General features: G+C 49.0%; 8 protein-coding genes, 3 long non-coding RNA genes and 1 pseudogene across 23 annotated transcripts; 5 read left to right on the forward strand and 7 right to left on the reverse strand.

The window, feature by feature from the left end:
* Window positions 1-25,506: 25,506 nt before the first annotated feature.
* On the forward strand, window positions 25,507-29,753 carry ZNF703 (zinc finger protein 703). The gene is made up of 2 exons (XM_002807487.7): window positions 25,507-25,960; window positions 26,877-29,753. The coding sequence occupies exons 1-2, from the start codon at window positions 25,712-25,714 to the stop codon at window positions 28,404-28,406; spliced, it is 1,779 nt and encodes a 592-aa protein (XP_002807533.2). The 5' UTR covers window positions 25,507-25,711; the 3' UTR covers window positions 28,407-29,753.
* Window positions 29,754-42,372: 12,619 nt separating this feature from the next.
* On the reverse strand, window positions 42,373-65,987 carry LOC118146789 (uncharacterized). Its single transcript, XR_008475943.2, has 4 exons — window positions 65,936-65,987; window positions 50,341-50,411; window positions 47,954-48,071; window positions 42,373-43,814 (listed from the first exon to the last, which is right to left on the reverse strand). It is a non-coding gene; the product is annotated as an uncharacterized LOC118146789 (long non-coding RNA).
* On the forward strand, window positions 46,410-52,892 carry LOC144578964 (uncharacterized). The gene is made up of 2 exons (XR_013525619.1): window positions 46,410-46,828; window positions 52,590-52,892. It is a non-coding gene; the product is annotated as an uncharacterized LOC144578964 (long non-coding RNA).
* On the forward strand, window positions 65,191-84,771 carry ERLIN2 (ER lipid raft associated 2). 6 transcript variants are annotated; one of them, XM_035270262.3, is made up of 12 exons: window positions 65,191-65,985; window positions 66,462-66,583; window positions 68,485-68,566; window positions 69,927-69,973; window positions 72,176-72,237; window positions 72,391-72,516; window positions 77,299-77,372; window positions 77,532-77,590; window positions 78,136-78,227; window positions 79,058-79,147; window positions 80,887-80,966; window positions 81,359-84,771. In XM_035270262.3, the coding sequence occupies exons 1-12, from the start codon at window positions 65,914-65,916 to the stop codon at window positions 81,557-81,559; spliced, it is 1,107 nt and encodes a 368-aa protein (XP_035126153.1). In that variant the 5' UTR covers window positions 65,191-65,913; the 3' UTR covers window positions 81,560-84,771. The 6 variants fall into 6 exon arrangements, with proteins under 6 accessions (XP_035126153.1, XP_078203599.1, XP_078203601.1 ...); XM_078347473.1 differs by having other exon boundaries at window positions 65,191-65,569; XM_078347475.1 differs by having other exon boundaries at window positions 65,191-65,457.
* On the reverse strand, window positions 74,593-75,821 carry LOC100414923 (chromosome 13 open reading frame, human CXorf56 pseudogene; annotated as a pseudogene).
* Window positions 84,772-89,440: 4,669 nt separating the features above from the next.
* On the forward strand, window positions 89,441-105,201 carry PLPBP (pyridoxal phosphate binding protein). 2 transcript variants are annotated; one of them, XM_017963771.4, is made up of 8 exons: window positions 89,441-89,732; window positions 92,095-92,202; window positions 92,281-92,316; window positions 92,853-92,928; window positions 99,317-99,451; window positions 101,432-101,574; window positions 102,009-102,107; window positions 103,404-105,201. In XM_017963771.4, the coding sequence occupies exons 2-8, from the start codon at window positions 92,152-92,154 to the stop codon at window positions 103,533-103,535; spliced, it is 672 nt and encodes a 223-aa protein (XP_017819260.1). In that variant the 5' UTR covers window positions 89,441-89,732; window positions 92,095-92,151; the 3' UTR covers window positions 103,536-105,201. The 2 variants fall into 2 exon arrangements, with proteins under 2 accessions (XP_017819260.1, XP_003734640.1); XM_003734592.6 differs by having other exon boundaries at window positions 89,441-89,554.
* Window positions 105,202-125,778: 20,577 nt separating this feature from the next.
* ADGRA2 (adhesion G protein-coupled receptor A2) lies at window positions 125,779-171,263 on the forward strand. Of its 2 annotated transcripts, XM_002807488.6 has the most exons (19): window positions 125,779-126,445; window positions 142,156-142,227; window positions 155,801-155,872; window positions 156,155-156,226; window positions 156,382-156,453; window positions 156,744-156,907; window positions 157,925-158,138; window positions 158,648-158,812; window positions 160,287-160,485; window positions 160,951-161,100; window positions 161,225-161,386; window positions 162,444-162,668; window positions 162,821-163,037; window positions 165,154-165,362; window positions 166,368-166,495; window positions 166,853-166,976; window positions 167,472-167,617; window positions 168,089-168,178; window positions 168,411-171,263. In XM_002807488.6, exons 1-19 carry the CDS (start codon window positions 126,180-126,182, stop codon window positions 169,675-169,677), a joined length of 4,014 nt encoding a protein of 1,337 aa, XP_002807534.4. In that variant the 5' UTR covers window positions 125,779-126,179; the 3' UTR covers window positions 169,678-171,263. The 2 variants fall into 2 exon arrangements, with proteins under 2 accessions (XP_002807534.4, XP_078203603.1); XM_078347477.1 differs by lacking the exons at window positions 125,779-126,445; window positions 142,156-142,227 and having other exon boundaries at window positions 155,841-155,872; window positions 156,382-156,448.
* LOC128929430 (uncharacterized) lies at window positions 128,773-131,392 on the reverse strand. Its single transcript, XR_008475944.2, has 2 exons — window positions 131,167-131,392; window positions 128,773-128,985 (listed from the first exon to the last, which is right to left on the reverse strand). It is a non-coding gene; the product is annotated as an uncharacterized LOC128929430 (long non-coding RNA).
* On the reverse strand, window positions 171,003-177,216 carry BRF2 (BRF2 general transcription factor IIIB subunit). Its single transcript, XM_002756951.6, has 4 exons — window positions 176,975-177,216; window positions 175,924-175,983; window positions 174,549-174,870; window positions 171,003-172,501 (listed from the first exon to the last, which is right to left on the reverse strand). Exons 1-4 carry the CDS (start codon window positions 177,126-177,128, stop codon window positions 171,778-171,780), a joined length of 1,260 nt encoding a protein of 419 aa, XP_002756997.1. The 5' UTR covers window positions 177,129-177,216; the 3' UTR covers window positions 171,003-171,777.
* An 11,109-nt stretch (window positions 177,217-188,325) lies between these two features.
* On the reverse strand, window positions 188,326-231,644 carry RAB11FIP1 (RAB11 family interacting protein 1). 2 transcript variants are annotated; one of them, XM_002756952.6, is made up of 6 exons: window positions 231,230-231,644; window positions 208,087-208,529; window positions 205,216-206,023; window positions 201,083-202,981; window positions 200,241-200,349; window positions 188,326-192,869 (listed from the first exon to the last, which is right to left on the reverse strand). In XM_002756952.6, exons 1-6 carry the CDS (start codon window positions 231,598-231,600, stop codon window positions 192,651-192,653), a joined length of 3,849 nt encoding a protein of 1,282 aa, XP_002756998.4. In that variant the 5' UTR covers window positions 231,601-231,644; the 3' UTR covers window positions 188,326-192,650. The 2 variants fall into 2 exon arrangements, with proteins under 2 accessions (XP_002756998.4, XP_008977569.3); XM_008979321.5 differs by lacking the exon at window positions 201,083-202,981 and having other exon boundaries at window positions 189,855-192,869.
* A 21,710-nt stretch (window positions 231,645-253,354) lies between these two features.
* On the reverse strand, window positions 253,355-259,297 carry GOT1L1 (glutamic-oxaloacetic transaminase 1 like 1). Of its 4 annotated transcripts, none has more exons than XM_035269787.3 (9): window positions 259,045-259,297; window positions 257,698-257,879; window positions 256,645-256,756; window positions 256,292-256,401; window positions 255,993-256,082; window positions 255,748-255,898; window positions 254,762-254,927; window positions 254,130-254,272; window positions 253,355-253,548 (listed from the first exon to the last, which is right to left on the reverse strand). In XM_035269787.3, the coding sequence occupies exons 1-9, from the start codon at window positions 259,265-259,267 to the stop codon at window positions 253,400-253,402; spliced, it is 1,326 nt and encodes a 441-aa protein (XP_035125678.1). In that variant the 5' UTR covers window positions 259,268-259,297; the 3' UTR covers window positions 253,355-253,399. The 4 variants fall into 4 exon arrangements, with proteins under 4 accessions (XP_035125678.1, XP_002807535.4, XP_035125677.1 ...); XM_002807489.6 differs by having other exon boundaries at window positions 255,993-256,085; XM_035269786.3 differs by having other exon boundaries at window positions 256,292-256,425.
* A 13,588-nt stretch (window positions 259,298-272,885) lies between these two features.
* ADRB3 (adrenoceptor beta 3) lies at window positions 272,886-276,279 on the reverse strand. 2 transcript variants are annotated; one of them, XM_008979325.4, is made up of 3 exons: window positions 274,948-276,279; window positions 274,364-274,428; window positions 272,886-274,168 (listed from the first exon to the last, which is right to left on the reverse strand). In XM_008979325.4, exons 1-2 carry the CDS (start codon window positions 276,138-276,140, stop codon window positions 274,389-274,391), a joined length of 1,233 nt encoding a protein of 410 aa, XP_008977573.1. In that variant the 5' UTR covers window positions 276,141-276,279; the 3' UTR covers window positions 272,886-274,168; window positions 274,364-274,388. The 2 variants fall into 2 exon arrangements, with proteins under 2 accessions (XP_008977573.1, XP_078203605.1); XM_078347479.1 differs by lacking the exon at window positions 274,364-274,428.
* Between the last annotated feature and the right edge of the window lie 6,305 nt (window positions 276,280-282,584).

A 282,584-nucleotide genomic window follows, 5' to 3' on the forward strand; every position in this document is an offset into this window, starting at 1 on the left:
AAAACAGACACAAGACGAATGCCCATGAATAATAGAATAAGTGAATACATTGCATGGTTTATTCTACAGTGGAATACTCCTAGCCCACAAAAATGAATAAACTACCACTGCATACAGTAATATGGAGGAATCTTGCAACTAGAATGCTGCCAGCCCAAAAGACAAGAGGACATACTTCACAATTCCAAAACGAATCTACAGTGACACAAATCAGAACAGTGGCTGCCTTGGGATGAGGGTGGAGACGAGGACTGACTGGAAAGGGACGTTTCTAGAGTACAAATAATATTCCATGACCCAATCCAGCTGTATACTGCGTAAGTATGCACAGTTTACATAAGTGTATATTGTATAAAAATTAATCAAGTTGTACATTTAAAATTTGTGCATTTTAGGCCGGGCGCGGTGACTCACGTCTATAATCCCAGAACTTTGGGAACCTGAGGCAGGTGGATAACAAGGTCAGAAGTTCGAGACCAGCCTGGCCAACATAGTGAAACCCTGTCTCTACTAAAATACAAAAAAAATATCCGGGTGTGGTGGTATGTGCCTGTAGTCCCAGCTACTGAGGAGGCTGAGGCAGAGGTATCACTTGAACCCAGGAGGCGGAGATGGCAGTGAGCCAAGATCACACCACTGCACTCTAGCCTGATGACAGTGAGACTCCGTCTCAAAAAAAAAAAAAAAAAAAATCTGTGCATTCCAGAAAGTGGCCTGAGGTCAGGAGTTCTAGACCAGCCTGGCCAACATAGTGAAACCTCATCTCTTCTAAAAACACAACAATTAGTTGAGTGTGGTGGCAGGTGTCTGTAGTCTCAGCTACCCAGAAGGCTCAGGCAGGAGAATCGCTTGAACCCAGAAAACAGAGTTTGCAGTGAGCCGAAAACACGCCACTGCACTCCAGTCTGGGCAACAAGAGCAAAACTCCTTCTCAAAACAAAAAAATAAAAAATTTTTTAAATTCCGGAAAATGTTCATTTCTGGAGGAGAAAACAGAAGCTAGAAGAGGAGAGGCTAACATTTATATATTCAACGCATACACCCTTTGGTATGCAGCAAATATTAAATGCTAACAAACACATGATATTAGTAAAAACAAATTCTTCAAATATTTACCACCCATTTACTGAACTCGGGAAGAATTTTAAAAGTAAAGTGAATATAAACGATTCTCACTGATGTTTAAATACAAGAAGACAATTGCATTAATTTAATAAGTGCCCTCCTAGCGTCATGCTGATTGTACCTTCAAGAGACTACTTTGTATGACGTAGGGCCATAAGCATGACAGGCATTATTGAGTGCATACTGTCTGTAGGGCACTGTTGTGAATGCTTTACATGCATTTAATTGTCATATAACCCTATGAGGCCGGTACTGTTATCACCCCAATTTAACAGATGGGGAAAAACACACAGGGAGTTCAAGTGATTTGCTGGTGGCCTCACAGCAGGCAAGCAGTCGAGCCAGCATTTGAAGCCTGCCTTTGAATGGCTGTCTGGTTTCAGAGCCTACTCGCTCTACATCTGCATCACTCTGCCTCTTGTAAGGAGTACATCTCCCATTTCTGGGAGTTTCCCACCACACCCCTGACTTATGAAGAGGACTACAATGGAGTTGCAGGGTGTCCATAGAGAGGGGTTTGTGATGTATCTGTAATCACAATGACAATGAATTACATTGTCATCACTACCAATGACAATAATAGTAACCACTGAGCCCACATTGTTCTATGTCACAGAGTATATTAAAGAGTTGTGATGATTAAACAGTTAACAGGTTTTTTTTAATTCCAGACCTTCACTAAGAAATAACCTGGATCAGCCGGGTATAGTGACTCATACTTGTAATCCAGCACTTTGGGAGGCCGAAACGGATGGCTCTCCTGAGATCAGGAGTTCGAGACCAGCCTGGTCAACATAGTGAAAACCCGTCTCTATTAAAAATACAAAAATTAGCCTGGAGTGGTGGCATGTGCCTGTAATCCCTGCTACTCAGGGGGCTGACACTGGAGAATCGCCTAAACCAGGGAGGCAGAGGTTGCAGTGAGCTGAGATCACACCACTACACCCCAGCCTGGGTGACAGAGTAAGACTCCATCTCAAAATAAATAAATAAACTAAGAAATAACCTTGATAAATTATCTTCTCTCTCTGAATTCTCTCCCATCCTTTCCTGGCTTCTGGCACCTATGACCTTATAAATGCCCTTGATTTATTCATGATCTGTGTCTTATCTCTCCCCCAGGAAGATAGCATTTGTTTCTGATTCCTCTTTGCCTTCTTGTGGGGCATGTTACTTAGACATGGAAGGTGCTGAGGAAATATCTGTGAAATAACTGAGTCCACACATGACAAATAAATAAAGGTGACGTCAAATATCCAAGGTCTTTGCAAAAGCTCCCACATACCCTTGGCCTTGCCCGTCATATTCACTTTCATAACCCTGAGATTTAGAAAGGGTCCTGTGAGTTATAAGTGCTCACTCAATACCAAGTTTGGGTTGAATGAATGAAAGTAGGAATGCCAGATAATTCTGGCACTTTGTAAAATATCTGGAGACCAAGCCTCATCTCTGTGAAAGGCCTTGCTGACACTGAGATGGGTCGACATGTCTACCAGCTCAGAGGGACAGGAAGAGGCACTACACTGCTGGGTTCCTATAAGAGAAGGTGTCTACAATGCTGCAGTAGAAGCAGGCCCGAGGGAGAATCCTTTTTTTTTTGCTATGGAGTCTCACTGTGTCGTCAGGCTGGAGTGCAGTGGTGCGATCTCAGCTCACTGCAACCTCTGCCTCCCAAGTTCAAGCGATTCTCCTGCCTCAGCCTCCTGAGTAGCTGGGACTACAGGCACATGCCACCACGCCCAGCTAATTTTTGTATTTTTAGTAGAGATGGGGTTTCATTATGTTGCTAGGATGGTCTCGATCTCTTGACCTCGTGATCCGCCTGCCTTGGCCTCCCAAAGTGCTGGGATTACAGGCTTGAGCCACTGAGCCCTGCTGAGTATCCTTCTGAGAAAGCCCATCCATGCAGCGGGGTGCGAGCCTCCCAGGTCTACAGAGAGCGGGTTTCACCATGCACAGGGGCAGATAGGGATGAGGGTAAATGTCTTGAATATCTTTGAGAATTTTCCTTTTATTCTTCTTTTTTTTTTTTTTTTTTCTGAGATAGAGTCTTGCTCTGTCACCCAGTCTGGAGTGCATTCACAGCTCACTGCAGCCTCCACCTCCTGGGCTCAAGCCATCCTTCTGCTTCAGCCTCCTAAATGGCTGGGACCACAGGTGCACCACCACACTTGGCTAATGTTTCTTTTTTAATTTGGTAGAGACAGGGTCTCACTATGTAGACCAGACTGGTCTCAAACTCCTGGCCTCAAGCAATCCTCCTGCCTTGGCCTCCTAAGCCCAGCAAGAATGTTCTTTCCTTGTCTAGTAAGAGCTCAGCAGTGTCTCATGCTGAGCAAGCGGAGCTGCAGGGGCAGGTGGGTGGAAGAAGTTCCCATCCTCAGTCTCCCTGCTCCACACCTATCTCTTGTTTTCTTTTGGAAATTCTTCCTCCAGCGATAGGGAAGGCACGTGATGGCCCTTTTTAAGGACAGAACATCACGAGTCAACTGGAACCACCTCTTGGGGAAAAACTGTTTTCTTCCCTTAAAAAACATGCCTTGTTCTTCCAGGCTAGATGCTTGACTTCCTTCCTCCCCCTCCTCTCCGCCCTTCACTTTCTACCCCAGCCTCTCCTTCAAGCTGTCTTGCTCTCTCTTTTCCCTATTCCTGCCTTTTTCTCTGGTCCTCAGTGGGGAAAGCCAGAAGCTTAATCTCAGGAGCAGAAAGAATCTCCAAACCAACCAATGCACAGAGCCCAGGAGAAATGATCTGGAGGAAAATGCTTCGCAGGGGCCCATGAAGTAGAAAATCAGAACTTGACCATCTGGTCTGACGTGTCTGTTCTTATCCTTTGATTGCAGAAGATCAAGTTCTGGCCATCACACATGTTGATGTCTGATACGGGGCATTGCTCAGCAAAGCCCTGAACCCTGCCTCCTATCACCACCCCCCTTGCTAAGTGACGTCTGGGGGCTGACATCGGCCTGGCTTCATCACTCTCTGACTCTTGAGACCTAGTACCAGGGAGATTTCATTCATTCGTGACATTCTGAGTCAGTTCATGTGTCACCTGCCTCAACAACTTTGTTTCTCCTCTTCCGGTTACTTCTATCTTGGTCTATTTTCCCGGCTCTTTCTCTCTCTTTCCACAACTTTTCTCTCTGTCTTCTTCATTTCTTCCTGTCCAGGCTCTTCACGTGGCCCTGTCTCCAGGCGCCTCTCCCGCATCTGTCTCCGCGAGCGTCCTCCTCCATCCTCCCTCCTTCCTGGGGACTCTGGGAAGTGCCTGAGTGTGGCCTTGCAGGTTGCGGCACCACTTTCATCCCGATCCAGGTGGCTGCAATCCAGTACAGGATTTACGCTGCCCTGACCCTGAGCCGTCAAGAAGGAACAGCCAGATTAATGGGGTGGGCGGGCTGGGGTAATAATCGTTTGTTTGATGTGACAAGCCTGATAGGCGTTGATTTACTTACAGACTGATGGGCTTTTAATTGAGCACGCCATCCCAGTCACTTCAAAGGCAGGGGAAGTTGACAAGGGGCCCCTTTCACGGGGGCTCCTGGTGACTGACAGGCCCCCTCTGCTAAGGCTCCCGCCTGGCCCAGGACCGGCCCGGGCAGCCCTCACTCGGCTCTCCAGCAAAGGAACACATTTTCTGTAACTCAGAAATGGCCTTTTGTCTGCTGCCGAGGAAGGCAGCTCCTGCTCGGAAGGCCCCGCAGCCCTCGGAAGGGTGGGGAATAAGGAGGAGTGGGGGATCCTGAGGCCGCGTATGGCAGAAAGGGTCTGGAGGAGGTGGGGAGATTCCAAGCCCTTGGTGTGCAAACGGCTACTTTGTTCTGACCTTCGGTGCTGAGACAACCTCCTCCACCTCACTTTCTCCTCCTTCTCCTCACTTCCTCTCTCTATATATACATACGTTTTTTTAAATTAGAAATATACATATTTTTAATTTTTTTAAAAATGAGAGACTGAGTCTCATTATGTTGCCCAGGCTGGTGTCGAACTCCTGGGCTGAAGAGATCCTGCAGCCTTGGCTTCCCAAAGTGCTGGAATTATAGGCATGAGCCACCAGGCCTGGCTGCCCCCTCTTTTCAAGCCCTCCTTTTTGCACTCTCCTTCCCAGTTCTCAGGCCCCTTCCTTCTCCTCCTCTTACTCCTCCCACTTCCTCCTTCTCGCTCTCTCCCTGAGACGCCAGAAAAGGTGGAGTCAGCTCCTGATGTCCCTGGAGCAGTGGCCCATTCACAACAGCCCCCTCCCCGGAGCAGCCACCCTTCCTCCCCCAGGCTGCAGACCGTGAGGCCTTCAGACCAGGACACCCTTGGACTTGGAGGCCCGGCCTCCAGAGCAGACCCGTCTTTCCTATAGACCACACCACAATGAACGGAGGCCACAGACACCCACGCCTAAGGCCAGGAACTCAGGTTCAGTGCAGTTTTTCTCCCACTCTTGTGTGTCTGGGAGATGCTAGACCAAATGCCATGAATATTAAAGCAGAGGTTTTATTCTGTTTGAAATGTTATCGAGGCTGTTCTGTCGAAATGGCTTGGCTTTGGTTTGGTTTTGTTCAAGTCCTGATTTATTAGCTGCTAAACTTCCTTTTTTCTTACAAAAAGATACACTTAGAGCCTTCCATGGAAAATATGTTGAAAGCTATCTTGCAATGTCAGCTCATTTCTCGGGCTAGGACCCCATCCCCACTCATAGGACACAGTCCGTGACCTCTAGGAGGAGGGGCCTACTACATACATCAGTCCCCAAACTTTTTCACTAAGTGGGGAGCTGGGGTGGAGGGGAGGTCAGTGAGACTCCCAGCCTGTAGGAGCTTTGAGTTCTAAGCTGCTAGTGATTGCCAGAGACCGTGGGCAAGCTCTGTTCCCTGTGCTCTTCTCTTTTTAACTGTGGTAACCTGCCCAACATACAGAGCCAGGCCCTGGCTAGAAAGACCATGATAATGACTCACATTTACATGGCATCATTTCATTGGGAAGGTACTTTTTTTTTGAGACAGTCTTACTCTGTTCCCAGCCTAAAGTGCAATGGAGCCATCTTGGCTCACTGCAACCTCTGCTTCCAGGGTTCAAGCGATTCTCCTGCCTCAGCCTCCTCAGTAGCTGGGACTACAGGTGTGCACCACCATACCCAGCTAATTTTTGTATTTTTAGTAGAGATGGGGTTTCATCATGTTGGCCAGGATGGTCTCAATCTGTTGACCTTGTGATCTGCCCGCCTTGGCCTCCCAAAGTGCTGGGATTACAGGCGTGAGCCACCACGCATGGCAGCACTTTCACATATATTATCTTAATTAATCTTTTAACAATTGTGGGAGGTAGGTAAATGCAATGTTATTATGCCCATTAGACAGATGATAAAATTGAGACTCAAAGGATAATGTGTTCCTAAGAGGCAAAACTGGGTCTCAGACTGGGGATTCTCCTGCTGCTTCCTCTACCACCCTCACAACGTCCCAATGACTATTGCCCCATTCCTCTGGAAGCTGCATTTTCTCACTCTAAGCAGGTGGTTTGCTCCCATTTCCCTTTGTCTTTTTCCTCCTTTTAGATCCTTCCCTGATTTCCCCACCCTTCTGGCTTGGGTGTCCAGAGTCAGAGAGCCTCCAGCCCTAACCTTAAGAGGCCAGAGCTCTGCCCCAGTCTCTGCCTCAAAGCTCACTTGCAAACGTTGCCCGGGAGCCTGGTGTTCCCTCAAGAGTTGCTGCCCCCAGCTCTCCTCAGCTCTCCTCTCATCCACAGACAAAAGGACCATAGGTGGGGTGCCTAGGCAATTGGTCCTCTGCCACCGAGAACGTGTTCAGTAAGGTAGCTCACAACTTGCCAGAGGAGTATTTCCCACTGCAGAGCTAAGCCCTAGGACTGACTGAGAGAAACTGATCACTTCTCCCTTCTCTGCCTCTATGCCGTGAATCTAATATTTCCACAGAAATATTAATGCCCTGAGATATTATGCCTTGTTTACATGTTGCTCCCCTCACTAGAGAGTCCAATCCTCTAGGGCAAGTACATATCTTTTCATCTTATATCCCCAGGGCTCCATGGTGCAAGTTTAGCTGAAATGTTTGTTGTTCAAAATGTTTGTTGTCCCAGTGTCTGTGGTGGCTCATACCTGTAATCTCAGCATTTTGGGAGGCCGAGGCTGGGGAAGTGGTTGAGTCTGGGCGTTTGAGACCAGCCTGGACAACAGGGTGAAACCCTATATCTACAAAAAATACAAATATTCGCTGGGAGTGGTGGCAGGCTCCTGTAGTCCCATCTACTCAGGAGGGTCAGGTGAGAGGATCTCTTGAGCCTGGGAGGTCAAGGCTGCAGTGAACTGTGATCGCGCCACTGCACTCCAGCATAGGTGATAGAGTGAGATCTTGTCTCAAAAAAAGAAAAAAGAAAAAAAAAGAAAGAGAGGAAGGAAAGAAGAGAAGGAAAAAAGGAAGTTAGTTTTGTGTGAAAGGCAGAATAGTGGACTGCTGGAGTCAAACAGCCTACTAGAATAATCTCAATCCCAGCTCTACTACTTGCGAGCTAGAGCCCTTGGACAAGCATTTAGGTATTCCATGTCTCAGTCCCCTCATCTGTAAAATGGGATGAAACAGTACCTACTTTATAAAGTTATATCATGAGGCTTTCATGAGACAATAACATATTTCATCTCAGCCACAATGTGCTGTTATTTTAGGTCAAATAAAGAAAACAACTGCTGTTACATAATCAGTGACATGGTGCCTGTTTTATCAGTGTCCGAGACGTTTAAAATGTGGGGAAAATGCATCTTAGAATGCATTAGCAATGTCTGTGGGAAACACACAGAACAGTCGCTGGCACACTGTGCCTGTTATGAGAGTGAGAGCTACGGTCTGTCGTTGCTGTTGAACTGCATTCTCACAAAAACCTGATGACGAGTCCACTTAATCCTCATTTTACAGATGAGGAAACAGAAATTCAGAGACTGAAGTGGCTTGACCAGGCTCACTCAGCCAGGGAGTCCTCGCAGGCATTTAAACCTGCCTTTGAGGTGCAATAATCTACAGTGATTACAGTTGCTGGCAGCCACCCACCAAGCTATCAGGGAGTTAGGAGCTGGGTTTTGTTCTCAATTGCATTCACTTTCCTTAATCTAAGTTTTTTCCCCCTCTGGTATAATTACTCTCTTTCTTCCTCCCCCTCCTCCTTTTTACTTGGCTCTGATCTTCCTACCTTTCTGCTAATGGCTTCAGGTTTTACTGTATCTGCATTTGAAATTGTAAGCAACCTCAGATCTTTTATGGAGGTAGAAGGAGTGTAAATAAATATAAAGGCAAAAACTGGCTTTTAAAGATGACAGGTAGCAAGAAAAAAGATAGAGACCATGTGCCCACAAACACATGTGGGGTGTGTAGGTTTCACGTGGACACCCTGAGGGACAGACCACCGGTGCCTACCCAGACACTCTGCCCTCCAGCTCCCTCCAGCCTTCCATGAGAGCCTCTGATGCCAAGCGCCCTGATGAAAATGCAGAAAACCCCACATGCCCCTCAAGCCAGTTGAAGGCAACACCAGACTTTCTCCCATTAACCAGTGAGACTATGGTGTGGAGGAGAGGTTTGAGGGGGCAGGGAAGTGGTTACAATTAACTGTTCTAGAACCTTCTCTGTTTCTGTTTGGCATCTCCAAAGAAGCAGCAGCTTGAAAGAGTGTAAGTTTCTAGCTTGTTATTGCAATGAGTCTGAGGCAAATAAAGGAATTCTGCTAGCTCCAAATGGAACCCATGTAGAAGGTGTATCACTGTGTTTACCATCAGAAAAAAAGTCTTGGCCAGGTACAGCCCTCACACCTATAATCCCGACATGTTGGGAGGCTAAGGCAGGAGAATACTTGAGGCCAAGAATTTAAGACCACCCTGGCAACATAGCAAGACCCCACCTCTATTAAGAAAAAAAAAAATGTTTAAGGCCAGGTGTGATGGCTCACGCCTGTAACCACAGCACTTTGGGAGGCCAAGACGGGTTGATCATGAGGTGAGGAGTTCAAGACCAGCCTGGCCAAGATACTGAAATCCCGTCTCTACTAAAAATACAAAAATTAGCCAGGCATAGTAGTATGCGCCTCTAGTTCCAGCTACTCAGGAGGATGAGGCGGGAGGATCGCTTAAGCCCAGGAGTTTGAGTCTGCAGGGAGCTAAGATCACACCACTGCATTCCTGCCTGGTGACAGAGCAAGACTCCGTCTCAAAAAAAAAAGAAAAGAAAAAGAAAAAAAGGAAGTCTCTAGAAAATACTTTATTTGGGATTTTGTAGTAGTCTCCCCACAACCTTAAGTGACTATCATAGGTCACAGAAAGATGCCACTCACATACTTCTTAAAACCTTTTTTGTCATGTCATCCCCCAAGTGATGAGCCCCAATATTCTGCCACTTCTGCCAGGCTTGTCACGCTCACCTTAACAAATAGTGAATGAAATACATCACAGTATTGAAATGGGTTTTTCCCTCCCAAATAGGGAGGCCATGGGCCAGCTACAGGGTTGTATTTGTGTAACACCACGGTTACAGGTGTGAGTTGGATGGGATCAGGGATGATGGGGTTGGGGGGAAGTTTCTCCCAAACTTCTCTCCACTCTCCCCCATGGCCTGTGACCTATTGAGTTAAAGGCTGTGTGAGGAAGAGGTTTTTAAAAGGACAATTGCATTTGGGAGATTTGCCAGGGTGAGGAGAGAGAGCATGCCATCCTTCAGTAGCCTGAATGCAGCCTACAGTTCTTCCAGTTCCAAATAAAATGTACTCTAGGCTCAGATCCATCAGACAAAGAAAGATACATCAGCAGAGGAGGGGAAAGATGAAATGGGCGTCCGGCTCTTCATTCACGCACATGTAGTTCATCTCTAAGGCTTCCAAGAAAGCAGCCGCACACCAAATCCCTTCGGATGCTGTCTGTATCTGAGCCTCCTGTGAGATAATCCTCTTAATGGAATATTTAAGAAATCGGATATAAATCACTAACCTCTTATCTCACCTGCATATTCATATACCATAGGACGTATCATGTATGTGTCTATCTACATATAGATGGTTGCAGCTGCCTTTTTTAGTGGATATTGCCATGTTTTTAGACTCAATATGTTTTTAAATATCTAAATCTATTTTTTTCTGGAGATATGGGTGCAGAAATATAAATTTTAGAGATCGAGCCCAGAAAATAGATGTAGCTAGAGACGTTTCAAAATTAAAACACACAGAAGGTTTTACTTCTGAAAACCTTTTTCGTCATTTGCAGCCTATAAAAATGCCTATTGTTATGACGCACTCATAAATAACTTGATTTTGGCATATGCTTTCACACCATACAAAAAATGAATAAATTAAGTTTGATTTACATCCTTTTTCATTTTTATTAGCACTACTCTGAAGAGTTTATGTAAGGGACGTGCCAGAGTAGTTATGCCAAATGTTTTAAGGCGTTGGTATTGATATTATATAAATTAAGGTGTTTTAATTTGCATTCTTTAATTAACTAAATACTGGCAGAAAAATAAAACACAAGGGCAACCCTGACTTATTGCCTCTATTAAACTGCTGACATCTCCAAAAAGATGCTCTAAGTAATTCAATCCATGAGGTGGGTGGGAGGGGGATATTAACACTCTCTTATTTGGCAAAACCTATTGAGGTTAAAGAAACCAATATCGTGCTTTGCTTGCAGAGTGGTAAGGGACTGGGTGTGTTATAAGAAGGTCTGAATTTGTGTCCCCAAGGAGAAATTAACCAAATGCTTTTAATTCTCGGTCCTGCCCAGGACTGAGCATGGCAGGCTGCTGGGTGCAGGGCCCTGCAGACCTCTGCTGGCTATCTTTGCCCCCCAGGGCTGAATCCCTGACAACTTGAGAAGAGACAAACTGGTTGAATTAATTAAGTAGATTCCATATCAACATAATTATACCTTGAGCCCAGGAGTTTGGGTCTGCAGGGAGCTAAGATCACACCAGAAACAAGAAGAGGAATCATCAAAGACCCTTCAGCAGAGCTGGCTGCTTTCAGTCCATCCTCTTCATCACACTTGGGCCCCCAAACCCAAGGGATGAAAAGAAGTTTTCTCAAAAGATGTTCAAAAGCTGCTACCATAGCAAAGACATAGAATCAATCTAGGTGCCCATCAACAGTGGACTGGATAAAGAAAATATGGTACCTATAATACTATGCAGCCATAAAAAAAGAAGGAAACCATGTTCTTTGCAGCAATGTGGATAGACCTGGGGGCCTGAGATTCAGTGCAGAAATAGAAAACCAAATGCTGCATGTTATCACTTATAAGTGGGAGCTAAACATGGGGCACACATGGAAATAAAGATGGCAAGAATTGGCCAGGCACGGTGGCTCATGCCTGTAATCCCAGCACTTTGGGAAGCCAAGGCAGGTAGATCATGAGGTCAGGAGATAAAGACCATTCTGGCCAACATGATGAAACCCCGTCTCTACTAAAAATACAAAAAATTAGCCTGGCATGGTGGTGCAATCCCAGCTACTCAGGAGGTTGAGGCAGGAGAATCATTTGAACCAGGGATTCGGAGGCTGCAGTGATATGAGATCACACCACTGCACTCCAGCCTGGCGACAGAGAGAGACTCTGTCTCAAAAAAAGATGGCAAGAATTGACACCAGGAACTACTAGAGGAGGAAGAGAGGGAAGCAAGAACTGAAAAACGATTGGGTACTACGTTCACTATCTGGGTGACAGGATCAACCATACCCCCAAACGTCAGCATCATGCAATATGCCTGTGTAACAAACCTGCAGATGCACCCCCTGAATCTAAAGTAAAAGTTGAAATTTTTAAAGAAAGAAAAAGTAAAAGGCTTTCAAGTTTTAAAACGTTTTAAAAAATAAAATTAAAAGGATGTACCAGGGGTATGCTAACTCCCTTCCAAACCCTGGATCTCATCACCACCTCCTGAGACATTTTTTAAATTCCCCACCACAGAGGAAACAGCCCCTTCTTTGTCAACTATGTAAATGCTTTCTTTTCACTCCTTGCCCTCATGTGTTCATTTTTGCTGTTTCTCCTCTCCTGTAGGACCAAAGTAAACTCTGGTAAGTTCCCATCTTCTTTAATTCTCCCTCCAGATTAAGAAGGAGCAACTCTAAGGAGATTACAATCACCAGTTGGTACCCATAGAAAAGGGATTGCTCCCAAGCACAGGCTGAGACAATGACATTTCTCTTCCCTAAGGCCGCCGAATCCTCAGTGAACCATCTGTACAACGGCCTTTACTGTTCTCATGACATTCTGAGGACTTCTGTCTTGCATTCTTTACTACATCTGGGAAGCCTCATAGACATGAAGCCTCATAGACATGAAGCCTCATAGACATGAAGCCTCATAGATACCTACTGAGTTGACCTGAGACATCACACAGGCATCATGGGCCTGGGGAGTGGACTTCACTTTCTCCTGGCCTCCACGTCCCTACAGTCCCAGCTAATTGGGAAGCTGAAGTGGGAAGATCCCTTGAGCCTAGGAGTTTGGGGCTGGAGTGAGCTGTGATCACACCATTGCACTTTAGCCTGGGTGACACGGTGAAACTCTGTCTCTAAAAACTAAAAAGTAAAAAAGAAAAAAAAAAAACATTCAAAGCTGGGTGTGGTGGCTCATGTCTGTAATCCCAGCACTTTGGGAGGCCGAGGCAGGTGGATCACATGAGGTCAAGAGATCGAGACCAGCTTGTCCAAAATGGTGAAACCCCATCTCTACTAAAAATACAAAAATTAGTTGGGTGTGATGGTGTGTGCCTATAATCCCAGCTACTCAGGAGGCTGAGGCAGGAGGATCGCTTGAACATGGGAGGCAGTGTCTCTTCATACAGCAGTGTCTCTTGTGAGAAGGCCCAATAAGAAGCAGTTCAAGGGCACTCCAAGCCCTATTACCCAGGTCTCTGAGTACTGTCATTACCCCCAGCTTTCTTCATACGACAGAGTCTCACTCTGTCGCCCAGGCTAGAGTGCATGGTGACCTCTGCCTCCCAGATTCAAGCAATTCTACTGCCCCAGCCTCTTGGGAAGCTGGGATTACAGGCACACACCACCACACCCAGATAATTTGTTGTATTTTTAGTAGAGACGGGGTTTTACCATTTTGGACAAGCTGGTCTCGAACTCCTGACCTCAAGTGATCCACCCACCTCGGCCTCCCAAAGTGCTGAAATTACAGACATGAGCCACCACGCCTAGCCCTGAATGGTTTGTTTACTTTTTATTCTTTAGAGACTGGGTTTCACTGTGTCACCCAGGCTGAAGTGCAATGGTGTGATCACAGCTCACTCCAGCCCCAAACTCCTAGGCTCAAGGGATCTTCCCACTTCAGCTTCCCAATTAGCTGCGAATATAGGTGCACACTCCCACAGCTGGCTGCTGCTTTTTTTTTTTAGAGCTGGGGATCTCCTTGCTTTGTTGCCCAGGCTGGTCTCGAACTCTTGGGCTCAAGTGATCCTTCTGCCTCAGCCTCCCAAAGCACTGGGATTACAGACGTGAGCCACCAACACGCCCAGCACTGGATAGTTTGCTTTATTTGTTCAAGGAATAAAGGATGGATTTCAACATTTAATAAGGAAAACATCTCTCCTCTGCCAGCCCCCCATCCCATCCTCCCTCAATTAAAAAAAAAAAAAAATCTCACTTTCTTGCCATTTCCCATCTTGCAGCTCGTCAGTTGTTTTAAAACAACTGTTTTAAAACACATCTCCTGTCATCAATAAAGTCATCATGCATTTTGACTGCAGTGGTGAAAAATTCACCCAGCTGAGAGAGAGGACAGAGGCCTGGGAGAACCCGTTCAGGCCTGATGGGAAGTAAGAATAAACATAAGGAAAAGGACACATTCTACTCCTGGTCTTTAACTGCCGTCACTTTTCTGGTTCTGGTTGGTTTGATTTTGTTGTTGTTGTTTAGTTATTTGTACATTGGTTTTATTTCTTTAAGGAAATTAATGAGAAAAGCAAACACACCCTGGAAGAAAGCAGTGATGCTGACCTCATTAATGTTAGCCCTTGACAGACATGGAAGGACGCCCCGGGTTGCCCAGCGAACATTCTTCAGCACGTGGGGCAGCAGGTGACACAGATGTTCCAGGCAGGAACTGGAATTCTTGCTAGAAGCTTACTTCAGACATCCTGGAATTTCCACTCATCCTGACTCTACACATGCATCAGGACACTGATCCTTCTTCCCAGCGTCACAGAGTCAAGGTCACTAACAAAGAGTCAGGTTTGATTCCAAGGCCAAAGCCCGGGATTGATGGTGAAAAGATGAAAGTTGAGCTTCAGCTACTGGGGAGGCTGAGGTAGGGGGATTGATTGAGCCTGGGAGGTGGAGGCTGCAGTGAGTCAAGATCGTGCCACTGCACTCCAGCCTAGGCAATAGAGCAAGACTCTGTCTCAAAAAAAAAAAAAAGTGGGGGCTTAAGCTCTGAGTCTTTGCAATGGGAAGCTGTGTAAACCAAAATGGCTCATGAGGCCAGGCATGGTGGCTCACACCTGTAATCCCAGCACTTTGGGAGTCTGAGGTGGACAGATCAGGAGTTTGAGACCAGCCTGACTAACATCGTGAAACCCCATCTCTACTAAAAAAAAAAAAAATACAAAATTAGCCAGGCATGGTGGTGCATGCCTGTAATCCAGCTACTCAGGAGACTGAGAAGGAGAATTGCTTGAACCCAGGAGGCAGAAGTTGCAGTGAGCCAAGATTGCACTATTACTCTACAGCCTGGGCAACACAGTGAGACTCTGTCTTAATTAAAATAAAAAATGGTTCATGAATGAGATTTCCTGCTTTACTGCTTTTTTTCTTGGTAAATGGCTGCTAGAGCAGAAAATTCTCAACGTTTCAGCCCTTGTTGAGAAATTATATAGATGCTCCCTTTGTACCAAATTTTGCAGGTAATACCTATGCAAAAAATAAATAAAAACAAGGACAAAATAAAGACAATTTGCCTGCCCTGGTGAGTCCTCTACTAACAATAATTATTTATTTCATGCTTTGATATCTTCCAGAGCTTCCTATTTCTCATTCTGGCAATTCATGGTTAAGATGGAGAACAAACCTCTGCTGATAAGACCAAAATCATTCCATATATTTATTGTCTTTGACACAACCTTTGCCTTTTTATGAACATGATCCAAAAAGGTCTGGATAAACCAGAGTTTAAATTAGGTTTCAGTTACTGAAAATTCTGCTTTGTTAAAATATCTACTTGTCAATATCCTGGATTTTTTTTTTTTTTTTTTTTGAGACAGAATTTCACTCTTGTTGCCCAGATTAGACTGCAGTGGCACGATCTGCACTCACTGCAAACTCCACCCACCAGGTTCAAGCAATTCTCTGCCTCAGCCTCCCGAGTAGCTGGGATTAAAGGCACACGCCACCACGCCTGGCTAATTTTTTTGTATTTTTAGTAGAGATGGGGATTCACCATCTTGGCCAGGCTGGTCTTCAACTCCTGAACCCATCTCAGCCTCTCAAAGTGCTGGGATTACAGGCAGGAGCCACCATGCCCAGCCTATCCTGGAGTATTTTAAGCTAACTTTGATGTATTCTTCTCCTCCTTCTCTTACTAAAGGATGAAGAGGCTTGGAAGGAGAGAAGGGGAACATGAGAAGCATGATAATTACCCTAAATCCAAAGATGGCAATGCAACTACTTGCTCTATAAGTCTTTATAGTCCTTCAAATGAATGTGACCAGAAGTTCTGGAAGTATTTCATGTGTATTCCTGCCCGCACCCCAAAGCTGAATTTCTTTTTTTTTTTTTTTTTTTTTTTGTGATAGACCGAGTCTCACTCTGTCGCTCAGGCTGGAGTGCAGTGGTGAAATCTCGGCTCACTGCAACCTCCGCCTCTACGGTTCAAGTGATTCTCCTGCCTTAGCCTCCTAAGTAGCTGGGATTACAGGCATGTATCACCATGGTCAACTAATTTTTTTATTTATTTTGTATTATTGTACTATTTTGTATTTATTGTATTATTTTATAATTAATAATTACAAAAATAATAGTTATTATTGTTATTGTAATTATTAATAACAATTTTGTATGTTGCAAAGATAGGGTTTCACCATGTTTGCCAGGCTGGTCTTGAACCCCTGACCTCAAGTGATCCATCTGCCTCAGCCTCCCAGAGTGCTGGGATTACAGGCATGAGACAACATGCCTGACCCCAAAGCTGAATTTCTAACATACTCCAAGGCTACCCTACCAATTTTCTTAAAACAGTTGTTCTGAATGCATATAGCTTTTGACCCAGCAATTCTATCCTAGGAATTTCCCTTTACTCATGCTAGCACACATTGAGAATAAATGGCATATATGTATGACATTATGTATACATACAATGACATATATAGTTATGCATTCCAGGAGAAAAAGGTTAGAAACTATCTAAACGTCTAGCAGTAGGGGACTAGTTAAATAAACTGTGGCATATCCATGTAACAATGCTGTGAAACTGGAATAAATAAATAAACATAGGAGCCCATTAAGCAATCTCTGAAATATATTATCTTTAAGAAATAAAAATTTTAAAAATAAATAAAAAGCAAGTACAGAATAGTTCATATAATATATTCCCATTTGTTTATAAAAGAGGGAAAGAAGCCAGGTGCAGCAGCTCACGCCTGTAATCCCAACACTGTAGGAAGCTGAGGCAGGAGGATCACTTGAGCCCGGAAGTTCAAGGCCAGCCTGGGCAACATAGCAAGACCTCCATCTCTACAAAAAAAAAATTTTTCATTAGCTGGGCATGGTGGCAGGTACCTGTTATCCTAGCTACTTAAGAGACTGAGGTGGAAAGATAACTTGAGCCCAGGAAGTTGGGGATACAGTGAGCTATGACTGTGCAGGTGCCCTCCAGCCTAGGCACCTGTGCAAGAGTCTGTCTAAAAAAACGATGGGGTAATTCACAATTGCAGAAATATGGAACCAGCCCAAATGCCCATCATTCAATAAATGGTTAAAGAAATTGTTGTGGCATTTACATATATATCACAATGGAATACTACTCAGCCATAAAAAGGAATGACTTAATGGCATTCACAGCAACCTGGATGAGATTGGAGACCATTTATCCTAAGTAAAGTAACTCAGGAATGGAAAAGCAAACATTATATGTTCTCACTCATAAGCAGGAGCTAAGCTGTGAGGATGCAAAGACATAAGAATGATACAATGGACTTTGGGGACGAAAGGGAAAGGGTGGGGGGTGAGGGATAAAAGGCTACAAATTGGGTTCAGTGGATACTGCTCAGGTGATGGGTGTACCAAAATCTCATAAATCGCCACTAAAGAACTTACTCAGGTAACCAAACACCACCTGCTCCCCAAAAACCTATGGAAATAAAAAAATATTTTTAAGGGTGGGGAGAAAATATATATATGTATTTGCCAACATGTGAACAAAATAGACCGGCAATAAACTCAAAGCTTGATGCACCGAGAATGATCAACTGCTGGAAGGAGATTTTTTCCACTGGACATTCTCATGGCTTTGGAAATTGGTGACATGGGAATGCACCTCATTATAAATAAACAAAATGCATTTTTAACACAATTAAAAATAATTCTAAACGACTTTTAAAGGGGGCTTGTTATGTAAAGCTCCATTCTGAATGGACCATTATACTTTTGGCCATGGGTTTGGCTGGGCCCGCACTCCTCAGGCCTCCTTCTCCAAGCAGAGGCTGGCAGAGGGCCACTGAAATAAACACTCCTCGAAATTGTTCTGACATCTTGGAATTCGGTTTTATCAAATACAACTTGCGATCATCAAGCCGCTGCCTGAACAGCTCCCCACTTTCTCGAGAATTATGTTTGTTGAAATGAGTTTGGAGCTGCGCATTCCAGCTGGGAAGACTGGTCTAGAAAGGGGCACATTTGGGACAAGCCCAGAGGCTTACTCCCTGGAAAAGTGGTCACGGAAGCATCACCACGTTCATGACTGAAGCCACGGCAAGGGTCAGACACAGGTGATACTCACAGCCTGGCATCTAGTAAGGTCTTCTGGAGGGCCTGAGCCTTCCTGTGGTTCTGGCTGGCAGTTGCTCAGTGCAAGGGAGTGGGGGCTGGATGTTGGGGGTGCAATGCCATTGGGTAAGCATGGTCCCTCGCTTCTTATTTCAGGGAACTTTCACTCTACTCCTGGATTCCCCTTCCATCCAAATGAGAGAAGGTGGATGAACACACCTAGAATAATGCCTGCAGCCAGAAACTGCTTGGTAAAGGTTAGTGGAAATCTGAATTTAACTTGACATAAATGCACTTAAGAAAGAAGTGGGGGTCGGGTGCAGTGGCTCAGTCCTGCAATCACAGCACTCTGGGAGGCTGAGGAGGGCAGGAGTTTGAGACCCACCTATCCAACATGACCTCGTCTCTACTAAAAATACAAAACATTGGCCAGGTGTGGTGGCATGCACCTATAGGCTACTTGCAAGGCTGGGGCAGGAGAATTGCTTGAATCTGGGAGATGGAGGTTGCAGTGAGCCGAGATTGTGCCACTGCACTCCAGCCTGGGCAACAGTGTGAGACTCTGTCTAAAAAAAAAAATGAAGTGGATAGGTCAGCGCGTTGTCTCATGCCTATAATCTCAGCACTTCCGGAGGTTGTGGCAGGAGGCTTGATGAGGCCAAGAGTTCAAGACCAGCCCTGGTAACACAGCAAGACCCCAATCTCTACTTTAAAAATTAAAAATAAAAAATTAGCTTGGTGTGGTGCTGTGCACCTGTGGTCCCAACTACTCTGGAGGCTAAGGTGGGAAGAGCACTTACACCCAGGCGTCTGAGGCTATGATTGCACCACTGAGGTCTATCTAGCCTGGGCAACAGAGTGAGACCCTGTCTCAAACAAACAAACAAAAAATCGGAGGAACTGAAAGATAGGGATACTAAGCAGGATTTAAGTTAGGGCCTCCTGAGTTTTTTGTTTCCTAATCTGCTAAAGGAGCAAGCAGATGCGGAGAGAATCTGAACGTGCAGCTGCTGACTGCATCATCAAGACATAGGCGCGGGGCGTGCTGGCTTCCGCTGGTCTTTTCCCACAAGGAAGTCACCTTGAGCCTGCACCTACCAAGTGGTCCATAAACAGTAATTGAACGAATGATTAATTGAGTTAATCAATTCAATCTAATCAATTAATGGAATAAATGGAAGCTCCCCTAACTTCCTTCTCTGCCTCAGTTTTCTCCCTCCCCTATTTCCCATTTCTCAAATGAAAGGAAAATCTAATGGAGAAGACCAGCCCTCTGGAAAATGATTAATTTGTCTTCAATTTCTCCTGCTGCTCTCTCCGCACTTTAAGCCTCCCTCTCCAGTCCTGCACTCTGCAGAGTGGCTTGGGAACCAACTACCTGGACTTGAATCCTGTGTCTACCACATTCTAGCTGTGCCACTCTGGCAAGTTGCTTAACCTCTCTGGGCCTCATCTACAAAACAGGGCCTTACCTATAAAACAGGCATAGTAATAGTGCTCCCCATGGTTTGCTGTGAGAAGTGAACAAGTTATCACAGGCAGGGTGCTCAATACAGTGTGTAGCACAGGCTATCAATAGAAGTTACTTTTGTCCTGGGAAGAACACTCACTTTCTGCTAATCACAATTGGCTGATAACAAGGGTTTGACACCTCCCAGCAACATTAGAGACTTAAAAGAGGAATCTCTAAGAAACTTGAAGACCCAAAGGAACAAAGTAGTCAGGGGTGAATGCCCAGGGCTAGGGTTGATGTATCAGGGCGGGTCAGGCTAAGGAAGGAAAACTTCAAAAGCACACCTACTCCGTCTCCCCGGCCTACCTCCCCAGGGGCTGATAGGAGATAAACCAAACCACCCTCTTCAAAGCAGCTGCTCAAGGATCTGGATCAAAACACACAGGCTTGGAGATAAGCTTCAGCCTGCACTTCCTTTTGTCCCTTCCTCCCCACCACATCTTGAGAGGAAATTCTTAGGCGAGGAAAAGGAGCTCATTCTTCCTTCTTTTATCAGAAGGAGTTAGCTCTCTGTCCACACAGCAACGCGTGGCAGAAGGCAAGAGACCAAGAACCAGGGAAGGGACTAAGAAGGCCTCATTCTGTGCCCACTCTGCCAGCCTTTTGCTGTGTGGCTTTGGACTCTCCCTTAAGCTTTCTGAGCCCATTTCCTCATCTGTCAAACAAAGATAATAACACCGGCCCAAAGGAGGAAAATTGCTATGAGATGCTGGAGGAAAAAAATGCATCTGGGGTCAGGCGCAGTGGCTCACGCCTGTAATCCCAGCACTTTGGGACGTGGATCACCTGAGGTCAGGAGTTTGAGACCAGCCTGGTTGATGTGGTGAAACCCTGTCTCTACTAAAAATGCAAAAATTAGCCGGGCATGATGGTGGGTGCCTGTAATCCCAGCTACTTGGGAGGCTGAGGCCGGAGGAGAATCACTTGAACCCGGGAGGTAGAGGTTGCAGTGAGCCAAGATCATGACACTGCACTCTAGCCTGGGCAAAAGAGCAAGACTCCATCTCAAAAAAAAAAAAAAAAGCATTTTGGAAAAGATACTTCAACATGTTTATACAATCAACATTTTGAAAAATACAATCATCCCTCTTAAATCTTTTGGGAATGCAGTGAGGTGTGATGTAAATAAACAGCCCTGCTTTTGTAAAACTCTGCTCATCAGCAAACATTCATGGGGTACTAACTGCACTGAGACTGCCTGGACTTGACACCCCAGCCTCACCTCTTACCAGCTTGGACTTTGGGCAGGTTACTTAACCTTTTTGTGCCTGTGAAATGGACGTAGCCGTAGGACCCGTCTCCTAGGGTTTCTGCAAGGGTTAAAATGAGAGAGTGCAAGCAAAGTGCTTAGAACAGCGTTTGGCACTCCACGGCGGCTACTGCGGTGATGGGGAACCGCTCTGTTAGGCAATAAGTATACAGAGAGGATGAGGAAAACAAGAAGCATTCACAGTCCAGCGGGAGATCAGACAAGGAAGCAAATAGTGGCAGATGCCATGTGATAGGTGTAATAATAGAACATAATACCAACTGTGAGAACGGAGAAGAGGGAGCCTCTTGAGTCATCAGTGGGGCAGGCTTCCTGCAGGGCTGGCTGTCCTGGTCTTAGCCTGCTTGCTCCCACTGTTCCCTGGTGCCCCTCTCGAGTCCCAAAAAAAAGTAACTTGCCCAAAGTCCAAGCTGGTAAGAGGTGAGGCTGGGGTGTCAAGTCCAGGCAGTCTCAGTGCAGTTAGTACCCCATGAATGTTTGCTGTGTCTGAAGCAGGGTGAGGGGGCAGACAGAGGAAGCGCTTTCGAATCCCTGAGTGCAGTGTGCTAAATCAGGGCTCCTGGCCAAAGCAGTAATTGCCAGTCGCTGAAAGATACTAAGCGCCAGGGAGGAAAACCAAGTTCTCTATGAGGCAGACTTTTCAGAGTTCTTACAGCTTGTAAAAAAAAAAATGTAAATAGTTACCCAGTGAGATATTATTTCATGTTGTTGCCATTAGGGTTTGAGTGTTATGCAGAGAGAGGAGAGAGAGGCGATCATTCAGGCAATTCTGCCTCGGCAAGGACTGAAAACTACACATTAACCCCACACAACAAATCTATCCCCTCTAGGTCTTAACCTGACTCACACATTTTTTCCTGGATGGTGAATTTTATGTAAAATGAAGTCATGAAAAGAAATCTATACATACTCACAGTTTCCTAAGAGATTTTCTCGATGGCTTCTAGGGAGGGGTGGGCTTTTTTTATTTTTTATTTTTGGACACAGTGGGGGCTGGGCACAGTGGCTCACACCTGTAATCCCAACATTTTGGGAGGCCAAGGCTGGCAGATCACCTGAAGTCAGGAGTTCAAGACCAGCCTGGCCAACAGTGTGAAATGCTTTCTCTACTAAAAATACAAAAATTAGCCAGGAGTGATGGTACATGTCTGTGATCTCAGCTACTCGAGAGGCTGAGGCAGGCAAATTGCTTGAACCCAGGAGGTAGAGGTTGCAGTGAGCCGAGATCACACCACTGCACTCCAGAGTGGGCAACAGAGCAAGACTCCACCTCAAAAAAAACAGAGAGAGAGAGAGAGAGAGAGAGAAAGATTGGACTGGAAGCTGGGGAGGGGTTACTTTCATTTCTGTAGAATTCAGAGACAACCTGGGCTTCTCTACTTGGGTTCCCTGGGCTAAATCTAGTGCTGATGTGGCTGCTCCCCAGAGCAATTGCTCCTCAGACACAGATGATGCCATCGGTCGCAGCCATCATTTACCTTCAACTTTCTTTGTGCCAAGCATGAAACAGGTGACATGCATTTTCTGCTTCTGGTCTCCCAGTTCTGAAGTGGCCACACTTACATTTTACTCTGGAGGCAACCGAAGCTTAGGGAGGTTCTCTTGCCTGAGGTCCCCACTGCTGCGGGGACCTGGTTCCAGGCCTGACTCTCTTCAGCTTTAACTGGGAATGATAGCTATACCTGATGTTTATTAAGCTCCTGACATTCTGCACCACAGTGTCATGGGGGCACTCTCAGGCAGTCCTCTCCCCTGTCCCATTTTAATGGTGGCCACTCATTCCCAGGCCATCCGAGAAGGGCCTGGATAGCGGAAGACCCCTTAGCCAAGAATCTGCCACTTTTGTGCAAGAGGAGAACCTGTGCCATATGTCCTGTACAGGCATGTCTTACTCGGACTTTCCAACCATACACCCTGCAATGTGCCCACAGCCGGCCCTCAATAAACACAGCCCATCTGAATATGGAGCCATATTCCCTCCCAGGTGACAAGCCATTCCTCTGAAAACTTGCCTTCAGGCCCCGAGGGCCCCATTTGGGGCTCTGTACAGGTTAGCATTTCAGCTAAGTGAATGTCCAATCCTGCTTGTAATAATCATCTAGCGGTGTTTTAATTAGGCCTCTGGCCCAGCTACATTTGGTTTTGTATTTTCCCTCCTAAGGCGTTTGGATGGATCCAGCCAAAGAAACACTGCTGCCCTTTGACCAGCGGCTCAAAGCGTGCCCCTCCCTCGTGGTTCAGAGTTATAACACTTCTCAGGAGGTGGGAGCAGGCCTGGCCTCCATCTCAACGCTGTGTGCCCCCATCTGTAATTACCACTGGGAGCTAAGAGAGTGAGGTGTTTTTAATAGGACAGTATAATATTACCTAGGCAAATTTCCTACCTCAGCCAGCCAACCTGTCCTTAGCTCCTTTTCTCTTTCTTCCTTTCCTTCATTCACTACCTTTTTTCTTCTCTTTTCCTCTCCAGAGTGAATATTCTATTGTCCTCGCTCTTTCCCCTCTCCTGCTGCCTCCTGCTCCCTCTCTGTTTTCCAAATTCCGAAATACCTCTTCCCTCTCCCCTCCCCTTTTCCTCCTGACTTATTTCCCATTAATCATATCTAACACTCATCTGCTCAGGCCCTAGCAGGATCCCTTGGCTCCCTCTCACAGCTGGGCTGGTTACAATAATCAGGGAGTCTTTCATCTTTCACTGCCTTCTAGGTCTCCCCTCTGCCCAGCTCCCCCTCCTCTGCCCTTCCTGCAAAGGCCAGCCTCTGCACCCTGGTTTCCTTCTGTCCCTCCCACCCTGCACAGCAGTCTCTCGAAGGACAAATGGCCTGTGGGTGGACGCAGCCCTGCAGTGGACTTTTACAGGTAGTGTTGGCAGTGATGGCAACGGCAGCACACAGAAGTCAACAGAAGCCGGTCAGGATCAAATAGATGAGATCACCCCCTCCCTTTCCATTCCCACACCCCTCTTGCTGCAATGGGGGAGCCATCTCCCAGTCAAGGTACCCCTTGCCATTGGGTGTGTAACATGATTTTACCAAGATTAAAATTGAGGAATGTGTAATTACAGCCTGTGTAATTTCTAAGCGTTCTATATGTGCTGCCCAAAAAAACCAGTAGGGATCCAGGGAGTATGCTCAGTTTCGGGTATGACTGATACTGCCAGGAAGTGGTGCCTGCTGTCCTCTCCACCGGGCAAAATACAGGTTCGTGATAGTTATTTCTTTCTATCTGAAGAGCTCCTTTGAAACCACCTCTCCCTATCTTGGGTCCTCAGGTCGTCTCAAGGCAACGGTCAGCGAGGCGGAGTCGGGGACCTGCCATCCCAGAGCAATACGCCCCGAGTAACAGGCCTGACCTCGGAGTGATGGATTGGGACTGGAAAAGTGGTGCCGGGAGCCAGGCAGTGACACCAGCGCGCCTCCACTGGCCGCCGAGCGCACGGAGAAGTGGTCTCCCCAGAGGCCAGCGCCCGGAGGACCAACTTCGGCTCCGGAAAAGCGGCGATCCGGAACTAGGATGTCACGGCTATGACTATGTAAAATCTCTGCCCTGGGCGAGGCTAGCAGTGCACACTTTACCCGAAAGGCGCGGGGAGTCGGAAAGGGTGTTATTTTTAATTAAAAGTTTTGATTCCGAAATTTCCCTGGGGAAAGCGAGTACTTTTTCCTCTGAGTGAGGAGAAGGATGGGGGAGGGGGGTGGTTGTGTCTCGGAGCAGTGCTGAGAGAGAGATGCCCCCTCCAGGGACCCGGCCTCGCCGACACCTCAGGTCTCGCGTCATAGCAGCTGGGCGCGGTACAGTGAGGAACTGCATTCCCCTCAGCAGGACGCTGTGAGAAGCAGGCAGCACACCAGACACCGAGCCGCTAACGCAGGGCGCGGGCACAGCGTGCACAGCCTGGGGTCCCGCGCTTGGTCGCCGACCGTGTCACTCTGGAAGGGAGACAAACTTGCAGGCTTCGGACAGGACGGGCTCCAAGTAGCTGGAGCTGCCTACGCTGCGTCGCGATAACAGTGGGTGCCTCCGAGACTCGGCGCTTCCAAGTGAACACACCGAGGAGAGGCCAAGTAGGGGAAGGAGAGCCGGGCGGAGGAGAGCCGGAGCAGCTCTGGCGAAGGACCCGGGCTCCCGAGGCGAGGCCCAGCCCCCTTAGGCCTCTGGGAGAGGCTTGTACTCCAGCGTCCCGGAGCCGGTGCTGCGCGATCCCTGTCACCCCCCACCCCACCTCGGATACCAGCGGCCGGCGGGGTGACAGCTCCCGCCAGCACCACCCCACCCCACGCAGTGGTGGAAAGGGAGAGCGGAGAGACAGCGATCGGAGAGGAGGACAGGGCGCAGAGCTCCGGGTCCCGGGCAAGTCCCGTCCCCGGCGGGACCCCAGGGCAAGGAAGGCCCAGTCTGGGGGAGGGGAGGAGCCCGACGAGCGGCCGAGGCCGAGGCGGCGGCGGCGGCGGCGGCGCGCGGCGCGGCCCCCTTAAGGCTCTCCCCGCCCACCGACGGAGCCGGCCTCCGCCCGTCGCTCTCCCCGCCCCGGGGTCCCTACGAGAGATGCGATTGGGCGGGCGCGGCGATCCCTTTGAAGTGTGGCTGCCGATCGCGGCTATTTGACGTGCTGCTCGCGGAAGGCGAAGGTTTTTGTGTTGCTCGCCGGGGCCAGTGGCGGTGGCGGTGGCGGTGGCGGCGGCGGCGTCGGTGGAGGAGGGGAGGCGGCGAGGAGGCGCAGCTCCCGCTGCACCGCGATCGACGCTGCGGAGCGAGCCCACCCGCCCCGGGAGCTCGCCTCCCCGGTGCTCCCTCGCCCTCCCCGCCCCCCCCAGCGGCGCTGCCTCCTCCAAATGAGCGATTCGCCCGCTGGATCTAACCCAAGGACACCCGAAAGCAGCGGCAGCGGTAGCGGCAGCGGCGGCGGCGGGAAGAGGCCGGCGGTGCCGGCGGCGGTATCCCTCTTGCCCCCGGCGGACCCCCTGCGCCAGGCGAACCGGCTTCCAATCAGGGTCCTGAAGATGCTGAGCGCTCACACCGGCCACCTCCTGCACCCGGAGTACCTGCAGCCGCTGTCCTCCACTCCCGTCAGCCCCATTGAGGTCAGTCCCCCGCCGCTGCTCGCCCAGCGCCGGCCGCATTCCTCCCACCGCTGCTGGGCCCCCGACCCAGCTTCCTGCGCCCCAGGGCTCAGAGCGAGGCCCGAATCTGGTCACGCCGGCGGGCTGGCTGAGGAGGGGCAGAAAACCGAGGGATCTGAGCCCACCAGGTCCTCCCCAGGCTTCCTGTGGAAGGGTATCCTTCCACGCTCGCCCTTCGGAGCTCCGTGTTTTCTCTCGGATTGGATTTTCTCCTGTCCCCTCTGGGTCCTTTACTTTTCCTCTGACCCCCAGTTTCCAGCCAGGAGGTGATCTCTGCTGGGCCTTCCCCGCCCCCTACGCCAGGCTGTTCTCTTTGAACCCCTGGCTCCCGGGTCCCACTCCGCCTCTGTCCCATCCGGTGAGGGTGCACAGCGCCCGGGCCCTCCCTAACCCGGGTCTTTCCTCCTGCTTCCCTGGGTGCCCTGCCCGGGAGGGAGGGGCTACGGAGAGAGCGCCAACTTCAGCCCCTCCTTTAGAATCCGCGCTCCCAGCTCCCACCCCGCGGCGCTGTCGCCAGAAACCCGTCCCAAACGAAGTTCCCCCAAACTAACAGAATAAGTTTTTTCCTGCGCCTAGAGGAGGGGGACATTAGAGAGAAGAAGCGAGTCACAGCCCCAACTGCAGAGACGTCGCCTTCTCCCGCGGGGGTCCTAGGTGAACCCTTTCTGCAGGGCCTGTGGCGCACCCTGAAACCCAGCGGCAGTGTGGGCGCAGTTCCTCCAGCTGCCGCGCCCTGCCGGGCCGTCGCCCGCAGACCCTCTCCCCAGGCCCGCCCCGCCTCTCGGCACCACCGACCAGCTCCCCGGGCGCCCCCTCTCACCCTGCGGGCCTTAGAGTCTCACTCCTTTTCCCTCCCCTCTGCCGCTGTCTCCCACAGCTGGACGCCAAGAAGAGCCCCTTGGCGCTGCTGGCCCAGACGTGCTCGCAGATCGGCAAACCGGACCCGCCGCCCTCCTCCAAGCTCAACTCAGTGGCGGCGGCGGCCAACGGGCTGGGAGCGGAGAAGGACCCCGGCCGCACCGCCCCGGGAGCCGCCTCCGCGGCCGCGGCCTTGAAACAGCTGGGGGACTCCCCGGCCGAGGACAAGTCCAGCTTCAAGCCCTACTCCAAGGGCTCCGGCGGCGGCGACTCCCGCAAAGACAGCGGCTCCTCCTCGGTGTCTTCCACCTCCTCCTCGTCGTCCTCGTCCCCGGGAGACAAGGCGGGCTTCAGGGTCCCCAGCGCCGCCTGCCCGCCCTTTCCCCCGCATGGAGCGCCGGTCTCCACGTCCTCGTCCTCGTCATCGCCGGGCGGCTCCCGGGGAGGCTCCCCGCACCACTCTGACTGCAAGAACGGCGGTGGGATTGGCGGCGGGGAGCTGGACAAGAAAGACCAGGAGCCCAAGCCCAGCCCGGAGCCTGCAGCCGTGAGCCGCGGCGGCGGTGGGGAGCCCGGGGTGCACGGCGGCGCCGAGGCCGGAGCCTCCGGGCGCAAGTCGGAGCCGCCCTCGGCGCTGGTGGGGGCCGGCCACGTGGCGCCGGTGTCTCCCTACAAGCCCGGCCACTCGGTGTTCCCGCTGCCGCCCTCCAGCATCGGCTACCACGGCTCCATCGTGGGCGCCTACGCCGGCTACCCGTCTCAGTTCGTGCCTGGCCTGGATCCTAGCAAGTCCGGCCTCGTGGGAGGCCAGCTGTCAGGGGGCCTGGGCCTGCCGCCCGGCAAGCCCCCCAGCTCCAGCCCGCTCACCGGGGCCTCCCCGCCCTCCTTCCTGCAGGGATTATGCCGCGACCCCTATTGCCTGGGAGGTTATCACGGCGCCTCGCACCTTGGGGGCTCCAGCTGCTCCACCTGCAGCGCGCACGACCCGGCCGGGCCCAGCCTGAAGGCGGGAGGCTACCCGCTGGTGTACCCCGGGCACCCGCTGCAGCCCGCCGCGCTCTCGTCCAGCGCCGCCCAGGCCGCACTCCCCGGCCACCCGCTCTACACCTACGGCTTCATGCTGCAGAACGAACCGCTGCCGCACAGCTGCAACTGGGTGGCTGCCAGCGGGCCGTGCGACAAGCGCTTCGCCACCTCAGAGGAGCTGCTCAGCCACCTACGGACCCACACGGCCCTGCCGGGAGCCGAGAAACTTCTGGCCGCCTACCCTGGGGCCTCGGGCCTGGGCAGCGCCGCCGCCGCTGCTGCGGCCGCCGCCTCCTGCCATCTGCACCTCCCTCCACCCGCCGCCCCCGGCAGCCCCGGGTCGCTGTCCTTGCGGAGTCCACACACTTTGGGGCTAAGCCGGTACCACCCCTATGGCAAGAGCCACTTATCCACAGCGGGGGGGCTGGCCGTGCCGTCCCTCCCGACAGCCGGACCGTACTACTCGCCATATGCGCTGTATGGACAGAGACTAGCTTCAGCCTCGGCGCTCGGATACCAGTAACTACAGTTCTTCCTCCACCCCAGCCTCCCCCTCCTCCCTCTCCCTCATCCGCCCTCCCCACATGCCGTCGCCGCTGCAACCTCCACTACTGCTTGACCCTGCCGGGACTCCCTGCCCAGCCCTTCCCTACCGGACTGTGTATTTATTTACTATAATGTTAGCTTACACGCTGGGAATATAAGTGCATTAACGGCCCACATGAGTCAATGGTATGCAAAAAGTCTGTGTTCCCCCAAATAATAATATTAATCCCACAAATAACGACACGATCCCCGCCCCTCTTCCTGTTATTTTTTTCCTTTTTCTTAGATATGAGTTTTACACTTTTTAAATTCCTTTTCCTCTTTTTTTGGTTTTGATTGGCTTGGTTTTAGGGAGAGGAGGGAGAGTTGGAGGTCCTTGGGTTCTTCTAGACGCTTTGTTTTCCCTTCCTGGGGAGTTTCTTGCATGAGTCTTAAAACTGTTTCCCCCTTCTCTTTTTCCCTCTTCCCCCTTCATTCCATTTCCTTCCATTTGAGCTTCTGTTTCTTTCCTTTGTTGTACAAGTAACAAGGAGGTTTTTTGTTTTGATTTGTTTGGAACTCATTTTGGGGGTAGAGGGGGCCCCCTGGGTGGCAGGGGCCCTGGAGCTCTATTGACCTCGAACACTGCTCCGGGACTCCTCCCCCGCCACCCTCCGTGCATAGGGTCCTTCGTCTGGAACCTGCACCCCAAAAGTAGGGCCTTGCTCCCCTACCTTGCTCTGAGCACGGAGACCCCTGACCCCATCAGCAGGCTCGCCCCCCTGAGGGGCCCAAGTGGTCTGACAGAGCCTTGCCATCCACTGCCACCCTCCAGGCTCCCGCCCCGAACACCCGTTGGCCACAGTGCGTCTGGCGGGGCACCTGGAGCGCTCACCTGGTTGAATTTAAAGTCCCAGAAGTCCCAGCTGGCGCGAAGCCGGCCCCTTAACGTTTTGCAAAAGTGCTTTATAGTCCTTGTTTTTCTCTCCCTCGTGAGAGCAAAGACCCCTCCCCTGGCGGTAGGGGGTGGGGTAGGTGACTCTCGCTAGATCCTCCAAAGCAGACCGGTGGCGATATCAGCGGATGTCATGAGCTTGTTAGCTGCGTTTGGGGAAGGTTGGGGCGTCAGGGAGCGCTCGGATCACAGCAGCCCCCACCCTCTCCCAAGCCTGACCCGGCAGAGCCCCCAGAGTAGGCTCCGCAGTGACTTGGGTTCTTCTCCCCACTCCTCCCTCCTCCTGGTCTGATGCGGCAGCGCGGGGACTGCGGGGCCTGTTTGGGACGAACAGAGCTCTTCCTTGGTAAGACTTATTTTGTTAATAAATGGAATACTTGGCTATATTCACACCGTGGTGTGCTTCTCTCTTGCCTCGCCCACCCTCCCGCTTCCAGACAACTAAGCAGATGCCCTTCTTTTATTCTTGTTTAAAATACCTTATGGTTTCTTTCTGTGATTTCCGTTCAAGTACCAGTTTAATGCCTTTCCTCAAGAAATGGGGGAGAAAAAACAAAACTTCTGCCAACGCATTACAAATAACAAAACCACCTTTGAATTTTTTTCCCACTTGGTTATGTAGCTCCCAGTCTCACTTCAAAGGCCTTGATATTTCCTGGGGCCAGGGTGGAGGGCGTGTGTAAAAGTGGATTTTCCTCCGGGCCTAGATGCGAGGTGCAAGGGGGACTGAGAAGGGACCCCGGCACCCAGGGCTCCGGCAGAGACTCCAGCAGCGCAGTCCTGGAGCCGGGCAGCAGGGCAGGCAGAGACGACATGCCTTTGGCGCCACCTGGTGGCAGGAAGACGAGCGACAGGCCTCGGAGAGAAGCAGCGGCCCGCACCAGCCCCGACGGCACCTTGGCGCTTCGCATCCTCTGAACGCGGAGGATTCCTACTTACTGTTTTTGTGGGGCGTTGCCTCTTTCCTGACCAGAGAGTAAATGCACCTGCTGAGAGGGTTGCTTCTCAAGGCTTGGGAGCTCCCCTCAGCCATCGCTGGGTTATCGACCTGAGTCATCTGCGCCCGGGAAACTTTTCGAAACTGGGTTTGGGTTTTGCTGAGAAGATGCCGCTATGACTCGGGACCTTAAAGCCACCCTCAGTCCGAAGAAGCGGGGCTCCTGGGCCTGGCTTGTCTATTTTCTTGAGCTCGCACGACTGACACTGGCCTCTGCATCCTCGGGCAAGCGAGGGCGGGGTGCTGTTTACTGGGGCTGTTGGCCGGGGAACCTGCCCTCTAGGCCAGAGACAGGCCAAGGAGGGAGCAGAGAAAGGACAGCTCCGGGAGTCCCAGTCACGTCCAGCCCAAGGCAGACTCGCTGCCCCACCTCCAGCAGCAAGGGCGGGATGCGGCGGCCAACGCCGAGCAGCTCAGGCTCCAGCTGCGGGACGCCAGGATCGCGCTCCGTCGGGTCGGAGGCGCTCGCTCCCTGCGCAGGGGGCCTGGGCTCGCGGGGCCACGTGTTGGACGCGCTGCAAAACGGCCTCCCGCACCGCATCCTGGCCGCGCTCCTCGTTCCTCGTGGGATCTGTCGTGGGGGTTGTACTGTTTGCTTTTCCTGGAAGGAGTGCTGTTAGGGAGTTCGCGCTCTGAAAGGTGCATGCTTTTGAAACGTCTGTGGCCCGAGGTCAAGTGCGGCGCGGAGGGTGGGGCCACTTGCTCTGCGCTGTTTTTGGTTGTCCACAAATTCGATGACAGACCGGGCGGGGGATGTGTGTGTGTGTGTGTGTGTGTGTCTTTTCCCAAATCTTTGGATCTGGCAAAAATCCCTTCATTGCTCAAAAGAACATCAGGAATCTTTTGCAGTGATAGCGCTGGCCTCCTCCGATCCTGTTCATATCCCAGGAAAGGGATCCTAGGCTGCTCCTACCACCGGACCCTGGGAGACCCGAGTTAGAGAAAGTCACCCTGGGACAGCTCGGGAGCTTCTTGGGGAACCAGCGTTATCCAATTTCTCAGCGTTCAAACTGGCCCTAATCTTTAAAAGAACTGAAATGTGGCGACTTGTTGCTTTATTGTTTCTTTTTCTGTGTTGTTTATTATTATTTCTTTGCCATCTTCCTTCCTCCGAAGTCCCCTCTTTCCTTCAGAGACCCTCCCCTTCATTTTTTGTAATGCCTGCTAAAAATGATGGGAATTGCTCCCTCTGCAGGGCGAGTTTAACTTTTCTTCCTTATGCTTCAGGTCTTCAGACCTCCCTATCTAAAAAACAAAGGGCTCCTCTTACCAGTATCTCCCACAACCAGCAAATTCTCTATACCAAAAGACACTGCTCTAAAAGCTGTTTAGGTCATGCCTTAGGTGTGAGAATGCAGGTTAGAGAACGCCTTAGACTATGAAGTTTCCCCCATCAAATTTATCATTGGCCTTTGGTGACTGGGAAGTTTGCTGTTGGGCCTGGTAGGAATAGGTGTGGCCCCAAAAGGCAGGTCATATAGTCTGGAGTGTCCAGTTCTACTCTGAAAAGATGCCTCTCCCCACAGCGAACTGGTGAAACACCTAAGAAATGTGGCTGTTTTAATGAGCTGATGAGAAGTTCATTACTTTCAGTAACTTAATTCCCATGAAACAAAGTTGCCATCTTAATGGAGGTTATGCTCCCCTATCTAGTGCTTATTTGCATAATTAATGCCTCCAGCAACTCTTTCTTCGAGGGTCACCTGCCATTTCGCCACCTCCTTCTCTTCCCAGCCCTCCACTGCCTCTTTCTTCTAATCTCTCCCAGGTGCCAGAAATGGGCCCTATGTTCCCAAAGCCCCAGGAAGGGTGGAAGCCACAGGGCTGGAACTTGAGACACTGGCCGTTCCTGGCGCCAGGTCCTATTTTCACACCTCTTGCCTGGTTATTTCTGTGGCCTTGTGGCAGCCATGGGAGGAAGGGAGGAGGGGAAAGAGGGGAAAGACACCTTCAGATGCAGGCTAGACTCAACAAAATTGTGCGGTGTTAAGTTTTTAACTTCACAATGGTACATCACAAACCCATCTCCTAAGAAATTCATAGCCCAAGCAGGAAGTGTGGGGACCCTTCCCCATCCTTCTGCAACCATAATTGCTCTGCCCTATCTAGCGTACTCTGGTTGGATCTCTGGGTACATGAACTGACTCCCTCCTGATGTATGTCTGGGTTACGGTGGAATTCATCTTACAATAATCCTGTAGCTCTACACTTTATGAATCATTCTGTAGGGGAAGCTGCACTCCAGTTTTCTGTTTGATTTGATTTCATTCATCCTGTCTTTTTGCAAAATAGATGGTTGAGTGCATCCAGTAATGTATGGTTTAATTTGGAGCACTATGGGTTTGAATTACCATTTTCATAATGTGCTGTGCATTAATGTGTTACATCATTTATAAAGAGGAATGTGCCGAGTTTCAAACTTTCTCCTGAAAGCCAAAGTCACCTAAAGGAAACAAAGCTAAATCACATCAGCCCATCTTCTTACCTCCCTGCCAGAGAGCCTCCTGCCTCCCCAACCCCAGTTAAATCTGCCAAAGCTCATAAAACCCAACATGAAGCCTTTGTATTCACATAATGCAGGTGGGTGTCGAGATTTGGGGGGAACTTTGCACATGGCTGCCCGGGAGCCGTCAATGGCAATACAAAGCTCCCCCTCATTATTGCATAACAACAGCTTTGCAACCAACCCGGTTTTCTTTTTTTTTTTTTTTTTTTTTTCCAGAGACCTCCAGTGGATGGCTCTTCGGCGACCCTAATCCCAGCACTCCCTCCCCAATGGCTGTAATAACACCAGCTGTCTGTTACTCAAACTCTGACTGAGGAGGAAAAAGCACTGATTATCCAAATACAGTCATTAAAGGGGAAATGTGTTTTTAGGACTGTCAGAGTGATTAATGAGGGCTAGCCGTCTTTGCAAATGCACTTGTTTAGTCTAACTGGCAGCTTCTATTTTCCTATTGATTTATTGCAGCCGTTGCTGGGCCTTGGTGTGTGCGAAGTCAGGGCACTTCACAACTGTGCCCTGTTTAAACAGGAAAAGCATGCACCATTTTGTCCAGGAGGGAGGGAACAGCCTAAAGTCTCTCCCTTCAGTTCAGTCTCTAGTGGCCCAGACCAACAAAGAAGACATTAAAAACCTGCAGCCCAGAGGAGGAAGAAAACTGCCTCTCCTCCTTTGTCCCGGTCACTCAGTTCCAAGGTCAGTGGAGATGCACCATGGCCCCTGGACAAAGCCCGCTGTATTATGACACTCAGCATGCCCACATTTTTTCAACAGTCCCCCCAAGCCAGCTGTCAGCCCCTGAGTCCAAGTTCAGGAAAGGCCCGCAGCAGAGGGAGAGGCAGAAGAGGGAAATGCTGAGGTGAGGTAAGGGGGAAAAAAACATAAGCAGAGCCACCTCTGGAGTCCAGGGTAGGGCAGGGCGGTCATTGGGGTAAACTGATAGACCAACAGCTGGTTTCAACCTTTACAAAGAGAAGAAGGTAGGGCGACCTCTATTGCAGAGAGTGATACTGACTTCTTTCCACTTGTAAGTTTCATGTTTTGACAAAGGATGTAGCTAAGGACCAAAATTGAGAAATTGCAGCTTAAAATACAACTATTGGAGGATTTCACTTCCAGGTGGCCAATCATCAAAGCAAACAGAATTTACAGAATTCATGTTAGGTGCCCAACACAATGCTGGATACCGTGAGATGCAGAAGAAAACTCAGACAAACTTCCTGCCCCATTGAGTTGGGGGAGACAAGATGCGCCCGTGAGACAGGGAACAAGATCGAATTATACATAACTGTGTTTCTGCTGATCTGAGAGAGTGCTAAATCATTCTGTGCAGACAGTGGAGAAGAGGATAGGATATAATAAGGCACTAATTGTGCAGATCAGATGGTCGCGCCAGGCACAGGAGCTGGACGAGGGAGAGCTCACTGGGGCTGATGTAGGGAACCTGGGGCTCCCCTGTTCCTCCTAAACCCATGCTCTTTTGAAAATGGGTGAGGTTTTCATTCTATACTGATGAGAAGACTGAGTCCCTAAGTCAGTAATTTCCATTCTAGAGCAGATCAAGGAACAGGCTATAGAAACACATCTGAATTTTCTTCTACGCACTCTCCCTAATCAGCTTGCACCTTCCCCACAGCATTCCCGGCATGGAAATGGTTGGTGCTTCTTCCTAAATTAAAAATACCTTTCCAGGTTTTCCTGGGGTGGTGGCATATCACCAGCACCATTAACACTTCCTAAAACAGAAAAAGCTGCTAGTGGATTTGGATTACATATGAACTGGGTTGCCTTTTTCTGAAGAGAAAAGAACTTAAACCTGTTGGCTGAGAGAAAAGGAAGAGACTGTGTGTGTGTGTGTGTGTGTGTGTGTGTGTGTGTGTGTGTGTGTGTTTCCTAAGATGGAGTCTTTCTCTGTTGTCCAGGCTGGAGCACAGTGGCACAATCTCTGCTCACTGCAAACTGTGCCTCCCAGGTTCAAGCAATTCTCCTGCCTCAGCCTCCCGAGTAGCTGGGATTACAGATGCACGTCACCATGCCTGGCTAATTTTTGTATTTTTATTAGAGACAAGGTTTCTCCATGTTGGCCAGGCTGGTCTTGAACTCCTGACCTCATGATCCACCCACCTTGGCCTCCCAAAGTGCCAAGATCACAGGTGTGAGCTGCCATGCCCAGCTGGAAGTGACCATATTTTATGAACTTCAAAATGGAGACGAATGGTAAACATGTACTTTGATGAGCTTTGGGGCTCTCCTGGAAAGTCCAGAACATCTAGTCACTGTGCACGTAGTAGAAAGGGCATTGAAATGAGTCAGAGAACCCAGATTTTATTCGTTTCAAAATTTAATTGCCATGTGGCTTTGAAGAAGTCAGTCTCTCTGAACTTATTTTCTCACTTCTGAAATCAAGTTGTTGGGCCCTATAATCCTTAGGCCATTTCTAACTGGAAGATTCTATGATCTTCTAAAATGTTGGATGAGTGGAAGAGTGAAGCATTACAGTGGTGAGAGCTGCTTAGGATGCTCTGTCATTGGCCCTCATCAAATGCAACTCTAAAGTTCCTATCAGAACAGCAAACATGGAAGACCCAGGAAAAGAAGGCTCATGACTTCACCTCAGCAGTCAGTGAATAGGGGGTACACAAGAAGAATGTATATACATACAGAGAGAGACATGGTCTGGAGAGAGCCCAGGCGGGAGTGCAGCAGCTCAATATCAGCTCACTGCAACCTCCACCCCTGGGGCTCGGGCTATCCTGCCACCTCAGCCTCCCCAGTAGCTAGAGCTATAAGGGCATACCACCATGCCCGGCTAATTTTTGTTGTTGTATTTTTTGTAGAGACAGTGTTTCACCATGTTGCCCAGGCTGGTCTTGAACTCCTGGGCTCAAATGATGTGCCTACCTCATTCTCCCAATGTGGTGAGATTACAGGCATGAGCCACTGCTCCTGGCTGGAACCCAGGAAGAATATTGCAATGTAGATTTTTTAACCCAGAGAACTGACTCCAACAAAGTGAATTCTTAAATTTGTATTTAATATGATGCAATGCTGAGTGCAGGGTATGTAGGGGTTTTAGAGACTATATCGGGGTGTTTAAGTAGGTTAGGAATTATTTTAAATAATTTTGAGACTCCTATGAGGTTAGACCAAGGTCTACAAAAATAATAATATTTTTCATAGCCTACAGCCAATCACTTTTGGAAAATGGGGCTGGTCAAAAAAAGAAAAAGAAATGGAAAGCAGATAAAAATTATACCACAGTTGGGGGAACCTTTGCTCTGAATGGGCAGCGGGTATCTCCACAGCTTTTTGGAATATAAAATAAAATGCCTCTTCTGGAGTTCCAATCAGAGCCAGATTGTAGAATGAAAACAGCAATTTGGAGAATTCCCTTGCACATCCCTCATATCCTGTTTGCTCTTTTGGGTGTGTGTATGTGTGCATGGTGTGAGCTATAATGTGGGTTTGTAGTCAGTTCACACAGGAGTCAGTGTGGCTGGGCTCTTCATGTTTCAAACATGGGCAACGCCAAAAATACAGAAAGGATAGGTCAGACCCACCCTAGGGTGCCTCAGGAAGCATCATTTTGTGTGTACCATGGGACAGTTAAATATATCCTGCACATTTAATTCTCACAAAAAGACCTTTAGTTTCCTTTTATGTGAAAACTAAAATTTATAGAGGTTAAGTAAATTGCCCAAGGCTGGGCGCAGTGGCTCATGCCTATAATCCCAGCACTTTGGGAGACCAAGGCAGGTGGATCACCTGAGGTCAGGAGTTCAAGACCAGCTTGGCCAATGTGGTGAAACCCTGTCTCTACTAAAAATACAAATATTAGCCAGGTATGGCGGTACACGCCTGTAATCCCAGCTACTCAGGAGGCTGAGGCAGGAGTATCACTTGAACCTAGGAGGCCGAGGTTGCAGTGAGCCAAGATGGCACCACTGCACTCTAGCCTGGGTGACAGAGAGAGACTCGGTCTCAAAAAAAAAAAAATGCCCAAGACCTCACAGTTAAAAAGCATGAACCCAGGATTCTAATATGATTTTGACTCTAAAACTCTTTACACTTAGCCAAGCAGCTTCAGATTTTCTATGTTGGTGGCCTAGATGCTACGGATAGATGGAATAAGGGGTCCTGCCCCCTGGAAAGCTCTGGCTGTGCCTGTGTGTGTTGGGACCAGTTGACTATGTACAATTTAAATGAAATTAGTCCTGTCCCATTCAAGAGCTGAGATGCTGGTCATTGCAGTGAACATTTACAGAGCACTCACTACCTACTGAGTATTTTGGTCTGCTCTGGGAATTCAAAAGATGGCAGAGATACTGGCCTTGCCACAAGGAGTTTGCAGTCAAATGGGAGGTTGATGTATAAACTAAGATATAACGTGGGCCAGGCACATTGGCTCACACCTGTAATCCCAACACTTTGGGAGACAGAGGTGGATGGATCACTGGAGGCCAGGAGTTCAAGACCAGCCTGGACAACATGGCAAAACCCCATCTCTACAAAAAAGTACCAAAATTAGAGAGGCATAGTAGTGCTCGCCTATGGCGCCAGCTACTCAAGAGGCTAAGGAGGGAGAATCACAGGAGCCCAGGGAGGTCAAGGCTGTAGTTAGCCATGATTGTGCCATTGCACTCTAGCCTGGGCACCAGAGCAAGACCTTGTCTCAAAAAAAAAAAAGATAATGTGCTAAGGACTCTATTAATGCCATTGCAGTAATCAGTAGTACAGGCTTGGTTATATGGTGGTAACAAATTAACACACAAATCTCAGTGGCTTAACACAACAAAGGCCTCTGGTTCCCCTCCCCCACACACACTTATACTGTGTTTCCATTGTGGATTGACAGGGCTATCAGTCAGTGTTCAACCAGAGAAGCAGACACAGTAATATGTGGAGACATTTATTTCAAGGCGTTGGCTCACGCAGTCATGGCTAGCTAAGTGAGTTGGAAGTCTACAGGGCAGGCAGCCAGGAAGGGAAGATCACAAGACACCCTGCTGGCTGGAGCCGCGTGGAGTCTCTGAGAGCAAGGAAGGCCTAAGCCCTCGTTTAAAGGGCTTGCTTCATTAGGTCAGCCCCGCCCTACATCATTTCTCTTTTGATCAACTTAAAGTCAACTGATTAGGGACTTCAATCACATTTGCAAAATTCCCTCACAGAAGCACCTAGATTCTTGTTTGATTTAGTAACTGGGGACTGGAGTTCACTCTAACCAAATTGATGTATCAAAAAGCATCAACTGTGCCACATAATTAATCAGGCCCACTGACTGACAGAGGAACACCCACAGAGGAAAAGCAGAGCATCTCACACAAACTATTACATGTTTCAGGCCAAACATGACATATGTCACCTCTGCTCATAGTCTTCTGCCCAGCACTGGTCCCACAGCCCCTCCTAACTGCAAGGGTGGCACATTGCTTCTCCCAGGTGCCCAGAGGAAGAGGAGGCCTGGAGGTGAGTCCACCCCAGCTGCTCTCTCAGCAGCTTCGATACTGCCCTGCCTGTTGTCATTTTACTCTCCTCCACTCTGCTTCCCAGACCTTACCAAACGAAAGCCCCTTCCAAACCCACTGAGCCCTATCTACCTGGGGAAAGCTTACAAGCTTACATCTGAAATTGCAGGAAACACAGGTGCATCTGGGGATGGAAGGCTCTAGCCAGACTAGGCTGTTTAGGACAGAAGGCTCAGGCCTGTGAGATGCTGAAGTTCACAGAAATGTATGACCTTCTGCATACTTTGTAGTACTGAGACCTCCACGTGGTGGCTTGCAAAGAACCACCTATTTGAGCATGAAGGCAGCATACTGACAAGCCCTCCTAACAAGAAGGATAGGCACCCTTGATGTACTCGACTCTAACAATGCTTGCATCTATGAAACTTACAAAAAGCAGAGGATTGATACAAAGTGATAATGATCCATGGTCACTGATAAACAATAGCTGTCAATAGAATGCTGCTCTAAGTTTCAATGAAGAAGTCTGAGCACTGCAGACCAGATATGAGCCTTTTTCCTTCTCTAACATTTATTGAGTGCTTGCTGTATGCCATGTGCTGAGCAATTCTCATAGAAGCTTTCCTTCAATCCTAGCAGCGATTCTCTGCAGCAAGCCTATTGTTGGCTGTATCTTTCCTAAGGCCACAAAACCAGTAAGCAGCGGAGGCAAGATTCCTGCCAAGGCTATCTGGGTATAAAAACCCATCTACCCATGGACAGGGCACCCTCCACATACTGTTGTGCAGGTGACGCCCCAGAGAACAGCATCTGTCCAACAGAACAAGTGGGGATTCCACAGACACCAGGCCTGGGACTGAATCAGCTTGGAAGGAAGCCTTCTTCTAAATCTTCCAAAGGTGCCACGTGGCTGGGGGTAGGATAGCGGGAGCCCAGCTAACCTCTGGCCCTCTCTTCTAAAGACCATAGATCAGAAAAGAGCCCTTCAATCCCCTGATGGCAGGCTCACCTCCTGAGGGTCACAGTTGAGCCTTACAGTGAGCATACACTTGTGGAATGTTAAGTGTCAATCAAAAGCAGTCTGAAGAACCTGTTGTGTGTGTTAAATGCTATTGGAGAACAGAAGATGCACAGGACATGCCCCAAACATCAAACTGTTTACAATCAATAGGGAAACCTGTACAAGTACATAATAGTTATGCAAAGTACGATCCCAAGTGAAGAGGACCCACAAAAAGTGCAAGGTGTTCAGAGCACCCTCGGAGCTAGAAGGGATCATCATTCACTCAGCCCCAGAGGAGAAAAGAGAGGTCTTTGAGGCCAGGGGGCAGCCAGAGCCAGGCCCAAGGCAAGACGGTGCAAGCTGTGCTGGGGGACATCTCTCCCACTCACACAAACCAGCTTCTGTGTGTGGAAAGCACAAAGGTACCCTAAGCATAGTTTAAGGAAGTCAGGGCGTCAGGGCCATATGCAACCCAGTCAAAGGGGTGACATCCCCACTACAGAGAAGGGGCACAATTCAGAGCCTGCCACAGAGAAAAGTAAGGCTCTTCTCAGGTAACATAGAGTGTGCAATTGAAACCCGCCTCATGCTTGCCAGCCCGACTCCCCTAGTCATAGCCGCTCACCCTGGGCTGCCCTGTCCCCAGGCCCACCCCCCTGGCTCTGTGACTGTTTCAGAGCACAGAGAGGAGGTCTCAGGAGGCATGTGATGGTCGCACTGACTGGTGGGGCCTTCGCTCCCATCCCCTCTTGATACTCACCTGTCGCCTGGGACCTTGCTCCCTTGTTTAAAAGTGCTGGAGAAGAAAATGATCTTAGAATCCTCCTTGGCATCCCCTTGCCCCTCACCATAATCTTCCCCTTTCTGCCCCTTCCCCAGTGCCATTATTCCCCCAGCGCGCGCGTGCACGTTCCCTCTCACTCTCACCTCCCTTCCCTCCCCCACCCCTTCCCCTCCATTTGTTTCAATGAACAGCCCCTTTTATCTATTCTGTAGGTACAAATGAAGCTGTCAAATTTGATCAGGCGCTTGATATGACAGGCTGTGGGAGTCAGGACCCCTTGAACAGAGTGGGCCTTGTCTGTCACAGTCCGCCTGACACTTCCCATAATGCCCAGACTGATGAGATTCTGAGTAGGGCCCAGCACATTTTCAACTCTATTTTGGGTGAAAACCCTTCTTGAAAGATCTTGAAAGGAGCTGGCAGTTCAGCCGCCCGGATGATTAATGAGGGTTGGCTCTGTGGGATGGATTTCTCCTGGTGCCAACAGCCGGCCTCCAAACAGGCTAGAACGTGTTGCCGTGGACTTCCCCCGGTGCTTCCCCTCATGGTGACACCCCCAGAAAAACCTTTCCCATTCCCCAGGCCACCCCTCACCTCCACCACAGCCCCTTCCGCTGCGCTTCTCCCCTGGCCCTGTCTCGTGTTTCTGAAGCAGGAGCAGCCTCTGCATATGGAAAAAGGTATCACAGCTGAGTGAGGCCTGGCTGAGTGAGCAGAGCCTGCCAGAGATCTGTGCAGAAAGGGGGGCACTAAGGGAGGGCTGAGAAGGAACAGAAGGGGATGGTGACTCAGGCTGTCCTTTAGCATCCTATGCCCTGATGGTCAGGGATGGGTGTCTCTGCTTCCTCTCCATGTAACTCAGGAGCTCTAGGGACAGAAACCACTGAGTGTCTAAGGCCTCAGAGAGATACAGCATCAAAGTCCCTGTTTTTCACTGATCCCACAGTATTTCTCAAAGGAGACACTGTTGACATTGGGGCAAGACAGTTCTTGATTGGGCAGGACCATTCTGTGCAGGATAGAGGGTGAGCATCCTTAGCCTCAAGACACCAATTGCTTGTAACACCTCTCAACCATGAGGACCATCAAAATAATCCAGATGCCCTTGGTGGTGGTACCAACCTGGGTTGAGAGCCACTATTAGGGCGAAGAGCCTCCCTTACCCCTGCATGCCTCGAGAGCTATGCCCACTGCTGTGTCTCTTCCACTCTCACTTACACCCTTCAAGCCCACTCAGCAGGGAGAGCACTCTTTTTTTCTTTGAGACAGAGACTAGCTCTGTCACCCAGGCTGGAGTGCAGTGGCCCAATCTCAGCTCACTGTAGCCTCTGCCTCCCAGGTTCAAGCGATTCTTCTGACACAGCCTCCCAAGTAGCTGGTCCCCATCACCATGCCCAGTTAATTTTTGTATTTTTAGTAGAGACAGGGTTTTACTCTGTTGTTCAGGCTTGTCTTGAACTCAAGTGATCTGCCCACCTCTAGCTCCCAAAGTGCTGGGATGACAGGTGTGAGCCACCATGCCCAGCTCTCCCATGAACCCTTAATTCTAACTTTCCTTCTTTGCTGGTGCCTTAAACCACCCCCGCTCTAGACTCTGTTCCCGCACCCTCTTCTGCTTCCCTGGTTTCCCAGCAGACAGTGGCTCATTTATGCTTAGGGAAAAGAATGGTGCCCACAAATTCTTTGGGGTTTTAAGCTCAGAATCCTTTGTGAACACATGGATAGAGGGCAACTGGGACTCAGAACTTGCTATTTCTTTTTGGAACATCCATAGATTCATAGAGGGGTGAGAAAGAAAAAAGAAAGAAAGAAAGCCAGCCAGTTGCAATGGTTCACACATATAATCCCAGCAATTTGGGAGGCCAAGGAGGAAGGATTGTTTGAGGCCAGGAGTTTGAGGCCAGCCTGGACAATATAGCAACATCCTATCTCTTAAAAAATTATTTTTTTATCTGAGTGTGGTAGCATGCACCTGTCGTCGTAGCTACTCCAGAGGCTGACACAGGAGGATCACTTGAGCCCAGGCCATCAAGGCTGCAGTGGGCTATGATTGCACCACTGTACTATAGCCTGGGTGACAGAGCAAGACCTTGTCCCAATTTTTAAAAAAAGGAAGGAAGGAAGGAAGAAGAGAGAGAAGAAGAGGCAGAGAAAGGGAGAAATCCTATAGTTTCCCTACCCCAAGCCACTGTCTAGATGCCCAGCTAGCTCTGAGACCATCCAGCCCACAGATGGACCCAAGACCATCCATTCATTCATTCAGCACCATTTACTGAGCATCTACTACATGCCAGGCACTGGGCTAGATTCTAGGGCTACAATAGTAAGAGAAAAGATATGTGGCTCCTGCCTTCATGGAGCTTACAGACTAGTAAGGAGACAAAACTAAACAAATCAATATACAATTATAAGTTGTAGTAGTGACAAAGAAAAAGTAGAAAATGTTGTGTGATGCACATAGAGAGGGTACAACGAAGGACCCTCCTGACTAAGGTCAGGAAGAGTCTCTTTAGGAAAGCAGCATTGAAGCAGAGGCCTAAGGGGTGAGTGGGGTTAGCCAAGTACAGAGAGAAGCGTGTGTCAAGCTAGTGAAAGTCACACATGAACCCCAGGCAGATCCCCCTATCATGAAGGCGATTTCCCTTTTAGCTGTGCCTTCATGAAAGGGCAAAACTCAGTAACTCAGCAAAGCCCATGAGGAACTAGAAGAGGGAAGAGCTGGGGGTGGGAAAGGAAGCTAAAGGTGGTCCAGTTTGTCAGGCATGGTGGCTCACGCCTGTAATCCCAACACTTTGGGAGACCAAGGCGGATGATCACTTGAGGTCAGGAGTTCAAGACCAGCCTAGACAACAAGGTAAAACCCCATCTCTACAAAAAATACAAAAATTAGCTAGGTGTGGTAGCACACACCTGTAGTCCCAGCAACTTAGGAGACTGAGATGGGGGAATCACTTGAACCCGGGAAGTGGAGGCTGCAGTGAGCCGAGATCACACCACTGCACTCCAGCCTGGGCGACAGAGCAAGACTCCGTCTCAAACAAACAAACAAACAAACAAAAAATGGTGGTCAAGGCATGCCATCTGAGCACCAAGGCAAGGGAGCAGAGGAACAGAGACTGAGCCTGTGCAGGATGGGATCTCTCAGCGCGTTGCAGGGCAACTCCAGAAAAGAGCCTGAACTTCTCCAACTCCTGCAGCTGTGGCATGGGCCACTGCTCATGGAGACAACAATTCAACTATTCACACAAATCAGTTTATAAAGACAAGGTTCTTGCTGGGAGTGTGAAGCTTGAGAGCAACTCAAGCCTTCTCTCTTCCAGAAAGATCAGTGTTGAATGAAATATACAAGAGCGTGTGTCTTACTTTTGGAGGCGCATAGGCCTCCAAAATGCCGAGCACTGGCTCCGCATTGTCTAACAGGGCCAAACCTTTCACCTAGCACTCTCGTCCTCCCCAGATGTCCCCAATGTACCTTTCCACTGCCCCTACCAGAACCCATCGCAGGAGCCAAGCGCACTACTCACTGTTTCCTGGACACTGAGCTCAAGCTGTGAGTTCCTCCTTCTTCCTCAGCGCCTGCTTCCACCTCACATAGTCATGGCTCTCATTTCCACGCTGAGCAGCCATGGTTTCCCCTTGCGCAGTCCTTTGCTTTGAGTGTGCCTCTTCTCTCCCTCCACTGGACCATATATTTGGTTCCTTAAAGGCAAGAAAGGCATTTTATTCCTCTCTGTGTACTCTGTGCCTGCGACAGTGCCAGTCATGTGATGGGTCACTGACAAATGCTAGCAGTGTTCCATTCATCAAAAACCACTAAAGAGCTAAAACGTGTGTCAATGTCTTTGAACTGAAGTCATCAGGTAGGAAAGGGAAGAGACCTTGGGGTAAAACTCTAAGGAGGAAAAAAAGAAACCCTAATCAGAGGCCAGGTGCGGTGGCTCACACCTGTAATCCCAGCACTTTGGGAGGCTGAGGTGGGCAGAACACCTGAGATTAGGAGGTCAAGACCAACCTGGCCAACATGGTGAAAGCCCGTCTCTACTAAAAAGACAAAAATAAGCCGAGCATGGTGGTGGGCATCTATAATCCCAGCTGCTCAGGAGGCTGAGGCAGGAGAATTGCTTGAGTCCAGGAGGCAGAGGTTGCAGGGAGGCAAGATCGTATCATTGTACTCCAGCCTGGGCAACAGGAGTGTATTGCAGAAGTCTTCCCATCAAAAGGAAAGGAAAGGAAGGGAAGAGAAGGGGAAGGGGAAGAAGGAAAGGGGAAAGGAAAAATAAACAAATTTAAAAGAAACTGCAATCAGGAAGGAAAGGGATTCTGCACGCCATGTGCCAAGGGCCTGGTGCCTGGCTGTTGCAAAAGACTTTTTTCTCCAGTGAGCATCCCCTGTCCAGAACAGGGAGGAAGGTCCTGAGGGAAGAGGACTCACACTGAGGACTCTGGCCATGGCTACAAACCCTAGAGGTGGGCAGAGAGGACCCCTTGGGGACACGGTGGTTAGTTGAACTTCATCTCTACCAACTCGCTGTGGCAGCTGAAGTGACGCCCTCAAGTTAGTCCTCAGAGTTAAGGAATGAAGTCCTGAAAAAACACCATAATATACACCGAGGAAAGGGACAGAGGGAGAAGACAGCGCTGTTAGGGCATCAGTGTCCCCTCAGCATGTTTGGAAAGAACCGGCGTCTAGAAAAATAAAGGCAGGATCTGGGAGACTGCTGAAGGGGAGAAGGAGCCAGGTCAGGCAGGCTCTGAAATGAGAACATTTTCCCAGGAAAGGCAGCCTCAGGATTGGCACCCAGGGCCTGGCAGCCAGGCAATGCACAGTGAGAGTCCAGGGCTAGGGCACTTCCCTGCCACAATGTGGGGGTCTACGGAAGATACTTATCTCCCCTGCAAAGGCAACCACCAAGAGGGCACAGGCTTTGCGTGTGCATTCACTGCTGTAGCCTCTGTGCCTAGTCTGTGCCTGGCAGGTAGTGGGCACTTAACAGATATTTCTTGAAATGCATGAATGAATGAAGCAAGGCCCTGAGAATGGGCCCCAAAGAGAAACTAGTCCTTCCTCTCGATTCTGCAGAGAGATCTGGATGACCAGCTCAAAGTCAGGCCCAAGTTGCTGGAGGCAGTACCTGAAATGAGTCCAGTGGCCCTTCTTGCAGAGAGGTCCACACCTGAGCAGCTGGGAAGGACCGCACTTTACAAACTTACCCCAGCAGCTCTTGGAACAGGACCGAGCTCCCTGCTGTCTTTCAGGATTTCTTCAGGGAGAAAAAGAATTTTCCTGGCCATCGGGCCAGAATATAAAAACAAGGCTACATAAAACAGGCCTAAGAGGGAAAGAGCAGGCCAAAAGCAATACGCTCCTCTCTCCCCCTGTTTTTTCAGGACCTCAACTTCTTTTCCCAGTGAGGAGGAGGAGAGGGGAGAAAGCCCAGTGACCCTGTGCCTCCTTGCCAGGACAGAGGCCCTTGCAGGCAGGGAGTCAAAGAAAACTTTTCTGAGACTGATTACCAAGAGGGTAACTAGGCACACAGAGCACATGTGAACAGGCTCCTCGTTTCCAATTCAGGACTGTCAGATGGTGATTAATGACTAACAGCCACAGAGCAGCCTTGATTGCCAACTGCTGTATTGTTAATCCTGACATTTAATGAGGCCGGACACAACTCCAGCACAATTCCACACCATCATCTGCAAATAGCACTCGACGGACTTAATTGGTTAAGTATTTGTGTGTGTGTGTGTGTGTGTATGTGTGTGTGTGTGTGTGAGAGAGAGAGAGAGAGAGAGAGAGAGAGAGAAAACAGAAAGATATAAGGAGCAAAAGAAAGGGCTGAGATCCCTGTAATTGTGCCCTTCGTGGCCATCTATATTTTAATGCTTGTGACTGTTATCGCATGAGTCAGCTGTGATATAACCTTGGTCCCCAAGAGAAACATCCCTAATAGGGTGAAACCTCCCCCCACCACCCTCCCCACCCCGCTCCATCTGACCTCTGCCATGGTGTCCTTCCCACCACCATCACCGCCGCTGTCTCTGAGGGGCAGCTGGAAACTGGCATGTTTGTGAAGTTAAAACACATGAAAGGAAGTTGAAAGAAGAAGTTGTCTCGAAGTGGGCCAGCATCCAGAGCTCCTGAGAAGCCACTTTTTCACTGGACTCTGATCAATGGGGCCTTGGCCCGCCTGGCTGGGTGGTTCCTCCTCTGCCAAGACAGAAGTATGTTTCCCCCATTCCGGAACTCAGCGCTTTCTTAGGAGATGAACATAACCACCTTATTGTTCTAAAAACAGAGTCCCAGGCAATCGGGACAGAGAGACTGGCCCAGCAGGGGCTCTCTGGGCCAACTGAGCAAGGTGACAGGGCCCAGGAAAGGAGCTGCTGGCTGCACAAGGGCAGATGAAGTCAAGGAATCGATGTTGTGGGATCCTGGCTGTCCCCAGTGTCATGGCTAGACCTTCCAAGAACAGAAGCAGGTGAAGCACATGGAGCCGACTGCTTCGCAGGGGAAGGACTGATAACAAATGGATTCAAAGCAGCATAGACCTGGGACGTTGAAGGGCCGAGTGAGCAGAGCAGACCGTGAGTGCTGCAAATGCGGTCTCTCGGGGATCGACGGGGACCCAAGCACCCAGAAAAGGCGGAGAGCACACAAAGAGGTCTGAAAAATGGGACCCTCAGTAGAAAGCTCTGGGAAAACCATTATCCAGGTGAGGTTTTGGATAAAGTCATTCCCACAATTTCCCCTCTGAAAGGCTCATTCCTCTAAGTATGGCCTTCAAACCAGTAGTGTCACCATTGCCTGGAAGCCCTTAAGAAACACAGACTTAGTAGAACTGTGGTCACTAGAGGCAGGAGAGGGCAGGGGTTGGACAGGGAGAGGTTGGCTAACAGATACAAAGTTACAGCTACGTAGGAGCTAGCAGGAATAAGTCCTAGTGTTGTATGGCACTGTACCAAGATGACCATTAACAAGAATGTATTGTATCTTTTCAAATAGCTAAAAGAGAGGATTTGCAATGCTCCCAACATAAAGACATGATAAATGTTTGAGGTGATGGATATGCAGATTACCCTGATTTGATCATGACACATTGCATACAGGCATCAAAATATCACATGGACCCCATAAATATGTACAATTATTATGTGTCAATTAAAAAATAAAACTTTTTTTTTGAGCAGAGTCTCACTTTGTCACCCAGGCTACAGTGCAGTGGCCCAATCTTGGCTCACTGCAGCTTCCACCTCCTAGGTTCAAGCGATTCTCGTGCCTCAGCCTCCCGAGTAGCAGGGACTACAGGCATGCACCACCAAGCCCAGCTAATTTCTGTATTTCTAGTAAAGACAGGGTTTCACCATGTTGGCCAGACTGGTCTTGAACTCCTGGCTTCAAGTGATCTTCCCTTGTAAGCCACCAAAAGTACTGGGATTACAGGTGTGAGCCACGGCACCTGGCCAAAAAATAAAACTTTTTAAAATGAAATGTAGACTTATAGACCCCATCCTGATCCATTACTCTAAATCTGCATTTAGAGAAATCCCCTGAGTAAAGTTTAAGTGTGAGAAGTGCTACTCTAACCGCCATGGGCAAGAAGCCACACACAAGCCAGGCCTGGCCCAATCACCTGGTGTGTGGTAGCCCCAACATTTGTCTACTTTGCTACTACAAGAAACACAGCCAGGTGTGATGGTTCATGCCTATAATCCCAGTGCTTTGGGAGGCCTGGGGAGGAAGGATTGCTTGAGGCCAGGAGATCAAGGCCAGTGTGGACAACATCACAAGACCTGATCTCTATTTAAAAAAAAAATTAGCCAGATACAGTGACACACACCTGAAGTCCCAGCTGCTCCGGAGCCTGAGGTGGGAGGATCCCCTGAGCCCAGGAGGTCGAGGCTGCAATGAGCCGTGATTGCACCACTGCACTCCAGCCTGGTAGACAAAGTGAGACCCTGTCTCAAAAAAAAAAAAAAAAAAAAAAAGAATAGAGTATAATATATACATATACAAATAAAACACTATATATATAATGTCCTGCTTTTTTTGCTAACCATTATGTTTTAAGCATTTTTTTCATACAGCCTCAGCATTTTGATGACCGCATGATACTGTTAGGCTATTTCTAATTCTTCTCTATTTTAAATATACATATAATGACATTTTAAAAGATCATTGTGTAGGCCAGGCGTGGTGACTCACTCCTGTAACCCCAGCAGGCAGGCAGATCACCTGAGGTTGGGAGTTTGATACCAACCTGACCAACGTGATGAAACCCCATCTCTACTAAAAATACAAAATTAGCTGGGAATGGTGGCGCATGCCTGTAATCCCAGATATTCAGGAGGCTGAGGCAGGAGAATTGCTAGAACCCAGGAGGTAGAGGTTGCAGTGAGCCTAGATCAGGCCAATGCACTCCAGCCTGGGGGACAGAGGAAGACTCCGTCTCAAAAAAAAAAAAAAAAAAAAAAAAAAAAAGGCTAATGTTCACCCAGTGCGGTGGCTCATGCCTGTAATCCCAGCAATTTGGGAGGCCGAGATGGGTGAATCACAAGGTCAAGAGATTGAGACCATGCTGCCCAACATGGTGAAACCCCATCTCTATTAAAAACATAAAATACTAGCCAGGCATGGTGGCAGGCACGTATAGTCCCAGCTACTCAGGAGGCTGAGGCAGGAGAATCACTTGAATGAATCACTGTGGAAGGTTGCAGTGAGCCGAGATCGTGCCACTGCACTCCAGCCTATTGACAGAGCAAGACTCCCAAAAAAAAAAGGCTAATGTTTCCCCTTGTGACTCTGGGCCTCAGGATGTCCCTGCATTGACCCCACCCCCCAAATTCTCATCCTGAACCATCACCTCATCCCACCTGGCCTCACAATGGCTTCATTAAATACTCCTTCAGCCTCAATCCTATAGCCCTCACCATTCCGAAAATGTGGGAAAGAATGTGGAATGGAACCAAGGGCCCCGGGTTCCCATTCCAGCTCCTCTGCTTCCTGTGTGACCATAACAAAGCACTTCCCATATCAGTGCCTCAGTTTCTTCCATATAGAATCAAGGGATTGGATGAAATGGATAATGTCTGAGGTCCTTTGCAGCTGTGACTCTCAGTGACTTTATTTCAGAGAATTGTCATTAGGCCTAAATGAAATGAGATCACGGATGTTGTAAAACATTGAAAAGGTTTAAAACTACACACATATATGACACACATAGGAATAAGGCATCTCCTTTTCTTTTTTAGTTTTGTTTATTTTTTTGAGACAGTCTTGCTCTGTCACCCAGGTTGGAGTGCTGTGGTGCAATCACAGCTCACTGCAGCCTCAGCCTCCTGGCTCAAGCGATTCTCCCGCTTCAGTCTCCTGAGTAGATGGGACTACAGGCATGTGCCACCATGCCCAGCTAATTTTTTGGAATTTTTGGAGAAATTGGGTTATGCCATGTTGCCCAAGCTGGTCTCAAACTCCTGGCCTCAAGCAGTCCTCCTGCCTTGGCCTCCCAAAGTGCTGGGATCACAGGCATGAGCCACCACACCTGGCCAAGAATCTCCTTTTCTCTAATTTCTAGTGTTGTTTTGTTTTCATGGTTCTTTTTCTGCCAGATTGGGAGCAACATGAGGGCAAAATGGAGTTTTCTTTTTTTTTTTGAAACAGCATCTCACTCTGTCACCCAGGCTGGAGTGCAGTGGGGCCATCTCAGCTCTCTGTAAACTCCTTCTCCCGGGTTCAAGTGATTCTCGTGCCTCAGCCTCTCAAGTAGCTGGGATTACAGGCATGCGCCACCATGCCTGGCTAATTTTTGTATTTTTAGTAGAGACAGGGTTTCACTATGTTGGCCAGGCTGGTCTCGAACTCCTGACATCAGGTGATCCACCCACCTTGGCCTCCCAAAGTACTGGGATTACAGGCGTGAGCCACCATGCCTGGCCTCTATTTTTTTTTATCCCCCCTCAATAACTAACACCCACAGAAGCTGCTCAGTAATCTTGTTGACTTGGGGACCAACTCATAACCCCCTGGTTGCTCATTCATTTAAATGGACTTGTAAGAAGCTTAACAGAAAAGTGGTTACCTTTGCTTCTTAGGAGGGGAAGGGAAGAACCTATTTTAAATATATGTCTTACTTCTCTCGAGGAAAAAAAATAGTTTGGCCCCTCAAAATTAGTTCGATTTGGAAATTCAAATGGAATTTTTAATACCGCCTTATAAATTAACACATACCAACATGCCCAAGGCTTAATTCCATTCCCCAGGCTCTTCTTAAGTAGTGTGCTGAATGCCAACCGTCCACTCTATAATAAGAGAACACAGAAGAGATACTATAAAGTATGAAAATTGTTAAAGCAAACATAGCAGGACTTAGACATCAAAATAAATATTGCCCATTCAAAATGTCCCTCTGGAAGGATATACACTCATTCTAATATGTTGCCTTGCTCAAAACTCGTGGGAATGTTTTGAAAGCCATCTTCAAACCATCAGATTTTTAATTGACAATTACAAATCTTTATGTGGTGATTAGCAGGGGAAATATCTCTTGAAGACAACCCTGGTGAACAAGCTGGATGATCAGGCTTATTCAGTCAGGTCAAAACTCTAAATAACATGTCTTATAATGAAGCTCTTAATGAGCACATGAGAATCTTGTGTAGCCTTCCAACATGAATAGGCTGAAGGTCTTCTTTCTCTGAGTTGCATAGGTTCAGCCGTGTCTGTAAAAATCAGTCTCATGACAGATCTTCTACCCTGGTCCCACTCTCCACCTCCCAACCCCCATCACCTATTCTCAACACTGCAGCCAAGAGATCTTTTAGAAACAGAAGTCAGATTATGTCACTCATTGGTTTGAAAGCCTGTGAGGGCTCCCTACTCTCTTGGAGGAGTGGCCAAAGTTCAGAGCATGGCTTGTAAGACCTAGCTCCCTGAGCCCTCTCCAATCTCCTCCCACCCCACCGTCTCCTTCAGTGGCTCTGGCTCCAGCCACATGGCCTCCCTGCCATCCCTCAAACACACTAGGATGTTCCTGTGTAGGCCATTCTCTCACTGTACTCTGTTTGGAAACATCTCCCAGAAATCCACCAGGCCAGCTTCTTCATTCCCTTTACATCTTTGGTAAATTATCACCTTCTCCATGAGACATACTGTGATTTTTCTATTTAATAACTCTGTTAGCAGTGCCTTCTTTTTATAACATCTTCTGCTTAATACCTTCATTTGATAATTTCCATTTAATAACACACAGACACGCATATACACACTCACTCCTTAGCCCAGGACCCTGGCCTTCTTTCCATTTCTTCCCTGGTACTTACTACCTTCCACCATACTATCCAATTTATCTAATATTATTTATAGTATTTCTTTTTGTCTGTATGCTCCTGTGAGAACTAAGGCTGGGAAGGCCAGTATCTTTGTCTGTTTAATTGAATCTCAAAAGCCTAGAACAGGTGCAAAGCTGGTACTCAATAAAAACATGTTGAATTGAATTGGATTGGATTGCATTGAATCGAATTAACTTGAATTGCATTGCATCGTGTTGCATAAGTCCCAACTTATATAAAGTATACTCCCTGCCTTCCAGTTGCTTGTATATCTGATTGAGAGAACTAGAGACATATACATGAAAGTGACTGGGCAGTACACAGCAGTCCGGGACTAAGTGGAACTCACAGTGATGCTGCAGGAACAAATGACTGCTGGCCGGAGGAGGAGAAAGGACCTGAGCTGAGCCTACCATCCAGTGAAGCAAACCCTCTCCTTGTCCCCAGCACAGGCCCTGTCATTCGAGTCTCTACTCATCTGCTCACACTGGCCCTCTGCCTGAAGTCCCTCACCTTTCCTGCCCACTTACCTAAATGCTCCCCACCCACCAATGCTCAGTCCAAGTCCTCTTCCTCCTCACCAATTTCCCTGATAACTCTAGCCCTCCTCTGAGCCCCGGTAGCTCCTATGTTTTGTTTCAGATCATTTGGGCTTTACATAGAACTGTTCTGTGTGCGTGCATGTCATTTCCCCAGCTAAGAACCACAGCTTTTGCTTCTCCCTTCTTAATAGTGCCAACACCAGGGGCAGTTGATCACGCCTGTAATCCCAGCACTTTGAAAGGCCCTGGTGGGTGTACCCCTTGAGGCCAGGAGTTCCAGACCAACCTGGCTAACATAGTGAAACCCTATCGCTACTAAAAAATACAAAATTAGCCAGGCATGGTGGATCACACCTGTAGTCCCAGCTACTCGGGAGGCTGAGGCACAAGAAATGCTTGAACCTGGGAGGTGAAGGTTGCAGTAAGCTGAGATTGTGCCATTGCACTCCAGCCTGGGTGGCAGAGGCAAGACTCTGTATCAAAAAAAAAAAAAAGGATAAAGGGGTATATGAGAAATTGGGAAGCCAGCCTAAAATGCTATAGTTGTGACAATCCCTCCTTTCCATTTTGTTCTTATGAGTTTGTCATGGGAATTTGTCTTTTTCAGGGTAGCCTGGACAGATCAACCATGGACAGATGTGTCCATCTTCTGCCTGAAACTATAATGAGTAGCAAGAGGTCAGAGAAGCTATGGAGAGAGCAGATGGCACCAACAAACGTGGCCGAGGCCAAGGGTCTTCTGCACCGATGAAACACAGAAACGTTTGGGAAAACTAGAGGACTAATTTAGACCCCTTGACAATTTTTGTTGCAACTTCTCCCCTTCCTTGGTTGTTAGCACCCACGTTACTCTCTCATGCCTGCGCAGCAGAAGAGCCGAAAAGTGTGTATGTAAATTATCTTGACGTTACTCTTTCAGGAATTCCTGGCTAATTCCTTATACCCCTCCTCCCTCCACATCCTAGGAAACTGAGCAGAAGTTGGATCTTCTCTCTTAAATGTAACCTGGCTCACGTGCACTGAAGAACATGCAAGAAACTTGAGAAACAGAATTAGCTGGGCATGGTGGTGGGTGCCTATAATCCCAGCTACTTGGGAGGCTGAGGCAGGAGAACCACTTGAACCCAGGAGGCAGAGGTTGCCCTGAGCTGAGATCATGCCGCTGCACTCCAGCCTGGGTGACAGAGTGAGACTCCATCTTAAAAAAAAAGGAAAAGAAACTCGAGTAACAGGAGTCTCCATCCTAGTGCGGTCTATAACTGTCCTCTGCCCCTTCACTCTTCTCCTCCCTCCTTTATGTAGAAAACTTAGAGAGACAGACCAAGAAACTAAGCAGCACTTCCCATCGGTCGATTTCAGAGGCACTGTGCAGACCAGGCCTCTCCTCCCACTGCCCTGACTCCACTCTCACACATGAAATATCAATATCACTATTACCAAACATCACCGTTCCTCCACTGTCAAAGCTAAAGCTGAGGCTGAAAAGCCAAGTCCCTCCGAGAAAGGAAACGGGGCTTAACTTCAGAGTGAGACGGAAAAAACTGAGATGAAAACTTTTCCTACGAGCAGTATCTGCTTATTTGGGAATGGTGGGTGGGGGTTGGGAAGGGCAGGGAAAAGGAGCATAAAGGAAAATATGTTGGCACCTAGTGGCTGAAGGAGGGAGAGAAGGGTGTGCCAGGGAACGAGGGGGCGGGTGTGGAAAGATGAGGCCTGGGCACTGACGACAGCCTTCCCTGATTCCAGGAGCTTGCCAAGACCCAGCCCTGGATCCCAGAGGGGTCACAGCCAAGGTCCCCCCTCTGGAAGCCACTACCTTTCATTTTCTTGCTCCCCAGTCTCTGTGCCCAGAAGTGCTGTCTGCCAGGCTCTGGCCAACTTGTAGCCTCTCCATGCCGAAAATGACCCCCTAAAAAGCCGAAGGAGAAGGACCCAGCACACAGCCGCGAACCACATATACACCAAGAGGTAACTCTAAACTCCAGAGCTGGGCCCAGGAGGAGGGGAAGGGTGGAGGGGGGATGAGGTTTTTCCACTTCCATTCGCAACTGTCAGGCGGGTGATTAATGACCAACAGGTTTGGAATCGCCTCTATTGCCAGATCAGTATTGTTGCCCGTGACAGCTAATGAGGTTGGACAGGCTTCTCCACACTGAGCTTTACGGCCTGCTCCCTCCCCTGCAGAGCTCACAAGCCCTGCCAGCTTTTGTGCACTGGAATGTTCAAGCCCCACCCCCCTTCATTCCTCCAACACCACCTCCCCCCAACTCCCTGAACCACCATCTCACCCCAGATTCTTGCCCATCCACCCAGGAAGCTGCGTAGTGAGGCTTCAAGCCCCATCCTGCTCAGAGATACCCATCTGTTATACCCACACCCGCAAAAGCCCCCTTCCCATTCCCACTGGAGCTTGAGCAGTGGGACTGGAAGGAAGGAAAAAGAACGAAAGCGCACATTATAGCCCTTGGGTTTAAGACGACAGAAGGAGCTCTGAACACTTCCTTTGGACTGTCTGGCCAGCAAGTTTAACACGGCCATTCCTCAGCCAGCTGTAAAACTCAAGAAGCATTTCACACACTCATGGCTTCAATCTGGCCGATGTGCTAAGCGGTGAGGATGGAGGAGTGAGAGAACCTGGGAAAGGTGGTTTAATAACAGTTAATAATGATTTTTAACCAGTCACCTTACACTTAGATACACAAAGCCAGGTGTTAGTGAAGAACTCAACCTGGTCCTAGGTCTAAGCGTAAGGAAATACCAGCTTTGTTTTCTGCTCTCTTCAAATGATATTTACCTTTGTGCTAGTTCACATCTTGATACAGTTAAGCACGTGTTTGCTTGTGGTTTAATATTTGAAGGAGTTGGAACAACGTAAAAGTAAACAGCATAAAAAGCCCAGAAAGACCCCCTCAGCTTAAAAATCTATTACTTTTCAGTGTGATATAAATGTATTTTGCTTCTGCTCAGAGCAATTTCCTAGTTTACTCTTATTAAACCAGGAGACGGCTTAGCAGAGTTCTTGATTTATGAAACACATACTAGATTCATTAAAACCTTAAAAGATTTAATACATTTTATCAGGACATTAAATCTGTGCAGGCTTTTTAAATCGAATACCTGCCATATTTCATTCCCCACACCCTGCACACTTACTTAAGAACACTTATATGTGGACTGACAAACATTATGGGTGTTTTGGGCCTGATTTCTAAGTAGCAGTAAAGTCCTCCCCTCCAAGATTTATAGCCTGGCTTCTCCCCAAGTCTGGTCTTCCAAATAACAAGTGACTCTCTTCTTTAGAATTTGGTTCAGTAGGATGAGCTGAGATCTACATTTTACACACATGCATGCAAACATGTGCGCGCACACACGCGCGCGCGCACACACACACACACACACACACACAAATTTCTTCCTCTCCCATTCCATAGCCAAGGTTCCTATTCTCACGGATTCTCTAGGACCCCACCCTTCAACACCACCCGCTCATCTTCCATCTTCTTCCAGAACTCCTACTGGCTTCCGATTCCATGCAGACGCACTCCTAACATCTCCTTCTCTCCCTCCCATACTCCCCCAACTCAGCCCATACAGAACTGCATCCATGCAACACCTTCTATGCTTTGGGAGGCAAAGCTTGCCCTCTTGTTCTTCATCCTGTTTTGTTTTTTTTGTTTCGTTTTGTTTTGTTTTGAGACTGAGCCTTGCTCTGTCACCAGGCTGAAGTGCAGTGGTACGATCTCAGCTCACCGCAACCTCTGCCTCCCAGGTTCAAGCAATTCTCCTGCCTCAGCCTCCCAAGTAGCTGAGACTAGAGGAGTGCGCCACCATGTCCAGCTAATTTTTGTATTTTTAGTAGAGATGGGGTTTCCTCATGTTGGTCAGGATAGTCTTGATCTCTTAACCTCATGATCTGCCCACCTCGGCCTCCAATTCCCTCCTTTTTAAGTCTATCCACACCACAGTGGTTCTCAGCTGGGGGCAAATTTGTCTCACGCACATACAACCGGGGACATATGGCAATGTCTGAAGACATATTTGGTTTCACAATGAGGTGGGGGTGTTGCTACCAGCATCTAGGGATAGAGGCCAGAGAATCTGCTAAACAACCTACAATGCACAAGCCAGCCCCTCTACCCCACATCATGGAAAAAAGAGAGGAAGAGAAAGAGAAAAAGAATGAAAAAAAAAGAAGGAAGGGCCAGGCATGGTGGCTTACGCCTGTGACTCCAGCAATTTTGAAGGCCAAGCCAGGAGGAATGCTCGAGACCAGGAGTGTGAGACCTGCCTTGGGCAACACAGTGAGACCTCATCTCTACAAAAATAAACCAGGCATGGTGTCATGCACCTGTAGCCTAGCTACTCAGGAGGCTGAGACAGGAGGATCACTTGAGCGCAGGAGTTTGAGGCTACAGTGAGCTATGCTTGTGCCACTGCACACCAGACTGAGTGAAAGTGAGACCCTGTCTCACAACTAAGTAAATAAAATAAAGGGAAGGGAGGAAGGGAAGGAGGGAGGGAGGGAGGGAGGGAGGGAGGGAGGGAAGGGAGGGAAGGGAGGAAGGAAGGGAGAGACTAAGTGTCTAGAACCTTACCAGGCATAAGTGGTCTCCTCCACTCTCCTTCATTGCTTTCATACTTAGGATTGTGGCTCATAGATAGTAGTTGTTTCAATGTATGTTTATAGAGTCAAAAATATCTTTGTCCTGATGCCTTGACATTTTCCAAATTCACAAATGTAAGGGGAAGAAATATTGGATTTCCAATCAGTTGATCTGCCTGTGACCTTGAGGAATTGCTGAAGCCCTCTTCCCTGTGTGTCCTTATCTGTGAAGTGGGCTTGTGGTGATATTACCCTCATGTATTCCTATGAGCATCCAATGACCTGGTGTAACTGACAGTGTGTTTACATTTTGACAGGTCACAGGATGTTTATTATTTTAGTTGAAAAACACTTACTGAGTGCTTATTCTGTGCCAAGAATTATGTTAGACCCTTGGGGGGTGGGATGAATACAAAGATGAATAGATGAAGCTCCTGCCCTCATGGATCTTATAGTCTTTCGAGAAGCACAGACAAGAACTAGAATGTTTCAGTGTATTATAATGAGGGCCGTATGACAAGAATGCACAGGATATTGTGGACACACAGAAGGGTCTTGAAAGATGAATAAGGCCGGGCACAGTGGCTCAGGTCTGTAATCCCAGCACTTTGGGAAGCCTAGGGAGTTGGATCACTTAAGGTCAGGAGTTCAAGACCAGCCTGGTCAACATGGTAAAACCCCATCTCTACTCAAAATACAAAAATTAAGCAGGCATGGTAGCATGTGCCTGTAATCCCAGCCACCTGGGGGGGTTGCGGCAGGAGAATCTCTTGAACCCAGGAGGTGGAGGTTGCAATGAGCTGAGACTGTGCTATTACATTCCAGCCTGGCCTGTGACAGAGGAAAAAAAAAAAGAAAAGATGAATAAGAGCTGGTCTAGCAAAATACAAAAAAACTACAGAATAAGATCTAAAAGCTTCAGGTATAGGTAGGTAGGGGATCACATCATTAAAGATCTTATATGAAAAGTTAAGAGGATTTGAATTTTTTTCAGTAGGAAACCTATTATGCTGTTTTTAAGCAGAAAAGGTATACATCAAAGAACACGTGGGGTACACTGTGGCCAACACAGTAATTTAAGGGTGAATGGCAAGGTTGGGGCGAAGAGATGGCTAACATTAGGTTATTACCATAATCCAGGTGATAAAGCCCTGAGCTGCCTGGAGAGGGAAGTACGGGGTCAAGGAATAATTAGGATGGATGGGGCAGATAAAAGTCAGTGGCTGAGTGTCTACCCTGGATGGTCGAGTGAATAGTGACAACTTTAGTGGGAGGAGGATGTTTGAAGGGAACCATGAGTTCCATTTTAGAGATGATCTATTTCTCCCTGTCCAAAATCCAAAGAAATGGTATTCTAGTGTGTAGCTCGTGGTTATTAATATGCATTTAGGAGCGTCACCAGCGACCCTATAATTAGAATATGGAGAACACAAGAGGCCTTCCAGACAGAGAAGACAGAGAAAGAAGAGCAGTAGGGGGCCGGGCGCGGTGGCTCAAGCCTGTAATCCCAGCACTTTGGGAGGCCGAGGCGGGTGGATCATGAGGTCAAGAGATCGAGACCATCCCGGTCAACATGGTGAAACCCCGTCTCTACTAAAAATACAAAAAATTAGCTGGGCATGGTGGCGCGTGCCTGTAATCCCAGCTACTCAGGAGGCTGAGGCAGGAGAATTGCCTGAACCCAGGAGGCAGAGGTTGCAGTGAGCCGAGATTGCACCATTGCACTCCAGCCTGGGTAACAAGAGCAAAACTCCATCTCAAAAAAAAAAAAAAAGAAGAAGAAGAGCAGTAGGGGCCAGGCACGGTGGCTCGCACCTGTAATCCCAATACTTTGGGAAACCAAGGCGAGTGGATCACTTGAGGTCAGGCGTTAAAGACCAGCCTGGTCAACATGGCAAAACCCCATCTCTACTAAAAATACAAAAGTTAGCCAGGTATGGTGGTGGGCACCTGTAATCCCAGCTACTCAGAAGGCCGAAGCCAAAGAATCGCTTGAACCCAAGAGGTGGAGACTGCAGTGAGCCGAGATCACACCATTGCACTCCAGCCTGGGCGACAAGAGCAAAATTCCATCTCAAAAAAATAAAAGAAAAGAAAAAGCAAAGAAGAGCAGTAGGTCAAAAAGAGTTCTGAGGAATAGTTGAGGATGAGCCCATGGTAGAGATTAAAAATAGGAACATTTGGACAAGTAGACAGAAACCCAGCAGGGAGAGAGTAATTCACAGAGGCCAAGGAATGAGGAGTCTAAGCTTTCAGGGGGCCAATCAACAGCACCACGTGCATCAGAGAAAGGAACTGAAGGGTTAAGAACAAGGGAATGGAAAGTGAGGAAGTAATGACATCAAGTGTAGGCTACTTTTTCAATAAACTTTGCTCAAAGGGAAGGAGACAAATCAGGTAAGAACTAGAGGCTTACACATGATCAACGGAGAGGCTTAGAGGGAAGGGCGTGGAGAAATTGCACAAGATTATAGGCTGTGGCTAAAGAACTGGTAGAAAGGAGATAATTAAAGGCTCTAGGTCTCTGAGGAGAGAGGAGGATGAGATTAAGAAACCAGGTGAAGAAAGATTGGCCTAGAATAAACCTGGGCTACCTTAGCCTCTGAGACTCACATCCCAGTATATAAGGTACCTCTTATGTACAACAAAAAAGAAGTCTATCAATGACATAGATGTAGATAAATATATGTACGTAAAATTTCATACAATCATTTTTTTTAAACTCCTAATGTTACTATAAATTCAGAGTGGGAGGGTTAAAGGAAAGATCATCCCAGGCAAACGAGGCCAAGCCAAAATGCAACTGCCAGCCTTGTTGGAACACAATCTCAGGGTCACAGGCTCCTCTTCATCACCCCCAAACACAGTAGGGATCTTAGCCAAGCCCCCTTTCTGGAGACTTCTTCTCCTTGGACTTCTCTACAAGTAAAAGAAATGGGTTGGCTCAAAATCATAGGCAATAACCTATCTGTCCATCAAGAGATGAGTGGATAAACAACTGTATATCTATACAATGAAACACGACCCAGCAATAAAAAGGAATGAACTCTTTTTTGTTGTTGTTGAGACGGAGTTTCGCTTTTGTTACCCAGGCTGGAGTGCGACGGCACGATCTCAGCTCGCCGCAACCTCCACCTCCTGGGTTCAGGCAATTCTCCTGCCTCAGCCTCCTGAGTAGCTGGGATTACAGGCACGCGCCATCATGCCCAGCTAATTTTTTGTAGTTTTAGTAGAGATGGGGTTTCACCATGTTGACCAGGATGGTCTCCATCTCTTGACCTCGTGATCCACCCGCCTCAGCCTCCCAAAGTGCTGGGATTACAGGCTTGAGCCACTGTGCCCGGCCAGGAATGAACTCTTGATAGACTCAACAACATGGATGAATCTCAAAATAATTATTCTGGGTTTTCAAAAAAGCCAGACCGTCCCCTCAAAAAGAGTACATGCTATACGATTCCATTCATATAAAATTCTACAAAATACACACTAGTGGCAAAAGCAGATCGGTGGTCTTTTGAGAATCAAAAAAGGGGTGTCCCAAAGAGGGGTAGGAGGGAAAGATTGCAAAGAGGCATGGGGAAATTTGGAGGCATGATGCATGTGCTCATTATCTTGATTGTGGTAATGGTGTCACAGGTGTTTGCAAATCAAAATGTAAATTGTAGACTTTATGAACAGTTTATTACATCAGTTATATCTCAATAAAGCTGTAAAAACATGTAATCACAAAATGACCTTTTGGTGCCTTCTAGCTGACTTTCAGCTCCATTTTTTTTCCTGATGGCTCTTTGATCCCTTTACGCAATTGCCTTGAAGAAACCTCATTAGCCCCAAGCAAATATGCTTTTGTTCTTGGAAGTCACCAATCCTGATTTTTGCAATTTAAAAAAAAAAAAAGAGGAAAAATTTCTGAGCCCCCTTAATAATTAGGGATACAGTTCATTCCTTTTCTCCTAAGCTCACTAAAATCTTACTGGAATCAAACATTCTAAAAGATGTTTTCTATTCTCTGTTTTAGAGCCTAAAGTAAAAAAGATAAACTTTAAATCAAGCAGAAACTTTTTCCAGCAACTTCCACTCTTGTGATACTGAACTGAACTGAAGTGACAGATTTTAAGAGTTGCCTGAATCTTCTGGAGTTAACCTGGTTATTGACTTTAAAAACTCTAATTGTGAAAGAAGGGGTCTCTTCTCTCTTTGGAATGGCGCTCAGAGGACCCAACAAACAGCAATAGAATAGAACATTACGGATTGCTGGGTGAGAGTATATTTTAACCTGCTTCAACCTAAAACTGCAAAATAAACTGGTCGAATTTAATTTTTAAAGTTTCATAATTTCTGACCACTGATCTACATTTCTGAAAGGTTACATGTAAAATAAACATGATGTGTGTGTGTGAAACTGAATCATTTTCTAACTCATTGACTGTAAAAAAAAAAAAGAGAAGAGATCATTTGAACTCTGCCTTTGCAATTTATCATCTTCGTGATCTTAGACAATCTCTTAATTTCTCTAAGCTTCAACTTTCTCCTCTAAAATCGAGTTGAACTCAAAGGGCTGACCTAAAGATTACATAAAATGAGAAAAAGTAAGGCACCGGGGCTGATACATAGACATTATTCAATAAAGCTTTATGAAATCTGTATTACAAATATCTATTGAGGTATAATTTCAGAAGCCTTTATCTCTTCTTCTGATAAGCTTTCGTTTGGTTATTATTCAATACCATACAGCTTAAAGTTTATCATTCGCTTGCCCTGTGTCACATTAATAATCTGCAATAACAACCCCCAAACACACAAGAACACATTAAGGGAATTTGCTATTACAGCTAACATTTGGTGAACACTAACATTTACCAAATGTTATGTATGCTTTTCACAACAGTCCTATGACTTCCATATTATTATGACTTCGATTTTATAGATGAAGAAACTGAGACACAGATAATTGTTCCAAGGTTACAGAACTAAGAGGCAGGGTCCAGGATTTAAACAAGACAGCCTGACTGTGGAGTATCTGAGCTAAATCACTACTCTATACTGCGAGGTTTTTTTTAAACAAAATTTTAGCCAGGCGCAGTGGTGGCTCACGCCTGTAATCCCAGCACTTTGGGAGCCCGAGCCACGTGGATCACTTGAGGTCAGGAATTCAAGACCAGCCTGACCAACATAGTAAAACCCTACCTCTACTAAAAATACAAAAATTAGCCAGTCATGATGGTATGCATCTGTAGTGCCAGCTACTCGGGAGGCTGAGGTAGGAGAATCGCCTGAACTTGGGAAGTGGAGGCTGCAGTAAGCCAAGATTGTGCCACTGCACTAAAACCTAGGTGACAGAGTGAGACAAAGAAAGAAAGGAAAGGAAATGGAAAGGGAAAGAAAAGGAAGGAAAGGAGAAAGAGAGGGAGGGAGGGAGAGGGGAGAGAGAGAGAGAAAGGAAGAAAGAAAGAAAAAAGAAAAGAAAGGGAGGGAGAGAGAAATAAAAAAGAAAGAAAGAGAGAGAGAAAGAGAGGCTGGGCATGGTGGCTCACGCCTGTAATCCCAGCATTTGGGGAGGCTGAGGCAGGCAGATCACAAGGTCAAGAGATCAAGACCATCCTGGCCAACAGGGTGAAATCCCGTCTATACTAAAAATACAAAAATTAGCTGGGCGTGTGGTAGCACATGCCTATAGTCCCAGCTACTTGGGAGACTGAGGCAAGCGAATTGCTAGAACCCAGGAGGTGGAGGTTGCAGTGAGCCAAGATCGCAGACTGCACTTGAACCTGGCGACAGAGCAAGAGTCAGTCTCAAAAAATAAAAAAAAAGAGAAAAAAGGAAGGAAGGAGAGAGGGAGAGACAGAGAGAAAGAAAGGAAGGAAGAAATTGTAAACTCTTGGGCCGGGCGCAGTGGCTCAAGTCTGTAATCCCAGCACTTTGGGAGGCCGAGGCGGGTGGATCACGAGGTCAAGAGATCGAGACCATCCTGGTCAACATGGTGAAAGCCCGTCTCTACTAAAACTACAAAAAATTAGCTGGGCATGATGGCGCGTGCCTGTAATCCCAGCTACTCAGGAGGCTGAGGCAGGAGAATTGCCTGAACCCAGGTGGCGGAGGTTGCGGTGAGCTGAGATCGCACCATTGCACTCCAGCCTGGGTAATGAGAGCGAAACTCCATCTCAAAAAAAAAAAAAAAGAAATTGTAAACTCTCTTGTTAAATAAATCGCTGCTGGGTAACATAAAAATCACAAGTCTCTTAAGGTTTTCAGAAGTACTAGATCATCTACTGAAGTCCATCCCCCTGCCTTTAGGCAGGTCCCAGGCCTGGTAAAAAAAAAAGCCTCCTAAGAACAAAATCCCAAAACTTCTACCCAATATTCACTCTAAAGTTTACTGTGAGGAAATTATTGTGCTTTTATTATTACTAATTGACACATAATAATAGTACATACTTACGGGAAGCGGATGGAAGATGGAGTTTGCCAGAGGTTGGTTAAAGGAAATTCTTAAATTACAGGTAACTTAAATATTCAATGCTGCAAGCTAGCCCCTATTTCTTGGGTTGATGAACCCTAATATTTCCATTTTTCTTACTCACTCAACTATTAAATAAACATTTATTACGCATGCCCAGCTGAGTTATATCACTGAACCTGGAGAGAAAAAACTCAAGTTCTGAGAGAATGGCCACCTGTGTCTGTTTGGCGTGGGGGATGCAGGGACAGAGTAGGGAGAGGAAAGGCCTTCATTTATGGAGATGGGTACAGATCTCCCAGACAGCACCATGTAACCCTCTTATGGGCTTCACCATGTAATGCTGAAACATCCCAACACTCAGAGCAAACCCAGGAAAGGCAAACGGGCCAATCCCAAGCAGGCATGCCTGAAAAAACCACACTTCCCTTTTCCTGAGTCTTAAATCTGTCAAACACTACCAGCTTGCCATCTTCCCGGTGTAAAAGTTTTTCATTTACTAAAGGCTATAATTAAACGAACTCTTTCTGTCCTGCAAACAAAATATTAATACCTTCAGTGGCTGAATTAGAAATGCCCCAGTGTGATGCTGGTGAATAGGGCAGGTTGAGGACAACATGAGGCCCTTAGATTAGGAGACACAAAGTCTGGATTCCGGACCTGATCCCACGTTGCCTTCAGTCTGCATTTACTGTGCACCAAAGCCCTGCGGAGTGCGGGGAGTGGGGGCGGGGGGGTGCGGAAGGAAAATCAGTCTCTGCTCTCCGGGGAATGTACAGTTTATCCATAAAGATGATGAAATGCACAAGCCCCTGTGCACTGTGGCAGCGGTTACAAAGGCAGTAAACTCAAGATATTAAGGAAACACAAAGGAAGCTTTCCTTAGCTGTTTTTTGTTGTTGTTTGTTTTTTGTTGAGAAGGAGTTGCTCTTGTTGCCCAGGCTAGACTACAATGGCACGATCTTGGCTCACTGCAACCTCCACCTCCCGGTGCAAGCGATTCTCCTGCCTCAGCCTCCTCCTGAGTAGCTAGAACTACAGGTTCCCGCCACCACGCCCGGCTAATTTTTGTATTTTTAGTAGAAGATGGGATTTCGCCATGTTGGCCAGGCTGGTCTCGAACTCTTGACCTTAGGTGATCCTCCCACCACGGCTTCCCGAAGTGCTGAGATTATAGGCGTGAACCACCGCGCCCAGCCTCCTTGGCTGTTTTTACCCCTGAACCTCGCTGAACTTCTTAGATTCCGTTCATTAAAATTAGGATAATAATTCCTTGTTAGTATACTTTGTGGTGTTGCAGGATCACAAGGGCCAAAGCTCCCAGAAAAATATAAAGGACAATTCAAGGTAGGGATTATTAATTAGTGAGGTAATGATGCAATCCGCACATTGAAAAGATTGTTTCAGCTGTGCTATAGGAAAGAGAACAGTTGCAACTTGCTAGTACCTGATCAAGGGGGAAAAACAAAACAAAACAAAAAAAGGCCGGCGTGGCAGCTCACACCTGTAATCCCAACACACTGGGAGGCCGAGGCAGGAGGATTGCTTGAAGCCGGAGTTTGAGACCAGACTTACCGAGAGACCTTGTCTCTACTAAAAATAAAATTGTCAAGTGCCGTGGTGCACCTGTGGTCCCAGCTACTCAGGAGGCTGAGGTGGGAGGATCGCTTGACCCCAGGAGTTCGAGGCTGCAGTGCGCTATGATCGTGCGCTGCACTCCAGCCTGGGCAAAAGAGTGAGACCTTGTCGCTTAAAAAAAAAAAAAAAAAAAAAAAAAAACTAACCAGGTTCGGCCTTCTGCGGAGGGAAATCCGGAGCAATCCCCAAAGTCAATGACTTGAAAAGGGACGCCCTGGGTCTCAGCACTCCCGGCCAAGCGCCTCCCGCCGCTAGTTCTCGGTAAGCTCCCACCTTCCCCGCTCTCATCCCCAGCCCCAGGCCGGATACCCGAGACCGAGGTCCAGGACAGCACGGACCGAGTCGCGGGCGATCCCTGGCGGCCACCTGCGGCCACCGACCACAGGGAGCGCGAGGGGCGGGGCGCAGAGCGAGCGCGGGGCGGGGGTGTGGTCTTCTCGCGTGAACTGATGACGTCATCTAAGCGACGGTCCGGAAGGAAGTCGCGTGTTGAGGGGTGTGGCGGCTTCTACCGTTGCATTGGGGCTCGGACCAGTACGGAGCGCCTGGAGGGACAGCCCGGTACGCGGCCCCCGCCCCTTCGTACGCGCGCTGGGCCTAGCTGCTGCTCTCGGCCGGGGCTAACCCGCCACCCTCGGGAACCCCTGTCCCAGCAGCCCCTCTACCTCAGCCGGCCCGCTCCTGGAGCGAGACAGAAACCCTTTTCTGTCGCGTCCCCTCCTTGCGAGCCGCAGGGGGACCGAGCGGAGGCTCTTGGAGACGCAGCCCCAGCCCAGGGTGCTTGACTCTCTCTCGGAACGGGGCGGGGAAGGGGCACGAGTGACCTCGGGGAGGGAAGGGCACTGGCAGAAAGGACGCAACTGCACATCGGTAGCCGGAGGCCGCCACGGTAAAATAAGCGCCTCGCAGATGTCCGCGCCCGGGTCACGTTTAGACCTGGGACGCAGAATCCACGCCCTGCGCTCACGGGCCCACGCACGCACAGCTGAACTTTGCAGTCACCATAGTTCCAGATCATTAAGTGTTCAGGATCCAGCTCCTCCGCGTCCTGTGCCTGAACGCGGTCGGACCCGGGAGCCCTGAGGCTCCCAGTTTGGGACATTCCCTTTCTCTCTGACCACGAGCTTGGGGATGTGTCAGGTGCAAAGTGCCAGAATATATGGGGGGAGTGTAGCTCCAGGCTTGTTCAGAGCCCTGTCCTGTTTAGGGCTAAAGGAATAACTGGGAAGGTAGATGCGAGGCCAGCGAATCCTACCTTGGAACTCTGCTCGCCTGCCGGCTCTGGCACTCCAGCATCTGAAAGGAGTAAATAATGGTTTCCCTTGAAACTGCAGGCAATTAGGAGTGGGAGGCTCTGACCAGAATTACATAGCCACAACTGCTTGTCATTTGACATCCTCTGTAATTTGGGCCAAAGTACTGCAGCTGCCTCTCTTCCCTACTGCTAGTATGAGAGGTTCAGTGACAGCACATTCGTGTTCACAGGAAGACAAGGCTGTGTTCTGAACCCTTCCCAGCTGGCACGGGTTCTCCCTTGAGCAATGGCTGTATCCCGAGCCAGTGCTTCCTCAGTGCGGTGGGGACTCTAATTCCACAGTTAGGGAAGGGGAACGTTGACTGAGAGGGAGGAGGAAGCAAGCTGTGGATTTAGCGTTGAGTTCACACGACACCAGGCTGGATATGAGTCGCTCAAGGAGCTCAGCTTAGTGAGGTCCTCTCGCTGTTGTGGCCTTTTCTCCTGCACGTTAGACCACACACATTTTCCCGTGTCTTTTCCCTAGGATACAGGCTCACTGATGGCTCAGTTGGGAGCAGTTGTGGCCGTGGTTTCCAGTTTCTTTTGTGCATCTCTCTTCTCAGCTGTGCACAAGATAGAAGAGGGACATATTGGGGTATATTACAGGTAAGGCAGAGACAGGGAGAAGCCTGCAACTTCCTGTTAAATAGCTCCCTTTCCTGGTCACCGCTTTCCTAGCAGATTCTGCTGAACATCTGTGTTTATGTTTCCTTGAATAGGAGAGTCTTTTTAGATCGAGCTTTTTATGTCAGTGATCGTGGGAAAGCGAATATGTATATATGTAAGTTTATTACTTCCCTTAGTAGTTCAAGATGATGCCATGGGTGGTGATTAATAAACGTGTACATAGATTTAGAGACAAAACTTAAGGGAAACCGGTACTCCTCACAGATATCCCTAAAATACTGTTTTCTCCTACATCCCTCTGGCAGTCTTGGCTCCACACTGCAAAAGCCAGCTGAGTCTGAGTTCTTGATGGCAACTTGAGAAGGTAGCCTACTTTGCTGACTTGGGATACTCTTTTAAAATTAGCATTTCAGTCAGCCTGGGTAACATAGTGAGAACCTATCACTAAGAAAAAAAAAAAAATTCAATTAGCTAGCTATGGTGTCACACACATGTAGTCCTAGCTACTCAGGAGGCTGAGGTGGGAGGATCACCTGAGCCCAGGAGATTGAGACCAGCCTGAGCAACATAGTGAGAGCCCATCTCTACAAAAAAATTAAAAATTAGCCTAGCACGTGCCTAGTCCCAGCTACTCGGAGGGTGAGGCAGGAGGATCACTTGAGCCCAGAAGTTTGAGGCTGCAGTGAGCTGTGATCACACCACTGCACTCCAGCCTGGGTGACAGAGCAAGACCCTACCTCTAAAACTAAATCACAATTATATTAACATTGCAGGAAAAATGAAAGAGCCTGCAGGTTGACTTATGTCAATTAAAGCAAGCCTTATGATAGTGGTTCCTACAATAAAGGAGCCCATTATGTCACTTTTTTTTAATTCTTTGCATAATATAAAACAAAGTCTTGAGTTGCTTTCTTTTTAGTAATCTCCATGACCCAATTTTTTGCTTTATGTCTTTATGAACTCTTCTTATACGTGCTGTTGTGATGCCTATTTCTGGATTGCCAACAGCCAGTTCTAAAACTCTGATTGGATTCCTTTCTCCTTTAATTCTTTGTCCCTATTATCTGCTTACATGTTCCCCAAAAAGGCTTGTAACTTTTGCATTTACATATAACTTGATTAGAAAGGTAACTCTGTTGCCAAAACATATATTTCAATTACTTATAAAGTGCTTCAAATTAATCTTTTGGTTGGTCATGTGAGTGGACTCCAGCATTAGTGCAGGTCGTTGATAACTATATTACTGGACTTAACTGCCCCAGTGGATTGCCACAAGCCCAACAGATATGACAAAGTAAAACAGACTTATCTAAATATACCCATGGATTCTGCTGTCTTTTTTTTTTGGACAAAGTCTCACTTTGTCGCCCAAGCTGGAGTGCTGTGGCACAATCATGGCTCACTGCAGCCTCAAGCTTCCAGGCTCAAGTGATTCTTCCATCTCAGCCTCCTAAGTAGCTGGGACTATAGGCATGCAGTCACCATACTCAGCTAATATTTTCCTTTTCTTTTGTAGAGACAGGGTCTCACTGTTTGAGACAGATTGGCCTCGAACTCCTGGACTCACGCAATCCTCCTACCTCAGCCGCCCAAAGCACTGGGACGGCATCCAGCGGATTCTGCTGTCATTATTCCATGTCGCCTGTGTGCCTCTTTTTCTCCTTGCAAAAGCATGAACAATGGTTTTATGTTTTACTTTCAGGTTTCCTAGAATATTAGGGTCTAGCTGAGAGGAGGAAAGGGATCTGTGGCATGGCTCCAGCACATGTCACTCTCTATTATATGTTTCTAGGGCTGAAGGGAAAGTTGACCCTTATGATTTTGATCTAACAGATCCTCTTGCCAAACTGAAGCTGCCTCTCTCTCCCCCTCCTCTGCAGAGGCGGTGCCCTGCTGACTTCGACCAGCGGCCCAGGTTTCCATCTCATGCTCCCTTTCATCACGTCATATAAGTCTGTGCAGGTATGCTTGGCCTCTGTGGTATGGTTGGACGACTAAAAATTTGGGCTGTTGACTAGTGCGTGATTTAAAATTATTTAGCCATTGGATAAGTAAAATGCCATTCCAGAGAATTATATAAGGATAATTTATATATATATATATATATATATATATATATATATATAAAGAGAGAAAGGAGAGAGAGAGAATGAGACTGGGGATTATTCCTTCAAGATAAAGCCAGAGAAGAACCTGTTCTGAGTATATGGAAGGAAAAGTCCAGTTGTATGTGTGTATGTTTTAAATCACAAGCTACCATGTTAGCTGGAAAGAAAACATGGTAATTTTGCTGATTTGTATTTGGACTTCAGAAATCTGAACATGATTTTCGCAGTGAGTGGGGAGGAGTTGAACTAAGTGAGGAGAGATGACATCTAAATAGGAGTGAGGTTAGTTGTGGCACACCTAAAGCCTGGCTGAGTTAGACTCGCCATCTCCGAAGTATGTCCAGCCAAGAAGAATGAAAAGATTTTACACTTTACACTGATCCAGGAGAATGTCTTGGGATATCTCCTAGCCATTTTCCCTGTAAGTTTCATGTGCTGATTACCAGGCTTTGTGGCTTTCAAAGTGCATTCAGGTACATTGTCTCATTTGAGTCTTGCAGTAATCCTGAGAATGGGCTGAGCAGGTCTTAGGTTCTGAGATGGGTTAAATAAGTAATCTGCTGTTTCCAAACTAGTACAGTAGTCCTCCCCCTTGTCCACTATTTCACCTTCCACAGACTCAGTTACCCACAATAAACCATGTTCTGAAAACAGGGGACTACAGTTGAATAAGATATTTTCAGAGAGAGAGAGAGAGACCACCTTCACGTAACTTTTATGACAGTATATTGTTATAATTGTTCTATTTTATTACTCATGCATCGCTCACTGTACCTAATTTACAAATTAAACTTTATGATAGGTATGTACATATAGGAAAAAACATGGATCTATAGGGCTTGGTACTCTTTGCAGTTTCAGGCATCCACTGGGGGTCTTGGAACATATCCCCCTAAGGATAAGGTGGTGCCTACCTTAAACAAAAGAGGTAGAAGTAAGCACAAGTCTTAAGACACCCAATCCAGTGTCGTCTTCACTAACCATTATCACTCAGCTTGTTCATGTGGTGGTTCACTTACAGTGAGGCTGGGGCAGGGGCCTTTGCTTTTATTAGCAACAATATGAGAAAGGAGGATTAGGTGGGGCAATAACGTTTAACAGAGGCAAAGCGCAACCCATACAGTTATTCCAGGACAAAGGCATTTGGAATTCTGAGAAGTAAGTTACTTTGTCATGGCCCATCTTCTAGCATTTTATGTTTCCTCTGTTTCCAGACCACACTCCAGACAGATGAGGTGAAGAATGTACCTTGTGGGACTAGGTAAGGTACCCAGAATAAAGCTGTTAAGCACAAATAAGTCAGAGAAAGGGCTATCTGGCTGGCTGCAGGAAGAGATAGTGAAAAGGGAGGCATCCTTTCTTGGTTAATTCCCTGTATTGATTTGACCAGGGAATGAAGTACAGTAGAGGAAACCATACATGGTTCGGGAGGGGCTAGAATGCCCCACCTAATAAAGGAGTTTGCACTTACTCTATTAGACGTGAGGATCACTATTCACAGTAACAAAGACTTGGAATCAACCTGAATGCCCATCCACGATAGACAGGATAAAGAAAATGTGGTATGTATACACCATGGAGTACTATGCAGCCATACAAAGGAACGATCATGTCCTTTGCAGGGACATGGATGGAGCTGGAAGCCATTATCCTCAGCAGACTAACCCAGGAGCAGAAAACCAAACACCACATGTTCTCACTTATAAGTGAGAGCTGAATGATGAGAACACATGGTCACGTGGTAGGGAACAACACACACCGGGGCCTGTCAGAGGGTATGGAGTCGGTATAAGAGAGAGCATCAGGAGAATAGCTAATGCATGCTGGCCTTAATACCTAGGTGATGGGATGATCTGAGCAGCAAACCACCATGGCACACGTTTACCTATGTAACAAAGCTGTACATCTTAAACATGCATGTACCTTTGAACTTACTTAAAATAAAAGTGGGAATAAAATAAAATTTTAATATTTGAAATAAAGAAGTGAGGGTGCACAAAGGTTTTTTAGCAGATAAATGGCCTGATACAAGAAGATAACTTTTGCATAACTAAGGAGAATGTCATAAAGGTAGGGGAGACCTTCAGGGCAAAGAGATCCAAAGAAAGCACTGCTATAGCAGTCCCGTTGGAAAGAAAGGAGAGTTTAAACTGGGATAGAGTAACAAAGAATACCGCAAAGAAACACTCTGACAGATCCGGAATTGGGACATTCCACAAGATAACAGGCCTGATCTCTTCACAAAGTGGTTGTATTTAGAGAGATGTGGGATAGAACGGAGACTTACAAGAGACATAAACAGTAGCAAGGGTGAGCGTTGATTAGAACCTGGTTTAAAATAGCTATGACGGGTACAACAGGAATGTGTGAGTCCACCCAGGCTGCCATGACAGAGGCTCACACACCTGGAGTCTAAAACAGTAGTTATTTATTTTCTCACCATTCTAAAGGCCCGAAGTCTAAGATCACGGTGCCAGCAGGGGTAGTTTTGGTGAGACCTCTCTTCCTGGCTTATAGGTGACCACCTTTACGCATGTCCTCACATGGCCTTGCCTCTGTCCGAGAGAAAAAGGTCTTCGGTGGATACCAGACCTGTTGGATCAGGACCCACTCTTATGATCTATTTAACCTTAATTACCTTCTGGAAGGCCTAATCTCCAAATACGGGCACACTGGGGGTTAGGGCTTCAACATATGAATCTAAGGGTGAGGTGTACACAGGTCACTCCGTAACACAAACTGTTAGGGAAAATTTTGAATAAGGACTGGGTATTAGGTGATATTACAGAATTATTGCTAATTTTCTTAGGCTTGAGAATGATATCACTAGTGTATAGGAGAATGATTATCCTTAGACATTGCTCGCCAAAGTAAAAGAGTAAAAGTATCCGAACTGCAGCTTACTTTGAAATGTTCAGAAAATAAATAGATAAAATGTTATCAGTGTTGAATTTAGGTGTCTGTATATGGTTATTAGTTGTACTCTTCTTTCAGCTTCTCTATATGTTTGAAATCTTTCTATAATAAATATTTGAGGGCAAGTGGAGTGCGACACTAAAGTGATAGTAAAGATAGTTTAAAAAAACACTGACCACAGAATTCCACAGTAACCTTGTAAGTTCTGAAAACTTCTTGACCCTCCTTAGACTTTTCCATGCAACTGATTATCTTAATCAAAAGGCATTGTTGATTCCAAAGATACAAGTTACTCTTTCGTGCTGGCCCCAAAAGTCTCACTTGTGTCTTTGTAGAGATGTTCCTAGGTAGTGTGATTTCTCAGGAGAGTGTGCTGTTGCCATAAGCACTGCGGAACTCCTACTTAGAGATCCAAGCTGCCTTCCAGCCTCCTATGAACTCTTCTACTCCTTTTCTGCCAAGCCCCACATCGTATGCCATCGCCTTAGGGGACTGCGCCATATTCCAGAGCTTCCCAGTGACTTTTTGTCCATTCTCCCTCCAATAGTGGTGGTGTGATGATCTACTTTGACAGAATTGAAGTGGTGAACTTCCTGGTCCCGAATGCAGGTACGTCTTACAGTTGATTCTTACCACCAGCTCACTTTCCCCAGCATGCCACTCCTGTGCCTGTCATGGCATCTCAGAAAAGGAAAGGAGCTGTGTCTAAGGGCATTTTGAGTCTTGCCTTTTCTTATGTCAAGCCCTTTCCTTCCCTCCCAGTGTATGATATAGTGAAGAACTATACTGCCGACTATGACAAGGCCCTCATCTTCAACAAGATCCACCACGAACTGAACCAGTTCTGCAGTGTGCATACACTTCAGGAGGTCTACATTGAGCTGTTTGGTAAGAAAGTCCCTCCTGAGCGTGCATGCTTAAGCAGGGTTCCTAGAACCCTGCATCTCTCCACTGTCTAATGCCTGGCTGCCTACAGGGTGTGATGGGCACTTATAGACAGGAAATGTTCAAGAATCTCATGCTCAGGAGCTGGTCACAAAGGAGTTCCTGGAGAATGCTGATGACAGTGCAACAAGATCCTTAGAGGGCTGGAGCTTTGGGCACAGGGACCATCACGGAGTAGAGTATTCACTTCTGGCCTCAATCAGAGGCTAGAGTGGAAATGTGTTCCCACTGTCCCTAAACTATCATTCTATCATGAAGACATGGTTCATTCCAGAAGAATCATAGAGATTGTCCAGCCCAGCATTCTCATTTTAAGATAAGGGTACTGTGATCCAAAGCGAGAAAGTCACAGAGCCAGGTGCCAGTTAGTAGTGGAACTGAAACAGGGGCCTTCCTCTCCTGGCTCTCACTTCAGCATTCTTCTCACCACACCACCCTGAACGGAGGGCCCCCAGGAATGGGTGATGAAAAAGACATGATTCATAGTTAATTCTAGAAGTGAGAATTAATATGAGCTATGAGAACCATAGCTCCTTCCACTTCCTGGAACCTTTGTGATTATTATTTTTTTTACCCTGTACCCATAGCAATGAATAGGAAAACATTTTAACCAAAAAGCCTCCACATGTCTAAGCAGATACGTTTTGTCCTTTTTACCTTTTTCAAAGTAAAGGCAACCTGACTTAGCAGCAAAGGAAGGACACAGTTGAGTAACTGTTATAACTTGTTTGCAGTCAAGTACTCTGTTTAAACTCACTGCCAGAAATTCTCTAATAGCCAATGCCAAAAGCAAATGAATTTTTAACCAATAGTACAACTGTTCTTGACACTAGGACTGGAAAATGATTTTTCCCAGGAATCTTCATAAAAGGGACCCTGAGCGAGAACATTTCTCACAGTAAACAGGAGGACTCATCCACATCACCCACAATAACTAAGCAAACCGCCTTTTGCACCATTTAAGATTTAGGAAATCACCCAAATTACTTTTAATGTTTCTGAGGGTTTGTAGTCTTTTATCTGTTTTAGATTCAGTGTGCTTTTAAGAAAAAATTGGTAAGTTTGCCACTGATTTTTTTTTAACCTTAAACTAATAGAATTTTATAAAACATTAATTCTATCTAGCCATTGTCTTAGGGCTTGTGCCATTAATGAACATTTCGAAGCACTGAAACAAAAGACAAAGGTCCCTAATGTCCTGAAGAGAAAATTAAAATACAAAGTTGTTTTGCATTAGAAAACTTCTGTCTTATACTAACTTGGTAGCTTAGTGAAGTACAGCTGTTTGTATGGAGGAGCTGGGGAAATATATTTGCTTTGAAACTTTTTTATTTTTACATCTCAGTCTTAGCAAGCACTACTTGTCTTAGAATCTGTCATATCCATAAAGGAGGAACTCAGGTCCCTAGTCCTGGCCCTTCAACTCAGAAGGTTCTTCTATACTTTCTTCCTCTCAGGACTCTCATAGCCCAGACTTTAAACATGAAACTGCATAATTTTCATCACATCTTACTTTGCCGAATCCTCTTTGCCCATGTTATTAAAGTATTATCTAATACTTACTCCAAAATTTACCTGAAGAACCTCTTTGTATGTAGTTAGTAATATAACTTTTTTTTCCTATCCCAACACCTTTTAATACAATGGAACGGATATAAACATGGATACAAACACATGGTATAGGTATCACTGAAGTAGAGTGACACAAAATAATATCTATATATACAACACTCCTCTGCAAATAGCAAATGTAAAGTAAAAGATACCCAACAGATCATTTTGTTTTATCTCACTGTCATTTCTTAATCTATAGTCTCCAATGTATCCATGCAAGGAAGCAGTACTAGCTGTATGACTAGAGGGTAGCTCTCTTGGGTTACTTACTGAGACCTTATCTTTGTTCAGATCTGAGCTGTCCTACCCCCTCACTGCAGTCTGGCTTCTCCTTCTCTGAGTATAAAGGCTGACATGGGATGGCTCACCTGTAGCTTCAGTGTTTGAAGTAAAGAAAGCTTTATGCAGATTCTGGCTTTTATTGGGTCTCCTCTGACAGTAGAAAGATTCAAACCACAGTCAATTCCAAGAACCCTTCTAAGAACAGAGACAGAGTCACTCAAACGATCTGATTTGCTATACCTAAATATAATTCATGCTGCTTTTCTCTATGATACACCATAATATTTTGTCCAAAAATCTTGAAACATGTTACTAACTTTGAAGAAAGACTAAAACCAGCCACTTTAGAGACTAGAGACACTCAAGCACTGATCTATTCATAAAGTTTCTACACAGCTGAAGAAGTTTGCACAAATAGACAAAAAATAGTACAGAAAACCTAAATACAGAAAAATTCAGAGAAAAAATCCATCTTTTAGAAAGCAGGTCAAATGGACTCAGTTAAAGACCTCACTGAATGTAGGAGAATCAATGGGAAACAATGTAAAGACTTCTGCTAGAACATTAATAGGAACCAGCCTATGTAATCAAGAAATTATTTTGCCTCCTGATCTAAATGCTTGCCTCCAGTCTAGGGCTCAGCAAAAGGCCTGGTTATTTGAACTGGTTGTCAATCAAGGTCCCCTTCATTTTCGCTTTCTTGGCTTCCAGTCCAGCCAGCTCTTGCAGTCGCATCTTGCTCATGCCTTTGCGCTCCAGCTGTTTTTCAATCACTTTGGCATTCTGTGCATAGGAGTCAGCAACTTCCCTAGCCTCAATCTCCTCTTCCTCTTCATCAATGGTAGACACAGTGACAGAAGTGAACTTGCCCATGTCTTTGGTCCATTTGGTCATCATCACCTTCTTAGGAGGCTCTTGTTTCTGAGTATATATGTTCGTTTTCCCAAAGGCCTGGCCAAACTTGACTACTGCTCCATCCACAATGAAGGTAACAGGAGCGTTATTCGGCTGGGATTGGTAGAAGAGCAGCAGTCCACACTTTGCACATTTCTTTCTGTGCTGTCGTTCAGTGCCTTCAGGTCTCCGCAGATACACAGTCTCCTGGTCTTCTGTGTTACAAAACTTACGGGCATGTTTGGCAGCATCAATCACACGGGACCGGTCCCGGGGCCTCATGGGCAGTTTCTCTAACTGACAGTCCAGCAGTAGGACCATCTGGCCGCACAAACAATAGTACACATGGAGGGGCTTCTCGCCATCATCATATTCCTCCCGGTTCCGAGTGTCAGAGCAGACTACTGACCGAGACACTACTTTCGGCATGGTTCCTAGGAGCCGCCCAAAAAAATTACGCATACAAGAGGGTCGCGCTGAAATGACGTCACGAGCGCGCCAGGCGTCTTTTCCCGGCGGCTACCTTAGTAATGTAACTAAATGGCCCTTATCCACATTTCCGTAACATATAAACATCAGTATTACTAAAACACCTTGCAAAGTATTCCACATTTTCCCAGTAAGCTACTAACCCAGGGCCACAGGTTTCCACCTTGACTGAGATATAATTTGGTCTGTTGAGTGACGTGTTAACTTATGGAGGACACGGGCCACTTTGGTTGATATGCTACTTAAAATATGAAATGTAATGTTTAGTTCTAGTTGTTATATTGGTTGACCCTTAGCAGGTGGAAGGTGCCGACTTTGGTGCTCACAGGCTTGTGACAGCACCTCCTATATGTAGAAACATTACTGTCCCTTGTTTACTGATAGTACTGTCTTAAAATCCTAACAAAGCCCAGCAATTAAACAAGCTTGTTATTTTGGCTACTAGCCAGTTTCCACGCGCCTCCGTTTTGGCATCAGTAAAAGGACAGAGACTTTCTCTTCCTCCGAGGCTCTTGTTTGGGCACGGGTGACCACAAAAGGACCACTTAAAGCAGATAGCAGCTGACAGTGAAGGAGAGATGCAGTGTACAAGTCCCAGTCTGGTTTCACTCGGTCTTTTTCTCTAAGCCCCTCCAGGATCCTACCGAGGATCTCATGGGCAGAGGCAGGAAGAGGATTCTAAAATCTGAGAAGCCCAGGCCAGAGAAGGCAGCTTTCGTGCTGCTGTTCTGAGACTGCAGCTGGAAAGGAAGGGAGAGGGGGTAGTCAGTTACAGCTATTCCTACATTTGTCTGTAAAACAACTCTTGTGAATTCCAGACAAAGAAATAAGGCCCAAAGCAAACAGCACATCAAAAGCCTGGGGTCACTTCCAGAACTGTAAATTTTAATTTTTCCCTTGTGTTGTTTGATGGAGTTCCTAATAGAAACAGTCTTCCTTGGGGGTCTCCTTGACATCAAAGTCTGTTTTTCTTTTAGAAACTTCTAAAATTACTAGATTTAATGTGCTCAGCTCTTTCCACAAAACCTAAATAGCCATTCCACCTTCCTTCGTTGTGGAAACTATGAATCTTCCTTCTCTTTTGCTGCTGTTGTCTAGGGAAAGGCTGCTGCCTCATGCAAGAAATGTTCTAGAATTGGTATCCTTTCTTTTTTTTTCAAGTTCATCCCTTGTAGGGCATGGTTAGTATTTTCAGCAACAAAGGTTGAGTTGTATCTTGAGGCACAGAAAGAGGATGCCCTGTCATTCGCTGTGTAGAGGGCTGTCTGTGCAGGCTACTCCAGAAGTTGGGCAGGGGGTCTTTAGACTTGTGGGCTTTGATAAGCACCCTCCCTTGGGAAGGTACATTCTTGAGCTGATGATTGAGTTTGTACTTTACCCTCATCATGCCCTCCCTCATTTAGAAAGTGTAACAACTCCTTTTCCTCTGTCTTTACTTTATTCCAGATCAGATTGATGAAAATCTCAAACTGGCTTTGCAACAGGACCTGACCTCCATGGCCCCTGGGCTGGTCATTCAAGTAAGCATTGCTGCATGGGGGCAGCCCCTCTCTCTCTGACACTGCGGTCCTTCTCCCAAGGGATGTTCTTTTTGTGCAGGAAGATCAAGACAGTGGGAGCTGTGTGTGTCCCTCACTACCCTCACTTTCCCATCAGCTGCTGTTTTAATCTCTCTCCAGGCTGTGCGGGTGACAAAGCCCAACATACCTGAGGCAATCCGCAGAAACTACGAGTTGATGTGAGTATACCCTCCGCCTGGACTGTGACCACCACTGCCTCCCACCTCCCACCTCATCCCATCCCAGAGGTAACCGAAGCTGCCTGGCTTCTCGGTTATCCCCTTGCTAGAGGATTTGCCACAGCCCACTGCACTGTAAGATTGGACAGATGTGTCAGGGCCATGACTGGGGCTCCCTACCTGTGATTAAGAACCCCAGGAGAAGCCCTATAAAGCAATAATGCTTTGAAAAGGGCCAGGGGGCCTTGTTTGTATTCAGTGACTCATGCCTAAGGGGAAGACAGAAGCAAGAGACCAGTAAGTGGACAGGCAGGTGTATTTTACTAAAGTAAATTACATTTTATTTCCCACAAATGAGTTATTTGGGAGAAGAGCTGTGTTACTGTCGGCAACAGATCAGCTTTTACCTAGGCCATGGAACAGCCTTCCAGGAGGAGTAGGAAATAGGAGTTTGCCTCTCTTCAGTAGAAGAGTTCAGCTTCTTCTGGGGACAATGATGTTCCTGAGTTTCTCATAGCAGCCTCACAGCTTTGTTTCCTCTTCAGGGAAAGTGAGAAGACAAAGCTGCTCATTGCAGCCCAGAAGCAGAAGGTGGTGGAGAAGGAAGCAGAGACAGAGCGGAAGAAGGCACTCATTGGTCTGAATGTGGTTCTGTGATCCCCCTTTCCAGGCAGAAGGGCCGGGGGTGGTGGGAAGATGCAAGGAGGCTGAGGCCTGCTGAGACCCCATGGTCCTCCAAATCACTTCCACAGCACAGGAATGGCAGGTGGACTCCCAGAAGCAAAGTTGAAATTGTCAGATCATGGCCAACGGGAATGAGTTTTGAGATTCCACTTACCTCTTAAATGAAAGGAGCCCTGCCTATTAATTCTTAACTCATAATAATAATGGCTAATACTTAATTGAGCCACATATTTTCCTAAGCACTTAATACGTGGGTTAACTCAACTGTCACAACCACTTTGTGGGGTAGGTACTGTATTATCCTTAATCTTATTTTATCGAACCAAAGGACAGAAGGGTAAAATACTGTGCCCAAGGGCATATGGCAATAAGGGATGGAACTGGGGCTCCAACCAAGGACACTTGCTCTAGAAGCTATGTTCTTAGTCACCGCACCGTATTATCAACAACAAACCTGATCCCTGTGTGCACTGAAGGGCCAGGTAGACCCCTACTAGAGTACTGCATTCTTTAGAATATTCCTTTGGGAGAAGTTCCCTTGTGAAGTTAGGGCTCATTCTTCCTATGTTGGGCCCAGGTCTCCTTGGTTACTGCCTTGTGCTGATGGAAGGGGACTCTGCTCACTGGCACATCCCACTCTGCCCGTGTGTGCCCTCACCGCCATCCTCTGGGGGCTTTTCAGCCGAGCTGACCCACCAGGACACTCAGCTTGGGGGAAAGGTGAAATCAGTCAAACTCTGAAATGCCAGAACTCTAAGTCTTTCCTCACTGTCATTTTTTCAGAGGCAGAAAAAGTGGCACAGGTGGCTGAGATCACCTACGGGCAGAAGGTGATGGAGAAGGAGACTGAGAAGAAGATTTCAGAAATTGAAGGTAAGCAGAAGCAACGCTTATGCCTGCGTTCTGAGACCCCGCCCTGTGGCCCGTGGGTGGGGGAGCTGTTGCCTTTGCCCTTTAACAGTGCTCTAGGATGGCATGATCTCTGTGCAACAGCAGCTTTTCTCCATGCAGAGACTTGAGATTTGAGGCAATTGTGGCCAGATCAGCATCTGTTTTCTACTTCAGAGAGCGTTCGTTCATTCAGCAAATGTGGCTTGAGTGCCAGGATGTGTCCAGCATTTTGTTAGACTTGTGAAAAAGGAAGTCCCGTAGTCCCTGCTGTCTTGAAGTTCCCAGGCTGGCGGGGCCTTGGAGCACTGGGAGCGCACTCTCAGCAGCTGGCTCTCCCCCATGCCTTAGCTACCCCTGCTCCAAAGTCAGTTGGCACCATGGTTTTGGGCTCAAAGTCTGTTCTCCAGGTCTATGTAGATATTAAGCCAGGTTTGAAGAAGACAGATTTTCAGCACCAGTCACACAGGAGCTGGAGAGAAAGGTTTTCTTTGCTGGCTTTTCTGAATATCATTCACCTTCTCTTCCTGCTCCTAAGCCTATACCTCCTTCCCACTGCCCACCTCTTACTTGTTGGGTTGGCTTATGTCAAGCAAATTCCAAGGCAGAACTGGAACCTCAAGGCCCAGCTTCAGGCTACAAAGTGTTATGTCCAATTATACTCATTATGGGACCTGTCAGGCTTTGCAGGGCCCCATAGAGGAGCCAGTTAGGATTTCACAGATCAGTGGCTCCTCATTAGGGAGCTCTTAGCAAAGCAACACATTTTTATTTCTCACAAATACATGTCATCAAGTGCTCAGGCCAGCTGAGGGGGCCCCACAGCAGCCAGAACCCTGGCTGGACTGCAGGCTCCTTCTACGCAGGGTCACACTGGAGACATGCAGTGAGAACCCACCCCCAGACTGACCTTTCTCCCAGACATGCTGCTGCAAATATTACTCACATGAGGCTGGCCTGTTTCTAAGACAAGGGGGTACATATCAAAAATTTTGCATCAGCTTGACAGAAAGCTAGTCTCAGAGCTGATTAGGGAAGAATATGGCTCGTACAGTGGAATTAAATAGGTCTTAATCAAAACATATGTTGGTCTGGCCCATGGCCACATATTCTCTCTCAGGATTGTGCCAGCTTAATCACAGTTCATTAAGACTTTTTTGAAATGATTGATGGAAAGAAAAGGGAAATGAAGTTGGAGACAGACTGAAATATGTTATGTTCATGGCATTCAGTTCTCAGGTGGATCCACCTCTGGCCATACTCAGAGCTGCCTTTGAGCTTTCCTTGCTTTTGCTGTGTAGCACAAGAGGGAGGAGTGGAAGGCTCTGGCCTCGAGCTTGAGGCAGGATTCCACTGCTTTGCTTCACAGACGTGGATCTCCAAAAGAAGGAAACAGGTGGAGACAGGAAGTGCTTCTGGCTAGCATTGCTTTTTTCCATAGTACTGTCAATGTGTATGTTTGGGCCACAGACACAGACTTGCTGTCCCTGTCATCAGGAGATGCTTTCAAAGCACTTTTTCATCTTGGTTGATCCTTATAACAACTTGTACAATAGGGGAAAACATTTAAAGCACAGAGGAAAAAGCGATCTCCCCAAGGTCACAGCGGCAATCAGGAGCGAAGTTCTAAGGACCAGAACAGAGTCTTCCCATAGCTTCTGCACTTCCTACAAAGAACTCCGTTTTAGCCCTTCACCAAGTTCACTGCACTCCTTCCCCTTCAGACGCTGCATTTCTGGCCCGGGAGAAGGCAAAGGCGGATGCTGAGTGCTATACTGCTATGAAAATAGCCGAAGCCAATAAGGTAAACACCCTGCACAGCCGATAGAGAGGTGTCTTTGGGTCCAGGTCTGTACTGCTGGAGAGTTTCCAGCGTTGAATGCCCACCACCACCCAGCGGCCTTCACGGCCTGAACTGAAGACGCCTGTGCTGTGTGCAGGTACTTCCCTTCTCCTTGGATGTGCCTTGTTAGAAGTTTAGTTTTGTGTTAAACATGAAAACTTTTAACTTTTGCAACTCTGCTCGCAGATCTCAGATGACTGTCTCTTACAGAAATGTAACAGTGAGACCACAAAAAGTAGGTAGGGGCATAAATATTTGACAGAGAACCTCGTCATAGGAACACTGAAGGGGCATCACCCCCCGTTTTCTCTAGTACGCTTCCACCTAAGTCTTCCATCCTTTTCTTTTAACAGCTGAAGCTGACCCCTGAGTATCTGCAGCTGATGAAGTACAAGGCCATTGCTTCTAACAGCAAGATTTACTTTGGCAAAGACATTCCTGACATGTTCATGGACTCCGTGGGCAGTGCGAACAAGCAGTCTGAGGGGCTGGCTGACAAGCTAACCTTCGGCTTAGAAGATGAACCTTTGGAGACAGCTACTAAGGAGAATTAAAAAAAACTTTATACGACTGCAAATGATACTTAGGCAGATCTTTATTTTTTAAGATGAATCAGAATGTTCCTGCCTCCCCCACTACCTTCTTTGACTGTCTTCAAGTTACTGTGGTGAAAAAGAAGAACTGAACTTAAATCTACTCCCCTTCCAGGGAGGGGAGGGTGGGGACTGAAGATAGGGGCTTTTATTTCAGGTAAGCAGTTTATATGACTTCCAATAAGATTTGTAAACCATGGGCTTGACCTTTGACCTCAAGACACTAATCCTTTGAGGCTGGCTTAATTAGGGATGCTATCATTAAGGGAGGGGAGAAATGTACAGTGTTGCCTCCAACTGATTTGATTTCCCTTATTTGGGAAAATGTAGTCCAGTATTCTCACCTCTGCCTCTGAGGTGGGGGATGTCTGTGAGTGAGGCTCAGCAACTGAGCAAATATGTGCTTGTGAGTTTGCCAGCAGAGCTGTGGAGAAACAGCTGCAGAGAACGTTCGACCCTCCTGGCATTTTTGTCCACATGTATATGAGTTATTTTAGAGGCATGCTTTCCTGAGCCCTCATAAAGAAGTACTGGTGCTAGGTTTTGCAAAATTTTACATACAATTTGCTCCTTGCCCTAGGGCCCAGAGTGGTGGTTTCTGACTGTATTTCTAGAGTTAGAGCTTGATCACCACCACTCAGTTATTTCTGCAACTTTTCACCTATCCTGTGATTTTTTTTTCTTCTCAAATAATCTGTTCATTGGTTCCACTCAGCATCAAGAAGACAGGGACAAACAACTCAAGTGTCTTAATAGCTGCTGGAGTAGGATCCTTGTTATCTCTTAGCCACTGCAGGACCTGCCTGACAGATTATGCATGCACCTCGAGATGAAGTGTCTTTCTATTGTAGAAGCTCTACAGTGAAGAGGTCTGACCCTGTGTGCGGCAACAGGAATGATCAGTCAAGAGATGTCCTAGTCTTAATGCCTGTGCCTTGTGCTGGGAGTGGGTCTGGCTTGGTGATAAAAGGACTCTATTCACTAAGTGGCCTGTGTTTTTGACAGGTCAGACAACATTCAGTCTCCAGAGACAGCTGTGTGGAGCAAGTCAGAGTTCATGCCCAAGTCCCTGGGTTGGAATGGCTGCGCCAAAAATCTATTCAAAGGGTTTTCTTTTTCATTACTAGCTCAGAAAATTTTGAGTCACCCTGGGAGATTCAGGATGGGGAGAGCAAACTTGAGCAAAAAGTTTTCTTATATCCTGAGATTGGGGTGATGGGGAGCATCTGACCTGTGTAGCCTATGGGTTTTGTCTAGAATCAAGTGGAGGGCAGCTATCTGTAGTTAACTTGCAAGCATATCGGTGCCCTCCATGACCAGCTCTGGCTTAGGACTTGGCCCTGTTATGAGCTAACTCCTGTACAACTCCTACTGTACCCCTCTTTCCTAGGTGAATCTGTGAATGGTCCCTTCTGGCAGCAATCCCTGCCTTATTTTTGGGCCCATGCCCAGATTTCTGGTTTAAGGAATTTCTGGTCCCAGAACTTGGGCCAGCTTGCTCAGGAGTTTTGGGAGCCTTGAGCCTGCCTAGAAAGATACAATGTTAGCTCCCCTTACTTCAAAGTTGCCCTTCTCTGTTAAATTCCTGGGACTTCCAGTCCTGGACACAATTTTTGCAGGCAACAAAATGTTCCTGGGAATGATGGATTTTAACATGCTCCAGAGTCCTTTCAGAAGGGGTCATTTCCCTTGGCCGGGCACAGTGGCTCATGCCTGTAATCCCAGCACTTTAGGAGGCCAAGGCAGGCAGATCACCTGAGGTTAGGAGTTCGAATCCACCCTGGCCAACACGGTGAAACCCCATTTCTACTAAAACTAGAAATATTAGCTGGGCATGGTGGCAGGCACCTGTAATCCCAGCTACTTGGGAGACTGAGGCAAGAGAATCGCTTGAACTCAGGTGGCAGAGGTTGCAGTGAGCCGAGATCGTGCCACTGCACTCCAGCCTGGGTGACAGAGCAAGACTCCATCTCAACAAAAGGAAAAAGAAGAAGGTGGTGATTACCCAAGACCAGCACAGGGGGTATCTATTTAAAATACACTCATCTTCCTCCCATTTCTATGCTATTAATCACTTGTTAGGGCAACATGACATGCCAAGCATCCCCACTTCCCATGTATGTGTGTACCTTCCACTCTGAGCTTTTGCTGCCTAGGCCTCAGAAAACACCAGTTCACCACAATAGAACCAGGAGCAGGGATAGCTCAGCTTTTCTGAATACCATGCTTTGCTCAAGTCTGAACTTGAGGGCCTCTGCAGTACTAACATCCTGTGATAGCGTGTCCCATAACCACGAAAGAGCCTCAGGAGAGTCAAGTCCAGCTGCAGCTGCCCTGCCCCAAGTTACTGTCATTTCCTCTGTAAACAAAAAATATGTTGCCGTACCCATTAGTGTCAATCCAGTGGTTGTCTCTATCTGTCTAAATAGCAAAATCATAGAAATCAGCTGTTTTCTTTGCATAGGACAGCTAACCCATCTGTCTGTATGATTTTAACACTCACTAGAAAATCTAATCTTAAAACATTTGAATTCTAAACATGTAAAATGTGAGAACCTGCAATTTTGTAGACAGTGAAGTAATGGCTGCTATTTATAAATGGAATGTCTATCAAAATTACTGTTTATAAAATTCAGTTTTTGTAGGATTATCCAAGGAAAAATCACCTTGATTGAATGTTTCTCACTCATTAAACTTTGAAGAAGTAATTCATATCCAGTACTGTTTTTAATCACTTTTTAAAATATTAGGACCGAATGTTTGCAAGGAAACCAAAGTTTATTAATAATTTTTATATAACTAAAATAGATATGGAGGGATCTATGATTATATAAAAAGGGAGGGTTACTGAAGGAATTTTAGCAATATATTGATCCAAGAAAAGGAGCTGTTTTATAAATGATCATTCACTGTTCCTCTGGTTCTATGTATCTTTCAAAACATACCTTTACTGTTTAAAGAGAGTAAATAGAGAAAGTAAGATGGTCATACTTACTGACTTTATCTATTTAAGTTTGATGGAGATAAACTATATCTTGGCTAGTGGCTACTGTGTCTGTGAATTTAACAACTACTTCTTTAAGTCCTATTCAGTAGGGTTCTAGCCACTGCTTTTTTGTCATTTCTAGCCTCTGTTTTTTTCTTGTTTCCTTATAAAAGGGGTAATGACCAATTATTTTGTGTTTGCATTTCCATTCCTTTTTATTTCGCTTTTGTGTAGACTAATGATTGAATAGTCAAACTACTACTTTCAAAGAGCCCCAAGAACTTAATGACCCCATTTGTAACTGAGAAATGCCTCTTGTTTTAGTAATCATTCTATAAATGATACTGCTGGATTGATTGCCTTGGGTAGATAGCTGGAGGAATTGTTTTGGATAACACTAACAGGCCCATGTGAATTTATGTCTTAGTTTTATTTGCAATCTTGCTAAGTAAAATGAGTCTTTGTGTCTACTTTTTTATTAAAGTGAAGTACAGCAATAGCTAATATTAGGATAGGTGACATAAAGAAATAAAACATCCCTGACTAGTGAGTTAAGTACAAGATCTCTCTAAAAATGTATTCAGATGAAAATCTATCCTCATTATCCATATAGAAACAATAAAAAATGAATTTGTGAACACGGCATAATTCTTGTTAGGTACTAAAGAGATTTATCATTTTAAACAATTTACACACCACTGCAATTCTGCTTCAAAGGGCAGAGATACTTTCAATTGGCCCAAAACTCATTCTAATATCAGTTCAGTGGAAAGAAATCTCAGTCTTTACTCTGGAAAGCTGCCCAGCTTAGGGTTGCCAGATAAAACAGAGGATACTTAGTTAAATATGAATTTCAACAATGTATAATTGTTAGTATAAGTATTATATGGCCCAAATACTGCATGAGACATACTCATACTAAAGTATTTGTTTATGTGAAATTCATATTTAACTGGGTATCCTGTGTTTTTACTTGGTAAGTCTGGCAACCCTAGCCCAGGCTTTCTCTGGTTTTTCAACGGGGCTCCCGAACTTTCTCTATTGGTTTAAGAGCCTGCTACACAAATAACAGGATCTTAACAACTGAGTAGGTATGTTAAGAATGTAGTTACTGGAGTCAGACTGCAAAAGTTCAAATCAGTGCTCTACTACTTAGGTGTGTGGTCTTGGATAAGTTTTTTGACCTCTCTAAGCCTGTTTCTTCATTTATAAAATGGGTTGAGTGGTTTATGAAATAATGCATATGAAGGGCTTTCACACTGTACTTGCATGTATGTATTCAAAAACAACTTATTTTCAATCTGGAGAAATGGGCTAGAAAACGCACAGCTGTTAAATGGGAACCGCTAAGTGGAAAGCCAAACACATGTGAAAAAAATAGAATCAGATTACAAATAGGACAACACATAGAAGGGAATGATGTTGCAATGCGGCAAACACAGTATTTAGGATACATACCTCTACAAAAATGCAGTGTAGAAAGTAACCTGGTTTAAAGAAAGAAAAGAACTTGGTTTGGCCCTGTTGAGAGGAATTGTCCAGTTCTGGGCTCCAGTTTTAAAAAGGAAAAAATTTGAAGAGGCTAGAAAGAAAACAAAATGTTAAAACCAAAAAGGAAAATGTATATAAGAAATAAAGGGATCTGATTGATCCCAGAAAAGGCAGAAGAGAAATTTAATGACTTCACAATTTTAAAAGTTACATAATGGTAGCTAAAAGAAGGAAATTCGCTTGACTAAAGGAGTATTTTTAAATAATTAAAATCAGGCTTGCTTAAGTTTCAAATAGGGAGCAGTTGTTACCTGCAAATAGAAAATAAATTTTCTTCTCCGATGGTCTGCAGAAATTGGGAAGACTCTGTGCTGTTTGGGATAGTTTCAATGTCATTCTTTGTGTGAAACCTCCCTAGGTTTTCCCTAGGGCTAGGCTTCTAGAGTCTATATAGACATTTCAAAGGCCAGATGTGACAGCATGTTTGCCAAGGGCTTGCTGCCATGGGCTACTCTACCTGAATTCATGTAAACTGGGACATGGCCATTATTTCTCCATTTCTCTTTAGAGCTAAGTAAACAGGCAAAGTAATTTTCTATTTTATTTTTTTATCCCCCCAAAAGAATCATAGTAGGCTCAGAAGGAAACACTTTAAATCCATATATGTTTTTATCATAATTTGGTTTTATTCCAGACTATGAGAGTGTTTTAAAAACTTGATAGCATAAGCATACTAGATTTTAGATTGTTTATAAAATCTGTTTCTCTGGGCAGTTGGCTTTTTCATCTTTCTCTTTTCCCCTTTGTCTTTGCAAATTATTGGAGCAATTTAAAGACAATTACTGGTGATGAAATGATTTTGGACTTGCATTTTTCAAGGATTAGGTAGTAGGAGAGGATGAAAGGTTAAATTGGATGGTTGCTGTCCCAGGAAGAGGAGGAAGAAACTAAAAAAGAAAATAAGGGAACAAGTGAAATAAACGTAATTCAAAAGTACAACTAAGAAGAATTTGGAATGTGAGATGACCATGGGACTGGGGGCACCATGATCTTTTTGTCACCATTTCCATTTTCATAAGATCACAGAATGTCAGAGATGAACAGTATCTTAGAACTAAATCTTAGAAATAAATCCGCAATAAAGCCTGTCTTACTCAGCCTGGTCTCTCCCAGGGTTCCTTTACAGAGTAATGCCTCAATAAATGTTCACTGAATGGATAAGGGGGTGGAAGGATGACCTTGCCTTGTAATTCAAATAACAGAGGCCCAATCTAGTAAATAAAGCTATAACTACTTGTTGTCATAGTAACCTAACACCTGGGTTATACATTCCCTAGATCTGTGAGGTATTTACGGTTTTAAAAATGTTTTCCAAATAGTGCATCATTTGAACTATTTCATCTCACCCAATCCTTCCTCTACACATCCTGTCACCGTGATCCCCTCTGTCCTTCCCGTCACTCACTGCTTGCTCGCTCCTTCCTACCTGTGTCTCTAGAGCAAGCATTTATGATGCTCACACCACAAAGGGACATTCTGGTCATTTTAAATTTTTTATCACTTTGGTTGGAGTAGAAATGTGTCAAATCCAGAGACATTTTATTTGAACACCAGTTACTCCTAATGTCGGCAGGTCTAGTTTGCAAATAACCCAGTTAATGTGTACTAGCGTAAATGACCAGAGACTTCCCAAAAAGAAGTCCCTTATTTTAAGAACCTAAGGTTCTGCCTAACGTGATTTTCCTAGAGCAGATGTGAAATTCCGTCTCCGTTCCTGGGAGTCGGGGAAAAATTGTGAGGAGAGAGTAAGAATATTGCTCCTTCCAGAAAGTTCTAATAAGCCCTATCACCTCAAGACAACCTGGAGAACAAATATTAGCTGTTTCTCTAATATAATAGCATCGCGTTTCATTAATGTTTGAGAATCAACAGTAATTGCAGCCAAGAATGCTTACCTTAACAAAATTGATCTCCTTCTCCTTGCCCATAGTATCTACTATTTCAACCCCCATTTAGCATTCTGCGTTAATCTTTGTATGGTCTGGCTCCTCCGGAGGGAGACTCAAGAATCAAACTCCGGGCGTTGTGGCACACGTCCGTAGTCCCAGCTACTCTGGAGGTGGAGGTGGAAGGATTGCTTTGGCCCAGGAGTCCAGGACTAGTCTGGGCACATAGTGAGAACCCATCTTAGAAAAAGAATCCAACTAAATGTGCTGAGCTCCTACTAGAGCATCTAAAGCTACCTGTGGGCCAGGCGCCGTGGCTCACACCTGTAGTCCCAGGTACTCAGGGGGCTGAAGCAGGAGAATCGCTTGAACCCAGGAGGTAGAGGTTGCAGTAAGCCGAGATCGGGCCACTGCACTCCAGCCTGGGTGACAGCAGGAGACTCTGTCTCAATAATAATAATATCAATAATCACGCTATATAATAATTATCGTAATAATAGTATATAATGTATCCTATATTAATAATTATGCTATGTAATAATCAGAGTCATAATAACAGTAATAATCATGCTGCCTGTGCCCCGATGAGGCAGCACTGGCCGCAGGTGGCCGCTAACCCCTTGAAATACAGACGGCCGGAATTGCCACACATGCAAGTCAACACTACACTGGGTTTCAGAAACACGTACGATTTTCAAAAGTATTAAAACATCGCATTTAGTTTTTCTATTGATTGCACGTCGAAATCTTACTTTGGATATATTGGCTTAAATAAAGTATATCATTAAAATGTTTAAACTTATGGGCCTATGAGAAACTTACAAAATTACACAGGAGGTCGCGCTATATTTCTCTTGGACAGCACTGATCTGAAGGATGACAAAAATTAAGAAACGTTTGAATCACGCCGTGTCTTTAGGGAAAAGAACAGTTTCCTTTCATATTGCTTACGGGCTCCTCGCAAGAACCATCTGAAAGAGAAAAGCCCTGGCTCCCGCCCCAGTCACTTCTAATCCTGGTTCCCCGCGCCCAGAAAGCCAGGAACGGGCAAGCCTGGTAAGGCATTGAAAGGGAACAGGACCCCCCGAGTACAGGATGCGTTTTTGCCCCCACAAAAGTCCCTTGTGGGTGGGGGACGGCAGCTGCTGAGGCTCAGGAAAGAGGAGAGCACACGGAATGCGGCCCTCAGAGGCAGGCACGCAGGACGTCGGCTCCCAGGCTCCTCCTTTCCAGATTCGCGAGTGACCTCCCCAAGATGGCCGTCGCCGGGGCGGGGAAGGGGGGGGGTTCTCCGCGCTACACGAGTGTTGATTGGGTGAGACGACTCGATACTGAGCAATGATTGGTTAACACACGGCGTGAGCTGGGCGGAACTGGAAGAGGGTAGAACCTGGGGCTGCCGTGGACTTGGGGCTAGGCGTCGGTCCCCGGGGGATGTGGAGAGTTGGCAGCATGTCGGCAGAGCTGGGAGTCGGGTGCGCACTGCGGTCGGTGAACGAGCGCGTGCAGCAGGCGGTGGCGCGGCGGCCGCGGGTGAGGAAGGAGGCTGCGTGGGGACAGTGGGAGGACGCCCTGAGGAAAGGGACACCTGCGTGGGAATGGGTCGTCACGGTGACGCAGAGGGGTCTCCCGAAGAGGCGGGACCCGTCGGCCGCCGAGGGCCACCAAAAAGCTAGCGAAGGGTTTCCCCAGCGTCCTTGCCCTGAGTCTGGTAGGTTTCTGGAGATTGGCTTCGTTGGAGGAGAGGGTACTGCTACCTCAGGAAAAAGACTTAGTGTCCAGGCATCGTGGCCACTTGTAAACCGCGTCGAAACGCGTCGTTTCGGGGTCGACAGCCTTGGCGGACGTGAGGGGGGCCAGGCCTGTGCCCACGGACAGTAAGGGCGTCGGGGGTACAAGAGCACCCCGCGGAGGCCAGATCCTCCCGAGATCGCGAGTGTGGCAGCGTCTCAGCTGCTAAGTGCCCGGGAAATGCCAGTGCCACCCGCAGGCTGAGATGAGGGTGGACTGGCCGGACTTCACTGGCACCGCAGCGGCACTTGTTTGTGGGAGCAGGAGGGAGCAGTCCAATCCCATGCCGGTTAAGGGGAGATTTCGTCTTTTCTGTATGTATTTTTTTACCTCCTCTTGGACTTTGATTAGACCAAGAATCAAAATCTGCCCACCTCAGTGCAAGTTTAAGCTGAATGGTGTGGAATGAGATGGACCTGAACATGGATGTCATGGGTTTCTCTGATCGAGCATTTATGCTGGCTGAAGACAAGACCTGTATTATGGTCTTTCCTTGACTGATTATTTCTTAGACATTACCTTGAACAAGTCAGGTAACTACTGTGGCCCTCAGTATTTCCCTCCCTGTAAAAGCAATGCAGTAATGTCTGAAAGCTCTGAGCTCCTTTCTGATGTTAATATTCTGTGATTCTTGGTCATTCTCCAAGAAAAATGTAGGACTTCCCCTAACAAACATCACCCTGGAGGTTCTCTCGGAAACACTCAGGCACATGGGCTGCCTGTTCGGGTGAGTCTGAAAAACATCAATTATCAGCATAATCCCAGTAGTCACGAGTCGGCCTCAAAAGAGGCTGGTTATGCATCCCTGTGGAAGGAAGGAAGAGGAGGCATTTTTCTAATTGTCAGTCAATTAGAAAATGTCCTTGAGAACACTGTGATTCTGTGAAAACTCCAGGGGGTGATAGATACAGGAAGACTGAATCATGCAAGGATAAATGAATCTCTTCTCTTACTGTTTCTGTGTGGATTGAGTCAGCAGAATGCATAGAACCCCTGCTCTTTGTGTAGTGGTCATGCAAGGATGTCAGATAAGTCTAATCCTCAGTCCAGAATTTTGTGTTGCAGTCTTAGTTCTGCCATTAGTTCTTTTCTTTTCTTTTCTTTTCTTTTTTTGAGATGGAGTCTCACTCTGTCACCCAGGCTGGAGTGCAATGATGTGATCTCAGCTCACTACAACCTCTACCTCCCAGGTTCAAGTGATTCTCCTGCCTCAGCCTCCCGAGTAGCTCGGATTGCAGATGCCCACCACGAAGCCTGGCTAATTTTTTGTATTTTTAGTAGAGACAGGGATTTCACCATGTTGGCCAGGCTGGTCTCAAACTCCTAACCTCAGGTGATCCACCCACCTCGGCCTCCCAAAGTGCTGAGATTACAGGGGTGAGCCACTGTACCTGGCCGTGCCACTGGTTCTTAATTCACAGATTGAACAATCAATTACTTAGTTACCTAAGCGGGCCATTTGTAGGGTAAATGGGGCAGTGTTATTATGGTGTAATGATACACTAGGACCAGGATGAGTTACCAAAACTGCTAACATTAGGGTTTTGGAAGCCAGAAGTGACCTCTCTTTTGCTCAAAGAGTACAGCCTTCTATTAATGAAGTGATTCTTAAGCCTCCAACATTGGTATATCTGAGTCATTTGGAGAGATTGTTGAAAAGTAAATTATTGGCTGGACACGGTGGCTCCCACCTATAATCCCAGCACTTTGGGAGCCCAAGACTGGCAGATCACGAGGTCAGGAGTTCAAGATCAGCCTGACCAACATGGAGAAACCCCGTCTCTACTAAAAATACAAAATTAGCTGGGCAAGGTGGCACATGCCTATAATCCCAGCTACTTGGAGGGCTGAGGCAGGAGAATCACTTGAACCTGGGAGGCAGAGGTTGCAGTGAGCCAAGATCACACCGTTGCACTCCAGCCTGGGCAACAAGAGTAAAACTCCATCTCAAAAAAAAAAAAAAATTCTCACCCAGGTGATGCTGATACAGTTGGTCCAAGACCACACAAGGAAATGCTGCTTTAACTGGCCCCCAGCTCTCCTGAGAGAGAAATTTCTTCTGCTAAATACTGACATCGCTAACATATTAGACTGAGATGCCATGTACCCAAAAAACATTTGGTCACCACTATTTGATATTGATCTGCCTACAGTGTTGAAAAAATGGATCTTAGCTAATGCCAATTTGAGATCAATGCCTGTCTATACAGGATCTATTATATGGGATTCGTTGGGATAATATTCCCAAACATTCACTCATATGTTTCTTTCCCTCTCGGCAGGATCTCCCAGCCATCCAGCCCCGGTTAGTGGCTGTCAGCAAAACCAAACCTGTAGACATGGTGATCGAGGCCTATGGTCATGGGCAGCGCACTTTCGGCGAGAACTATGTAAGAGCCCTTTCCTGAAGTGCCTTTGGAAGCATCGTGATTGCCAGGCTTCTGACTTGTTCTGTTTTTACCTTTTAGGTTCAGGAACTGCTAGAAAAAGCATCAAATCCTAAAGTAAGTAGATAGTTGAATTCTTTAATGTATATCTAAATCGTGGCTCTTTAGTTGAAAATTAGACCCATCTTGGTGGCTGAGCTGTAGAGCAGCTTTAGGATGGTTGACTTTAGATTGGGCTGGGGGCAGAAATGTCAGCTTTCACCTTGAGTCCCAAATAATTATCAGCTAGATTTTTCTCTTTGTTCAGACTATCGTTTTCTCCTTGGTGGCTGTTTGGAAATGGTGGTTTCCGGATCTTGCTGTAATTTTGGATCTTTTCAAGATCTGAAAGCTTATCAGTTCATCTCTGACAGCCGGTGTCTGAAAAATGGAGGAAATTGATGGGAACAAGGAAGGGAAACAGAACAAAAGCTTTATTTTAGACTTTTCTCTATCCTTTTACCTCATTAGGAGGCCGGTTGAAGATTGTGATAGTTTATTACATTTAAGGATCAGAGAGTGAATGTGAAAGGTGACAGGGAATGCGCAAGGTGTTGGAGGCAGCAAGGCATCTGTAAAAATCTAAGTTACACATGGTTACCTTTTCTCTTCAGATTCTGTCTTTGTGTCCTGAGATCAAGTGGCACTTCATTGGCCACCTACAGAAACAAAATGTCAACAAATTGATGGGTAAGATAAAACACTAAATATGAAGACAAAATTGCTCTGTTATTGTATTGCTTGTACTACCGTCTCTGGAAGAGAGAGCAACTTTTAGACTATCCCTACTTCACCATTTGTTTTTGGAATTTCTTTCAGAAAGCCTGAGTTCTTAATACAAGGAGAAAACATCATGCCAAGAACAGAATATATTCACAGTTGTCTGGCTTATACTTGGAAACCTGCCCTACCTCATGTTTATTATTATTTGGTTGTCTTTCAGAAAAATTATAAAGAATTGCAGTCCATAAATTTTTTTAACCAGCAAAAGAGATGTTTCTGTTCTTTTTCCTTTAAATAAAAGGCTGCAGTAAATAAAATACAGTACAGCAAAGTAACTACAGTAAAGTAAAATTAAGAATTGTAGTAACATAGGCCAGGCACGGTGGCTCATGCCTATAATCCAGCACCTTGGGAGGTGAGGCAGATGGATCACTTGAGGTCAGGAGTTCGAGACCAGCCTGACCAACATGGTGAAATCTCAACTCTATTAAAAATGCAAAAATTAACCTGATGTGGTGGTGCATGCCTGTAGTCCCAGCTACTTAGGAGGCTGAGGCAGGAGACTGGCTTGAACTCCAGAGGTGGAGGTTGCAGTGAGCCAAGTTCACGCCACTGCACTCCAGACTAGGTGACAGAGCAAGAATCCATCTCAAAAAAAAAAAAAAAGATTTATAGTAAAATAAAATTAGGAAAGACATGGAGGCTGGGCCCAGTGGCGCATTCCTGTAATCCCAGCACTTTCAGAGGCCAAGGTGGGAGGATCACCTGAGGTCAGGAGTTTGAGACCAGCCTGGCCAACATGGCAAAACACATCTCTACTAAAAATATACAAAAATTAGCCAGGCATGGTGGTATGCATGTGTAATCCCAGCTACGTGGGGAGGATGAGGCAGGAGAATCACTTGAACCTGGAGGCAGAGGTTGCAGTAAGCTGAGATCACACCACTGCACTCCAGCCTGGGTGACAAAGGAGACCCTGTCAAAAAACAACAACAATAATAATAATGAATTTTAAAAGAACAACTAGCAGATTTGATCACACAAAATTTAAAGCTTTATGCATGTCAAAGCAAAAGGGAGGCACAGAGTGGGAGAAAAATAATATTTTTGAGGAGGGAAGAAGTTAATGTTCAGAAAACGTAAAGAGCTACAAATCTTTTTGTTTAATCTACGGGAAAAAAAATAGGCAAAAACTGAGGCAGTTCACAAGGGGTAAAAATACAAAAGTCCAGTAATCAAATGAAAAACATTCATCCTCAAACAGAGAAATACAAAGTAACTTTCACAAATCAGGTTTGTAAAAACTCAAAAAGACTGCTTCTAAGATCCACTGTTTTGAAGGAGTGATTAATGCGTACTCCTTCATCTTACCAGGACTCTAAAACCGTAGTCTTAGAAAAGCCTAAAGATTCCGTCAGAAAACTATTATAACCGAAAAACAAAGTCGGTAACATTGCAGGATACAGAATCAATATACAAAAATCAGTAGCATTTCTATATGCCAACAGAGAATGATCTGGAAAAGAAATCAAGAAAGTAATCCCATTTACAATAGCTACAAATGAAATACCTAAGAATAAACTTAGCCAAAGAAGCAAAAGCTTTCTACAATGAAAACTATAAAACATTGATGCAAGAAATTGAAGAGAGCATGAAAAATAGAAAGATATTCCATGTTCATGTATTGGAAAAATCAATTCATGAATTGATTTTTTGATGTATTATAAAATTTGATGTATTGTAAAAATGTCCTTATTACCCAAAGCAGTCTACAGATTCACTGCCATCCCTATCAGAATACCAATGACATTCTTCACAGAAATAGAAAAACACAATCCCGAAATTTATATGGAACCACAAAGACCCACAATAACCAAAGCCATCCTGAGTAAAAAGAACAAAACTGGAGGAATCACATTACCTGATATAATCAAATTATATTGCAGAGCTATAGTAACCAAAGCAGTATGATACTGGCATAAAAAGAGACACATATACCAATGGAACAGAATAGAGAACCCAAAAGTAAATTTGTACTTCTACAGAGGACTTATTTTCAACAAAGGTGCCAAGAACATACACTAGGGAAAGGACAGTCTCTTCAATAAATGCCACTGGGAAAACTGGATATCCATATGCAAAAGAATAGAACTATACTCCTATCTCTCACCATATACAGAAATCAAATCAAAATGGATTAAAGACAAATCTAAGACCTGAAACTACTCAAAGAAAACATTGGGGAAACTCTCCAAGACATTAGACTGGACAAAGATTTTTTTTTTTTTTTTTTTTTTTTGAGACAGGGTCTCACTCTGTCACCCAGGCTGGAATACAGTGGCATGATCTCAGCTCACTACAACCTCCACCTCCTGGGTTCAAGCAATTCTCCTGCCTCAGCCTCTCAAGTAGCTGGGATTACAGGCGTGTGCCACCACACCCAGCTAAGTTTTGTGTTTTTAGTATTGAGATGGAGTTTTACCATGTTGGCCAGGCTGGTCTCAAACTCCTGATGTCAAGTGATCCGCCCACCTCGGCCTCCCAAGGTGCTGGGAATACAAGTGTGAACCACTGCACCCAGCCTTGTTTGAAATACGTAAAGGTGATGGGAAGAGGGAGGGGGAAGGAGCCAGCAGGCATAGAAGGGGCAAGAAAGCCTAACAGAACTGTGTTGTTTTGGTGCCATTTTCCTCTCTGGATAATCCATTATACTCATTCAACCTCATGGCTCAATTCATTTCCATAAAGGCTTCTTGAGGCCAGATGCAATAACTCACACCTGTAATCCCAACTCTTTGGGAGGTCAAGGTAGGAGGATCACTTGCAGTCAAACATATATATGTGCATTTTCTTCCTTTCTTTTTTTTTTACTTTTTAAATTATTTTTTGAGACAGAGTTTCGCTCTGTTGCCCAGGCTGGAGTGCAGTGGCACCATCTCTGCTCACTGCAACCTCCACTTCCCAGGTTCAGGGATTCTCCTGCCTCAGCCTTCCAAGTATCGTATCTGGGACTACAGACACCTGCCCTCACACCTGGCTAATTTTTTGTATTTTTAGTAGAGACAGGGTTTCACCTTGTTAGCCAGGATGGTCTTGATCTCCTGACCTCATGATCTGCCTGCCTTGAACTCCCAAAGTTCTGGGATTACAGGTGTGAGCCACCATGCACAGCCGTTTTTTTGGTTTTTTTTTGAGACAGTCTTGCTCTGTCACCCAAGCTGGAGTGCAGTGGCGTGATCTCAGCTCACTGCAACCTCTGCCTCCTTGGTTCAAGGAATTCTTCTGCCTCAGCCTCCCAAGTAGCTGGGATTACAGGCATGTGCCACCATGCCCAGCTAATACTTGTATATAATAGAGACAGGGTTTCACCATGTTAGCCAAACTCCTGGCCTCAAGTGATTCGACCACCTCAGCCTCCCCAAGTGCTTGTGTTACAGGCATGAGCCACCACGCCCAGCCACACCCAGCTAATTTTTGTATTTTTTGGTAGAGACAGGGTTTTACTGTGTTGGACAGGCTGGTCTCAAACTCCTAGCCTCAAGTGATCTGCCCTCCTCGGCCTCCCAAAGTATGGAGATTACAGGTGTGAATCACTGCACCCTCCCTGAACAAAGCTATCTTGAGTAAATACTCCAAAAGCACAGGCAACCACAGCAGAAATGGAGAGATAGGATCACATCGAGTTAAAAAGCTCTTGCAAGCTGGGCACAGTGGCTGATGCCTGTAATCCCAGCACTTTGGGAGGCCGAGGCAGGTGGATCACGAGGTCAAGATATCGAGACCATCCAGGTCAACATCGTGAAACCCCATCTCTACTAAAAATACAAAAACTTAGCTGGGCATGGTGGTGCATGCCTGTAGTCCCAGCTACTCGGGAGGCTGAGGCAGGAGAACTGCTTGAACCCAGGAGGCAGAGGTTGCAGCAAGCCAAGATCACGCCATCACACTCTGGCCTGGTTAACAAGAGCGAAACTCCATCTCAAAAGAAAAAAAAAAACATTAGCCAGGTGTAGTGGTAGGCGCCTGTAATCCTAGCTACTTGGGAGGCTGAGGCAGAAGAATCACTTGAACACAGGAGCAGAAGTTGCAGTGAGCCAAGATTGCACTGCCCTCCAGCCTGGGCGACAGAGTGAGACTCCGTCTCAAAAAAAAAAAAAAAACAAAGCTCTTGCAGAGCAAAGGAAACAACGAAGTGAAGAGACAACTCAGAATAGGAGAAAATATTGGCAAAGTACCCATCTGAAATACTTGCACATAGCACAAAGTTCTATATCCAAGCTTTGTTTTTGTAATAAAAAAATAAGAAACAATCTAATGTGCGTCAACAAGAGGAACAGTTACATAAACTGTGATAATCTGTCCTGCGGAATGCTGCAGTGTTTTAAAAGTACCAGTGAATTTGTGATACTGATGTGGAAAAAAAAACTCCAAGCTCTGTAGTTCTTACTAGAAGTAAGCAACCGTAGAATATTTAGTGTGATCCAATTTGTATGATTTTTAAAAACAGAAGAAAAGAAATTATACATTTGTGTGTATGTGTGCATGTGTATTTGGTTGGATGAAGATATGCTGAAACAGATCTGGAAGAATTAACATCCCTAATATAATAGTGATATAGAGGATATGACTACTTAAATCCCAATTATCAATAGAAATCTGAAATTAACTATAATCAAGTCTTTATCATTTCTTGATAATTAGCTATAATCTGCCCTAAAGACTGAGGTAAATTTTACTAGCATCTCCACCTAATGACTGGGGGCAAGACAGTGTTCATAGCGCTTATAACTGTATAACAAATATCTGCTTACTCCAGATTTCTCCCCCAGTTGGTAATTAGGGTGAGGGGCTTTGACTTTCTACTGCATATGCTTCTATATTGCTTAATTTTCTTACATCAAGCATGTATACTTTTTGTCATTTTTTCAAATTTATATTTTTTTCAGTAAAGTAACCTGAGCTGAAATTCAGTATTAAGAATGTAAAGGCCAGGTGTGGTGCCTCACACCTGTAATCCCAGCACTTTGGGAGGCTGAGGTGGGCAGATCACCTGAGGTCAGGAGTTCAAGACCAGCCTGGCTAACATGCTGAAACCTCGTCTCTACCAAAAATACAAAAATTAGCTGAATGTGGTGGCGCATGCCTGTAATCCCAGCTACTCGGCTGAGGCAGGAGAATTGCTTGAACCCAGGAGATGGAGGTTGCAGTGAGCCAAGATCGTGCCATTGCACTCCAGTCTGGGTGACAAGAGTGAAACTCCATCTCAAAAAATAAAAAAAGAATGTGAAGTCACCTTTCTGCATCTTAGTATCCCCTTCTGTAAAATAGGGATAACAACAGTGCTTTGTGAACTGTGGTGAAGATTCAAAAGAAATAATACATATAAAGTGATTCACATACTACCTGGAGGATTTCTGTGTTCAGTTAAAGTAAGCTACTGGTGCAGGCTCTTTTGTCACCATTGTTGTGAATTAGCTGAAGCAAAGCTGGTGCTTCATTTCACATGCATCTTTGAAAAAGAAGAGGGCTTTATGATTCAGTGTCTCACTTAACTTTCAGTGTTGGGGTCATTGGGTTTTTTTTGGTTTTTGGTTTTTTGTTCTTCTTGTTGTTGTATTTGAGACAGTCTTGCTCTGTCGCCCAGGCTGGAGTGCAGTGGTGTGATCTTGGCTCACTGCAACCTCCACCTCCTGGGTTCAAGCAATTCTCCTTCCTCAGCCTCCCAAGCAGCTGGGACTACAGGTGTGCCCCACCATGCCCGCTAACTTTTGTATTGTTAGTAGAGACAGTTTCATCAGATTGGTCAGGCTTGTCTGGAACTCCTGACCTCAGGTGATCCACCCCCCTCAGCCTCCCAAAGTGCTGGAATTAAAGTGTGAGCCACCGTGCCCAGCCAGTGTTGGGGTTATTGTGATGTCCTTATTGATTAAGAATATCCTCAGCCCAGAAAGTTGAAGAATGTGGTGATATGCCGGGGAAGCATCTTGGCTTCCACTGGTCATCCTTTCTTCATTGTCATCCTGACCTGTTTCTCTCAGTGTGAACTGAGACACAGATCGAGCCTGTTATTAGGAATCTGTTCATTAGCAGCTTCTTGAAGCATATTGATCTAGGTACTGCCTGATCATGTATGTCAGCGTTTCCCTTATTTACCTTTGCTGATTAGCCAGGGATGGTCTGACATTTGAATTTGTATCTAGTAAAACTCACATTTGTCTTCTGAGAGGAACTGAGATTTAACTGTGTTTTTCTTTTCCTGGCATATTTTTTCCTCTACCAAGTAAGAGATTTGTTGCATGTTACTTGCTTCAATAGAGTGTATAAGGAATACTACCTTGCCTCTGTCTCATTACAGCTGTCCCCAATCTCTTCATGCTGGAAACAGTGGATTCTGTGAAGTTAGCAGACAAAGTGAACAGTTCCTGGCAGAAAAAAGGTTCTCCTGAAAGGTTAAAGGTTATGGTCCAGATTAACACCAGCGGAGAGGAGAGTAAGTGACTAGACCTGAACTGTAGATTATTCTTCCCTTAGGATGGTTGAAGCTCAGGGAGAATGGGTAGGCCCAAGTGTCTAATGGAGGAGGTTGTGGAAACAAATCACAGGATCACAGGCCTCTAAGTAGGCTGTTTTTTGTATGATCTAGATAGCGTAATGACATGCAAGCCAGTCTTTATATTATTATTTACTACGTCATGGTTCATTATATCTTAATTTTAGGGGAAGAAGGATGGGGAGTGAAGAAGGGGATTGTGACTTTATTTTTTTGTTGTTGACATTGTTTTCTTTTTGAGATGGAGTCTTACTCTGTCACCTAGGCTAGAGTGCAGTGGTGGGATCTCAGCTCACTGCAACTTCTGCCTCCCAGGTTCAAGCAATTCTCCCCGGCCTCCCAAAGTGCTGAGATTAAAGGCATGAGCCACTGTGCCTGGCCTGGGATTGTGACTTTCATCTGAAAAATCCCCAGAGGTCACTATCACTCCTGCAAGGAGTATTTTAAATTTATATGTAAATACTCTTAGGTCTTAAAAAAAAATTACTAAATGTTACATTGAGAGAGAATGGAATATAATTACTGTGAGTGGGCTGGGTGCGATGGCTCACACCTGTAATCCCAGCACTTTGGGAGGCTGAGGCAGGTGGAACACCTGAGGTCAGGAGTTCAAGACGAGCCTGGCCAACATGGTGAAACCTCATCTCTACTAAACTTACAAAAATTAGACAGGCATGGTGTACCCATAGTCCCAGCTACTCAGGAGGCTGAAGCAGGAGGATCTCTTGAGCCCAGGAGGTAAAGGTTGCAGTGATCCGAGATTGCGCCATTGCATTCCAGCCTGGGCAACAGAGCAAGACTCCATCTCAAAAAAAAAATTTACTGTGAGCACCAGTCAATGAATATCTTTATGGGGCTTGGATTAACAGTGTAACATAGTGTGAATAGAAGCATGGGCTTGAAATCAGACAGACCTTGGGTTTGAGCTTCACTACTTTCCAGTATTATAGCCTTGGATAAGTTGCCTAACCTCTCTGTACCTCAGTTTCCTTTTCTGGAAGCATATCATGATCATGCTTGCTTCAGAGTGTGTGGTTAGGATTGAACGTGGTAATCCAGGCAACGCTGTTAGCACAGAACCCTACACATAATTGTTAGAATTGTTAGCTATTTGTTAAGAATAAATGTATGCATTTGATTGCAACCATCAAAGCACCGGTATTCACCAAATCTTAGTACACAGGAGCACAGTAGGGGATCTGTTTTCTAGATAACAGTCTAGAGTCAGACTACCTGGGTTTAAATCCTAATTATCAATAGAAATCTGAAATCAACTGTAGATCAAGTTTATATTTTCTCATTTCTTGATAATTAGCTGTAATAAGCCCTGGTTAAAGACTGAAGTAAATGTTACTAGCATCTCTCCCTAATAAATGGGGGCAAGACAGTATCAATAGCTCTTATAACTGCATAACAAATGACTGACTGCCACAGATTTCTCCTCCAGTCATCAATTAGAAAGTTCAATTAAACTTTGCAAATACATCCAAAAATGTTTAACATGTACTTTATTTTCAATTTTTTGCAACTCTGTTAAATTAATAAACTACAAAAATTGTTGAGTTAGAAAAGTAATTCTCAGGTTCATCTGGCATTTTGGCAACGCGAATCTTCCTGGTATCCCCAAAAAGCAAGGTTTTTTCTTTTCCATGTCTCCTGTCTGTTCTCAGCTAAAATCCTGAGGTAGAGAAAAGAGAATCCAATTGATAGCTCTTTCCTTGAGAAATTCAGAATCTGACCAGAAGCAGAGCAACATAGAAAATCCCAAGCATATAAAGTTACTCTTTAGGACTTGAGGCTCTTTCAAGAGTTTCTCTTGCTGGAAGGCACCTCCTCTGTCATAAGGAAGGGATGAAAATGGAACCCTCCTCTGGCCATTTACCCTTGCAGTATACCTGTCTTCCGTTTTTTTCCATGAAGGTAAACATGGCCTCCCACCTTCAGAAACCATAGCCATCGTGGAGCACATAAACACCAACTGTCCAAGCCTGGAGTTTGTGGGGCTGATGACCATAGGAAGCGTTGGACATGATCTTAGTCAAGGACCAAATCCAGACTTCCAGGTATTGGGGGGTTGGGATTGCTCATGTGCTGAAGAAGCAGGGTGCGGGAGTGCTGCTACAGGGCCGACTGCAGTGGGGACTGCAGAGACATTCCAGACACTGCCTGCCGGGTGTTCTCTCCCTCTTCTGAACTCTTCTCAGAAGGAAAAGGGAAGAACAGGTTCCCCAGCCCCACAAACCTTTCCCAACTTAACTTGAAATTGGCTAAAACATAGTCTTTAGAGAATATGAGCTCATTCTTCCTCTCCAGTGACTAATAGTTTTCTTGAAAGTGGGATAGTTTGCAAAAAACCCTTTCAGTAACTTCTGACAATTTCAACAGGCCTTGAAATCATGAGAAATATATAACCGTTGTCAGAGAAGCTCAGATTCAGCCACTTTGGGGCATCATTAGAGAAGGCAGGAGTAAAATAGGTGTCATCTCTTTCTGTCAGCTGTTATTGTCCCTCCGGGAGGAGCTGTGTAAAAAGCTGAGCATCCCTGCTGACCAGGTTGAGCTGAGCATGGGCATGTCCATGGATTTCCAGCATGCGGTGAGTGTCCTGCCAGTGCCCTGCCTGCCTCAAGGGGCAGGGGTTGGGGGTCTGAGAGGCTGACGCAAGAGCAGATCTTTGCTGGAGAAACCTTGGAAATACCTCGGGGTGGCAGTAGGGTACTTAGTCTCAGGGTTCTCAGCTATTCCAGCATCTCGCAGTTCCCATGCCCTTTCTTTTTTGAAATGTGTAGAAATTATAGCCTGACATCTGAATTTTAAAATGAAATATAATTCCATAAGTATAATCTAAAATAAGAAATTAATTATAAATATAATTCCATAAATTATAAACATAATTCCATAAGTATAATCCAAAGGAAAATAGAATTTAAGCTATAATTTTTGGAAAGGCATTTTATTACATAAGTGCATGGGCGTGGCTATATAACAGCAAATCATAATGAAGCAGCCTGAGACTTTATCTTTTACTTTTGGAGACAGAATCTCACTCTGTTACTCAGGCCAGAGTTCAGTGGCACAATCTCAACTCACTGCAACCTCCACCTCCCAAGTTCAAGTGATTCTTCTACCTCAGCCTCCCAAGTAGCTGGGATTTCAGGTGCCCACCACCACACCTGGCTAATTTTTGTATTTTTAGTAGAGACGAGGTTTCGCCATGTTGGCCAGACTGGTCTCGATTCCTGACCTCAAATGATCCGCCCACCTTGACTTCCTGAAGCTCCCGGCCAAGGCTTCATCTTATGTGTAGGTTTACCAACAATCGTATATGTACATCAACAGCTGGAAATGTAAACTGATAGAGGTATGCTGGAGTGGCAATGCAAGTACATGATTTTCTGGAATAGCAAATAACTTGATAAAGTTTCAAAAATCAAAATATAAACTTGCACTCCTGGAAAATTGTATTTATTAAAACAGTGCAAAAATACATTGCATTTATAAGTCAAATGGAATTTGGTCACATAATCATAAGGATATTTTTTTCATCTGCCTGACCATGGCACATTGGAAAGGTGGGTGGGCTGTAAGACAACTCTTTGCTGTTTGTCTGCTTTCCACACTGGACGTCTGACATCCTTGACCCCCACCTAGCTGAGTGCCAGCCACACTCCCCAACCGCTGGAAACCCAGAGAAACCCCTACTTGTTTCCTGTATACACTCTCAGAGGTTGAACTGCCTCTCAGGAGAGCAACTGCCCCAGAGCCATCTTCGGCAGTGTTACTGTTCTTCATTGAAGGCTCCCAAGAGCCAGAATGGGAGCACAGCTGGGGCATTGGCTCCACTTCGTTATTTTAAACCTAATCCTCGATGCCGTCTCTTCTTTCCCAACAGATTGAAGTAGGATCTACGAATGTCCGAATAGGAAGCACCATTTTTGGAGAGCGGGATTACTCAAAGAAAGCTATACCAGACAGATGTGCAGCGGACGTGAAGGCCCCGGTGGAGGTGGCCCAGGAGCACTGAGCCAGGGCGTACTGAGAACACTAACTATGCACTAACCTAGGTTTTCAGTTTGATATTCCCTGTGTCCCAGCGCAGTCCTGCTCTCCTGTGACCTGCGGAGAGCACTAATGATCACGTGTGTTAATGAAACCATCTGTGCTTAGTCTCTGACATAGGAAGCTTGCTTCAAGCAGCGGCTTTGGATTGAGTTTGAGAAATTCAAACATTTCTGCAGAACAGATACCAAATCAATAGCCAGGAATCACGTTCACTGTTGAATTCTGCCCAGGAGCAGGAACTGGTCCATGAATGCCTTTTCCAGGTTAAAATTTGGTCACTGATGCCTATAATCGTAGAAGTCAGAGGGATTCCCCTCTTTCATCCCATTTTAATAGGAAATTCCTTATGGTTAACAACTCCCTACAAACTCCTACTACATCGCCTAAATTTCTGTTCTGCAATAAGGTGATTTCTGCCCCCAGATTATTCCCTAGCCAGTAGATATGGGAAGATATTCTCGACTCTAGAATAGCAGTATAGGTAACTTCAGGAAATGGCTCGGGCTAATTCTCCAAACACAAATTGTTGCTGGCCAGGCATGGTGACTCATGCCTGTAATCTCAGCAATTTAAAAGGCGAAGGCAGAAGGATCACCTGAGCCCAGGAGTTCAAGACCAGCCTGGGCAACATCAGGAGACCCCATCTCTACAAAAAATTTAAAAATTAACGTGGCATGGTGGCTTAGGTGGAAGAATCACTTGAGCCGAGGAGTTTAAGACTGCAGTGAGCTGAGATTGCACCTCTGTATTCTAGCCTAGGTGACAGAACCCACCTCAAAAACAAAAGAAAAATCTCCCAATAATCCATCAAGGCTATGATCTCTTGGGGAGTTCTTCATAGATTCTACCACCATTTCTTAAAGCAACCTGTTAATATGCAGATAATACCTCCCACCTTTTTTAAAGACAGCCTGTCTCTTTAAAAAAAATTAATTTGGTAATGAGAGCTTGTATCACTACTATTCTGTGGTATTCTTGAAATTAAGGGGTAACATAAGCAGGACTTAGGCATTTCTGACGTCATCCTGAAGAGACGGGGCTTCAAGTTTTTCCTCTGGTACCTACAGTGATGAGAATTTAATGTTATCTCTACTATAATCCTCCTTAGGATAATTTTTTTAAATCAAAGACCAGTGACTCTCATTACTCCTAAGAAATGAAAGATTCCTTCAAAGCCTGTTCAGGCACATGGTTTCAACAAAGCCTGCCTTTGACGTTCCTTATCCTGAGGAGCACTTTCCAGGCAAGGTTACAGCTTCCCCACTGTACTTACAAGCCAGAATTGTGCAACTCCTCTGGATCATTAATAAAGTAGCAAGATCTTCAGAAAGTCCCAAAACACCATTCTCCAATAGTTAACGGCAGATGGCTTCAGGATGGCTTGTTTTTTATGTTCTAGATGGCTTTTTCTCTTATTTCGTCAAGCCTGTCTTTGATTTTACAACTAACTTTCAAAACATGATACTGCTGCTGCTGAATGTACTTTTGTAAACTTAAACATTATGATTCCTGTACTGTTTCAATGAGAGCTACAGTGTGATATTTCAGAGTCTATTAAATAAAAATGTGAGTTTGAATTATACCATCTGTGCCAATTACAAAGCAATTAAAAGATTTATTTTTTATGATCTGGTGTAGTGAATGAATGTAACGGGAGGGGGTGTTGGAATCAACAGGAAGCAGCTGTGCCCATGCCTTGGCATCGCATCAGCCTGGCTTTGGAGGAGGACTTGCCTAGAGTCACAGACGCAGCCAAAGCTACCCCATGGATGATAGGGCTTCTGAACTTCTAAGGACAAGAAAAAGGACACTTCAGGAATTACAAAAATAGAGGTTACCCCTTGCTGCAAGGAACTTTTGAATTGCCTCTAGATGGCGACATTGGCTAACCTGAGGGCCAAGCACGGGCGCTCCACTGTCAGCAATTTACCCTGCAAGGGTTACTCAGCCTCATGGAGGCCAGAGGGGACATGAGTTTCCCAAGTGATACAGGTGACCTGCAGAGCCTCAGGAGTTCAACACCAGCCAGCCTGGGCAACATGGTGAAATCCTGTCTCTACCAAAAATACCCTTCAAAAAAATTAGCCAGGCATGGTGGCACATGCCTATGGTCCCAGCTACTCCAGAGGCTGAGGTGAGAGGATCGCTTGAGCCTGGGAGGCAGAAGTCACAGTGCACTGAGATCACACCACTGCACTCCAGCCTGGGTGACAAGGTGAGACCCCGTCTCAAAACAAAAACCCTGGCAAATAAGGAGGAAAGTCAGGGAAGGCTCAATTAGATCTAGTTAAGAGAAGGACACCAAAGTGTGTCCAAAGTGTCCCCAGCAGAACGGGATCTTTTGCCAAGAGAAAATTGAGCCAGGTTGTGAGTCTGTCTTTCGTTACACATGATAGGCGGCAGGTTGGGTTTCTTCCTTCTAGATTTTCATGAAAGCCTGTTCCTAGAGTTTGGATGGCTTGCTCTCGGATTGGGCCCACCCGTGCAGCCTCGCAGTCTCCCAATAGTCCATCAAGACTTTGGTCTCTTGGGGAGCTCCTCACAGATTCTATCACAGTTCTTTTGTTGTTGTTGTTGTCGTTGTCGTTGTTGCCGAGGCTGGAGTGCACTGGCGCCATCTCAGCTCACCACAACCTCCGCCTCCCAGGTTCAAGTGATTCTCCTGCTTAGCCTCCCGAGTAGCTGGGATTACAGGCATGCGCCACTGCGCCCAGCTAATTTTGTATTTTTAGTAGAGACAGGGTTTCTCCATGTTGGTCAGGCTGGTCTCGAACTCCCTTCGTCAGGTGATCCGCCTGCCTCGGCCTCTCAAAGTGCTGGGATTACAGGCATGAGCCACCACACCTACCCGTCTATCACACTTCTTAAAGCAACCTCTTACTACTCAAATTGTACCCCCCTTTTGTTCAGCATTGGTGACATATGCAGCACTAGTCTCTATATTCTCTTATTTCACCGTCACAACAGTTGGTAGGTTAGTGTAGGCTGATAGGCAATGTGTCTTTGTGGACGGGGTACTGGGGCCCAGAGAAGGTTCCATGTTCTCCTTGTGTGAGGTCAGGGTGAGTTGATGGCAGGACAAGAAATAAACTCAGGACTTGACTTTCTGGCCCAGAAAGTGGTCACTACTCCACACTGGTATCTTCTATCTCTACCTTTAATAATTGATAAGTGTGCCTGGTGCAGTGGCTCACGCCTGTAATCCCAGAACTTCGGGAAGTAGAGGCAGGCAGATCATGAGGTCAGGAGTTCAAGACCAGCCTGTCCAACATGGTAAAACTGCATCTCTACTAAAAATACAAAAATTAGCTGAGCATGGTGGCGCACATGTGTAATCCTCGCTACTCTGGAGGCTGGAGAATTCCTTGAACCCAGGAGGCAGAGGTTGCAGTGAGCCGAGATAGAGCCACTGCACTCTAGCCTAGGTGACAGAGCAAGACTCTATCTCAAAAAAAAAAAAAAAAAGAATTTTTAAGTAGCATATTCTTAGATGTTTAGATGTGCAGCTTTCATTTAAACGAGGCTTATTACCATAAAATAAGTGTGTGTTTCTATTCCAGTGGAATAGTTGAGAATTGATGCATCTTAATGTAGAACAAACTTTGAAACCACAGGCAGTGGGGGTGAGAAGGAAGGAGAGCGTGAAACCCAGCCATGAGTGGGACTGGCCTCCCCTCTCGTCATCCCATCTCCCTCCCAAGCACATTCCTCCTGAATCACACTGATCTCACAGGCTGTGGGGCTCAGAGTGTGCAAGCCTTGCCCTCCCCCTGAAGCTGGACCAGCAGCGAATTCTGTTCCCCAAGGCTAGACACACAGGAATGAGATCAGACGGGACATTCTTAAAATCCGGCACATCTTCATCCTTCAGAAAAGAAGTGGCCCTGTGCATCCCACCCACGCTTTGAAGGAGGAAGGACTCACCTACCAGTTCCTGGCTGCAGTAGGAATGCAGTGCCTTCAGTGGCACAAGGGGAAAGGATTTCTCTGGGAACTGTGACTGTCTTGACCATGAAATCAGTTGAATGCTATTACATCAGCCTCATGACTAAGGACAAAAGAATCTAAACTGTCTACCAAAACGTTTTACAAGTCTGTCCTCCCCTTAAGGAATACATAGGTAAAGAAAAGGGCTTCCTTTTCCACTCAGTTTGCACCAAGGTGTGTAAACTATGGCGCTGTGCAGTTGAGCAGCTCCTTACAAGGTAAGGGTCCTTAAGCTTAAGTTTCTTTTCTGTGATCACTTTGAGGCCTCAAGGGACTCGGAGCTGACACTTTTTTTTCCTGTGAAGTCCAGCACAGATCAGCAGAAATGGCACATGGTGGGGATAGCAGGGGGTGCTTTGGGCACTTTTCTTGTATTTAAAATAAATTTAGAAGCCCACATTCCCAAGCCTTGAGATCACAGGGAGCAGAGGCCACTCTGCGTGCCAGAGTGCCTTCTTGAATGGTCCCAACCGCACCAGCTGCCCAGAGACACCGCGCGCTAGCTCCGTGCTATTCCAGGCTGCCCAGAGACACCGCACGCTAGCTCCATGCTATTCCAGGCTAGCGTCTCAGCACCCGCCCTCCCAGCAGCCATGCCACTCTCCAGCCTCAGAGCTAAGCCTGACCCAGCTGCCAATCTCCAAAATAAAATCAATGTGTGACCTTATTCACCAGATGTACCGAAGAAACAAGCACAAACGAGGGCCAACTTTGAAGCCAAAAAGGGAAGATGAGAAGTGGGAGAGAGAGAAAGAGGAGGGAAAAAGAAACTTGGCTAGACATGAAAGGTGTCTTGTCTGTCTGTTCCCTATTAGGCGTAATTCTCTTGCAATCTGCAGGCTCCACATAATTCTCTTGACCAGAAACTCTCTGGAGAGATAGTGTCAGAAGAAAAACAAACAGAATAGCATCTTCTGACAGCAAAGTCACTTAAAAACCTATTTGGGAGGGAAGAAGAGAGATGTCAGCACCTCGGGGGAGGGTCCTTCTTCACAGCAGGCCACATGTGGAGTAACATTTGCCCTGGGATTGGACAAGGACAGGCAGGGGCCCAGGAGAGGGTAGACACGTGAGGGCAAGGCAGTCCCAGGAAGCAAAGGCCCAAGGCCTCTACCCTCCCAGCCCCTCTGATGCCCAAGATCTACCTCTCTGTGGATCCACACTAAATCGCACAGTGCTCGGCTTTGCACAGCCCCATGGTACACTGAGAGGAATCCAGAACTGCCTTAGAAGAAAAGGAGTTCCTTGGCTGGACTGGTGGCCCACGCCTGTAATCCCATTGTTTTGGGAGGCTGGGGCAGGAAGATTGTTTGAGGCCAGGAGTTCAAGACCAGCGTGGGAAACATAGCAAGACCCTGTCTCTACAAACAATATAAAAATTAGCTGGATATGATGGTGCAGACCTGTAGTCCCCGTGACTCGGGAGGCTGGGGTGGAAGGATGATTTGAGCACAGGAGATTGAGGCTGCAGTGACTGTGATTACACCAGCTGTGATGCACTCCAGCCTGGGTGACAGAGGGAGACTGTCTCTTAAAAAAGGGGAAAAAAAGGGGTTTCACTTTGTCAAAACTCCACTTTCCTACTGCTGCCGGCCACCAGCCAGAGGCTGAGAAGTCAGCTATTGCTGTAAGCCTGTGAAGCAGCGGCCAGCTCCCCAGGCAGCAAAGGCCTCTTCTCCCCAGCCCCTTTGACCTGCCTTTGAGCTAAGCAGTCTAGTCCTGGGGCAGCCAGGTCCCAGCCCCCACCCCTCAGGAGCCCAGTTGGGAAGGTTCTGGAGGAGTGGGGGAAGCAGGGCAGGAGAGGGCGGCCTTCTGTGCTCAAGTTTCTGGGGCAGGCATCCTGTTATAGGAGAAAACTTTTTTTTTTTAAGGAAGAAAAACAGAAAGAAGCAAGAGCTTTTCCCGGCTTTTTCGGACTTGTTTATTACCAAGATATCTGATTTCAGCAAAGGAAACCGGCACTGGAGCAAGGTTTTTATTGGCCGTGAGCAACAGGAATTCAGGGTTTGCCTTTGATTTGGCTTCCCCAGAACACGAGGCACTGAGGGTGCTCGCTGCTTTGATGGAGCAGCCCAGGACTTTGGGGCCCCTCAAATTCCCTGTTTTCTGCAGCATTGACTCCAAGTCCTGTTGGAGGCAGAGGGTGGAGCGAGCGGTCAGAGAGGAAGGCGGCCTCGTAAATGTTTCAGATAAATCAAAATAGAGGACAGTAGTTGCAGAGTTCTGAAACTAGAGCCTGAGTGAGGGCCCTGGCCCACCCCGCTTCCCTGGGAGTGAGGGGCTGGAGGAGGCCGGGTCTGGTTTGCATGAAAGCGCCCCGTTCCAGACTTGTCTCTGACCCACGGAGATAGGCAAGCTGCAGTCGCAGGGCTGAGGCCTGATGGTTTCAATGTGTGGGGAGGATAAAGCCAGAGATTTGCAGGGGCCTCTGCCAGGAGCGCTCTTCAGCTGGGAGGGGCGGGGGCTCTGGGAGAGGTGAGCAGCTGGGCCACAGGCTCACAGAACTGCAGCTGATCCTCCAGGGCCCCCACAGACACCACCATGCAGAGAGCTGCTGTGCCAGGCCTGGAACCCCCGCCCATCTCTCTGAGCTGCGTGGCTGCCTCCCTCTGCTGGTTTCCCAGAAGCATTTCCTGCATGGAGAAAAGGGGACGGCATCCTCCTATTTGGGGGGCTCTGACTGAGCCCCTCTCTCTCATTCTCTCTTTTTTCCTCTTTGTATCCTGTGTCTATGTACTTTTCCCTCTCATCGTCCTTCTCATCTATCTCCCACAAACCACTGGTGACAGAAGACCCCCAAAGCAAAGAGCTTTAGGTGACTCTGTCTCGCTTTACTACTCTGGCTAGCCAGAAGTGTGAGACAGGAGCTGCTAGCACTGCAAGGTGGCCAGGACAAGGGGCTGGGACTTTGGGACCTGTGTCATTGCAGAGGGCAGCCCCTTGGCGGAACCCTCTGGCAGGGGACGGTGCTGCCAGCATACAGCTCCCGTCCTGCTCCAGGTTGGCGAGTGGGAGGCCTGGCCCAAAGGAGACACCTCCTCCCCTCCCAGGGTGTGGGGCTTCCCAGGCAGCTCTGTGTTCCCCCTCCTGACCAGTCACAGGCCTGTCTCCAAGACTGCGCACGGGCCCCAGCGCGGAGTGTGCTGTCCCCAGCACGGCTCAGCTCAGCTGTGAGGCCCTGGCTCATGCTGGCAGCCCTGGTGCTGGTTGGGCCTCTGAGCGGAGGCCCAGGGCCTGGGGCAGGGGTGGGGATGGGGAACAGGGCTCTCACTGTGTCTGTGTCAAGGAACCAGTCATCAAAAGGACTTTATTCAGTCACTTGGAGAACATGTTTACAGGGATAAGGGCTGCAGGAGTAAGGAAGTAGCCCATGATGGGTGTGGGGAGCTGCTACACACACACACACACACACACACACACACACACACACAGATACACACAGATATATACACAACAGATATACAGATACACACACAGATATATACACACATCCAGATACACAGATATACATAGACATAGATATACACACAGATACACAGATCCAGATACACACACACACATACACAGATGCAGATACACACAGTTACAGATACACGGATCCAGATACACACACAGAGATACCCAGATATAGATACACACAGATACAGATACAGATAACACACACACACACACACACACACACACACACACAGATATACAGAAAACAGATACACAGATCCAGATACACACAGATACAGTTACATGCACAGATACAGATACACAATTATACACACGCAGATACACATACACCTACACATACACACCCCTATACATACATACAACTACATACCCTACACACACACCCCTACACAACCTATACATACACACACCTACACATACACTTACACACACACAGAGACCTACACATACACACACCTACACACATACTTGCACATACACCTACACATACACACACACACACACATGCACCCCTACACACACGCCACACGCATACATGCCCCTACACCTACACACACCTACACATGCATACATACCTGTACACATACACACACCTACATACACACATAAACCACACACACCTACAGATACATGCACACCTACACATACACCCCTACATACATATACAACACATATACAACACATATACACATACAAGCACACACATGCATATACACACATACACCCCTACACATACATAGACATATACACATACACACCCCTACATATACACACACACACCTACATATACATATATATACACAAAAATATATACATATATACATGCACAAAAATATACATGCAGACACACATATACATATACCTACACATACACACACACATACACATATACAGCCACACATACACAAATATACAGAGACAGACACACCTATACACACAGACACGCATATACACACACAGATACACATGTACAGAAATATACAGATACACAAAAATATGCCCACATATAGACACATACATATATATACACATACACAGACATACATGCAGCCACACACATACACATGTAGACATATACACACACATATCCACACACACAGACACAGTAGTTGCTCTAAGACTCTGGCACTGGTTTGTCTGGTTTTGAATCTCAAATCTGTTCTTTACCAAATTATCTTATGCCGAATACCTAACCCCTTCGGTGCCTCAGTTTCCTCCTTTGTGAGTGGGGTGATCTTAGGGGAAACTACTCATGGCATTGCTGTGAAGATTAAATGTGGCCATACATGTAAAGTGCTGCACATGAAGCCTGGGGCTGGTGAAAGTTCGGGTGGCTGTTCCACCCCCAGCTGTGTTGGGCTTTGCAGTCAGCTTGAACCTCCCTGGAGAAATGGGGTGGAGCTCTGATGGCCCAAACAGATAAGGACTGTCAGAAACAGCCCAGCTTGCAGACATGAAACCTGATCTTCTCAGGCTGGGGAGGAAGGAGGACCCTCCAAGAGGCAACTGAAACTCCAGTCCTCAAGCCAAGCTCCCTTCATGGCACTCACAGAGCCCCACCGACATAACCAGCCTGGAAGCGGAGAGGGGGAAAGGCCCCGCTTTCCCTTGATGCTGCCCAAACATGGACATCCAAGCCTTCCCCAGTATTCCCCAGCTTTAAACCAAAGACTTAACTAAAGACTGAAGTCTAAAAACAGCAAAATCAGCCCAGAGTGAAACCAAAACCAAATACTCTGGCCCACATGCCGTGGGCATCCAGACTCCAGCACACACCCACTCCCTTCAAAGTGCAGGCCCAGGACAGGGCCCGGGACAGAGGCTCCTCTCCCCACATCTCTCCCGACCTCAGCCCAGGCCTTCTAGGGCCACAGGGCAGCTGATGGGGCTTAGGAAATAGAGCTGACAACTGCCTGCACAGAAGCCTGGCCCTCTCCGGAGGCCAGAGGGAGAGAGAGGGCAGGAGAGGAAAGGAGGAAGGAAAGCACCGAGCCAGGAGGAGGAGCCAGGCGCAGTGGCTCATGCCTGTAATCCCAGCACCTTGAGAGGCCAAAGCAGGCGGGTCACCTGAGGTCAGATGTTCGACAACAGCCTGGCAACATGCAGAAACCCTGTCTCTACTAAAAACACAAAAAATTTCTGGGTGTGGTGGCGGGCACCTGTAATCCCAGCTACCAGGGAGACCGAGGCAGGAGAATCGCTTGAACCCAGGAGGTGGAGGTTGCAGTGAGCCAAGATCATCCCACTGCACTCCAGCCTGGGTGACAGAGCATGACTCTGCCTCAAAAAAATAAAAAAGGTGGAGGAGAAAGGGAGACAGCAGAGGGAGATGACAAGAGAGACACATACAAAAGGAGCGGCGTGTTCTGCACAGTGGCTCATGTCTGTCATCCCAGTGTTCGGGAGGCCAAGGCAAGAGGATTGCTTGAGGCCAGGAGTTCAAGACCAGCCTGGGCAACATAGCGAGACTCCCATCTCTACTCAAATTTAAAAATTACCAGCGTTGGCGGTACATACCTGTAGTCCCAGGTACTCTAGAGGCTAAGGCAGGAGGATCTCTTGAGTTCAGGAGTTGGAGGCTGCAGTGAGCTATGATGGTGCCACTGCACTACAAACTAAGTGACAGAATGAGACCCTGTCCCTAAAAAAAAAAAAAAAGAAAAGAAAAAGGTCAGCCCCAGCGAGGCATCAAGAATCCAGCTGCTGGTAGGAATTGAGGTTCCATGCATAGATGGACTTTTCCAGCAAATTAAAAACCAAAGCCGCCATTGGCCTGGGCTGTGTGCTAATGAGGTGAGGGCACTTCTCGGGCTGCAGAGTGACAGGGTTTGGGGTCGGGGTGGGTGGAGTGGCCTGCGGAAAGAAGGCAACAGTGACTCCGAGAAGCTGGTGTGGAAATCTGCCAAGAGCCACAGCGAAAACCGGGAGGCCTGGTAGGCAGCTCCTAAACACTGGGTTTGAAAACCCACCCTCGCTGGGCGCGGTGGCTCAAGCCTATAATCCCAGCACTTTGGGAGGCCGAGGCGGACGGATCACGAGGTCAAGAGATCAAGACCATCCTGGTCAACATGGTGAAACCCCGTCTCTACTAAAAATACAGAAAATTAGCTGGACATGGTGGCGCGTGCCTGTAATCCCAGCTACTCAGGATGCTGAGTCAGGAGAATTGCCTGTTCCCAGGAGGCGGAGGTTGCGGTGAGCCGAGTTCGCGCCATTGCACTCCAGCCTGGGTAACAAGAGCGAAACTCCGTCTCAAAAAAAAAAGAAAGAAAAAGAAAACCCACCCTCAGACAGAGTTGATCTCTCAGGCCACTAAGCCCGTTCCGTGACTGCGTCAACAAAGAGCAGAGAACTCAGAGCAGAGCTGCCCAACGCCACCGCCTCCAGGGAGCAGGACCGGGAGGGCCTTTTCATCACAAGCTCTTCCAGGCTAGTCCGCTTCTTAACCTCATGTGTGTGTTGCTTCGATAAAAATGAGTTTTTTAAACAGCAGTGAGAGCTGGAGGCAGGCACACTTTTGAGGTTGGCCTCAACCTCAGGCGCCCGCCACAGGCCCGGCAGAGGGGGCTCCCACCCCTCACTTGCACCAGCCCCCACCTGGCTCAGTGCCCTGGGGATGATCCCAAATGCTCCAAGCTTCCCCGGGTGTTCCCTACCCCTCCTCCTGCCTGGAAGAAAGCCTGTGACTTTCTCCTCCAGCCGGCTCTGTGCTCCTCTCTGGTTCCCTTCCATGGTGGTTCAGGCTTCCTTTGGGGTGTGGGGGTGCAGGGGGGTCAGCAGAGCAGAGATCCGCACCGGCTAACACTCACCCACTGCAGGGCACAGCAGCAGGGGGCAAGAGCGGGGTCATCAGGGAGCAGTGGGCATGGAGGAGCAGTGGACATCGGGGAGCAGTGGGCATCAGGGAACCGAGGTTCCACCCCAGCTCCTCCACCATGTGACCCCGTTCCAGCACAGAAAGGAGTGAGACCTAATGAAGCCCCAACCCCAACACACATGCACGCACGCACACACACACACATGCACACACCCTCTCTGAGTGCTAATGTCCTCATCTGTGAAGAGCAAGAGCCACATATGGCTCAGTGTGAGGGTTAAACCAGACACTGCACAGGACGGGCCTTAGTGCCTCTCTCATCCTCTGTATTTTCTTTTCTATAGCATAAAAGCCAGAGGTCCACACACCTGTGCAAAAATGCAGGCCTCGTGCTCCCTTCTCTCCCCTCTGTCACCCGCTGTCCCCACCCACCCCCCATGCTCACACACACACTTCTCTTGGCCAGAGCTGCCTCCCTCATTCTGAGACCTGAATGCCTAACCCCGTGGGGCTCAGGGAGAGGGACGCAGGCCTGCAGCAGGGCCTCATCATCTTGGCTGCCTCTGGGAAAAAAGGCTGGCGATGGCACAGCCCCTTGCATGGGCCTGGCATGGGTTACAGACGCCCCCAGGAGCCCTGAAACCAGATGGGAAGCCAGGCCTGGATGGGCATGGTCCCCGCAACCCCCAAAAGCCCCTCCCTGTTGTGGCCTGATGAGGCTGCAAACCTCTGGAGTCCTGATCCATCCATAAGACCCTGGGCAAGAGAGAGCCACACTTTCCCCTGAGCTCCAAGGAGCCTGGGAGCTAGCAGGGGAGGAACAGGAGGAGGCGAGAGTGGAGGACAGGCCTCCAGCCCTCACAAGCTCTCTCCCTCCTTCTCCCCTCTACTTCTTCCAGCAAGGCAGATCTCGCCTCTGTCTAAGGCGCCAAGCTCTGTCCTGCCCAGAGTTAGGGGAGGTTCCCTGATGCTCCTTTTTAAAAAAATATTTATTTATTTATTTGTTTAGACAGAGTCTTGCCCTGTTGCCCAGGCTGGAGTGCAGTGGCACGATCTCAGCTCACTGCAACCTCCACCTCAAGTCTTTAAGCGATTCTCCAGCTTCAGCCTCCCAAGTAGCTGGAATTACAGGCACGCACCACCATGCCCAGCTAACTTTTGAATTTTTAGTAAAGACAGGGTTTTGCCATGTTGGCCAGGCTGGTCTCCAACTCCTGACTTCAGGTGATCCGCCCACCTCAGCCTCCCAAAGTGCTGGGATTACAGGGGTGACCACGTGCCCGGCCCCTGATGCTCTCTTCATGGGGCTAACACCTGTTGATCTTTCAGGGCAGTTTAGCCATTACTTCCACAGAGAGGCCTTTCCTGATCCTCATGGAAACTGAGGGCCTCTGCCCCATCCTCTCTAATGCCCGCTTTTTTTTCACAGCACAACACAATGTAGAATTATAGTCACGTGTGTCTGTGTTTGCTCAATAACTGCCTCTTAGGGCCAAGTGCAGTGGCTCGTGCCTGTAATGCCAGCCCTTTGGGAGGCTGAGGTGGGAGGATTGCTTGAGGTCAGGAGTTTGAGACCAGCCTGGGCAACATAGTGTGGCCCCATTTCAACACACAAATTTTTTTTAGTAACTGGATATGGTGGGGTGTACTTATAAGCCTGAGCTATTTAGAAGGCTGAGGCAGGAGGATCACTTGAGCCCAGGAGTTTAAGGTTACAGTGAGCCATGATCACACCACTGCACTCTAGCCTGTGAGACCCTGTGAGACAGAGCAAGTCTCTAAAAATAATAATAATAATAATAATAATAATAGCTGCCTCTCCTGGATTGTCAACTGCACGAGGGCAGTGACTGTGTCTTTCTTGTTTACCATGAAATCCCCAGAGCCTAGCAGAGCAATAAGTCAAACTCTTTAATTTCCTGCCCAAATCTTATCCTTCCCAAGTAATCCTCCAGCTTAGGAAACAGTTATTCCATCCTTCTCACAGTTCACACCGAACACCCAAGAGAACATTCTTGACCAATGTTTATGGCACCCTTCATTTCATGCGTTGGAAAATCCCGTGGGACTCCACCTGCAGGCCACCTCCGGGATCCAGCCTCTGCTTCCCATCCCCTTTGCCCAAGAGGCCTCCACTGGCCTCTGCAGCTCCTCGCTGTCTCCTGCTACTCCACTGGCCTCACCATTCCTGAACCTCCACAGAGGCAGCAGAGAGGACTTTTTTATTTATTTATTTATTTTTTGCGAAGGAGTCTTTCTCTGTTGCCAGCCACAGGCTGGAGTACGGTGGTGGGATCTCAGCTCACTGCAACCTCCGTCTCCTGGGTTCAAGCAATTCTCCTGCCACAGCCTCCTGAGTAGCTGGGATTACAGGTGCCTGCCACCATGCCCGACTAACTTTTGTACTTTTAGTAGAGGTGGGGTTTTACCATGTTGGCCAGGCTGGTCTCAAACTCCTGACCTCAGGTGATCAACCTGCCTTGGCCTCCCAAAGTGCTGGGATGACAGGCGTGAGCCACCATGCCTGGCCATGAGAGGCCAGTTAAGCCTAATTCGGAGTCAATGATTCCTCATCTCAAACCCTCCAGGGCCCTCTTTTCACACAAAATAACATTCTTCGTGAATGTGGTCTTAATACCTTATGAAATCTGGACCCACGTGTGGTCAGAAGGCACTGTGACCCCAGCTCTTATTTCTCTCCCTCTTACTCCCTCCACACCACCCCTTAACTCTTCCCTTAACTCTTCACTCCTCCACCTTGCAGCCGCTTGCTGTTCCCGACATGCAATGCTCAGTCCCCCAGAATCCATGTGGCCCACTCTGTCAGTCCTTCAGGACTCTGCCCAAAGGTCACCTTGTCAGAGTTCTCCCCATCACTCTTCAATTGTTGCCCGGATTCATTTTGCTCCAGTGATCTTACTGCCCCTATCCTAGCTTATGCATATTTACACATTTATTTATATATTGTTTGTCCCCCCTCTGCTATATGTTAGTTTCATGAAACCACAGACCTTCTTTTGGTTCACTGCTGTGTCTTCAGTGCCTGAAACAGTATCTGGCACATAGTAGATGCTCAGAAATTTTGCTTAACTAAATGACTAAGACTTCAGTGTCACTTTGCTCAATGAGTTCAATGAATGTTTCCAATTATTTACTGGGCACTAAAAGAGGCTAGGAGTCACAGAAATAAATAAAAGAATTCCCTCTTCTGGGACCTTATCTAGTGGAAGAGTCAAGTATGTAAACAACAAAACTCTAACATAAAACAAAATTAAGTAGGTACCAATTAAAAAAAATAGTAGCAAGCCCAACAAGAGGGCCCCCACTTCAGATGCCATCAGCAAGTCCCAGGCTTCTGATTGACTGGCTATCAATCAGGGGTTTCTGTGACCCCCCTCCCCAGGTTACACAATTTGCTAGAATGGCCTATAGAACTTGGGGAAATGCTTTACTTATGTTTACTGGTTTATTGTGAAAGATACAACTCAGGAACAGTCAAGTGGATAAGAGGCAGAGGGCAAGGTATTGGGAGGAGGATATGGGACACAGAGCTTCCATGCCCGCTCTGGGCATGCCACCCTCCCAGCACCTTGATGATGCATTCACCAACCCAAAAGCTCTTTCAGTCTTTTGAAAGAGATTCAGTCTCATTGTTCAAAAGTTTTTAAACTTTTAGGCTGGGCATTGTGGCTCATGCCTGTAATCCCAGCACTTTGGGAGACCGAGGCAGGCAGATCACTTGAGGCCAGGAGTTCGAGATCAGCCTGGCCAACATGGTGAAACTCCATCTCTACTAAAAATATTTTAAAAATTAGCCAGGCATGGTGGCACATGCCTGTAGTCCCAGCTACTTGGGAGGCTGAGGCAGAAGAATTGCTTGAACCTGGGAGGCAGAGTTTGCAGTGAGCCAAGATCACGTCACTGCACTTCTGCCTAGACGACAGAGCAAAATTCCATCTCAGAAAAAGAAAAAATATTAAATTTTTTTTTTCGTAGTTAGGGTCTCCCTCTGTCATGCAAGCTGGTGCAGTGGTGCGATCACAGCTCACTGCAGCCTTGAACTCCTGGGCCCAAATGATCCTTCCACCTCAGCCTCCGCAGTAGCTGGGACTACAGGCATGTGCCACCACACCCAGCGAATTTTTTTATTTTTTGTAGAGATGAGGTTTTGCCACATTGCCCAGGCTGGTCTTGAACTCCTGGGCTCAGACAATCCGCCCACCTAGGCCTCCCAAAATGCTGGGGCTACAGGTGTGAACCACCACGCCAGGCCTGTTCGATAGTTTTTATAGAGCTCTATCTCCAGTTTCACCTCCCACTCCCAGAGGTGGCTGTGTGGGACTTAAAGCTCCAACCCTCTCATCACTTGGTCTTTCTGGTGACCAGCCCCATTCTAAGGCTAACTAGGGGCCACACCCTAAGTCACCTCATTAGCATCAACTTAAGTATGAAGGAGAGAGACTTGTTATGAATAACCAAAAACACTCTCATCACTCAGGAAATTGCAAGAATTTGAGGGTCTCTATGTTAGGAACCAGGAGTAAAGTTCAAATATGTTTGTATTTCAGCACGTAGACATGTAACTGCCACCATCATCATCATCTAAGTAGGCACTGTATTTTTCCCCATTTCACAGATGAGAAAACTGAGACCTGAGTAAATCAAGTGACTTGCCCGAAGTCACATGAGTAAACATCAGTAAAGTGGCCAGAAGCCAAATCCACCCGAGTCCGTGCTCTTAGCCGCTGTGCTCATTGTGCAGGAAGCAGTCCCCATCTGCAACACTGTGAGTAGATTTCACTTAAAGGATAAATTGGACTTTAATAGAGACAGAGATTATGACCCTTTCCTGCAGGAATGTCTGAATTACACTCAGGTACCTTGTATGTGGTGGAATCGAATCACCAAAGAGAAGCCCTCACACGCCTAAATATTTGTCTGCATAGCATTCACCGGTTCTGATTCATTCCTTTATGGGCTTTCCTCCATCATGAACACCAGCATGAATGCACCAACAGAACCAGCAGCTCAGCAGGGCAGGGACAAGAGCTCAGAGGAAGCCCCGGGAAAGAAGTGGGACAGGGGGTCCACCTTGTCAATCTGTGCTAATGAAACTCTGGAGAAATGCCACGTTTGCATTCTCAAGCCAATTATGGGCCATTACCTCAACCACTGTTGACCTGCGTCTGGTTGTTAAAATCTGAAGGACAACAAGGCACAGAAGGAAATTAGAAAATCTTAGTATTAAAAGGTAAGGCCAGGCACGGTGGCTCATGCCTGCAATCCCAGCACTTTAGGAGGCCAAGTGGGAGGATTGCTGGAGCCCAGGAGTTCAGGGCTGCTGTGAGGTATGGTCACAGAACTGCACTCCAGCCTGAATATCAGAGTGAGACCTTGTCTCAAACCCCCCTAAAAAAAACAAAAAGGTGAACAGCCTGGGTGGGACCCTCTGACACACTGCAGAAGAGAGGGCCTTGTGCTGGAAGCTCGTTAGCTGCTGTCGTCTCTGACACTTCCTCATGCTTATAGTCTATGTCTGTGTATATTCTTTTTTTTTGAGACAGTCTTGCTCTGTTGCCAGGCTGGAGTACAGTGGCGTGATCTCAGCTCACTGCGACCTCCACCTCCTGGGTTCAAGCAATTCTCCTGCCTCAGCCTCCTGAGTAGCTGGGACTACAGGTGCATGCCACCATGCCCAGATATTTCTTTCTTTATTTTTTTTTAGTAGAGACAGGGTTGCACCAGGTTGGCCAGGATGGTCTGGATCTCTCAACCTCATGATCCGTCCATCTTGGCCTCCCTAAGTGCTGGGATTACAGGCATGAGCCACCGTGCCTGGCAGTCTGCGTATATTCTTTATCCACCCATTACTTTCTCCACGCTTAGTAGTGAAGTTCCTTCAGGAAGTTTCTCTGTTCCTGGACTGGATTAGGGAAAAAGCCAAGTGTGTCCTGGTTCTACTACCAGCTCTGGGTTAAGAGTGGACATCTCTAAAGGTTTGGCTCACACAAGGCCAGAAAATCAAAGTAAAACAACCACAAGGGGAAATGAAACTCTTGGGAGAATTTTGTGAGCTCTTCTCCTCCCTAGAAATGACACAGTATAGCAGTTTAAAATTTGGTCTCTAGGCCAGGCACCATGGCTCATGCTTGTAATCCCAGTATTTAGGGAGGCCTGAGGCAGAAGGATCACTTGAGGCTGAAAGTTTTAGACCAGACTGGGCAACATAGCAAGACCCCATTTCTACAAAAAATTTAAAAATTGGCCAAGCATGGTGGCACATGCCTGTGGTCCCAGTTACTCAGAAGGCTAAAGTGGGAGGATTACTTGAGCCCGGGAGTTCAAGGCTGCAGTGAGCTACGGTGGTACCACTGCACTCCAGCCTGGGCAACATATCAAAACCCTATCTCAAAAAAATTTCAACTCTGGTTCCAGGCCTCCATATCTTGGTTCTATTACTTACTAGCTATGTATTCTTGGATGAGGTACTCTTTGGATTCCCTGTCTGTTAAAACAATCATCCTAACTGCTGGGTGCAGTGGCTCACGCCTGTAATCCCAAAATTTTGGGAGGCTGAGGCGGGCAGATCACTTGAAGTCAGGAGTTCAAGACCAGCCTGGTCAACATGGTGAAACCCCATCTATACTAAAAATACATATATATATATATATATATAGCCGGGCATGGTGGCAGGTGCCTGTAATCCCAGCTATTTGGGAAGCTGAGGCAGGAGAATCACTTGAACCCAAGAGGCAGAGGTTGTAGTGAGCCGAGACAGTGCCATTGCACTCCAGTCTGGACAAGAAGGAAACTGTGACTCATAAAAAAAAAAAAAAAGCAATCGTCCTCATTCTGTTTTGAGAACTAAATGAGATTTTTTTTTTTTTTGATGGAGTCTCACTCTGTCCCCCAGGCTGGAGTGCAGTGATGCAATCTCAGCTCACTGCAGCCTCCGCCTTGCAGTTTCAAGTGATTCTCCTGCCTCAGCTTCCCGAGTAGCTGGGATTACAGGCGCCCGCCACCATGCCCGGCTAATTTTTGTATTTTTAGTAGAGACGAGGTTTCACCCTTTGGGCCAGGCTGGTCTCAAGTGATCCTGGCCTCAGGTGATCCGCCTGCCTCAGCCTCCCAAAGTGCTGGGATTACAGGTGTGAGCCACCCTGCCTGGCTAAATGAGCTAATTCTTATGAAATGTACTCAGCAAGCGCCTGGGACGCAATAAGCACTCAGAGGCCGTCAGCTCTCCTCATGTACCTGCTGTGGTAGCTCCAGTCCGCTCAGTCTCAGAGAGATCAGCTAGCAGCTAGCTCCTGCCAAAGGCAAACTTCTTTTGAGAGGGAGATGGCAGATATGAGCCCTTAGACTCTTAGGGAAATAAGGTCTTATAGAGTCTGGTAGACTTGCCCAGATTAAATGGACACTTTTGGAAAGTTTGCTCTCCCTTGTTCTGGTTGGAATTAATTCAGCCTTGTCTCTGCGATGGCCACTGGTGAAGAGCTCATCACCTTTAATCAAGGTATATATAAATATTTTGTTTGTTTGTTTGTTTGAGACAGAGTTTCGCTCGTTACCCAGGCTGGAGTACAATGGCGCGATCTCGGCTCACCGCAACCTCCGCCTCCTGGGTTCAAGCAATTCTCCCGCCTCAGCCTCCCAAGTAGCTGGGACTACAGGTGCGCACCACCATGCCCAGCTAATTTTTGTATTTTTAGTAGAGACGGGGTTTCACCATGTTGACCAGGCTGGTCTTGATCTCTTGACCTCGTGATCCAACCTCCTCAGCCTCCCAAAGTGCTGGGATTACAGGTGTGAGCCACCGCGCCCGGCCAATCGAGGTATATTTAATTGGTCAGGCTCCCTAGCAGATTTTCTGAGGTCTGGAACTAAATTTGAATCATTCTCCTATCTCAAACAAACCTCAAAACAAAAAGATTTTGATGTGGGCAACTCATTTACTCCTCCCTGAATCTCCAAGGAGAGATCTGCAGGAAGCTTCCCAGAGGAAAGGTTCTCTGTGGCTCAGAGAAGAGAGCACTTAAATAGGAGCCACAGCTGGGCACTATATACTAGAAGTATACACAAAAAAATGATTAAAACATGCTCATGGCAGGGCACGGTGGCTCACTCCTATAATCCCAGCACTTTGGGAGGCCAAGGCAGGTGGGTTCCCTAAGATCACGAAGTCGACAGACCAGCCTGGCCGACATGGCGAAACCCTGTCTCTACTAAAAATACAAAAATCAGCCAGGCATGGTGGTGGGCACCTATAATCCCAACTACTCAGGAGGCTGAGGCAGGAGAATCACTTGAACCCAGGAGGCAGAGGTTGCAGTGGGCTGAGATCACACCACTGCACTCCAGTCTAGGCGACAGAGCAAGACTCCGTCTCAAAAAAATAAACAAACTTGCTCATGGCCAGGCATGGTGGTTCACGCCTGGAATCCCAGCACTTTGGGAGGCTGAGGCAGGCAGATCACAAGGTCAGGAGTTCGAGACCAGCCTGACCAACATGGTGAAACCCCCGTCTCTACTAAAAACAAAAGTTAGCTAGGCGTGGTGGTGGGAACCTGTAATGCCAGCTACTCAGGAGACTGAGGCAGGTCGAGACTTGCTTAAACCCAGGAGGTGGAAGTTGCAGTGAGCCAAGATCACACCACTGCCAAGATCACACTCCAGCCCAAGCAATAGAGCAAGACTCCATCTCAAAAAAAAATAAAAGAAGAAGAAGAAAAAGAAAAGAAAAAGAAAGTAACCCCCACTTCATCACCTCTCTGGGTGGGTAAGAAGTCAAATGTGGTGACCCTCAGGACAAGCCAGTGTTTTGTAAATGTCTCCACCAGATATCTCATTCCCAGCAGTGGGGAAGCCTCGCCTCATTAAATGGCCTTTGGCCTCTGTTCAGCCTCCAGGGGTGGGTGTTCCAGTAGAATTCCTCTTTAAATTTTGAATGTCTTCATGTAGCAAAAGGAAATCACAGAAGAGCTACAAGGCCCAGGCCAGAGATCTCAGAGTCTTCCTCGCCTGTGAACAGGACGGCTGCACAGCCCTGCCTATGGGCTGTGACTCTGCCGTCAGCTCTTTCCCGAGGAATGCAGCCTGGGCCGCCGCCTGCGAGGGCCCCCGCTGGGGGAGTCCATTCCCCTTTTCCCTCCCTCCATTTGCAATCACTATTTATTTATCTTTGAAAGTTCAAGGAACCCGAGAGCCTGCAACTGGGACAGATCTGTGGAGCCAGGGAGGGAAAGTGAAGAGGCCAACGTCTAGGCCCCCTGCCTGCCGCCAATGCCAATGCCAGCGGGCACGGGAGAAAAGCCACGTCCCTATGTAGTCGCTGGAGACTGGGCTGACAGGCACAGGGGCCCTGGAAAAGTCCACGCACACACCTGCAGAGCTAAGCTCAAGAAAGAAGGTAGCGCTCACCTTGGGGATGGCTTGGATCAGGGAGTGAAGAAGAGGGAACAGGAGTCCTGCCCCATCCTGGCAGCTCTCTGAAGCAGCAGAAAGGTGAGCCTCTGTGGGGAAACAGACCCCTGGGCTGCACTTCTTCCTGCCTGTCCCCACCCTTGGTTCCTGTATACTGCAGGCAGCTTTATTTTTTCATTTTTATTTATTTATGTGTTTGTTTGTTTTTGAGATGGAGTCTTTCTTTGTTACCCAGGCTGCAGTCTAGTGGCACGTTCTAAGCTCACTGCAACCTACACCTCCTGGGTTCAAACGATTCTCGTGCCTCAGCGTCCCAAGTAGCTGGGATTACAGGTGCCCGCCGCCACAGCCAGCTAATTTTTGCATTTTTAGTAAGGACAGGGTTTAACCATGGTGGCCAGGCTGATCTCAAACTCCTCACCTCAAGTGAACCGCCCGCCTTGGCCTCCAAAAGTGCTGGGATTACAGGTGTGAGCCACTGCAGGGCCTGCAGACAGCTTTATACCCACCACTAGCTGTCAAGGTCATGCCTACCAAGGCCACCAGTCCTCTGCCTTTGGAAACCACGTGCTCCTCCTCCCCACCACACTCTCTCCTTCTAATGCCACAATAAACTGGGGACCAGGCAGAGCCCCATTTCAATCCCAGAGATCAGCTATGCCAGCAAGCTGGGGGCTGCCTCCACGGTCAGACAGTAATAAGAGGCAAAGCAAAGTCTGGAATAGGGATCTCCAGATCCCTGCGCAGTGCTCTTTCCACACCCTGCTGCAAAGCCCTGCTCCTCTTCATCTACTGTTCCCTTGTTCCCACTCACTGTTCCCAAAACGCGTGTACACACACACACACACACACACACACACATATTCTGTCACACACATGCACACACACTCATGCATACATTCTCACACACACACGCACGCACACACACTCACACACAGCTTTGTGGAAAATGTAGGAGGCACAATCCAGCCTTGTCTGCCTTGGCCTTTGACCTCTCCTTGGCCGAAGGACAGGCACCCCAGCTGAGCGAGGTCACTGCAGCGGAGGAGGGTCTGCTGCCTCCTTCGTCTTGGCTGCCAACCTCCTGCGGCGGCCTTCACCGGAGCTGGAGGGAGAGTGAGAGCCAACTTCCAGACTGACCATCGCGTCAGGAGCCAAGGGAAACCTCAGAGCAGAGCACCAAGTTCAACCCAAAACAGGGCACCCAGATGTCTCTGCCCAAGCCCGCGGGTCCAGGAGGGCCCCAGCAGCCTGGGGGTGCAGGCTGCACCAGCACAGGCGAGGGAGGTTTTGTGGAAGGTCGTGGTGGCAGGCTCAGAGGTCTAAGATGGGCCCGGGGACGGGGATGAGCGGGAGAGGAGTGTTTTGGTTCGGGGCGGGCGCGGGGACGCAGGGTCCTGGAGCCAGCTGGCCCGCCCCCACTCGGCCGAGGGCCTCGGCCTGGCCGCTAGTCAGACGGCGCTAGGGCCCCGCGGAAGGCCCGGGAGGGCGGGGGCCGGCGGCGGGAGCGGCGCGGCGCGGAGCTGCCTCCATCCATGGCACGGAGCGGCGGCAGCGGCGGCGGCAGCAGAAGCCCGGCGCGATCCGCTAGGTCCCAGCCCAGCGCCCAGCAAGCAGGCGACGCGGAGGGGCCGGGCCTCCACCGGGCCGAGGGCCGGGCGCTGAGACTCGGGCCGCGCCGCCGGGGGCCGCCCGCGCTGAGCTGACAGCTGCGCCAGCGTCCTCCCCGCCGGGGCGCTCGCCGGAGATGCCCCCGGGGCGCGGCGGTGGGGACCCCCGGGCTCGCCTCCGCCCAGGGCCCCCCGCCCGGTCCTCGGGCGCCCCGGCTCCCCGCTAAGCACGCCTCCCGCACGCCTGGGTCCCTCCGGCCGGCGCGCAGCCCGGCCCCAGCGCTGTGGGTCCCCGCGGGGAGATGGGTTGATGGGCGCCGGGGGACGCAGGATGCGGGGGGCGCCCGCGCGCCTGCTGCTGCCGCTGCTGCCGTGGCTCCTCCTGCTCCTGGCGCCCGAGGCTCGGGGCGCGCCCGGCTGCCCGCTCCACATCCGCAGCTGCAAGTGCTCGGGGGAGCGGCCCAAGGGGCTGAGCGGCGGCGCCCCCGGCCCGGCACGCAGGAGGGTGGTGTGTGGTGGCGGAGACCTCCCGGAGCCTCCCGAGCCTGGCCTTCTGCCTAACGGCACCGTTACCCTGTGAGTACCCTATCAGGCCAGCTCGGCCCGAGCTGGGACGGGGGACTAGGGGCAGCGAGACGAGAGGGGCGGGAGCAGGGGGAAGGGGGCGATACCCCCACTTCAGAGATTCAGGCGCCGGGAGGGGAGGGTTGGAGGAGCAGCGGGGAGACTGGGGCTCCTGGAGTGCGGAGGCGGGAAGCGGCTGCGGGGGGCAGGCGCGCCCCTGATAGAGGCACCGAAGGCGCCCACTCACCTGCACAGGTGAAATGGAGTGCACGCCTGTAGGGCACCCACGCCCCGGGTTCCAGACTGGACTAGGGTTGCGGACTTTAAGACCTGAGAAAGGTGAGAGCGGGGAAGGCTTAGGAAAGATGGACACCCGTGGCCCAGGACGGGGCTGTGTTCCTAACCACTGCGGACGCGTCCGGAATCCGGCTGGAGGAGTCTCTGGATTTACCCGCCTGGCCTTGTCCCTCCCATTGGGGTCATCCCATCCATACCCCCTGCCATGCCAGCGCCGCTTCCCACCGGTCTCTTTAGAGCAAGGGGAGGCTGGGCTCGGGAAAGTCGGCCCTTGGAATGCGGGCGCTTCTGGGCTGCGGGAGACCCTGGCGTCCCGCTAGTTCTAGGGCCCCTCTCCCACGGCGCCGTTTGTGCGGTGAGCTCTGTGCTGGGTCCCGCGTCCCTGCCTCTTCTTTGCCCCCCCCCCGGAAATAACTCGAGCTCTGGCTGTTTCTTGATTGACTTCGCGCAAAGATTGCCAAGAAAGAAAAGAGGCTGGGGAAGCGGGATCCCCCCACCGCCGCCCACCCCGGCCTCATCCCGCGACTTCTCTCTCAGTCAGGGCCTCAGTACGCCCTTGCTTTGCTGGCAGCGAGCGCGGTGGCGCCGCAACCCGACCCCAAGCCTCCTCCAACGGGGTCGCAAGTTCCAGCAGCTGCGCGAGCATTGGCGACCCCTCCCAGCCGCAGAGGTTTCCTGCGCCGGCCACGTGCTCGCAGCTCCACGCACGCCGTGGACTTGAGGGTCGGGCGTCCGCGGCCGCCGTTTCCTTTCCTGTCCCAAATCGAGCCTAAGAGCCGCTTCCCTTTCCCTGTCCTCCTAACCCCAGTGGCAACCGTTTCTCCACCGCCCCTTGCCCGGAGTCCCGGCTGGCCCAGTCTTTTCGATTGTGTCCAGAACAATACAGTAACGCCTCTGGTTGGGTGAGTTCAGAGACTGCCCGCTTCCTGACAGGACACAACTGGTCAACCTCTGACGCTGGCCGCCCGGCCTGCATTTTCCCCAGCCCGGGTGTATGTGTGTGTGCCTGTGTGTGCCTTAGGGGTGGAGGCGGTGTGTTTGCTCGCTCCCGCCTCCGGCTGCTCAGGGCTAAGTGGCCAGGAAAGGCACCTGTGGCTGTTCAGGGCTGCTCTCTCTGAGTGTCCGCTGGGGTCTGAGGGTCCAGGCAGGCCTGGGCATTCCCCAGCCCACTCAGTTCTGGAGGAGAAAAACGCTTGCTCTGAGGAATAGTCGGTCGTGTCTGCCTTGAGTCCCAGCTGCATAATAATTCAGAACTGAGATCTGGGCGTGCATGTGTGCACACTCCAGTGTCTGCTTATGCACATTTGTGGGATGCGCATTCTCTGCGTTTCTGTGTCAGGGTTAGGGAATCCTAACATATCAAAGGCAAAAGGAAATGGCTGGGGGAGGGGGGGTAGAGGGGATGGATAGAAAGTCGGTTTTGCAGTACATCTTAAAATGATCAGGCCATGGTTCATTCCCATCCACACCACTTCAAGGAGAGAGTGGGGCCAACTCTTGGTAAAAATGCATAAGAACCGGGTGGCAGCAAAGGTGACCCCTAGTTCACCCTCCCATCCCAAACCCTCCCAGGCCACTGACCCACTGGCTTAGGACAGGATATCCTTTAAAGAGCAGCCTTCAAGCCTGGCTCTGGATTCCCCACAGGGACACAGACAGGGCAAGGCCAGGGACGCCCTGGAGAGTCCAAGGGACCTTCAGCCTGGAGGGTAATGGAATCCTCAGTCACAGACTTACTGCTTAGCTCTTCCGCCAGGATCCACATAATCCTCATCCTCATGGCACCCCCACGCCCACCCCCCACTAGCTGTCTTTGGAAAGAAAAAGAACCCATGCTCTCCTTCAGCTGAAGCTGGGCAAGGGTTCCTTCCTTAAGCTCAGTCCCTCCAGCACCCCCATGCCCACCCCAGGATGTATCTCGAGGGAAGGAACAGGAGAAGGTCTATGTAGGGGCTGAAAGGGGATGATCCGTCTCCTCCCCATCGGGAAGAGCTATAGCTGACAGCCCTCTAAGAACAACAAAAACCCCAAGTTAACACAAGTAAAGCATAACTCATGTATTACTATTACGCACACACGTGTGCACAGGAGTCAATGAGGCTGAAACGCTCTCTCTGCAGGAGAGAGATATATGGACCAGGAGGTGGGAGGTGGCTGGCAGGTGATGGGACTCAGGAGAAGGTGAGCTGCACAGAAGCCAAGGTCGTCTGGTTATTCGGATGACACCTCTCAGATGATCTCTCGAAGCTGCCCTCCTGAAGAGTAGATGAGAAGTCTGTTTAGGTGTAGTGACGACTCGCCTGTCTCTTCTTCTCTTTCTTGGTTATTTGCTGAGATTGCTAGGGATATGGTAGTAAGACCATTGCCCTTCTTTTGGGGAGAAGTTTTACTCCATCAGGTAAGGGAATTCCAGGGGAAGTGCCCCCTCCCTGCCCTGGGGGCGCAGGGGACAAGATAAGTTAGCAGGATCTTAGTTCTGAGCTCCAAGTTCTCAGGCCCCCAAGGTCTCTCAGTGTGTCAAAGTGCCTGAACTTTGGGGTATCGCTCTCTGAGCCCCTGTATCTGGGAAGGAGGGAGCTGCCACTTTTTTTGCCCGGCAGCAAACGCACAAGAGCTGAGACCACCACATGCAAATGGCCAGCCTCGATTCCAAACTCCTCCTTCATACTTGATTATTTTTCTGCCATGAAGATTTTCCTTTTCACCTTTTAGCGTGTCACCTGGTGCGAATAAGACTGGAGCCCTTCATTGCTGCATTATGGCTCTATCCTCCCTCCCCATCTCCCCCACATTCCATGGAGGACCCCTTATTTTTCCTCCAAGATGGAGCCCAGGGGACCCAGGATTGACCCTTGGGGAGCCTGAGTGCTGGGGTCTGTTCAGGCACAAAGGCAGGGTCCTTGTCTATGGAGAGCCTCCTCCTGCGCTCCGACAGTCTTTCCTGCAGTCGAAGGTGACCGGTTCCCAGTCCTGTTTACCACCTCGAAAGCCTCCGGCCACCTCCACCCATTATCTCAACTCTGCCTGCTGTTTTTGCACCCCCCTTCTCCCCCATCCTTTGCATTTTTTTTTCTCTGGTGGATTTTCATTCCCAGTTTTCCAGGAAAGCTGAGCTCTTGGCTTCCTTCCTGATCCCTCTGTCCCACCCCACCCCCCAGGCTCCCGGTCCAGTCTGCAGGGCAGCTCTGGGCACCCGTGCTCCAGAACAGACAGAGCAGGAGCTTTTGTGGGCCTCCCCCAGGGAAAAGGTCCCTTGGGGGGGTGGCCTGTGAGAGGAAGAACCTGGGTGTGGAAGGAAGGTGCAGGCCACTGTGAGCCCCACTATTAGCTCAGGGCTCACTATCAGCTGAGGGCTGAGGTTCTCGGCTCTGTGAGTGAGTGAGGGGGAAGGGGGCTGAGGATAAGGAATTCCAGGAAAGGACTGTTTGTAGATAACTCCAGAAGGAGATCTGTGAAGACCTCCCAGGATAGCAGCCACTCCGAGGATACCAGCCAGTGTCATAAAGTCCCAGATGGCCTGGGCTCCAAAGGGTCTTAGCGATAAGGAAGTCCAGTCCCATGTCTTACAGCTGAGCAAACTGAGGCCAGGAGAGGGAGGATGCCGGCAGGGGCTGGTGCCAGGATGGGCATTGCATTCCTGCCAGGTGAGGGCCTCGGTGCTCACCTGGCTGGATTTGGGACTCATTAGACACAAAAGACTTTAAAAACCCGGTTCCTTCCCAGCAGGATCTGAGCCCTTTTGACCTGGGAACATTCCAGGCTGGGCCAGGAGAGGTCACTTTGAATTTCCCCAGAACAGGCAATTCTTCAGCCTGCTCAGCCTCCCATTCCGGGAGGCGGGGGGCGCCCACCACACAGGCTGCCCACCTAGGGGAGGAGACTCTGTCTGTCGCAGGTGTGCCCAGCACAAGCTGGGTTCTTCTGTTAGGAGTTCGGTGGTCTTGGTGGGGGAAGTTGAGGAAAATGGGCCTCATGGAAGTGGTTCTTGGGCACTGGTCTCCCTCTGGACCTCCGGATGCCGGCTGGGACTCACTTCAGGACCCCTTGCTACAGACACCGGGATCCAGTTAGGGGAATGTGGGCAAAGCCTGCCAAGCATCGTGCACATGGCCCGAGGGCAGGACCAGGATGCTGGTGGAGGGGCGGGCCCAGGCCGGCGCCCCCACCCCCTTCTCTTCCACCAGCTTTCCCCCATATGGTTCTCATAAGGTCTGGGCGCAGAGACAGCAGCCAGAGGAAGTGGCTGTGTACAGAGAGCTTTTGTGAGAGAAGAGGGGGAGGGGGAAAGAGTGAAGAAAACGAAGGAAAGACGAGAGGGAAGAAGACAGAGACAGAGAAGGCCAGGGCAAGCCCGGAGGCTGCAGCACTCACTCGCCTCCCCACCCAGGGGTACAGGTCTCAGCTGCAGCACTCCCGCCTGGGCTCCGGGACCTCACCTGTTCAAAGGGATGGGCCCAGCAGAAACCTCAGTCTCTCCTGGATTCCCATTGGAGAAGCTGGAGGTCGCTAGCTCAGGACCTGGGGATTCCTCCCTCTGTCCTCTGGGGCCTGGAGGCCCCTCCCCTGAGGGCTCTCTCTTCTGCAGGACGCTAGAGTCAGGGTCCCATCCTAGGGAGAACACTGGAACAGAGGTCAGAGCTCTCTGGGGCTCACTAGTGGAATGAAAAACGCTGCTGAGGCCATCATGTTGGCTCCAAAGGGGATGCTTGTGACTCCGCCCCCAGTGGGTCTGAGACCAGCAAATGGGTTATCGGCCAGAGTCACTCCTGCGAATGCATAAACCCAGTCACTCCTGAAGCCACCAAAGTCCCCTCCTGCTGGCTACCATGGCTCTCCCCTCTGTGATTAGGGAGGGGGAGTAGCAACCCCTCATCCTAGGGGGGAGTCTGAGAATTTCCCCCAAAGGCAGCGGCAAACCAGTGTAATTTGAACCTAACCATAAATTGACCCTTCAATGTGGGGTCATGTTTTTAAAGAAAGAGAGTGTTTCTAAGTTTATCCCACATGGGAGTCATTGGGAGAAGAACCCTTTACTGATGAAGAATAATTTCCAGCCACCTCTGAGTTGATTGCTGTCCTTCCACCCCATGGAGGCTCTGGCTGCTCCCCTCAGCAAAGCCCAGAGAGGGGAGGAGAGTTCCTGGAGGCCACACAGCCTGGACCCAGACACCGATAGCTTCCCCATCACGCCAGAGGTAGAGGCTGCCCCAGCCTCCCTGGGAGCAGCCAGAGAGCAGGGGTGGGGAGAGGAGGGAAATGGCCCGGGCTGGGGGACCAGAAGGAAGATCCGGTAACCGCTAGGAAGGGCTGCTCAGAGGGGCTGTTTATTTTCATTCCCCCAGCCCAGCCGCTCTGTTCTATTTACAGCTCAGACACTGACAGGACGAAGCTGCCTCCTCCCCTTCCTCCCTCCCCCAGGGCCCCCATCCTTCCCAAACTCCAGAACATTCCTTTGCTTTCAGGACTGGGTTATGAGGGGGAGGGGGCAGAGAAGCCATGGAGTGTAGCTCACACCGGCAGCCTCCCAGGACTCTCCCAGGCTCCCAGGACCCTCCCAGCCTCCCAGCCCTTGCCTGGGAACCAGGAGGGTGTGCAGGATGGATGGGGCCAGGTGAGGCCCCAGAACCCCATCTGTCACAGAAGAGCAAGCAATGGACAGGTTCTCTCCCAGGGAGAGCCCCAGGGAAAGTCCTGGGCAGGGAGTTCCAGCCTCAACAGAGGGGCCAGACATCTCCCAGCTGGAAAGGGAAGATCTGAGGCCCCACCTGCCTCTCCTCCTGCCTCTCCTCCTGCCTCCCCTCCTCCCTCCCCTCCTCCCTCCCCTCCTGCCTCTCCTCCCTCCCCTCCTGCCCCCCCCTCCTCCCTCACCTCCTCCCTCCCCATGCCAGGGCTCCTAGCCTTGCTGGGAATTGTGTGTTGAGGCAGAAATTATGACTTCAGGCTTCAGGAGACTCAGTGTCCAGGATGGGAAAGGCCATCAGATAGAAGGTGTGGGGTCTCCAGTTTACCCCCAGGGAGGGGTCAACCTGCCCATGGTCACTCTCTCTCTCTCTCTCTCACACACACACACACACACACACACACCACAACTCTTAGCCAGGCAGCTCTAACAAGACCCCAGGGCTTCTGCCTCCGGTCCCCTCTGCTGTTAGTCTGTGCAGATGGGAACCCAGACAAAGCCACCAAGGGCAGCCACGTCTGTAGAAAGAGAAAGGGAGAGGAAGCACAACAGAGAGGTCTGGGGACTCCGAAGCTTCTCAGATCTTTTGAAAGCTTCACCACCCTCAGTCCCAAACACTGTTGCAGGCAGCAGGGGTCCTGGAGGCCACACCTGCCTGCTCTGCTGATGGCAAGGGAATTTTCTTTATTTTATTTATTTATTTTTGAGACGGAGTTTCGCTCTTGTTACCCAGGCTGGAGTGCAATGGCACGATCTCGGCTCACCGCAACCTCCGTCTCCTGGGTTCAAGTAATCCTCCTGCCTCAGCCTCCCGAGTAGCTGGGACTACAGGCGTGTACCACCATGCCCAGCTAATTTTTGTATTTTTAGTACAGACGGGGTTTCACCATGTTGATCAGGATGGTCTCGATCTCTTGACCTCGTGATCCACCCGCCTCGGCCTCCCAAAGTGCTGGGATTATAGGCGTGAGCCACCCCGCCCGGCCAAGGCAAGGGAGTTTTCTAATCAAAATGCAGACACGTGGGACTGGGATTTTAAAGGGGCCTAACCCCAAAAATAATACTTCCTGTCTTCTCTTGAGGAGGGTTGCCGAGATATAGGTTGGCAGACAGATCAGAATACAGGTTTTATTGCTGATAAAAGCTAGATTAGAAGACCTGGCTTAGAGGTTCAGCAGCAATGAGTTTAGTCAGAGCTACGCACCCAGGGGACATCCAAGGCCCACTCCCCCCTCCCCCCCCAGGGAGAGCCCCACGTTGAACAGCTCTGCAGGCAGGAAGGCCTGGGGCCTCTTTGCACACTGACCAATCAGAGGAGCCATCCCTGGGGATGGGGCAGGGCAGATGCCCTAATTCATTTTCCTCCACGTGGATACATGAGCCAGGGGAAAGGGGCTCCCTCGACCCCAAAATGGCCTAACAAATACAAACGTCCTCACAGGGTCCCCGTACAGAAGCACTGCATGGAGTATTTGAAATCAGTCTGACCCAGGAAATGTGCAGCCCATGGTCTCTAAAACGCCCTTCCAACTGTTTCCTCTTCCTCTCTGGCACCACCTCAGGTAGCTTCAGACAGTGTGACCCCTATGGGTGTGGTGTCCCAGAAGGCTGAACTGTGGAGCCAGGCTCACTCAGAGAAGGATAGGTGCTATCTCCTAGGTGTTGGGGAGAGAGAGGGAACTGGAAGTAGAAAGAAACTACCATGTGGCTTGGCGAAACCCAGGCTCAGCAGTGAACTCTCTGTTGACCGAACAGCCCCTCCATCCTGAGCTCTGCCCCCATCACTCAGCCAATGCCCACAGAGAATCCTCACCCCATGGCAGGAGGCAAGAGACCCAGGCTCTGCCCTTCTGTCCTTACAGTCTCCTGAGACAGGTACCAGCGTGGTGGCATACCAGCTATTCCAGAGGCGGAGGCAAGAGGAGTTCAGGACCAGCCTAGGCAACGAAGTGACACCTCCATCGTCAACCACCCCTCAAAGAGGTCCGTTTTCATTACCCAGAAGCTTGGCTTCCCACTGGGGGGCTTTTAGATTATGTGGAGAAAATGTTTAAGGTCTGTTGGGGTTAATATCCCAGCCTCCACAAATCAGGTGGATACAGACACACACATACACGAACATTCTATCTTCACTTTTTATGAATAGAAGTTTGTAAAGATGCCATGTATGTTTTCTGTGTATAGGACTAGCCTGTTATACAAGGCTGAGTGCACAGTGGCTGTTAGGTAGGTCTGAGCAATGAATGAATGAATGAATGAATGAATATCTAAGTGTGATGATTATAGCAGACTGTGTTCCTTGTGCTCAAGCCAGGATGCCATGACTCCCAAATCCCCATCAAGGAATACTGATTACCCTCCACAAAAACCCATAGCCCATTTTCTTTTTCTTTTTCTTTTTTGAGACAGAGTCTCCCTCTGTCACCCAGGCTGGAGTGCAGTGGCACAATCTTGGCTTACTGCAACCTCCATCTCCCAGGTTCAAGTGATTCTTCCATCTCAGCCTCCCTAGTAGCTGGGATTACAGGCATGTGCCACCACGCCTGGCTAATTTTTGTATTTTTAGTAGAGATGGGGTTTCACCATGTTGGCCAGGCTGGTCTGGAACTCTTGACCTCAAGTGATCCACCTGCCTCGTCCTCCCAAAGTGCTGGGATTACAGGTGTAAGCCACTGTACCCAGCATTTTCTTAGGCTTCTGCCTCCAGAGTTCATCCCAAAGCCACAGATTGCCTTTCCATCCAAACCCCAGTTTCTTGGTTCCCCCAGCTCACCACCAAGCTGGGCTGCCCTTGTAACGAGAGTAGGTTAGAGAAAAGAGACCAGACCTATGAGAGAAGGCAGGGTGGAGCAGGACTTAGTGCAGGTCTGTTTTCTCTCATGGCCTTGGCCTCCAGCCCTGCCTGGACAGCCCAGCTTCCGGGCTGAGTTCAGGGGCAGTCTCAAGACCCAACTCCCTAAAGCCCCTCCCTGGGCCTCCTTCCATTGCCAGTCTGTGTTTAGGACTGCCCAGACAGGTGTCCAACCCACAGAAGGGTGGCAGGGAAGTGCAGGAGTGGGCAGGACACCTTACAAGTCCTCACCAACATTTACCTCCCTTGCAGTCAGGCTAAATGCATGTGAAGGCAGCCTCAGAGGAATGGAAGCCATAGGCCAGCCTTTCGCCTGATGCTGTGTGTTGAAGCAGGGCCTGTGCAGGCAGGCAGCCTCACTTTTGGAGGCCCTACTGTCGTAGCAACCATACTAAAATGTACCCACATCCGTCATCGAACATAATAATTATTGCTAATGACATAGTATGACCTTGGGTAATTATGTCATTACTCATTTGCTAATTTCCGCCTTTGCAGCATCTATATTTTAGAGGCAGTGCTTCTTTTTCAGGTTTTAGGCGTCTTTTGGGGCCCTGGAAATGCTCAAAGGCATAGCGCCTGCAAGGGAGGCCGAGAGGTGTGATTTCAGTGGGGGTTCAAGCTCCAGGGGTTTTTGACATCAGCAAGCCGACTGCCCCCTACCCGCTCTCTTATGGTTTCCCTAGGACACGGCCAAGCTGCCAGTGGCAAGTGTTGGAGATGGGGGCCTCCCAGAGTCTAGGAACCTCTAGGAACCTAGGATGGCCTGAATCTACGGAGGCTCCAGGATCTGACTCCCTGGAGAGCATGGGTTCCCCCAAGTCCAGAGAAGAGCTCCTTGGATCTATGTGGTTGGCAGGGGGCTGACACGTATGACTGTCCCTGTACATGTGAGAAACATTTAGTTCAGGCATGTGCTGGCACTGTGCCCCCCGGAGATGTGCCCATGTGACTCCTGCAGGGTCATCTTTGATGTCAGGGTGGTATCTGGTACATTCCTGTGGCTGCGCAGAGCCCACAGGGCCTCTCTGTAGACGCCAGCCGCTTGCTCCCTTGGCCTCTAGCCTCATTAATAGGAACTCTGCTTGCTTCTCTCCCCCAAAATAGGACCCCAGCTGGGAGAGAGTTCTGGAATGGACTCGGTGTGCCCCCTCTCTCTGACCAGTTTTCAAACTCTGGAGTAGAGAACAGGAGACTCCAGGGACTGGCCCTCCTTCCTGTGAAAAGCTTGACATTAGGAGTAGGAGGAGGTGTGGGAGGGAGGGAAGAAAGAAGCTGAAGAAGCCTGGCCAGACCAGCCAGGGCTCTGGGGCCCAGCTTATGTGGCTGGGCAGGAAACCCACCTGGCTGGCCCCCGTGAGGTTTTAGGGCCAGAGGATGGAGCAGGCTGAGGAGGCGTCTGTCTTGGGAGTTGAAGAGGGCTGAGGCTGGTCCTGTGTCTGTGCTGGATGGAGCTGTGGGGTCAAGGCTCCCTCCTTCCCTGCCCAATTGTGGCCACTCTGCCTGCTTTCCTCCCAGGGGACAGCCTAGAGTGGTGGGAACATTTTTCTGCCCATTGGATGAAGCCGTGTGTGTGTGTGTGTGTGTGTGTGTTCATCCCCATCAGCAGTGCTGTAACGCCCAGCTTCCTACCTGCCCATAAAAATGCCAGACCCAGCCAGGCGCAGTGGCTCATCCCTGTAATCCCAGCACTTGGAGAGGCTGAGGCGAGTGGATTGCTTGAGTTTAGAAGTTCAAGACTAGCCTGGGTAACATAGTGAGATCCCCGTCTCTAGAAAAACTTTTTTTTCTTTGAGACAGAGTCTTGCCCTGTCACCCAGGATGGAGTATACTGTCACCATCTCGGCTCACTGCAACCTCTGCCTCCCAGGTTCAAGTAATTATCCTGACTCAGCCTCCAGAGTAGCTGGGATTACAGGTGTACGCCACCATGCCCAGCTAATTTTTATGTTTTTAGTAGAGATAGGATTGTACCACGTTGGCCAGCCTAGTCTCAAACTCCTGGCCTCAAGTGATCCACCGGCCCCAGCCTCCCAAAGTGCTGGGATTACAGGTGTGAGTCACCGTGCCCGGCCACATTTCCTTTTTTTTTTTTTAATTAGCTGGTCATGATGGCTTATGCCTATAGTCCCAGCTTCTGGGGAGGCCAAGGTGAGAGTATTGCCTGAGCTCAAGAGGTGGAGGCTGCAGTGATTTGTGATGACGCCACTGTAGTCTAGCCTGGGTAGTAGAGCAAGATCTGTCTCTCTTTAAAAAAAAAAAACAAAAAAACACCAAACTCCTGCACTATCTGTGTAAAAGTGCCTGCCCTCCTCTCCCCAGAGAAACCCACCACAAGGCACCCTCTGGAGAACAGAACCAGCAAGCTCAGTGGAGGCCCCTCTCTGGATAATCTAGGTCTAGAGTAAACTTCTTCAGACTTCTCCAGGTTGTTAAGGCCAAAAGCTACAATGCTGAGTATCTGGGGTCTCTAATCACACGGCAATCTGCCTAAGGTCTTTCTAAGAGCTGGAAATACAGCAAGAAGGGGGCCCCTTGAGGAGAAGGATGAAAAGGCCTTTGCCTGCTGCCTGCATCTGCGAGTGGGTCAGAGAGTGGAGCATCAGGACCATGTTCTCTGCAGCAAGAAAATATCTCATTTCAAGGCTGTCAGGGCTGGAGTTGGTGCCGGGCTAGGCAAGCCGGAAGCGTGGGCTACAGCTGCCCCCACCTCAGCTCAGCTCGTGCCTCCCAGCACACACAGAGGCTGCCTCAGAAAGAGGGGTGGGGTGGAGGGAAGAGAAAGAAAGAGAGAGAGAGACAGAGGCCGACCGTCCAGGCTTGCGTGAAGTCTGGGCTCAGGGCCGCTGGGGAGGAATGGGAGCTGGACTCAGAGATAAGCTATTTTGGGCCGGAGACTCGTCCTTGCCCTCCTCTGGGGCTGGTCCCTGATCTGTCGCTCTGCTCCCGCCTGCACACGGACACAAGTGTCCTTGGCCCTCGGCTGGTCTGAACTGAGATGTGTTGGCAGAGAATAGAGCAGCAGAATACATGCCAGAATCCTAAGACTTTCTACCAAATCAAAAGGAAAATGTCTCATTAATCACTTTATATTGATTACATATTGAAGTGATAACCTTTTGGATACATTGAGGTAGATTTTATAATATATGTATGTATATATGTATATATACATATATGTGTGTGTATAACACACACACACACACACATATAGTTTTAGAAACAGGGTCTCGCTCTGTCACCCAGGCTGGAGTGCAGTGGTGCAATACAGCCCACTGCAGCCTCAAACTCCTGGACTCGAGGGATCCTCTTGCCTTATCCTCCCAAGTAGCTATGACAACAGGCCACCACCTCTGGCTACTTGTTTTTTTATTTTTTGTAGAGACAGGGTCTTGCTATGTTGCCCAGACTGGTCTTGAGCTCTTGGCCTCAAGCAATCCTCCCACCTCAGCCTTCCAAAGCACTGGGATTACAGGCATGAGCCACTGCACCAGGCCTAAATAAAATATATTCTCAAAATGAACTTTTAAGCTTTTTTTTTTTTGAAACTGAGTTTCTGCTCTTGTCGCCCAGGCTGGAGCGCTGTGGCGCTTTCTCAGCTCACTGCAACCTCCACCACTCGGGTTCAAGCAATTCTCCTGGCTCAGCCTCCCAAGTAGCTGGAATTACAGGTGCCCGCCACCACACCCAGCTAATTTTTTTGTATTATTAGTGCAGACAGGGTTTCACCATGTTGGTCAGGCTTGTCTCGAACTCCTGACCTCAGGTGATCAGCCCACCTTGGCTTCCCAAAGGGCTGGGATTTACAGGCGTGAGCCACCACGCCTGGCCCAACTTTTAAACTTTTAAAATGGGGCTACTAGAAAATTTAAAATGGGCTGGGCATGGTGGCTCACACCTATAATCCCAGCACTTTGGGAGGCCAGGTCGATCACCTGAAGTCAGGAGTTCGAGACCAGCCTGGTCAACATGGTGAAACCCAGTCTCTACTAAAAATACAAAAATTACCTGAGTATGGTGACAAGTGCCTGTAATCCCAGCTACTCATGAGGCTGAGACAGGAGAATCACTTGAACCCAGGAGGCAGACGTTGCAGTGAGCCGAGATTGTGCTGTTGCACTCCAGTCCGGACTCTGTTTCAAAAACGAAAGGAAAAAGAGAACATTTAAAATGACAGGCACTTGTAATGGTGTTTTGTTTTGTTTTGTTTTTTGAGACTGGGTCTCACTCTGTAAGCCCAGGCTGGAGTGCGATGGTGCCATCATAGCTCACTGCAGCCTCCAACTCCTGGACTCAAGTGATACGATCCTCTTGCCTCCGGCTCCTGAGTAGCTGGGACTACAGGCACCATGCCACCATGCTAATTTTCTATTTTTATTTATTTATTTATTTTGTAGAGTTGGAGTTTTACCATGTTGCCCAGGCTGGTCTTGTACTCCTGGCCTCAAGCGATCTGCCCACCTCGGCCTCCCCAAAGAGCTGGGGTTACAGATGAGAGCCACCACACCCAGCCCCTTCTCCAACATTTAATGCAAACTCTGGAGTATAAGAGGGGCATGAACTGGGGGTAGAGTGAGGCAGGCTTTGATTTTAAAGTCAGAGCCTGTCACCTGCCACGTATGATGGCTCATGCCTATAGTCCCAGCTACTGAGGAGGCAGAGGCGGGAGGATCCCTTAAGCCCAGGAGTGAGGCTGCAGTGAGCTCTAACTGTGCCATTGCACTACTCTAGCCTGGGTGACAGAGCAAGACCCCATCTCTAAAAGAGTTGTTTTTAATTTTTTTTTTTTTTGAGACGGAGTTTCGCTCTCATTACCCAGGCTGGAGTGCAATGGCGCGATCTCGGCTCACTGCAACCTCCGCCACCTGGGTTCGGGCAATTCTCCTGCCTCAGCCTCCTGAGTAGCTGGGATTACAGGCACGCACCACCGTGCCCAGCTAATTTTTTGTATTTTTAGTAGAGACTGGGTTTCACCATGTTGACCAGGATGGTCTCAATCTCTTGATCCACCCACCTCGGCCTCCCAAAGTGCTGGGGATTACAGGCTTGAGCCACCGCGCCCGGCCTAATTTTTTTTTTTAAAGAAGCCGTCACCATTCAGAGGCTACCCCAGACCCACCAGGGCCTGATAATACCTTTAGAGGCCTCTGCAGGCCTTAAGAATAGCCAAGATTATGATTTACTACCACCCCATGTATGAAGTGAAATAAAACTACCCTAACCCATAAAATGAGAATAAAAGAGTTCATAGAGGCCGGGCATGGTGGCTCATGCCTGTAATCCCAGCAGGCTGAGATGGGAGGATCCTGAGGTCGGGAGTTTTGAGACCAGCCTGACCAACATGAGAAATCCCATCTCTACTAAAAATACAAAATTAGCCAGGCATGGTGGTACATGCCTGTAATCCCAGCTACTCAGGTGGCAGGAGAATCACTTGAACCTAGAAGGCAGAGGTTGCGGTGAGCTAAGGTTGAGCCATTGTGTTCCAGGCTGGGCAACGAGAGTGAAACTCCATCTCAAAAAAAGGAAAAAAAAAGAGTTCATAGAAGGTCTAATAGCCCATATAAGACTACTGTGATGTACTCTGTGTGTGGGTAAGCATACTGGAAACCCAGCCAACCTACCAGCCTAACCATCACTTCCCACTGGGAAATGTCACCATTGGCGGGACCATCAGGCAGGGACTGAGTGGGTGGGAGGGATCTATCTGGAGTGGGAAGAAGGAAGGAAGGAGATGAGGTCTCCACCCCTCCCATGGCCCTAGAAAGCCCCCTTCCACGCTTTTCCATGCTTCCCTCCATCCTGGCCACCATATTCTCCACCAGCCAGTGGAAAATGGAGCAGCTGGAATGTCAGCCGTTGGGGTCTCCCCACTGCCCGGGTCTGTTCGCCCACCACCTCCAGGAAGCTCTTCGGCTCATCTCTTTGCCAACTCCTCGTGGGCCTTGTTCCTTCCCACTTCCCCCTCCCTTCCAGTCCAGCCTGAAGGGCCACCCACTCAAGAAAAGGCCCAGGGCCTGCACCTCTGGCCTTCCAGGTCATTTCTCTACTCTTGAGACCAAAGAAGGGAGACCCTTTGCCTCAGCCCAGGCCTGGCAAGAGTTTGGGCTGAGAAGCTCATTAAAGCTTTCTAATAAGCAATTAACTGGGGGATGAGCCCTTTGGCTGGCCTGGGTCTCCCTCCTCCCAGCAGGGAGCTTGGCAGAGAAAGGCTGAGTAGGTGGGCGGAGATGAGACACTCAGTGTCTCTCAGGCGCTTGGGGCCCCTTTCCTCCTCCCCTAAATATAAATGAATACATAAACAGAACCCGAGGGCGCAGAGCCTGAGGCTGAGGCCTGGCTTCCCCTATACTGGGGGCTCCATCGGCTTTCTGCCAAGGCTGCAGAAGGCTTGGGAGGCCAGGGTGCAGCCACTGTGCGCTCAGGCCCTCTGAGATGGGGGCCTGCGAGGTTCTTGGCTCACAGTTGAGTGTGCTCGGTCCTGAGGAGGGGCAGCTCCCGCCTGCTCCAGACCCCCTGGGCATCCTGGCCCCATTCAAGCCAATCTCCCCAGCACTGTCCTTGGGAGACGAGGCAAAGGGCTTGAGCAAGGATGGCACTGTGGAGGGCAGGAGGGGCACCGGGTCAGCCCTGTGGTTCCAGAGTGGAAAGGGGGCATCACAGCGTTGCCCCCCACCTGCTCAGACCCCCTCCCACATGCACACAGAGCCCCACGTCAGAGTCAGGCTGGGGGAGACTCAGGGCACGAGGGTCTTCCTGCCGGAGTAGAGGGTGGGGCTGCTGCCTCGCACAGCTCCAGGGGGCGCCGTCGACACAGATGCAACCTGGCCCAACCAGTGGTGAAAGCGGATGCCTGGCAGGTAACAGCACTTTCTCCTGTCTCTGTCCCTTCAGGCTCTTGAGCAACAACAAGATCACGGTGCTCCGCAACGGCTCCTTCTTGGGACTGTCGCTGCTGGAGAAGCTGTAAGTGTTGGGGACGGTGTGGCGGAGGTGGGGGTTGGTGGAGATGGCAAGAGGTCACCCCGGGGAGGAGGAGGAATGCTGGTCGCTGAGTGACTCCAGAACCTTCTGGCTGAGCAGGGCCTGGAGTTAGACCCACTGGGACCCTGCCCAGTTCTTGACTCACAAGGAGAGGCCAGAGGCGCTGGTGTGGAAGTGAGAGACCAGCTCCTCCGCCAGCCACAGGGAGAGAAGCGGGGAAGCCTGGCCGGGCCAGGCGGGGAGGGAGCTCTGAGAAGCTCATTAACGCTCTTTAATGAGCAATTAGCTGTGAGGGCCTCCCCCTCAGCTGGCTGCCCCTCCCAGCTGGGGGCCCAGCGTTAAAGGGCTGAGGGCGGCTTAAAGCGACTGACTGTGGCCCCTTTCCTCCTTCCCTACAAACAAATCAACAAACAAAGCCCCAAGGGGGCTGAGGGTGGGGAAGGCTGATAGTTTCCAAGCCTCTCCCCTACTCCAGCCCACCCCACCCTGGTTCAGAGCTGCCTGGGCAGCAGCAGCCATCAGGCGGGCCTTGGGCCTGTGGCTGCCAGGGCCCCGCTAGCCGGCTAGAACCTCCTTCCCAGAACCGGGGCCCCTGTGTCTGGTGGGGCCAGCTTGGGAAAAGGGTTATCGAGGAGGAGCTGGTGGCCGTGAGTTGTTAGGGAAATGGGGGGATGCAGAAGCCCTGCCCTCTCCTCGCAGGGAGAGTGTTGACAGGGCTGGTGGAGAGGTAGGGTAAGGCCTGGGTGGGAGGCCTCACTCGGCCATTTGGACCAGTCATGAAGCTGCCAAACGTGAAGTGAAACCCCCTCTCTCTAAACCCCCTGCTCTGTCGCTACACTCCAGGGTCTCAGCCTGGACCACAGCTCCAGGGCCTTGCCCCTCCACAGAGGAGGCCTTGTCCCCCAATCTCTCCTAGAGCCTGACTTTTGGTTTCTCTCTGCTCCCGCCTCCCCCACCCCGCAGCTCCTCTCCCATCTTTGCTCCCATCCTTCTAGGCGTTCCCAGTTCCTCCAACAGGGAGGGTCCTTGGCCCCTCTAGCACCATTTTGCCCAAAAGCTTTGGGTCAGTGCAATGGGAGACAGACACAAAAGAATAAAATGTGACGGGGCTGGGTGTGGTGGTGGCTCACGCCTGTAATCCCAGCACTTTGCAAGGCTGAGGCAAGCAGATCACGAGGTCAAGAGATCGAGACCATCCTGGCCAACATGGTGAAACCCTGTCTCTACTAAAAACGTAAAATTTAGCTGGGCATTTTACATATAGGTGGCACATGCCTATAGTCCCAGCTACCTGGGAGGCTGAGGCAGGAGAATCTCTTGAACCCAGAAGGTGGAGGTTGTAGTGAGCCAAGATCACACCACTGCACTCCAGCCTGGTGACAGAGTGAGACTTTGTCTCAAAAAACAAAGAGAAAAGAAAAAGGTGTGGCGCCTGCTGGAAAAGAGCCCAGGCAATTGCTGTCCAGGGCAGGCCACAAGCAATGCCGTATGTATGAGGGTTAATAGACTGAAGCTGGGCACAGTGCAGTCCCGGGCAGGCCAAAAACAATGCCACGTATATGAGAATTAAGTAGACTGGAAGCTGGGCACAGTGGCTCTGTGAATCCCAGCACTTTGGGAGGCCAAGGCTGAAGGGATCGCTTGAGCCCAGGAGTTCAAGGCTGCAGTGAGTTATGACTGTGCCCCTGCACTCCAGCCTGGGTAACAGAGTAAGACCCTATCTGTTAAAAACACACACACATAGGCTGGGCACGGTGGCTTGCACCTGCAATCCCAGCACTTTGGGAGGCCAAGGCAGGTGGATCACTTGAGGTCGTTCAAGATCATCCTGACCAACACGGTGAAATGCCCTCTCTACTAAAAATACAAAAATTGGCCGGGCGCGGTGGCTCAAGCCTGTAATCTCAGCACTTTGAGAGGCCGAGGCGGGTGGATCACGAGGTCAAAACATCGAGACCATCCTGGTCAACATGGTGAAACCCCATCTCTACTAAAAATACAAAAAATTAGCTGGGCATGGTGGCGCGTGCCTGTAATCCCAGCTACTCGGGAGGCTGAGGCAGGAGAATTGCCTGAACCCAGGAGGCGGAGGTTGCGGTGAGCCAAGATTGCGCCATTGCACTCCAGCCCGGGTAACAAGAGTGAAACTCCGTCTCAAAAAAAAAATACAAAAATTAGCTGGGTATGGTAGCATGTGCCTGTAGTCCCAGCTACTCAGAAGGCTGAGGCATCAGAAGCCAAGGTTGCAGTGATCTGAGATCACACCACTGCACTCCAGCCTGGGTGACAGAACCAGACTCCGTTTTAAAACACACACACACACACACACACACACACACAGAGAGAGAGAGAGAGAGAGATTGGGGCTCCTGTCAGGTTCAAAGGAGATTTCAGCTAAGTCCAAAGGAGTGTTCACAGTTAATAGACACAGTATGGATGTGATGTGGTGTGGAGATCTCTCACCATGACAGCAGTCTCGTGAGGGAGCCTCTGTGACACCCATTTCACAGTGGAAGGGGAAGCCGCTGGCCCCAAACCCCCGAGGCTGGGAGGAAAGAGTGATGACCTGGCTGGGTTCCTGGGAGTGGGAAGGCACAAATCCCATATTTGGGCAGAAAGACAGAGCAGGCTGTCTACAAATCTGGGACAAGCTGGGGAGAGCAGGGGGACCTGAGATGGTGACAGTGACATTTGCACACAGCTCCATGACCAGGTCCCCTGACCATCTGCTCCATGGCTCACAGACAGAGTGGTCCTGATGCAGAGAAAGGGCTGCCACCAAGCCACTTTCTGAAACTCCCCTTGGTGCCAGGCATGGTCACTCACACTGGTAATTCTAAAGCTTTCAGAGGCAGGCAGATTGCTTGAGCTCAGGAGCTCAGGACCTGTCTGGGCAATATAGGGAGACCTTGTCTCTAGAAAAAAAACTTAATTAGCCAGTCATGGTGGTATGCATCTGTAGTTCCACCTACTCGGGAGGCTGAGGTGGGAATCGCTTGAGCTAGGGAGGTTAAGGCTGCAGTGAGCCATAATTGTGCCACTGCTCTCCAGCCTGGGTGAAAGAGTGAGACCCTGTCTCTCTAAATAAATAGGCCGGTGCCATGGCTCAAGCCTGTAATCCCAGCACTTTGGGAGGCCAAGGTGGGCAGATCACCTGGGGTCAGGAGTTCAAGATCAGCCTGGTCAACACGGCGAAACCCTGTCTCTACTAAAAATACAAAAATTCACCGGGCATGGTGGTGCACGCCTGTAATCCCAGCTACTCAGGAGGCTGAGGCAGGTAGAATTGCTTGAACCCCAAGGCAGAGGTTGCAGTAAGCAGAGATGGCGCCCTTGCACTCCAGCCTAGGCAACAAAGTGAGACTCCATCTCAAAAATAATAATAATGATAATAATAATAATAATAAATAAACAGAAATAAAAGCCCCCTTGGGTGCCAACAAAGAAGGAAAGCAGGTAAGCATTCGGGAGCTCTGCATCCTCTGCTGAGTCCAGGCTTGGTCTTGGAGGGCTGAGTCACAGGAAACCAGATGTCCTTCCAGGGGTCTTTGGAGGAAGGCAAGCGAAGTGGCCTCTTCAGTCCCTGCCCTGCCCACTCCGGCTGGCACCTCCCGCAGTGGCTCTTCCTCCTCCTCCTTAGCACAAGCAAGCGGATGCTGCTCAGTGCCCCTGGTGGCCTCACTGACATCTCCCCTTCAGCCTTGCCCCTTTCTCCTCATCCTTCTGAGAGCACATTTTTCTGATGAAGATGAAAAGATGGCCTGTCCTTCTCCAGCACCAAGGAGCTGCATAGCATGTGCACCCTGAGCATGGCAGGCAATCAGAAGAATCAGGGCAGCAGCAGCTCTGGAGAGGTGGCATCTGGCTAGATGCCGAGTCGTGTGGTGTGGGAGCAGCACTAGAGTGGGAATTCCAAACGCTGAGTCCCAGCTCCTGCTCTGTGCTGGGCACCCCATCCATTCATTCTGCAGGTGCTCACTGAACCCTTCTATGTGCCAGGCTCTGTTCTAGTCATTGGGAGTGAGCACAGGAGACCAGGTGCCTGCCCTCCTGGCCTTTACCTCTACTGATAGAACCCAGAAAATAGCAAATAGATGTGTGGTGTGTCTGGAGGCCTAAGTGCAGCAGAGAAAAACAAGGCAGAGTAAGGAGGAGAGAAAGCAAGAGGGCCAGGGGTGCTGTTTTATGAATGAGGTCAGGAAGGCCTTGCTGAGGACATGTCTGGATGAGTCAGGAAGGACGGAGAGAGCAGGCACTCACTGCCAAGGCCCTTGGGTGCAGGGAATGCCTGGTGAGTTTGGGAAACAGAAGGGCAGTGTGAATAGGCAGAGCGAGCCAGGGGGAGGTGGTAGGAGACAGGTAGGGTGTGATGCCAGGCTGGGCACCAGGGTGGCCTTCGATTCCTCATTGTCAGAAGGCAGGGTTAGACGGGGTGGTTTGGGAGGCACATTATGGATCTAAAATTCTACGATGGTTGGATGCCTGTGGGACACCCACAGCACCCATAGGGAGATGATGATCACAGAATGCAGTGACGGGGCCAGGCTTTCCCGAGGAGGTGCCATACAGGCAAAAGAGTACACTGTGGCAGCAGGACAGGAATGGCACCTGTTCAGGGCTAGAGGAGCTCCGGGTCTCCAGTGTGGTCACCTGATCGCTGCTGTATTTATATATATGAAGACTTTTTTTTCCTTTTTTCTGTTTTGTGACAGAGTCTTGCTCTGTTGCCCAGTCTGGAGTACAGTGGTGCAATCTCAGCTCACTGCAACCTCCACCTCCCAGGTTAAAGTGATTCTTCTGCATCAGCCTCCTGAGTAGCTGGGATTACAGGCATGTGCCACCACACTGGCTAATTTTTATATTTTCAGTAGAGATGGGGTTTCACCATGTTGGCCAGACTGGTCTCGAACTCGTAACCTCAAGCCTCAAGTGATGCGCCCACCTCGACCTCCCAAAGTGCTGGAATTACAAGCGTGAGTCACCGAGTCTGGCCACAAAGACATTTTTTAAGAAAGAATTCATTCACATGATTGTGGCAGCTGGCAGACCCCACATCTGTATGGCAGGCCAGTAGTCTGGGAAGTCAGACAGGAGAATGTGCTGCAGTCTTGGGGCAGAATTTCTTCTCTAGGAAACCTCAGTGTCTGCTTTTTTTCTTTCTTCTTCTTCTTCTTTTTTTTTTTTAATTGAGATGGAGTCTCACCCTGTCACCCAGGCTGGAATGCAGTGTCGTGATCTCAGCTCACTGCAACTTCACCTCCCAGGTTCAACCAATTCTTCTGCCTCAGTCTCCCGAGCAGCTGGGACTACAGGCTTGTGCCACCATGCCTGGCTTATTTTTGTATTTTTAGTAGAGACGTGGTTTTACCATATTGGCCAGGCTGCTCTCAAACTCCAGTCCTCGTGATTTGCCCACCTCGGCCTCCAAAAGTGCTGGGATTACAAGCGTGAGCCACTATGCCCAGCCTTCTGCTCTTAAGACCTTCGGCTGATTGGGTGAGGCCCACCCACAGACTGTAGGACCATCTCCTTCACATGAGGTCAGCTGATGGAAGATGTCAACCACATCTACAAAATACCTGCACAGCAACATCTAGATTCGTGTGTGATTAAACCACTGGGTACTATAGCCTTGGCCAAGTTGACACAAAACTAACCATCACAACCACTATTCCCCCCAGAAGGAGAGGACCCTTGGGTAATACAGATGCTGGGCCTCCCTCCTAGAGATTCTAATTCATCTGTCCCATGAGGCCTGGGAAATTTTTACACACTATGCAGGCAATTCTCATGCTCATCCAGGGTTAGGAGCCAGTGGGCAAGATGACCCCTAGACTGAGGGCCTATTCATCAGGAATGCAGGCTGGCATGTAGTTGGTGCTCAGGAAACACTGATCCCTCTGTTCTGCTGGGCTCAGATGTCTAGGCTTGGGCGGCTGAGGCCATGGCAACTTAACATCCCACAGTCTGAGCAGCACGTCCTGTGGGTGGGTTGGGCCCAGTCTGTTAACTGAAATGGAAGGTCCAGGCTGTTGCAGAACGTGCCTGCATGGCCTTCTTGGCTGAGAGCCCTTGGGCCTTTGGGAATGGGCTCTGCGTACGTGGGGTGGGGGCAGTCACCTTGCTGGCCAGGAGCTGGGCATAGATCTGCGTGGTGTCTGTTTTGCAATGCAGGGTTCTGAGGCTAGCATGGGCAGGGAGGGCAGGGAAGGGGCCACAGAGAGGATGCCCAGTGGGAATGTGTCACAGATGGCTGGGGATGGAGGTGGAGATGGGGGGACACACCTCTATCAGCCAGGTAGGACAGACAGGAGGACCTGAAACAGGGCCCCATAGAAACACCTCCTGGGCTGGCCAGGGATTGTAAAAAAGGCCCACCTGGCACCTCTGGGCCCTCTCTCCCACCACCCTTCGGCTCTGCCACGCCTGTTTCTTGCCCAAAAGAAAGATTTTTGGGGCAGAGAGGAGCTGGCGAAAGAGCACTGGACTCTATCTGGTGTGAAAAGCAGCCTAGGGTGGAATCACCTCTCCTTTTTTTTGAGACGGAGTCTTGCTCTGTCGCCCAGGCTGGAGTACAGTAGTATGATCTTGGCTTACTGCAGCCTCCATCTCCTGGGTTCAAGCTATTCTCCTGCCTCAGCCTCCTGAGTAGCTGGGATTACAGGCACCTGCCACCACGCCCGGCCTCATCCCTCCTTCCTTTCCCTTTTGGTGCCTCTCCCAGCCCCGGGTGACTCACCTGGAAAATGGGGCTATGAGGAGTTCTTACAGGAACAGAGGAGTTCCTTACATAGAGCGCCCGGGCAGCACAGGCTTACAGTGTGTGGAAGTTCTCTTCCCCTCTGAAGAGTTCCCCCTTGTGAGATGTTACCCTGGGGGCCTGTCATTTGCATAGATATGCCTAGAGTTCCCAGCTTTGGGCAAGCAATTGTGTATCTGTACTAAACGTGCTCCAAGTACAGCTGGTGATTCATTCCCAGGATCCCCCACCAAGCACAGGCAATGGGGAGCAGACCCCAGGATTTTTCTGGGGGGCTCAGAGGGTGTCAGTCACAGTAAGATACCTCTAGACCAGGGACGGAGCTAGCCCAGGGCAGACAGCCCCTAGGAGAGGCCAAGGGAGCGAGACTGTGCCAGCCAGCGTGTGGGTCTGTGTGGACGCCGGTCCCTGGAGTCTGTGCACAGCTAAAGGAAAGAGCCTGGGGAGGGGAGCCCGGTCAGCCCCGGGATGATTTGTCATTACTTAATGAGATTAATGAGCCCTGGGGGCTGGTATGCAGGGGTGCCGAGGCGCTCATTAGAAGCAGATGCTCATGGGAACGAAGGCAAGTGGGGGCCTGAGGGTGGAGTGCGGCTCGCCCCATGCCAGGTGGCTTCCATTAATCTGTGGGCGGGGCCGAGGGTGAGGCTGCTGGGCTCCATCCCTCCTCCCCTCTCCGTCCCCAACAGCAGGGGGGTGGGTAGAATGCCACAGAGAAGCTGCCCTGGACTCCGGCTCCACTGAGACCCAGGAGGTAAGGCTGTTGGGTTCAGGGACAGCCCTCTTGTTGGCTACGATGGCGCCTGTGCCTGGCATGGAGTACATGCTCAATAAATAAGCTGTGGATTGTTATCAGACAGGAGGGGCCTGAAGGGCGGGACTGGAACCTCTCCCTTCCTCCCCAAGACACTTCTATACCTGCAGGGGTGTCCTGGCCCACTTCTCAGCCAGCCCCCACTTTCTAGTGAACCCTGGAAGGCTTGTAGGCTCAGGGAAGGCCGCTTTGTGGGCTCTGAACCTATAATTTGGTTTTCAAACCCACAAGCAGGGAGGTCTGTGGGGGCCAGAGGGAGTTGACTCTCTGCCACCCCACCCTGCCTGTATGTGGGTACACACACACACACACAAACACACACACACGGTCATAAAAACTCACATGCTCTTTAATGGCTCTAGTGAGATATAATTTAGTGCCCTAAAAGTTCACCCGTTTAAAAAAAGCAATCCAATGGTTTCTAGTATATCTTACAGAATTGTGTAATCATCACCATAATCTAATTTTAGAACATTTTCATTATCTGCAAAAGAAACCTTGAATCATTAACAGTCACTCCTCATTCCTCCACCCCCTCTTCCCCAGGCCCAAGCAACCACTACTCCGCTTTCTGTCTATAGATCCAGAGATTTGCCTGTTCTGGACATTTTACATGAATGAAATCATGCAATAGGTAATCTTTCATGACGTGATTCTTTCAGCATGATGCTTTCAAGGCTCGCCCACGCTGTAGCATGTATCAGCACTTCGTTCCTCTTAATGGCTAGAAAATATTCCTTTGTATGATGACACCACATTTTGTTTGTCCCTTCATCTCTTGGATATTTGGGTGGTTATTACTTGTTTTTGACAGACAGGGTCTCACTCTGGCGCCCAGGCTGGAGTGCTAGAGTGCAGTGGTATGATCATGACTTACTGCAGCCTTGACTTCCTGCCTCAGCCTCCTGAGTAGCTGGGACTACAGGCATGCACCACCATGCCTAATTTTTTTTTTTTTTTTTTTTGGTAGCGACAGGGGTCTCACTGTGTTGCTCAGGCTGGTCTCGAAGCGATCCTCCTGCCTCAGCCTCCCAAAGTGTTGGGATTACAGGCTTGAGCTACCACAAGGCCAGTTTCTGCTTTTTGGCTACTATGCACAATGCTGCTGTGAACATTCAGCTGTGGGTTCTGGTGTGGACGTATATGCATTTCTCTTGGATATATACCCAGGAGTAGAATTTCTGAGTCATGTGGTAACCCTAACTGTGAAACTGTTTTCCAAAGTGCCTGCACCATTTTACTTTCCCATCAATAATGTGTAAGCATTCCAGTGTCTCCACATTACCATCAACAGTTACTCTCTTTTCTATTATATTCATCTTAGTAGGTGTAAAGTGGCTTTGATTTGCATTTCCCTTACTGCTGGTGATGCTGAGCAAATGGCTTATTGGCCATTTGCGTGTCTTCTCCGATGAAATGTCTATTCAGATCCTTTGCCCATTTTTTCCACCTGGGTTATTTGCCTTTTTGCTAAAGAGTTGTAAGAGTTCTGTCTGTACTCTAGATAGACACGCCTTATCAGATCTGATTTGCAAATATTTTCTCTTGCTCTGTAATTCTCTTTCACTTTCTTGATGGCATCCTTTAAGGCGCAATTTTTTTGTTAATATATGGGAGTTTTGCAATTATTGCCCGGGCTGGAGTGCAACAGCGTGATCTCAGCTCACTGCAACCGCTGCCTCCCAGGTTCAAGCGATTCTCCTGCCTCAGCCTCCAGATACTGTAATCCCAGTAGCTGGGATTACAGGTGCCTGCCACCACACCCAGCTACTTTTTGTATTTTTATTGGAGACAGGGTTTTGCCATCTTGACCAGGCTGATCTCAAACTCCTGACTTCAGGTCATCCACCTGCCTCAGCCTCCCAAAGTGCTGGGATTACAGGCATGAGCCACCGCGCCAGACCAAAGGTATAAATGTTTAAGTCGTTATTAAGTCTGACTTAACAATCTTTGCTTTGTTTCCTATTTCACCCTGTTTTGCTTTTTCTGAACTTCTATTCATCCGTTGCTCTCTCCTCCATCTTTTCTTTCATTGCTTCTGCTCACAAAGTCACACACTCAGCTTCCAAAGCCTCTGTTTTTCCAAGAAGGGCATGGGGCATGATTTACCCCCAGGAATCCTTCCTCCATGTCTGCCTTAATGGAATCCTCATTCTGCATTTTGACAGAGCTACAGGGAGGGAGTGGCCTGGACTCAAGGGCCAGTGGGTAGTAGGGAGGGGAAGCTCCATTAACACGCTGTGTCTTTCCCAGGTTCCAAGGACAGGGCTCTGTGGAAGCACAGGGAGTGGGAGCTTCCTCACGACTGAAACACCCATCATGCTTCTATGCGCTACTCTAGTGTCACCTGAGAAATGAAGGGATCAGATCAGACCATCCAGCACAGGGCTTTTTTTTTTTTTTTTTTTTTGAGACAGTCTTACTCTGTCATCCATACTCTGTCGTCCAGGCTGGAGTGCAGTGGCACGTTCTCAGCTCACTGCAACCTCCACCACCTGGGTTCAGGCGATTCTCCTGCCTCAGCCTTCTGAGTAGCTGGAATTACAGGCATGTGCCACCATGCCTGGCTCATTTCTTTTCTTTGTATTTTTATTAGATACAGGGTTTTACCATGTTGGCCAGGCTGGTCTTCAACTCTTGACCTCAGGTGATTGGTCCACCTCGGCCTCCCAAAGTGCTGGGATTACAGGCATGAGCCAATTCGCCCAGCCTGGGCTCCTTAACGTGGGCTCTGCACCCCTCTGGAAATTGTATGCACAATGATGGCTCCCGTGAGTTTTTCTCAGGCAGAAATGCATGGTCTTCATGAGATCTTCAAAAGGATGCGCTAAGCCAGAAGGGCTCAGAACAACCAAGCTATAGGAGCCTGGCAGGTCTCCACCATGTCCAAGTCCTGTGGTAGCATTTCCCTCGCCCTGAGGGAGGACACAGCTTCTTCCCTGGAGGGACCGGCAGCATCGGCTTCTCATGGGTCCTTCAGGCTCCCAGAGCTCAGCCAAGGAGCCGAGACAGGCCAGCTCCCACAGGGACCAAGGGGGCTGCCTTGGTCACCCTGAGGCTCCTCCCCAGGCTAGCTTGAGGGGAGGGAAAAGGCATGCCCACCCTTCTGGAGGTGGAGGCGCCCTCTCCAAGGCCCCGGCAGGGCTGAGTTGCAGGAAACCGAGGGCAGGAAGAGGGGCTGGGCCTGGGTGCCGCCTGCTCCCATCTGCAGAGCATCAGTGGGGCAGGCGGGTGGGGGCTTTTGAGGGGGGCCGGGGAGGAAATGAGAATAAACACAAGTGAGCCGGGAGGGAAGGGGGGCTGCGCCTAAGCCCCTTGGCAGCCCATGAAGGGAAGTGACACAATGAGGAATGTGTTTCCCTCTGCCCGTCCCTGACGTGGGGGTGGGAGGCTGAGCCCTGAGAATGGCCAGACCCCAACAGGGGCCAGGGGGCACATGCTGGGACAGCCCCGGAGGGGCGGGCAGTGAGGATGGGGTCTGGCAGCAGAACGGTGGGGGCCGGCTGGAGGGGCACCCCTGTGCAGCCAGGGTACTTATCCTGCACCCTGCTCCCTCGGCCAGGGACCTAGGGTCAGTGTCCTGGCACAGTCTGTGCATGCGCCCAGCCGGGGGGCACCTCCCAGCACATCCCAGCGTGAAAGTGGTCCCTTCTCTAGGGAACTGGCCCCTTCGGTGGCCTTCCCTTCCTTCTCCAGGGACTCGGGGTCATAGAGGCCGGCTGGGTCCTTCAAGTCCCTCCTATGAGAAGGAGCTGAGGGCAAGGGCTCCCCTGGCCGTGGGAAGGGCTGTGCAGGGTGTTTCTGTCCCCAACCAGGACTGTGCACAAACAGGCCCCCTGGTGGGACAGGACCTCCATGTCCTGAACACCCATTTCCTCTCCTCCCAGCGGTCAGCCCGCTTGGTTAACCCCCTCCTGCCCGGTACTCCAGAGAAGTCAATGCGGCTGTGGTAGGCAGGGCCAAGAGCCCCACAGCCCCCCATCCCTGACCCCTCCTCCATCTGGGCTGAGGTGTGGCAGGGCCTGGGAAAACAGGTGGACTCCAGACATCTCTGTGTGTCTCCTATCTTCCCGCCACAGCCCCTTCAGACATGTGGGCTGTTCCAGGGCCCCCACCCTTGCCTGCTGCCTCACAATCTCCTGCCACTGGGTGGGAGCCAAGAGGCCTCTGCCTCCATCTCAGGCCCCAGGACCAGAAGACCAGTTGGGCCATGAGCCCTGTGAGCTTTGTGGACCTGAAGCCTGACCCATTTAGCTTAGGAAAGAGCTAGGTGACCTTTGAGCAGGTGGGCAACTGGCCTCACCACCCTGCCTTCTAGGCACCTGTATCCTGGCTGTGCTGGGCACAAAGGACAGGGCAAGGGAGAAGGCTAATGAGCTGACACCACCTCGGTCTTCTGTGGTCCTGCCTGCCCCAAGAACCTGGCAGCTGTGGGGTTGGAGCAGGCAGGTATCCAGCAGGTCCCCTGTGGGCAGGCACTGTCCCTTCCTCATTGTCCCTGCAGCCCTGGGAGCAGGTGAGGGAGTGGGCACAGCCCTGGCCAAAGTTGAATTTGAGCCACAGACTCAGGGCTGAAAGCTGCCATGAGGACTCACCTGTGGCTCACTCCTCCAGGCCAGGCCTGGCCCCTGGGATCCCTGTGGGGGTCACAGCCGCCTTCTGTCCTGTCTCTGCACTGCGGGCTCCTGCAGAGACTCCATGGAGAAGACAGGACTGAGGACCTTGAACAAGCTCTCACCTCACTGGCTTCCTCGTCTGAAGGAGGAGGCTAGACAGCAGGACTTACACCCCTGTCCTGGAAAGGAGCCAGGCAGAGTTCAGCTGGGCATCAGCCAGCCAACTGACCTGTCTCCTCGCCTGTCAGTCAGAGAGGGGCACAGGGATAAAACAGCCACAAAAATACCTCCCTTGGCCGGGCATGGTGGCTCACACCTGTAACCCCAGCACTTTGGGAGGCCGAGGCGGGAGGATCACTTGAGCCCAGGAGTTCAAGACCAGCCTGGGCAATATAGTGGGACCCTGTCTCTACCAGAAAAAAAAAAATGTTTTTTTAATTAGCTGGGTGTGTGGCACACACCTGTGGTGCCAGTTGCTTGGGAAGCTGAGGTTGAAGGATGGCTTGGGCCCAGGAATTTGAGGTTACAATGAGCCATGATCATACCACTGCACTCCAGCCTAGGTAACAGAGAGACCCTGCCTCAAAAGCAAAACAAAAAAACCACCCCTGCCATGCACCCCCTCCCCTGCCCACAATGGCTAGGCTCAAGAAGCTTCTACCTTTGTATAGCAATTTACAAAAGACCATGACACCTATTTTCAAATGCTTCCCAGGGCAGCCCTGGCGACCTTCAGGGCAGCTTGGAGGTGGGGCGGGGTGGGAAAGGAGGCCTCCTGACTCCCAATTCCAACTCTTGGCTTCTTCGTCTTCTCTCCGTTCTGACCAGTGCCCCCTGATGGTAGCCAGGGAGAAGGCAGAGGAGGTCTGTCCCAGGACTTGGTTTGGTTTGGTTTGGTTTTTGAGATGGAGTCTTGCTCTGTCACCCAGGCTGGAGTGCAGTGGTGCGATCTTGGCTTACAGCAACCTCTGCATCCCAGGTTCCAGCAATCTCCTGCCTCAGCCTCTCAAGAAGCTGGGACTACAGGCACCCACCACATGCCCAGCTAAATTATTTTATATTTTTAGTAGAGACGGGGTTTCACCATTTTTGTCCAGGATGGTCTCGATCTCTTGACCTCATAATCCACCCGCCTCGGCCTCCCAAAGTGCTGGGATTACAGGCCTGAGCCACCACATCCCGGCAGAGGAGGGTGGTTCTTTAATCCCACCTCATACCCAGTGCTGAGGAGAGCAGAGGTTTAGCAGGAAGTGAAGTCCCTGAGAAACCCAGCAACAACACCGAGGTGACAGTGAGGATCCCGCCTGGGGAGCAGGGCAGCCCCAGCAGGGAGAGGTGTGAAGGCCTGTGCATTTGCCTCTGCAGGGACTTGAGGAACAATGTCATCAGTACAGTGCAGCCCGGCGCCTTCCTGGGCCTGGGGGAGCTGAAGCGCTTGTGAGTGGCATGCCCTTCCCTTCGGAGGGAGAAAATCACCCCTCCTACCCCAAACCCACCCCTTCCTCTCGCCCACCCCCATCTACCCCTCCTTCCCACTTGGCGCCATGGATGGGGTCAAAGGAGCTCGCATTTCCAATCCAGCTGTGGCCCTGGCCTCAACCCCATCTCCTTTTTCATTTTCTCCCCAATACAAACCCTGGTCCCACCCATGTGTCCCTCACAAATGGACCCTCATGCTACCACATGGCCAGCTCGCTGAGCTTGCCTGTGTCTCTCTAGAGATCTCTCCAACAATCGGATTGGCTGTCTCTCCTCGGAGACCTTCCAGGGCCTCCCCAGGCTTCTCCGACTGTGAGTGATGGGGCAAGAAGCAGGGAGGAGAGGAGAGGGAAGAAGTGCATGGGAAGCAAGCGGTGGCCCCGAAGCCTTCCATGTCCCACCTGCTCCCCTCTGCCAGCCCAGGGAGACCCTAAGATCCCACCTCAGTTGTTCCCTGTCCCCTGCAGAAACATATCTGGAAACATCTTCTCCAGTCTGCAACCTGGGGTCTTTGATGAGCTGCCAGCCCTTAAGGTTGTGTGAGTATCTCTTCCTAGCACAAGGACCCAGACCCCTGTCCCTTCCTCTGCCTAGGAGGGATGTATAAGCATCGTGACTACTGTGGCTGGCCTCACGAGTGGGCACAGCAGACAGTGCCTGAAATGCATGCCCCCCAACTTACCGCAAATGGCCCAGGGCAGAGATGACACACCCAGACCTGAGTTTGCCCTCCCACCCACTCCAGCTTTGTCCCTCCCTGGGGCCCCAGGCCACCCATGAGCCCATGCTCCCTCTGCTCTGCTGCGTGACCCCTCTGCCCACCCTGCAGGGACTTGGGCACCGAGTTTCTGACCTGCGACTGCCACCTGCGCTGGCTGCTGCCCTGGGCCCGAAACCGCTCCCTGCAGCTGTCGGAGCACACCCTCTGTGCCTACCCCAGCGCCCTGCACGCCCAGGCTCTGGGCAGCCTCCAGGAAGCCCAACTCTGCTGTGGTGAGCAAGGCCTCCCCACTGCACATCTACCAGGGACCCTGCCTCCCACCAACCCACGGCCCAGACACGAGCCTTCTCCCTCAGACCCACAGAGTTTTACCTTTCTATTGCAATTTGCAAAAGACCACGACACTGAGTCCTGCTCTTGCATTTAGGGAGACCTCATCTTTATGTATAAATCGCCATCCGAGATGTGCCCAGCACAGAAAGGCATTTCTGTGCTCGCCCTCATTACTGGTTTGCAGCAGCTCTCCCACGACGAGAATCACATTTAATACCCCAGTGACCCTCCATGTTGGGCAGGGCCGCTGTATTTCTCCCCACTCCACCTAAGGCTGTATGCTGGGCGTGGTCTCCCGGGCATCCCCTTTCCCTTGTTGTCCCCGGTCAGCCCTCTATCAGCTTATCTTTTCTTTTTTTTTTCTTCTTTTTTTTTTTTTTTTTTTTTGAGACAGAGTCTCGCTCTATGGCCCAGGCTGGAGTGTAGTGGTATGATATCGGCTCACTACAATCTCTGCCTCCCAGGTTCAAGCGATTCTCCTGCCTCAGACTCCCGAGTAGCTGGGATTACAAGTGCCTGCCACCGCTTCCAGCTAACTTTTGTAGTTTTAGTAGAGACAAGGTTTCACTATCTTGGCCACGCTGGTCTTGAACTCCTGCCCTCGTGATCCACCCACCTCAGCCTCCCAAAATGCTGGGATTACAGGCATGAGCCACCACGCCCGGCCTCTATCTAAGCCCCTTGGGGGGTGCTTGTTTATGTTTTCATCTGGCCCCACCTCTTGGGGTAACATGAGTGCTGAGAAAGGAGCACTTTTCTTTGTTCAAAAACCACCTGTCCCTCCCCTTTACCCTTATCCTGGAGACATTCCCTTGACCCCTTTTCCTTTCCAGCTGGAGCAGGCTATAGGCAGAGGGCCACTCCCTGCCCCGCCCCATCCTGCTGGACTCTCGCTCACACATGCAGCCTCACACACATGTGCACTCAGGCCTCACTCCTGGCTTCTCGTCCCACAGAGGGGGCTCTGGAGCTGCATACACACCACCTCATCCCATCCCTGCGCCAAGTGGTGTTCCAGGGGGACCGGCTGCCCTTCCAGTGCTCTGCCAGCTACCTGGGTAATGACACCCACATCCACTGGTACCACAACCACGCCCCTGTGGAGGGTGATGAGCAGGCGGGCATCCTCCTGGCCGAGAGCCTCATCCACGACTGCACCTTCATCACCAGGTATGAGCCCCACTGCCCCTCCTCAGGCCTTGGCATGGGGATGGGGGCCCACCCTACCTGTCACCCACTCCTCAAAAGAGCTGTATCCAGATGTGTTCCTGGGAAAACATGCATGTGTATTTATGGAAAGCTTGTACTAAGTTATCAGTGGTCTGGGTAGAGGCTACAAATAAACATCTGATAGAACAAAATGATGATACTTGACATCTCTTTAGTGCCCTTACACTGTATAGAGTGGCTCCCACCTATGTCACCAGATTTCATCTCTGCAGTAGACCTGCAAGAGAGATATTATCAGCTCCATGATAAGGACGGGGAAATCGAAGCTCAAAATAACAGTTTCATAAGGCCAGTCAGAATAAAAGAAGTGCGTACCTGCATCCCTTGTTTCATTAAAGAAAGCAGGACCTGCAGCTAGTGCCCTAGGACAGTGCCGAGGGAGGGTGGTGTGGTTCATACCTGGTGGGCCTGAGGGTGACTCACCAGCCAGCCCCGCCTGCCACCCGCAGTGAGCTGACGCTGTCTCACATTGGCCTGTGGGCCTCAGGCGAGTGGGAGTGCTCCGTGTCCATGGCCCAGGGCAACGCCAGCAAGAAGGTGGAGATCGTGGTGTTGGAGACCTCTGCTTCCTACTGCCCTGCCGAGCGCGTTGCCAACAACCGCGGGGACTTCAGGTTTGGCCCGCTCAGCCCAGTAGAGGGCTGCCCCGCCCCCAATCCCACCCTTGCACCTGACATCACAGGTGTCCAGGGCTTCCCCATCCACTGTCTCCATTGGGTCCTAAAGATGGAGGAAACACTTCCTTTTATCATTCAGCCTGAAGCCTTGCTATCAAATACACTTTATGTATAAAATTACCATCTGAGGCCAGGCACAGTGGCTGATGTCTGTAATCCCAGCAGTTTGGGAGGCTGAGGTGGGCAGATCACCTGAAGTCAGGAGTTCAAGACCAGCCTGGCCAACATGGCAAAACCCTGTCTCTACTAAAAACTAGTCGGGTGTGGTGGTGGGCGCCCGTAATCCCAGCTACTCAGGAGGCTGAGGCAGGAGAATTGCTTGAACTTGGGAGGCAGAGGTTACAGTGAGCCGAGATCATGCCACTGCACTCCAGCCTGGGTGACAAGAGTGAGACTCAGTCTCAAAAACACAAATTATCATATGAGATGTGCTGCACAAAAAGAATTTTTTTTTTTGAGAAGGAGTCTTGCTCTGTTGCCCAGGCTGGAGTGCAGTGGTGTGATCTCGCTGCCTCACCCTTCCCAGTAGCTGGGATTACAGGCACCCACCATCATGCCCAGCTAATTATTGTATTTTCAGTAGAGATAGGGTTTCACCAAGTTGACCAGGCTGGTCTTGAACTCCTGACCTCAAGTGATCCACCTGTCTTGGCCTCCTGAAGTGCTGGGATTACAGGCTTGAGCCACCACACCCAGCCAAGACTTATTTTTTTAGACAGGATCTCACTCTTTCATCCAGGCTCCGGTGCAGTGGCACAATCATAGCACACTGCAGTCTTGAATTCCTGGGCTCAAGCAATCCTCCCACCTCTGCCTCCAGAGGAGCTGGGACTACAGGCACAGCCCACTATGCCCAGCTTATTGTGTTGTTTTCTGTAGAGACAGAGTCTCCCTTTGTTGCCCGGGCTGGTCTCAAACTCCTGGGTTTAAGCAATCCTCCTGCCTCAGCCTCCCAAGGTGCTGGGATTACAGGCATGAGTCACTGCGCCTGGCCACAAAAAGGCTTTTATTTGCTTCCTTACAGTCATAGTTTGCAAAAGCTCGCCCACCAAGAGTCGGCCTTCTAAGATCCCAGTGACTCTCTCTGTTATGCAGGGAAGCTATTATTCTCCCCCTTGTACCGCTGAGAATACTGACGCCCAGAAAGGATACATGCCTTGCCTGAAGCCACAGCAAATAAGTGGCAGAACTTGAACTTGAACTCAGAATTCTAAAGTCCAGCCCTCTATTAACTGTGACAGCCTGGTCAGAACAAAGAGAGTGGGACTTGAGAACCCCTGGAAGGCTGGTCTGAACCCCGCTCCTCAATCCTTCCCCAAGCCCCCGAGGAGTCAGGCCTCACACTAAAGTCGTGAGGGACTGTTGTCCTGAGAAGTCTGGGTCATCAGCAACTTCCTGCCTTTGCCCCCAGGTGGCCCAGAACTCTGGCTGGCATCACAGCCTACCAGTCCTGCCTGCAGTATCCCTTCACCTCAGTGCCCCTGAGTGGGGGCACCCCAGGCACCCGAGCCTCCCGCCGGTGTGACCGCGCCGGCCACTGGGAGCCAGGGGACTACTCCCACTGTCTCTACACCAACGACATCACCAGGGTGCTGTACACCTTCGTGCTGGTGAGGAGGGTCTGGGGCACTCCACCAGCTCTGCTTCGGGGGCATGGGGAAGGGAGAAGCCAAACTAACAGGCAAGGGGAGCCCAGCCTCTGGGCCACTGGGCTATGCCTCCTGTCCCTGCCTGTGCAGAGCCGGAAGCCACCCTCTGCCAGGGGATTTAGACCCACTGAGGCCACAGTGGGGAAAGACGCCAGGCCTCTGTCCCATCCGGCCACCTCATGCCCCTTTACTCACGAACACTAAAGGCAGAGTCCCACTGTCCTTACCCCAGGGGTGCTGGCAGTGGCAGCCTTAGGCTGTGATGGTCTCAGCCTCCTCCACCCTCCTAGCTTGATGAGAGCTAGCAGGTGGTCTGGACACCTGTCCCCAGGCACTGAGAACTGGCACAGAGCAGAGGGTCCCCAGGGGCAGTTCAGGGGCAGAAGGAACAGGCAGGATGATCCTCTCTCTTCCCACAATCCCCAGATGCCCATCAACGCCTCTAATGCACTGACCCTGGCTCACCAGCTGCGCGTGTACACAGCTGAGGCCGCCAGCTTTTCAGACATGATGGATGTGGTCTATGTGGCTCAGATGATCCAGAAATTTTTGGGTTATGTCGACCAGATCAAAGAGGTGAGACAGCTGGACTTCTGGAGATCGCAAAATGCCCACATCCCGCATTTGCCCAAGCCTCTCTCATCCTAGTCCCAGGTCCCAAGCCCTGCCCCTGCCCTTAGCAATTCCCGTGTCCTCCCAGCTGGTGGAGGTAATGGTGGACATGGCCAGCAACCTGATGCTCGTGGACGAACACCTGCTGTGGCTGGCCCAGCGCGAGGACAAGGCCTGCAGCCGCATCGTGGGTGCCCTGGAGCGAATTGGGGGGGCTGCCCTCAGCCCCCATGCCCAGCACATCTCAGTGGTAATGGGGGTCAGCATGGGGGGTGGCCCCAGCATGCAGAGGAGGGAGGCCCCCTCTCTCGGGCATGCACCTGCTGTGCCCCAGCTAGCAAGAGCAGCGGACGGGACAAAGCTCTGAGCCATGGGCTTCACTTCCAAGTTGTCAGGGGCGGCACTAAAGAGAGGTGGCCAGGGACCCTGGATAAGTGAGCCAGACTTTGTGGTGGGGAACTGAGCCAAAGGGCCAGCCTGACGGGAATAAGCAGGAGGAAAGGTGAACAGAATAGAGGGGACGGGAGGAGGGCTTAATGGCACGGCAGACAGCACTGGAGATCAAGTGAGTAATGGAAGTTCTCTGAGAGGAAGTGAGGGCTCCAGTCTGCTAAGAACCATGGTACAGCATCCTCTACATGCAAGATATTGTGCTAGGCCCTTAGGGCAATGCACAGGGGCGAGACATGGAGCCTGCTCTACAGCTGAGTCGGGCAACAGAACTGGCATCGTTAAGAGGTGAGCCAGAGGCCAGGCGTGGCTCCACCTGGAATCTCAGCCCTTTGGGAGGCCAAGGCAGGAGGATCTTCCGAGGCCAGGAGTTGGAGACCAGCCTGGGCCACAAAGAGAGACCCAGTCTCTACAAAAAAATACAAAAATTAGCCAGGAGTGTTTGCATGTGCCTGTGGTCCCAGCTATTCGGGAGGCCAAGGTAGGAGGATCACTTGAGGCCTGGAGTTTGAGACTAGCCTGGGCAACATGGTGAAACCCCATCTCTATGAAAAAATATGTTTTTAATTAGATGGGCATGGTGACTTGTCTGTAGTCCTGGCTACTCAGGAGGCTGAGGTGGGAGGATCACTTGAGCCCAGAATTTGTAGGCTGCAGTGAGCTATGATTGTGCCCTGTACGCCAGCCTGGGTGACACAGCAAGAACCTGTTTCTCTAAAAAAAAAAGAGAGAGAGAGAGAGGTGGCTTTGGAAAGACTGAGGATTGAAGCCTGAGCAGGTCCGTTGAGAGGGTATGTGCAGTCTCAAGCAGAAGGCCATCATCTCAAATGGTGGGATGACAAGGTTCCTGTCCCCAGAATGCAAGGAATGTGGCATTGGAGGCCTACCTCATCAAACCGCACAGCTACGTGGGCCTGACCTGCACAGCCTTCCAGAGGAGGGAGGGAGGGATGCTGGGCACACAGCCAGGAAACGCTGGCCAGAACACCCCACCTGAGCCCGAGCCCCCAGCTGACCAGCAGCTCCGCTTCCGCTGCACCACCGGGAGGCCCAACATTTCTCTGTCGTCCTTCCACATCAAGGTGGGTGCTGGGGGAGAGGGAGGTGTTGGGAGACGGGAGACACCCAGGAGCAGGTGCCTGGTGGGGGCAGTGACAGGTGGGAGGAGGAGGCTGTAAGACATCAGTGCTCCAGGGGGTCCTGGTGTCTCTGAGGAACTCCTATGTCCCCCCAGAACAGCGTGGCCCTGGCCTCCATCCAGCTGCCCCCAAGTCTGTTCTCATCCCTTCCGGCTGCCCTGGCTCCCCCGGTGCCCCCAGACTGCACCCTCCAACTGCTCGTCTTCCGAAATGGCCGCCTCTTCCGCAGCCACGGCAATACCTCCCGTCCTGGAGCTGCTGGGCCTGGCAAGAGGCGTGGCGTGGCCACCCCCGTCATCTTTGCAGGAACCAGTAAGGGACTGAACTTCCTGCCCCACCTGGGGTGCCTCCTGTGTCTCTGCCCTGCACCCTTTCATCCTACCTTTCCCTGGCCCACAGCCCCCCTGTGCCCTAGTGGAACTGACAGAGGATGTTGGGTCCCTCACCTTTTCCCAGCAGGGCAGAGGGCAGAGATACCCCATAGAGAAAGGGTTTGGAGGAGAAAAGGCTCAGGCAGACATTGCATTTTAGATCCCAGAATGGTTCACTTTCAAGAGGGCTATGAGCACAACCCCCTTTAACACACACACACCAGGGGCCCAAAGCAGGCAAGCAATGCTGAATGGGGCCTGCTAGAAACAGCGCTATCATTGGTGCTGGAAAGAATAACATCGGCTGGACGCAGTGGCTCACGCCTGTAATCCCAGCACTTTGGGAGGCCGAGGCGGGTGGATCACAAAGTCAAGAGATCGAGACCATCCTGGTCAATATGGTGAAACCCCGTCTCTACTAAAAATACAAAAAATTAGCTGGGCATGGTGGCGTGTGCCTGTAATCCCAGCTACTCAGGAGGCTGAGGCAGAATTGCCTGAACCTAGGAGGCGGAGGTTTCGGTGAGCCAAGATTGCACCATTGCATTCCAGCCTGGGTAACAAGAGCAAGATTTCGTCTCAAAAAAAAAAAAAGAATAAGAACATCTAGGCATGGTCCCTGCCCCCACAGAGGCCACCATCTCACTGAGCAGTAGAGGGTGAAGTAACCTCCCAGGGCAGCCATAGGGGAGATTCCAGGCAGCCCAGGAGAAGCATTCTGAAAAGGCAGCGGTTGTGGTGGAGGCGGGACTGGCACGGATGGGCCCTGAGGGATGATCAGGAGTTCCGGAGACACTAGAAGGGTGGAGACCAGGGCAGAGGAAAAACAACATGAGCAGCGTGGGACGTGGGAGACACTGAGGGTCTGACTCACCACCCGGCTGGGGCCCTGGCACCCGGGAAGCAGACGGATCACCTGCAGCCCTCCTCTTATCGTTCCATCTCTCCCCACGGGACCAGTGACCCCCACACCTACCTTCTTTCTGCCGGGGATTCCATTGTCGCTGGCATCAGCCCATCTCTGGCCCCCACATCTCCATCTCAGTCCATCCCTCATGCTGTCACTAGATTCACCTTCTGCAAACTGCACTGTTCACTTCAGAGAGCCCCTTCAAAGTCTTGGGCCACTTCCATCATCAGGACGCCTGCCTCCCTCCACGAGCTCTCTAGGGTCCTAGAGCTACGGCGGCATCCCCTTTGCACAGCCAGAAGGCGCTGCCATCCCACCCTGGGCTCCTTCCTGTTCCTAGCACAGACTCTTGCTGTCAGGTCTTGGGTTCTGGCCAGGGACACTCACTGAGTACCTGGTTTGTGCCAGACTGTGCCTGGGCTGGGACACACCTGTGTAGAGACAGTTGCAGCTGTGTCCTTGAGGAACACACTCTTCAGCAGAGAGGACAGGCAGTGTACAATGGTTTAAGTGCAGCTCGTAAGTGAGCAGCTGCAAGAGGTGTTTTGGAGGGCACAGGACAAGGGGCAGCCCGACCTAGCTGGAGATCAGGGAGGCCTTTCCTGAAAACCACCAAGACCTGAGGGACAAGTAAGGTGGCCTGGGAAGGCGAAAGCCCTATGTCCGCAGCTACGTGGGCTGTGGGAGTGTGTGGCGAGAGGTGGGTGGGTGAGGGGTCTGTGGAGCCCAGGGCCTGCTCCAAGAGCCCCTCTCCCACTGGGAATACCTCCTTCCTCTATCCCACCTGCCTCCCTCCTCCCTTTACCTGGCTTCTGCTCCCTCCCTCTGCACTTCTGTGTTATTGTCCCTGAGTCCCCCAGCCTGAGTCCTGCCTTGGAGCACGGCATCACTGCTCATCCAGCACTCAGCGCAGACCACCTCCCGGGGCTCACATTATCCACCATCATCCTTGCAAATCCCCATTCAGTGTTCCCTGTTAGACTGAGGCCATCCTTGGCATCTCACCGCATGCCCCAAACCCAGCACCATGTCCTGCCCAGAAGGAGCCTAGTGCATGCCCTGTCACTGCTGCTGCTGCTGAGTCCCAGCTGAGCCGCCTCCCTGATGCCCTGTGTGTGTCTGTGTGGACGTCCCTCTCCCTCTGTAGGTGGCTGTGGTGTGGGAAACCTGACGGAGCCAGTGGCAGTTTCGCTGCGGCACTGGGCTGAGGGAGCCGAACCTGTGGCCGCTTGGTGGAGCCAGGAGGGGCCCGGGGGGTCTGGGGGCTGGACTTCCGAGGGCTGCCACCTCCGCTCCAGCCAGCCCAATGTCAGCGCCCTGCACTGCCAGCACTTGGGCAACGTGGCTGTGCTCATGGTGGGTATGCAGCAGGGTGAGAGGTGGGGGGCAGGGACACAGTCTGCATGGAAAATGGTGAGGGCACTCTGACCACCTGGGACCATGGAGAAATACAAGAAGGACAGCAGCCCTGTTGGGCCCCATGACTGGAGGGTTGTGGGAAACGGCCCTCTGGCCTCTCCCACACCTCTCCATATTTCAGGAGACAGGGAGGTCCAGCCTCCACTCCTATATCAAGATAGATGGATCTGGAACTCCCAGCCTGACTTTCACACCCTGCACTCCTGAGACCAGATGTTTTTGTTTTTTTGTTTTTGTTTTTATTTTTTGAGATGGAGATGGAGTCTCGCTTTGTTACCTAGGCTGGAGTGCAGTGGCACAATCTTGGCTCAATTCGACCTCTGCCTCCTCGATCCAAGCGATTCTCCTGAGTCAGCCTCCCAAGTAGCTGGGATTACAGGCATGTGCCACCACACCCAGCTAATTTTTGTATTTTTAGTAGAGATGGGGTTTCACCATGTTGGCCAGGCTGCTCTCAAACTCCTGACCTCAAATGATCTGCTGCCTCGGCCTCCCAAAGTGCTGGGATTACAGGCGTGAGTCACTGTACCTGGCCAAGACCAGATTCTTTAAAGTAGAAAAAGACAATCTGGGAACGCTTCTCCTTTCTGGTCACCCCTCCCTCGTGGCTCATGGTACTGCCACTCTCCAGTCCCGCAGGCCTGCTGCTGGTCACGGGCAGCACCTGCTCCCTCTCTCATATCTGGTATTTCAGGCTGGGGGTGTGAAGAGTCCCCAGCAAGGCGGGACTGGAGGCAGGGAAGGGGCAGCAGTAGCTGGCTCGGTAGGGCTGCCTGCCTAAGTGGACAGCCCAAAGCTTACCTCCCTGCCCTGCACTAAGCACCAAATCACAGGACCAAGGCTGACTGGCCTGGGAAGAGGAAAGCTGGCCTGGGGGGCTGGCGAGGTGTCCTCATTCCTCACAGCCTCCTTCCTCACATCCTCCTTCCTGCCCTTTCCCAGGAACTGAGCACCTTCCCCAGGGAGGTGGGGGGCATGGGGGCGGGGCTGCACCCCGTGGTATACCCGTGCACGGCCCTGCTGCTGCTCTGCCTTTTCGCCACCATCATCACCTACATCCTCAACCACAGGTGGGTGCTCCTGCAGGAGGGAGGGCATGGTGGGCAGGCATGGAATTCAGCTTTGCAATGAGGGAGGAACTCTGAGGCAGGTGTGGGAAACTCCCAGGGCAGGTGGGCTTACTGAGGACTTGGCAGAGATTTTTCCTAGATGGGTTCACATGACTTTCTCTCACCCATTTGAATGTTCTGGGGTTGAAATCACTTTGAGAGGTTAAGGACTCCCTGCCCTGTGGCATCTGTCACGTTCCCACCCATGCATACACGCAGATATGTGCCTGCCCCCCATGGCTCTCCCAGTGGCCTTGAGACCCCATGGGCCTGACCTTGGGCTGGGGGTTCCATTAATCTGAGACTGTTTCTGGGCAGCTCCATCTATGTGTCCCGGAAGAGCTGGCACATGCTGCTGAACCTGTGCTTCCACATGGCCATGACCTCCGCCGTCTTTGCAGGGGGCATCACACTCACCAACTACCAGATGGTCTGCCAGGCAGTAAGCAGGAGCAGGGGCTCGGGGGTGGTGCCTGAAGATGAGTGCTGGCAGCTAGACATACAGTAGGAAGATGCGCTGGCAGAAAAAGGCTCACAGGCCACAGCTCCATAGCTTCCTCTGTGGCAGCCTTGGAAGGCAGGGGTGGGGGTGGGGCATGGAGAGTGAAAGAAGGGAGTGGTAAGAACCAGATCAGAGAGAATGGGAGATGAGCTTCAAAGTGGAGAGTGGGGACCTGCAGTGGTGGAGATGTGGGGGATCAGCCGGATCGCCACGTCAAGGTCATGGGGAAGCCCTCCGGTGGGAGAGAACGCTGAGATGGAGGCACAGGGTGGCAGCAGAGATGGAGCTAGGGGAGTGTATGGAGAGTGGGCTGGGTAAAGTCAAAGAGCTGCGGGCTGGGGGCTGGAAGCCTGGGAGGACACCTGCAGGTATGAGGCTCTGGGAGGAGCCAGTCGTAGCCTCCCGTTCCCCAGCCTCCCTGCCTCAACCCCACAGGTGGGCATCACCCTGCACTACTCCTCCCTGTCCACGCTGCTCTGGATGGGCGTGAAGGCACGAGTGCTCCACAAGGAGCTCACCTGGAAGGCACCCCCTCCGCAAGAAGGGGACCCTGCCCTGCCCACTCCCCGTCCTATGCTCCGGTACCTACTTTCAATTCCAGTTTGCAATGGGGGAGGGAATCCGAGGCAGGTATAGGAAACCTCCCAGGGTGGGTTCAAGGTCTCTGGGAGATCACTCTCCAAAGACAAGAGAGGCTCGGTCCTAGACTCAGTAGGTCACAGTAGGCCGTGCACTGGGGGCATCCGGCAGGTTTCTGGGGCATGACAAGGCCAGGGAAGGAGGTGACTCCAAATGTCATGGCACTGGGGAACCTGAGTGGCACCCCTGACTTCTGCATTGTTGAGGGTGAGAGAGCAATTCTGGCCTCTGCCCCTTAGAACAGTCATGGCCAAGTCCAAATAGTCCCTGCAGGGACCTTGCATCCCTGGCAAAAAATTCTGACTAAAGGAGAAAGAGGATGGGACAGAAACACCAAACAAAGGGCTCTGAGCACCCAGTTCTTCCCTTCGCTTTCCCCACCTCTCAGACTCCCAATCCCTTATTCCCTCCAGGTTCTATTTGATTGCTGGAGGGATTCCACTCATCATCTGTGGCATCACAGCTGCCGTCAACATCCACAACTACCGGGACCACACCCCCTAGTGAGCACCACTCCGTCCTGCCCCAAGACCACCTACCTAACACCAATGCCTTCTGCTCCACTGGCAGGGTCTCCTGCCAGGTCCACCCAGCAGTAACCCAACCCAAGCCCATGCATGCTGACCAACCTATCCTTGCCTCAGCACTCACCATATCCTGTCTTCCCCAATCACTCCCGTCCCTGGCCCTACCCTGGCCATGCCCCCTCTCCTCATTACTGCTTCTCTCCTGCAGCTGCTGGCTGGTGTGGCGTCCAAGCCTCGGTGCCTTCTACATCCCGGTGGCTTTGATTCTGCTCATCACCTGGATCTATTTCCTGTGTACAGGGCTGCGCTTACGGGGCCCTCTGGCACAGAGCCCCAAGACAGGCAACAGCAGAGCCTCCTTGGAGGCAGGGGAGGAGCTGAGGGGCTCCACCAGGCTCAGGGGCAGCGGCCCCCTCCCAAGTGACTCAGGTTCCCTTCTGGCTACTGGGAGCACGCGGGTGGGGACGCCGGGGCCCCCGGAGGATGGTGACAGCCTCTATTCTCCAGGAGTCCAGCTAGGGGCGCTGGTGACCACGCACTTCCTGTACCTGGCCATGTGGGCCTGCGGGGCTCTGGCCGTGTCCCAGCGCTGGCTGCCCAGGGTGGTGTGCAGCTGCCTGTACGGGGTGGCAGCCTCTGCCCTGGGCCTCTTTGTCTTCACCCACCACTGTGCCAGGCGGAGGGACGTGAGAGCATCCTGGCGCGCCTGCTGCCCCTCTGCCTCGCCCTCGGCCCCCCATGCCCCACCCCGGGCCCTGCCCGCCACCGCAGAGGACGGTTCCCCGGTGTTCGGGGAGGGGCCGCCCTCCCTCAAGTCCTCCCCGAGCGGCAGCAGCGGCCACGCGCTGGCTCTGGGCCCCTGCAAGCTCACCAACCTGCAGCTGGCCCAGAGTCAGGTGTGTGAGCCAGGGGTGGTGGCCCGCGGGGAAGGAGAGCTGGAGCCCATGGGCCCCCGGGGGAGCCTCGCCCCCCGCCACCACAACAACATGCACCACGGGCGTCGGGCGCACAAGAGCCGAGCCAAGGGGCATCGTGCTGGGGAGGCCGGCGGAAAGAACCGGCTCAAGGCCCTGCGCGGGGGCGCGGCGGGGGCGCCCGAGGTGCTGTCCAGCGAGAGTGGCAGCCTGCACAACAGCCCCACCGACAGCTACCCCGGCAGCAGCCGCAACAGTCCGGGCGCCGGCCTGCAGCTGGAGGGCGAGCCCATGCTCACGCCGTCCGAGGGCAGTGACACCAGCGCCGCACCGCTCCCCGAGGCGGGCCGGCTGGGCCAGCACCGCAGCGCCAGCCGCGACAGCCTCAAGGGCAGCGGCGTGCCGGAGAAGGAAAGCAAGCGCCGCTCGTACCCGCTCAATGCAGCCAGCCTAAACGGCGCCCCCAAGGGGGGCAAGTACGATGACGTCACCGTGACGGGCGCGGAGTCGGCAGGTGGCTGCATGAAGACCGGACTCTGGAAGAGCGAGACAACGGTCTAGGGTTGGGGGCGCGACGCGGTAGACGGGCTGGCCACGCGCCTCGTTCCCCCGCTTCTCGGGGTCCTCCAAGGCGTCTCGGTAGTCAGCCGGTTGGAGGCGGAGGATCCGATAGGCAGATGTTCCCCGCTTGCCTAGAGGGCACCCCTCTGGGGTAGCGACAGACAATCCCAGAAACATGCGTAACACATTTCTGTCCAGCCCGGGACAGTCTGGACAGTCGGTGCCCTGCCAGGAAGGGGGAAAGCCTCCGTCTGTGGGGTCACCCACAAGAATGAAGGCACAGCACAGCCCAGGTGGGCCCTCCCCAAGTACTCCCACCCCCACCCACTGTCCCTGCAGCCTCACTGGGGGCCAGCTGCCTCACCAGGGAAGCAGAGGTGAGAGTGTGGGAACTGTGCTCTTTCTTCCCTGCCCTCTCCTGAAGTCAGCCCAGCCCCTGCCTAGATCCTAGGCCCCTTTTCCTCCCGGGTTTGGCTGGCAGGAGAGCCAGCCCAGCACATGAAGCAGGTGAAGTGAAATCACAAGGTGCTGCTTTTCAGATCAACTATGCTAGAGGGGAGGATGAGGCCCTGTGAAAGGCAGCTCTAGAGATCAACCAGTCCCAGGTGAGCGGAGTGGGAACCCACACAACTAGGAACAAAGCCACCATTCCCACAGAGGTGGTACTTAAACCAGACAGCAGGGCTCAGAGGTGGCACACTGGGACAAAGCCAAGGCCCTGCACCTCAACAGCTGACTGCCAGGTGCCCGCAGGTACTGAGCGGAGTAGAGGAGGCTGGCAGGTGGAACTGGGGCAGAATCTAGTCAGGCCCTGAAGCTAGTCCTGTAAATAATGGCACCCCCATAAAGCTGCAGGTGGTGTTTGGAGAAGCTTACTTCTCAGTTAAAATATCCATGGCCCCAGTTTCAGCCTTACACCAAGGGACTTAGAGCACTTCCTTGCCTCCATGAGGCCAGATGGAAGAACTATCCCAATCATTTGATCTCCAGCTCCATAGCAGAGAAACCTACAAAATGTCAAACCAGCTTCCCAACTCCCAGGAGCCCAAGCCTACCCCAGAGGCAGTGGCTGGGGTCCCTGCAGACCAGGAGGGGCCTATGCCTTTACTACTTTTAAACACCAGCACCCATCTTTTCCCCAACCTAAAACCACCCACCAGCATCTTACTACATGATCAAATGGAAACTGAGGGAACCCTGGGTCTTGGGGAGAGCAAGAAATCCACATCTGGCCTAGATTTCCTCCCAGTCCTTGTATCACCCTGACCTGATCACCAAGGTGACAGAGGACACAGGAGGGGAAAAACCCACACACACTCCTTGGGATGGGTCCTGTTATTTATGCTTGCTGCACAGACATATTAGAAGAAAAAAAGCTTTGTATTATTCTTCCACATATGCTGGCTGCTGTTTACATACCCTGCCAATGCCTTAGCACTGGAGAGCTTTTTGCAATACGCTGGGGAAAAGGGAGGGAGGGAATGAAAGTGCCAAAGAAAACATGTTTTTAAGAGCTCGGGTTTTATACAATAGAATGTTTTCTAGCAGATGCCTCTTGTTTTAATATATTAAAATTTTGCAAAGCCCTTTGAGCTATTGCCTTAGTCCACCCACTGTCCTTGTTATGAGGTAGGCGCTGTCATGACACCATACACACAAACCCACCTCCTGTGAATGGACACAGGGCCAGGAAATCCCCAGTTCCTGCTCCTCTAAGGGTTGATACTGCTGGGAACATCAACCGCTTCACAAGCAGAGGGAAGTCCCCTCGGGCCTGCAGGAGCAGCAGTGGTGTGTCCAATTCAAACCCGCATCAAAGAGCCTGGTATTTTCCCATCTATGAGGAGAGCCATCTCATGGAACAAGGACATATGCAAGTTGCTCTCCTGCACCAAGGGATGGGAGTCTCTCCTACCTATAATTGTCCCTGCACTCCTGACTTTATTCCAGGACCCAAGGTCCAACTAATGGCAGAGCCCCTCTTGTTTCCTTCAGATAAGAAAGGCAATACCTACGGACCCGGGTACACTTCCATCCTTGGCTATGACAGGTTTCCAAGCTTCTATCAGAGTGGGATGAAGTGCTCCCAAGGGATGTGTCTCAGGGAGGGTTAGCGACACTCATGGCAGCCTGTCTAGCAGCCTGGGCTCTCTGAAAGTCCCTAACTTCCTGAGGGGTACGCAAATACTGTTCTATTTCACTATCAGAAATGTCCTCATCTCCAGTGACGGTGGAGACTTGGGGTGGGGGGCAGGTCCGCTTCGGGGGCTTCAACATGCAGGGTGGGAGGAGAAGGGCAGGACTGGCCGGTCGCTTCCCCTGGAGCAAACCTAAGGAATTATTCCCCACTTCCCCTTCTCCCTGCCCCTGTCCCTGCCCTGGCGGCTCCTTCTCTAGGGTCTCCACTTCTGCTGCCCCATCCCGAAAGGCCGAGCGGACCAGCGAGTGGCGGTGCTGGAGAAGGTCACCAATGTGCTTCACCACAGACCGTTTGTCAAGTCTCAAAACCCGTAACCAGGCCAGGTGCTCAGCCATCCGCAGCAGTACAGCCAGCAGCTCCTGCAGGCGGGAGGATGCGGGGTAGGGCAGGTCCACATTTGCCAATTTACAAAATCGAGCAAGGGAGCATGACAGCCGATATGCAGGCTGCAGTGACTGCCAAGCCAGGAAAGTCGCAGCAGTGATGACGGGCAAGGGATGCCGCCCGGTCACCAGCCACGTCTCACTCGCCAGCTCCACCAACTGCAGCGTTCGAGACAGCATCTTCTCTTTGTCTTCCACATATTTGGCTGGCACAGAAGGCGAAGCTTGGAACAGTTTGAAGCTGAAACAACCAAAATGAGGGATGGATCTTAATGACATGGGGGCTGCTCTCCCACAGTGAGGAAAGACAGCCCACTCAAGACAGGGAAGCTATTCTGTCCTCAGGAATACTCAAGCTCACTGGGCAGCAAGTTTATAAAAGCAATGAGAAAAAAAGAGGGTGTCTTCTGCTTGTTAGGGGAAGGCAGAGGAATGCATGAGTGCGTGAACATTTACTAAGTGCCTCCCAGTCGCCATTATTCTGAGTGCTTTACAATGTTCTCATGTAATCTACAGGCACATGCACCATCTTATGTGCATGTACAGTTGAAAAACTTGCCCACAGTTCATCTAGTCACGCAGTAACCAAGCTTCAAATACAAGGCTATTTGATACCAACAGCCTCTGCTTTCAACATTATTTGTCAGAAAAAGGAAATGAACACAGCTACTTCAAACAAGGAAAGGGTTGCTGGGCGTGGTGGCTCACACCTGCAATACCAGCACGTTGGGGGGCTGAGGCAGGCAAATCGCTTGAGCCCAAGAGTTCCAGGCTGCAGTGAGCTAGGATGGCACCACTGCACTCCAGGCTGGGTGACAAGAGTGAAACCCTGTCTTTTTTTTTTTTGAGACGGAGTTTCGCTCTTGTTACCCAGACTGGAGTACAATGGCATGATCTCGGCTCACCACAACCTCCGCCTTCTGGGTTCAAGCAATTCTCCTGCCTCAGCCTCCCGAGTAGCTGGGACTACAGGCGTGCACCAACCATGCCCAGCTAATTTTTGTATTTTTAGTAGAGACGGGGTTTCACCTTGTTGACCAGGATGGTCTCGATCTCTTGACTTCGTGATCCACCCGCCTCGGCCTCCCAAAGTGCTGGGATTATAGGCGTGAGCCACCACGCCCAGCCCGAGACCCTGTCTTTAAAAAAAAACAAAAACAAAACTAGAAAAGGCTTAGCTTCTAAGCCCAGTTCTGTCATTAACTAATATCCTTTTGGCTTCCTGTGCAGATGATCCTGCTGAGACAGAGCTGGGCATTCAGCCACACAGGCCCTGCACAGCACACAACTCTAGGAACTGCCATGCACGCAGCACATGAGTGGCACAACTCAGCAGCCCTGTGCCAAGGCTCAGACCTACTTTCCCCACATCACTGGGTTGCTGTGAGGGCAAAGAGGTTTGAAAATTAAAGCATTCTTTGGCGGGGCACAGTGGCTTATGGTTGTAATCCAAGCATTTGGGAGGCTGAAATGGGTGGATCGCTTAAGCCCAGAAGTTCAAGACCAGCCTGGGCAACATGGCAAACCCCATCTCTACTAAAAACACAAAAATTAGCCAGGTGTGGTGGCATGCACCTGCAGTCTCAGCTATGTGGGAGGCTGAAGCACGAAAATCACTTGAACCCAGGAGGTAGAGGTTGCAGTGAGCCGAAATCATGCCACTGCACTCCAGGCCTGGGCAACACAGCAAGACATGGACTAAAAAAAAAAAAAAATTATAGCATTCTAAACAGGTAAAACAATATTAACCTTATTAGTACAAGTATAAACTAAAGATCTTTCTCCCACATCCTTTTATACGGGCTTTGGTCAAAAAAAGATGGCCAAGGCCAGGAGCGGGGGCTAATGCCTGTTATCCCAGCACTTTGTGAGGCTGAGGCAGGCAGATTACCTGAGGTCAGGTGAACTGAGGGAAGTAGAGAGAGCTGGCAGGTGGAACCAGGGCAGAATCTAGTCAGGCCCTAAGGCTAGTCCTATAAACAATGGCGCCCCCATAGGGTTGTTCAAGATCAGCCTGGTCGACATAGTGAAACCCCATCTCTACTAAATAAAAAAATACAGGGTGGTGGCGGGCACCTGTAATCCCAGCTACTTGGGAGGCTGAGGCAGGAGAATAACTTGAACCCAGGAGGCAGAGGTTGCAGTGAGCTGAAATCACGCCACTGCACTCCAGCCTGGGTGACAAAAGTGAGATTCCATCTCAAAAAAAAAAGAGAGAGATGTCTAATGGTCAAAGAACTCAGGTCTAAGGACCCATCCCATCCCACTGTCTCCCACCAGGAAGGTACCTGCTGCAATAGGTCTTCACCAGTTCTGCCAAGCACAGAGATGGCACATCCAGTCCCAGGAGCTTCACTATCTGCATGTAAGTGCTAGAAAATACATCCAAATCTGCATACAACAGCGTGCAGATGGCTCCCATGGTTAGGGGCCAGTTATGCTGTCGACAGGTGATTAAGACACAGCACCCAACCAACACCTCCTTCTTTTGCAGCCTGGCAGCTCGAATGCCAGCATGCCGGTATGCCTGTTGGTAGTAGGCAACCGCGGTGTCCTCAAATGTTGGTGGCAACTGCAGAACTCGACAAAGGTCTCTCACTCGGCGGAGACCTAGGAAAAACCCACGGGAAGAGTTAGAGGGGTCAAAGGAACTATCATACAGTTCCTAGAACATTCTGCTAGGACTTACTTAGATCTGCTAAACTTGCCTCAGATACCAGATGCACAAATTATGTACCTTTCTGCATAAACAGGAGTGACACTTGGTATGATCATTCTAAAAACACAGAAACATTTCTGTAAAGAAGTCACATTTCAACCTACTGGTTTTTGGAGGCCGGTTTGATTCAGGGCCAAGCCAAAATTTTAACCAGGCTCTTAGAGGCTACCTCAAACATACATCTGATCTAACCCAAACCTTATACTGAATTGCTGCCTTCTCAGAACCATCCCATTTTATCTTATTTTATTTATTTTTCTGAAATGGAGCATGGCTCAGTCACCCAGATTGGAGTGCAGTGGGGCAATCTTAGCTCACTGAAACCTCCTCCTCCCAGGTTAAAGTGATTCTCCTGCCTCAGCCTCCTGAGTAGCTGGGATCACGGGTGCGTACCACCACACCCATGCTGGTCTTGAACTCCTGACCTCAAGCGATCTGCCAGTCTTGATCTCCGAAAGTGCTCAGACTATAGGTGTGAGCCACCATTCCCATTTGAAATTTCTAACTGCCATTCGCTTCTACTCTACCTCACACCAGCAATGCTGAAAACAGGAAAAGCAAAGAGCAGGGCTAGGCCACCACCAGGACAGTTTTCTTTTCATTTTTTTTTTTTCTGAAGATGGAGTCTTGGTCTATCACCCAGGCTGGAGTGCAGGGCACGATCTCAGCTCACTGCAACCTCCGCTCCCAGGTTCTAGTAATTCTCCTGCCTCAGCCTCCCAAGTAGCTGGGACTACAGGTGGGTACCAGCAAGCCGGGCTGATTTTTGTATTTTTAGTAGAGACAGGGTTTCACCATGTTGGCCAGGCTGGTCTTGAACTACTGACCTCAGGTAATCCACCACCTTGGCCTCTCAAAGTGCTGGGATTATAGGCATGGGCCACAGCGCCTGGCCTAGGATAGTTTTCTTTAAAACCACTGTGTTGTAAAAGGTCAATTCTCACCTCGTTGCTGGCTGCGACTAACTTGTTCGTTTTCCCCTGTGCTTCGGGAATATGTTACCTCTGTAAGATAATAAACAACAAATAGTGTGCTTAGCCTTTATTCATCAGAACCCTGCCCTCCCACCACACAAAACCAGGACACAGACTTCAAATCATTGAGCAGCTGCTGCTGTACAATTAATGGCCCCATCTAGTTTTCTATGTCTACAAGCAATTCCAGATACACAGAGACTGGGAAAGGTTAGGACTGCACTAAAGGAGCTCCATGTTTTCCAAATTTCAAGTCATCCTTCCAGTACATTCCATACAGACAATTTTTCCTAGTAGCAGACTTGTTTGTTGTTTGTTAGGAAGTTTTCCTCTATAGCCCAGGCTGGAGTGCCGTGGTGCAATCATAGCTCACGGCAGCCTTCAACTGCCAGGCTCAAGAAATCCTCCTGCCTCAGACTCCTGGATAGCTGGTATTACAGGTGTATGCCACCACACCTGGCCAATTGTTCATTTTTTTTTCAAGGCATTTGTCTCATTATGCTGCCCAGGCTGGTCTTGAACTCCCCGGCTCAAACAATCCTCTCTGCTCTACCTCCTAAAGCGCTAGGATTACAGGCGTAAGCCACTCCACCCAGGCAATGGCTGCAGATTTTGAGGGCTGCACTGCTCAGAAACTTGGAAAGCAAAGAAAAAAAGTGATGTGCCAGTTTGTGCTTAAAGCTATTTCAGGGTAATAATACATGCTATAATCATAAAGAACTAGGCAACAGGCAATCCTTCCACCATGACCAGACATGGCAAGATGAATGGAACTTTGTTTCTGTTTCACTTATTCAACATTTATTATACGCACCATATATGCCAGATACTAAGTACTAGGAAAACACAGATCAATGGCAGTCCCCATCTCCTTCAGTTCCCTCGCTCACTTTAGGTCGTTTTCTCCCATATTAAGTGTGCGCGTTCCAGTTAGCAGTATGGGGGGTGGGGGAGCGGGGAGACAAAAGGAATCTGACGTTAATCCCTCCACCGCCCCAGGCTGTACCCAGGGCCACAGTACCTCGGAGATTGCCCTCGTCGCTGAAGGTAGTGGTAAGGACCCCCTCTGTGACGACGCAGCCGCAGTCGGAGCACACCAGCTGGCTCTGCGAATAGTGCGAGTCTTCCACGAGCTCCGTAGAGCCGCAGTCGGGGCAGCGGCCTCTGCCTGGCATCTCACAACCGGCCCCAAATCCGTGGAATCCTTCGGAGACTCCTGCGTTTGCAAAAGCAACCGTGCGACAGCAAGAAGTAGGAACGGACGCTTCTAAGGGTTGCACCCTAGCCTTCTGGCCAGCGCGACGGCGGGATAGGCCGTTCCCTACGCGGGGCTGCCGCGCGGCACTTCCTGTCTGTTCCTCCGCGGGCTCGGGTAGAAACGTGAACTAGGAAGGGAGGTTCCTGGTCTGAACTGTATCTTTCTGGTTTCTAAACTCTCTGTAGTTCGTGTTTGGGGCCCAGACTAGGGATTGAATTTAGGTACGTTTCTACCTATATGGACACGTATAACAGACAGGAGATTGTTGTCCCAATGAAAACAATCCTCCTTTTAAAGTCCTAGTGGAGCCGGGCGCGGTGGCTCAAACCTGTAATCCCAGCACTTTGGGAGGCCGAAGCGGGTAGATCACTAGGTCAAGAGATCGAGACCACCTGGTCAACATGGTGAAACCCCGTCTCTACTAAAAATACAAAAATTAGCTGGGCACGGTGGCGCGTGCCTGTAATCCCAGCTACTCGGGAGGCTGAGGCAGGAGAATTGCCTGAACCCAGGAGGCGGAGGTTGCGGTGAGCCGAGATCGCGCCATTGCACTCCAGCCTGGGTAACAAGAGCGAAACTCCGTCTCAAAAATATATATATAAATAAATAAAATAAAGTCCTAGTGGAATCACAGGTTGGTAATGAATGTTGAATTTGGCCGTAGAAGAAAGTATATTTTTTGAGGGGAGAGTAATGGAGAGAGACAGAGAGCAGGAAACTGTGTTCACTTTTCCCAAGCTGCTTTTTTTTTTTTTTAGAGAGTTTCACTCTGTTGCCAAGCTGGAGTGCGGTGGCGCGATCTCGATTCACTGCAACCTCCGCCTCCCAGTTTCAAGCGATTCTCCTGCCTCAGCCTCCCGAGTAGCTGGGACTGCAGGCGCGCGCCACCACACCCAGCTAATTTTTGTATTTTTGTTTTAGATGGAGTTTCGCTGTTGTTACCCAGGCTGGAGTGCAATGGCATGATCTCGGCTCACCGCAACCTCCGCCTCCTGGGTTCAAGCAATTCTCCTGCCTCAGCCTCCCGAGTAGCTGGGACTACAGGCACGCGCCACCATGCCCAGCTAATTTTTTTTTTTTTTTTTTTAAGTTGAGGCGGGGTTTCACCACGTTGGTCAGAATAGTCTCTATCTACTGACCTGGTAGTCCGCCTGCCTCAGCCTCCCAAAGTGCTCTGATTACAGGAGTGAGCCACTGCTCCTGGCCTCCAGAGCTGCTTCCTAAAGCAGGTTCCTTTCTCTCTTTACCTCCTGTTTTTCTCGACTGTAAAATGAGGAAGTTGAAATAAAATCGAGTGGCAAACCCAAATGCTTTTGGCGGCACCACAGGAATGACTAAGGGAGTTTGGAGTGAAAGAATATGGAGTGATGGGGCTTTTGGCAAGCTGGAGGGTGCAAGCTGATGTTTTTTTAAAAACCTTGAGCTAGCCAGGTGTGACTCAGACCTGTAATCCCAGCACTTCGGGCGGCCGAGGCAGTAGGATCACCTGAGCTTGGGGGTTCAAGACCAGCCTGGGCAACATGGCGAAACCCTGTCTCTACTAAAAATACACAAAAATTAGCTGGGCATCATGGTGCACGTCTCTAATCCCAGCTACTCAGGAGGCTGAGACAGGGGCAGAGGCTGGGGGCAGAGGTTGCAGTGAGGTAAGATCGTGCCACTGCACTCCAGCCTGGGCAACGAGAGCGAGACTTTGTCTTTAAAACAAAACAAAACAAAACTTGAGCTTTAAGATGCTCCACGATTCTGGCTCCAAAGTTCCTAGCTTGGTATAGAATAGATCAAAGAATCTTGAGTACAGTTTTGCCGCTAGTGGCTTACAGGTCCCTGCCCTCTGTTCACAGCTATGCTATAAACCTCCTTTCTCTTACTGTAAACTGGACAGCAGAAATTCCTGCACCTCTGACCTGAGTGGACTGGCAGGATGCTGGCCTGTTGACAAGTGTTAGTTGACCCTTGAACACAAAGCAGCCAAACTTCCATTTTTACATTTTCCACAGGAGTATCACATGAGAGTGTTAACAGTGAGACGTTAGGCCAGGTGTGGTGGCTCACGCCTGTAGTCCCAGCACTTTGGGAGGCTGAGGCAGGCGGATCATTTGAGATCAGGAGTTTGAGACCAGCCTGGCCAACATGGTGAAAACTATCTCTACTAAAAATACAAAATTAGCCGGGCATGGTGGGGGGCACCTGTAATCCCAGCTACTCAGGAGGTTGAAGTGGGAGAATCGCTTGAATTCGGGAGGCAGAAGTTGCAGTCAGCTGAGATCATGCCACTGCACTCTAGCCTGGGCAACAGAACAAGACTCCATTTCAAAAAAGACAAAAACAAAACATAAATGAGACTTTACGGAAGGGTTGAGGGACTTAAGGTGATTGTAAATAGATGAAAAATACTTGAACCCAGGGGGCAGAGGTTGCAGTGAGTCAAGATTGCACCACTGCACTCCAGTCTGGGCTACAGAGCAAGACTCCATCTCAAACAAAACAAAACATACTTTTATGAAGTGTCAGTCCTTTCTTTTCCACATCCAATTTTTACACCTGATGTTCAAACCTGAAGACATCATCGCCTCCCTAAAAGACTACTTTCTCAGAGGGTGAGAACCACTACTCCTTTTCAGAGACATCCATCCATTCCCACAGAGCTTGATCACATTGGAGGGCCAAGGGACACAATGACACCCTTTCTCTTCAAATTACTCCCGTGTCATCACAGAAGTGGGCTTCAGCACATTAATCATGGGTGGGCTTTGGCAGTCCAACCCCCCACCCTTTTCTAGACCTCCCGCTAGCGTGAAGTATGAGATGAGGACTTATTTCAGCTGTCTGACAGTTAATTAAGACACACTTGCACATGTGCACGAGCAAACACACACCACAGAGACATCCATTAGTTTCAGACAGTGTGGTTGACATTCTTACTGGGAGAAGATGTCCCTAAAGGCGACATAGCTTGCACTGGAGCAGTTCCTTGCATGATTACACAGCACAGCATCAGACTCCCCTCATCCCCAGTTGTGTGCAGACCTTGAACCTACCTCAACTTTGTTTTAAGTGGGACTTTACAGAGCCCATCTACCTGCGACAGAAGCCTTGACATTCTGCTTGCCCCAACCTGATTGATTGTAAAGTGGGAAAGCAGTTTTATGATCCTGCAGCCAGTCATGGAAGGAGGAGAAGGCTGGTTGTCTTTCCCAGTCACACATGTGGGATACTCACCGGGATCCTAGGAGAGCCTGGTGCTGGGGCACACAGGCTGGGAGGGGGGCAGGGTCCAGGCCAGAAGATGGCGCTCTCCACTAAGATCTGTAAGTTTGAGGTTCACTTTCTCAGGCAGAAGTCCATTTATTTGGGAAATGTTATTTGCCTTGCTCCAGTAAATCAGGACAGGCGTGGAAATCATCCTCAGTGCCTTCTCCACTACTCCCAACTCATCTAAGAGTTATCATCATTGGTGGTAGTGATTGGCTTTTTTTTGAGACGGAGTCTTGCTCTGTCACCCAGGCTGGAGTGCAGTGACACAATCTCAGCTCACTGCAGCCTCCACCTCCCAGGTTCAATTCTCCTGCCTCAACCTCCCGAGTAGCTGGGACCACAGGTGCCCACCACCACGCCTGGCTAATTTTTGTATTTTTAGTAGAGATGGGGTTTCACCGTGTTGGCCAGACTGGTCTCAAACTCCTGACCTCCTGATCCGCCCACTTCAGCCTCCCAAAGTGCTGGGATTACAGAAGTGAGCCACTGCACCTGGCAGTGATTATCTTTTTAACAGATGTCCCTCGAGCTGAGTACACAGGGTGGGCTTGCCAGAGCAGAACGCTACTAGTGGGGAGGCCATTGAACGGCAGCCCAGCTGTAAACCAGATGTATAATGCTGACGTTGAGGCCAGAGTTCTTTCTAGAGGGAAGAGTAGAGGAAGAGGAGGATCTGGCACCTGAATGAAGCCCTCTGCCCATCCTCCCTTGGTTGGCTGTGTACATTCTAGTTCGTTGTTTGACTTTCTCTTTGGATGGAAGTCTCTGTGGGAACAATCTGGCTCTCTCATCCTGTGTCCCCAGGAGGACTTCCTAAAGTGCGGGCTAGCACTCAGTAAAGAGGAGTCCAACTCCTGTGAATTCCTGTCCTAGGTGGACCTGTCCAAAACACCAAATAGGCCAGGCATGTGGCTCATGACTGTAACCCCAACACTTTGGGAGTCTCATGTGGGAAGATAGCTTGAGGTAAGGAGTTCAAGACTGTCCTGGGCAACATAATGAGACCATCCCCAACTCAAAAAAAATTAGCAGAGCATAGTGGTGTGCACTTATAATCCCAGCTACTTGGGAGGGTAAGGCAGGAGGATCACTTGAGCCCCGGAGTTAGAGGCTGCCATGGGCTATGATTGCACTGATACACCCCAGCCTGGGCAACAGAGTTGAGACCCTGACTCTTAGGAAAAAAAAACATTAAAGAAGAAGGAGCACCAAATATACCCCGTTCCTCCGAGGCAGGCCATTTCTATCTAAAGCAAGTGACTGCTGAGAGCGGCTCTCCAGGCCTGCCTTCCGACCGCAGTCCTGGGCTCTCAGCTCAGCTGCAATGCTTTGCGAACCTGACCCAGTTTCACCGAGCACTGAGTACAGCTCACACTGTGGCACCGGGCCTGGCAGTTGCCTTAGGCCTTGGAGCCTCTCTGACCGGACTTCCCTCCCACCACTCTTCAGTGGGTGCTCCTTCTTCTCCAGCACCTTCTGATGAGATAGCCTCAGAGCACAGCATGCCGGGAGCTCCCCAAATCCCCATGCCAAGCACCTTTCCTCACTCACATGCAGCTTCCCTTCTGCATAGTTTAGTCTGCCCCTCCTAGCCACTTCTCTCCAGGCTAAGGATTCACATGTTCAGTTTCTTGAACTCCTAGAAACAAAGGCATCTGGTAACTCCAGGAAGGTGGTCACAGCACAGACCTGGTGCACTGTGTAGGCCCAGAGCAACCTGACCTGGAGGCTGAGGCTCATCTTTATGGAAAGTCCTGAGAGAGGATTGAGTCATATGGCCTCCATTTTCCCTGCCTGCCCCAATCCTCCACAATTCCAAGTGAATCATAGAACATTATCTTTCTGCCTCTCAAAGCAATCCTAGCCTAGGGGTTGGCAAACTTATTTTTTTCTATTTTTAAAAAATATTTTTATTTTTATTTTTATTTTTTTTCAGAAACAGAATCTCACTGTGTTGCCCAGGCTGGTCTCAGACTCCTAGGCTCAAATAATCCTCCTGCCTCGGCCTCCCAAAATGCTGGGATTACAGGCATGAGTGACCACACCCAGCCATCCGATTTACCTGGCCATCAGACTTTTTCTAAAAGGCCAGATAGCAAATATTTTGGATTTTTCGAACAATAGATACTCTGTTGCAGTTACTCAACCCTGCTGTTGTAATGTGAAAACAGCCATAGACAGTTACATAAACAGACAAATGGTCATGGCTATATTCCAATAAAGCTTCCTCTATGGGTGCTGAAATTGAATTTCATATAATTTTTTGTTTTGTTTTAAAACCAAAGTTGATTCTCGCCAACTTACTGTACTGTTTCTTTTAAGAACAGCTCATAGATCAAAACAGTCTGTTTAAATCTTCCTATCCATATCGAACATGATGATGCTGAGGTAAGAGGGGCCCTTCCTCTAAATGAAAATATGGCAGTTATTTATTTATTTATTTAGAGATGGAGTTTTGCTCTTGTTGCCTAGGCTGGAGGGCAATGGCATGATCTTGGCTCACCACAACCTCCGCCTCCCGGGTTCAAGCGATTACCCTGCCTCAGCCTCTCAAGTAGCTGGAATTGCAGGCATGCACCACCACGCCCAGCTAATTTTTGTATTTTTAGTGGATATGTGGTTTCTCCATGTTGGTCAGGGTGGTCTTGAACTCCTGATCTCAGGCGATCCACCCACCTTGGCCTCCCAAAGTGCTGGGATTATAGGTGTCAGCCACGGCACCCAGTGAAAATACAATACTTTCCCTATGTACTTCTGGAGGACCCAGAGATGTGGAAAGCATGTATATGTAAGAATTACATTAGCCCAAAACCCCAGCACTTTGGAAGGCCAAGGCGGGCGGATGACAAGGTCAAGAGATGGAGACCATCCTGGCCAACATGGTGAAACCCCATCTCAACTTAAAAAAAAAATACAAAAATTAGCTGGGCATGGTGGCAAGTGCCTGTAGTCCCAGCTACTCTGGAGGCTGAGGCAGGAAAATCGCTGGAACCCAGAGGGTGGAAGTTGCAGTGAGCCGAGATCGTACCATTGCACTCCAGCCTGGGTGACAGAGCAAGACTCCATCTCAAAAAAAAAATTATATTAAACAATCTTTATTTGAAAAATAGTACCATACATTCCTAATACTATCTAACTTCAGTAAGAGCAATTTCGGCAACAACTAGTGACCAGTAGCTAAACTTATAGATATCAGTCAGAAGTGCTTTAAAGGGAGGAGCACTGACTGATGTTCTGCTGAGTCTCTGGGCATTCAGGACCCAGGGAAAACAAAATCAAAGCGGCAGCGGTGAGAGCTGAGAGCTGAACCGCCCCATTAGAAAGGCAGCGCCCGGGCCTCCAGCGATGAGCAGAGTGACTCGGCCTCTATCTCCCCGTCCCTCGGGAGCACGGTGAGCTCCTCCCCAGGACCCACTTCTCGGCTTCCCTTCACTGGACTCCCACCAGGCCCCCACCGGACCATGGTGGTGACCTCTCTGGCCGTGCCAGGGACTGGGTACAGAGAGGGGAGGGGCAGCCAACGGGCATGAGGCAGGCAGGCAGCCTGTGGCCTCTGGGCACATCCTGCTCTGGCCAAGACACCTCCTCAGGGCCCAACCCCAGCCCTGCTATGGCCCTCCATATAGTTTTTTTTTTTGAGATGGAGTTTCACTGAGTCACCTAGGCTGGAATGCAGTGGTATGATCTCAGCTCACTGCAACCTCCACTTCCCAGGTTCAAGCGATTCTCCTGCTTCAGTCTCCCAAGTAGCTGGGATTCCGGGTGCCCACCACCATGCCCGGCTAATTTTTGTATTTTTAGTAGAGATGGGATTTCACCATGTTGGCCAGGCTGGTCTTGAACTCCTGACCTCAGGTGATCTGCCTGCCTCGGCCTCCCAAAGTGCTGGGATTACATGCATGAGCCAGTGCACCCAGCCTTCTTTATAGTTTGTATGTGTCACAAAATACTGTTGTTTTGGTTCTTTTATTTTTAGGAGACAGGGTCTTACTCTGTCACCCAGGCTCCCTGCAGCCTTAAACTCCTGGGTTCATGCAATCCTCCCTACTTGGCCTCCCAAGAAGCTGGAATTATAGGTGTGCACCATGCACACCTATTCATTTTTTATTCTCTATTTTGTAGAGCTTGGGGTGGGGGGTCTCACTATGTTGCCCAGGCTGGACTCAAACTCCTGGGCTCATAGTATCATGCCTCAGAGTGCAAAATGCTAGGATTCCAGGTGTGAGCCTCTGCACCCAGCTGACTTTTTTTTTTTCTGGAGCACTAAAAAAAAAAAAAAAAAAGTAAAAGCTATTGTTGACTTGAAGGCTATCCAAAAAAAGGAGGCAGGCTGTAGTTTGCTGACCCCTGTTTGAGGCCTACAAATCAGACAGATTATAAGATCAAATCCTCTCTTTTCTTCCTTTTTTTGAGACTGAGTTTTGCTCATTACCCAGGCTGGAATGCAATGGCACAATCTTGGCTCATCACAACCTCTGCCTCCCACGTTCAAGTGATTCACCTGCCTCAGCCTCCTGAGCAGCTGGGATTACAGGCATGCACCACCACACCCAGATAATTTTGTATTTTTATTAGAAATGGGGTTTCTCCATGTTGGCCAGGCTAGTCTTGAACTCCTGACCTCAGGTGATCTGCTCACCTCGGCCTCCCAAAGTGCTGGGATTACAGGCGTGAGCCACCGCGCCCGGCCATAAGATCGAATCCTGTCTTAACAACTCACAGTGTGACTTAGGGAAGAGAGCGCTGCTGCTTCTGGGTCTGTTTGCTCAGCTGTACAGTGGAGACATTATCACCTGGATGAGACTGATTAAAAACAGTACATCTCAGAGCGGGGCTTCCTTTTATAGTCAAGGTCTAGGCTGAAGTGAGCAGTCCATAAAGACAGAGGCAGCTTTTTCTCAGCTCTGTGAGAGCCATATGGTGTCTCCAAGGTGACTCCTTCCCGGGCTTAAAATACAGGCTTCTGTATAAAGTAATAGAAAGTCAAAAGGCCAAGTAAGGACATATTCCCGCAGGGGCTTTTTGGCTTTGGAAAACCCTGCCCTCAAAGGGCTCAAGGAAGCCAGTTTCAAGTCAGAAGTGGCAGCTCATGACTTCCCATTAGGGGAAAACTTCAGGGCCCAAAAGCTGATGCCCGCAGAGCAGCCCAGGGAACAGGCTCCCTTTGTTAAGAGATTGGGTCCCAGGGCTAATGGAGGCTGCTTTGCTGACCATTGGCCTCAGATAAAGAATGGTAACCAAGCCCTGTAAGCGACGGTTTTCTGGCTGGGGGTGGGCAGGGTGTCCCACAGCAAGTCCCCATTTTGATCCACAGGTGGCTACAGTTGTAACCTGGGCTGGAAGGGACCTTTGTGACTGCTGCAGCATTTTTGTTTGTTTGTTTCAGAAGGGGATTGTTAGCCAGGAAAGGTTCTCCTGGGAATCCTATCAGTCCTTGTCACAGAACACACATAGCCGCCAGCCACCGAAGGGCATGGAGATGCAAAGCAGTACGGACGCGGTGATTCTTCCTTTTAAAGTGTAGCTATTTATGAGAGGAAAAATCCTGGAACAAGTCAAAACAACAGTGGTCACCACCTGAAGGTGGGGAAATTAGGATGTTTTTCTTCTCCAAGAACAAACATGTTATGATGTTACTTAGAAAACTCTAGAGTGAGGGCTGGGTGCAGTGGCTTAAGTCTGTAATCCCAGCACTTTGGGACGCCAAGGCCGGTGGATCACCTGAAGTCAGGAGTTCGAGACCAGTCTGGCCAATGTGGTGAAACCCTGTCTCTACTAAAAATACAAAAATTAGCTGGGCATGGTGGGCACCTGTAGTCCCAGCTACTTGGGAAGCTGAGGCAGAACTGCTTGAACGCAGGAGGCAGAGGGTACAATGAGCTTGAGATGGCACCATTGCACTCCAGCTCGGGCGACAAGAGTGAGACTTCGTCTCAAAAAAAAAGAAAAGAAAAGAAAAATCTAGAGTGAGCGAGCAGATAGCAGAGTGGGAGGAGAAGCAGTGTCTATTGCTCCTCCAGAATGGAGCACAATGAACTTCAGGTCACCTAAGAACAACTGGGGCCACCTGGCTGAGTAGCTGGGCACCTACCAAGCCCCTAGAGCTTTAGGGCTTGACTTCAACTCAGAATTCTGGATTTGGGAAAGTTCACTGTTTATGTTGTTCATGTAAGTTATCCTGTGATGATTTCCCTTGTGTTTGTATGTGTGTGTGTGAGATGGAGTCTTGCTCTGCCGCCCAGCCTGGAGTAAGGGCATGATCTTGGCTCACCGCAGTCTCTGCCTCCTGGATTCAAGTGATCCTCCTGCCTCAGCCTCCCAAGTAGCTGGGATTACAGGCATGAACCACCATGCCCAGCTAATTTTTATATTTTTAGTAGAGATGGGGTTTCACCATGTTGGCCAGGCTCGTCTTGAATTCCTAACCTCAGGTGATCCATCCGCCTGAGCCTCCCAAAGTGCTGGGATTACAGGCATAAGCCACAGCACCTGGCTTGGTGTTTTTTTGTTTTGTTGAGTTTCGCTCTTGTTGCCCAGGCTGCAGTGCAATGGCATGATCTCAGCTCACTACAACCTCTGCCTCCTGGATTCAAGTGATTCTTCTGCCTCAGCCTCCTGAGTAGCTGGGATTACAGACATGTGCCACCACACCAGGCTAATTTTGTATTTTTAGTAGAGATGGGGTTTCTCCATGTTGATGAGGCTGGTCTCAAACTCCTGACCTTAGGTTATCTGCCTGCCTCAGCCTCCCAAATTGCTGGGATTACAGGCTTGAGCCACTGTCCCTGGCCTTTATTTTATTTAGCTTTCCATTATTAGGCACTGGGGTAAGGGTACTCAAAAGATGGTTGTGTCTCCCTCCTTGGGCTGGAATTTGAAAAATACAATAGCCTGGCCCTGAGGGCTGGGTTTGGTGGCAGTAGCAGGAACCGCACAGGGAGAACTCCAAAGCAAGGGAGATAAATCTGAGAGAGAAAAGTCAGGGTTATTTATGTAATTAAACTTTGCCTCCTTGAAGACCCTCCTTTGAAGGGTAGTACCATTTTATTTATTTTAGAGGGCTGTTTTATTAAGAGAAACTGTCTTTCTGTCACTTCACATGGCAGTCAATGTCCTCTTGGGATCACCAGGCCTCTCGAAAAGCAGGGAGGCCTTCAGGGAAGCTCCCCGATCCCAGCCCAGGAGTCTCACAGGCACCGCCTGTCTCTCTACAACATGACTCATCTCTAAGAGCAAAAGCATCGGCTCCATTCCAGAAGGTCCTGGACCTTGGAGTATGGACCATGTGCACTGCTTACTGGGCAGATACACCTCTCACCTCCTCAGACAAGGCCTGGGGTTTTGGAGAAATGAGCTCCAGAGGAGACTCCCGTGCAGGCCTAATACCCTCTATTCAGACATGGACCAACTAAGTTGACTGAACAAGGACCTGGTTCCCAGATGGGGCAGGTCTGAGCCCAGCCTGAATTCAACTCATGCCCCCAAAGTGAAGACATCACTCTGTGGGAACCTGTGTGTGCACCTGGTGGGGGTGGGAACTAAGGAAAGACTGTTCCTCTGCTCAGCTGCAAAGGAAAAGGGGACAGCATCTTCCAAAGAGGTTTCTCTGGCCAGTGCCACGATCCCTCAGGCCAAGATGAAGGGTGCATCCAAAGGGACCGGACATGTCCAGTCCTTACTGAGAAAAAGGGCCTTGGGACTCCTGGGCACCAGGCAAGATGGCAGCAGCAGAAATCCCAGTGAGAGACCCTCATGGGATGAGAAACACTGGTCAGCGCCTGCCCCCACCAAGAGAGGTTTCCCAGGAAGACAAAAGACATGTTTATTGCACCCATACCAAACTGCAGACACAAATCTTTGAAAGGTAGTACCATTTTATTTAGTGTTATAGGAAATTTTGGGTTACTTCTTAAAAACAAGAACAAGGAAATTCAGAAGTCCCAAAGAAAGAAAGCAGAAAATAATAATTCTAGAATCCAAAACGCTGAGCAATCCTTCATTTAGAGGAAGAGGGCGTCAGTTAAGCAGCTCACACAGTAGATACAGAGAAACCACGGAGTTGAGTTTGGTGTGGATACTAGAAATTAAGTTCTCCACCTAAGGCAATTAATTTTTTAGCCGTGAGGGATAATGAGTAGTTCTAGAAAAAGAAAAAAGTTGACTGGGAGAAGGGACCCAGAGAGGGAGGATGGCATGTCATTTAACATCAAATTGCCTCTCTCTACAGTATGTGGCTGAGCATCATGGCCAATCCTCCCTCTCTGCCCCGTTGAACTCCCACTGTTAGCAAAACTGAGAAGCACACACCTGTATCTCCTTATAGGCACATACACACACACCTGTATCTCCTTCATACAGGCACGTGCACACACACCTGTATCTCCTTCATACAGGCACGTGCACACACAGCTGTATCTCCTTCATATAGGCACGTGCACACCTGTATCTCCTTCAGGTAGGCACAGGCACGTGCACACACACCTGTATCTCCTTCATACGGGATTGCGCATAGCCTTCACCAATCAGGGCCCACAGCTGTCACTATGGCAAAGGGCAGACTTGCTCCACATCCACTCTGCCTTCTTGACGAGGTGAACACACGGGAATAAGAGGGAGGGCAGGACACCTGCCAAAGCCTGAGAAATGAGATGATCTGAAACAACTGGGCAAAGGCTGGACATTTCAGAAAGCTGATCTCCAACTGCAGGTTATGGGTAATGAATTTGATGCTTCCCTCAAGTCCTGACTGCTCTTTCTGGAGGCAGCCAGGCCAGGCCAAGCCAAGAAATGAGCTGCTCCGGCTTCTCCAGAGCACAGCCGCCTTCCAGGGCCCGCGGGCATCTGTAGCAGTTGGAAGGAGGTCCCAGCTCTTCTGAGACAAAGCCAATTTGTAGGATTCTCCAGTGCTCCAATTCACTAATATCTGCTAATGGCTCAGAGCAGGCTAAAGCTTCTCCTAGATAATGCCTCCCCACAAACTGACTCCTCAGGGACAGCTGTTAACTGAATGACCTCCAGCTTATCTACTTTGGGAGGTGCAGAAATGCTATAAACGGAATTCTTTCCCAGCAGCAGCAGAAGCCAGGCACCCTTGAGTCAATTGTCCTTCATTGTCCAGAGCTCCCAAGTGGCATTTCAGAGCACAGGAATTCACTCCTCCACCCAGATGTCCCTCTCATGTGGACTGAGTCCCATGCCCCAGGTCCCAGCAGCAGACATGTCTAAACCACCATCCTCACAAACACTGCAGGTCTCTACACCAGCTCTCCACTGGAGGAAGAATCATGCAGAGCACACCTGCCCCCCAGTGCACTTGGGTTATCACAGTAAAAATACATTTATATCAAGTAAAAAACATAACGCGGGACAAACATACACATGTATATTTTCTTTCTTTCTTTCCTTTTTTTTTTTTTTGAGACAGAGTTTCGCTCTGTTGCCCAGGTTCCAGTGCAGGCGTGTGATCTCGGCTCACTGCAACCTCTGCCTCCCTGGCTCAAGCGATTCTTGTGTCTCAGCCTCCTGAGTAGCTGGGATTATAGGCATCCACCACCACGCCCAGCTAATTTTTGTATTTTTAGTAGAGATGGGTTTTTGCCATGTTGGCCAGGCTGGTCTTGAACTCCTGACCTCAAGTGATTCACCCACCTCAGCCCCCCAAAGTGCTGGGATTATGGGCATGAGCTACCGCATCCAGCCATACATGTACATTTTCAGAGTTCAAGTGACTATACAGTTTTCTTTATAAGTATGTAAATAAATTTCATAGCACTACAAAAATACAAGTCATCTGAGAAGTTTACAGTGGTCCCAGTACTGTAGGAGAGAATTAAATAAAATAAAATAGCGGTAGATAATTAAAAGCTGATTAGATAAATCAAGTTACAGTATCATCCTTCAGATTAAAGTGCACTGATAAAACCAATGCCACAGCAAACAAAATCCTGGAATGGGATTCTGCTGCCAATAATCTTGCCTCTTACCCCCAATGTAACAAGGACATACATAAAAAAGATTCTTGATTTAATAACTGCTATCATCTCCACCCCCACCCATGCTATTGGCCTGTGATATTCTTCCCCTAAGAGAGATGTCAAGATTGGATGAGATTCTATCACAGCCAGGAGAAAAAATGAGCAATACCAGAAGCATTCTAATTCCAGTCTTAAGTGAGTAACAACAAAATTACCTGAAAAATCTGAACTAGTGCTTTTAGCTAAGAAGGAAGCAAATATCCGAGTTAAAAAAAAAAGTCTATAAATCTAATTTTAAAAATACAAATCCAAAAATAAGTATCTTCTTGCTCTGCACAATTTTATAACAAGGGGGTAAAATGGTGGTGAGTCTATTCACGAAGGAAACGGAAAAGAAGCAACTATTTGAAGGCTGAGGCATTCCTGTTGTCTACTGACTTTCAACTTTTATTAACCACATTAAGCCCTCCACGACGATTTCCCCAGTACCCCAGAAATAATTTGGGTTTCCTTTTGGGCAGGGACAAAAACTGTTCAAAGGACAGATATACAGATGCAGTTCAATCCCTTTGGGGTCCAATCCATGGTCTCCTGTCCCCTGCACAGTGAAGGGACTTCTTTTTGTTTTTCTTCAGATAGAGTCTCGCTCTGTCACCAGACTGGAGTGCAGTGGCAAGATCTCGGCTCACCGCAACCTCCCCCTTCCCGGTTCAAGCGATTCTCCTGCCTCAGCCTCCCAAGTCGCTGGGACTACAGGCACCCACCACACCCTGCTAATTTTTGTAATTTTAGTAGAGACAGGGTTTCACCATGTTGGCAGGATGGTCTCCATCTCTTGACCTGTGATCTGCCTGCCTCGGCCTCCCAAAGTGCTGGGATTACAGGCATGAGCCACTGTACCCGGCTTCTTTCTTTCTTTCTTTCTTTCTTTTTTTTAAGATGAAGTCTCACTCCTGCCCAGACTAGAATACAATGGCACAATCTTGGCTCACTGCAACCTCCATCTCCTAAGTTCAAGCAATTCTCCTGCCTCAGCCTCCCGAGTAGCTGGGATAACAGGCACATACCACCACACGCAGCTAATTTTTATATTTTGGGTAGAGATGGGGTTTCACCATGTTGGCCAGGCTGGTTTCGAATTCCTGACCTCAAGTGATCCACCCGCCTCAGTCTTGCAAAGTGCTGGGATTACAGACTGGCCTGAAGGGGCTTCTTCATCTTGGGGAGCTGATGGACCCTGCCTTTGCCTCTCACAAGGAGTGTTGCTGAGGAAACCAGGGCACCAAGCAAAGGCACAGGGGAAAGGGCCAAGTAATCCTACTGACGTCATTCCACACCTGCCAGAACTGTGTCAGCGAGTGTGTGGACCACCCAATCCCCTAGCAAGGCTCTGAATAGGCTGGTGTAGCCAGCAGGAACCTGGCTATCATAAGAGGAGGGGCTTTAACCAAGTTCATCAAATTGAATAAAAAGTGAATCTTTTAAGTTCCAGGATTCTACTTTTCCTATCTCCAGTGGAAGGGCCCTGGATCTAAACAGAGCACATTTTAAAGCTAGCAAGTAGTAGAAGCTGATGTTTAGAAAAGGCCGCTTGTTCGAACCCTGAAAGGCACACTCAGAGAGGCTTTCTCTAAATGCCTCTGCTCCCATCGAGAAACCAGATCCAAGTCTGAGAAGCTGGGTAGGTTTACATGGTATCAAAATTTAACATCTGCAGCCAAAAGCCACACCTGAGCTACTCAAAAGCTAAGAAAGTTCGTGTACGTAACACAGCACCAATCGCGTGGTCCTTTTCTCGTTTAAAGCTCTCAGGTAAGCTTTAAGAACTGTAGGATACATATTGAAAAAAATCTCAGTATGAAAGAAAGAAAACCCCAGTGTTAAAATACAGGAATACCTCCTGCGCCATCTGAATCTCAGGCTCAGGATCAGATCTTATGACCATGTCTCTGGTGGGCATAAAATATTCAAAACCTACTTAAAGGCACAGTGGCATTTAAAAATAAAGCCTTGGGAATGTACAGTAAAAGATTCATTGTAATCATTGGCCTGGCTTCCATTGGTAGAATTCACTCTTGCCGGATAACACGCAAGGGAGATGGCAATTTGGAGCCTACCAGCTGGTTACCAGGCAGAGCAAGTCCTTGACCCCGGGAGCAGGTGAAAGTGAACTCTCAGAACCATCTTGGTGGTTGTTTCCTGCTGATTTACATCTTTCCTGCTTTTTTGCCAACCTGGGTTGGGATGCGGAGGATGTTAGGGGTTTCTTCCATGACTCTGACGAGCAGGTTGTCAATGTAGTCCTCCAGCTCGCGGACCTGGAACTCCTTCTTGCTTATTGTTTCCTTCTGTTTGAGGACCAGCTGGATCAGCTCATCATGGGTCAGCTGTGCGTAGGCAAATGCAGGGTCTGAGGGGCTGTATTTCTTTCGAGAGAAGGAAGAAGTTGGAAAATAGGAGTTAGCAAAGCAGCACAGAAATCTAAAACCTAAAAGAAGTACAAAGGAGGAAAACATGACTAGTGATCTGGGTCTCTTAGGAATCTGTTTTTTTTTCTTTCTTTCTCTTCTTTCTTTCTTCTTTCTTTTTTTAGATACGGAGTCTCACTCTGTCACCCAGGCTGGAGTGCAGTGGCACGATCTTGGCTCACTGCAACCTCCACCTCCTGGGTTCAAGCGATGAATACTCCCTGCGCCATCGGAATCTCTGGCTCAGGATCGGATCTATGACCACACCTCTGGTGGGCATATAATATTTACAACCTAGTTAGATGCACAGTGGCATTTAAAAATAAAGCCTTGGGAATGTACAAGCTTTCTCAGCCTCCTGAATAGCTAGGACTACAGGCAAACGCCAGCATGCCTGGCTACTTTTTGTATTTTTTAGTAGAGACAAGTTTTTACCATGTTGGCCAGGCTGGTCTTGAACTCCTGATCCCAGATAATCCTCCTGCCTCAGCCTCCCAAAGTGCTGGGATTACAAGCGTGAGCCACTGAGCTCAGCCAGGGAATCTGTTTTCAATTCACAGTGAAAACAGGCTGTTGACTGATGAAGTTTTCTGGAAAGGGCCAGATAGCACATATTTGAGCCTCTGTGGGCTACAGATGGCCTTTGTTAACATGGTCTGCCTTGGGTTTTCAGTTTGTTTGTTTTGTTTTATTTTGTTGTATGACCTTTTAAGAACCATACTTGGCGTACAGGCGAGGACTCTGGACTTGACTCTAGGTTTGGGTTTTAAGCAATGTCATAGCGGGAGGACTCGTCCTCCAAATGAGTGCTCACTTCTCTGGGAACACTAGGAGCTCACACAACCAAACACCTGGTCTCAGGGCTGGAGACAAGCCCCAAGCCAGAGGAGGCCCAGGAAGACACAGCCGTGACAGAAGGTACAGGTGGGGAAGGGCTGACACAGCCATGACAGAAGGGACGGGGGACAAGGACTCTCCTTCCAGAGCAGCAGGTTGAGGTCCAGCCCAGACCATGCGCTCGTGCTGAAGCTGCGCTCAGAAGGACTCGGTGAGCAGGTGGCTGCAGTGGACACCCAGGGACCTCACTTCACATCATTTCATACTTGAGAAACATGCGCAGTCAGAGCCAGGCACCACTGTGCCCCGTCCTCACCCGTGGCCATCTAGGCACACTCTTGGGTAGACAGTGGCCTGTCCCAGAGCTGAGTGTTCCAGTCCCGAAGAGAGCACGCACCCTGTGGAGTCACTGTGCTTTATCAGCATTTATGATCTGGGGCCCCTGGAGTCCGGCGGCAAGCCCAAGCAGCTGCACGGTGAGGAGACGCCAGGTAAGGCTTAAATGAAAAGTCACACACTGTGCAAGTCCCCAGTAAGGAAAAAAAAAAGTAACTTTTCTTGAAATCTGTAGCCTGAGATCTACATGTTTAAATAATCAACATGATTTTGCTGGCAGAACCCTGAGGCAGGAATAGCTTTAGTGCCCTAAGGGTCTAACGGTTTCACTGTCTACCAGGAAGGCTAAGAGACGACCTTCACCAAGAATCAACACTCGCTCCTCAGTGACATGATAGGAGCCCCAGTTCAGTCCAGTGACGTGAACTGCCTGGACATGACCAGAAGTCAGAGGAGGGATCCCAGCCCTCCCATCCCAGCCAGGAACAGAAGCACGATGATGGTGGTACTAACTTAGACACAACATCAACATTTCCATAGACAGAGCGGGCTGAACCCCACGCAGGCTGCACATTCAGAGGTGAGACGCTGGACTGCTTTTCCAAAATCTGCTTCTCCCCTAATCTTTGTTTTTTAAAAACTTTAAAGGCATGCATTCACAGTGCACCTCGTCTGAGCCTCAGTCACTCTAGATGTGACTTCCCAAACAATATATCATCAAAAATGTGCATGTCTGGAAAAGAGTCCTGGAGATCGGTTGCACACAGTGTGAACATACTTAATATCTTTTTTTTCCCCACAGAGACGGGGTCTTGCTATGTTGCCCAGACTGGTCTCGAACCCCTGAGCTCAAGTGATCCTCCTACCTTGGCCTCACAAAGTGCTGTGATTCCAGGCATGAGCCACCACACCCAGCCTTATGTTTCATATCAAGGAAGAAAAGTCACCTCTGTAAATAATGGCAAAGAATATGTCCTCAAGGGATTTTAGATTACACCTCTCATATAGGAATCTTACTTATTTTTTTAAGAAGTCTCAATACATAAGATACTCTGCATGGAGTTTGAGAGAAAGAAGGATGCAGAGGCTGACACCTGTCATAGAATTCCAACACCTAACATTTGCATCTCTTTATGTTTCCTGGCATTCTTTTTTTTTTTTTTCTTTTTTTGAGACAGAGTCTTGGTGTGACAGGCTGGAGTACAATGCCACGATCTTGGCTCACTGCAACCTCTGCTTCCCAGGTTCAAGTGATTCTCCTGCCTCAGCCTCCCAAGCAGCTGGGATTACAGGTCGCCCACCACCACACTCAGCTAATTTTTGTATTTCTAGTAGAGATGGGGTTTCACCATGTTGGCCAGGCTGGTCTCGAACTTGAAGTCACATCCTGACCTCAAGTGATCCACTTGCCTCGGCCTCCCAAAGTGCTGGGATTACAGGCGTGAGCCACCATGCCCGGCCTTCCTGGGGTTCTTCATGATATGTTTTATCATGTCAGCCTCGTACAAAATAGAGTTTTATGGCTTTTTACTATTAGTAAGCATTTTTTCCATCATAACATTTTAGCAAAAATTGCTGTTCTAATGGATACTTAAAATCCTATTATATTTTAACTATTCCTCTATTGCTAGATATTTATGTTGTTTTCAATTTGTATAATTATATATAACATTTTTATCAAAATGGATCTTTGGCCATATCTCTAAGTACTTCCTTAAGATAAATGCCTAGAATTGAAAATGTGTACACACTCAAGGTACTTCATACGAGCCGGGCACCTGTAATCCCAGCACTTTGGGAGGCTGAGGTGGGCAAATCATGAAGTCAGGAGATCGAGACCATCCTGGCCAACATGGTGAATCCCTGTCTCTACTAAAATACAAAAAATTAGCCAGGTGTGGTGGCACGCCTGTAGTCCCAGCTACCGGGAGACTGAGGCAGGAGAATCTCTTGAACCTCGGAGGCAGAGGTTGCAGTGAGCCGAGATCGTGCCACTGTACTCCAGCCTGGGCGACAGAGGAAGACTCTGTCTAAAAAAAAAAAAGGACTTCATACAAACCATTAAACAGCTATTTAATTTGGATTGTGTAATTCAAAGGGAAAAAAGATAGTTTTGTGATATTTAAAAATTATAAAACAATCCAGCTTTATAAAAAGTGAGTAATGGTCTTGGAGAAGAAGCGCAGAGAAAATACCCAGGAATGCAAGAAAGAACAGTGCCCACTGTCATGTATTTCCCACCAGGATTCTTACCCTGGACTTTTCCTTTTACAAAGTTGTGATAATGACATACACTCAAATGTGCCTCCAACTTTTTCCATATCACAGATGATTTTTGGACCAAGTTGGCTTCACTATTTCAAAACGGAAATGTTAAAGCCACCTGGGTAAATAATATACTCCCAGTTATAAATCATCTATAAAGGATTCAGGCCCTAAAACAACAACCAAGAAAAAAAAAAATCACTGTAGTAACGATCCAGCTAACTTTTCCTAACTTTAGCTATGCAATTTATTTCCCTTAAATCTCTCTTAATTTGCAACATTCCAAAGAGTACCTCTCTTTATAAATACTGTCTTATGCCTTAACACAAAGCATCTATCATGTGGCAAGCCAATAAACGTCCCCTATTTACTCTGACTGTTTACAAGGCATGGTCCAGAACCAAGAAATGTGTTGCAGGCAGGCAGCGGGGCAGCGGCCAGGCTTACAAATCATGAGCAAAGTAAGCACCAGTTGCCTTTGTTTTGAGCTAAGTTATTCTCTTAGGGCCAGGAGGTAAACCTCTGAATGAAATGAGCTTTGAAGAGGGAATAAGATGGGAGCCAAAGGTCTTGCTAACTTCCCAGAAACAAGGTGTTTGTTTCTCTTTGGAGCTGCACTGCATTCCACAGTAAAAGGAAGACGGATGGGAAGCTGCTGAATGACTAATTTTCATTGCCGTCCCCTTTATGCTGTCATTTTATCCCATTCCTGATAAATATCATTAACTCCAGGAAGACAAGTGCTGCCTCTTCTATCTGCAACAACACACAGAGCCAGGCAAGCTGGTTGACATATTATAGATTTTTTGGCTAGGGCTGAAATGTAGTAGGTACACAGTTCTGGCTGTGTACCTATAATTTTGAGACCAATGCTTAGTGTGTCCTTCCCTGTCAGTGTGTCCTACAAAAAGAGTGGGGACCGGGCGCAGTGGCTCACACCTGTAATTCCAACACTTTGGGAGGCTGAGGCAGGTGGATCACCTGAGGTCAGGAGTTTGAGACCAGCCTGACCAACACAATAGAACCCCATCTCTACTAAAAACACAAAAAAATTAGCTGGGCGTGGTGGTTCATGCCTACAATCCCAGCTACTTGGGAGGCTGAGGCAGGAGAATCACTTGAACCTGGGAGGTGGAGGTTGCAGTGAGCCGAGATCACGCCATTACACTCCGGCCTGGGCAACAGAGCAAGACTCCATCTCAAAAAAAAAAAAAAGAAAGAAAGAGAAAGTGAGGCAAGATGGTAAGAAGATGTTAACTTGTTTTCAGCAATCAACAGTTATGATTACTTGGCTTCTTTTACCAAAAACTTGGACTTCTAGCTCCCTGTGAACCTTTATCCCAGCTCTTACTGACAGATGTGCAAAGAAGCCCGAGGGAATATCAACCATCCAGCACTTGAAAAACACTTTCAGCCAAGCATGGTGGTGCATCTGTAGTCCAGGCTACTTGGGAGGCTGAGGTAGGAGGATCACTTGAGCAGAGGAGTTCGAGGCTGCTGTGAGCTATGATTGCACCTGTGAATAGCCATTGCCCAGCGGCCTAGGCCACAGAGAGAGACCCCATCTCCATTAAAAAACAAAACAAGGCTGGGCACAGTGGCTCACACTGGTAATCTCAGCACTTTGGGAGATAGAGGCAGGTGGATCACCTGAAGTCAGGAGTTTGAGACCAGTCTGGCTAACATGGTGAAACCCCATCTCTACTAAAAATGCAAAAATTAGCTGGGTGTGATGGCAGGTACCTGTAATCCCAGCTACGCTGGAGGCTGAGGCAGGAGAATTGCTTGAACCCAGGAGGCGGAAGTTGCAGTGAGCCAAGACGGCGCCATTGCACTCCAGCCTGGGCAACAAGAGCAAAACTCCATCTCAAAAAATAATAATAATAAATAAACGATTCAATATCCAGAGTCCCTGGGACTTTAAAATCTATGATGAAGTTAAACTTTAGCATCTCCAAACTAAATAAAACTAAGTTTTATTTCTACAGACTGCAGTTCCCAGTGTCAGTTGGGAAGTCCTTCTCTACATATTTGAAATACAACACATCCTTGCCCCTAAACGTCACCAATCCCTCAGTAAATCACTTCTTCTAGCCCAGATGATACTGAATTGAGGACCAGGGATCCGCAGCAAGGCAGTATTCTAAATCCTTCAGATTTGAGAACCAGAGGGCAGGATAAAGACACTCCCAGGTAGAGTTCATCTGGGAGGCTGGTTTTGTATTATGAGGAGTTGTTTTTTAATGTTAGCCCATGCTTTTCAAAGAGAAGAGACCCTCCAAATGAGCAAGATACTTCCTGGAAATTTAGCTTAAGGAAATAATCTAAAGGAGGAGAAAAAGTTCCATATAGGAAGTTGTTGACTATAGTGTTAATTCATAATGAAAAAAAGAAACAGGCCGGGCATGGTGCCTTTTGCCCGTATCCCAGCACTTTGGAAGCCCTAAGCAGGCTGATCACTTGAGCCCAGGAGTTCAAGACCAGCCTGAGCAACATGGTAAAACCCCAACTCCACAAAAATACATAAATTAGGCAAGTATGGTAGTGATCGCCTGTAGTCCCAGCTACTTGGGAGGCTGGGGTGAAAGGATTGATTGGACCCAGGAGTTCGAGGCTACAGTGAGCCATGATTGCGCCACTCCACTCAGTCTGGGCAACAGAGCAAGACCCTTAATAAAAAAAATTTCCTGAATTTGATGAATGTCCTTACTGTTAGGAATATTTACAGGTAAAAGGAGCATGAGGTAGGCTGGGCACAGTGGCTCATGCCTGTAATCCCAGCACTTTGGGAGACCAAGGCAGGTGGATCACCTGAGGTCAGGAGTTCGAGACCAGTGTAGCCACACAGTGAAACACTGTCTCTACTAAAAATACAAAAATTGGCCATGCATGGTGGTGCACACCTGTAGTCCTAGCTGCTTGGGAGGCTGAGACAGGAGAATTGCTTGAACCCAGGAGGTAGAGGTTGCAGTGAACTGAGATCATGCCACTGCACTACAGCCTGGGTGACAGAGCAAGACTCCGTCTCAAAAAAAAAAAAAAGCTCCCTGATTTTGATGAATATCCTTACTATTAGGAATTACTCACTTAAGTATTTAGGGTTAAAAGGAACATGAGGTACACAACTTACTTCCAAATGATTCCAAAAAAAAAAAAAATGATGCCAACACCTGTGTGTGTGCATCCAGCAAGAGAGAAGGGGAGGGAGAGGAAGCAGAGGTTGAGGCTGCTGGGCAAATCTGGTCAAATGTTAACTACTCGTGAATGGGGAGGAAGGGTTTGAAGGAGCTCTTTGTACTATTCTTGCAACATTTTTTTAAGATTTGGAATTAGTTCAAAATGAAGTTACCAAAAAAGTATATATGCAATGATTGCAATTATCAGAATTTTACATTCTTGCCAAAAGAAAGAAAATGTGGGAAGAAAATCCCTGAGGTGAACGAGCCAGATTGTGGGTGACATCTTCTTCTCATTAAAAAGAAGGGCCAGGCTGGGTGTGGTGACTCGCGAGTGTAATCCCAGCACCTTGGGAGGCCAAGGTGGGAGGATCACTTGAGCCCAGGATTTCAAGACCAGCCTAGGCAACACTGCAAAGCCCCATCTCTGTTAAGAAGGAGAAGTTTTAAATCTGCTTTAAAAAAAAAGAAGGGTCACCGTCAATCATGTTGCTTGAGACATAAAAATTTAACAATAACTAAACAAGTATAAGGTAATACAGAAATTATCCAGTGGAATGTCTGGAAGTTTCCCAAGTTTATCCAAAGACTCCAGAGGTACGGCTAAGTGGCTCCTGCCACCACTGGCTGCCCAGGGAGAGGTATACGATGGTGACTATGGAAATGGGTGCTCTGTCAAGCCCTAACGAACGCACCAGCTTCCCAGAAGACATACCTTCATCATGGCCTCGTTGTTCAAGTTCTCACTGATGATGGTAGCAGTTCCCAAGCTGGAGTTAGCAATCTTGGTGGCTGTTGTGTTCATTGGCTTCACAGGATGAGGTCTAAAGAGAAGGGGAAAAGAATCTTTAGACCTTCCTGTCATGGCAAAACTGAGCAACTGCCCACCAAAAAGATGGCAGCCAGTAAGCCAGACAAGTGGCAGATGGGTCACACACTATCCTCATCTCTGGGCCAACACACTCCAATGTCTCAGTTCCTGTGGAAACAAAAGCAGTCAGGATTGGGCCGCCACATGCAAGCCAGCAAAGCATGTCCTTGCCCAGGTGTCCTGATGTCCTCAACAGAACCCTCGGTCTTATTACAAACATCAGGAGAACATTAAAGGCAATCTCTTATTTTTTTGAGGCAACCAGAGCCTAGGCATTCACTGTGAAACTCTGCAGAGGCTTCTGTTCCTCTGCAGTAAAGAGAGTTCAGAACAAACATGTAAGTTTCACGACAGGCAGTGCTTCAAGAAGTTTTTGACACTGCTAGATGCTACTCCCGCTCAATGCCCGTTAGTTCTGAGACTGTTAAGATATTGGTGGCATTGCGTTTGTGCAATGTGACAGCTTCAAATCTGACTGTGCAGAACAATTCCTAAACTCTATTTGAAGACCATTATGTCTTTGCTATAAACATAGCAGTGTCTTGAGTTATTCCCACCACGAGGGGCAGTCCTACCAGCAGGATGTCACATCAGAAAGTCTGTGTGGTTAGAAAGTGTAACCTCTGCAGGTAGAAAGCCAAGCAGACATTGCTCACATCACAAAGACAGTCTCCCCCATCGCTCACCTGTGCTTGGCTGGCGCCGTTCCAGCGCTCGGCTGAGCTGAGACTGGATGTGTCTCCGAGGGTGAGACCCAGGCCTGGAGGGGTGGCTTCCTCTTGCCAAAATTCTCAACTCTACCAGCGGAGCCCTCTGTTGTGGCTTTTTTTTGAGATTCTGCTGTGCTAGTGTGGTGAGTGGCAGAATGTACAGAGCTGGGGAAAGAGTGTGTGGCAGGAAAGGTCTCAGAAGGGGAGGGGCTCGGTACAGGATTCTCCAGGGACATGCCAGGAGGCGGGCTTGGACTCCCATTTCCCATTGGTTTTTCTTCCTCACTACCATTGGAGCCTGGCAGCTGTTTATCCAAGCTTGAACTCTTGCCAAGATGTGGTTTGTGAATTCCGAACGCTGTGGTCTGCTCTGAAGGAGCTGTCACAGATGCTTGGGGTGCTTGCAGCCTGAAATCACGCAGGCCCTCCCCCAGCGCCAACCCATCTGCCTCACCACTGGGCCCCTTTCCCTTCTCTGGACAAGGGAGTACCATGCTTGGGGATGAAGCTCCTACGTCCAGAGTTGACAACTCTGCTGTCTCTCCATCATCTTCAGCCTGAGCGTCATCTTCGCCCTGATCTACTCTTTCATCATCCGATGCGACTTCAGGAATGGAAGGAAGGCTTAAGTTCAGATCGGCCATGACTGGAGATTCAAAATCTGAGGCAGACTGAAGGTCACTCAAGGGATCAGACAATAAACCTTCGTGGTCACTGGCCTTGCTCTGATACTGAGTCACAAGGGCATCGCCTTCCTCCGTCCTAAAGAGTGGCGTGTCTTTTGCTGAGCTTGCTTCTCTCATGGGGCCTTTGGAGAAACTCTCCTCCTGGGAGGGGAGGAGGAGGTGATCAGCCAGGGAGGCTGGCGTACCGCAAGTCGCCGGCCTAGGCATGGTCACCGATTCCCTCTCTGAGTCCTCTGCATGGAGAGAAGCAGGAGGTTCCCTGTCAGATGGATTTCCAGCGACAGCCCATGCAGCGGTCAGCTCCTGGGGATAAGTGCTGTGTTCTTCCACCAGCGGGGCGGCTCTCTCAACTGCCTCTTCCGTGAAGAGCTGCTCAGAGAACGACACGCGCTTCTTGGTTTTCTTCTGGCCCTCACCGAGGTTCAGATCTGTCTCTTCCAGCTTCCGTAGCATGGCATCAATGGAGGGGACCCATTCTCCCACCGGAAGAGGGGGCACCGATTCTTCAACTGCATCCCTAGCTTTGCTCTCCGCAAGAGACCCAGCCTGACTCTCCAAGTCTCGGTCTCCTCCTGCCGCAAGCTCCCCAGCGGGGCTTGCAGCTCCATCACTGCTGAGTGAAAGGGCAGAAGGTACCTCTCGGGCCTCTCCAGATGTTGAGCTGTAGTCTTGTTTTCTGCAGGGAAACCTCGGAAGTTCTCCCTTTTGTCGTCCCATTTCAGGCTGCTCCAGGAGAGACTCCTCTGACTCAAGGCTACTGGTGTTCTTCTCTGTGCCTGTTTCACAGGTCCTGCCCATCGGAGAATCTTCCGCCCCTTTATTCACTAGAATGGGTGGCTGTTTGGAAAGTGGTCCCAGGGCAGAAGAACCGGAATTTAGAACTGGTGTTAAACTCTCCCATTGCCACTCTGCCTCAGGGAGCAAGGGTGGTTCTTCAGACTTGGCCTGGCCCCTGTCTGTGGGAGGCCAGCTTTCAATTGGAGTAGATGTGGAAATGGGAGCTGCTATGGGAGATGAGACAGAGGAGAAGACAGAAAGACTCTCAGAGGACTGTGTGTCTGCACCACGTCCCAGTGCAGAGGGGACAGGTGCCTGGCCAGAACTAGAAGGGAGAGGAGGAGGAGAGGAAGGGGCGTCAGTGGGGGAAGGAAGCCTGGCTGTGGGTTGCGCCTCCAGAGACACTTCCAGTCTGCAAAAAGGACAAAATCTGCAAGTCAGTGCAGATGCATCATGAGAGACAAAGCACACAAAAATCAAGTCATTCACCAGGAGAGAACGTCTTTACACTTGGGGCAGTACCTTTAGAAGTTAAAAAAGGAACACTAGCTGGGCACGGTGGCTCACGCCTGTAATCCCAACACTGTGGGAGGCCGAGGCAGGCGGATCACCTGAAATCAGGAGTTCAAACCCAGCCTGACCAACATGGTGAAACCTCGTCTCTACTGAAAAATACAAAATTGAGCTGGGTGAGGTGGTGGCGCACGCCTGTAATCCCAGCTACTTGGGAGGCTGAGGCAGGAGAATTGCTTGAACCTGGGAGGTGGCGGTTGCAGTGAGCCGAGATTGCACCACTATACTCCAGCCTGGGAGGCAGAGGGGGACTGTCTCCAAAACAAAACAAAAAAAAAGAACACTAAACAAAACAAACAAACAAACAAAAAAAGAACACTAACATTTAACATACACAACAGACACTTTTACAACCAAGCAGATCTGCCACACAAAGGTCTGTTGCAATAGAGACGAAAAGATCCCAGGAAAGCAACTGCCTCTGGTTTCTTGTGGTGATTAACACAAGGCTGGGGCACTTGATTATGACAGGACAAAGTACACCTAAAGAGTTCAAAGTGGTTAAAGATAGAACACAAAGCCGCAGGCACAGATGTTTAAGAGGAACAGTGTCTATGTGTGCGTGTCAACATAAGCAGAATCGCTAAAAAAATCTCTCACCCCCCAGACCACAGAAATATTGTCAGCGTGAATGAGATCACATGGAAAAAACGGAACCTCCCAAGGCTCACCCTAGCTCTTACAAGAAGGGGCAGAGCAGACAGAGAACTGTCACAGGCACACTCAAGAGAGGACCGAGGGTCTCTCATGCCAGAAACCAGTGCCAAAGTGCAAGGAGACAGGACAGGATCTGGCTCAAGGGCAAACATGCAATAAGAACTTCATAAACACAGGTTCTGCACACACCACAACGCAAACCCAGCATTCCCAATTCGCAACACCCAGAATCTGCTACAAACCATCGCATTCCACTGAGATCTGATAATCTGACTGAGATGACAGACCATGCCTGCTGGGCAGTAGCTCTGGGCTAGGAAGCATTACTGCAATTTGTACAGGGCAGGCCAGGCCGGCAGTAGGGACTGGTTAAAAAAACAATAATTCGGTCGGGCGCGGTGGCTCAAGCCTGTAATCCCAGCACTTTGGGAGGCCAAGGCGGGTGGATCACGAGGTCAAGAGATCGAGACCATCCTGGTCAACATGGTGAAACCCCGTCTCTACTAAAAATACAAAAAATTAGCTGGGCATGGTGGCGCATGCCTGTAATCCCAGCTACTCAGGAGGCTGAGGCAGGAGAATTGCCTGAACCTAGGAGGCGGAGGTTGTAGTGAGCCAAGATCGTGCCATTGCACTCCAGCCTGGGTAATAAGAGCAAAACTCCGTCTCAAAAATAATAATAATAATAATTCAGGCCAGGTGCGGTGGCTCACGCCTGTAATCCCAGCATTTTGGGAGGCCGAGGCGGGTGGACCACGAGGTCAAGAGATCGAGACCATCCTGGTCAACATGGTGAAACCCCGTCTCTACTAAAAATACAAAAAATTAGCTGGACATGGTGGCGCATGCCTGTAATCCCAGCTACTCAGGAGGCTGAGGCAGAAGAATTGCCTGAACCTAGGAGGCGGAGGTTGCGGTGAGCCGAGATCACGCCATTGCACTCCAGCCTGGGTAACAAGATCGAAACTCCGGCTCAAAAATAATAATAATAATAATTCAGGCCAGATGCAGTGGCTCACGCCTGTAATCCTAGCACTTTGGGAGGCTGAGGTGGGTGGACACAAGGTCAGGAGTTCAAGATCAGCCTGGCCAATATGGTGAAACCAACCTCATCTCTACTGAAAATACAAAAATTAGCCAGGCATGGTGACAGGCGCCTGTAGTCTGAGCTACTCGGGAGACTGACACAGGAGAATCACTTGAACCCGGGAGGCGGAGGTTGCAGTGAGCCAAGATCGTGCCATTGCACTTCAGTCTGGGCATCAGAGCAAGATTCCATCTCAAAAAATAATGATAATAATAACAATTTAGACCAGCACACCCCTGACATATTCGGGTACTATGATGTCATTTGTAAGCCTCAAAACTGCTAATGGCAAGGTAGAAATGCCCTGCATGAGAAGAACCAAAACTCACCGGGGCTTGACAGCTCTGGTCTGGGGAGCCCTTGCAGAGGGAATTGGAGGTTTCAGTTCAGACTTGGCCTCCGGCTCAGCTTCCGGTTCTGTGATCTCCACATCTTCAAAGGGGTTCAGTGAGCTGCCCGGTCTGGAGACAATAGTCACAGTATCTTTCTCGGATCTTCTCACAACTTCTTCAGCAGGCCCGGGCGCATCCTCCCCTGGCTTAACCCCCATCAGCATGCCTTCCTTCTCCCTCCCTGGGACGGTGAGAAGGTTTTCACCTTCACTGCCCTTAGCCACGTCCTTCTTCCCTGTCACCAGAGACAGCAAAGAGGACCTCTTGCTCTCCGGTTTCTTGCTCTCTTTGGCTTCTTTTGGGGCCTCCGAGTTTGCAGGGGCCGTGTTTTCCCTGAGGTCCCCACTGACCAGCGGGGCAGGTCGGTAGGATGGCAGGGTCATAGACTTCAGGGAGTCCTTGGTGGAAGATTCGGAGAGCCTCCTGTCAGAGGACAGCCCACCTCCTTCAGCAGGCTCCTTCCAAGACCGAGACACCAGGTTCTCGGTAGATGAGAACAAATGCTTCTTCCTGAAGCCCTGGGGGGATGGGGAGGAAGACGGGCTGCTGTCCTTGGTCTCATCCTTGGCTTCTGACTGCTCTAGGTAAACATGGTTCCCATTGATACAGACATTAGAGCGGGAAAGGACATCATTCTTAGACCGAAGGCCACCAAGAAAGGAAAGTCCTTCCTTCTTGGGAAGGGTGAAATTGACCTGGTTCAGTTGCTTAAGATCCGTACTCGACGTTCTCTTGTGTGACATGACTTTGGGAAGAAAAACAAAGAACAGAAAGGGGATAAGACATTAAATAAGTGGTTTGCAGCATGGTGGGAATCTGTCAATGTCTGGATACATTTCTGGTTGTCACACTTGGAGAGGGTGTGTAGCTATTTGAATCAAGCAGATGGAGAACAAGGATGATGCTGAACATCTTACAATGTACAGCATGCCCCCCCCGCCCCCCGACAAAGACCTGTCCAAACTGTCCACAGTGCTGAGTCTGAGAAACCCTGGATTAAACCAATGAAAAGGGCAGCACTCTTCATAGTAGCAGAATCTGGCCAATGGGAGGGATTGAGACATTGAAATTGAAGTTCAAACTAGGCACTTATGCCAGGTGCAGTGCCTCATGCCTGTACTCCCAGCAGTTTGGGAGGCTGAAGAGGGTGGATCACCTGAAGTCAGGAGTTCGAGATCAGCCTGAATAACATGGTGAAACCCTGTCTCTACTGAAAATACAAAATTAGCTGGGCGTGGTGGTGCATGCTTGTAATCCCAGCTACTTGGGAGGCTGAGGCAGAAGAATTGCTTGAACCCAGGGGATGGAGTTTGCAGTGAGCTGAGATTGCGCCGTTGCACTCCAGCCTGGGCAACAAGAGCAAAACTTCATCTCAAAAAACAAACAAACAGACAAAGAAAAAAAACACAAGTAATTCAGAGCTAAAGGAACCAGATTCCTTGGCTTCTGATGGGCTATATCCCATGAGGGTTAATCACATCATAGGAACTAAATAACTACCTGATGAATTAATGAAATAGCAGAATTACTATAAGGTTCCATGGTTTTGCTCTTGAAAAAAAAAAAATCTTGGAGACACTCATTCTGTTAGCTCTAAAAGCTTGTACTAATGGACATAAGTTATAGAGCCAAACACTCTAGAAAAGGAATTTCCGCCTTTTTAGAAACCAGAGGGCTTAGAAATAGAGAGGGCATCTCAGCTGTGTGCAGTGGCTCACAACTGTCATACCAACACTTTAAGAGGTTGAGGCAGGAGGATTGCTTGAGGCCAGGAGTTTCAGCCTGGGCAAAATAGTGAGACCTCATCTCTAAGAAAAAAAAATTTTTTTTTTAATTAGCCAGGTGTGATGGTGCACACCTGTAGTCCCAGCTCCTCAGGAGGCCAAGGTGGGAGGATCCCTTGAGCCCAGGAGTTGGAGGCTGCAGTAAGCTATGATTGCGCCACTACACTCCAGCCTGGGCAACAGAGCAGACCCTGCCTCTAAAACAAACAAACAAAAAATATTTAAAATAAAAAGAAATAGGGCATCTTTTTTTTTTTCATTCTGTCACCCAGGCTGGAGTGTGGTGGCATGATCACAGCTTACTGCAGCCTCTACTTCACGAGCTCAAGCAATCCTCCTACCCCAGCCTCCTGAGTAGCTGGGACTACAGGCATGTGTCATCACACCTGGCTAATTTTTATATGTTTTGTAGAGACAGGGTTTCACCAAGTTGCCCAGGCTGGTCTTGAACTCCTGGGCTCAAGAGATCTGCCTCCCTTGGCCTCCCAAAGTGCCGGGATTACAGGAGTGAGCCACCATGCCTGGCCTTAGAGAGGGCATCATTTGTTTTTTTGTTTTGATTTTTTTGAGACGAAGTCTCCATCTGTCACCCAAGCTGGAGTGCAATGGTGCAATCTCGGCTCACTGCAACCCCTGCCTCCTGGGTTCAGGCAATTGTCCTGCCTCAGCCTCCCGAATAGCTGGGAATACAGGCAAACACCACCATACCCAGCTAATTTTTGTATTTTTGTAGAGATGGGGTTTTGCCATGTTGGCCAGGCTGGTCTTGAACTCCTGATCCCAGGTGATCTGCCTGCCTCAGCCTCCCTAAGTGCTGGGATTACAGGCGTGAGCCACTGTACCTGGTCAGAGAGGGTATCTTAACCAGGATTACTCACCATTATCATTACCACTGCCACCACGATTTTGTAACTGAGGAATTGAATTAAACTCTTTATCTTAAGATTTGTCCGTTTCTTCTCTCTCAGAACGAAGCAGGCTAAGTGGAGGAAGAGAGGTCAAGAGGGAAGATACGGAAACTCACCGTCTGAGGCCGAGGAAGACTCATCCTCATTGTCATCTTCGTCCCACTGGGACTGAAAGTCTTTGGGACGAAGCAGCACTTTTTCTGGCTTTGAAGTCGGCAGGACAGACATGGACTGGGAAAGGGGCGTTTTCTGCAGAGTCGACTTGGAAAATAGGGTCTTGATCTTTGATTTCCTTTTCTTGTCTTTGGGCACAGACTCATCATCACTGTCAACTGAGGGTGTTGTGCTGGGGACGATGGCAGAGGCGGTGTCCGACCCACTGTCCTTCTTCTTCCCCTTGATCTTGTCCTTCAGTTTTCCAAAAGGATTCCGAGACTTGTCTTTCATGGAAAGGTCAAACATGCTGGCAGTCATGTTGTTTCTCATAAACTGAATGTCAACTTCAATTTCTCCTCGCTCCTTGTCTTTCTTTCCTGGTTTGGACGTCAATTTATACCACCTGAAAGGAGAAAGGCTGAGTTACCTTTGAATGGAAAAGACTGCAAAAATGTTCACAATTGCCATGAACTGGCCTCTCTTCTCGGCTACCAGCAACCTGTTTGATGCATGCATTCTTAGGCTTTCTCTTTGGGGAGATCCAGATGAGAGCAGATTTTTTTTTTCTTTTTAAGACAGAGTCTTCGGCCGGGCGCGGTGGTTTAAGCCTATAATCCCAGCACTTTGGGAGGCCAGGGCGGGTGGATCATGAGGTCAAGAGATCGAGACCATCCTGGTCAACATGGTGAAACCCCGTCTCTACTAAAAAATACAAAAAATTAGCTGGGCATGGTGGCGCGTGCCTGTAATCCCAGCTACTCAGGAGGCTGAGGCAGGAGAATTGCCTGAACCCAGGAGGCGGAGGTTGTGGTGAGCCGAGATCGTGCCATTGCACTCCAGCCTGGGTAACAAGAGCGAAACTCCGTCTCAAAAAAAAAAAAAAAGACAGAGTCTTGCTCTGTCACATAGGCTGGAGTAAAATGTTACAATCTCGGCTCACTGCAGCCTCTGCCTCCCAGCTTCAAGTGATTCACCTGCCTCGGCCTCCTGAGTAGCTGAGATTACAGGCACTGGTCACCACGTCCGACTAATTTTTGTATTTTTAGTAAACACAGGGTTTCGCCATGTTAGCCAGGCTGGACTCGAACTCCTGACCCTTAGGTGATCTGCCCGCCTCAGCCTCCCAAAGTGCAGGGATTACAGGCATGAGTCACTGCACCCAGTAGAGAGCAGAATTTGCACTTTTATTTGTATTTCTTTTGTTCATTTTTTTTAAATTTTGCACTTTTATTTTTGAGAAGACATGCACTACTAGACAAAGATAGGATCCAGTGTTGTACTTAGCATATAATAACGTAAAATCCTGATTCAATAAAGAGTTCATTCTAAAAATAAAGAAAAAAAATATTCCATGGAATCACTTCCGATGACTAAAGTTTTCCTTCAGTAGAGTAAAAATGCAAAGATCAGGGCCAGGCGCAGTGGCTCACGCCCGTAATCCCAGCACTTTGGGAGGCCCAGGTGAGTGGATCACAAGGTCAAGAGTTCGAGAACAGCCTTGCCAATATGGTGAAATCCTGTCTATACTAAAAATATAAAAAATTAGCTAGGTGTGGTGGCAGGTGCCTGTAGTCCCAGCTACTCAGGAGGTTGAGGCAGAAGAATCGCTTGAACCCAGGAGGCAGATGTTGTAGTGAGCTGAGATCATGACATAGTATTCCAGCCTGGGGACAGAGTGAAACTCCATCTCAAAAAAAAAAAAAAAGCAAAGATCATATACAAACAGCTAAGAAGGGTGGCATGCAAATGTATAATTAAATCTCCAAGAAAATCAAGTTTGTAGTAAGGAATAGTCCCTGCTAGGGAGTAATAAAACATACAAGGCAGAATTTAAAAGAAAAAAGGTGGGGGAGGAGACTGGGCATGGTGGCTCACACATGTTAATCCCAGAGCTTTGGGAGCCTGAGCCAGGAGGATCACTTGAGGCCAGGAGTTCAAGACCAGCCTGGGCAACACTGCAAGACCCCATCTCTATAAAAAATTAAAAATTAGCTGGCATGGTGGTATGCACCTATAGTTCCAGCTGCTCAACAACATGAGCCTAGGAGTTCGAGGTTGCAGTGAGCTATCATTGCACCACTGCACTCCAATCTGAGTGACAAAGCAAGACCCTGTTTCTAAAAATAAATAAATAAAAATAAAGAATTTTTAAAAAAGAGTGTAATCAGGCCAGGTGCAGTGGCTCACGCCTGTAATCCCAGCACTTTGGGAGGCAGAGGCGGGCAGATCACCTGAGGTCAAGACCTCGAGACCAGCCTGGCCAACATGGCGAAACCCCATCTCTATTAAAAATGCAAAAATTAGTTGGGTGTGGTGGTGAGTGCCTGTAATCCCAGCTACTCAGGAGGCTGAGGCAGGAGAATTGCTTGAACCCAAGAAGCGGAGGTTTCAGTGAGCCGAGAGCATGCCAGTGCACTCCAGCCTGGGCAACAGAACCAGACTCCATCTCAAAAAAAGAGTTAAATCAGTCAGTTAGAAAATGACAAACACTATATGAGTCTGCTTATGTGAGGTTCCTGGGGTAGTCAAATTCACTGAGGCAGAAAGTAGAATGGTGATTGCCAGAGGAGGGGAAGGAAAGAACGAGGAATTAATGTTTGATGGATATAGAGCTTCATTTGGGGAAAATTTAAAAGTTCTGAAGATGGATGGCGGTTATGGTCACACAACAGCATAAATGTTCTTAATGGCACTGAACTGCACACTTAAAAATGGGGCTGGGCGTGGTGGCTCCGACCTGTAATCCCAGCACTTTGGGAGGCCGAGGTGGGCAGATCACTTGAGGTCAGAAGTTTGTGACCAGCCTGGCCAACATGGTGAAACCCTGTCTCTACCAAAATACAAAAAATACCCAGGCATCATGGCACATCCTGTAATCCTAGCTACTCTAGAAGCTGAGGCAGGAGAAACGCTTGAACCCAGAATGCGGAGATTGCAGTGAGCTGAGATCGCGCACTGCACTCCAGCCTGGGCGACAGAGCAAAATTCTGTCTCAAAAAAAAAAGGGGGGGATAAAATGCTAAATTTAATTTTATATTATGTTTTACCACAATAAAACAAACGGGGAATTGAAAAGGAAGCCTTCTTCCCCAGCTTAATAATCAGAAAAAGGAACATTTCAAATACTATTCAAAGTATTACACTAGGTCATTTGCCATCTACTTCAAGATGTGGCAAATGACATTATATCAGTCCAGCTCCACTGAAAGACAAGCTTTAAAAAAGGAAATCTCCTCATGACATTCATTTTCCATCTAAGAGCCCTGTACCTTTAGTGAACTGTAAGAATGTGAGCCAGGCTGGGTACAATGGCTCACACCTACAATCTCAGTGCTTTGGGAGGCTGAGACAGGAGGATAGGTTGGTTCAGGAGTGGGATCTTGCCTTGCTGCTTATACAGTGAGATCAGTATAAGCAACAAGGAAAGATCCTACTTCTCTAAAAAACACACACATATATATATGTGTTTGTGTGTGTTTTTGAGATAGAGTCTCGCTCTGTGCCCAGGCTGGATGGAGTGCAGTGTCGTGATCTTGGCTCACTGCAATCTCTGCCTCCTGGGTACAAACAATTCTCCTGCCTCAGCCTCCTGAGTAGCTGGTACTACAAGCGTGTGCCGCAATGCCCAGTTATTTTTTGTATTTTTAGAAGAGATGGGGTTTCATCATGTTAGCCAGGCTGGTCTCAAACTCCTGAACTCAAATGATTCACCCACTTTGGCATGAGCCACCAAGCTCGGCTAAAAAAGTTTTTTTAATTAGCTGGGTGCAGTGGTGCATGCCTATAGTCCCAGCTACTCAGGAGGTTGAGGCAGCAGGATCACTTGAGTCCGGGAGTTCGATGCTGTAGTAAGAGCTATGATTGCACCACTGTACTACAGCCTGCGAAACAGAGTGAGACCCTATCTCTTAAAAAAAAAAATGAGACCAGTTAGTAGCAAGACCATACAATGGGACAAATAACTCCAAATACCTGGTCTATAAAGAGCTGTCCACCAGGTCGCCCTCGCAAACTGAGTTCTCACATTCTGATGTTCTTTTCAGTGACCTATTTAAGGGCCAAGGGTTGTGGGCTTTAAGGAAATGATGGTTTTGCCCAAATGAGCACAACTTCCTCTTTCCCCTTCAGCTGTGGCTGGCGGCTTGCTCACAGGGCAGATCCCTGCCCCCACTGCTATGGCTCCTGCAACACTTAGAGGGAAGGTGCAGGGGAAAGTAGAAACCTAACACCTAAATAGCACCTACGGTATACCAACACTGTATACACTCGGAAACATCATTCAGCCTCACAAGAACGACACGGAGTGGATATCATACCCGTTTTACAGATGAAGAAATTGAAGCTCAGAAGTCTGAAAATTAGCACAAAGTCTTGCAACCATTATGGGGTACAGCTAGGATTCCAAATCAGTTTCCCCAAAGCACCTATTCTCTCCCCTGCACCAAGATTCCTGATTTCAATTCTCTCCTAATTTACTTTTGACAGGCCATCTCTTGTAACATAGAGAAAGGAGGGCTCAAATTTAAATTCTTTTTGAGAAACATTTAAGTTTCTAATTTAAATGTCCAAAGAGGAAAGAACTAAAAATACAAAAATTAGCTGGGTGTGGTGGTGAGCGCCTGTAGTTCCAGCTACTTAGGAGACTGAAGCTGGAGAATCACTTGAAGTGGGGGCGGGGCACAGAGGTTGCGTGAGTCAAGATCGCACCACTGCACTCCAGCCTGGGCGACAGAGCAAGACTCCATCTCAAAACAAAAGAAAAAAGAAAGAAAGAAGAAAGGGAGGAAACTAACATAGCCTGCCATCAGTCGTAAATCATTAAGATTACTTAAAGGCTAGTACACAAAGTCATCAAGAACTTAAAATGAATTCACAAAATACAGCCAAGAAAGGATAAAATTACATGAGCTATAATTTTGGACATTTAAGAGAAAAATCTCTTATAGTTTTTATAAACCCAATCCAGAGCTGGGCAAGCAGGGAGTGGTAGCTGTTACAAGATGCAAGACCTTTATTTTTTCTTTTTTTTTGCAACAGAGTCTCACTCTGTTGCCTAGGCTGGAGTGCAGTAAGTGGGATCATAACATACTGCAGCCTTGAACTCCTGGGCTCAAGCGGAAGATGCAAGGTCTTTATACACAAAGTCACTCCTGCCAGCCTAGTGTCTTTCCAATCGTCTTTGCAGGGCCTGGCCTGGAATAGTTTGCGTATTTGTCACTTCGATTTTGAGAGGATTTTTTGTATTTTTCTGACAGTCCTGTGGTAAATGGTAGCCTTGGTGATGAAGGGTGTTTAGCTTTTGTAAATACCAATTGCAGGCACCTGAAAAGGAGAAGCTGCTGAACGCTGACTGAGGAGGTTTCGATGACCTTGTCAACCGCAGGCAGACAGCACGCTTCACCTCCCTGCCCAGGACAGGAGCGTCAGGCAGGCCTTCTCCACAGCCCTTCCACACAGCCCCTTCTATTAACCCTCCCTGGGGATGCAAAAATGCAACAGGCCTCCAAAGAAGCTGTCAGAGGCATTCAAACCAGAGCAACTCCATCTTGAGTGAGGGCCAGGAAAATGAGGCTGGGACTTGCTGCGCTGCAGTCCCAGAAAGTTAGGTATTCCTAGCTTCTAGGTAAGAGAACAGACTGATAATGTTTACTAAACAGACTCAGACTTGGGAGTGTCGTAATGTCCCAATATCTGGAGAACAAAGGCATTCCTAATTTTGCTTTAAAGATAATAATATTGATTACTGCAAAATTACTAAAAATAGTAATTAAGGAAATTAATCCCTTATCACAAACCCTTGTAGCAGGGCACATCTTTCCATGATCTTTTTATCCTGTATAAAAAGAACATAGTACCCAGGGTGGAATGTCCTACTCTGTCTCTGGAGAAGCTGTACTTTCACTACTTTACTTTCTTAATAAACTTGTTTTTACTTTGCACTGCAGACTTCCCCTGAATTTTTTCTTGCGGGAGATCCAAAAACCCCCCCTTTCCGGCAACACCGCCACTTGACAATTCCAAGGGCTAGCCTTGCCTTTCCAAAGGTATATCAGTGAGGTTTTGTTTGCACTTCCTAGTGGTTTTTGAGCAAAGCTACAACCAATTCCAGAATCCTCCCTGATCTTCAGGTCCAATCCCACCGGGCCCTGCAGTGGGATTTGCTTCGGAAACTTCTAACACCATTGGGAGGTACAAATAAAAATGTCTCCAACTGTTCTTGCTGCTCAGAAGCAAACCTAAAACCAAACACCAGGTAGCCAGACATGGCCAAGGGGCTATTGAAGGATGTGAAACAGGCTGAATCACAGGCCATCAGGGAAACAGCCCAAGCAAAAAGGCAGAAGTTTTACAAATCTGTGCCCTATGTATTAAAGCTGGAAAGAAAAACAAGAATTGTCTTGGGTTTTGGGGTTATTATTATTTTTCTTTTGTTTTTTTTTTGAGAGACTGCATCTCGCTCTGTTGCCCAGGTTGGAGTGCAGTGGCAAAATCTCAGCTCACTGCAACCTCTTCCTCCTGGGTTCAAGTGATTCTCCTGCCTCAGCTTCCTGAGTAGCTGGGGCTACAGGCGTGAGGAACCACGTCCAGCTAATTTTATGTTGGCCAGGCTGGTCTCGAACACCTCACCTCAGGTGATCCGCCTGCCTCAGCCGTAGGTGCCTACAGGTGTAGGCCACAGCACCCAACCAATAATTGTTTCTTTCTCTTTTTCTTTTTTTTTTCCTTTTTTTTGAGATGGAGTTTTGCTCTCTTGCCCAGGCTGGAGTGCAATGGTGCCATCTCTGCTCACTGCAACCACTTGCAATGAGCAAGTGATTGCAGACCTCCCAGTCTCAAGTGATGCTCCTACCTCAGCCTCCCGAGTAACTGGGAGTACAGGCATGTGCTACCACGTCCGGCTAACTTTGTATTTTTAGTAGAAATGCGGTTTCTCCATGTTGGTCAGGCTGGCCTCGAGCTCCCGACCTCAAGTGATCCACCTGCCTCAGCCTCCCAAAGTGTTGGGATAACAGGCGTGAGCCACTGTGCCCGGCCAATAATTATTTCTTTCACTAGCAATATTATCCTCAAATTCAAAAACAGTTTAAGCAAGGGATGTCCGATACAGCATACTTTCATAAGACAGTGAAAGCCACAGTGCTTGAATATCTCACTCTAAGGAATCCCAAAGCAGAAGAACACATCTGTGGGTTTTTATATTTAAGATCAACTCAGTTTCTAAGTGTTTCTGCCCATGTGTTTTTCAGTTCACTTAATTCCTGCACCTCACAGAGGTAGCTCATAAATAATAAAGTCCCAGCATAGCCACACAACATGTGATGGCGGCATGGGTGTGTTCCAGTATTATCTTTCACATAGGCCAAGAAAGCTTGAATTATCTCAGAATCAGGGTTGGGTCCATTTCCCTGGTCCAAAGTGCAGAGAAAGAGAGCCATAATCCCAATATAGCAAGTTTATTTTTAAGCCCATATTCTGAAAAAATCTTGCCACCTATCAAAAGTAAAAATCAAATGATCCAGCCGGGCGCGGTGGCTCATGCCTCTAATCCCAGCACTTTGGGAGGCCGAGGCAGGTGGATCGTGAGGTCAGGAGTTCAAGACCATCCTGGCCAAGATGGTGAAACCCTGTCTCTACTAAAAATACAAAAAACAGCCGGATGTGGCGGCGGGCGCCTGTAATCCCAGCTACTCAGGAGGTTGAGGCAGAGACTTGCTTGAACCCAGGAGGCGGAGACTGCAGCGAGCTGAGATCACACCACTGCACTCCAGCCTGGGTGACAGAGTGAGTCTTCATCTTAAAACAACAACAAAAAACCCAAATGATCCCTTCAATAAGCAAATTTTTATTACTTATCATTAAACTCAGTCCTGCAAGTATTGAAAGGATCTCTGGATATGTAGAAAGTGACATAAAATTTCTAAAAATATACACACACATGTATTTTGAGACAGGGTCTTGCTCTGTTGTCCAGGTTGGAGTGCAGTACACATTCATAGCTCACAGGAGCTTTGAAATCCTGGGCTTAAGCCACTCTCCCACCTCAGCCTCTTGAGGAACTGGGACTAAACACATGTGCCACTATACCCAACTAGTTTTTGTGGTTGTTGCTGTTTTGTTGAGACAGAGTCTTGCTCTGTCACCCAGGCTAGGGTGCAGTGGCATGATCTCGGCTTACTGCAACCTCCACCTCCTGGGTTCAAGCAATTCTTGTGCCTCAGCCTCCAGAGTAGTTGGAATTACAGGCATGTGGACCACACGCAGCTAACTTTTGTATTTTTAGTAGAGACAGGGTTTTACCATGTTGGTCAGACTGGCCTCGAACTCCTGAACTCAAGTGATCTGCCTGCCTCAGCCTCCCGAAGTGCCAGGATTACAGGGGTGAACCGCTATGCCAGCTAGTTTTTGTTTTGTTTGGAAAAAGGGTCTGGCTATGCTGCCCAGACCGGTCTTAAACTCCTGGCCACACAGGATCCTCTCACCTCAGTCTCTCATCATGCTGGGATTACAGGTGTGAGCCACTGGACCCAGCCTATATTTTTAAGTAATAACAGGCATTGGGTAAAAGTTCAAATTATACAAAATGGTATAGGATGAAAAATTCCTTCTTCGTACCCCTCCTGATTCCACGCCCCTCAGTCTCCGTGCCAGAGACAACCACTATTATCAGTTTTATAACACCCTCCCAAGTGGTGGTCTCACCGTTGACAAGCAAAACTGTTTATTATCCAAACAGGCTACTCTGCGGTTTTTGTTTTTGGAGATTTTATTTTTTTGGACAAAAAATAAAAGAGAAATAAGGGAACACAGAAAAAGAATGAACTAAGTACCGGGCAGAAGAAACACAAGTCTGTGCCCACACACAACAGCAGGGCGCAGGGCACGCCCACCTCCAGGGCAGCCCGCTGGGATCCCATGCCTGGATCCATGCTGTGACATCTCCTGGGCTTTTCAGTCCTTCTGGAAGAGCTAAGACCATCCAACATGCCCCATTCTGAGGGCCGTGAGCCTCAGAACATAGAGTTGGCTTCTCAAACACACCCAGAGCTGATCCCATCCCAGGGGCCTTCTGTGGGAATGTGGAGGGGTCAGGGTAGTGTGGTTCTTGCTATTGGGAGACGAAAAGCCTTCCCATGCACCCCTGCAGGCATTTGCGATTACTCTGATAAAGGACTGACTGGTATGTCTTAAAAATAATCTTTCTGCAGCTGAAATGAGCATGTTTTTTCCCTTTAAAACATTCTGGAGAGCAGACACACACAGAGAAATGATGCCTTCAGAGATTCAGTTCCAGCGTTTTTACATGCTAGACGCTGGAAATAAAGAGAATGAAGAGGACTGAAAAGCTGACCCTGCGATAGGATAGAGAATAGGCTCACCCAAGATCACAAAGCGTTTGTTACATTGGGGCAATGAGAGAAATTAATTACAGGTGAAACTCCTGCTAAAGTATCAATTCATCACAAATAACAATTCAGGTACAAATAAGGTTTCAGAACTACCTATCTAGGGACTGTTCAGCAAGTGAATAAATACTGCATCCCCATATTAAACACAGGAGTCTCCAGGAAAGGCCATGCAAAGAGGACCACCAGCTCTCTGGATTACTTCCACACTTCACATGTATCAGTGTTCATTTCAAGGGATCGTTGTTTCTGCATCCAGTTTGGACATCCAGTGAGGGCTGCCTACTTCCTTTGCTGCACAAAATCCCAACCCTGACTTATAGAGTGAGTCATCTCCATGTTAACCAGGCATCGTGACACAGGGGATGATGGCCTCAAGTGAGGAAAGAAGCAGGAAGAACAGAACCACCCTGACCTAGTGTGGGACAGAAGACACACTTGATCTTTCTTAGATGAAGAAGTTTTAAAAGCAGTTCATGAACTGTCTTCCCCAGGAAATAAAAAAATCAGGCTAAAAATCATGTGGTTAGCAGTTGAGAACATCTTTTAAAAAGGGTCTGAAAAGGAGTTATTCCATATGGGTAAAATGTCCAGTCTCTCCTTCTGGTCACCTAGAAGCAACGCACAGCAAACAGACAGAAATGTTTATGACCTATAAAACGTTTGTGATGTGTACCTTCCAGAAGCTACGCAGTTTAATGAGTGCTGGTATTGAACAAGGTAGCTAGTCATCATTACCTAACTCTGAACACAGAATTACCCATCAGCCAACCTTGCCTCCCTAGACCTTGCCCTCTGCCCATTGTCAGCTACTTGGAAAAACTGGTAAATCATGAGAGTAGCAAATGGGTCATGGCTCGTTTTTTGGCCCAAAACCCTAAAACAGCCCCTTCAGCATCATGGAAAGGCTGTTTGTAGCCACCAAACTGAATTCTAAGAACTGGTAATGACAGCCAGCTGCAGTGGCTCACACCTGTAGTCCCAGCACTTTGGGTGGCCTAGGTGGGTGGATCACTTGAGGTCAGGAGTTCAAGACCAGTCTGGCCAACATGGTAAAACCCGCTTCTACTAAAAATACAAAAGTAGCTGGTGTGGTGGTGCACGCCTGTAATCCCAGCTACTCGGGAGGCTGAGGCTCGAGAATCGCTTCAACCTGGGAAGCAGAGGTTGGAGTGAGACAAGATTACACCACTGCACTCCAGACTGGGCAACAGAAAGAGATGCCATCTCCAAAAAAAAAGGAGCAAAAATGGACTCAGTCCCATGCTAATCTGACTACTGCCTTTTTATAAATCTTCTTGAAGTCTTTAATCTTCTTGAAGTCTTTTTCCCATACATTTTAACAACTATGAGCTGAGAAACCTTAGGCAAGATATTTAACCTGTCTGTGGGCCAGGCTCCTCTTCTGAAACAAGGTTAGAAGAACACCCACCTCATAAGAATGCTAGGAAGATTAAGTGGCTTAATATATGTAAAGTGCTTAGAACAGTACCTGGCCGTAAGTCTCAGCTATAATTACTACTTAGCTGAGCACACCCAATTTTCTTGGTAGTACATTACACATTATTGCCTTATAATCGACAAACTTATCATTTTGAATGGCTAAATGATATTCTGTGAAGTGGGTATATGCAGTAGTTTACCCATTTAGATGGTTATCAAAGGGGAATTTAGGATATTAACAGTTTCGACAGACTGTATTAATAACTACCCTAACTTACCCACCACGTATAAATAACAATGATTTGCATTTGAAGGGAATAGAAAAGACTCACTTCCAAAATTGGTTTGTATTATACCGTTTCCAAAATTATTTCTCTATCTTTTGAGATGGAGTCTCATTCTGTTGCCCAGGCTGGAGTACAGTGGCACAATCTCAGCTCACTGCAGCCTCTGCCTCCTGGGTTCAAGCGATTCTTCTGCCTCAGCCTCCTGAGTAACTGGGGTTATAGGCACCCACCACTTCACCTGGCTAATTTTTGTGTCTTTAATAGAGACACCATGTTGGCCAGGCTGATCTCAAACTCCTGACCACCCCGCCCCACCACTTGGCCTCGCAAAGTGTTGGGATTACAGGCGTGAGCCACTGCACCCAGCTGAATTTCCAAAATTAAAAAAATATATTAAAAAAATGCTCAGTGTGTACTTTATATATATATTTGTTTTTTTTTTTTCAGACAGGATCTTACTCTGTTGCCCAAGCTGGAGTGCAGTGATGCCATCACTACTCACTGCAGCCTCAACCTCCCAGGCTCAAGCAATCCTCCCACCTCAGCCTATCAGTAGCTAGGATTACAGGTGTGTGCCACCACATCCTGCTCATGTTTTATTTTTTGTAGAGACAGGGTCTCACCATCTTGCTTAAGCTGGTTTTAAACTCCTGGACTCAAGTGATCCTCCCGCTTCAGTCTCCCAAAGTACTGGGATTACAGGAGTGAGCCACCACTGCGTCTGGCCCCTCAGTGTATACTTTCTGTAACTTATCAGGCAATGTCATGATCCCCATGGACCCCTTCAGGGTTTCTACACAGGGAAGAAAGAGACAAGAAACAGAGGGCTCTTGAACTCTGGGAAATGTGCCAAGATGGCATAATTAAGTCTATGAATCAGGACAGGTTTTCTAAGTGTAAAGCAATACGAAATTTCTTGTAGGTGAAGACTAAAGGAAATACCAAGCATCTTTAACAATTCTCTAAAAATTAACTCATTTTTAAACATGTCAGTCTACCACACTCACCATCATGACTTACCAATTCTTTACAAAGCTCGATCCTATCTCAAAAAGCCACACGTGTTAATATCCTACCATCAAATCCAGTATCTCACCTCTTGCTCAAATGTAAATGCCACTGATGTATTTATTTGTCTGTCAAAGAATAGTGTCTCGTGGCAACATGGGGGTCCTCACACAAAGAGACTAAGAATAGAAAAAGAAGTCGGGCTCAGTTGCTCGTGCCTGTAATCCCAGCACTTTGGGAGGTTGAGGTGGGTGGATAATGAGGTCAGGAGTTCAAGACCAGTGTGGCCAACATAGTAAAATCCCATCTATACTAAAAGTACAAAAATTGCCAGGTGTGGTGGCATGCACCTCTAATCTCAGCTACTCGGGAGGCTGAGGCAGAACTGCTTAAACCCAGGAGGTGGAGGTTGCAGTAGGCCAAGATCATGCCACTGCACTCCAGCCTGGATGACAGAGTGAGAGTCTGTCTCAAAATTTAAAAAAAAGAATGGAAAAAGAAAATGCAATAGTTTGGTTCACCATCTCTTAACCAGGACAAAAGAAAAACAAACTTCAGCATGACCAACATCAGAGAACACTCAGCCCCTCCTCACCACATAAACTCCCATACTTCTTTCTATGAGAGTTCCTGGCGAGGGAGCAGAGTTATCTGTGATTTATTCCATAAGCAAGGTAAGTCCAAAGGAAGGGGAAAAAATTACAACAAAAGCATTTCTTTTTTTTCTTCCTTTGAGACAGAGTCTCATTCTGTCACCCAGGCTGAAGTGCAAGGCGTGATCTCGGCTCACTGCAACCTCAGCCTCCCAGGTTCAAGTGATTCTCCTGCCTCAGCCTCCTGAGTAACTGGGATACCAGGCACGTGCCACCACACCTGGCTAATCTTTGTATTTTTAGTAGAAACCGGGTTTCAACATGTTGGCCACGCTGGTCTCAAACTCCTGACCTCAAGTGATCCGCCCACCTTGGTGGGATTACAAGTGTGAGCCACCACACCCAGTAACACCAAAAGCGTTTCTAAATCCTGTTTTAATAACAAATGATTAGTAAAAATGAAAAGTTCCATTTTGGTGAACCGCATGTCACAATCTCTGAATGGAAAAGAGGCAGTCTGAAGAAACATCTGGTGTCCCAGCCTGCTGCTACTGTATTCACACAGGATGCCCATTCTTTTATAATAACCAGAGGCCTCTTTAGACCAGGCTTTCTAGAGGCCCTCATTGTTCTACCTAGAGGCTAGCCATGTCCTTTTTAAAAAGTGAAGTGTGTGTGGCAGTCATACCTCTAGAGATATTTTTGCAGGTTTCTTAGAAATGCCTTCCCTCTACTCCATTCAAAGGCCAGCATTCAGGAAAAGATACTTAATTACCACTGCCTTTTTTCTCTCGGCAGGCACATTCCTAAATGTGTCCCTCAGGAACACCCTGGAGACTAAAGCCCTTGATTTTCCTCTAACAGATTATCAACAGGCGTCTCCCTGCAGGAGAGGAATTTCTGTCTCATTAGTGGTGAAAACTGCCACAGGCATCATTAGCCAGCAAGCCGCAGAAGGTAACCTGCTTCTTCAGTGTTAAGAAAAGGGTACCCAGGAGGCTGAGGAAGGAGAGAATCATCGCTTGAACCCAGGAGGCGGAGGTTGCAATAAGCCAAGATTGCGGCATTGCACTCCAGCTTGGGCAACAAGAGCAAAACTCCATCAAAAAAAAGAAAAGAAGGAAGGAAGTAAGAGACACTGACCACGAAGCCATACCCCAAACTGGGAAACCGGAAGAAGCAGAGCTTTGATTTCATACTTTGGACATCCCCAGTCTGTAATCTACAGGGTTAAATGTAAGATTAAATGCTTCTCCATGTTCACCCAGGCAATCTACCGCCCGCCCTGCGCCTACAGGAACCACAACCACTGCCTCCTTCAAAGATGTGTTTATTGAGCCCCTGCTGTGCTGGGTCACACAGCAAAGGACACGACAGACGTGGTCCTTGTCCCAGAAGAAAACAGGGCAAAGTCAGGCTTGGCCTCCTCCTGAGCCAGCTGGCGACTGAGAGCTGAGCCTGGACACCTTGTGGAAAGCAGAACCCCTCTCTTTGCCAATACGAGGGTCTGGGTGTTAATTTTGTTGGAATTCAGAGACCCTTAGGTCTAGAGATCTGCGCTAAAGGCCACCTAGGGAAGTGCTCTGAGATGAAGATAAGGCCTAAAAGGACCTCCCATCACTCTATCTATTCAGAGGCTAGAGCTTCTGAATCCTTCTGGTTGGTGCTAAGCCAGAGCTAGCTGTCCCTCCTTCAAAAGTATAGGGTAAGAAGCACAATTTTCCAGGGCATATAGCAAGGAAAACCATAGTATCTTAATGGATATCTAGGATTATCGTTAAGGGAGAGGAAGAGTAATGTCAGCAAATACATGTTGGAGTTGATGGTGTTTTAATAAGTATGTGGATTGCTTGTAATGTAATTATAACTTTTTTTAAGTTAATAACTACAATTAAAATGACATATCAGATACTATTTATAAAAACCTTCCTCTGATGGGAGTTACAGAAATACAATAGACGTCTTTGTAACCAAAGACAGTTTCAGTAAAATGAAAAAGGCACAGGGCTCTCTTCCACGCTTACCTTTCATAATCCAAAAAACATTTGACTGGTTCACTTACTTGGGATTTGTTTTCATTTATGGGTCTAACTTTCCTACTGTTATATGTTAGTTCTCCTATATCCCTTAGAGCAGTGACTTCATCTGTGGTGTGAGAGCACATCAATGAGATCACAGCAGCTCTGCTGTGACAAGACAAAGACCTGGCCATACCGAATCAGTAAACACTGGCAGACACATACATGCACGCCCTGGTTTCAATGGCATTTCCTACTAATTCACTCCAACAGAACACTCCACTCACAGGTATCACAGCCCAAAGCTGTCTGTGTAATGGTGACCTCACCCTGGTATCACAGTGACTGTAAGGAAAAGAAAGCAGACGCCACTTCCTGATTCACTTTCAACACCAAGCGTTCCTATTTTATGTGTTCATTCTTATTACTTCCTCTCCCTCCCTTCCTACCATACCCAATCCAAGATATTTCTGAAATCCACCCACCTCTGTCCACCTCCACAGCCATCATTCTAGTTCAAGCCACCACCATCTACCATCTAGATTACTGCAACAGCCTCCCATTTCCTCTAATACTAAGTTAGGCCAGCTTCAGACCCATTCTCTACCCAAGAGCCACAGTGATCTCTGACAAATAAATTGGACCGCATCAACTGACTGCATTTATTTATTTATTAAGACTGAGTTTCACTCTTGTTGCCCAGGCAAGAGTGCAATAGCGCAGTCCCAGCTCACTGCAACCTCTGCCTCCCAAGTTCAAGCAATTCTCCTGCCTCAGCTGCCTGAGTAGCTGGGATTACAGGTGCCCACCACCACACCAGGCTAATTTTTGTATTTTTAGTAGAGACAGGGTTTCACTATGTTGGCCTGGTCTTGAACTCCTGACTTCAGGTGATCCACCCACCCTGGCCTCCCAAACTGCTGGGATTACAGGTGTGAGCCACCATGCCCAGCCTAATCCACGGTTTTTTTTGTTTGTTTGTTTTCTGAGACAGAGTCTCGCTCTGTTGCTAGGCTGGAGCACAATGGCAATAACTCAGCTCACTGCAACCTCTGTCTCCCACCTTCAAGTGATTCTCCTGCCTCAGCCTACAGAGTAACTGAGACTATAGGTACGTGCCACCACACCCAGCTAATTTCTATATTTTTAGTAGAGATGGCATTTCACCATGTTGGCCAGGTTGGTCTCTATCTCTTAACCTCATGATCCACCCACCTCAGCCTCCCAAGGTGCTAGGATTATAGGCATGAGCCACCGCACCCGGCCCCCACTGCTTTTAATTTTAACACTCAGTGGCTTCCCATTCCTCCTAAGCAAAGCCTGCCTTCCTCTTCAGCCTCATCTTACATAAGCACTCCCCCACTTCCCAGATATTTCTGCCTCAGGGCCTTTGCACAGTCTGCTCCTCCCCCACCAGGCCCCCTTCCTTCACTCCTCACTAGAAAATTCCTCTTCATTTTCAGGTGTCTGCCTCAGAGAGGATACCTGCAGTCTCCTTTAAATCATGTCCTTCCTTCCCTTTTCTTCTACAATTCCCTGTCCTCTTCCTCCACAGTACTTATCACAGTATGTGATAATTTATTTGTGAGTTCATTTGTTTTTGTTTTCTTTTTTTTTTGAGAATGGAGTCTCTCTGTCTTCTAGACTGGAGTGCAGTGGAGTAATCTCAGCTCTCTGAGACCTCTGCCTCCCACGTTCAAGCCTGCCTCAGCCTCCCAAGTAGCCAGGATTACAGGCGCATGCCACCAAGCTGGGCTAATTTTTGTATTTTTAGTAGAGATGAGGTTTCACCATGTTGGCCAGACTGGTCTTGAACTCCTGACCTCAGGTGATCCTCCCACCTCGGCCTCCCAAAGTGCTGGGATTACATGTTCATTTGTTTAATGCCTACTCTCCTACAAGGCTCTGGGCTTCCTGAAAGCAGGAACCATCCCTGTTTCCTTCACCATTGTTTATACTGTATACCCAGCACCTGGCACTAAAAACAAGAATGGATGAAGCCATGCAGTGGCACCCACCTGTAATCCCAGCACTTCAGGAGGCTACAGCAGGATGGCTTGAACCCAGGAGTTCAAGCACAGCCTATAACACAGTAACGTCCCATCTCTACAAAGACAACAAAAATAAATTAGCTCTGTGTGTTGGCACACGCCTGTAGTCCCACCTACTCGGGAAGCTAATGGGGAAGGATTGCTTGAACCTAGGAGGTCGAGGCTGCAGTGAGCTGTGATCACGCCACTGCACTCCAGCCTGGGAAAGAGTGAGACCCTGTCTCAAAAAAAAAAAAAAAAAAAAGACGAACTTTATAAACAAGAAGGGGGAAAAAAACGCAGGCAGAACTTTCTCCATACTAACTGAATGTCTTACAAATGAAATCATAAACAATACCATTAAAAAAACATGATGGAATATCTTCCACATCACCAGAACAACTCTGAAGGACTCTCATCCTTTTTAGTCATTTCATTCCTTTGTCATAAGTAGGTTAGGGTTGTTTATTCTAGAAGTCACACAGAATTCAGGCTTGAGCACTGAGCTATCTCAGTTTCCTACACTGGAGTGGGAGGGGACTGTGGCTTCGTGAGACCTGGGGAGTTTTCCAGTAACGCTCAATATTATCTTTAGGGGAAATTCCAAGAAAAGAAAAATGTAATCAGTAATAACATTACTCGAATTTTCCAACCTATTAAGCAAAATCTAAATGTGCTTAGGAAACCTAAAGGTATAAAAACAAACACCCATTGCTTAGAATGTGTGAATTATGGACATCTATGTCATTTCTCTGCATCCAAGTCTTCCAGAAAAACAACTATCTAGCCCTTGCTTTTTTTTTAATATAAGCCACATTTCTGTTGGCAATTTATTTCAGCATCTTATTACACTTGCAGTTCTTCAAAGTATCTAACCCTTTATAATATCTAACTCCTTTCATATGCAACCAAATTCCCTCGAGTCTTAATAGTTATAAGAACATGGCCCTTCATCACCCACTCTCTTCATGTGGGCAAGACTCGAAATATTAAGTTTCATGGTGTTTAGTTACACAATGGTCTAGTCAGCAGGCTGCATAAATATTTGTTTTAATCTATTCTTAAGAAATGATTGTGGCACATATACACCATGGAATATTATGCAGCAATCAGAAATGATGAGTTTGTGTCGTTTGTAGGGACATGGATGAATCTGGAGAACATCATCCTCAGCAAACTGACACAAGAACAGAAAATGAAACACCGCATATTCTCACTCATAGGTGGGTGATGAAAAATGAGAACACATGGACACAGAAAGGGGAGTACTAAACACTGGGGTCTATTGGGGGAAAAGGGGAGGGCCAGTGGGAGGGGGTGGTGGGGAGGGATAGCCTGGGGAGAAATGCCAAATGTGGGTGAAGGGGAGAAGAAAAGCAAAGCACACTGCCATGTGTGTACCTACGCAACTGTCTTGCATGCTCTGCTCATGTACCCCAAAACCTATAATCCAATAAAAAATTAAAATAAAAAAAAAAAAGAAATGATTTCCCCAAATTTTGTTGCTCTTAGTGTTCCAAAAAGGTTTTTCATTTATTTATTTATTTTATTTTATTTTTCTTGCAGACAGAGGTTCACTCTTGTTGCCCAGGGTGGAATGCAATGGCGTGATCTCAGCTCACAGCAACCTCCACCTCTGGGTTTACGCATTCTCCTACCTCAGCCTCCCAAGTAGCTGGGATTACAGGCAAGCACCACCTCCACCTCCCAAGTTGCTGGGATTACAGGTAAGCACCACCTCCACCTCCCAATGTGCTGGGATTACAGGCAAGCACCACCTCCACCTCCCAAGGTGCTGGGATTACAGGTAAGCACCACCTCCACCTCCCAATGTGCTGGGATTACAGGCAAGCACCACCTCCACCTCCCAATGTGCTGGGATTACAGGCATGAGCCACCACGCCCAGCCTTATTTATTTATTTTTTGAGACACAGTATCTTTCTTGTCACCCAGTCTGGAGGGCAATGATGCGATCTCAGCTCACAGCAACCTCAGCCTCCTGGGTTCAAGTGATTCTCCTGCCTCAGCCTCCCAAATAGCTGAGATTACAGCACCCACCACCATGCCTGGCTAATTTTTTGTGTTTTTAGTAGAGACGGGGTTTCACCATGTTAGCCAGGCTGGTCTCCAACTCCTGACCTCTGGTGATCCACCTGTCTCAGCCTCCCAAACTGCAGTGATTGCAGGCGTGAGCCACCACGCCCGGCCATATATATTTAGATAGATAGGTTCGTAGGTAGGTAGGTAGGTAGGTAGGTAGGTAGGTAGGTAGATAGGATAGATATAGAGATTTTTTCTTTTTTTTAGAGACAGGCTCTCACTCTGTTGCCCAGGCTGGAGTATAGTAGCCTGATCACAGTTCACCCTAAGCTTAAACTCTTGAGCTCAAGCGATATTCTCATGAGCCTCAGCCTCTGGAATAGCTGGGACTACAGGTGCCTGCCAACACATCTGGCTAATTTTTTTTTTTTTTTTTTTTGGTAGAGTTGGGGGGGGTCTCACATTACCTAGGCTGGTCTCAAACTCCTGAGCTCAAGTGATCCTCCTGCCTCGACCTCCCAAAGTGTTGGGATTACAGGTAGGAACCACCATGTCTAGATTCCTAAAAAGGTTTCCATCAAGTCTAGGATCCCAAACTACGTGAGACTAGAGAGCTGAGCAGAGAATCCCTCATGTTGGTCACCCGATTCTACCTCTTAGATTCATGTCTGTTTTGTAGTCACAATACTTAACCGATTCCCATTTATCTGAGACCCACTGAGACCCCAGGCCTTTAACAGATGTGTAAGTACAAGTGTAAGTACAAAGTCACTTCATTTCCATTTTCCCTAACAAATGGGCCACACATTCTTCCCTATTAGATGCATCCTATCTATATGTCAGCCTTTGTTTGGTGTTTTAAAAGTGTATGTCATCACATCTTGACTCTGAATAAATGACATTGGAGCCTTATCAAGAAAACAAATGAAAATATTTGCACAGTTAGCTCTTAACACCTTAAGTTTCAGCTTCTGGACCCACCACAAAAGTCATACTCTGTTGTAGCAACTCTTCTTTGCTAGAGATTAAGATAAAGACACACACACACACACACACACACACACACACCCCTACAGACCAAGACTTTAGCTTTTGTTTCTTGTTTTTAGTGTCTGAAATGGAGTCAAACCATTAATAACCAGTTCAAATGACTTTTCTAGTACAACTCATTTCCTTGTTAAAATTCTGCCTTTTCAATGCCCATCTTATTCTTATTCTTTTTTTTTTTTTTAGATGGAGTCTCGCTCTGTCGCCCAGGTTGGAATGCAGTGGCGTGATCTTAGCTCACTGGATTCAAACAATTCTCTGTCTCAGCCTCCCAAGTAGCTGGGATTACAGGTGCCTACCACCAGGCCCGACTAATTTTTGTATTTTTAGCAGAGACTGGGTTTCACCATCTTGGCCAGGCTGGTCTCGATCCCTTGACCTTGTGATCCACTTGCCTCGGCCTCCCAAAGTGCTGGGATTACAGGCATGAGCCACTGCGCCTGGCCTGCATATCTTATTATTTAAATCTCAGCTCTCTTGGGCACCCTTAGCACCTTGGAAAGTCCCAGAAAGTTGTAGATGAAAAGCTTGCAATTTCATCTACTCACAGAGGTGCAAAGAAGCCTTCCTTTGCAGTTATTTTAAGAAAAATATCAACTAAGCACCATTTTCCTGCATGTCAATACTATGACTAGGCGGTAATCGGTTCACATAATAGATGGGAGTAACCATGTAGGTTTAAGGTTACATTGCAGATAATGAGAAAAATGAAGATGCAGAGGCTAAACTCTTCCTGAAAAAAGAGAGCTCAAGGAGGTTTCAATCTCTCACAAAGCCATTACAGAACCTTTTCAATCACTTCTTGAACACACTGGCCCCATTAATCCAGGAACCCCGACACATCTTACAAACATCAATTAAGTCTGGCAACATGTTCTCTGTACAAATAGGGAAACTTGGGTGTTTAGGGACAGAGAAGCCCAACAATGAGTCAGGGCTGCCGTGGGCTCTGGACCCAGGACTCTGGCATCTCCATCTCTGCCAAGGAGATGTGATCCACCTCTCAAGGGGATAAAGTGTCCACATAAGAAACAGGTGGCTGAGAAGGAAGTGAATACACACATGCTGGGATGGCGCAAGACAACGGATGGCCCGGATGGCCGACAGCACCCATTTGCAGCTGGGAGGGAAGCCGGCCCACACCCGCAGTGTCATTTAATCAGATGAAGATCAGCATCGTTGCAGCCCCTCCTTAGCAAAAACACTGCTCACCTTATGGCTTGTAAATTGATGCTGTGGGATACTCCATCCATCCTCACATCAAGGCTAGTTTTATCTGAGTTCAGAAATGCCTATTCATCTTTGGCCAGCTAAGTGCATAATCAGATATTCTGTTTGCAAGACTGCATGCTGAATTGGAACCCACCCCACAGTAAAGGGAGCCTCTGGACAACACTCTCTGGCTTTTCCTGTCTCCCTCACGAGGGAAAGTTAAAAGGCTATGTATATCTAAAACACACAAAGCAAGCCGGGCGCGATAGCTCATGCCTATAATCCCAGCACTTTGGGAGGCCGAGGCAGGTGGATCACGAGGTCAAGAGATCGAGACCATCTTGGTCAACATGGTGAAACCCTGTCTCTACTAAAAATACAAAAATTAGCTGTGCATGGTGGTGCACGCCTGTAGTCCCAGCTACTCGGGAGGCTGAGGCCGTAGAATTGCTTGAACCCAGAAGGCAGAGGTTGCGGTGAGCCGGGATCACGCCATGGCACTCCAGCCTGGGTAACAAGAGCGAAACTCTGTCTCAAAAAAAAAACAAAAAAAAACACAAAGCGAACCAGTATGCTTCCTAAACTGTAGGCTTTAGGTGCTGACAGGCCTGCATATTTAAGGTCTAGCAAAGTAATCAGCTAAGCTCATCGAGGCTAGCTTTGGTATACTAGATGAACATAAGCAAACGTTCCTTTGGGTCAAGCACTACCCTTTCCAAACACCTGTGTAAGCGAACAAATAAATTGGTAATATTATGGAGTGAATGGTTTTTGCCCAGTTTTTATTGCTGAAGTGAAATACCCTGACACAATCTTTGGGAGCTACAGGTGAGCAGACACCAACCAGGATTAGGACCAGAGAGAAGATCTACCAACTCCAAAGAGAAACATCGCCCAGTTCTGCTCAGCCAAGGGCCCACGCAGGCTCCCTCCAACCCTGGGAAATCTTTACCAGCGCCGGGCCAGGTCACACACCACACAACTGTAGCATTCCTTCTGGAGGGGCAAATTCTCTTCACCAACCCCCTAGGCAAGTACGAGGTAGGGGATGGGAGTTGCAATCACGTGACAGCCGGCACATGCCATTCCCCTCCCCCAACCTCCACCTGACCCGACCCGCATTGCAAAAGCGCTGCCCCCGGGGTTAGTCTTTAGAGTGGGGGTGTCGGTGGGTTTCAAGCCTCCGGTTTATCCTGCGCCCTGGCCCGTTCATTCTCGGCTCGAAGTGTTCTTCTATTCAGTGAAATACCCGCTTCGATTCAGTGAAATACCCGGAGGCCTTACACCCCAGCGAAGACGCGTATCAGAGACACGGGCTACCTACCCTAGTAAGAAAACACTTGCTCACCTATAGTTGCAATTCATCTAAAATTCGCTTAGCGCTTACAGTGTGTCAGAAGCTGAGGGGCATCCAGCAGATTCAAAAGCGCTCCAGGACGGGTGCGGTGATTCACACCTGTAATCCCAGCACTTTGGGAGGCCGAGGTAGGTGGATCACCTGAGGTCAGAAGTTCGAGACCAGCCTGCCCAACCCGGTGGAACCCCCATCTCTAGTAAAAATACAAAAATCAGCCGGGCGTGGTGGCGCACGTCTGTAATCCCAGATACTGGGGAGGCTGAGGCAGGAGAATCACTTGAACCTGGGAGGCTGAGGTTGCAGTGAACCGAGATCGCGCCATTGCCACTGCACTCCAGCCCGGGCGACAGAGTGAGAGACTGTCTCTCTCTCTCTCTCTCTCTCTCTCTCTCTCTCTCTCTCTCTCTCTCTCTCTCTCACACACACACACGCGCGCGCGCCCAAATACGGCCCCTGCTTCCAAAAAGCCCCAAAGCTAAGAAAGTTGGGCGGGACAGCTCCAGAAGGGGAAGCCAGGTGAGAATACCAGCACCGGCCGAGGGCTCGGTCCGGAAAGGTCTCCCTGCTGCTGCCCAGCTTACTCTCCAAGGGTCTAGCGCCCAGGCCGCCCTGCCCGACGGGTCCGCGCCCCAGGCCGGTCCTCCCCTCCCCGCCTGCACTCACTGCGTCTTCCTGCGGCCCTGGTCACGGTGCAGCTCCCTCAGGTCCACCTCGGCGCGGCCCAGGAACTTGTCGAGGCCGAGCAGCGCTCGGTGCAGCACCGTGAGCTGCAGGGTGGCGGCGGCCGCGGGCCCGGAGGACAGCAACGGCGGCAGCTCGAAGGTGGCCTCCTCGCGCCACACGGGCGCGCCCAGGCTGCGCTCCGACACCGAGGTGGCGTACTTCTCCTTGCCCACCTGGATCACCGCGTACGCGTCGCTCGTGCCCCCGGGGCCCTTGGCCCGCAGGCCCCGCGCCTGCAGTACCGTCACCTGCACGTGGGTTGGGGACCACACGGCCCCCAGGCCCCGGCCCGCCGAGGCCGTTAGGGACATGGTGACCACGACGCCCCAGACGCGAGGAGAAGATCGCCGCGACTGGCGGCCTCAACGGCACGCCCCGGCGACCACTTTAAGGCTTCCGGCCACACCTCCGCCAGGCCCCGCCCGTCGTGGCCAGGGCCCCGCCCCTGCCCGCGCCGCCCGCCCCACCTGCTGCGCCGGGCCCCGCCGGCCTCCGCGGCGCTGGCAGCTCGGGGCACCAGGGCGCCGGGGGCGGGGCTGGCGGGGCCAGGCCGATGGAGGATCACGTGGGCAGGGGCGGGCGCGTGAAGAATCTGATCTGAGAGATGGTCGGTGAGGATGGGGTCCCCAGCTGCCAAAGGTCACATGGCGGGAAGGAGCTGGCCGAAGCACTGACTGGGAGTCAAACTTCATTTCCAGGGCCACATCGCCAGTCGTGGCCTTGCGCAGATTACCTAACGTCAAGCCTCAATTTCTTCACCTGACAATCATCTCCCAGGATTGCTGTAAAAATAATAATAATAATAATGCATCACAGTTCTTGGCGCAGTGCCTGGCTTATGGTGAGTTGTCAGTAAATAATCATGCCCAGCACGTTGGGAGGCTGAGACAGGAGGATCTCCTGAGCCCAGGTGTTCGAGACCAGCCTGGGCAACACAGCCAGACCCCTGTCTCTACAAAAAAATTAAAAATAATTAGATGGGCCGGGCGCGGTGGCTCAAGCCTGTAATCCCAGCACTTTGGGAGGCCAAGAGGGGTGGATCACGAGGTCAAGAGATCGAGACCATCCTGGTCAACATGGTGAAACCCCGTCTCTACTAAAAATACAAAAAATTAGCTGGGCATGGTGGCGCGTGCCTGTAATCCCAGCTAGTCAGGAGGCTGAGGCAGGAGAATTGCCTGAACCCAGGAGGCGGAGGTTGCAGTGAGCCGAGATCACTCCATTGCACTCCAGCCTGGGTAACAAGAGCGAAACTCCATCTCAAAAAATAATAATAATAATAATAATAATAATAAATAATAATAATAATTAGATGGGAGTGGTAGCAAGCGCCTGTGGTCCCAGGAACTTGGGAGGCTGAGTCTGCAGGATCTCTGGAGCCCAGGAGTTAGAGGTGCAGTGAGCCAATATGGTGCCACACTGCTCTCCCAGCCTGGGCAACAGAGCAAGACTCTGTCTCAAAAAAAAAAGTTGGTAACTATGAGGCTGCTAAGGAAGGTGCCCACTCAATTCACTGTGCTTTCTACTTCTCCTGCTGGAGAGTCTTGCTCTGGAGGAAGGTGAGGACCTTATGAGGACCCAGAAAGGGGAAGGTACTCTGGGGGGCAGGGGAAGGTATTCTGGGGGGCATGAGTGCAATGTGGGAATGTCCTATTTTGCCCTCCCCTCACCAGATAAGGTGAGGCTGAGTTAAAAAAAGGGAAGAAAGAAGGAACTGAAAGTGGGATTGCCAAATCAAACATCAGGACAGAGGCAGGCTTCCAGCCCGTAGTTCCCCATTTCTCCCTGGCCAGGCCCTCTTTAGTCTATCCCTGCCTCTATTGCTGGGCTCCCAGGCAGTCCCTTCCTTGTTCTAAATGCCTATTAGATTGGCTGCTTCCCTTCATTTCCCAGGTCCTAGTTCAAAGGCTCAACTGTTCAACTGAGTCATCAGATTGGAGAGGTCACGTGGAAGGTTTTAAAGTTTTACAGTTAAGGAAAAGCTGAGAAGAGAGAAGTGACAAGTCCAAGGTCCCTCCACAGAGCTGGGACTGCGATACCAGTGTCCTGACTCCCAATCAGGGGTTCAGTGCATCTCTTGATTCTTCCTGATCCGCGAACCCCAGTCGTAGATGGCTACTCGTGTCCCTCCGATCTCTAGGCTCTCCTCTGGTCCACACTGAGCATTGCCTTACTAACCTGGCTGGCAGCCTCACCAGCAACTGCATTACCTTCGGACTGAACAGACTAGTCCCCTGCTCCTCTCCAACACTCACATTTGCAAGGCATTCCATTTTGGCCACACCCTACCTCATTCTTCTCTATCTCCCGAACAAACAAACCTGTAGCCCAGACACTTTTTACCTCCAGGCCTTCCGGTTGTACCCTTGACTGTCCTTGCCAACCTCCCACTGCAAGGCTTCAGGCATATTTCTCCAAGGTTTGACTTCCTTTGCCCTGCTGAGGGCACAACTTACCTTCTTCAATTTGTCTCCTTCACAGCCTCCAGCACAAACTTGGGTGCAGTTGCCGTGCAGGAAAGCCCTGTTTAGTACATTGGAAATATTTTTTTTCTTTTTTCCTTTTTTTTTTTTTTTTTTGGAGACAGCCTTGCTGTGTTACCCAGGCTGGAGTGTCATGATGCAATCTCAGCTCACAGCAACATCTGCCTCCCAGGTTCAAGCAATTCTCATGCGTCCCAAGAAGCTGGGATTACAGGCGCAAGCCACCACACTCACTAATTTTTGTATTTTTAGTAGAGATGGGGTTTCACCATGTTGGCCAGACTGGTCTCGAACTCCTGACCTCAAGTTATCTGCCTGCCTCAGCCTCCCAAGGTGCTGGGATTACAGGTGTGAGCCACGGCACTTGGCCATGTTGGAAATATGCAAAGGCGATGGGAGGAGGGAGGGAAAGAGCCAGCAGGCATAGAAGGGGCAGGAAAGCCTAACAGAACTGTGTTGTTTTGGTGTCATTTTCACTTCTGGACAATCCATTATACTCATTCAACCTCATGGCTCAATTCATTTCCATAAAGGCTTCTTGAGACCAGATACAGAGACTCACACCTGAAATCCCAATGCTTTGGGAGGCCAGGGTGAGAGGATCACTTGAAGCCAGGAGTTCAAGAACAGCCTGGGCAACACAGCAAGACCTCATTACTACAAAAAGATGAAAAATAAAACCAAATAATTACCCAGGCATGGTGGTGTGCACCTATAGTCCCAGCTACTCACGAGGCTAAGGTGAATGGATCGCTGGAGCCTAGGAGTTTGAAGCTACAGTGTGATTGTGCCACTGCACTCTACTGCGGGCAACAGAGAAAGACCCTGTTACAATTTATTGAGCACTTACTTTGTGCCAGGCATGTGCCAGGTGCTACCAAGGCCACAAAGCTGAATGAGACTAGTTCCATGATCATCTAAAGGAAGTCCGGATTAATATGATGCTTTGGGTGTTTTGAGGAGAGAGCAATTTCTGTAAGCAGGTGGATTTTCATGCAGGAGGAGGGGCTCAGATGGGCCCTGAAGGATATATCAGATTTGGCAGAAAAAGGAGGAAACATATCAGAAGAGCGTTTTAGGAGGAGAGAACAGGAGAACAGCCTAAGCAAAGGTATGGGGACCAGAGAGTCGTGGCGTTCCCGGGTTTCATATACCCCATTGTGGCTGGAGTGTAGGAACCTTTAGGAGACCACTGAGAATGAATAGTAGAAATAAGACAGAAATTAGACAGGCTGGGCTCACACCATGAACACCAGGCTAAGGAGTTTATACCACAGTGTGAGACCAGGGGAATCAGGCTTCAGAGAACTTTGAGCAGTGACCTGGTTAGGCTGTTCTCAGATTGCAAGGCAGGTATGAGCAGAAGGAGCCTAGCAGCCAACAGCTTGGCAGGCAGGTCACAGCCAGATGCCTTCATTCATTTTCACCTGGCAATTGTTTGTCCTCTGCTCCAATCTGCCTACCCCTTCCCCATCTTAGAGTCTTTTCTAAGTTGGTACTGAATTAAGCCAGAGGGTATATACTTTCCTCTTGGTTATCCTACCAGTCCAATGTTCTACTACGCCCCAGCTGGACAAAGTCATAGGTTTCAGTTCAAAACTGACCTTGGGAGGCTGGGCACAGCAGCTCACACCTGTAACTCCAACACTTTGAGAGACCAAGGCTAGAGGATCTCTTGAGCCCAGGAGTTCATGATTAGCCTGGACAACACACCGAGACTCCGTCTCTATGAAACAAACTTCAAAAATTAGTTTGGCATGGTGGTGTCTACCTGTAGTCCCAGCAACTAGGGAGGCTGAGGTGGGAGGATTGCTGAAGTTTAGGAACTGCAGTAAGCTACGATTGCACCACTGCACTCCAGCCTCGGCAATAGTGAGACCCTGTCTATAAACAAACAAACAAGGCCAGGTACAGTGGCTCACACCTGTAATCCTAGCACTGTGGGAGGCCGAGGTAGGTGGATCACGAGGTCAGGAATTCGAAACCAGCCGGGCCAAGATGGTGAAACCCCCAACTCTACTAAAAATAAAAAAATTAGCCGGACACAGCAGCTGGCGCCTGTAACCCCAGCTACTTGGGAGGCTGAGGCAGAGAATTGCTTGAAGCCAGGAGGCAGAGGTTGCAGTGAGCCAAGATCACACCACTATACTCCAGCCTAGGCAACAGAGGAGACTCCGCCTCAAAAAAAAAAAAAAAAAACTAACCCTGAGAGTAAGTTTTTCAGCTCTAGTCCCTGCTCCTCTCCAACACTCACACATTTAGTGCTGCTCCCCCAATAAAGACAACAAGGCATGAATCCTAACTGGACAGCCTCCTCCAGCTGAGTGCGAAACAAAGCGTGTCTTCCACTCATGGAAAGGATTAGAAGACAAAGAGGGTGGGGAAGCACCTGTGACCTCATGTGTTTGAGTTTCTGTGGGACACAAATAGACTTTGGTGACGGCAGAGGTGGTAGCTTGAAGGAGGGCACAGCTGCCTCACCCCCCGCGCCAGGAGGAATTCAGATCACTCTCATGGGACACTGACCACTGGCAGAGGTTAGCTGGAAGGAATGGGGCTTCCCAAGGCAGGAACTGGAAATTTTTCAGAAAAGGGAGCAGCACAGCCCCAGCACCAGGTGTGCCGCAGAGCCGGTTCGCTGCCCCCAGCTGCCGTGGTGGCTGTTTTTCCCCTCCCCCAGCCCAGAGCACGATGTCCCCACAACTCCCTGCCCAGGAGTCACCCATTTTCCAGACCCAGAGTCCAAGCTAGGGGATGCACAGGGACAACAGCAGGGGCAGTGACAAAGTGGGCACCCTGCAGGCCTCTGGCTCCCCACTGACTCTGGGAAGACTCCACTGTGGCTGCCCCTCCCCACTCCCAAAGAACAGGCCTTGCTGGGCAGCTGAACCAGGGCAGGGTCACTGAGTTCCAGGAGTGTTTGTAAATACCTCCCACAGCCAGGGTGCGGTGACACAGTACGGCTTCTCCTTCCTCCCACCCTGCCTGCCTCTAGCTCCGACTGAAAGAGGAAGAGTTTCAGTCAGCACGTGGACAAGCCTGGCAGGTTAGACTGGACACATGAGACACCTGCCCTCCTTCAAACCAGCAGAGCAGAGAGTGCCAGGACTCCCAGCCACCTGGATGGTCCTGGGCTGTGCAGTTAGAGCTGATGAGAAGGCAGGGCTGAGCCTAGGCCAGTGGGAAGCCCCTCCTCCATAAGAGAGTCCCTGGGGCCACGCTGGAGGAGCAGAGAAAACAGGTTCCAGGGAGAGAACCCTCCTGACTGACGGTGACTCCCCAGAACCCTTCAGCGTCCCCAGTCTCCCTCCTGCAGGGACACTAGCTCAGAAACCATCTCGGGACTCCAGGTAGGCTCCTGTGCTATCCCATGGAGGAGCAGAAAGGGGCTGGAAATGATTCCTTGACCTTCTCCTTTGCCTCAGACTCTGGGGTGCGGTGACAAACGTCCACATGGTGTGATTCACTCACCTGGCTCTAAACAGCCGTCGGACTTCCCCATGTCCAGCTGCCTCAGCCTCCTGCCCTCTTGATTGGCCGTGGGCACCTTCCAGGTATAGGCTTGACAAGCAAGGGCCTTCCTGCCTTGAGGGGCCAGTGAGAGGCCAGGAGGGCCAAGTGCCTGACATCAGGCTCTATTTCCCTTGCCCCAGTAGCTGTGGCAATGTGGAGGTTGAAACCATGGCCCAGGTGGATTGTCCCGAGACTCACTGCAGTCAGTGCAGTGCTGCAATCACAGCTCACTGCAGCCTCAAACTCCTGGGTTCAAGCAATTCTCCCGCCTCAGCCTCCCAAGTAGCTGAGACTACAGGCACACACCACTGTGCCTGGCTAATTTTTTTAACTTTTATTATAGAGGAAGGGGTCTTGTTATGTTGCCAAGGCTGGTCTTGAACTCCTGAGCTCAAGCGATCCTCTTGCCTTGGCCTCCCAAAGCAGTGGCTTGTAGGCACGAGCCACCACACCAGCCAGTACTTTCCCTCTGTGTTATCATTTCTGGCTCTCCTGATTGCTGGCAAATGGAAGGGAGTTCAAGGTAAGCAGAAGACACATAAAGGGATGGGGTGCAGTGCCTCACACCTGTAATCCCAACACTTTGGGAGGTCGAGGCAGGCAAATCATAAGGTCAAGAGATTGAGACCACCCTGACCAACATGGTGAAACCCCGCCTGTAGTAAAAATACAAAAGTTAACTGGGCATGGTGGTGCATGCCTGTAGTCCCAGCTACTTGGGAGGCTGAGACAGGAGAATTGCTTAAACCTGGGAGGCGGAGGTTGTGGTGAGCCAAGATTGCATCCACTGCACTCCAGCCTGGCGACAGAGTGAGACTCTGTCTCAAAAAAATTAATAAAAGAGACATAAATGGCGTGCAAGCCTTCGGCATGGACAGAAAACTGGACGGAAAATCATCTCAACAGGCACGTGGCTAACCGTTTCCCCTGCAACCTTTTTGAGAGCACGGCTTTGTTGAACAAAGCTTGTGTTACAGATAATGCAAAGGTATTGTCTTTCCAATTTGTCATATCCCCTCAAAGAAGACCCCTGGATCCCCTGAATACAGTGTAGTAGAAAATGTGCACCCCTTCCCTTCCCTTCCCTTCGCAATGCACAAAGCCTTCCTTCAGGCCTCTCCTGGCCAGACTGCTTCCGTTTCCTACTTATTTCTTATGCTTTATTCAGGACTTGCTTTATTCACTCGGAATCATCTCAAAAGTAGGAAATGGTGCCTCACTTTTGTTTCTTGTTTTGTTTTTTTGTTTGTTTGTTTTTAGAGACAGGGTCTCGCTCTGTTGCCCAAACTGGAGTACAATGATGCAATCCTCGCTCACTGTGTTACTGGATGGGAAGTCTTTTTTTTGAAACGGAGTCTCGCTCTGTCGCCAAGCTGGAGTGCAGTGGCGCAATCTGGCTCACTGCAACCTCCACCTCCCGGGTTCAAGTGATTTTCCTGCCTCAGCCTTCCAGGTAGTCGGGACTACAGGTGCCCACCACCAAGCCCAGCTAATTTTTGTATTTTTAGTAGAGGCGGGGTTTCACCATGTCGGCCATGAGTGTCTCCATCTTTTAACCTCGTGATCCGCCCGCCTTGGCCTCCCAAAGTGCTGGGATTACAGGCGTGCCGCGCCTGGCCAGATGAGTAGTCATAACTGCGAGTTGTCCAGGTTCTTGGTGCATTGAATAAAGAATTGAACAAAAAGCACAAACAAAGCAACAAAAGTGCAGATTTATTGAAGCGAATAGCGCACTCCACAGAGGGGGAACGGGCTGGAGCAAGCAGCTCAAGAGCCCCATCGCAATGTTCTTTAGGGTTTTTATTAAGCTGAAAGAATTTGGTAACACCCCTAGGTGCTCCATTGGTTACACCCTATGAAAGATTGGCAAGCAACCAATCAGAGTCTGAAGCGTTATCACAGGAGTAAGGGTGTGGCCTGGATGCTGCCTAATCTTACCTAGAACTGGCTGCACCTGTTGTTCTTTTGCTTATACCTTAACCCTTAGTTACCCTAATTCCCTGTTCTCCTGCCTCAATTGCAACCTTGAACTCTTAGATTCAAGAGATCCTCCTGCCTCAGCCTCCCAAGTAGCCGGGACTACGGCTGTGTACCACTATGCCCAACTAACTTTTTTATTTTTTGTAGAGATGGGGTTTCACTGGGTTGCCCAGGCTGGTCTCAAACTCCTGGCCTCAGGCCAGCCTCCCACCTGGGACTCCCAAATCAGTGGCTTGCAGGCATGAGCCCCTGTACCTGGCCAGTACTTCACCTTTGTGTCACCATTTCTAACTCTTCTGATTCCTTATAAATAGAAGGCAGCTCAAGTTAAGAAGAACAGACATAAATGACTTGCAAAGCTTCCACATCTGTCCATTCAGTCCTTGCCACCTTTAGCACTACACCCTGTATAAATTATCTTTCTAAAATAGAAGGTTTAGGCCAGGCATGGAGGCTCATGCCTGTAATCCTAGCACTTTGGGAGGCTGAGGTGGGAGAACCCTTGAGCTCAGAGGTTCAAGACCAGCCTGGGTAACATAGTGACACCCCCACTCTATTTTTAAATTTAAAAAATATTTTTTGGCTGGGTACAGTGGCTCACACCTGTAATCTCAGCAATTGGGAGGCTGAGGACAGTGGATCATTTAAGGTCAGGAGCGAGTTTGAGACCAGCCTAGCCAACATGGCAATACCCCATCTCTACTAAAAACAAAATACAAAAATTAGCCCAGTGTGGTGGTAGGTGCCTGTAATCTGAGCTACTCAGGAGGCTGAGGCACGACAATCGATTGAACTCAGGAGGTAGAGGTTGCAGTGAACCAAGATTGTGCCACTGTACTACAGCCTGGTTAACAGACTGAGACTCCATCTCTCTCTCTCTCTCTCTCTCTCTCTCTCTCTTTCTCTCTCTCTCTCTTTCTGTCTCTCTCTCCATATATATATCTGTGTGTGTGTGTATATATATATATACAGATTAGATAGATAGATATACAGATGTTCCTCAGAGGTCAGTCATGATGGCTCACACCTGTATAATAACAAATTTTTTTTTTTTTTTGAGACAGAGTCTCACTCTGTCGCCCAGGCTGGAGTGCAGTGATACAATCTTGGCTCACTGCAACCTCTGCCTCCTGGGTTCAAGCGATTCTCCTGTCTCAGCTCCTGAGTAGCTGGGATTACAGGCACATACCACCATGCCTGGCTAATTTTTATATTTTTAGTGGCGACGGGATTTCACTGTGTTGGCCAGGCTGGGTCTCTAACTCCTGATCTCATGTGGTCCACCCACCTAGGTCTCTCAAAGTGCTGGGATCACAGGCATGAGGCACCACGCCCAGCCTGTAACAATTTTTTAAAAACAAACTTCTTTATTAAAAGCTAGCATAGCTATAATAAAGGAAAGAAGACAAAAAGAAAAATGGATTATAGACATCCTATGCAAAAAAAAGTCCACCAAAATGTTCGCTTTAGTGAATTTTCACCACCCAGGTAAAGAAATAATATCAGCACCTACAGAAATCTGCCTATGAGTCCTTCCCAGTCCCCCTTCTCTCCAAAAGTTACTCCTGTCCTAATTTCTATCTCCATACATTAGCTTTGCTTTATTTGTTTGTTTATTTATTTATTTATTTTTTGAGACAGAGTTTTGCTCTTATTGCCTAGGCTGGAGTCCAATGGCACTACCTCCGCTCACTGCAACCTCTGCCTCCCAGGTCCAAGTGATTTTCCTGTCTCAGCCACCTAAGTAGCTGGGATTACAGGCACCTGCCATCACACCCAGCTAATTTTGTATTTTTAGTAGAGATGGGGTTTCTCCAAGTTGGTCAGGCTGGTCTTGATCTCCCAACCTCAGGTGATCCCCCCACCTCGGCCTCCCAAAATGCTGGGATTATAGGCGTGAGCCACCAAGCCAGGCTATTTCTTTATTAAGAGACAGGGTCTCATCTGTCACCCAGGCTGGAGTGCAGTGGCACAATCATAGCTCACTGCAGCCTCAAACTCCTGGGCTCAAGTGATCCTCCCACCTCAGCCTCCCAAGTACCTGGAATTACAGGTGTGAGCCACCTCGCTCAGACTAGTTTTTCTGTTTTTGAACATAAGTGAATCAGACATTTAGTATTTATTTGGGGTCTGGAGTTTTTTTGTTTTTTTTTTTTTTTGAGACAGTCTTGCCCTGTTGTTCAGGCTGGAGTGCAGTGGCACAGCCTCAGCTCACTGCAACCTCCGCCTCTCAGGTTCAAGCGATTCTCCTGCCTCAGGTTCCTGAGTATCTGGGATTACAGGCACACACCACCATACCTGGCTAATTTTTATATTTTTAGTAGAGATGGGGTTTCACTACACTGGCCAGGCTGGTCTCCAACTCTCAGGTGATCCGCCCACCTCAGCCTCCCACATTGCTGGGATTACAGGTGTGAGCCACCATGCCTGGCCAGTCTGGCCTCTTTCAATCAGCATTGTTTATGAGATTCACCAATGTTGTTCTTGTAGCAGTAGTTTGTTCATTCATATTGGTTTATAGTATTCCATAGTATGAATATTTCACAATTTATTTTCCATTCTAAAGCTGATAGACATTCAGGTTGTTTGTAGTCTGGGGCCTGCAGTGGACTGAACAATGGCTCTCCAGAAGATATGTCTATGTCCTGATCCTCAGACCTGTGAATGCCACCTTATTTAGAAATAAGAGTCTCCCGGGGCATGGTGGTATGTACCTGTAGTCCCAGCTACTCAGGAGTCTAAGGCTGGAAGATTGCTTGAGCCCAGGAGTTCTGGGCTGTAATGCACTAGGCTGATTTGGTGTCCACAATATGTCCACATCAATGTGGTGAGCTTCTGGGGCATGGGACCACCAGGTTGTCTAAGGAGGGGTGAACAATCCCAGGCTGGAAATGGAGCAGGTCAAAACTTCGGTGCTAATCAGTAGTGGGATCACACCTATGAATAGCCATAGCACTCCAGCCTGGGCAACAGAGCAAGATCCCATCTCTACAATAAATAAATAAATAAATAAATAAATAATATACAAAAGAAATAAGAGTCTTTGCCAATGTAATTAAATTAAGGCTCTTAATTTAATTAATGAGACAATCATCTCTGATTAGCCAGAAGGACCCTCACTCCAGTGACAAGTGTCCTTAACAGAACGAGGCAGGGCAAGACTATACAAACAAGAGGAGAAAGCCCTGAGAAGGAGGTGACAGAAATGAGACTGATGCATCCACAAAGCAAGGAATGCCCACGGCCACCAGAAGCCAGATGACATGAAGGGACAGCACCTCCCTAGAGCCTGAGACGGAGCTCAGCCCTGCTGACACCTTCATTCTGGACATTCAACCCCCAGAACAGACAGTGAGAGAATAAATATCCTTTGTCTTTTTCTTTTTCTCTTTTTTTGAGATGGAATCTTGCTCGGTCACCCAGGCTGCAGTGCGACGGCACAATCTTAGCTCACTGCAATCTCTGCCTTCCAGGTTCAAGCAATTCTCCTGCCTCAGCCTCCTGAGTGGCTGGGATTACACGCGCCCACTGCCACGCCCAGCTAATTTTTGTATTTTTAGTACAGACAGGGTTTCACCATGTTGGCAAGGCTGATCTCGAACTCCTAACCTCAGGTGATCTGCCCGCCTCAGCCTCCTAAAGTCCTGGGATTACAGGCATGAGCCACCTCGCCCAGCCATCTGTTGTCTTAAGCCACCAAGTTAGTGGTAATTTGTGACAACAGCCACAGAAAGCAAATACAGGGATATCAGGAATAAAATCATTCTACATTCTCCTCTGTCTTTTCGTGCATGGACATAAGCGTGCACCCACACCCAAGAATAGAATTGCTGGATCACAGGGTAGGTGTATGTTCAGCACTAAGGGATATTGCTAAACGATTTTCTAAAGAGGTTATAGCAATTTATACTCCTGCCAATGTTTGAGATCCAGTTTCTCCGCATTGTTGTCAACCTCTGTGCTGTGGTTTGAATATCTGACCCCTCCAAACCTCATGTTGAAATGTGATCTCCAGTGTCGGAGATGGGACCTAATGGGAGGTGTTTCAGTCATGGGGGCGGATCCCTCAAGACTTCATGACAGCTTGGTGCAGTCTTGGAAGTAGTAAGTTCTCATTCTCTTAGTTCCTGTGAGGGCCATTTTGTTTTGTTTTTTGTTTTTCTGAGACAGAGTCTCACTTTGTTGTTCAGGCTGGAGTGCAGTGGCACGATCTTGGACCACTGCAAACATCTCCTCCCAGGTTCAAGCAATTCTCCTGCTTCAGCCTCCCAAGTAGCTGGGATTACAGGTGCATGCCACCATGCCCAGCTAATTTTTGTATTTTTTGTAGAGACAGGGTTTCACCATGCTGGTCAGGCTAGTCTTCAGCTTCTGGCCTCAAGTGATCCACCTACCTCTTCTTCCCAAAGTGCTGGAATTACAGGCATGAACCACCATGCCCGGCCTGGTCTGGTTTTTAAAAAAATGACTGCTACATCCTCTCTTTCTCTTTTGCTCTCTCTCTCCCTCCGGTCTCTGCACACACATGCTCCCCTTTGCCTTCTGCCATGACTGGAAGCAGCCTGAGACCCTCATCAGAAGTAGATATTGGTGCGTGCTTCTTGTATGGCCAGCAGAACCATCAGCCAAATAAACCTCTTTTCCTTATGAATTACCCAGTCTTAGGTATTCCTTACAGTAACACAAGCAGATGAAGCCACTTAGTATTGTCAGTCTCGTATATCACCTTTCCGGCGGCTGTGCAATAGTTTTCATTTGTATTTCCCTGGTGACTAATGAGGCTGCATGCTTTTTCTTAAGCTTTTTCACCATTTGATATGGTTTTCTCGTGAATGGCTTATTCATATCTTTGGCCCATTTTTCTTCTGCCTTTGTATTGATTTGTAGATGTCATTACGGAGACATAGATATCAAATCTATAATGTGATGCGAGTGTCCTCTCCCACTCTGTGGCCTGCCTTTTCACTCTCTTGGTGGTGTTTCTTGATGAAAAGCAGTACTTCATTTTAATGACACCCAAATGATCAATCTTTTCTATTATGGTTAGTGCTTTATGTCCTGTCTAAGAAATCATGGCCACCCCAAAGCCATGAATATATTCTCTTTTATCATCTTCTAAAAGCATTTTGCTTTGCCTTCCACATTTATATTAATAATCCACCTAATTTTTTGTATTATTCAAAGTTAATTTTTTTGAGACAGGGTCTTGCTGTGTCACCCAGGCTGCATGATCATGGCTCACAGCAGCCTCAACCTCCCGGGCTTAAGCAAGACTCCTACCTCAGCCTCCCAAGTATTAATAGCTGGGACTACAGGCATGAGCCACAATGTTTGCCTAATTTTTGTAGCTTTTGTAGGCACGGGGTTTCTCCATGTTGCCAAGGCTACTCTCAAACTCCTGAGCTCCAGGGATCTACCTGCCTTGGGCTCCCAAAGTGTTGGGATTACATCATGAGCCACTGGGCCTGGCCAAAAGTTAATTTTTTAAAAAACATAAAATCATGAACTCTCATACAGACAAAAAAATGTGCATGTTAAAATTTTATTTCACTTAAGATTAAGAAAAACTAGTAAGGTATGCCAGGCACGGTGGCTCGTGCCTGTAATCCCAGTACTTTGGGAGGCCAAGGAGGGTGTATCACTTGAGGTCAGGGGTTCAAAACCAGCCTGACCAACATGGTAAAACCCCGTGTCTACTAAAGATACAAAAAGTTAGCTGGGCATGGTGGTGCATGCCTGTAATCCCAGCTACTCAGGAGCCTGAGGTAAGAGAATCGCTTGAATCTAGAAGGTGGAGATTGCAGTGAGCTGAGATGGCACCACTGCACTCCAGCCTGGGCAACAAGAGTGAAACTGTCTCAAAAAAAAAGAAAAAGAAAAACTATTAAGATGTACAACCTGTTCAAAGGTGAATCCAAAGAAAAGACACATTTAGAAACCAGAAATATTGAAATGAATATGCAAATAGAGGCAAAGCTGGTTTTTCCTCCACTAGACAATTTGCTTTTATGAATTTTGCATTGCTATCAATTGTCTACCAAACACAGAGCTGAGGTCCTTGCCTGGATCTAAAGGTTTGAAAGAAACATTTACCACCTATTTCTCTGAAGGCTCCTACCTGGGAAGTCTCCTCCGTATAACAAGACACCTTTGCTAGCCAGTCCCCTCTTCTCTCCCTCCCATAACCTATTTTGCCATGACCCAAGCCCCTATTCTTTCCATAACTTTAAGATGGTATAAAAGCATCGATGATATCTTTCTCGGGATCTTATATTTTGATAAGATTCCTGTTCACGGTAATAAATTTGTAGGCCATTTCTCTTCCTAATCTGCCTTTTATGAGTTGATTTTCCAGTGAACTTTTGGAGGGTAGAGGGAAAGTTTTCCTCAGCCCCTACAATATCCCATAAACCTAGTACCATTTATTGACTTACCCAGCTTTCCCGTATCGGCTTGTCACTATCATGTTTCTGAACTCTATTCTGTTTCCTGGTCTATTTCTCTGTTATTGACCAGTGCCATACGGTCTTAATTACTATAGTTTCATAACACATCTTGATATCTAGTAGTCTAAAGTCTTCAGCTTTGTACTTCCTCTGCAAGATTTATCAGCTATTTTTAGACCTTTGCTTTTTTTTTTTTGAAGAGGGGGCGGAGACAGGGTCTCATTCTGTCATGCAGCCCAGAGTGCAGTGGCACAATCTTGGCTCATTGCAACCTCATCCTCCCGGACTCAAGCGATCCCCCTGCCTCAGCCTCCAGAGTAGCTGGGACTACAGGTGAGTGCCACCACGCCCAGCATATATTTTGTATTTTTGGTAGAGACAGTTTCACCACATTACCCAGGCTGGTCTCAAACTTCTGAGCTCAAGTGATCCAACTGCCTCACCTCCCAAAGTCCTGGGATTACAGGTGTGAGCCACTGAGCCCCACCTGGACCTTTTCATTTTCATATTCATTTTAGAATCACTAGCCAGGCACAATGGCTCATGCCTGTAATTTAGCATTCTGGGAGACCGAGGCAGGAGGATCAACTGAGCTCAGGAGTTTGAGATCAGCTTGGCAATACAACGAGACCCCATCTCTACAAAAAATTCTAAAAATTAGCCAGGAATGGTGGCACATGCCTGTGGTCCCAGGTACACGGGAGGCTGAGGCAGGAGATCGCTCAAGCCAAAGATTTGGAGGCTACAGTGCGCTATGATCATGCTACTGCACTCCAGCCTGGGGGACAGAGCAAACCATAGCTCTAAAAGAAAAAAAAAGTTTCAGCCTTATGAGTTTATAGCTCTGTGGGGGGCATCAAGGGAAAGTTCATGAGTCCATAATGACAAAATGATTAAAGCATCCCACTCCACCTCACCTGAAAACTTGGTGGTAACAGTAGTTACCCTAGAAAAATGCCGATGGAGTCATCAGAAATCCCAGGGACCCAAAGTCATGGCTATGTGGTTCTGCTGCCTTTTCCCATAAAGAGTTCATCTCTCTCCCACCAGTCTTGGAGGCTTCTAGCTATTACAGTCCCCGGGGGATGTGGTAATTTTCTTACATCAGCACGAGGTTCAGCAAATATCAAAACATCTAACCTTTCAGAGCTGTGTTTTTCTATTTGTTTGTACCCTGTCCTGCTTCAAAAAAGATTTAAGATTGTTTACAACACCACATAAATGAAGTTAAACATAAATTAGAACACCACAAGAAAGGTGAGGCCGAGGGAGAACGAGGGTATGGACACAGAAGTATGCTAAGAGTGACACCAGCATGCCGTGGGGTTCCATGCATGGGCTTTGGAGTGCTGGGCTTTTTAAAACTTGCTGAAGCTGCCAAACCAGTGTTGTGTTCTCACATCCCAGAATCCTAGCATTGTTGGGGGCAAAGCCCAGTGAAACAATCAGATACTGATCCCCAGGGTAGAAGGATCCCAGGCTTCAGCCCACACAGAAAGCACCACAGTTCTGGAACTCGAGTTCACAGAATAAAAACCTGAAATTTATAAATGCGTATAGGGGCTGGGCATGGTGCTCACGCCTGTAATCCCAGCACTTTGGGAGGCCGAGGTGGGTGGATCACCTGAGATTAGGAGTTCAAGACTAGCCTGGCCAATATGGCAAAACCCTGTCTCTACTAAAAAATACAAAAATTAGCCAGGTGTGGTGGCACATGCCTGTAATCCCAGCTACTAGGGGGCGCTGAGGCAGGAAGACTGCTTAAACCTGGGAAGCGGAGCTTTCAGTGAGCTGAGATCATGCCACTGCACTCCAGCCTGGGCAACAGAGTAAGAGTCCATCTAAAAAAAAAAGTGGCCGGGCACGGTGGCTCACACCTATAATCCCAGCACTTTGGGAGGCCGAGGCGGGTGGATCACGAGGTCAAGAGATCGAAACCATCCTGGTCAATGAGGTGAAACCCCGTCTCTACTAAAAATACAAAAATTAGCTGGGCATGGTGGTGCGCGCCTGTAGTCCCAGCTACTCGGGAGGCTGAGGCAGGAGAATTGCTTGAACCCAGAGGCGGAGATTGCGGTGAGCCGAGATCATGCCATTGCACTCCAGCCTGGGTATCAACTGAAACTCCATCTTAAAAAACAAAAAAAATGCGTGTAAGGAGAGGTTTTTCAGGTGTTTGGTCTGTTTTACTGTGGAGTCCCGGAATCCTGAGAGCAATGCCAGCTTCCTAAGGAAAGGAGGTAATCCTAGGGCCAAGAGGAGCTCATAAAGCCATTGAAGCTCCCCTGAGCTGGGGAGAGGGTGAGTCAGCCCGGCTGATGGAGGGGTGTGTAAGGATGCCTTCGAATTTCCTCACCCCTCCCAGAAAGGCTGCACCTGAGCTGCATTCCAGAGACGTTTGGGATACCAACACACGTGGGAAACACACATGAAAACAGATCTCGCCCCTCCCTCCTCCCTGGGGCCAGCAGAGGAGCTCTAAGGAGCTTAAAGAGGAATAAGACTCCCATCTCCCATACCTTCCTCTGCCCTGGCAGACGGAAGGCAGAGTTATCCAGGTGCAGGTGCCGACATCTCAAGTTAAAAGTTCAGGTTTCTTCTTCTTGGTGCCCAAGTTTGCTAAACAGCACCACCTGCTGCCTCAGAAGTCATGAAACTGGAAAGTAACATTGCATGTGTGAGCCTTAGGGTGCGCCCGTGAGACTCTGGAAAGGCAGAGGGAGGGCAGGACACACCGGCAGGCCAGCTTTGTGCTCTCTCCTCCTGTCCCTCCAATTAAACTCACTCTTTTTCTTTTTTTTTTTTGGTGAGACAGAGTCTCACTCTGTTTCCCCGGCTGGGTGCAGTCTCGGCCCACTGCAACCTCTGCCTCCCAGGTTCAAGAAATTCTCCTGCCTGCCTCAGCCTCCCGAGTAGCTCAGATTACAGGCATGTGCCACCACGCCCAACTAATTTTTGTATTTTTAGAGATGGGGTTTCACCATGTTGGCCAGGCTGGTCTCAAACTTCTAACCTCAAGTGATCCACTTGCCTCAGCCTCCCAAAGTGCTGGAATTATAGGAGTGACCCACCATGCCCAGCAGTGCCAAGCTCTTCACACAAATGATCTTATTCATCCTCACCACAACCCATAAAAGTAGGGATTTTTAAATTATCATTATTTTTTTGAAATGGAGTCTTGCTTCATCACCCAGGTTGAAGTGCAGTCTTGGCTCTCTGCAGCTTCTGCCTCCCAGGTTCAGGCAATTCTACTGTCTCATGAGTAGACGGGATTACAGGCACCCACCCCCACGCCCAGCTAATTTTTGTATTTTTAGCAAAGATGAGGTTTCACCATGTTTGCCAGGCTGTTCTCGAACTCCTGACCTTAGGTGATCCACCCCCTTTGGCCTCCCACAATGCTTGGATTGCAGGTATGAGCCACCATCCCTGGCCTAAAAGTAGGGATTTTTATCTCCATCTTACAGAAGAGAAAACAGAGCCTTAGGGAGAGTAGAGGACTTGCCCAGGGTTCCGCAGACGAATGCAGAACACAGATGTGAACGGAGATCTGTTTCACACCCAAACGCAGTCTCCTAACCACCAGCCTATCCTTTTTCATTGTAATAAAATGGAGAAAAGCTAATCTTTCTTGAGCACAGAATATACTCCTACCAACCAAGGAAATCCACTTTCGTTGGAGGAATACTAAGTAAGCCACTGAGGTGTGTGTCCCAGGAAGTGACACCCCCAGAGGGCATGCTCTCCAAACTGCCTTCCAAAGGCAGCATGGTACTAAAGGGAGGGTAGAAGCTTGGAGTCTGAGCTGATCTGCTGAAGGCCATTAAGAGATTCGAGAGGTCGAAACAGCAACAAGCAAGAGGAAGAGGAGGAAAATGAGGCCACTGGTGGATCAAGGAGGTCTAGTGGGGACTTACTCCATTCCCCGTATGGGGTAAATCCACTTCTCCATGTCCTCATGACAGCTTCAGTGCTGTGGCGTGGGATCAGTTTTGCAGGAACTCCGTGATGTGCTGAATGTGTCTCAAAGAGGGGATGGCCCAGGCAGCTGTGGGAGGCCTGCCCCGACTCAGAGCACTGGATTTATTGTTCTTAGTGCCAGGCCCTGTGTGAGCAAAGGCAGCTGACTTAGGGAGCTGTCTAAGGGAGTGTTTAGGGAGTGAAGACCTCACCAGCCCAAGAACGCTGGGGAAGGTCAGTGCTGCACCCACAAACTGCTGGGCTAGAACACCCAACCGAGACACAAGTCCCCAGCATCCTCTGGAACCATTTGGAATCCCAGCATGCTCCATGGAGAGAACCCTGGAACTGCCAGACACTTTTTTCTTTTTTGAGACAGAGTTGCTCTGTCGCCCAGGCTAGAGTGCAGTGGCACTATCTCAGCTCACTGCAACCTCCGCCTCCGGAGTTCAAGCGATTCTCCTGCCTCAGCCTCCTGAGTAGCTGCTCCACCAAACCCACCAATTTTTTTTTTTTTTTTTTAGTAGAAATGGGGTTTTGCCATGTTGACCAAGCTGGTCTTGAACTCCTGACCTCAGGTGATCCACCTGCCTCGACCTCCCCAAGTGCTGGGATTACAGGCATGAGCAACTGTGCCCTGCCAGCTTGTCCTATCATAGGGATTCTTCCAAGTAAGAAAGGCTGTGGACCCGCCCCTCCCTCCTGCCTGTTCCTTCATTTCCTGGGTTGTGCCAGCCCCGCTGTGGGCAAGTTTTTTTCCCTCACTGAGGACACTGCTGGTGGATACACAGTTGCACTGCTCTTTGCTCTGGGCAAGGTGGTCCAGTGGGCTAATCCTAGCACACCCCAACTCCAAGAGCTCTCGGCTTCCTTGGGGCCCTGCCCTGGGTGATACAACATTTCCTCAGGGCAGAGCCTGTCCCCTGGAGACAGAAATGAAGGGGTACTGGAGGGCTGCCTGGATGGGGATGGCAGTGCCATAGCAGGGGTCAGGGCACCAAGCACAAGGATGCCACCGGTGCCTCTTGCCAGCTGTGTGACTTTGGTTGGGCAGCACTTAATTCTCTCAGCACCAGTGTGTGACAACACGTGAAGTGCTGCCAACCAGGGAAGGACCCCCTAAGCCTTGGTGTCCAGAGTTTCATTGGGGATCAATTACGTAGTCATGCAGTACCCATATAACGTTCCTTAGCTACTCGGTCTCCAGCCCCAAGAAGTCAAACTAATATGATGTATCCCAAGGTCTCGGGCCACAAAGACACTGTCATCAGGTAGAACACTCAAGGGCCTGGATGCATACCAGGGGAACCAGTGGGGGTCGGTCCTGAAGACCCTTGGAATATGCAGGGTTTGGGTAACCACATCCTCCTGGGCTAACCCTTTACAGATACATTCATTAAGCACGTACTACATGTCACTACATGTCACCTTTTATTGTTATATACTTTTTTTTATCATTGTGGCATTGTGATTTATGATAAGAAATAGACATGATCTCTGTCCAGTTCCTGGCACAAAATTAAAACCCTTGGAGACCAGATGCAGTGGCTCACGTCTGTAATCCCAGCACTTTGGGAGACTGAGGTTGGTGGATCACTTGAGATCAGGAGTTTGAGACCAGCCTGCCAACATGGTGAAACCCCATTTCTAGTAAAAAAAAAAAAAAAAAAAAAAAAAAAAAAAAGTATATATATATATATACTGATTTATACACACACAAAATTAGCCAGGTGTGGTGATACATGCCTCTAATCCCAGCTACTTGGGAGACTGAAGCAGGAGAATCACTTGAATCTGGGAGGTGGCAGTTGCACTGAGCCAAGATCTCACCACTGCCCTGCATTCTTGGGCATCAAGAGCAAATCTCCATTTAAAAAAAAAAAAAAGCAAAAAAACCCCACAAAAAAGTAAAAACCTTGGAATTTCCAAAGCGATGAGAGGTGTATAGTGAAAGGAGCACTGTGTGTTATTCCCAAGGAGACCTCTTCAACCACCTCTGAGTTTATGTTAAGGTCATTGTTGGAAAGCCCATAGGATGACAGGCTGGTTGTGGGAGGGGCCAACAATGTGATCGGAGGGTTGGACCTTTTAGCTCCACCCCTGACCTCTGGGAAGAGGAGAGGGACTGAATGGAGGTTGAGTTAATCACCAATGGCCAAAGTTTTAGTCAATCATGGCTACGCAATGCATCCTTCATAAAAACCCCTAACTACAGGGTTTTGGAGAGCTTGCAGGTTAGTGAACACATGGAGGGGTTGGGAGGGGGAACCCAGAGAGACTGTGGAAGCTCCATGCCCCTTTCCTCACCCTTTTCCCTGTATGTGTCTTCCATCTAGCTGTTCTTGAGGTGTATCTTTTTATAACAAACTGATAATCTAGTAAGTAAACCATTTTCCTGAGAGATGTGAATTGTTCTAGAAAGTTATCAAACCCAAGGAAGGAGTTGTAGAAACCCCCAATTTACAGCAGATGCCCAAGGTCACCACTGGACATGTGACTGGCCTCTGAAGTGGGGTGCAGTCTTGCAGAAATTCCTGAACCTCTGGAATTTGATGCTAACTCCAGGAAGATAGTATCAGAATCTACTGAATTGGGCTGGGCACGGTGGCTGATGCCTGCAATCACAGCACTTTGGGAGGGACAAGGCAGGTGGATCACCTGAGATCAGGAGTTCGAGACCAACCTGGCCAACATGGCAAAACCCTGTCTCTACTAAAAATACAAAAATTAGCCCGGCATGGTGACACATGCCTGGTGCCTGTAGTCCCAGCTACTTGGGAGGCTGAAGCAGGAGAATCGCTTGAACCTGGTAGGCCGTGGTTGCGGTGAGCCAAGATTGCACCACTGCACTCCAGCCTGGGCAACAGAGCAAGACTCCATCTCAAGAAAAAAAAAAGAATCTATTCTATCTATTGAATTGTCAGACACCCAACTGATGTCCACCAGAGAATTGAATTAACTGTATGGGGAAAGCCCTACACAATCTGGTGTCAGAATTGAGAATCACAGTGGAGGAGAGAGAAAATAAGTTTTCCTTTCAACCTTATAAATAGTGTCAGAGGGTATCAACTGTGTCATATACCTGTTGGTATCCTGGGGGGTTGCAGAGTCCCATGGATTAGCAGACGCCCACAAACATTTATTTTTTATATCATGTCAGTGACACTTGCTCAGGTTGTTATTGACCTAAGACATCCTTCCAGCTTCCATTAGTTGTTATGCATCCAATCCATTCATCTATCTGTCAATATCCCAACCAAGTCCTACCTCCTCATGAGATGCTCCCCATCTATTCTGGCCCACTTTGAAGTATTTCTTTTCTAAATTCCTGGCACATTTTCTATTTATATAATCCACTGTGATTTTCATCACATTCAACCTTAAAATGTTACTTAAGTGTTTTATGTGAGTAAGGCTTGTCCCCCCGACTAGACTCTAAGTGTCTGGAGAAAACAGATTGGATCATACCTGTTTTTTGCACTCCCTTTCACAGCCATCTCAGGGCCTTAATGCAGTAGGTGCTCAGTTAATATGAGACGGCCAATGACCCTTCCCTCTGGGCCTTTCTCTCTCTGCCCCCCCACTCCTTTACTGAGGCCAGACCATTGCTTCATAAATAAACAAAGCCTTTTGTAAAAAAATGAATTGTAGCAATAAATAATCAGCACAAGATTTTTGCAAAGACTAAAGTTTTATTCCAATCAGGGGTTTGTTTCCTTTGGAAGGCACTACTCTGAGCCTTCTGTGAAGAGGATGGCCTCATTGATGCTCTCAGCGATGTAATCTATGTTGTTGGCATTGACACAGCTGAAGTTAATCTGACTGTTCCTGGGGATGTAAATGTGCTTCTTCCTGACCAGGTATTCCACCTGCTGGACTGCAGTCATGGCAAGGTCTCAGATCCTGACACTGGCCATCTCAAATTCCCCTCTAGCCCAGACTGGTTTATTTTATTATTCATTTATTTATTTATTATTTTTGAGATGGAGTTTCACGCTTGTTGCCCAGGCTGGAGTGCAATGGTGTGATCTTGGCTCACTGGAACCTCTGCCTCCTGGGTTCAAGTGATTCTCCTGCCTCAGCCTCCCAAGTAGCTAGGAATATAGGATGCACCACCATGCTCTGCTAATTTTTGTTTTTGTTTTTTTAGTAGAGCTGGGGTTCCACCATGTTGGCCAGGCTGGTCTCGAACTCCTGACCTCAGGTGATCCACCTGCCTCAGCTTCCCAAAGTGCTGGGATTACAGAGGTGTGAGCCACCTCGCCCAGCACCCAAGTATCGACAGGAAGTGTCAGTACTTCTGGGGGTCCAGAAGCGTCTTTAAAGCAGCCCATTTTCCAGAGGACAGAATCAAAATCTGGAGTGAAGCTAGGAACTGGTCACCTAGTCAGTGAAGTTTGATGCTCAAATACAGGCCAGAGGTCAGAAAGGGGGGACACCTACTCCCTAGACCCTTACAGTTGAGTCCAAGATAGCCATGGGTCCCACTCTGCTCAGTGATGTGACCCCAGGAGCCAGGGGTTCCCAGGAGCCGGAGCTTCTCCTTCACTTTTTCCTTAGTTAGCATGGCTTTCTCCACAACGGCTGTTAGACTCTGCTTCCTACCAAGAAAGGACAATGAGAAAGAAGGGTGTGAGGTCCCCCTTGCTTTCAAACCTCCCTTATTGCCAGTCCACTCTTTTTACCTTCAAAGGCCCCCCAGCAGAGTGCCTGAGGCTCTGGGATGGCTATGAGTGGGAGGGAGGTTTGACCCTGTAGTAACTTAAGCAAGCCAAGGAGGCCTCCAGGTAGATTTTGCCAGAGTTGCAAGCCTCTAATGGCTGTCTAATATCCCCGAGCAATCTGGAAGAGTTCAGATAACTCATTGGCCTGGGTACAAAATGAATGTTCTATCACTCTGTCCCCTAAGGCAACCCTTGGCATAGCCACTGCCATTGGTACACATCAGGTCCTCAGTAAATGCTGATGAATGGATGGAGCAAAGAGGTCACATGGGCCAGAGAAAAGCACCCTGCTGAATCCGGGGATCAGCATGTCTGCAGGCACCCAGGGCCTCTCTCATCCCTTCCTGCTCCAGCCCTCACCCTTACCATTCTCCCAGCAGAGCCGGGTTGCAGAGGATGGAGGTGATGATCCGGGCACCCGTGTTGGGAGGGTTTAGCCATAGGGCCTGGGCTAATCTCATCAGCTGGGAAAGGACGCACAGCAGCTGCTGGTTGTTGACTGCCACCACCACTAGGATCCCCACTCCTTCATCTGCAGTGTGGAGAAGACACCTCAGCCCCTTCCTTCACTCCCAAGGCCTTCACCTAGACCTCAACCTCTAACCTTGTAGAAGAAAAGGTTGAACCAGGAGGCCCTCATTGCAGCCCAGCCAGGATGGTATTCAGGCTCCTGGAAGTTGCCAGAGGCTCTCCTTCCAGCAGAAGTATCCATAGTCAGAGTCTTAAAGGAGGAAGGAACTTGAAAGAGCACTAAGTTCTATTTTCTTTATTTTTATTTTTATTTTTGTGGTGGTTGTTTTCTAAGTGACCATCTCTCTCCATTGCCCAGGCTAGAGTGCCATGGTGGAATCATAGCTCACTGCAACCTCAACCTCCCGGGCTTAAGTGAACCTCTTGCCTCAGCCTCCTGGGTAGCTAGGACTACTGGTGTGTACCACCATGCCCGGCTAACTTTTTTAATTGTTTGTAGAGACAGGGTCTCACTGTGTTGCCCAGGCTGGTCTTAAATTCCCAGCCTCAAGTGATCACCCAGTCTCGACCTCCCAAAGAAGGGATTGGGAGGTGTGGACTGGGATTACAGGTGTCAACCACCATGCCAGCCCCACCCTCTCATCTCATAGTTGAGGAAACAAAGTCCTGAGGGTGAAATTATCTAAGCTGAGCTGGGGCGAGTGGCCAGATTTAGTAACAGAACCAAATTCTAGCTCAGTGTTCCCACTTCTGCCTTCATACGTGCTCTCCCTGGAGTCTGTGGCTCCCTCCAGAGGATGAGATGTGGAAAACATCACTGTGCTGTGAACGCAGCGCCATTTCGCAACAGACCCTCCCCTCTCCTTCTGCCTGTACCATACCATAAATGCCGAAATTCTTGGACAGAGACTGGCTGCAGAAGAACTCAATGCCTTGAGACACAAAGTATTGTAAGATTCTTGTATCTTCTTCCAAGTCACTGGTGTATAAACCTTGGCAGGGAATATCAAAAAATGGAAATATCTGCTTGCTCTGTAGGAGAAAGGAGAACAAAGAAAGAATGAGTCGGATGGAGGGGAGAGCAGAGATTAAAAGACAGGAAGGTCAGGCGGGAGATTGGGTTTACCTTTATCACGGACATCAACTTTGCCCACTCACTTGGTGTCAACTTGCAGTCAATAATGTTCCCGATCACAAGGATGCAGCCATGTGGGATCTGCTGCAGGTAGAGATGGTCTCATCAGGTACTTCCCCTACCCAGGAGTGGCGGCCCCAGGGCATTTGGGGATAAAGTGCTCCTCCATGTTAGTTACCATTGAAGGGCCAGGCAAATTCAAACCTGGAAAAGGTATTGGATGATTTAAGGGGTATGGGGAGGAGAGGAACCTTAGGCTTTAAGTCAGATCTAGGGAGGAGTTTGTCTACCTCCACCACATTGAGGAGTTTGTCAGGGTCCATGCATAGCTTCTTGGGGTCCCAGATGGAGTATTCATAAACTGTAAAGCCCGTGTCCTGGAAGATGAGTCCATGCAGTTCTGTAGGAACACAGCCCCCACCAGCTGGTACATGGGAAACAGACAGAGACAGGTACTGGAGTGTGGGGCTGAGAGTCAGTGGCTGAAGGTGGGACGTTAACAGGAAAAGGACATAGATAGCTTGGCTTGTCCTCCATTTTGCTCGTGACAGAGAATGAGGGATAACAGTGAAGACAGCAGTCAGGTGAGGATTAGGAACAGGGGATGTGGATTTGCTGTCGCCTCATCTTGGGTAAGACTCACCTTTTTGAGAAGAGATGATGTAAACTATATGAGAATCCTTATGCCAAGCTCTGAGAAACTGGACTCCAAGCTGGAAGGCGCCACTGTCACCAACAGTGTGTACACCCCCTACCTGCCAGCAAGAAATAGACAGAAATAGGCTGGGCGTGGTGGGCATGGTGGCTCACGCCTGTAATCCCCGCACTTTGGGAAGCCGATGAGGGTGGATCACCTGAGGTCAGGAGTTCAAGACCAGTTTGGTCCCTGTCATTACTAAAAATACAAAAATTAGCTGGATGTGGTGACAGGCACTTGTAATCCCAGCTACTCAAGAGGCTTAGGCAAGGGAATCACTTGAACCCAGGTGGCGGAGGCTGCAGTGAGCCGAGATCAGGCCACTGCACTCCGGCCTGGGCCACAGAGTGAGACTCTGTCTCAAATAAATAAATAGAAATAAACAGAAAATACTCTCTATAACAGTAATGGAGTTTGGGCGTGGTGGCTCATGCCTATAATCCGAGCACTTTGGGAGGCCGAGGCAGGCGGTCCCCTGAGGCCAGGAGTTTGAGAGCAGCCTGGCCAACATGGTGAAACCCTGTCTCTAACAAAAACACAAAAATTAGCCAGGCGTGGTGGTGCACGCCTGTGACTCCAGCTACTCAGAGGGCTGCGGCATGAGAATCGCTTCAACCTGAGGGGTGGAGGTTGCAGTGAGCCAAGATCGTACCACTGCACTCTAGCCTGGATGACAGAGTGAGACTTTGTCTCAAAAAATGTATATAATAAATTAAAAATAAAGCAGTAATGGGAATACTAACACCACCTCCTATTCAGATCATTTTTATCTTGAAAGAGCTTTCAAATCAGCAGTATGAGCAGGTGGGAATACCACTGGATTGGGATTCTGATCCTTACTCTACCCTTTGACGGCTAAAGCTGTGGACTCTCTGCGCCTCAGGTGTCCCCTTTATCCATACCAGGGGGCCCTCCAAGGTCCCTTTTGGGTTTAAGGTTGTGCAGGCCCAGATCCCCACTCTCTGTGTTAGGATGAGTCGGGAAGGGCCCGCTTCTCACCCTGTTCTCCACAATGGCTTGGCTGTGCTTTCCAAAGAGGAGCTCCAGAGAGGCCTGAATGAATGATTTCATGCCCATTGTGGGCAAGTACTCATAATTCAGGGAGGGATCCTGTGAAATCTGGAGTCGGACCTTCTGCACCACGAGAGAGACCCAGGGATGGCCTTCATTTGTCATGCAGACTGTGAGGAAAACCACAGAGGGAGCATCAGGTGCTTGGTTTGGGCCCCCGGGGCTGAGCTCTGCAGACAGCCCACAGACAAGTCTGCCCTGGACTCCTTGGGGCATTGGGAAGGTCCCTGTGAAAAGAAAACTTTCCCCTTTCTTTTCTCCTTGGTAAAAACAATGTGCTGTTAGTAAATGTGTACTATTTTTGTCTTTTTTAAAAAGACAACTGAAACCTATGCCATTTTAAAGGTTAAAAATTATACAAGCCCGGGGTGGGTGGCTCAGGCCTGTAATCCCAGAATTTGGGGAGGCCAAGGTGGGCGGATCGCTTGAGTTCAGGAGTTCGAGAGTAGCCTTGCCAACATGATAAAACCCTGCCTCTACAAAAAAACACAAAACAGCCAGACCTGGCCGCCAGCACCTGTCATCCCAGCTGGTCAAGAGGCTGAGGCAGGAGATTGGTTTGAGCTCAGGAGGCAAAGGTGGCAACAAGCTGAGATCTTGCCCCTGTGCTCCAGCCTGGGCAACAGAGTGAGGCCCCATCTCCAAAAATACCACTGGATTGGGATTCTGATCCTTACTCTACCCTTTGACGGCTAGAGCTGTGGACTCTCTGTGCCTCAGGTGTCCCCCTTATCCATACCAGGGGGCCCTCCAAGGTCCCTTTTGGGTTTAAGGTTGTGCAGGCCCAGATCCCCACTCTCTGTCAGGATGAGTCAGGAAGGGCCCGCTTCTCACCCTGTTCTGCAAAATGAGAGTTATAGATAGATGAAGCTAAATAAAGGTAACCCTGACTTTCACAGTGGGGAGACCCAGTTGCATATCATAAGGCTCAATTTGGGGAACCGTTCTCGGTTCAAGAATAGAAGGAGAGAGAGAGAAGGTAAGGGGAGAGGCTGAAGAAATGTGGGATGGCCATGCAGGCCCCCACGAATAGAGTTGTGGAAGAGGACATAGCTCTCACCAAACTGCTAGAAGCTTCCAGAGTAGGGCAGAGAGCATGGAATGATGGGGGACCTTCTCTGAGCTTTTCCCCACTGGGCAATTCTGTTAACAAGAAAGATTTCTCCTCCCACAGAAGCTTGGGCCACACCCCTCCCACTGCGGCAGGAAACACTGTCCTCCTAGAGGCAGTTCCCACCACTTAAGTCTTATACTCCAGCACTGCTAGGCATCTACCTTTATAGGCTAGGAACATCTTTTTGGGGTAATCATCTTGTTTGTAGGCCTTTAACAAGCTGCCCTCTAGCTTATGGACGAGGGGCACATCCATGAACACAGAAAGGGTGGGCATAACTGAGATGAAATTGGAGCCAAGACTGTGTCTCTGCTCCTGTGTGCCGCTTTTACTCAGAAGTCTTCCTCCAAGGCTGGGCCGAGTGGTCCTGCCTCTTCCTGGCATCTTGGCAGCTCCAGTGCAGAGGCGCTGGACAACTGGTTGCCAGGGCAACAGAACCTCATGATCTTTGTGGTGGCGATCCACAGGGGCCACGAGAACATTCCAAGGTACTTGAGGAGAATCCCCTGAGAGAGAGGCCAGGGCAGGATAACAATCTCCTGGAATTCCCAGGCACGTTTCCCTCACTCCCTGCCTTCTCTTCCCTAGCCCCAAGTGGCTCAATCCAAAATAACAAGCCAGCTGCTTAGAAGACAGGGCAAAGATAATGGGAGATTACTTAACAGATACAATGTATGCTATTGGGATTACGGATACCCTAAAAGCCCTGATGTCAGCCCTATGCGATGTATGCATCTAACAAACTTACATTCGTACTCCATACATTTATACAAATTAAAAAAAAAAAAAGACACAGGGCAAGAAAGGCAGCCAATAAGCCAAGTGGGGCTTTCTCTGCAGAAGTGAAAACCCCAGATCACATAGCAATGCAAGTCAAGGCATTAATTTCCATTTTGCAAAGTGCCCCAGATTTTAAAAGGAATAGAAAGAAAGCACTGTTTTCTTCCATAGTTGTTTTAATAAAGAATTCTATTATTAGAAGTAATATGGTCAGCAACTCACTAAGCCACTTTCATTTCTCTCAGTTATCTAGAGCCAAGACTTCTATATACATTTAAGTTTGTTGTTGTTGTTGTTTTTTTAAGAGTCTTGGTGTGTTGCTGGCCTCGAACTCCTGGCCTCAGGTGATCAGCCAGCTGTGGTCTCCCAAAGTGCTGGGATTACAGGTGTGAGCCACCACACCCGGCCATTTGTTAAGTTTCAGTGATGGCCAACTAGTGAGTGTAGACAGCAGAGGCTAAGGGGAGAAAAGAGCCAGCCTCTATAGAGTCAGGCGGCATGTTGCTTTCTTTTCTTTTTGATGTTTAACAACTCTTTTTTTTCTTTGAGACAGAGTCTCCCTCTCGTTCACCAGGCCGGCGTGCAGTGGCATGATCTCAGCTCACTGCAACCTCCACCTCCCAGGTTCAAGAGATTCTCCTGCCTTAGCCTCCCGAGTAGCTGGGATTACAGGCGCCTGTCACCACGCCCAGCTAATTTTTTTTTTCTTTTTTTTTTTGCAACGGAGTTTCGCTCTTGTTACCCAGGCTGGAGTGCAATGGCGCGATCTCGGCTCACCACAACCTCCGCCTCCTGGGTTCAGGCAATTCTCCTGCCTCAGCCTCCTGAGTAGCTGGGATTACAGGCACTCGCCACCATGCCCAGCTGATTTTTTGTATTTTTAGTAGAGACAGGGTTTCACCATGTTGACCAGGATGGTCTCGATCTCTTGACCTCGTGATCTACCCGCCTTGGCCTCCCAAAGTGCTGGGATTACAGGCTTGAGCCACCGCGCCTGGCCGGTTTCTATTCTTTGGCATTTATATTTTAAAGGAATTGTTACCAACATTTATATGTCATTTTCAGCATATTTTCTTCACTTAACATTTCAGCTGTGAGTATTTTATTGTGTGCCAATGAGAACCATTTATGCTGCAGGTAATTTTAAAAAGACCTAGTCCAAACCAACTTGAGCAACAGAGAGAACGTATTGGCACCTAACTGGGCAGGCCAGGGTATAACTGACTTCAGTCGAAATTCAGTTCAGAGGGACACAGTATCATCAGGGCTCCAGCTTCATTCTCTGGCGTCCCCTTGGATCTGCTGTCTGAATTCTTCAGACTGGTTCTCTGGCTGACTCTGGGTGTGAGTGAAAAAGAGGGTTGGAGCGGACATAGTGGCTCATGCCTATAATCCCAGCACTTTGGGAGGCTTAGGAGGGCAGATCACCTGAGGTCATGAGTTTGAGACCAGCCTGACCAACACGGCAAAACCCTGTCTCTACTAAAAATACAAAAATTAGCTAGGCGTGGTGGCAAGCACCTGTAATCCCAGCTACTCTGGAGGCCGAGTCAGGAGAACTGCTTGAACCAGGGAGGTGGAGGTTACAGCAAGCCGAGATTGAGCCATTGCACTCCAGCCTGGGCAATAAGAGCAAAACTCCATCTCAAAAAAAAGGCGGGGGCAGGGATGCAGCACATGTGTTAAATGATACACACTTAAGGAATCCACATACCAGCTTGGTTTGCAAATAAACCAAATGCCAATTACTGAAGGAATGTTTAAATTAATAATGATATCCATACAATAGAATTCTCTGCGGTCCTTACTTTTTTAAAATTTTTTTCAGAGGTAGGATCTTGCTATGTTGCCCAAGCTGGTCTCAAACTCCTGGCCTTAAGCCAGCCTCCCACCTCAGCGCTCCCATCTGCTAGGATTACAGGCACTTCCTGTTTTTACCAAAATACAAAAATTAGACCAGGCATGGTGGCTCACGCCTGTAATCCCTGCACTTTGGGAGGCCGAGGCAGGTGGATCACCTGAGGTTGAGACCAGCCTGGCCAACATGGTGAAACCCCATCTCTACTAAAAATACAAAAATTAGCTGGGCATGGTCGTGGGCACCTGTAATCCCAGGTACTTGGGAGGCTGAGGCAGGAGAATCACTTGAACCCAAGAGGCAGAGGTTGCAGTGAGCCAAGATTGCATCACTACACTCCAACCTGGACAACAGAGTGAGACGCTCTCTCAAAAAAAAAAAAAAAAGTAGGAATTTCTCCACTAGAAAAGCAACTATCTTATTCCTCCTGTACCTCTCCTTGTTGCTCTGGGAGAGTGTTGCAGCGTCAATTAGATTCAGACTCAGGTCCAAGGGGAGGCCCAAGAAGGACAGGCTTGGTCACGTGGTCCATGATTGGAAGAGAAACCAGAGACCGCGTGGGTGGGCCGACTGGAGCAGAGCTCTCCCATTCCCATTCCTCTCCTCTGGGAAGAAGTGGCCTGTCCCCACTCCCTTCTGGGAATAGCCACAGCCGAAGCCATGTTTCATCTCGTTTCCTCATCAAGAGATTTTGGGAACCATAGTGTGGCTCCTCACTGGCAACTCAGAAATCAGAAATGAAACTGTGATAAATGAGTTCTGAACCTGTAGCTCCTCAATTTCTTACTTTCTTTTTCTTTTCTTTTCTTTCCTTCCTTCCATCCCTCCCTCCTTTCTCTCTGTCTCTTTCTCTCTTTCTTTCTTTCCTTTCTTTCTCTCTCTCTCTCCTTCTCTCTCCTTCCTTCCTTCCTTCCTTTCTCTCTCTCTCTCTCTCTCTCTCTTTCTTTCTTTCTTTCTTTCTTTCTTTATCTTTCTTTCACAGGGCCTTGCTCTGTCACCCAGGCTGGCGTGCAGTGTCTTTATCACAGCTCACTGCAGCCTTGACCTCCCAGGCTCAAATAATCCTCCCACCTCAGCCTCCCCAGAAGCTTCCAGTAAAAGCACACACCACCATGCCTGCCTAATTTTTCTATTTATTGTAGAGACTTAGTCTCAGTATGTTGCCCAGGCTGGTCTCAAACTTCTGGTCTCAAGCAATCCTCCCATCTCAAGCCTCCCGGAACACTAGGATTACTGGCATACACCACTGCGCCTGGCCTTAAATTACTTAAAAGGTGTATTTGGACCAAGGAATCTTGGGATCACTGGTTGTTCCCTGAGGAGCAAACGATGGACATGCAGAGATCCTGTTCCTGGGACATGGACGCGAGTCCCAGATAAGCCTGCCAGTGTTTTCATATTGTTTGTTCTCACCCAAACTCATGTTGAAATTTGATCCCCAATATGGCAGCATTGGGAGGGGCCACCTAGTGGGAGGTGTTTGGGTCATGGGGTGGATCCCTCATGAATGGCTTGGTGCTGTTGTTGACAGGAGTGAGTGAATTCGGACTCTCATGAGACTGAATTAGTTCTTGCAGGAGTGGGTGAGTTCCCGACAGAGTGAGATGTTATAAAGCCAGGACTCCCCTCAGGTTTTTCCCTCTTCCTGCATATCCACTTCTTTGACCTTCTCTGCCATGTGACATAGCACAAAAGCTCTTCGCCAGTAGCCAGGGCCATGCCGTTAAACTTCTCAGCCTGCAGAAATGGGGGTTATATTAGCCTCTTTCCTTTATAAATTGCCAGCCTCAGGTATGGCTTTAGAGTAACATGAAACTGACTAAGAGGAGGGCTTAAAGAGAGCGGCAGATCATTGCAAGGGGATCTTCCTGAGCTTGTCATCCCAACGTGTCTTCAGTTGAAGGGGCACCTTTGAAAACACTGCCTGGTCACGTGCAGTGGCTAATGCTTATAATCCCAGTGCTTTGGGAGGCTGCGGCAGGAGGATTGCTTGAGCCCAGGAATTTGAGACCAGCGTGGGCAACATAGTCAGACCCCATCTCTACAAAAATTACAGACAAATTAGCCAGGAGTGGTGGTGTGTGCCTGTAGTCCCAGTTATTTGAGAGGCTGAGGCAGGAGGATCACTTGAGCCTGGGAGGTCGAGGCTTCAATGCGCCGTGATTGCACCACTGCACTCCAGCCTGGACAACAGAGCAAGAGTCTGTCAAAAAAAAAAAAAGGGAGAAAAAAGTACTGTCAGAGAAGGACTTCTAGAAAGAGCAGCCTCAGGCAGAATCGTATAGTATAGTAAGTGTGTATTAATTTTCTGTTATGTGTGACAAATTACCACAAACTCAGCATCTTAGAAGAACACATTTATTTTCTTTCTTTTTTCTTTTTTTTTTTTTTGAGACGAAGTCTCACTCTGTTGCCAGGCTGGAGTGCAGTGGTGCAATATTGGCTCACTGCAACCTCCGCCTCCTGGGTTCAAGCAATTCTCCCACCTCAAGCTCCCAAGTAGCTGGAACTACAGGCATGCGCCACCACACCCAGCTAATTTTTGTATTTTTAGTAGAGATGGGGTTTCACCATGTTGGTCAGGATGGTCTTGATCTCTTGACCTTGTCATCCGCCCACCTTGGCCTCCCAAAGTCCTGGGATTACAGGCATGAGCCACCACTCCCAGCCAACACATTTATTTTCTCACAGTTCCCACGTGTCCAAAGTTCAGGTATGGGTTAGCTGGATCTTCTGCTCAGGGTCTCCCAGGCTGCAATCAAGATGTTGGTTAGGGGTATGGTCTCACTTGAGGCTCAGTGTCCCCCTCCTAGCTCCTGTGGTTGTTAGCAATATCGTTTTTTGTTTGTTTGTTTTTTAAGTAGTCACCCAGGCTGGAGTACAGTGGCATGATCTCAGCTCACTGCAACCCCCGCCTCCCAAATTCAAGTGATTCTCTACCTCAGGCTCCCATGTAGCTGGAATTACAGGGACCTGCCACCACACCCAGACATTTTTTTTTTTTTTAATTTTTAGTAGACATGGAGTTTCATCATGTTGGCCAGGCTGGTCTTGAACTCCTGATCTCAAGTGATCCCCCAACCTCGCCCTCACAAAGTTCTGGGATTACAGGCATGGGCCACTGCACCCGGCCAGAATTCACAGTGGCTTATTTCCTCTAGGCCAGCAGGAGTGTATTTCTGACTCCTGTTTCTGAGCTCTAGACCCTCTTTTAAATAAAAAACTCACCTTACTAAGTCAGGCCCACTCAGTACAGTCTCCCTCTTTATTTGCTTAAAGTCAACTGATTAGGGACCTTAATTACATCTTCAAAGTCCCTTCCCCTCTGCCATGTATCATAGTCCAAGAATAGCATCCCATCACCTTTACCATATTCTACTGGTTGGAAGCAGTTATGGGCCCCACTCACATGCATCAGAAGATTATATAAAGATGTGGGTCATTGGAGGTCACTGGGGTCATCTCAGAATTCTGTTTACCAGAGTCCAAGAGCTTCTGGAGAAAACAGCCCTTCCGTAGTTGTGTGGTGGTGATTGGAGTGGATGCTAAACTTCTGAGACCAGAATTCTCAGTTAAAGGGCTCACAAGTATCTCTCACTGTAGTGGATGAGGTATGTTTACCTGGAACCTCAGAATGTGAATTTATTTGAAAGAAAGGTCTTTGAAGATGTAATTAAGGTAAGGATCTTGAAATGAGATCATCCTGCACTGGGATGGGCCCCAAATCCAATGAGAGGTGTCTTTATAAGAGACAGGAATGTTGGGAGGCTGAGGAGGGTGGATCACGAGGTCAAGAGATTGAGACCATCCTGGTCAACATGGTGAAACCCCGTCTCTACTAAAAATACAAAAAAAAATTAGCTGGACACGGTGGCACGTGCCTGTAATCCCAGCTACTCAGGAGGCTGAGGCAGGAGAATTGCCTGAACCCAGGAGGCGGAGGTTGCGGTGAGCAGAGACTCACCGCACTCCATTGCACTCCAGCCTGGGTAACAAGAACGAAACTCCGTCTCAAAAAAAAAAAAAAAAAAAGAGACAGAAATGGCTGGGCACCATGGCTCACACCTATAATCTCAGTACTTTGGGAGGCTGAGGCAAGAGGTCAGGAGTTCAAATCCAACCTGTGCAACATAGTGAGACCCTCAATCTAGAAAAATAAAAAAATTAGCCAGGTGTGATGGCGTGGGCCTGTAGTCCCAGCTACTCAGGAGGCTGAAGTGGGAGGATTGCTTGAGCCTAGGAGATTGAAGCTGCAGTAAGCTATGATTGCACCACTGCACTCCAACCTGGGTGACAAAATGAGACCCCATCTCAAAATTTTTTAAAAACTTAAAAAAAAATCACACACTTTGGGAGGCTGAGGGCAGATCACTTGAGATCAGAAAGAAGTTCGAGACAACGTGGCCAACATGGTGCAACCCCATATCTAGTAAAAATACAGTAATTAGCCAGGTGTGGTGGCACACACCTGTAATCCCAGCTACTTAAGAGGCTGAGACATGATAATCACTTGAACCTAAGAGGTGGAGGTTGCAGTGAACCGAGCAAGACTGTCACCAGAAAAAAAAAAAGGGGGAAGAGAGAGAGAGAGACGGAAAGGAGAAGACGCACAGTGACACAGGGAAAGCCACATGAATTGAAGCTAGAGGTGGCAATTGGAGTGGCATGTCTATAAACCCAGGAATGCCAAAGACCGTCAGAGTCCCCAGAAGCTGGGAGCCATCAGGGGCATGGATCAGATTCTCCCCTGAGAGCCTCCATGAGGAACCAACTCTGCCAAAACCTTCATTTCAGACCTCTGGCCTCCAGAACTGTGAGGGAATACATTTCTGTTGTTTTGACACACCAAGGGGTAGTGATTTGTTTTGGCAGTCTCGGGAAGCTAGTATACTTATTGATAATTATCCCCATAAGAATCAATGTCAAGGAGATGGACTTGGTGGTCTTAGGTGCAACAAGAACTCAGACTCTAGAGAGATGTCAGTTCTCATAGATCAGAGGTACCCTGCGAGGTACCAGAGCAAGGCCACTTTACAGTTGGATTAACCTAAACTACATTCATTGCAGAACCCAAGAAGATGTCCATGCCTCTGCCCAGAGAAGGTATAACCTCTATACCCTAAAGAGGATATATAACCTTCTTTCCAGTCCCTTGGCTGATATATTTGTTTGGGTCAGCTACTATTAAAAAAGCAAAGAACAATGTCTAAAGTAACTGTGGCTTAAACAAGATGTAAAGTTTATTTCTGTTTTTGTGTATGTGCATGTGTTTTTAGAGACAGGGTCCTGCTCTGTGGCCCAGGCTAAAGTGCAGTGGTGCAATCATAGCTCTCTGCAGTCTCAACCTCCTGGGCTCAAGCCATCCTCCCACCTCAGCCTCCTGAGTAACTGGGACTATAGGCACATGCCACCAATAACTGGACAATTTCTTTAAAATTTTTTGTAGAGATGGGGTCTTTCTGTGCTGCCCAGGTTGATTTCAAACTCCTGGCCTCAAGCAATCCTCCTACCTCAGCCTCCCAAAGCCCTGGGATTACAGGTGTGAGTCACTATGCCCAGCCCTGTGTGGTCTGCTTTGTGGAATTACAACTTTGTATAATCTTCTAATGAATGTGGGTGGGGCCCATAACTTGCTTCTAACCAGTAGAATACGGGAAAGGTGATGGGATGCTATTCTTGGACTATGATATGTGGCAGAGAGGAAGGGATTTTGGAGATGTAATTAAGGTCCCTAATCAGTTGACTTTAAGCAAATAAAGAGGGAGACTGTGCTGAGTGGGCCTGACTTAAATAAGGTGAGTTTTTTATTTTAAAGAGGGTCTAGAGCTCAGAAACAGGAGTCAGAGACATACTCCTGCTGGCCTAGAGGAAGCGAGCCACTGTGAATTCTACAACTATAAGAAAATGAATTCTGGCCAGGTGCAGTGGCCCATGCCTGTAATATAAGGCCTTGAAACGGGTATGAGATCTATGGGCTATGCCAGAAGTTTATTTCTCTTTCATTTAAGGGTCTTAAACATAAGCAGTCCAGGGCAGAAACGGTGGCCCCCCATTGCCAGAGACCCAGGTTCCTTCCCTCTGGTTCTTCCGACATCCGTGGCACGATTGCCATCTTGTGACCATAGGCGGCTGCTTCAGTTCTCACCATCATACCTGCATTCCAGCCAGTGCTGCACACTTCTGTTGGTAGCACTTAGTCACGTGTGGCCACACCCGTCTGCAAGTGAGGCTGCCGTGTTTTAATTAGGAGGCCGTGTTTCCAGCTAAAACTTAAGTTTTCTACTACTCCAGGAAGATGGGAAGAACAGAAAGTGGACAGCAATTTCTACTCCAGGGAACAGCAGACACAAAGTCTGACTTAATAAACAACCCCTTCAATCTGGGCCCAGGGAGATGGGAGGAAAGGTCCAGCAATGGAAATCCAGGAATGGCGAGCACCTTGCCACCCTCCTGGCTGGTGATGGGAGGAAACAGAGCTTTAGAAATGTGGGTTTGGGCAGGACACAGTGACCCAAGACTATAATCTCAGCATTTTGGGAAGCCAAAGTGGGAGGATCACCTGAGGTCAGGAGTTTGAGACCAACCTGGCCAACATGGTGAAACCCCATCTCTACAAAACATACAAAAATTAGCTGGGCATGGTGGCATGAGCCTATAGTCCCAGCTACCCAGGAGGCTGAGGCAGGAGAATCACTTGAACTCAGGAGGCATTGGTTGCAGTGAGCCAAGATCACACCATTGCACTCCAGCCTGGGTGACAGAGTGAGACTCTGTCTCAAAAAAAAAAAAAAAATGTGTGTTTAAAGCAGGAGGAAAAGATCAGCTTGGAAAGGCCTGGAGCAATTGTGTCTCCCCCTTCCCCACAGGAGTTGAATTGTGTCCTCTTGAAAGTATGTTGAAGTTTTAACGCCCAGAACTTGCAAATGTGACCTTATTTGGGAATGGGGTCTTTGTACATGTAACCAAGTTCAAATGAGGTCATGCTGGATTAGATCGAGCCCTGATCCAATGGCTGATGTCCTTATAAGAGGAGAGAAATGTGGGCACAGACAGACAGGGGAAGGCCCTGTGAAGATGGGAGACATGTTAGAGTGATACAGCTCCAGCCAAACAATCCCAAGGATTGCGGCAACCACCGGGATGCCAGAAGAGGCAGGAAGGATCCTCCCCTCCCTCCTCACAGGGAGCATGGCCCTGGTGACACCTTGATTTTGGACTTCTAGTCTCTAGCACCATGAGAGAATAAATTGCTCTTGTGTTAGGCTACCCAGTTTGCAGTCTTTTGTCATGGCAGCCCTTGCAAGGTACAGGCCACCCTCTGTCTTCTTTCCGGTTCCTTAGGATCCCATTCTCATGAGTTTCCTACATAATAGACCATAACATGCTGACATCCAGAAGTACCTTCTGTTCTAAATCTTCTACCCATTCTTTCTTTCTTTTCTTTTTTTTGAGATGGAGTTTTGTTCTTGATGCTCAGGCTGGAGTGCAGTGGTGCGATCTCAGCTCACTACAATCTCTGCCTACTGGGTTCAATCCATTCTCCTGTCTCAGCCTCCTGTGCAGCTGGGATTACAGGTGCCCACCACCACGCCTGGCTAATTTTCTGTATTTTTAGTAGAGATGGGGTTTCACCATGTTGGCCAGGCTGGTCTGGAACTCCTGACCTCAGGTCACCCACCCATCTCGGCCTCTCAAAGTGCTGGGATTACAGGGGTGAGCCACCGTGCCTGGCATACCCTTTCTCACATCGTTCTCATTGTAAATGCTGCCATCAGCAATTGATGGGGTGGTCCAGACCACGAGCAAAATATTGGGCCAGAACATGGAAACAGAGCCAGAGGTGGAGATGTATAGTGACCAGGGCAGAAAACCAAAGGAGTCAGTCTGAGGTGGGTACAAACTTGCAGAAGAAAGACCAGGCAGGGCATGCTCACGATGACCAAAGACAAGTGGGTCCAAGACCCAGGCTGTCATCAGAGGCAGAACTATACAGGGAGCAAAACCAGGGCTAGGCACAGTGGCTCATGCTCAGAATCCCAGCCCTTGGAGGCCAAGGCAGGAGGATCTCTTGAGTCCAGGAGTTCAAGGCCAGCCTGGGCACATAGTGAGACCCAGCCTCTACAAAAAATAAAATTAATTAGCTGGGCGTAGTGGTGCATGCCTGTAGTCCTAGTCACTTGGGAGGCTGAGATGAGAGGATCACTTGAACTGGAGGCTGGGGCTCCAGTGAGCTGTGATTGTACCCCTGAACTCCAGCCTGGGCGACAGAGTAAAACCTTATAACACCGCGATCCCCGATCTTTTTGACAGTAGGGACTGCTTTGGTGGAAGACAATTTTTCCACGAACAGGGGAGGAGATGATTTTGGGATGAAACTGTTCCACCTCAGATTATCAAGCATTAGATTCTCATAAGGAGCACGCAACCTAGATCCCTCGCACATGCAGATCACTTTAGGGTTCGAGCTCCTATGGAAATCTAATGCAGCCGCGGATCTGACAGGAGGCGGAGCTCAGGTGGTAAAGCTCACTTCCCCTCCGTTCACCTCCTGCTGTGCGGTCCAGTTCCTAACAAGCCACAAACCAGTAGCAGTCTGTGGCCCAGGGGTTGGGGATACCTGCTGTAATTGTAATAGACCTGGGACTTATCCAAGCTTCAGATGCTGATTCCACCACTTTACACCAGAGGAGAGTTTTCAGTTTCTTTCACAGGCAGTGTCTCACTGGGTCTTCAAAAGCAGCCTCAGGAGCTGAGTAGAGCTATCATGTAATCTCCAGTCTATTCACAGGCAAAGAAACAGAAAGGCTAAGTGACTTGCTGAGTGCTTCAGTATCACTTAACTGCTTATTAGCAGGGTGTGTAGAGAAAAGAAAATGGACCTTGGAGTCTGGTAGACAGGGTGAGAGTGAATACAAGGAAGTTATTTGATTTCTATGAGGCTCTCTTTTACTTGGTCACTATTTTTTTTTTTTTTTTGAGACGGAGTTTCGCTCTTGTTGCCCAGGCTGGAGTGCAGTGGTGAAATCTTGGCTCACTGCAACCTCCACCCCACCGATCCAAATGATTCTCCTGCCTCAGCCTACCAAGTAGCTGGGACTATAGGTGCTTACCACCGTGCCCAGTTAATCTTTTTTGTAATTTTAATAGAGATGGGGTTTCTCCATGTTGATCAGGCTAGTCTTGAACTCCTGATCTCAGGTGATCTGCCCGCCTTGGCCTCCCAAAGTGCTGGGATTACAGGCATGAGCCACTGCACCTGGCCTTTTTTTTTTTGAGATGGAGTCTCAACCAGGCTGGAGTGCAGTGGTTTGATCTTGGCTCACTGCAGCCTCTGAACTCCCTCCAGGGTTCAAGCAATTCTCCTTGCCTCAGCCTCCCAAGTAGCTGGGATTACAGGTGCATACCACCATGCCCGGCTAATTTTTGTATTTTTAGTACAGACAGTTTCGCCATGTTGGCCAGGCTGGTCTCAAACGCCTGACCTCAAGTGATCTGCCCACCTTGGCCTCAAATTAAACCAATTTGGAAGTTATGCTTCAGCTGCTTCTCACTGGCCAGAGGCAGACTACACCCAGGGTTTATTTCGTCGGGGAGAGCATTAGCAGCACTTGCCATGGGAGGCTGAACCTCCCTGTTCTGGATAGACACCCAAACACAGACACTGTGTAGACATACCTTCGCCAAGAGGCCTTCGAAGGGCCTGGACCTAGGCTGTTTTAGGATGGAAACAGTAGAAAGCACTATTTCCACATCTTCCCGTGTGCTCCCAGGACCATGTAGAGTGCAACAGAAACATGCAGAGGAGAGGAGCTGCTCCTACTCTCTAGGGGTTGAGGATGCAGCCAGCATAGGACTACAGCCCAGGGACCAAAGTCTGCACTTACCTCCTTTCCCCAGAAGAGAATCTGGGAAAGTCAGCCCCCTACATCCTCCTGTACCCAAATTCTGCCTGTTTCCCTTCAGTTCCACTTGATGCAAAGGGTAGGTCAGGTCAGAAAAAAACCCACTCTTCAGACTGGGCTTGATGGCTCATGCCTGTAATCCCAGCACTTTGGGAGGCTGAGTCGGGCAGATCACCTGAGGTCGGGAGTTCAAGACCAGCCTGACCAACATTGAGAAACCTCATCTCTACTAAAAATACAAAATTAGCCAGGCATGGTGGCACATGCCTGTGGTCCCAGCTACTCTGGAGGATGAGGCAGGAGAATTGCTTGAACCTGGGAGGTGGAGGCTGCGGTGAGCCAAGATCACGCCATTGCACTCCAGCCTGGGCAACAAGAGTGAAACTTCATCTCAAAAATAAAAATGATAAATAAAAAAAACTCACTCTTCTCCTCTCCTCTCCTCCAGCTCAACCCTTTCTTCCCTGTCATACCTGTCCCACGTCCAGCTCCAACTAACAGACTCTGGGGAGGCCAGCAGCTCCAGGGGTTCTGTTGTTCTCATAGGCCTGGAAGTTGTCACATCTCTGGGTTTCGGGGCCAGCTGCTTGTCTTCTACAGTTCAAGTGCTCAGGCCTCATGCTAGCAAAAGCAGCCTGCTCCCATTCCAGGATGTAAATCTCCCTCCACTTGACACCTGGCCACAAGTTGCTGGAGAAATGACCAGATTCCATCTGACAATCTGCAGATGGAATCCATAGCCCCAGCACAAGTCTAAACACTACAAAGGAGTGTGACAGCTGGCACACAGACACATCCAGCAAGACTTGAGCAGGATGAGCCTCTGGACAATGTTCAAGTACAAGTCTACAAACTGGGGGCCCCTCCTCTAAAATCATCTTTCTCCCCTGCCTAGCACTGACAGGCCAACTTTAGCCAGCGATGTTGGGAGAATACGCAGAGATTGGGAGAGGAGGGCCTCTTATTTATCAAGCAAGACTTCCTCCTCCACTACGAGCCACAAAGTCGAGTCTTTGCCAAGAAATCTTGCACACCTCAGACACCAGATATCTCACCCTGCTGTAATTAAAAAAGAGAAAGTCATCTTTTGTATGCAAACATCCTGAGAAATAAAACCTGGGCTCCTGGAGAAAAGAGAGCAGCACAGACTAGGTCCAATTCACAAGGAACACCCATATGTGGAAATCCACCAAGCTCCTCCTGGGGGCAGATGGAATTTTATAACTCTAGGGCCCCTGAACCAAGACAACGCATTGCGTACTACATCACAAGCACGCGAAACATCTGTGATTTACGAAGTATCCCATAAATCAGCCTGGACAACAGTCTTGGCTCATGGAGTTTAAATAGAAACCCACAAAATGATCTAATGATTTCCATAGAAATTTTCTTTCCATAGGAAACCTGCCTGATAAGATTCATAAAAATGGGAATAAGACAAAAATGTATCAACAGGCTCAAATTTGTTAACTTCAGTTTTACTTTAAGAGAATAATACAGATTTTGGTAGCCCAGGAAGGGGAGTGGGAAGGTTGTGGAAAGGCTGGGAAACATCAGAATATCTTTATAACACAACACAAGCAACCTTTGTGACTACACACAACGCACACACACACACACACACACACACACACTCTCTCTCTCTCTCTCTCTCTCTCTCACACCCCACATAAGGCACTGAACAAAGCCTGTTCCTGATGATCACGGGACCTTATGAATCCACCACTGGCTTCTAGCATGGAGGGGATAAATGCCCCCTGCCCTGAGCCTGGCCACAGCCAGCCCATCTCCTGTGGGCACTTTGTCCAAGTCCTGCAGGGGGCGTGGCTTTGCTACTCAATGGCAACTGGATTCCAAGAGTTTCAGGAAGGGTGGGGGAGCAAGATATCAAAGGCTCAAGCTCGCCCCCTTCATCCAGACAGACTTTTCATATTTCATTTGATGAGGATTAGGAAGAAAAGGGCGAGGATTAGGCCTAATTTACTGCCTCTGTCAAAAGCCGGCGAAGAGTGGAAGGGAAGGGAGTAAGTGGATTATGAAAAGAAAACAAACGGAGAAAAAGGGGGCCAAGGATGAACTGCATTCAGTGATATTTATTCATCTGATTGCAAAAGGAAAAGAAAAGATATGTTCTAATGGTTCACCTTCCTGTGAACCTGGAGCTCCCGAACCCTGACAAAGACCTTCTGACACTGCCGTGAGGTAGATCGGAGCCTTTCCATAGCTACAGTGAGACAGGCCAGTGTTTGAGAGCCGTAATGAGGGAACTAGAGACAAAACCCCAAATCTTGGTCTTTTCCAGCCTGCTACTCTCAGCCTGGGCTATGGAGCCTGGAGAACACTGCGATCTCATCAGGGTTTGGGTGGCAGAAAGAATGGGACCGGGGGCGCTCTCTTTGCCCTAAGCACTCACTGACTGCACAAGCGAGCCAGGTGACGGGTGCCCTCTACCAAAGCCAGCTGGCTGCTCCGGGCAGCTGGGCTCTACCACTGAAGGAGGAGTGAAGTTCAAGGGTGGAGTTTAGAAAACATCTCTCAGAGAGTGAAAGGATGGTGAAAACCCACTTGGTAAGGATTCCCTCCTCGGGTCACATGGCCTAGTCGCCAGGTTCTGGAGGGTAAAGTGTCACAACCCGGAAATCCCATGGGACTCATTGTGAACAGAGGCTAGAGGCTTTCCACAAGTTCTGATCAACCGAGTTGTTGCTTCTTGTCCTTCAGGCCTAAGAAACTCCCCAGGAAGCCCTGAAAAAAAAAAAAAAAAGGAAATAGCCCCCGGGGTGAAGGGAGGACCAGGTGCACTGAAGGGAGGGACAGGGATCAGGGACCCTGGAAGGCATATTCATATTTAATTACACAAAAACGCCCGGGCACCACCGGGCCACACACGCCCCACCCCAACCCCACTCCAACCCAGCCCAGGCACGAATCTGCACTCACAGGCTCCTCACTCAACAGCTGCACTTCATACCGGAAGTGGATTCTCACCTCCACGGCCGTCAAACCTTTGAGAAAACCCAGAACTGAGTCCGAGGGCTTGGGGGATGGAGGAACTGGCCCTAGCCCTGTCTTCAAGTGTAAACTAGGTCTAGAGATGGCCAGAAATCGGGGTGGGAGTGGGGGCAAAGAGCTGAGCTGGAAAACCAAAACTAGAGCCGACCCAGCGCCCTGGCTCAGGCCTGTAAAAGTGAGCTCCTCAGTGAGCTGACATCGCACCACTGCATTCCAGCCTGGGCGACAGAGATGAGACCCTGTCTCTATTAAAAAAAAAATCCCTAGAGCCAACCAGGCAGTGCCAGAGTCCTCGGGACACCGCAGCGCTTTTCCGTGGCGCACCTGTGTCCTGAAAGGAAAGGGCCCTGGGTCCCATTTTGGCTCGCTACTCCTCGTTCCCTCTTCTCTCAAGCAGAGCCATCCCAGCTCCCACCTTCTCCTAGGAAACTCCAAACTCAGCAAGTCGACTCACTGAGACTTCGCAGGCTTCCCGACCCTGAACCGCGGGTCCCTCCGCCCGGGTTACCTACTCGTCGAGCTGTCGGCAAAGCCTGGGCTGTGCGGGGCTGGTGCCGGCCGCGGAGGCGCCCGAGGGGACGAGGGCCGGGGAGGCGGCGGCCCGGGGCTCCCGGGGCAGGCAGGCGCCGCCGCGGCACAGAAGACGGCGGAAGGCGCTACGAAAGTCCGGGCTGCGGCAGTAGATGAGCGGGTTGAAGGCAGAGTTGGCATAGCCTAACCAGTTCAGGGCGAGGAAGGCCGGGCCGGGGACCAGAGAGGGGCCCCCCAGGGCGCGCAGCACATTGGCTAGAAAGAAGGGCAGCCAGCAGAGAGTGAAGGTGCCCATGATGAGACCCAAGGTGCACAGGGCCCGGTGTTCCCGGAGAGGCAGGAGGCGCTCGGGCCGCCGGCCGCAGGCGGGCACAGCTTCAGCCGGAGCGCACGTCCCCGCGCAGGAGGGAGCCAGAGTGCGCGACGGCACCGGCGGAGACTCCTCCGGCGGAAAGCGGCGCAGCTCCCCGCGCAGCAAGCGCAGCTGGCGAGTAGCCACCACGAAAACCCGCGCATAGACGAAGAGCATCACGAGGAGTGGAAGGTAGAAGGAGACAGAGGAGGACAGCAGCACGTAGGGCATGTTGGAGGCGAAGGCACAGCAGCGCGGGTTGGAGTGGCAGCGCTGCGCCTCGGCGTCGGCACCTACGCGCCACCACTGGCTCATGATGGGCGCAAACGACACCGCGGCCGACACGACCCACACCAGGACCACGGCTGCCCGGGCGCGGCGCTTGGTGACCAGAGCGCTGTAACGCAGCGGGTTGGTCACCGCCAGGTAGCGGTCCACGGCCAGGGCGCACAGGGTTTCGATGCTGGCGGTCACACACAGCACGTCCACTGAGGTCCACAGCTCGCAACCAGTGGCGCCCAACGGCCAGTGGCCAGTCAGCGCCAAGGTGGCCCCCGGCGGCACCACCAGGAGTCCCACTACCAGGTCGGCTGTGGCCAGCGAAGTCACGAACACGTTGGTCATGGTCTGGAGTCTCGGTGTCCGGGCGATGGCCACGATGACTAGCAGGTTGCCTCCCACGGTGGCCAGCACCGCCAGCGCCAGCAGCGCCCCGGCCAGGGCCGCCGCCCACGGCACCCCTGGCAGCCCACTGGTGTTGGCGGTATTGGGGACGTCTGGCCACGGGGCCAGAGTACTGTTCCCGTGAGGCCACGGAGTCATCCCTGGTGGCGCGTGGGGTGGGAGGGAAAGAAGGAAGAAGGGGGCCTCCCAAATCACCTGGCTCAGGGGAGGGGGCAGCGGGACTTGAGAGCGACTCCCCCAGCCTGGACCATCTTCCTTAGCAGTCCGGGGCGTGAGCGCTCAGCCACCCCCAACCCCCACTTCCTCAGTGCCACCGCTGGGGGAGGAGTGCGGCGCTTAAAGGGGCAGCGGCCGGCGGATAGTCTGGAGGGGCCTCTGGAGCGGAGCTGGAGAGTGGGGAGGATGACCGATGAGATGTTCCACGTTTCCTTTAGCTAAATCTGGAGGAAGGGACGCCCTGGCTCCTCTGAGATGATCTGTCCACGCCTGCCCTGGCCAGGCCCTTGGACTCAGCACAGCACTCCCCGGACACTGGCTTCCTGGAGCCCTGCACCTCCTTTCCCAGAAGGTCCCAGAGCAACCCCGGTGAAGAGAGATGAGAGGGCTCCCATCTTCGCCCTTTACCCTGTCAGAGGGAAGGTAACCAGCTGGAGTCAAGCCACGGATCTACAGGAGCCCCTCATCCACTTGGGTGGCCTCCCTTAAGGTATTCTAAATTAAGTAATACAAGGCAGCCAGTACCTCCTCTCCCAAGACCTCAGCCTGATGAGATCTGTCCCCTTTCCCTTCTATTTCAGTTACTTTCTCTTTCCTTCCAGCTTTGTTTTTGTCTTTTTAATATTTTCACGTTATGAAGAAATTTACCATATTTCAGATCTCTCTGTCTCTCTCCCCTTTTCTCCTCCCTCCCTCCCTGTCTCTCTCTCTCTCCCCCTCCCTCCCTCCCTCCTTCCCCCTCTCTCTCTCTCTCTCTCTCTCTCTCTCTCTCTCTCTCTCTCTCTCTCTCTCTCTCGTAGATCTCTGTCTGTTTTTCCCAGGCTGGCTTTGAACTTCTGAGTTCAAGCCATCCTCCTGCCCCAGCCTCCTGAGTAGCTGGAATTGCAGGCGTGAACCGCTAGTAGGCTCAGAAGTCTTCTTTATTGCTAGCCCTGGATTTGCATTTGGATTTGGCACTATGTAGTCTGCAGTGCTGCAGAATTTCAATTTCTCCGTCTTCCCCACTCTGCACTGCCCCTTCCACGCACTTTTCCACCTAGCGGTTTTCTAGATAGCCTCTTCTCTTAACACCCTTCTATTATAAAGACATATTAAAAATGGACGAGGCAAGAGGTGGAGAGGAGAGGATCACTTGGGCCCAGGAGTTCAAGGTTACAGTGAGCCATGATCACACTACTGCACTCCAGCATGTACAAGGGCAAGAAGCAAGACCCTATTAAAAAAAAAAAAATGGGTAAATGGGTGACTGGGTAAGAGGCATGTCTACCATCCCCCCCAACTATACACAACTCTTCCATTGCCAACCCCCCAAAGCTAAGTGTTTGTGCCACTACCTTTAGGATTTTTTTTTTGAGATGAAAGTTACTCTTGTTGCCCAGGCTCGAGTACAGTGGCACAGTCTTGGCTAACTGCAACCTCCACCTCCCAGGTTCAAGCAATTCTTCCGCCTCAGCCTCCCAAGTAGCTGGGATTACAGGCAAGCGCCACCACACCCAGCTAATTTTTGTATTTTTAGTAGAAACGGGGATTTCACCATGTTGGCCAGACTAGTTTACTTCTGGCCTCAGTCAGGTGATCCACTGGCCTAGGCCTTCCAAAGTGCTGGGATTACAGGTGTGAGCCACCATGCCCAGACTTCCTTGAGGATTTTATTCATGAACTTTTACAAACTAGAAGGCACTGAGTTGAGGCATTCATGCGTTCATCCTTGGGTGTGTACCATGGCAAACCTGGTGTTTCAAAGCCTCTGAAGTCTCTCAGGTGGTTCCACCAGAGGCTTCCCTCATCTGCAGAAGCCAGAGGCCTCTTCCCCTCTCCCTTCCCTCACTCAAAACTTGGAAGGCTTCCTTTTTCCAGCCCAAGCTCTCCCAATCTTTAAACCAGTTTCTCTCAGATTGTGTATGGGGAGGGGGCACTGGAAAATAAAGCCTCTGGGTTCAAGTGGTGGGGCAGGAAGATGGGACACCTCATTAGGGCCTATCAGGACCTGATTCTTGAGCTATCATGCTTCCTCCACTGAAACAATGGGACAAAGGGGGAAAAATTATCATGGAAAATGCCTCCAGGGCTATGCCCTGGCGGGTCTCCTCTGAATAGCTCTACTTTTCGAAAGAACACTTTATAGTCACTGGTATGAACAATCCCTCTGGGAGACTGAGCCAGGGGCTAAGAGTTAGGAAGGTTGCAGGGGAATTCCGAACCTAAAATTATCCCCAAGGAAAAAGAACCAGCCTCATCTCCCAGGGACCCAGCTCCTCACCCACGAGCAGGATCTGTCAGGCTCCCAAGCAAGTGCCTTCCATACCCATGAAGAACCCCAAGCAGGACTTCGGATCCATGGAAATGCCCAGGGGGTGAAGGTGAAGAGGCAGCCTCTGACCCTCCTGTCTCCTACTGCCCCCACTCAAGTCATGACAGAGCGGTGCAGGCCCCACTGGGCCAGGAGTCTTGGCTATGGCTTCCTGTTGACCATGAAGGTGGTCACTCCCAAGAAGGTTTTTGCAACACCCCAGAGTGTTGTTGCCAGTTATCTCAAAAGGGTATCATAAGATTCCGAAAAAGTAATCTCTAAAAACCAATACATGCCATCCAGCATTTTTTTTTTTTTTTTGTCCAGGACATTAGCATTGGATGGGGAAGGGAAAGGGTTGCCAGGAAGTGGAGCAACTTCAAAGACTGTCATTGCCTTAGAGGTGACCTTGTCATTTGGAGGAAGTGTGTACAAATGTTTAACATATTCAAAAAAGACAAGATTTCTCAAACCACATGAGTGTGCCTGAGCTTGGGGAATGATTACACCAATAACCAAATGACACTGTAAGAAGAGAAATTTCTGACTCGCGTTAGGAAAGGTTTTATGAGCAAACACAGCGACGTTGAGGCACCTGGCCTCCTCCTCCTCTGCCAACCCATTCCTGCTCTCATTCCTCAGTCTGGTTTCCAACTGCCCAAGCAGATGGCAGGGGGAAGGGCGCCCTCATTTGCCACTTTAGTCTATAAGACTATTGGGTCTTACTTGTGATTTTGTCTTTTTTAACTTAATTTTTCGAATAGATTATACGTGCACATTATTCAATCATTAAAATATACCAAATGTGGTCAGGTGTGGTGGCTTATGCCTGTTACCCCAGCACTTTGGGAGGCCAAGGAGGATGGATCACCTGAGGTCAGGAATTAGAGACCAGCCTGGCCAACATGGTGAAACCCCATCTCTACTAAAAATACAAAAATTAGCCAGGCGTGGTGGTATGCGCCTGTAATCCCAGCTACTCAGGAGGCTGAGGCAGGAGAATCGCTTGAAGCCGGAAGGCGGAGGTTGCAGTGAGCTAAGACTGCACCATTGCACTCCAGCCTGGGAGACAGGGCAAGACTCCATTAAAAAAAAAAAAAATATATATATATATATATATATATATATATATATATATATATATATTGAGACGGAGTTTTGCTGTTGTTACCCAGACTGGAGTGCAATGGCACGATCTCAGCTCACTGCAACCTCCGTCTTCTGGGTTCAAGCAATTCTCCTGCCTCAGCCTCCCGAGTAGCTGGGACTACAGGTGTGCACCACCATGCCCAGCTAATTTTTGTATTTTTAGTAGAGACGGGGTTTCACCTCGTTGACCAGGATGGGCTTGATCTCTTGACCTCGTGATCCACCCGCCTCGGCCTCCCAAAGTGCTGGGATTATAGGCGTGAGCCACCGCACCCAGCCAAATGCATATTATAGAGACTTGCTTTCATCCCAGTTTTCATCTCCCTAGCAGGTAACTACACTTAGTCTCAGGTTTATCCCTTGGCTGATATTTTATATACATACAAGTCAATACAAATATATATATTCTTGTATCCTTTCTTTTCTACACAAATAGCAGTCAAATATACCCACTGTTCTGCACCTTGCTTATTTTAACTATGTGTCTGTGATCTTTCCAGATTGATATACAAAAGTGTCCTCTTTTTTTTTTTTTTTTTTTTCTTTTTTGAGACAGAGTCTCACTCTGTCACCCAGGCTGGAGTGCAGTTGTGCAATCTCAGCTCACTGCAACCTCTGCCTCCCAGGTTCAAGCAATTCTCCTGCCTCAGCCTTTCTGGTAGCTGCGACTACAGGTGCGCACCACCATGCCCAGCTAATTTTTGTATTTTTAGTAGAGATGGGGTTTCCCCATGTTGGTCAGGTTGGTCTCGAACTCCTCACCTCTGGTAATCCACCTTGGCCTTCCAAATGCTGGGATTACAGGCATGAGCCACCATGCCCAGCCAAAAGCATCTCATTTTCAGTATCCTATTATATGGATATATGATCGTCTATGAAACCAATCAGCTAGTGATAAACATTGAGCTTACTTCTTATCTTTACTAACAGATGATGTTGCAACAAATAACTTAAACATGTCTTTTCATCTGTATGTGAGTATATCCTACAAATAGATTTTGCTATGTTATAAGGTCTGTGCATTTGCAAATTTGGAAAGATACTTCCAAATGGTCCTCCCCAGGAATGTACCCAATCTCACCATCATTTTTGATGGTAAGCAGAGGGGTGGAGGCAAGTGACCGACTGCTCTGGGAAGTCATCCTAATGACTGGCCCAAGGGGAATTAGTACTGCCTGGGCTGGAGAGGTCATCCAACTTGGGAAAGAAGCATGCAGTGCCCAGAGAGCACATGCTGGCCCTCAGCCCCCAGATGACCTATGTTCTGTGCCCTTGGAAGCAGGCAGCGCCTGTGGGCCTCTGAATGCACTGAGTTCAGGCTCCTATGCTGTAGTTTATGTGTCAGTGCTCCGGGAGTATATGTCAGGGAGAATCGTGCTCTGAGATTTAGAATATGTGGCTGGTAGAGCCAGAAGTGGCAGCAGCCACCTGACAGGCAGAAGTTCTAACAGCAGGGAAGAGTACTCTCTCCTGTGAACCTCATGATTGGGTGCATGTATGTGTGTGCCTGTGTGTGTTCATGTGATATGGAATAAAGAAGCCAAAGAAAGTTCAGGTGATCCCAGCCTTGTACCCTCTCTAAGACTACATGTGTAACAGGTGGTTCTCTTCTACCATTCATAATCCACCCCTCTTGCTTTAAAGTTCTTGGAACGGGCCAGGCATGGTGGCTCACATCTATAATCCTAGCACTTTCAGAGGCTGAGATGGGCGGATCACCTGAGATCAGGAATTCGAGACCAGCCTGACCAACATGGAGAAACCCCCATCTCTAATACAAATACAATATTAGCCGGGTGTGGTGGCACATGCCTGTAATCCCAGCTACTCAGGAAGCAGGAGAATCACTTGAACCGGGGAATCGGAAGTTGAGGTGAGCTGAGATTGAGCCATTGCATTCCAGCCTAGGCAACAAGAGCAAAACTCCGTCTCAAAAAAAAAAGTTCTTGGAACAGAGCAAAAACTAGGTGGAAGTTTTTGCTACCCATTTACCCTGTCTCTCTTCTCCATTGCCCACAGGGACCATCCATTCATTTTTGTGAAACCATGTGTGTATATTTGCCTCTGAGCAGCTGGTTCGGTATTTGCTGTTTCTTATTTCATCACCAATAGTCTAGGGGCATAGGGCAGAGGTGGCAGAGCATAAGTGCTAAAAGTGGTCTTAACGATCATATCCAGTACCAACATTTTGCAGAATTGAAAATCTGAGGCCCAGCTGGGAGCGGTGACTCACACCTGTAATACCGGCACTTTGGGAAGCCAAGGCAGGCGGATCACTTGACATCAGGGGTTCAAGACCAGCTTGGCCAACATGGTGAAACCCTGTCTCTGCAAAAATACAAAGATCTGTAGAGGAGGTGTGGTGGCGAGTACCTATAATCCCAGCTACTCAGGAGGCAGAGGCTTGAGAATCGCTTGAACCCGAGAGGTGGAGGATGCAGTGAGCTGAGATCAGGCCACTACACTCCACCCTAGGTGGCACAGCAAGACTCTGATAAAAAAAAAAAAAAAGAAAGAAAGAAGGAAAAGAAAACCTGAGGCCCAGAAAGGAAATGGAGGCTGCTCCATGATCACACAGTAAAGGTTTGATTCTTTTTCCTTTTTTCATCTTATGGAAAGTGCACAGTAAAGGTTCATTTCTAACATGTACGCAGGCATCCAAGGAGCTGGTCCCTTGTCCAGAACAACTCCCCTCCCTCCCAGCCAGGCTGTGACTGGTGCCACCTTCCAGCCTGTCCTTTCCAGGCCCCCACAATGGCAACGGCCCACCATCTAACCAGGGGACAGAGAGATAAAAACTATCAGAACTGAAAGAAGCCCCTAACCTAGGACTTTCCTTGTATCCTGTAATGTGGCACAGCCAACTCTGCACACACCTGATTTGTTTCCCAAGGTCAGATCCAGAGGACTTGAAGGGGTGACAGAGA

This window comes from Callithrix jacchus, chromosome 13, assembly GCF_049354715.1.
Source record: "Callithrix jacchus isolate 240 chromosome 13, calJac240_pri, whole genome shotgun sequence".
NCBI classification, from domain to species: domain Eukaryota; kingdom Metazoa; phylum Chordata; class Mammalia; order Primates; family Cebidae; genus Callithrix; species Callithrix jacchus.

Coding starts and splice junctions, on each gene's coding strand:
- BRF2 (XM_002756951.6), bottom strand. CDS start 177,128: ATGCCAGGCAGAGGCCGCTGCCCCGACTGCGGCTCTACGGAGCTCGTG. Junction 175,984..176,974: donor CGACGAGGGCAATCTCCGAG/GTACTGTGGCCC, acceptor ATTATCTTACAG/AGGTAACATATTCCCGAAGC. Junction 172,502..174,548: donor GTGAAGACCTATTGCAGCAG/GTACCTTCCTGG, acceptor TGGTTGTTTCAG/CTTCAAACTGTTCCAAGCTT.
- ADGRA2 (XM_002807488.6), top strand. CDS start 126,180: ATGGGCGCCGGGGGACGCAGGATGCGGGGGGCGCCCGCGCGCCTGCTG. Junction 165,363..166,367: donor GCAACGTGGCTGTGCTCATG/GTGGGTATGCAG, acceptor GCCCTTTCCCAG/GAACTGAGCACCTTCCCCAG. Junction 167,618..168,088: donor ACTCCCCGTCCTATGCTCCG/GTACCTACTTTC, acceptor TATTCCCTCCAG/GTTCTATTTGATTGCTGGAG.
- GOT1L1 (XM_035269784.3), bottom strand. CDS start 259,267: ATGCCAGGAAGAGGCAGGACCACTCGGCCCAGCCTTGGAGGAAGACTT. Junction 255,899..255,992: donor AGTTGATGTCCGTGATAAAG/GTAAACCCAATC, acceptor TTTCTCCTACAG/AGCAAGCAGATATTTCCATT. Junction 253,549..254,129: donor TGGCTATCTTGGACTCAACT/GTAAGGGTCTAG, acceptor CCATGACTGCAG/TCCAGCAGGTGGAATACCTG.
- ZNF703 (XM_002807487.7), top strand. CDS start 25,712: ATGAGCGATTCGCCCGCTGGATCTAACCCAAGGACACCCGAAAGCAGC. Junction 25,961..26,876: donor CTCCCGTCAGCCCCATTGAG/GTCAGTCCCCCG, acceptor TGTCTCCCACAG/CTGGACGCCAAGAAGAGCCC.
- ADRB3 (XM_008979325.4), bottom strand. CDS start 276,140: ATGACTCCGTGGCCTCACGGGAACAGTACTCTGGCCCCGTGGCCAGAC. Junction 274,429..274,947: donor CTTTGCCGACAGCTCGACGA/GTAGGTAACCCG, acceptor GTTTTCTCAAAG/GTTTGACGGCCGTGGAGGTG.
- PLPBP (XM_003734592.6), top strand. CDS start 89,456: ATGTGGAGAGTTGGCAGCATGTCGGCAGAGCTGGGAGTCGGGTGCGCA. Junction 89,555..92,094: donor CGGTGGCGCGGCGGCCGCGG/GTGAGGAAGGAG, acceptor CCCTCTCGGCAG/GATCTCCCAGCCATCCAGCC. Junction 99,452..101,431: donor TAACACCAGCGGAGAGGAGA/GTAAGTGACTAG, acceptor TTTTCCATGAAG/GTAAACATGGCCTCCCACCT.
- ERLIN2 (XM_035270262.3), top strand. CDS start 65,914: ATGCGAGGCCAGCGAATCCTACCTTGGAACTCTGCTCGCCTGCCGGCT. Junction 72,238..72,390: donor CTTCCTGGTCCCGAATGCAG/GTACGTCTTACA, acceptor CTTCCCTCCCAG/TGTATGATATAGTGAAGAAC. Junction 78,228..79,057: donor GCGGAAGAAGGCACTCATTG/GTCTGAATGTGG, acceptor TCATTTTTTCAG/AGGCAGAAAAAGTGGCACAG.
- RAB11FIP1 (XM_002756952.6), bottom strand. CDS start 231,600: ATGTCCCTAACGGCCTCGGCGGGCCGGGGCCTGGGGGCCGTGTGGTCC. Junction 208,530..231,229: donor CAGGGCCGCAGGAAGACGCA/GTGAGTGCAGGC, acceptor TTCTCCTTTCAG/GTGGTATAAATTGACGTCCA. Junction 200,350..201,082: donor ACGGCGCCAGCCAAGCACAG/GTGAGCGATGGG, acceptor CCTTCTCTTTAG/ACCTCATCCTGTGAAGCCAA.